The sequence below is a fragment of the Anabrus simplex genome, chromosome 1 (genome assembly GCF_040414725.1).
Source record: "Anabrus simplex isolate iqAnaSimp1 chromosome 1, ASM4041472v1, whole genome shotgun sequence".
Lineage (NCBI taxonomy): Eukaryota > Metazoa > Arthropoda > Insecta > Orthoptera > Tettigoniidae > Anabrus > Anabrus simplex.
In genome coordinates, this window is record NC_090265.1 from 1,746,726,227 (window position 1) to 1,747,011,451 (window position 285,225).

The window sequence follows — 285,225 nt, forward strand, 5'->3', positions numbered from 1 at the left end:
TTTGTAGTTATTTATTGTTATTGTCAATTAGTTTGTCATATTAGATCAGAAATGATATATTGCACGTATGAACTAAATGAAGAAACTGTTTTACACGGCTACTTTTATGATACCTGCAGTATTTTGGCTTTGAATAAGAACGGACTAATTTGTTCTGAAGTCCGGTTTTCACCGAGCCTTGAAAATCTGAAGTATCATTTGAGGAGAAGCATTCTATCCGTCTGATACTCTTTGGTCTGATAAGACCAGTGTGAATAATTGTACTTATAAGTTTCATCGGTAATCTCTTTTTTGCTTCCCCTGTTCGAAGTGTCAAGGATAATTAGGGTGCGGGGTTTCAGGATACTGCATTCCCGATGCCAGCCCAGAGCTCAACTCGGGAAGAACTTTCCAAGATCCTAAGATTTTATTTCGAGCATCGTATGAATTTTAAGAGATTCGTATTATTCAGGAGGAATTTAGCACCCTAATCAGTCATCCAGTAATTGCTTAGTTCATTATTTTTGTGAAAATGTCCTTAGAGATTCGTATTACCTAACATTGAAGTAGAAGTGGTCCTTCTTGTGCTCAAGCAACCTAAATTGCACTGCACAAATCATCAGTATCGCGAGGGTACTAGGGCTCTAAGTAGCCTACACAGTGGCCTAAACGGTATGCACTGGCCATGCGTCTTGGTCGGTGTGCTAGGTACCAACTGATGAGCCCAACTTAGTACATGGGGGCGAAACGCTGGCAACCAGGAATGAGTTGGCTGGAAAATTTATAATGTCCAATAAGGGACCATTTATATTGGTATTATAAATTTACTCATTCAAGACAAATATTTCAGGTTCCCTATGGGAATCGACAACTATATCATGAAGAAGGAGTTTGTGCACGCAAGCGACGGTGGAGAGCTGGGCTGCTTCAGTAAGCCATGAGTGAGCAAGAGGTGCACACATCTGTTGCGCAATGCATCATTATCGAATTTCTCAAAAAGGAGGGCACCAAACCTTCCGAAATTTTGAGACTGCTCCGCGCACAGTTTGGAGAAGAAACACTTCCGCAGACTCAAGTGTGTGAGTGGGCAAAAAAATCTGTGGCCGGAAGAGAAGCTGTGGAAAATGAACCTTATGAAAGGAGACCGCGGACAAGCATCACTGCAGACAACATGGTTGCCATTCGTATGATTTTTCAGAGAGTCGTATTATTTGGGAGGAATTAGCATTATTGGTGAAAATCGGCGAAAAAAATTTTGCTATTCTTTAGCCGTAGGAATAAGTTACGGATGTGTTCAAACCATCATCCGATATGAACTCCATTTCAGAAAATTGTCTGCCAGGTGGGTTCCTCGTCTCCTCAACCAGGAACAAAAAACTTGATGCCAGGAAGTTTGTCAGAGCCTCACTACGAAGAGGAAGGAGAGGATTTCTTGCATCGTATTGTGACTTGTGATGATACTTGGGTACATCATTACACCCCAGAGTCAAAGCAAGCAAGCATGGAGTGGTGGCGAAGAAACGAAGCAGGTCCGATGACGATGACACTCGCATTTAGGTCACTGGCCCCTGATAAGGGGAGAACCTATCTGTTTGTTGACGGCAAAATATTTTGGTATGGTATTCAGCTATGTCGGAAGCAACACAGAAAAGAACATAATTTAGCGTATGATCTCCTTTAACCAATGTTATCTGGGAAGGTAAAGCAACTTTATCAAACCTCCCTTGGCAAATGATTCCTATCACTTATTCCAAGAAGACAAATTGTGGCAAATATTCATTTAAAGAATGCCTCCATGGCTAAGGTGGCAGTGCGCCGGGCTCTCACTGCTGGGTTCCATGGTACAGGTCCCAGTCACTCTATGAGAGATTTGTGCTGGACAAAGCAGAGAGCAGGATAGGTTTTTCTCGGGGTACTTCAGTTTTCCCTGTCATCATTCTTTCCAGCAACACTTGCCAATATAGTTTCATTTCATCTCTCAGTCATTAATCATTGCCCTAGAGGAGTGCGACAGCCTTTGGCAGCTGGTACAATTCCTAACCTCGCCGCCAGATTGAGGCTTCATTCATTCCATTCCTGACCCGGTCAAATGACTGGAAACAGGGTGTGGATTATCACTGTCATTCACTTATAGGAAAAGGATTGGAATAATTTACCAAGGGGGATGTTCAATAAATTTCCAAATTCTTGGCAATTATTTTAGAAAAGACTAGGTAAAGAACAGATAGGAAATCGATCACCTGGGCAAGTGCCCTAAAAGCAAATCTGTGGCGATCGATTGATTACCAATTCTAATTATAAACAGGTATTTGTGCCAATTTGTCCTCTTGAATTCCCGCTTTACCTTTCCTGCTTTTAAAAACTCCACTCGAGCGTATTCACCTACTAATGTTATTCCAAGTTATCTCTCTACAGACAGCTTGGCACATTCCACTCAGTTGAACTGTTCATCCCCTTACACCCAAATCTTCCCAGGCGAAGATTTGCAACACTTTTATAACCCTAATCTTTCTCGGTAATCGCACAGAAAAAATGCACTGCTTTCCGTTGGCTTTTTTCCACTTTTCAAATCAAGTAATCCTGGTGAAAGTCTCATACACTGGAACAATACTCTAATCGGTCCTACAAGTCAATTACTCACCCCGTTATTTACATCCTTATAACAACCCATCAAAACCTTCATAACCATATGAAGAGATCTGTAAACCTCATTTATGTGATTACCTAACAAGGATCTTTCCTTATCTTAACAATTACAGTGATCCCCCTTAGGTACTTTCGCCCCCTCAACACAGTAATTAAAATTGAGAGGACTTATCCTATTAGTGAAACTTACAACAAGACTTCCCACTGACAACTGCTGTCCATCTCACAACTTTGTTGAGGTCATATTGCAGTCACTCACACTCTTGTAACTTATTTTTTGCACTTAGTTCTACAACTGATCTCTATTTAGGGCTGTTCCCCAGAGGGCAGTATTTCAAAGATCTTTAAAATTTATCAAACATCTCCCTTTTTAAATAATTCCAATCACTAATTTTTCTTCTATATACAATTTATAATCACTACATTGTGTGCCAAAGCCCACTAGCGGCGCTTGGGAATTAGAAGTGGGGGAGGGCAAAAGTGGAAGCACTGTTAGTTTGAATGTATATTTTCAGTCTTGACCAGCCTACAATTGACAATCAGTTCGGGGTCTCCACTCGTTGTTGACTACACATTCTGACGTTGGTTGCGGTGCATCGGGAGCATGAGGTGATATGGGGGTCGGGTGAACCCCAGTATGTGGTATCCTCTCTGCCCGGGACTTGTGATGGAGGAGGAAGATCTGTTTTGGTTTTGGACGTGTTTTCAAGTTGGAAAGAATGGGACTGACGGGTTGTGATGTGTTGAAGCACCATTGATTTATGTTGCCCACAGTTATGTTTGGTTCACATTTTTCAAATTATTATCCTGGCATGTTGGTCTTAAGAGATTGTTAACGTTTGTGTGTTATACTGTGTGTTGGTTGGAAGGGTCCTAAACCTTGGCCTGAGGGTTGTCTGTAGGCTGGGGATGCCCGAAGTAATGAGTGAGGCATGTGCCTGACCTGATGGGTCTGCATAAATTCATGTGGATTCTGGCCGCATTGAACGTGGAAAGTGTTGAATGGGTGGTTTTATTAGGTTATCCTTGAGATTCTATGCCTAAGTGGTATGTTCCGATCTATTGGCAGAGAGGTGGAATGACATTAGTAGACGAATAAGTTTGAGTGGCGTCTTTAAAAGTAGGATAGATCACAATATGAAGATAAAGTTGGAATTCAAGAGGACAAATTGGGGCAAATATTAATTTATAGGAAGGGAAGCTAGGGATTGGAATAACTTACCAAGGGATATATTCAATAAATCTCCAGTTTCTTTGAAATCATTTAAGAAAAGGCTAGGAAAACAGATAGGGAATCGGCCACCTGGGCGACTGCCCTAAATGCAGATCAGGGTCGGTCGGTCGAAGAACTATTTGGATTAATGATTTACCCAATCAACACACTAAAGTAGAAGGCATATAATTGTCTGGTAAGACCCCAACTAGAGTATGGTTCCAGTGTATGGGACCCTCAACAGGATTACTTGATTCAATACAATGAAGTGTATTGATTGGAGGGATCATTAAACCAAATATTAGTTCTTAATTAAGCTGGTATCTATATGAACCTATATAATGAAGTTTGTAAATTGTAACATACCACTTAGTCGAGCAGCTCGTCTCCTTTCTCCCAAGTCTTCTTAGCCCAAACTTTGCAACATTTTTGTAACTCTATAGTCCTTTGTCGGAAATCACCCAGAACAAATCAAGCTGTTTTTCTTTGGATTTTTTCTGGTTCTTGAATCAAGTAATCCTGCTGAGGGTCCCATACACTGGAACCATACTCTAGTTGGGGTCATAACAGAGAATTATATGCCCTCTCCTTTACATCGTTACTACAATCCCTAACTATCCTCATAAACCTGTGAAGATGTTTATAAACTATATTTTGTTGTTTGGGTCATCAGTCGATAGAGTGGTTTTGATGCAGTCTCCGTGCCACCCTATCCAGTGCTAGCCTTCTCATTTCTACATTACTACGGCACTACATCCTACATCTACTCAAATCTATTTGTCTTATTCATACCTTGGTCTGCCCTGCCATTTTTACTGCCTGCACTTCCCTCAAAAACCAACTGAACAAGTCTTGGATGTCTTAAAATGAGTCCTATAAATTTATCTCTTCTTCTCAACAAATTTAACCAAATCATTCTTGTCTCACCAATTCAATTCAGTATCTCTTCAATCGTGATTCAATCTACCATCTCACCTTCAGAATTCTTCTGTAACACCACATTTCAAAAGCTTCTATTATCTTTCTTTCTGAGCTAGTTTCGTCCATGGTTTCACTTCCATACAACACAATGTTCCAGATGAAAGTCTTCAAAAACATCTTTCTAATTCCTATATCAATGCTCAAAGTGAGCAAATTTTTTTTCTGATGAAAGGCCTTCCTTGCTTGTGCTAGTCTGTATTGTATGTCCTCCTCACTTCTGCCATCATTAGTTATTCTATTTCCCAAGTAACAATATTCATCTATTTCCTTTCCTAATCTAATATTTCCTGCGTCACCTGGCTTTGTTTGACTGTACTCCATTACATGTAATAAATATCATCTTCAGCTATAACACACGTAGCAAGAATCTACTGTTGCAAATACTTCTAACTCATAACGTTACAAGCTATCTTTGTCACCGTCAAACGATTCTACTATTATATTCTTTTTCAACTAGAATGTCTACAAACTCACAATTTACAACATTTGAGCATTACTTCAAATTTTGAGATGGTCCATAGAGATCCTATTTGAAACTGTTCTTCAACTTCTATTCTACAACTTCATATCCTCAACGTGTTCTACAACTTCATCATATGCCTCTGACTTTCGTCTTTTATCTTCAAGATCATGATTAACTTCGGATCTCTCAACTAACTTTGACTTTTATTCTCTCTTCTTTACTTTGATTATATACGATTTTTCACCATCGTCTAATTATAACCGCCAGACTATCAACTTTATTTTTATGCAATCTTATTACTTGTTGTATAACGATCTGTTGTTTTATCCATTGCACTTATTTTAGCAACCTTCTAATGTTAATTTTGTTAATACTTCCACTATTATATCTCATCACATTGTATTTTTAAACCATCATTGTTATTTTTAATGTTATTTTACTTCAAATCTCTTCAAGATTTTAAAATTCATTTCATTATTACATGTTATTTAGATGCTTATTTTTAATTTAAGGTTAAGACTATGGCTGATGATGCCTTCAGGGAAGGCGAAACATGAACCACTATTAGTTAACAAATTTATGTAAATCATCCAAGACGATGTTGTATTGATTAGGTGGTCTAATAAATAACTTAATGTTATTATTTCAATGTACTCCATTATATTCACAATTAAGTATTTATTTATCTTTTTTTTTTTTTTTTCCACCTAGTCGATACAATGATTGCTTAAGGCAATTTAATGGTTAAAAGTGGTACATGTTTCATATATTATCAACATCTTCAGCCACATAACACTGTTTAGATGAAAAGTATCTAAATTGACAAAGTAATGCTTTAGAGGAAGTGTCCTTAAAGGAAGATGTGTATTGCCTTAAAAGGACACTTCCACTAAAGCATTACTTTGTCAATTTATATACTTTTCATCTAAACAGTGTTATGTGGCTGAAGATATTGATTGCCTTAAGCAATCATTGTATCGACTAGGTGGAAAATAAATAAATACTTAATTGTGAATCTATTGAAGTGCGATACGGACCATGAAGCTGATTTTATGTACTCCATTAGTTTTGTTTTAATAGTAAGAATGTTATTGTCTTTTACTGCTGGTAAATCTACTGACATAAGGCTGACGTATTTGAGCACCTTCAAATACCACCGGACTAAACCATGATCTAACCTGCCAAGTTGCGTGCAGAAAGCCAGCACCTCAACCATCTGTTCCACTCAGCCCAAAACTAGAAATGCAGCTGGAATTGATAAGGTTTTGGGGGATATGCTAAAGACAATGGGTTGGGATATAGTACCATATCTGAAGTACTTGTTTGATTATTGTTTGCATGAAGGAACTTTACCAAATGAATGGAGAGTTGCTATAGTAGCCCATGTACACTGACTGACAGAGCAAATGCAACACCAAGAAGGAGTGGTCAGAACCTTATTGCAATTGCAGGGTAGACTGACGTCACTGAGGTATGCTCATGATGTGAAATGCGCCGCTGTGCTGCGCACGTAGTGAACGATAAATGGGACACGGCGTTGGTGAATGGCCCACTTCGTACCGTGATTTCTCAGCCGACAGTCATTGTAGAACGTGTTGTCATGTGACACAGGACACGTGTATAGCTAAGAATGCCAGGCCGCCATCAATGGAGGCATTTCCAGCAGACAGACGACTTTACGAGGGGTATGGTGATCGGGCTGAGAAGGGCAGGTTGGTCGCTTCGTCAAATCGCAGCCGATACCCATAGGAATGTGTCCACAGTGCAGCACCTGTGGCGAAGATGGTTGGCGCAGGGACATGTGGCACGTGCGAGGGGTCCAGGCGCAGCCCGAGTGACGTCAGCACGCGAGGATCGGCGCATCCGCCGCCAAGCGGTGGCGGCACCGCACGCCACGTCAACCGCCATTCTTCAGCATGTGCAAGACACCCTGGCTGTTCCAATATCGACCAGAACAATTTCCCGTCGATTGGTTGAAGGAGGCCTGCACTCCCGGCGTCCGCTCAGAAGACTACCATTGACTCCACAGCATAGACGTGCACGCCTGGCATGGTGCCGGGCTAGAGCGACTTGGATGAGGGAATGGCGGAACGTCGTGTTCTCCGATGAGTTACGCTTCTGTTCTGTCAGTGATAGTCACCGCAGACGAGTGTGGCGTCGGCGTGGAGAAAGGTCAAATCCGGCAGTAACTGTGGAGCGCCCTACCGCTAGACAACGCGGCATCATGGTTTGGGGCGCTGTTGCGTATGATTCCACGTCACCTCTAGTGCGTATTCAAGGCACGTTAAATGCCCACCGCTACGTGCAGCATGTGCTGCGGCCGGTGGCACTCCCGTACCTTCAGGGGCTGCCCAATGCTCTGTTTCAGCAGGATAATGCCCGCCCACACACTGCTCGCATCTCCCAACAGGCTCTACGAGGTGTACAGATGCTTCCGTGGCCAGTGTACCCTCCGGATCTCTCACCAATCGAACACATGTGGGATCTCATTGGACGCCGTTTGCAAACTCTGCCCTAGCCTCGTACGGACGACCAACTGTGGCAAATGGTTGACAGAGAATGGAGAACCATCCCTCAGGACACCATCCGCACTCTTATTGACTCTGTACCTCGGCGTGTTTCTGAGTGCATCGCCGCTCGCGGTGGTCCTACATCCTACTGAGTCGATGCCGTGCGCATTGTGTAACCTGCATATCGGTTTGAAATAAACATCAATTATTCGTCCGTGCCGTCTCTGTTTTTTCCCCAACTTTCATCCCTTTCGAACCACTCCTTCTTGGTGTTGCATTTGCTCTGTCAGTCAGTGTATATAAAGGAAAGGGTGATAGACATAAAGCTGAAAATTACAGGCCAGTCAGTTTGACAGGCATTGCATGTAAGCTTTGGGAAAGCATTCTTTCTGATTATATAAGACATGTTTGTGAAATTAATAACTGGTTTGATAGAAGGCAGTTTGGGTTTAGGAAAGGTTATTCCACTGAAGCCCAACTTGTAGGATTCCAGCAATATATAGCAGATATCCTGGATTCAGGAGGTCAATTGGACTGTATCGCGATTAACCTGTCTAAGGCATTTGATAGGGTAGATCATGGGAGACTACTGGCAAAACTGAGTACAATTGGACTTGACAAAAGAGTGATTGAATGGGTGGCTCTGTTTCTAGAAAATAGAACTCAGAGAGTTATAGTAGGTGAAGCTTTATCTGTCCCTGTAATAATTCAGAGGGGAATTCCTCAAGGCAGTATTATTGGACCTTTATGTTTTCTTATATATATTAATGATATGTGTAAAGAAGTGGAATCAGAGATAAGGCTTTTTGCAGATGATGTTATTCTGTACAGAGTAATAAATAAGTTACAAGATTGTGAGCAACTGCAAAATGACCTCGATAATGTTGTGAGATGGACAGTAGGCAATCGTATGATGATAAACTGGGATAAAAGTCATGTTGTGAGTTTCACAAATAGGAAAAGTCCTCTCAGTTTTCATTACTGCATTGATGGGGTGAAAGTTCCCTTTGGGGATCATTGCAAATACCTAGGTATTAATGTAAGGAAAGATCTTCATTGGGGTAATCACATAAATGGGATTGTAAATAAAGGGTACATGGTTATGAGAGTATTTAGAGGTTGTAGTAAGGATGTAAAGGAGAGAGCATATTTGTCTCTGGTGAGACCTCAACTAAAGTATGGTTCCAGTGTATGGGACCCTCACCAGGATTACTTGATTCAGGAACTGGAAAAAATCCAAAGAAAAGCAGCTCAAATTGTTCTGGGCGGTTTCCGACAAAAGAGTAGCGTTACAAAAAAGGTGCAAAGTTTGGGCTGGGAAGACTTGGGAGAAAGGAGATGAGCTGCTCGACTAGGTGGTATGTTTCTCAAAAATATATCAGATGTAAGGCTTTTCTGGTGTTTGCTCTATTAACCAGCATTTTGTCTTAGGTCTGACACTAGACTCATCAGCCTTACATCTGTATGTTTTTGACAATTTTGACATGCTCTATTGGTGAAAAATATCTGATTCTCTCTATGGGAATTTAGAATTTTCCATTAGGTAGTATGTTCCGAGCTGTCAGTGGAGAGATGGCATGGGAGGACATCAGTAGACGAGTAAGTTTGAGTGGTGTCTTTAAAAGTAGGGAAGATCACAATATGAAGATAATGTTGGAATTCAAGAGGACAAATTGGGGCAAATATTCGTTTATAGGAAGAGGATTTAGGGATTGGAATAACTTACCAAGGGAGATGTTCAATAAATTTCCAATTTCTTTGCAATCATTTAAGAAAAGGCTGGGAAGGCAACAGATAGGGAATCTGCCACCTGGGCGACTGCCTTAAATGCAGATCAGAAGTGATTGATTCTGTTTTGGATTTACTTACTTTCATCTTCCACTCCTTCTCCAAGACTGTGTCAACACCTTTCCACAATTTCTCCAAATCTTCTGCAGACTCAGAGAAAATAACAATATCATCAGCAAATCGTAAGAGTATTGATTTCTTAACAATGGATTGTGATTACTTTTCCAAAATCTTCTTTGATTTCATCTACCACCTGTTCTATATAAATATTGAGAAGAAGAGAGGACAAACAGTAGCCTTGCCTCACTCCTTTCTGGATTGCTGCTTCCTTTTCATAACCTTTGATTCTTATCACTGCAGACTGATTTTTGTACAGATTGTAGATAATTCTTGGTATCTGATTCCAATCACCTTCAGAATCTCAAATACTTGGTCCAATCAACATTATCGTATGCTTTTTCTAGATCTACAAATCCCATGTACGTGGTCTTGTCTTTCATAATTCGAGTCATAAAGCAAAGATTGTTTCACGTGTTCCCACATTTCTTCTGAATTCAAAGTGATGTTCTCCCAACTCAACTTCAACTTGTCTTTCCATTCTTCTAGAAATAATATGCGTCAACATTTTGCGAGCGCGAGATATGAAAATAATTATGCGATATAGCTCTCACCCTTGTTAGCACCTGTTGACAAGTCTAAACACAGACAGCACTTCTCCTGTATCATACATCGTACACACTAAATGGGATAACCTTGCTATGCTGGTTTCTCCTGTGGCAGTCAGTAGTTCTGAGGGTATGTCATATTTCCAGGTGCCTTGTTCCTATTTATGTCTCTCAAAGTTCTATTGATTTCTGACCTCAAAATTTGGTCTCCCATTTCATCAGCATCAGCATCAACAGCCTTTTATTGTTCTGGAATCTTACCATCTGCCTTGTCTTCTTTCCCTAGAAGTGGTTTTCTATCTGAGTTCCTAATATTCAAACAAACAGCTAGTTTTCCTTTCTCCAAAGGTTTTCTTGATTTCCTGTATGCAGCATCTACCTTTCCTACAACCATACAACTTTCAACATCCTTGCACTTCTCCTTCAACCATGTTCCTCAGCTGTCCTGCAGTGTCTATGTATATTCTTTAATCACCTGTATTCTTTTCTGCCCTCCTCAATTTTTGCATTCTTGTATTTCCACCGTTTATTAGTCAGGTCTAATATCTCCCTAGTTATCCACTGATTCTTACTTGATCTTGCCTTTCTTCCTAACATTTCTCCAGCAGACCTGTTGATCATATTCATCACAACTGTCCATTCTTCATCTATTGTGTTTCCTTTAGCCTTTTCATTTAGTCCTTGTGCAACATATTCCTTGAAACAATCCCTCACTCTTTTCTTTCAACTTATCTTGATCCCATCTTTTTGTATTCCTTCCTTTCTTCAATTTTGTCAACTTCAGATGACATTTCATTACCAACAAGTTGTGGTCAGCATCCACGTCTGCTCCTGGAAAGGTCTTGCAATCCAGCACCTGGTTTCTGAATCTCTCCCTAATCATAATGAAGTCTATTTGATACCTTCTTGTGTCTCCAAATCTTGTCCATGTATACAGCCATCATTTGTGGTGTTTGAACCAAGTATTAGCAAGGGCTAAATTCTGATGAGTGCAGAATTCAACCAGCTGCCTTCCTCTCTCATTCCTTTGTCCCAGTCCGAATTCTCCTATGGCGTTACTTTTCCTCCCTTGGCCTACTACTGCATTCCAGTCTCCCACTACAATTAGATTCTCGTCTCCTTTTACATATTAAATGTTCTCTCTCTTCATATATTCTTTTGATTTCTTCATCGTCTGCTGAACTAGTAGGCATATAGACTTGCACTGTGGTCATGGACATTGGTTTGGTATCTATTTCAACAACAATATACATTCACTATGGTCAAGGAAGCATTTATGAAACAAAGAACACTGTTGAGTGGGCCTCTAAATAGGGACCTTAAGAAGAGGTTAGTGAAGTGCTTTGTGTGGAGTGTGGCGCTTTATGGGGCTGAGACTTGGACGTTGAGAAAAGAGGAAGAAAGAAGACTAGAAAAAAATTAATTGTGGATCTGGCGGAAGATGGAGAAAATCAGCTGGCAAGAAAAAGTAAGGAATGAGGAGGTATTAAAAAGAGTGGGTGAAGGAAGGAGAACGATATTGGAAAGCATTCAAAGACGGAAGAAAAATTGGTTAGGCCACTGTTTGCGACAAAATTGTTTAATAACCGAAGCATTGGAAGGGAAGATACAAGGAAAACTGAAGAGAGAAAGGAAGAGATATCAGTTAGTAGACAGTGTAAAGGTAAATAGAAGGTATTGGAAGACAAAGAGAATGGCTGAAAACAGAACAGCGTGGAGAATTCATGCAAAGACCTGCCAATAGGCAGACCACCAGTGATGACAATGATGCTGGTTGTAGTAACTTATCCACTGCCCTATTTTCTTATTCATTATTAAGCCAGCTCCTGCATATCCCATGTTTGATTTTGTATTGATAATTCGGTAGTCTAATTAAAAGAAATAAATTTCATTATGATAGGTCCGTATTGAACTGTGATTACAATAGTATTTAAATAATATATTATTCAGGTCCACCTTTTCATATTGTACAATTTGTATTGAAATGGTGGACCTGAATAATGTATCATTTAAATACTATTGTAATTTTGTAGTCTCCTGACCAAAAATCCTGTTCTTCCTGCCATCATACCTCACTCAGTCTATCCATTGGCTTTTTCAGCTTCTCCAGCATCCCACAATTCAAAATTCTAACATTCTACACTCCAACTCGCAAAATGTCAGTATTCATCTTCCTGATGATTGTCCCTCCCATGTAATCCCCACCTGGAGATAATGAGGGACTATTTTACCTCCAGAATATTTACCTGGGAGGGAGCCATCATCAGTACATCAGTCATTCATACAGAGTGAGCTGCACGTCTTGGGAGTTACGTTACCGCTGTAGCCTCCCGTTGCTCTCAGCCGTGTAGCGGTATCAACACAGTCAAACCATGTCACCTGTTATTACAAAGGCCATATCAGTCAATCATCCAGACAGCCACCCTTGCAACTTCCAAAAGGCTGTTACCCCTCTTTAGATTAACCATTCATTAGTCTGGTCTCTAGACAGATACCCATCCAATACAGTTGCACCTATGGCATGGCTATCTGCTTCATTGGGACACACAAGTCTCCTCATCGTGGAATGGTCACATGCTTCACAGGGGAGGAAACTATATTTATAACCTCATTAATGTGATTACCCCAACACAGAGCTTTCCTTATATTAACATCTAGGTACTTACAGCAGTTCCTTTGAGATAATTTCACTCTATTGTCACAGAAATTAAAACTGCCATTCTTCTCCCAATTTTGTCGAGGTCATTTTGGAGTCACTCACAATCCTGTAACATATTTATTACTCTATACAGTATAACATCATCCACAAGAAGTCCTATCTGTAATCCCAGTTCTTTACTCATAAACTGTAAATAATATAAGAAAATATAAAAGTCAATAACACTGCTTTGCGGAATCCCTCTCTTGATCATTGCAGGATGAGGTAATGCTTTACCTACTCTAAATCTCCGAGTTCTGTTTTCCAGAAATATATCCACACATTTAACCCTTCTTTTGAGTAGTCCAATGGCCCTCATTTTCATCAGTAGTCTCCCATGATCCACTCTATCAAAAAAATTTCGTAGGTCAATCGCAATACAGTGCATTTGACCTCCGGAATCTAAAATATCTGCTATGTCTTGCTGGAATCCTGCAAGTTGACCCTAACTGGAATAACCTTTCCTAAACCCAAATTGTCTTCTATCAGACCAGTTTGTAATTTCACAAATGTGTTTAATGATATCAGAGAGAAATCTCTCCCAGGTTTTACATGCGCTACGTGCCAGCCCCATGGTAGCCCTTTTCGGTACTTCCTGGAAGGGGTTAGTGATTCAGATAACCTGGGATCTCCGAGCCAGCCTGTGAGGAGGAGCCAACCTTTCCGTGTATTGTTCTTGTCAGCTGGCTTCCTTGTGAGTTTCTGGCTGATGCAACGAGAACGTTCTGTCTCTAGTCATGTCACAAATATTCTGGCACACATCCTCGAGCTATAAAAAGGGACGCTAAATGCAGACAGTCAGTCAGTGTTGGACTCTGAGTCTGTGCTAGAGTCACTGTGGGACTCAGTGTTGGGGTCAGTGTGAGATTCAGTGTGTTGGGATTCGATGGCTGGGTTGAAGGCGACACAGGTGTAAAACAGAAGGAAATGGTTTCCATCTCTTTAACACTATTTATTGTAAATAGTATTAAGTAGTATTGTAAAAGAAGTAACTTGATTTTTACATTATATTGCTCTTCAATATGGAATAATATGAAATTTATTACCTATGGGGACAGAGGTGTTGGCTGTCACTAGTGTCTCACTGAGGTCTGAATGAGGAGCCGTGGTTGTTGTGTCAGAGTGAAGACGGTGTACGGAATGGAAGACCTGACGGTACTGTGTGTTTGTGTATTTCTGTGGACTGAGGACCGCCGTCAGTCAGTGAGAGAAGCAGCTATCATGAGTGTAATTGGATCTGTGTTAATAGTCGCTGTTGAATACTGTTGAGCTGTTACTGTTTAGTTGTTCACTGCACGGGACTGTCTCTGGAGTTGAACCAAGGAACTATCATCGTGCATTGTGAGGTGAGTTGCCCTGTGTTCAAACCTGTCCATACGCAGTTGCTGTGTGGGGTGGCTGAACTGGTAAATGCAAGTGAAAGGCCTGCAAATAGGATTAGAGCGTCCTTCAGGTAAAGACTGTCCAGCTGGAGTTCTGCTGGGAGAGACTTGTCAATACACAGCAATTAGCAAGTGTGGCCATTCATGGTCGAATAGCATTGTGTGTGTGCATTTATTGGGTCATCTTGAAATAAATTAGAGCAATAAAACAGACACTGTTCTATTCGTAACACATGCAACAAATGTCAAGTGGACTAGTCTATAATTATCTCTTTATGTTTATCAGACATTCCTTTATACACTGGGGCTACTATACCAACTCTCCATTCATTTGATACAGCTCCTTCATGCAAACAGAAATCAAATAAGCAGTACAGATATGGTACTACATCCCTGAAAATCTTATCAGTTCTGGCAGGTTTTCTAGCTTTCACTTCTGTATCCTTTTTAAAAAATTATCATCTTTATTATAGGTAATTTTATTAGTTACTTCACTTATATTAGTCAAGCCCGCCTAGTAGCCATGATCGTTAAGGCATTGAAGTCTAAACGGCAGTGAGCCAGTTCGAGTCCTATTGACTTACTTGACTTATTTCCTGTATCTCCTAAGAGGAGCATAGGGCATCAATGAACTTCCACCACCGGACTCTGTTCTGCGCCATCATCCTGATCTCTGTCCAGGTCTTCCCTCCTTTCTCCATCCCTTCTGCTATTACACTCCTCCTCCACGTGTTTCTTGGTCTGCCTCTTCTCCTGCTACCTTGTGGGTTCCATTCCAGGGCTTGTCTTGCTATGTTGTCTTTATCTCGCCGTAATGTATGCCCGATCCACTTCCATTACCTACGACGCATTTCAATATCAATGGGTGTTTGATGGGTTTATTTCCACAGTTCTTCATTGGAGATTACTTGTGGCCACCATATCCTCAGGATATTCCTCAAACTTCTGTTCACAAATGTTTGAAGTCTGCTAATCAGTTGTTTGTTAGTCTTCAATGTTTCACACCCATAGAGCAGTAGTGACTTGACATTTGTATTAAAGATGCATAGTTTGGTATAGTGTTAATTTCCCTTGATTTCCAGATTGGTCTCAGCATTGCAAATGCTCCTTTAGCCTTATTTATTCTATTTCCTATATCCTCTATAGTTACTCCCTCAGGGGTGACTATACTTCCCAGGTAGCAAAACTGGTTGACTTGTTCGATCTCTTGGTTTCCTAAAAATAATAATGCCTTGTTTCAGTTATTATAGCGCATCTCCTTGGTTTTCTTTCCATTTATCTTCAATCCCACCTCTGATGCTTTGGTTTTTAATCATTCAGCTTTGCTTCCATATCCTTAAAACTGTTGGCTAGCAAACGCAAGTCATCGGCAAAGTCCAAGTCCTCCAACCTGCCTGTCAGTCCCCATTGAATTCCTCTTCGGTGATTCATTGCCTTCTTCATCATAAGATCCAGCACCATCAGAAATAGTATAGGTGACAGCAAACATCCTTGCTTAACTCCTGTGTTTACTGGGATGGGCTCAGACAACATCCCCTGATGTAAAACTTGGCATGTGTAGTTCTCATACATTTCTTGGGTTATCTTTATAATTTTCTTTGGAATCCCAAACTCTTTCATGGCTTTCCACATCACCTTCCTCATTACATTTTCAAATGCCTTTTCAAAGTCTACAAATAGTAGATACAGTGACGACTGCAGCTCCGTGGATTGTTCTATAATCATGCGCAGTATGTTGATCCGGTCTGTATAGGAGTAACCTTCTCTAAATCTTCCTTGTACTTTCCTCAGCCTTGAGTTAACTCGCTTTTTGATCCTTTCTAAAATTATTCATGAGAGTACCTTAATTGGTATCGAAAGGAGGGTAATCCCTCTCCAGTTATCCCTTTCAGACCGAGTACGCACAATTGTGCGGGTTCGTATTTTAGTTATCCCTGACCGTATTTGATGTTTTTTCGGCGCTACACCGGACTGCAGTGATTGTGCAGGACACGTGGCGTGTATTTCAATTGATTTTAGTATGCGCTTGACCGCCAGGGCGAAGGAAGAAGAGTTTAAAAAGCACAGTTGATCGGCGAGATGGCAGGAAGCAGTAGTGCCGAAAGTAAGTATTTATTTACTGCGTTTATATTAATCTAGAAGCTTTACTGAATACCGGAATATATTCAATGAAGTGTGTACATTGGTTAGGGAACGTAAATTTTGAAGCTACACCATCGTACGTGATACAACGAGGTTTTGAATTTTGATACGCACAATTGTGTGGGTCCTGTTTTTCGGATGTTAGTTTTTATTTTGTAAAATAAACTATTAATATGTGTATTGAGGAGCATTTTAGTCAGTTCTTGACGTAGAAACAAAAATTCACACCTCCAGTTTTCTTTCAGGTCTGAAAGGGTTATCGCATTCTAATAAATCTCCTTTCTTCGGAAGCTTAATCAACAATCTTTTCTTCCAATCTGTGGGGATCTTCTCTTCTTCCCAAATCTTCTTGAAAAGTGGGAACAGAATCTCGACTGAAGTACCCACATCCACTTTCAAGGCCTCCGGTGTGATATTGTCCATACCTGCCGCTTTGCCATTCTTTAGTTGTTTAATGGCCCTTTGGATCTCTGTTCTTGATGGCGGTTCTGTACTGATAGCAACATCTTCCTGCTCTTCTACAGTCATCAACTCTGTCTCTTCTTTCTCGATTGTTTCACGATTCAGGATCTCCAGAAAGTGTTCTCGCCATCTTTCTAGCTGTTCTTTTTGTGTGGACAATAATCTCCCGTCTTTGGCTTGCACTGGCTTATCAGATCTAGAAAACTTTCCTGTTAGTCTCTTGGTAATGTGGTAAAGGGTCTTACTATCATTGTTTTATGCTGCCGTCTCAGCTTGTGTTGCAAGATTATTGATAAATGCTCGTTTGTCACGTCAAAATCTCATCTTCTTCTTCTTCTTTTATGACCACATGGGATCACTTTAGTCAGTCCGTCGTTCAGGTCTCTTTGAAGGGATTGTTCGGGCTTTGCGATCCTCCCATAACTTCTTCAGATGCTCCGATCTTCGTGCCCTTTCCTCAGTTGAAAATGTGCGTGTTGTTGGTTTGTTTTGTGTAAGGGTAAAGCGGAGGTTTGTATTCTTGAGTTTTGTATTCAATTTTATCTTATTTGTGGTGTCTTCTGTTGTAAGGCCTATTTCCTTCAGATCCTCTCTTACTTCTCTGATCCATTTACATCCTGTTGTGGTATTTTTTGAGGCGAGATTGTGTTGTACTAGTTGTTTCAGAAGTCTCGAATCCTGCATCCTCATGATATGTCCAAAGAATCCCAGTCCCCTCTTACGCATAGTATCTGTAATGGGTTCTAGCTCTTTGTACATGACTTTGTTAGGTATTAACCGCCACTGTCCATCTTTCTGGTATTTTTTGTTGATGCAGGTTCTTCCAATCCTCCTTTCAATTTTCTGAAGTCTGTCAGCCTTTGATTGTTTATTCAGGTAAAAGAGTGTTTCTGCTGCATATGTAGCTTCCAGTTTTATAACTGTGTTGTAGTGTTTTATTTTTGTATTTATTGATAGACATTTCTTTTTGTAGATATCCCAAGTTAATTTTTGTGCTTTAGCTAATCTATTTGTTCTTATTTGGATTGAGATTTTTTCATTTAGGTTATGTGTTATTACTTCTCCAAGATATTTAAATTGAGTTACTATTTTGATTTTATTACCATTTATGGTGACTTCTTTTAGCTGTGTTGGTTTTTGGGGCATAATTTCTGTTTTTTTCAAATGATATTTTGAGGCCAATTTTATTTGCAATGTTTTGAAGTTCTGATATCTTGGTTTTTGCTTCTTTTATGTCCACTGCTAGTAATGCTAAATCGTCAGCAAAACCCAGGCAATTTGTTTTGATTTTTCGGCCATCTTTATTTTGGGGGGACATTTCCTAAACCATTCCCTCATTACCATTTTTAGAGCACAGTTAAATAATAGTGGTGAGAGCCCATCTCCCTGGCATAGTCCAGTTTTAATTTCAAATGTCTCTGATGTTTCACCCCTAAACTTCACTTTTGATTTGGTGTTCTCTGCTTCACTATTTTGTTAAGTTCATTAAAGTCAGTTCTAGCTTGTGCCTTCTCTTCTTGTGTTTTTGCGGTATTGATTCTTTTCTTACATTCCTTCCTTTGATTCACGGCTTCCCATGTCTCAGAATAATCCATTCCTTTCTCCCTTTTGCCTAAGACCTTTTCACAGGTATTAATGTAGGTACTCTCTATGCTCTTCCAATTATGTTCAATATCCTGTCCTTCTTCCTCTCTTAGCTGTTGGAATCGGTTACTCAATTCTAGTGAAAAATATTGTTGCACCTCCTTATCCTTCAGTTTATCCCACTATATACACTATATAGTGTATGTAGTGTATATACACTATCCTCCTCTTCTGATGAATGTGCCTAGTACTTGCAATCTTCAGTCGGAGCGTAGCTACTACTAAGTGATGGTCACTTCCCACATCTGCCCCCCTCTTGTTCCTCACATCCAAAAGGGAGGTTCGCCATGTCTTGCTGATAGTGAAATGGTCAATCTGATTCTCCGTTCTATGGTCAGGGGAAACCCACGTCACTTTATGGCAATTCTTATGAGGGAAGATAGTGCCTCCTACCACCAACCTGTGGTTACTGCAAAATTCAATAAGTCTTTCACCATTCTCATTTCTATTCCCTATAGCATGTTTTCCCATTATATTTTCTACTCCTTGGTTATCATTGCCAACTTTCGCATTCAGGTCTCCTATCACGACCATTATATCCCTTTTCTTTGCCTTTAACAGGGTTGGATGTAGCTGACCATAAAATTGCTCTTTTTCTTCTTCTTCTCCTGCTTCTGTTGGTGCATAACACTGCACCACTGTAACTGTAAATCAAGCTACTAGAATCCTTTCTGAGACTGGGTACCATTCTATCAAACTCTTCCTTGTCTTTTGAGTGATCAGTAATCCAACACCCCCTCTATATTCTTCTCTTCCGGAGTACAGCAGCGTGTCCCCTTCCTGGGTCTTTATCTCACCGAACCCAGTCCATCTCGTCTCGCTCAAGCCTAGTATGTCCAACCTGTATCGCTTCATCTCCCTAGATACTTCAGCCAATCTTCCTGTCTGCCAGATTGTCTGTACATTCCATATTCCAATTCTCATGTCCGATTTCATGCTATAAGTCAAATCCATTTTATCCATCCGGCTTCTATTCATTGATGTTTCTATAATAGGTTAATCTCAGGCGTGTAGGTTATTGGCCTTCAGCACCCAAAGCCTGGTGAAGGGACTGCCTTCTAAGTAGCCAGGCCTACTGATTTTCTGTCGGGGTTTCTTCCCTTAGCCTTTGAAGTTTCCACTCCTGACTACAAGGCAGCAGTTCCTATTCTATTTTCCCCGCATAGGAGGGTTGCCTCATCTGTTAGTTTCACCATTCCAAAGTCCGTCTTCTCCGCCTTCACTGCCGTTGAGGTCTTCACCGTAACTCTTACATGGGACCCTTACATGGGACTACCAGCCGGGTCAGCTGGACCAAGTTTTTTTAAAGAGGTGTTACTCCTCTATCACTTGCCCTTTGTCCTGACTTGTGACAGGCAGAGCCTGGCCTCCCAAACATTAGGCCCAGGTTGGTGAGTTTTCGAGTCCTATTGTATATCACAAAATAAATCTATAACCACTGTGTACCTATTTTTCCACCTAAGTTTAGTTTATTTTTAATATCTTCCTTTTCCTATGTAAAATAATGATATTATGATGTAAATCAATAATTGTAAAATATTCCTTGTTATATATGTAGGCCTATGCCTTATCAATAATTGTAAAATATTCCTTGTTATATATGTAGGCCTATGCCTTATCTGTTAACTGAAACTAAAAAGCTGCCAAGCTGTGATTGTAAAGGGCAGTTCCTCCTTGAGCCACTAGCTCACTGGGACATTCTATAACCAGTAAGTAAATAAATAAATAAAGAAAGAAAGAAAGAAAGAAAGAAAGAAAGAAAGAAAGAAAGAAAGAAAGAAAGAAAGAAAGAAATACGTACGTACGTACATACATACATACATACATACATACATACATACATACATAAATAAATAAATAAATAAATAAATAAATAAATAACAGAAAGACTTTTCACAGCTCAACAGGTTAAGTGGAAAGGTAAATTCATAGCGGTCTAGTCAGCTGTGCGAGTGAAAGGTTTCTGCCAAATGTATGAAACCAGAGGTAACAATTTTTTCACCATAATTGTTAAACATTTTTACAGGTTTGATATATTTTTGGAAAAATATTCTAGTGGCTCAGTAACGTGAACATATCTCTATATGGTTAAACATTCTTCTTCTTCAATGTTGAAGTGTTGACAAACCGCTCATCACTTGTTTGGGTCTTGGCTTCCTTCCATTCGATCCCTTAAGCAATTAAAAAAATGTATTATTCCTTTTTAAAGGCCATCTGAGCAACATAAATATTGTGTTCATGTTTATGTATTATATGTGAATTTCAAAAATTTGCTACTTTCATTTTCACTGATGAGCCATTACATTATGATCCCTACCTAATATGAAGTAGGACCACCTTTTGCCCGTGGAACTACAGTCACTCAAGGTATTGATTCATTGAGGTGGCAGAAGCAATACTGGGGTATTTGGTACAACAAGCACAACAGCAGGTTCTCCACTTGGCGTACACTGCTTGGCATTGGTGATGTAGCATGGACCCACTTCTCCAAATTGAACCACAAATATTCAATGGGGTCCATATCGGTGCTTTTTGGTGGCCATGGCATTGAAGAAAATTAATTGTCATGTTCCTTGAATCAATTCTTCACAATCCTGGCAGTGTGGCATGGCGCACTGTCCTATTGGAAGTGGCCATCAACATTAGGAAACACTGTTGATGTGAACAGATGTACTTGGCTCCTGATAGTGTCCAGATACTGGATAGCTGTTAGGGACTGGTGTACCAGAATAACGGCCTCAGTGTATTCCATGAAAACATCGCTCATGAAAACACCACCTCCACCAGCCCGTCTCCACCCGACCGTTAAACCATGTGCCATAGCCTCCAAGGGAAATAGGCATACATGTGTTCGACTGCTGATGTGACCAACTAGGAATCTTGATTCACTGAATCAGGTAACCTTTTTCCAATCATCCACAGTGCAGTGGTGATGATTTCATGCTCCCCTCATGCACTGCTTTCAGTGGAGTGCAGTCAGTATTGGGGTATGACTGGATTGTCAACTCCGCAGTACCATGCGCAGCAGTGTTTAACACATTCATGCCCACCATCTGAGCAGGCTATTTAAATGGCTGGCCTAGCTTTTAATGGCACAGCAAACAACAATGAATTATTTTCACAATAAGTTCTAAACTAAACAAGACATGGAAACAAATTTTGCACATACCTTAAAGAAGTCCTCTAGTATCTCTGGAGGGTGTGGTAGCTAATGTCACACTTTCCTGGGTGAATGGGAACACCGCACTTTCCACAAAAATAGCGTGTTTCACTAATAATGTTATTTTTGAAGTACACTTTGCACCTTATTGAGGGGAACTATACTTTATTTGATGGTGGAAACTTCAAGAGAATATGCTCTTTTCTATTCCAATCTAACCTAAATGGTAAATCCTTGGCTAGTGCCCTTTTTGGTGGCAAAATTGCAGGACGTGGACTTGGAGCTGATGAAGGGGATGGTGCTGAAATGTTGGGAAGGGGCGACTGTACTTTTATGTCGGGTTCACTATTTTCCTGGAGCAAGTTCCTAACTACTGTCTGCATGAAATTCAGGAATTTTATTGTTTATTGAGGATTTCAGTTCTGAAAGAGCCGAAATGCATTAAAAAGTGAGCAGTACATTAAATAAAAGGAAAACCTTTTTTGGCCACTTTACTGTTTTCCTCATGAAAGGATAGAGTGCCAAATATTGGTCTGCACTATCAACGAGTCAGTCAAAGACTCTGGTTTTGGTTGGTTTTTTTTTTTCCAGATTTGTTTGTTTCAACCATTTCTGCTGAGTGGACGGTAGTTACCATAGTAATAACCTTTTTGTCCCTCCAAGAGATGAGCAATACTTCCTCTTCCCTTCTGAAAGTCATTTCACCCCATTTGAGAATTGTCTGATGTTCCTTTAGATCTTTCCATATACCTCTATTTTATAATAACTACTATTCCTTAGTGTTTTTAACCTTAAGAAATCACAGTTCAATTTTTATAAATTATAAATGTCAATTTCCTCTAAATAATGTTTGTTTTAAGATTAAATAAGGCTGATGATACCCAATAAAAGAAGGGTGAAACATGTCCCCTTAAAATTTAGAATTTCTATGTTTATTTAACCACATAACATGGTATTAATTGTATTGAATAGGTGGGGTAATAAATATACTCCTTTTGTAAACTAAGTGACGTAGCTGTTTTCAGTACGGAACAAAAATGAGAGTGATGGTTTGTAACACCCCTATTTGACCGTATTGTTGCACATACATACAATAGTGTTCTGTTCCCGTTATTGTTTCGTGGGCCCAAAGCTGTTGTAATAATTATCCATATTGTACCGGTTACGACCTGTACATGCATATTTTTTGAGAGTTAATTGTATTTAATCATCACGCGTATTACTCCGCGCAAGCCTGGTTTGTTTACATTCAGCGGGACGAGCGAGCAAGCTGAGGACAGCTGTATGTGTAACGTGGCTGCAGGGGCTAGTTAGATCACCCGCCTGTCATGCCACATGCAGCTGGCCTGAACTCGTATGTTCTAGATTCAAGCGTCACACCTTCCCGAACATTCGACGGAGAAAAAATTTAAAACTCCTATAACAATTATGTAGCGACTTGAGCAACATGTCATTTTAAAGGGAATCACATAAACGTCGCAATGCTTGAATTTCAAGTCCGTCAACGGATTCAGGAGATAACTAGCTTCACGGCATATGTGACGTAGATGTCCCCAAACCAAATATAAGGAGGGCTCAATATAGCCTGATATCTCAGTCAGTCAGTCACAGGCGAAAATGAGTTGGCTGGAAAATTTATAATGTCCAATAACGGACCATTTATATTGGTATTATAGTCAGTGTGGCTCTACTCACTGCCATAATCATCGGAGGCTATCTTCGTGTGGTTATAGTCTCACTGAGAATTTCCTCGAAGTCTTTATTTACGAGTGTTGAGGAACTCTGAATTCTTCGAAGTCTTTATAAATGGGACTTATAATATTTACGAGTGTTGAGGAATGAATTCTTCTAAGTCTTTATAAATGGGACTTGTAATATTTATGAGTGTTGAGGAACGAATTCTTCTAAGTCTTTATAAATGGGACTTGTAATGTTTACGAGTGTTGAGGAACTCTGAATTCTTGTAAGTCTTTATAAGTGGGACTTGTAATATTCACCAGTGACGGACTTTAAATTTTCTCCAGTGATTTTTCAAAGACTTGTAATATTTACCAGTGATGGACTCTAAAATTTCGCCAGTGATTATTCAAAGACTTGTAATATTCACACCCTGGACGTGGTGTTTGGTATTTGCAAAGTGAAACTTATGCCTTGGACGTGGCAAATAATTTGTGTTTTATGTGTTCTTGTCATATGGTTAATTTCTATGTGTTAATATATGCTGAACTGAGTGCTTTTGAACTTTTAAAGCCACTGATATTTCAATTTATGATTGAAAATTTCTAAGTGTCACATTTTGAGGTATTAAAATTGCCATAAATATGGATAATATACTCGCAGCAATTGAAGCCCTTAGGCTTAATATGAATGAGGTTAATGCCAATTTAGAGACTAGGCTTACTGCAACATGTGCTAACTTAGAGCATAATAAGAACAAGGTTAACGCCAATTTAGAGACTAGGCTTACTGCAACATGTGCTAACTGAGAGCAACGCCTCGCTGAAAATAATAGCAATTTTTCTAGCTTAGCTGAGGCTAATGTTCAAACTAATGCTAATCTTGCCAATGTAGACCAACATTTAAATAACTTAGCCCAGGCAAATGTCGAAGCAAATGCCAAAGCTAAAGCTAATTATACCAACTTATATAAGCGTTTAAACAATATAGCTGAATCAAATACCAAATTAGAACAGTGCTTTACTGAAATGAATGCAAACTTAGAATCTTGTTTTGATCAAGCAAGCGTTAGGATAGAAGAAAGATTCTCTGAGTCCAATAAGAAAATTGATGACCGATTCACTGAAATTAATTCTCAGCTTACTCGTAACATCGAGGAGATGAGAAAAACTGTTAAGGACCAAGTCATAGAAATTGTTAAGGAGGATTTGAAGAAGGTTCTTCCTTCAGTCCAACAGCTTTGGCAGGACATTGAGGATTTCAAGGCCGAATTTCAGGAGTCACATGGTCAGCTCTCGCAAATGCAAGCTAAAATTGTTTCTGTCCAAGATACTCGTAGGGACACGGTTAAGTATGACATTTCCAGAGTTGGAAACGAAGTTGCTTTGTTAAAAGCTAAGCAGGGCGAGTTTGACAAACGGTTCACTCAGCAAGCCGATAATACGACCACACAAATTAGTCGTATTTGCAAAGATGTTGGTGAACTTAAAACTGAATTAAAGAATGATGTCAAACAAGTCGAAGGAATAGTCCAACTCCAGTTGGGGGATGTCAAGAATAATCTCGAACAACTAGCCACTAAAGTCGTTAATCTTGAATCTCGAGATACGTCCAGACCTATTCATAGTTCGTTAGAGGGAGTCGGAGAAACGTCATACCAGACAACTATCGTTAAAATTCAAGAGGAAAAACCTCCTAAATTCTCCGGTAAAGAAGATTATATGGCTAAAGAGTTTCTGATCAATGTAGCGGAATATTTTCAAGAGCACAAGATTAACGAAGATAGAAAGCTAAGAACAGTTGCCCGATTATTAGAAGGCAAGGCTCTTTCCTGGTACTCGGTATTCAAATCTAACTTCAAGACATACTCTGACTTTGAGAAGGCTTTAATTGACCGTTTTTGGAATGCAGAAACTCAGCACCTTATCAAATTTCAACTGTATTCGAGAAGGTATAACACCTCCATTAACACCTCTCGATACGCAGCAGTTGAAGAAGATGCAGCACTTAGATCCTCCTTTGCCTGAGAAGGAACTCATACAGGTCATTACCTTACAGTATTCTTCTCACGTTCAAGAGATCTTAGTATGATGTAGATGTTGATTCCCATAGGGAACCTAAAATATTTGTCCCGAATGAGTAAATTTATAATACCAATATAATGGTCCGTTATTGGACATTATAAATTTTCCAGCTAACTCATTCTTGGTTGCCTGCGTTTCGCCCTCATGTGCTAAGTTAGGCTCGTCAGTTGGGACTTAGCACACCACCCAAGACGCAAGGCTAGTGCATACCGTGGAGGCCACTGCATAGGCTACTTGAAGCCACCAGCCACCTGGCCAGGCAGGCATCACTTTTTGAAAATGAGACATAGCTCTCATAGTGCATTGGCACTGCTGGTGGCTTCAAGTAGCCTATGCAGTGGCCTCCATGGTATGCACTAGCCTTGCGTCTTGGGTGGTGTGCTAAGTCCCAACTGACGAGCCTAACTTAGCACACGAGGGCGAAACGCAGGCAACCAAGAATGAGTTAGCTGGAAAATTTATAATGTCCAATAATGGACCATTATATTGGTATTAGAGATCTTAGTAGCCGCAAACATTAAGAACTTAGATCAATTTGATGCTGTATTACGATGTCTTGATACTGCTCATGCGCAGGGTACTTTGAAACCGAGCAGAAGTAAGGACGCAGCCACCCATCCAGTTCAGGTTAATACTTCTGAACAGCCGCGACAAAGTCCTGAACGAGCGGATAGAAAGGAAGAGAGAGAGATACTCAATCTTCACCTACGCTGTATAGAGGGTTTAGGAGACGCCCATAATGTGGCCAGACACCGTACCAAACCAAACCTACCTGGTTAAAACAAGAGAGAAGCCAAGGAGAGAGTAGAGACTCAAACAATTCTGACTTGCACCAACGATGGAAGGAAACGCAGGACTACCTCCATCAGAAGAAACAAGAGGGTCATCAACCTGGAGCGACTTCTCTTGAATACCAAGAATACCATAAAAGAAACAACACCTTTGGTCAAAATCCAGAGTCCACAGGTGCTGTTGCCAAAAAAAAAAAAAAAAGTTCGGAAATAAGATTGCCTGAAAATGAGGAGGTCGGGTCATTCCATGTAGACATAATAAATTATTGGCACATTGATGATGACTTAGTATTGAAGACCAATTACCCATTCATCATCATGTCCAACGAAGTTTACCAATAATCAATATTACCATTGGGGAATTTCAAGTATCATCACTAGTGGACTCGGGAGCGCAAGTTTCCCTAATCTCTGACAAATTGATAACATTAATCAAGGATCGATGTAACCTTCTCATTTTGCCGGTAGCACAAGTTAGGATTAAGGGCATTATTCCTGACAGGAATATCAAATGTAAGCAGCAAGTCTTCGTTGAGTTTGCTATCAACGAAGAAGTGTGTGAACATATTTTCCTGATAGTCTCGCCTATGAAGTTTAACCTTATCTTGGGTTCAGACTTTCTGTCTAAATATAAGGCTACCATTGACTACTCTGCCAACACTATTCACCTATGTAGGATTGGATCTGTAGAGTTGCAGCTGGTAGACAGTGAAGATCTTGGACTTCAAGGGATTGATTTACCCCATACTCAAGTCAATGGTGTGATTGGCGATGCCGCCCCAGTCGACCAGGTACAGAAGAAGAGGGACCCATGTCAATGGAAGATGGTGATCCCAATGAGGAGGGACCCATCGACGAAATTTTGAATGACAAAGGGCCTGATTTTCTCACCTACATCTCCAGTGTAACTGAAGCTCCAGATTACCACCCTAACATAGCAGCGGCGGAGGAAGAGATATATCAGACCTATCCGGATGTCTTCGATGAGAAGCCTGGAGAGATTAAGAATTTTAAACACCACTTCAATGTCAAGGATACTTCGCCCTATAAACGCAAGCCATATCCGGTGCCTGAGAAGTACATGGATGAAACCAGGACACTAATTCGTCAGATGGAGGCTGACGGAATAATCTCAAAGTGCGTGACGCCCTATATTAATCCGCTCACCATAGTAAGGAAACCCAATGGTAATCTTCGTTTATGCTTGGACGCTCGTGCCTTGAATGACCGACTGACCCTTGAGTACGACCACCCTCCTCCACTTAAAGATGTCATTAAGCGATTTTATGGAAAAAGATATTTTTCAGACATGGACATGACATCATCTTACTTCCATATCATACTGGACGAACACAGCCAGCTCTTCACTGGATTTATCTTTAATAATATCACATATGTCTTCAATCGACTGCCCTTTGGCATCAAGAACTCGGGAGCCTTCTTGATAAGAGTGTTGGAAAGCCAATTATCTGATGAAGTAAAGGCCATCGCCACTATTTATGTTGGTGATATCTTGGTAGCATCCGATACCTGGGAGCATCACTTAGAAGATGTACACACTGTGCTCAAAGAATTGAGAGAAAAGAACTTCAAAATTAATTTGAAGAAAAGCCAGTTTTTCAAGACAGAAGTTCTTTTCCTTGGGCATGTCATTAGTGGTGAGGGCATCCGCCCAAATCCTGCCAAAATTCAATGCATTGTGGAGTTTCCTAGGCCTTGCAGGATTAAGCAAGTTCGACAATTCCTTGGACTTTGCCAATTCTTTTCGCAACATTGTCCTCAATACACAGAGACTTTAGCGCCTCTCCAGGAATTACTGAAGAAAAATAATTGATGGAAATGGACTACAGAATGTGAGCAATCCTTTATTGCCACTAAAAGGATGCTCAGAAATAATGTGCGGCTCTGTTATCCTAATTGTGAATGGCCTTTCCATATTGAATGTGATGCCAGTAAGATAGGGATCGGAGCAGTTCTCTACCAAATCGATCCTAATAAGCCCGATGTCAAGCTGTTCATTTCGTTCGTAAGTCGGAAGCTAAGGACGCATGAAAAATCGTACACCATCACAGAGCTAGAAGCCCAGGCTATTGTTTATTCGCTTGTATATTGGAAAAAAGTTGTCTTTGGGTTTCCGATCACCATTTATACGGACCACAAGGCACTAACTTTCATTCTATCTTCCGACCTCACAAGTGAACGGGTCAACAGATGGGCACTATTCATACAGCAATTCAATGTCTCCATTGTGCATTGGTCTGGAAAGAAAAACGTACTAGCCGACGCTCTCAGTCAGAATCCCACAGATGCAGCCATAGCCTGTCCGATTTCAGTTACTGATAGTGATGACGAGGAGATTTTGAGAAGACTTCGGTATCTAGCCCAAGCCCAGCGGGGAGATCACAGGCTAAGAGAAATTATTCATTTCTGTGAAGGATCAATTCCACAACACGATCCAGACTACGCCCGGATTAAGCAGGCGGCCCAATCTTTTACATGGGACAACAACCTACTCTATAAGTACGTTAACGCAACAGGACCACTAAACAGATTTATGCCCCGGCTAAATTTCGGGAAGCCATCATCTGGCATTGGCACTTCATCACAGGACATGATGGAGTGGACAAAGTGGCCAGTGTAATTAAGGAAAAGTTCATCTGGGAGTACCTCCGGAATGATATTAGAAGGACTATAAGAACCTGTGACTTATGCCAATGGATTAAACCGAACAATTACCTTATGAGAGAATATCCAAGGCCTATCATCCCAGAGAAGCCACGGGAAGTGATGGCACTTGATCTGTATGGCCCACTTCCGAAGGCGACTAGAGGTAACAAGCATGTCTTAGTCATCGTCGATGTCTTCTCGTAATTCACCATGTTATTGCCTATCCAGAAGGCAAACACCGGGAATAATTTAAGGACACTTCGCAGGAATGTCTTTCCTGAGATGGGGAAACCTACATTCCTGCTGACAGATCATGGAAGCCATTTCACATCCGCAGAGTTCCAGGTGGCTATAGAAGAGTTGGAAATTCATCACATCATGAATTCCATTCGTTATCCAGAAGCCAACCCTGCTGAACGATTGATGAGGGAGATCGCCAGATTCTGTCAGGTGTACTGCCAAGAAGAACACTGGAAATGGATTGATGTGCTTCCAGTTATGCAGAAGATAGTCAACTCCACTGTCCACGAATCTACTGGAGATATCCCAATGTTGGTGCATCACGGACATATTCCTCATCGTCCGTGGGATGCTATACTCCGTGCTCCGCCGGATGCAGCAATTGATCAAGAAGCAAGAATTGCTAAAGCCTTAGGGAAATTGAGGCATGCTGCAGACATCAGACAATGAAGAAATAGGAATCGTAAATTTAAACCACCCTTGCGAGTAGGAGACAAGGTGTTAATTCAAAAACCTGCGATGTCTCGTCCGGAATTGAGGATCTACGCAAAATTCTGTTCCTTGTATTTTGGCCCTTTCAGAATTTCTGAATCTTTGGACAATGGTGCCTATAAAATCACAAGACTAGATGGCAGCCTTGAAGGCATCTACAATGCTTCCAATCTCAAAAAATACCTTGAATGAAAAGAGACTAAAAGAAAATCCTCATAGTATTTTCTTTTTCCCTGAGAAGGAGGGATATGTACCGGTTACGACCTGTACATGCATATTTTTTGAGAGTTAATTGTATTTAATCATCACGCGTATTACTCCACGCAAGCCTGGTTTGTTTACATTCAGCGGGATGAGCGAGCAAGCTGAGGACAGCTGTATGTGTAACGTAGCTGCAGGGGCTAGTTAGATCATCCGCCTGTCATGCCACGTGCAGCTGGTCTGAACTCGTATGTTCTAGATTCAAGCGTCACACCTTCCCAAACATTCGACGGAGAAAAAATTTAAAACTCCTATAACAATTATGGTAGTGACTTGAGCAACATGTCATTTTAAAGGGAATCACATAAACGTTGCAATGCTTGAATTTCAAGAAAATCCGTCAAGGGATTCAGGAGATAACTAGCTTCACGGCATATGTGACGTAGATGTCCCCAAACCGAATATAAGGAGGGCTCAATATAGCCTGATATCTCAGTCAGTCAGTCACAGTCAAGTAGTCAGCGTGGCTCTATTCGCTGCCATAATCGTCGGAGGCTGTCTTCGTGTGGTTATAGTCTCGCTGAGAATTTCCTCGAAGTCTTTATTTACGAGTGTTGAGGAACTCTGAATTCTTCTAAGTCTTTATAAATGGGACTTGTAATATTTATGAGTGTTGAGGAACGAATTCTTCTAAGTCTTTATAAATGGGACTTGTAATGTTTACGACTGTTGAGGAACTCTGAATTCTTGTAAGTCTTTATAAGTGGGACTTGTAATATTGACCAGTGATGGACTTTAAATTTTCTCCAGTGATTTTTCAAAAACTTGTAATATTTACCAGTGATGGACTCTAAAATTTCACCAGTTATTTTTCAAGGATTTGTGATATTTACGAGTGATGAACTCTAACATTATTCAAAATTTTCATGAGCATAGACTTGTGATTTTCACCAGTGATTTTTCAAAGACTTGTAATATTTACCAGTGATGGACTTTAAATCTTCACCAGTAATTATTCAAAGACTTGTAATCTTTACCAGTGATGGACTCTAACTTTTCGCCAGTGATTATTCAAAGACTTGTAATATTCACGAGTGATGAACTCTAAATTTATTCGAAGGTTTCATGAGCATAGACTTGTGATTTTTGCCAGTGATTACTTAAAGACTTGTAATTTTTGCCATTGATGAACTATAACATTATTGAAAGTCTTCATGAGTGTTAAAGAGTGAATTCTTGAAAGTCTTTATGAACATTGACTAGTGATTTTACTAGTGGTGAGAAAACTAATTATTCAAGGTTTTCATGAACTTTGACTTATAAATTCTGCGAGTGACGGAGAACATTTTCGGAGTTTTGTGGGCATTGATTCTATCCACTTCATTGTACTTGGGTAATGTGATTACCTGCAACATCGCCAGGAACCATCGCAGGTCATCCCGAGCATCGGGAATTTGAGGCGTATTCCATGCAACCAACCTGGATGGTCCGTCCGCATCTTGACAGAGTACTTGGGCATCTTCTGGAACGTGTTCCAGCCGGTGCGGCCTGGAGAGCTGGAGACCCGGGCCATTTAAAGGACAATGTGGAAGACAACCCCTATCTACCATGAGGTGATGTGCAATTTAATATGCATTAAATGAATAAACTCTTATCAAATCAGATTCAAACTTTTCTTGTAGATAGAACCCTGCCTCCTGTACCAAGCCCTAGCTAATATTCATCCAGTTTCGCCCTGAGAACTCTTTCATGCTTACGTTAAAATTAAAATGTTAAAGTCGGGCTCTTTTACTGGTACAATATATACTGTGTACCCCTGACCAAGGTAATTTTCAAGCACCTGAAAAACTGTGCTTTGTAAATTCGCACCGCTTGCATCATATATCATGAGTTTACAGATATACGCCGTGTTAGACTCACAAACCGTCCTCACTAAAATCCCATATTTTATTATTTTACCGGGGTTGTATACACAGAATATTAGGCACCCTCTCCAGGCTAGCATTCCCTCATCCAGAGCAATTTTCTGTTTTAGAGTATAAACTCTGTAAATCTGTCACAAAGTTTCTGTAGAATGGGTTTAATTTTATATAATATGTCAGTGCTGTGCTCGTATTCGCTGCTGTCACTAAAGTGGAGAAATGACAGGATACTTTCGAAACGATTTTGTGACATGGTTTTTGAGAAAATAGGAGTGGAGAAAATTGGATCTTCTGTCCAGTACATTCTGAGAGATGGATTAATAATGATGCTGGTAGTGAGCATCAAACCCAGGAATTATCTCATTTCTGAAACCATCACCGGACTCCAGGTTTGCATGGAGCCGATGACCTTAGATGTTAGGCCCCTTAAAACAACAAGCATCATCATCATCATCATCATCATCGTCATCATCATCATCATCATCATCATCATCATCATCACCAGGTTTGTGTAAGAGAGTGTTTAGAGAAGGGACGTAGCACAGCACTGAATACCTGACTGGCATACAGATTTGTTAGCTTGCACAGGTATTCAAGAAATTCAGCTGTGAGAAATAGATTTACAAATGACATCTCTGTTTCTGTTTCAATATTTAGACCTAGTTTAGCCATAAATGGGACAGCAGGGGGGGGGGGGGGGGGGGGAAATAAAGGCGAACCTTCAGGTACTGTGCCTTCTGTCACGTGTCCAGGAGAATCTTCTTCACTGTCATCACTGTCACTTTCGCTTAGTTCAGGAATTAGTTCATCACCTGAGTCTTCATTGAATAGGATGTTGGCAATTTCATCAACACTTTTCCTAAACACCATGGTTACACTTCAGAACGTGACTATACATACGCTTGTGAAATCACAAAGCAACTACGCTGCTAGTTTGTCAAGCACTAGCCTTCATTCAGAAACGGGGAAAAAAAAAAAAGCATTTGAAGGGAGAATCACCAAGGCCATGTGGTTTCTGGAGAGTAGAAGCAGGTAGAAGCATTCTCTGTTGCACATATTTGTGACAGAAATAAACCAAAGCTGCGCAGGAACGGCTACAATTCAAGGTTGCTCTTATCCGGGCTAACTTGGATACGGGCATGAATGTGTTAATGAGCCACTTGCTGGGAACCTTGGTTATCACTGCTGGACCTGTTGGTAATTCCTCAAACTGTGGCCCCATGGTCATTTCAAACAATGGATGACAATCTCAACTGGTCCCTGGCATCAATGAGCCGCTGTTGACACATGGATATATGACTCGTCATAATTTGCCCTCTGTTAAATGCAAAGAGACTGGTCGCTTTTCCCATTCTGTCGCTAGAGACAGCACTAACAGCAAGCCTGCCCTGTGTGTGTGTGTGTGTGTGTGTGTGTGTGTGTGTGTGTGTGTGTGTGTGTGTGTGTGTGTGTGTGTGTGTGTGTGTGTGTGTGTGTGTGTGTGTGTGTGTGTGTGTGTGTGTGTGTGTGTGTGTGTGTGTGTGTGTGTGTGTGTGTGTGTGTGTGTGTGTGTGTGTGTGTGTGTGTGTGTGTGTGTGTGTGTGTGTGTGTGTGTGTGTGTGTGTGTGTGTGTGTGTGTGTGTGTGTGTGTGTGTGTGTGTGTGTGTGTGTGTGTGTGTGTGTGTGTGTGTGTGTGTGTGTCTCTCTCTCTCTCTCTCTCTCTCTCTCGTGATACCAGCATGTCACATGATACTCTCCCTGCTCCAGGTGTGCTAAATGTTCTTGGTTCAGGGTGGTCATAATGCTATAGTGCATCAGAGTATAGAGTAATGAATTTTTTTAAAACACTGGATAAAAATTCATTTTTTTTCTCCTTCTTTCAAATAGGCCTACTTGGGATCACCGTTAGGCTTTGATTTTTGCCCAGTATTAATGCATCTTCTTCAAGTGTAACTCGTTTCTTTCCCCTGACTGTCTGCCTCCTTGGCTAAATGGTTAACATGCTGGCCTTTGGTCACAGGGGTCCCGGGTTTGATTCCTGGCAGGGTCGAGAATTTTAACCATCATTGGTTAATTCTGGTGGTATGGGGGCTGGGTGTATTTGTCGTCTTCATCAACATCATGATGCACAGGTCGCTTACGGGTGTCAAATCAAAAGGCCTGCACCTGGCGAGCCGAACATGTCCTTGGACACTTGCGGCAGTAAAAGCTATATGCCATTTCTTTTATGTCTTTCCGAGTCTCCCTCAGCCCTGTGGTACGGAATTTCTTGTTTAGCCATTGATCAATCTGCTGGAAGTCATTCTTGTCACATGATCATGGAAAGATACCCTTCTTTCCCTGCCACAGTCAGAGAGCCTCTCTGTCAGGGAGTAGAGCTCTGAATTGTTGACGTCTCCGGTAGTGATGGGCAATGCTCTCGCTTCAGACTCTCGAGACTGACTTCATGGATCTCGAGACCGATTTTCCTGTGCTATTATCTGAGCCATGTTCCAGTACCCATGAGCATAAGCCTGATAGTATATCATCAGCAGTTATTACGTAAAATAACGTTCTCATACAGAAACGCGTGTGCCAATTACTTTTGTTAAAAGTGCAGAAAAGTACTGCATGCTCAACTATGAGCCCCTTAATAACATTAACGAAAGTGAAAACAGAATATCAGTATCTTAAATGGTTGATGAGTCATTAGAGGTGGACAACTTAGCTGAATAACCTTGCATAATTTGTGAATAACTGTAGATTATTATTATTATTATTATTATTATTATTATTATTATTATTATTATTATTATTATTATTATTATTATTATTATTATTATTATTTATTTCCGACCAATTGTAGGTACAATTTAGGGATGGTGAATGGAGAAAGGGCATAGCCCCACATATATGAAAGTGACTCCATCACCACTTAAAATTACAATGTGCGCGCGCGCACGCACACACACTCTCTCTCTCTCTCTCTCTCTCTCTCTCTCTCTCTCTCTCAAAAAAAAAAAATTATGTACAGAAGGTTTCATCATATATACTTCCTTTTTACCTCTTTACAAAATTTTTCTGCACGTAGTTCTTTTATCTGTGGTGAGAGTTCATTCCACAGCTGAGCAGAACAAATAAAGAAGCCACTTTGATATGATGCTGTTGTTGCATATGGAGGGAAAAGGGACACACCTCGACCTCTTTGAGCGGAACGATAGTTCAGCTGTAAGCAGTTGAAAGGGTTTATATGAATATTACCTGCAAGGGATTTTCTCAGAAAAGCAATATCTATTTGTTTACAGAGGGTTCTTATCGGGGGCAGTGATCTGGCTGTATTTAAATGACCATGTTGAATAATTAGTCGTTTTGCTCGGCGTTGAACTCCCTCTAGTTTCATCATGTTCTCCACTGTAGTAGGGTTCCAGGCAGTAGCGGCGATTAGGGGGGTGAGGGAGGGAGGTTGCCCGCCCATTTTGTGGAGAAAACATTACATTTTTATTCCATTTCGGCCAGCTGAACTAGGAGTTTTATGAATTATTAAAAAAGCAATTTATACAAGCCCTCTCATTTATCAGCTAATTCTTTCTTTTGTTTTCTTTAATTATTTACAAAATTATTAGTGGAAATGCACACAAAATGTCGTTTGTCGCGGCTAACCGATTTCTATAGCACCACAGCAAGTAGTGGAGACTTTGCATGTATTGTGAGGAAGTGTAGCAGAGGTACTTTATTTTTGCCAAGGTCATGAACACTGAGGTATGATTCACCCGCTTACTGTGCATTCATCAGTCTGGCGGTCTCTTTAGCACCTATTAGTTTCTTAGTGTGCAGTCAAACACTAAATGTATAATACACTAATTGTATAATCACGCCATACTTCTGTTTCATTGTAATACTTGTGTAATATTATTCCTTTGATGAAAGTTTTATTGCATAGTATTGAATCAAAATATCAATATTATTACCACACTGAAGTTGGTAAACTGTCCAGCTCCATGGCTAAATGGTTAGCGTGCTGGCCTTTCGTCACAGGGGTCCCGGGTTCGATTCCCGGCAGGGTCAGGAATTTTAACCATCATTGGTTAATTTCGCTGGCACGGGGGCTGGGTGTATGTGTCATCTTCATCATCATTTCATCCTCATCATGACGCGCAGGTCGCCTACGGGTGTCAAATCAAAAGACCTGCACCTGGCGAGCCGAACATGTCCTCGGACACTCCTGGCACTAAAAGCCATACGTCATTTCAGTTGGTAAACTGGCAACCTTTACCTCTTTGTGGAAATTTGCTCAGAGAGTATAAAAAATGTACTATATTGTGGCGCTTTTTTCCAGTTTTGATGTATATATGCCCCCCCCCTCCCCCAAGCTATATCCCACCCGGGTACTGTTTGTCGTCTGTATTTTTTTTTTCCCTGCACTTTTAATTTTCAATTGCTGCTACTGGTGCCAGGAAGGAAGCCCATACAACAGTATTGGCTGTACTAGTGACAAATAGGCTGTCTGAACTGCTTTCTTCCTAGCTCCTGGTAGAGATCTGCAGATGAATCCGAGGACTCTGTATTCTTTGCACCTTATTTCCTAAACATGCTTGTTCCATTTTAAATTGCTGCAAATCTGAATGTCAAGCAATTTTATTGAGGTGCAAGGTATCAAGTTTTTACCACACAGTGAAATTTGGTGTTGTAACTGTGATCTTGCTCTAGTTAAGCAGATATATTTACATTTCTGTACATTTATAGATGTTTTATTTATTTTGCCCCATAGAGACACATTACTTGACTGTAACTTATTTACATCGTTCTCATTGCGAATGGCTCTGTAAATGATGGTGTGATCAGCGTATTGTGCCATAGAAGACGATATACAACCTGGCAGATCCAGCGTAAATATTGTGTACAGAACCGGCCCTATCACAGTACCTTGAATCGCATCCGAGGTGACTAAAGTTTGTTCTGACCTGGCCCCACTGAACACAACACTCTGCGTCCGACCTACCAGGAATGATCGAAACCATGACTGCAGGTTGCTTTGAATGCTGTACTTGTTAAGTTTTAACAACAGTCGTTGATGAGATACCTGATCAAAGGCCTTACTGCAGTCGAGAGTTATGCAGTCCACTTGGGATATGTTAGCCTGGTCTAGGGAATGCAGCCACTCATCAATTACTGTTGTTAAAAGTGTAGTACAGTATTTTCCGGGCAGGAATCTATGTTAGCCGTTATTCAACAGGTTTCTCTCATTCATAAAATCCAACAGATGTTCAACAATTAGGCATTCCATGAATTTACTTAAGCCAGATGTAATAGAGACTGGGCGATAGTTGTCTACATTTTTCCTGTCACTGTCTTTGAATACAGGAACGACATTTGCTTTCTTCCATTCTTCTGGCACAGTCCCACTGTTCATTGAAATGTTAAATATTGCACAAAGAGAAGGTGCTAATTCTTCTGCACAACGATAGAGAAATCTGGCAACACGTTATCTGGGCCGTTCACAGCATGAGGTCTAGTTCTCCGAAGCAGTGAAGTACAAGCTAGTTAGGGGTGGAAAGGGAGGGGTTGTCCTTGTGGTAAACATGTCTTCGTCCTTGTCTTTCTTGCTTGCTTGTTGTTTTAAGGGGCCTAACATCGAAGGTCATCGGCCCATTCGTCCTTGTCAGCAATGGTGAAGTTATTTTTAAGTTTACTGTTAAATGTGTCTGCTATTTCTTGGGGAAAGGAAACTGATAGTCCGTTGTACTTGAAGATGGATGGAGCCCTGTTGCAGCTTTTGTTTCTGATGAAAGCCCATAGCTCTTTACTATTGGAACTAAGGCTGTGGATATATGAACTGTAGGCATCACAGATTTAATGATTTGAGTTTGTTCCTAGCCAGTTTGTACTTCCCCCACCTACTGTCACTTGGGTTTTCCTTCCTTTCGAATAACTGATGTTATCTCTTTAGTGATCCACGGCGTTTTTCGCTTATTAGAGATGGAAACTTTCAGCACAACTTGATCGACACATTCAAAAAATACTTTCTTCCAGTTTTCCCAGATCTTGTTGATATTAATATTGCCGGTGAAGGATGTGAGGGGAATAGGAAGATTTTTTGATAGAAGAGAGGAAAGATCATTCCAGTTGGTTACTTCTTACTTTGTACTTCTGACATGATAAATAAATAAATAAATTCCAGTTGGTGTGGGAGAAATGATATATTGTCCTGGAGTGGAGTTGTGGGGAGGGTTTTCTGTAGACCAAAGTTGTAATTATAGCTTGGTGATCACAAAATCCAGGTATTACGTCCAGGGACTGGACAGAAGATGGAGAGTTAGTAAGGAACAGGTCTAGTGTGGAACGGGAATTTTGAGTAACACAAGTCTCTTCAAACACTAACTAATGGAGAAAAATGCCGTAGAAGGTGGAGAGAAAACTATTAGCAAGAGGATTGTTTGGTACTGGGGTAGCATTTATAGACCAAGTAATTTCAATATTGAAGTCATCGGCAATATAAATTGCTTCGTAATTATTCTATACTTGTTACACACGATCCAGAGAGGAGAGCAAGGCATCGTTCGTCATTTGTAAGGACTTTGGTGTATGATACACTGATCCGATGAGGAATTTATTACTACCGCAAGTAATTTCTACCCACACGGCTTCAGTGGTCATCTCCAACTCGGAACGTGTAGTAAGATTACACTCTGGTTTTGCAACAATAAGAACTCTGCCTCCTGTGGTTAGGATCCAGTCCTTAAAGAAAAAGGACAAAATAATCTGGTAGCACTTCTGAGTCATTAATTGTGTCTGAAACCCATGTTTCGCTGATACACACAATAGGGGATTTAGGCTTGAGAGCAAATATACTCTTTTCTACCTGGACGTTAAATGCTGCGTGCGTTAAACTCAAAGAGAGTTAGATTATTATGTACATATTTACAGTTGTAGCTATTTACAGAGTCACTCGTATTGGAAAAGAAAGAGTTCGTTAGTGGCGGCATTTTGCATTGCCACCAAGTCCATGTTCTTCCCCCCCCCCCCCCCCTTCTTTAATTTCCTGTATTCTGAAGTAGCAATTTCAATCAATCAATCAATCAATCAATCAATCAATCAATCAATCAATCAATCAATCAATCACTACTGATCTGCATTTAGGGCAGTCACCCAGGTGGCAGATTCCCTATCTGGTTTTCCTAGCCTTTTCTTAAATGATCACAAAGAAATTGGAAAATTATTGAACATTTCCCTTGGTAGGTAAGTTATTCCAGTCCCTAACTCCCCTTCCTATAAATGAATATTTGCCCCAATTTATCCTCTTGAATTCCAACTTTATCTTCATATAGTAATCTTTCCTACTTTTAAAGACACCACTCAAACTTATTCGTCTACTGATGTCCTCCCACGCCATCTCTCCTCTGACAGCTCGGAACATACCATTTATTACATGTGATAAAATTCATTTTTGAGTCCATATTGAAAATATTTTTATTAAATAACACTTGTATGTTTTAATATTCATCCACCTATTCAGTACAATACAATTTTTTAAAATTAGGACATTGTCCTTATTAAAATTGTTGACATGAAATTAGTATATTAGATGGTATGTCCGAATTTTTTAAAAATTGTATCGTATTGAATAGGTGGATGAATATTAAAACATACAGGTGATATTTAATAAAAAACATACCATTTAATTGAGCAGCTCATCTCCTTTCTCCCAAATCTTCCCAGCCCAAACTTTGCAACATTTTTTGTAACGCTACTCTTTTGTCGGAAATCGCCCAGAACAAATCGAGCTGCTTTTCTTTGGATTTTTTCCAGTCCTTGAATCAAGTAATCCTGGTGAGGGTCCCATACACTGGAACCATACTCTAGTTGGGGTCTTACCAGAGACTTATATGCCCTCTCCTTTACATCCTAACCCCTAAATACCCTCATAACCATATGCAGAGATCTGTACCCTTTATTAACAATCATATTTATGTGATTACCCCAATGAAGGTCTTTTCTTATATTAACACTTAGGTACTTACAATGATCCCCAAAAGGAACTTTCAACCCATCAACGCAGTAATTAAAACTGAGAGGACTTTTCCTATTTGTGAAACTCACAATCTGACTTTTAACCCCGTTTATCATCATACCATTGTCCACCGTCCATCTCACAACACTATCGAGGTCACCCTGCAGCCGCTCACAATCTTGTAACTTATTTATTACTCTGTACAGAATAACATGATCTGCAAACAGCCTTATCTTTGATTCCACTTCTTTACACATATCATTGATATATATAAGAAAACATAAAGGTCCAATAATAGTGCCTTGAGGAATTCCGCTCTTAATTATTACAGAGTCAGATACAGCTTCGCCTACTCTAATTCTCTGAGTTCTATTTTCTAGAAATATAGCCACCCATTCAGTCACTCTTTTTTTCTAGTCCACTTGCACTCATTTTTGCCAGTAGTCTTCCATGATCTACCCTATCAAATGCCTTAGATAGGTCAATTGCAATACAGTCCATTTGGCCTCCTTAATCCAGGACATCTGCTATATCTTGCTGAAATCCTACAAGCTGAGCTTTAGTCTAACAACCTTTCCTAGACCCAAACTGCCTTCTGTTAAACCAGTTATTAATTTTGCAAACATGTCTAATATAATCAGAAAGAATGCTTTCCCAAAGCTTACTTACAATGCATGTCAAACTGACTGGCCTGTAATTTTCAGCTTTATGTCTGTCATCCTTTCCTTTATACACAGGGGCTACTATAGCAACTCTCCATTCATTTGGTATAGCTCCTTCAACCAAACAATAACCAAATAAGTATTTCAGATATGGTACTATATCCCAACCCATTGCCTTTAGTATATCCCCAGAAATCTTATCAATTCCAGCTGCTTTTCTAGTTTTCAACTTTTGTATCTTACTGTAAATGTCATTGTTATCATAGGTAAATTTTAATACTTCTTTAGTGTTTTAGAAGTGAAGCTTCCACGGTGTGAAGAATTATTTAATTTAATTTCCGGGTTGAACTGTGTTGTACTTGTCTGCACATCACGCAAACTGTATATGATGTGCAGACAAGTACAACACGCTTCAACCCGGAAATTAAATTAAATACTTCTTTAGTGTTACTCACATCCCCTATCTGGACATTATCCTTGTAACCAACAATCTTTACATACTGCTGACTGAATACTTCTACCTTTTGAAGATCCTCGCATACACACTCCCCTTGTTCATTAATGATTCCTGGAATGTCCTTCTTTGAAACTGTTTCTGCCTTAAAGTACCTATACATACTCTTCCATTTTTCACTAAAATTTGTATGACCACCAATTATGCTTGCCATCATGTTATCCTTAGCTGACTTCTTTGCTGGATTCAATTTCCTAGTAAGTTCCATCAATTTCTCCTTATTTCCATAACCATTTCTAACTCTATTTCTTTCCAGTCTGCACCTCCTTCTTAGTCTCTTTACTTCTCTGTTATAATATAGTGGATCCTTACCATTCCTTACCACCTTTAAAGGAACAAACCTATTTTCACATTCCTCAACAATTGCTTTAAACCCGTCCCAGAGTCTGTTTACATTTTTATTTACCATTTTCCAGCGATCATAGTTACTTTTTTAAAACTCCCTCATGCCTGTTTTATCAGCTATATGGTACTGCCTAATAGTCCTAATTTTAATATCTTCCTTTCTTTCACATTTATTTTTAACTATGACAGCTTCGTGATCATTAATACCATCTATTACTTCAGTTTCTCTATGGAGCTCATCTGGTTTTATCGGCACCACATCCAAAATATTCTTCCCTCTAGTTGGTTCCATCACTTTCTGAATCAGGTGCCCTTCCCATATTAACTTATTTGCCATTTGTTGTTCATGCTTCCTGTCGTTCGCATTACCTTCCCAATTGACATTTGGTAAATTGAGACCACCTGCTACTATCACATTCCTTTCCATATCATTTCCAACATAGCTGATTATCTTATCAAATAATTCTGAATCAGCGTCAGCGCTACCCTTTCCCGGTCTGTACACTCCAAAGACATCAAGTTGCCTATTATCTTTAGAGAAGAGCCTTACAACCAGAATTTCATGTTTTTCATCCTTAACTTTTTCGTAGCTTACAAATTCTTCTTTCACCAGAATGAATACTCCCCCTCCTACCATTCCTATCCTATCTCTACGATACAGTCCGACTTGTTGGCTGAATGGTCAGCGTACTGGCCTTCGGTTCAGAGGGTCCCGGGTTCGATTCCCGGCTGGGTCGGGGATTTTAACCTTCATTGGTTAATTCCAGTGGCCCGGGAGCTGGGTGTTTGTGCTGTCCCCAATATCCCTGCAACTCACACACCACACATAACACTATCCTCCACCACAATAACACGCAGTTACCTACACATGGCAGATGCCGCTCACCCTCATCGGAGGGTCAGCCTTGCAAGGGCTGCACTCGGCTAGAAATAGCCACATGAAATTATTATTATCTACGATACACACTCCAATTCTGTGAGAATATCTCTGCATCCATTATATCATTTCTCAGCCATGATTCAACTCCTATTACAATATCTGGTAAGTATATATCTATTAAATTCGATTCCTTTGTTTACAAATGCTTCTACAGTTGAGCACCAACATTTTTATGTCATCCTTACTTGATTTCCACTTCCCTGTTCGCTTAACACCGCTCCCTAGGCCACCCCGTTTCCTTGAATGTACCTGCCTATAACCCTTCTAAACAAGCTTCCTAACTTATATGTACCACTGCGGTTTAAGTGGAGGCCATCTGGGCGCAGATCCCTGTCTGCTACTCACCCATTAGGATCTAGAAATCTCACTCCCAGTTTCCCACATACCCACTCCATAGTCTCATTTAAATCCCCAATCACCTTCCAGTCAGTAACCCTCCTACAGAGTATTCCACTGATAACAATCTCCGCTTCCTTAAACTTCATCCATGCTGCATTTACCAGATTCCACACATCCCCAACTATATTGGTACTTATACCTACTTGCCTCATGTTGTTAGTACCAATGTGAAACACTACCACCTTCTCCTTTCCCTCTTCCTTCTCTTCTACTTGCCTCAACCTAATTCCTGGATAACACTCTACCCTGGTTCCCTTTCCTCTACACACTTTTCCCATATGTCTAACGATGGAATCCCCCATGACCAGATCCTCAACCCTACCCACCTCATTTGATCCCCTCCCCTCCTGGTCAGCCCTATCTTTCCTGATAGCTGCAGAAGCTACTTCCTCCTCCCTTTTCTCCTTCCCATGACCCTGTTCCACCTGTCTTTTTCTATCCTCTACTCTACATTTCCCATTCCTACCTTTTCCCTTCCTCCTACTTCCACACATCTCAGCAACAATTCCCTGTTCCTCATCTTCCCTTGGTTGTTCTACCTGCAGTGACTCGTACCGATTTCTAACAGATACCTGTCCTGAATTCTGATCCTGAACAGAGCCCTTAGCCTGCAATCTTCTTCTTCTTCATCCATTCCCTTTTCTAGATTCTATCTGGGTAAGGTAGTGTACAAAGCCCTCCACCTTACTCGATCTTTCCACCATTCCTCTTCGAGTACTTTATTCCTATTGACTCCTTTATTTGCAATACAGTCCACAACAGAGCTCCTCCATCTCATTCTAGGCCGTCCCCTAGGCCTCTTTCCAGTCTCTGTATCCATGAATGTTCTGTTTGGAATTCTCTCTCCTGGCATTCTCATCATGTGTCCAAACCATTTTAGCTTTGCTATATCAATCTCTTCTTGAAGTTTACACACTCCCATGCTTCTCCTTATGTCCTCATTTCATATTCTATCTGTACCGGCTGGTACACCTCTACACCGCACATTTGAATTTTCCGCCTTAAAGTACTCCTCTATAGGAGAAACTCTGAACTTTAAAAACTGGATCAACTCATTAGTTTCTCAGAAGATGTCACTACAGTAAATTTTGTGATTACAAAGTTGTCAATACTGTGTGGAGTTCAACTTGTTTTGTTTTCCATTGATCAAGAAGTGTGGACATTCTCTTATAGATGTCCCTACTAAAAAACTATGATCATGCACCCTGGTGCGAAGTGAAGGAATTTTTCTTGAAGATATTTTGTACTCATAAGTTTTCCTATAACTAAATTTCGTTCTTTCATTTGTGGGTTGGCAATATTAATCTTTTCTTTCCGCCACTTTTGAAGTTAGCCAATCAATTATTTCTGTAATTAATTTTTGACCAATCGTGTCTTTCTTCTTCAATTTTGATGTGTAACCTTTAGCCAGCCAATAAAAGCCTGTGGGTGTGTCTGTTTTATTCATGAAAGGTCTTGAATTTTCCTTGAGGGTATAAAAACTGCTGATTTTCTTGTCTCTCGGCCACGTCATCAACAGTTAACTTAGTGTCTGGACGTGTTGCAGGAGGCGGGAAGCGCCTCTTTCTTCAGGCAGCAGTCTTCAGTAAGGTAATGGCCGCTTAACATCTTTATTTCTTGCTAGCTCAGCAGTTTAACCCGCGGGGAAGGTCCGAAACCTTTACCATGTAACCTATCTCTTAAACATGTAGAATTCTGTAAAAACTTAATATATCTTTAACTGTAAATCGGGGATAGAGAGTGCTTTCCCTCTCGAGCTCCCCTTCATTTTGGATTTGAGGTGACTATGTTTTTGTAACCGTTTTTCTACTCTTCCTTAATGTGTTAAATTTATTCTGTATACGAGTCACCTCCATAGTTTGGGAATAGCCCCTGTTTCATCGGCCTAGTGCCTCGTAGGTTTTAAGAAGTTTCATTTAGGAGTGAAAATTCTCGCCTCCATTCATTTTGCATTTTGGGCCATTAACTTAACCTGTTATTTTTCTACTAAAGCCCAGTAGGTTGGGTACAAGATACCCCTGTTTCTTTGTAAGTGTGCCTTGAGGGCAGTTAATGGTAAAGTCTGTTGTGGCCTTTGATAGGCTCAGGACATTGAGAGCGGGTCAGCTCTTTTATTTGTGGTAAAAGTGCCTTAGAGAGGCTTGATATTCAAAGGTTCGAGCAAGTGCTCCATGTTATTAGGGATTTTCTGCCCTTTGGTAAATATGTGGTTGTGAGCTGAGAGCTCAGAAATGGTAAAAATTAGGGCTTGAGGCCCAGATTGTTAAATTGCCTCTAAATCTTGGCTTTCCTGGTCTTGTACCTGATTTGACTTGTTATTTGTTGAAATTTAATGTGAAAATGGTTAAGTTTTGATATTTTCAAAAATATAACCTTTAATGCAATTTTAATTCATATCTCAGCTTTGTGGATAGACCCATTCCAGTCCGCACCTTCTTTCACCTCTGCATTCCACGGGTAACACCGTAACACTATCTCCTTTTTTCTTTCCCTGTATGCTCCTCAAGAACCTAATTTCAGCTGCTTGTATCTTATTTTAGTTCCGCTTAGTCAATGTCCAGGCTGATGAAGCGTAGGTCAGTGCAGGTTTATAATAGGGCGAGTATAAAACCTTCTTGCACTTCATTGGCACATTTTTTTTCCATACAATGTCTCTCACACACTGGTAGAAACTTGCAGACTGCTGTATTCTTAAATCAATTTCTGCATCCAAATTTCCATCTTGTGACATTATGCTGCCCAAATATTTAAACATTTTCAGTACTTCAAGAGGTTCATTTCCTATTTTTATCACTCCCCTGGATTTTCTGTTACCTCTTGACATGATCAAAGTCTTGCTTTTCATAGTACTAATCTTCATTCCAAAATTTCTTATCTCCTCATTCCATAAATCAACTTGTGTCTGCACTTCGTCTTCATTATCTCCCCAAACTACAATGTCATTGGCAAAGAGCATAGACTTTAGTTGCTTGCCCATCATCTTCTCCTTGATATTATATAGAATTATATCCATGATGATAATGAAGAGCAAGGGAGACAATACACTTCCCTGCCTTAAGCCTGTCTCAACTCTGAACCATTCAATTTGACCCACTTTGATTCTAACACAACTTTTGTAATTTTGATACAATGCTATTACCATTTGCATTGTTTCATTCCCAATCTGCGCCTCTGTCAATGTTTTCCATACCAAATTCCTTGGGACACTATCATATTCCTTTTCAATATCTAGAACCGTTACTACCATGTCCTTTCCACATTCCCAATACCTTTCCATCATTTGACGCAATGTAAATATTGGGTCAAATGTGGACCTGCCTCTTCTGAATCCATGCTGGTGTTCTGTCAATTTTCCCTCTATTTTGTCTCTTATTCATTTATCCAAGATTCTTTCAAGGATCGTAGCTGTGTGAGGTATCAGTGTCACTCCTCTGTAATTTTCACATTGCTTCCTGTCTTGAAAATTGGTATAATGACCCCTTTTGTCCACTCTTTTGGAACAGTCTTTTCTCTCCATATCACTCTGAAGAGCCTATACAACCACTGTAGATCAATTGCTCCTGCTGCTATTATCATTTCTATGGTGACCTCATCAATTCCAGCTGCCTTGCCTCGTTTCATTCTTATAGTGGCCCATTCAATCTCTGCCATGGACACATTGTTTTCCTTATCTTCCATCTGCACTAAATCTGGTTCTTCGATTTCTCCTTGTACCAAGGTATTTTGCACATTATAAAGCTGTTCAAAGTATTTTCCCCATCTCTGCAATATATCCGGCCGGCCCCGTGGTGTAGGGGTAGCGTGCCTGCCTCTTACCTGGAGGCCCCGGGTTCGATTCCCGGCCAGGTCAGGGATTTTTACATGGACCTGAGGGCTGGTTCAAGATCCACTCAACCTATGTGATTAGAATTGAGTAGCTATCTGACGGTGAGATAGCGGCCTCGGTGTAGAAAGCCAAGAATAACGGCTGAGATGATTTGTTGTGCTGACCACACGACACCTCGTAATCTGCAGGCCTTCGGGCTGAACAGCGGTTGGTTGGTAGACCAAGGCCCTTCAAGGGCTGTAGTGCCATGGGATTTGGTTTGGTTTTCTGCAATATACAGTATCCTGCTTCTGTGTCATCACTTCCTCTTGTTCATTTTTAATGAAATTAGCACCTTCACCTGGGTTTTTCTTCTTTTTAACCCACTGGAATAACATCTTTTTGCTTCTGGTTGTATCTTCTTGCAGAGATTCCGTGAATTTTTGCCAGCATTTCTTTTTCTCTTCTTGAACCACCTTGGAGCACTCCTTGCAGTGCCTGTATTCTGTTTGGCATTCTGTTGTTTTGTTTCTCAGCCAAGCTTGTTTCTTCCTTTTAAGTACAGTATATCTTTTATACTGTCATTCCACCAGGGCGTTTCTTGATCTCTCTTCCTTCCTGATACTCTTCCACAGGTCTTTTCTGCAGACTCCACCATGAATGTTTTAAAGTATGCCCACAGTCTAGAAAGCCAAGAATAACGGCTGAGATGATTTGTCGTGCTGACCACACGACAACTCGTAATCTGCAGGCCTTCGGGCTGAACAGCGGTTGGTTGGTAGACCAAGGCCCTTCAAGGGCTGTAGTGCCATGGGGTTTGGTTTGGTTTTCTGCAATATACAGTATCCTGCTTCTGTGTCATCACTTCCTCCTGTTCATTTTTAATGAAATTAGCACCTTCACCTGGGTTTTTCTTCTTTTTAACCCACTGGAATAACATCTTTTTGCTTCCGGTTGTATCTTCTTGCAGAGATTCCGTGAATTTTTGCCAGCATTTCTTTTTCTCTTCTTGAACCACCTTGGAGCACTCCTTGCAGTGCCTGTATTCTGTTTGGCATTCTGTTGTTTTGTTTCTCAGCCAAGCTTGTTTCTTCCTTTTAAGTACAGTATATCTTTTATACTGTCATTCCACCAGGGCGTTTCTTGATCTCTCTTCCTTCCTGATACTCTTCCACAGGTCTTTTCTGCAGACTCCACCATGAATGTTTTAAAGTATGCCCATTCTTCTTCAACCTTTCCAATGTCTTCCTTAGGTATACTTGTTTTAATGTGTGCCTGGAATTCTTCATTTATTTCCTTCTCCTGCAATTTCCACACCCTCAGCTTTCTCTGCCTAATCTGTCATCTTTTGTACCTTTCCCATCTTTAACTTAGCTATCACAACCTTGTGATCTCCTTCGAAAGATTCACTTGGGAGGGCTGTTATATCTACCAACATTTTCCTGTTACCTTTCTTGACCAAAATGTAATCTATCGGAGTTTTGATTTTGTTATCCCAACTATATCTTGTTATCTTTTGACTGTTTTTCTTTCAAAACCATGTGTTAACAATGATCAGCTCATTCCTTCTACAAAAGTCTACCAAAATATCTCCAGCCTTGTTTCTCTTCCCATATCCAAATGGACCTATAATCTCTTCATCTCCTTTTCTTTCCTGACTTACTTGGGCATTCATGTCTCCTATGATCACAACTTGTTTGTCCTGTATATGGCCTTCCAGATATTCAAGGTGTTCCTCTAGATCCATATCTGTATTTCCTGTTTGTGGAGCATACCCTTGAATTATATCTGTAACACCAGTTTCAAGTCTCACTCTGACCTTAATCAACCTGTCATTTATGTTTTCCACCAATTCTAGGTATTCCTTTACGTCTTTTCTAATTATGAGACCTACACCACTTTTGGCTTTTCTTCCTCCACTATAATATAAAGTCAATAAACACAAGCACTGTTCAAATGGATATTGAATGTGGGGTCTGATAAATTATGAGTGATAACGATTTACACCTACAGTAGATGTCAGTTTTTGCACTTAGCCTAATCATTCATATACTTACCACTGCATACAATACCTCGGTAGAAATGAACACCTTAGTCACTTTTTGATATGTATTTACGGAATGGAGAAGGCCTGTGTTTGGCTAATCGCATACTTAGAAAATACAACATCCAACTCTGTCTACCTGTAGACGTACGACAAGCTGCTCGCCGCACACGATGCTGGGACAATACTCTCAGAATTTCTTGTGAGAAACAGCGCTTGCGCTAGTCTCGAGTAATTTCAAGAAATCTTGAGACCACGTCTTAGATTGCCCATCATTAGTGTCCGGTATCCCCCATCTTCCAGTACCGAGCCTAGGATCATCCTTTCTTCTATCTCTGACTTCCAGTTTCTCAATCAAGGCTTTTGGATTTAGTGACAGATACTTCATGGCATACAGGGCTTCTGGACCTAATGACTTTTGTGTAGTCGTCAGCTTCAGATTTTATGGCAAGCATCTCTTGTAGTTAACATAAAGAAATAAACGAACTGGATTAAAGCTACTATATATATATATATATAAGGATTGTGGCGCTGTGCTGTGGTGGTTGGGAGGGAAGTTACTGATGCACCGCCCTCTGTCGACAGTTTGAGTGCGTCCCGCTGTGCCATGGTGGTGTTGTGCACGTATTTCTGCAGTACAGGTCTCCATGTATTTGATATATATATATATATTTATTAATAATAAAGCCAAGCTTTCAGCCAAATTGCATTGGCCTTCATCAGGGCATATGAAGTTTTGCCTCCAACAGTGAGCAAAGAAATTACCTGAAGAAACATGGAAGTCATGCCCGTACTATCCACGGCCTACCCCCACTAACTGGACTCAAGGATTGTGGCGCTGTGCTGTGGTGGTTGGGAGGGAAGTTACTGATGCACCGCCCTCTGTCGACAGTTTGAGTGCGTCCCGCTGTGCCATGGTGGTGTTATGCATGTATTTCTGCAGTACAGGTCTCCATGTATTTGATAACTTGAAGCCGTCTTCCCTGTTGATGTTATTTGGGCGCAGCTCTATCTCTATGGCTTCTCTCTCAAGACGAGCATAGAAGTCTTTTACAGGCGCGATGACCTTCGCCTGGTCAAAGAGGATTTCATGGTCTGTACTGTAGAAATGTTCTGCTATGGCAGACTGGCTTATAGCGTTCTCCGTGGAGGATGAAAGAGCGACATTCTTTACTGATGTGATGTGCTCTGAAACAGGGATTTGAGCTTCCAGTCTGCGGTGAAAACTGGAATTATGTTGTACTTCTTAAGAATGCGCCCTATTCTGTCAGTTATATCTGCCACGTAAGAAAGGAATACTTTTTTTCTTTTTGCTGTAGTCCTGGTTGGTGCTATTCAAGTTAGGCTCCTTGATTTTCACAGCTTGTGTTATGTCTCCAGATGTATAGCCGTTTTTCTTCATGGATGTTGTCAGTTCTCTCATTGCACTCGAGTGGTTATCATCGTCTGCAACATTATTCACCCTAGTATATAACGTTCGAAGGAGAGCTGCTTTTTGGGAGCGGTGGTGATATGAAGACTTATGAAGGTATTTTTCAGAATGTGTAGGATTCTTGTAGTTGTTTTAAGCCTGTCAAAAGGCTCGATTATAACTTGATTATAACTTTTATAATATTTTGAATTTTGCAGAGTTACTAATAGCCAAAATATTTACCATTTAGTGCAATTAAAGTGAAATTTAATTTTTCCACTTGAGTAATGTTGGTGAAATAGGGGGCCATTTCACATATTTTGAGTCATTTGGTATTATCATTTTTACTTCATTTTTCATGTTTGTCTGCCACAAATTTATGTTTAAAAAAATTATGGCTGAGAATTCTTTGTTTTATTTTTATTTTGCCATAAGGACCAAATGTTGCCTTTTGATATAATTTTGTAAGGATGAACTAAAAAAAAAAAAAAGAAAAGCTATTTGTTCGGGGCGACGACCCATGTGGATATTTTGCCCCTACTGGCACCATATTGTATGAACCTGCGTGTAATTGGAATGGTGGTAGTGTGGAATGTTGTGAGAGGAAAGGAAGATTAAGGACGTCACAAATACCCAGTCCCCAGGCCAGGGATATTAATCATTACAATTACAAACCCGACTCGGCCGGGAATTGAACTCGGGTCCGTTGGGTGACAGGTGGGCGTGTTGCCCCTTACACTGCAGGGCCGGACAGGATTACACTTACTTATATAAGTACAGAATATTACTATATATAATCTATTTAGAATCAATTATTCCTCACAGTCCAATAAATTAAAATAAATAAATTATAATAATGTTTATTATAGCAATTTATATAGCGTAAGTTACTTTATTAAAACTGGGTGCATTATGGTGTTACAATAAGAAATTTGCAAGATAATGATCACACTGTTACAATTAACAATTTAACTGGTAGTCAGAACCATGCTATAGTGACTTGCATTGCCCAAATATGACTCATTATTAATATGACCTTTTAGTTGGGGAATTAAAAAATAACTAAAATGAGTATGCTTGGAAAAATATGTCCAACATCTGTTGGGTTTTTGCTTAAATTTCTGTGGCTCTGAATCTGTAAGAAATATGTTGGATTTTCCTTGAACCTTTAACTCCGGGCTTCTGAGTCTGGAAAGAGACTTTTGTTAATCGGCTGCCTCAGGTAAAGCAAAGTCACCTCCATACAGGCCACGAAGGCCCTTGGAGGAGTGGAAGGTAAAGGCTTCCACCATTGTTAACCTCGGCACGTGGTGCGGTAGAGTGGTTAGTTCTACGCTCGGCCGCCTTTGCCCCCAGGAATTAACCTGGTACTCATTTTTGGTGTAGGCTGAGTGAATCTCAGGGCAATATGCACCTCCGGAAGAGGAAATCTTGTTTCTTAAATTTTTTACGACTTCCTGACGGGGATTCGAACCCACGTCCTTCCGGGCGAACCGAGCACGCCTTTACCGACTCGGCCAGGCAGCCCCCTGCTGACTCAGGTAAGGGTTTTATAAACACATTATTACTCTAAGAAAATTTTGAAATGAGGAACTGTTTAAAAATACATTTTTATTTATGAGCATGAATGCATGATAAAAATAAATTTTTATTCATAAGCATGAATGTGCGACAACTGTTTGGAAAGAAGTCTCTTGTCTGTCTGTTAGGTTATCAGCCCAGAGGCTGGCTGGATCCTCAAATAGCACCACCAAATGCTATGCAGCTATAGGAAAACCATAAAAACCAATGGCAGCACCAAAATGAGGCGTAGGCTACTAGGCAAGATGAGGAGTGAGGTAGTTTGCCATTGCTTTCCTCATTGGACCAGACAGTGCTATTGCAGCATGACTAACCCTATGAACAACAGCTTTCACAACCCACAGATGCACTGGATGTGCTCCGAATGTCATTACTCAGCACTACTCATACCCCGGCAACTTCCATATTTCACAGCTATGGATGAGACTGGGACTTCTGCTTTAAATTCTTATGAAAATTCCTTTCAAAAAATAAGCTATTTCTGGGAGAAGGAATCTAATGCTTCTGAGATAGCCTGGTGATAAAATTATTCATCTATTCTTTTTTTACAAGAAGTGATGGACTATTTTATGTAAATATTATATATTGTCTTTAGTATATTCTCAAACAGTTTTTAAAGGACATGGGTTCTTCCATTTTAAAAATTATTAGACAGCAACAATGAGTATTGTAATCTGTTATGAGACATTATGACTGAAGAAGTCTTAAAAAAAAAAGAAGAATCATGTTCCAAAGTATGTTTAATATATTTTAATATTGAATAGATTTCACTTTTAAAGTGAAGTGTGTTGATTGGGTGGACCATTAAACCTAACACTAGTTCTTAATTTAAGCGGTATGTTCCGAGCAGTCAGTGGAATGACATTAGTAGATGAATAAGTTTGGGTGGTGTCTTTAAAAGTAGGAAAGATCACAATATGAAGATAAAGTTGGAATTCAAGAGGACAAATCGGGGCAAATATTCATTTATAGGAAGGGGAGTTAGAGATTGGAATAACTTACCCAGGGAGATGTTCAATAAATTTCCAATTTCTTCGCAATCATTTAAGAAAAGGCTGGGAAAACAACAGATAGGCCATCTGCCACCTGGGCGACTGCCCAAAATGCAGATCATTAGTGACTGATTGACTCACAAAGTTAAAATTTCACATGATGGTTGCTCCTCTATGTCTTGGAATTTAAATAAGAAGTGGTCTTACAGCAATTTAGTCCTAGGGGTTTGACTTGGGGTTGAGGCCAGACAACATAAATATTCATTTATCTCAAACCGTTTGACATATGAGCTTGAAATTGCACATGATGGCTGCTCCTATATCTCCTAGATTTTAAATAAGAAGTGGTCTTAAATAATACACCTCTAAGGGGTTTTGACTGGGGTGTGAAGACTGATGATAAAATTATTCATTTCTACAAACCGTTTGATGTAGGAAGTTGTAATTTTACAAGAAGGTTGTTTTATTATGTCATTGGTGTCAAATATGAAGGAATTCAAAACATTTAACGTGCACAAGGTTGGTAGGCTCGTAAGTGATCTGCGACGTAATGTTTACAATCCGGACTTGATTAGTGTGTAGCTAGTGAACCCATACCACTTAGCAATGGCGCAGTTCACATCGAGAGAATATTTGGATATGATTTTAATTTAGGCAAAGTAGGACAGAATGCTCATGCAGCAGAGATTTACACTGAATGAGTTCCACAAAGAAGGGCTCCATTCTAAGCTATAAATTTCATTTCTGTCCTGTATTGAAGTGCAGTTATAAGAATAAATTGACAATTATTGACAATGTCAATTATTTGATATATTGTATTGAAAAGGTGGACCCGCTTGTCAATTTATTCTTATAGAAGGGCTCCATATCGATGTATGATCAATCAGTCACCGTTGATCTGGATTTTGGGCTGTCATACAGGTGGCAGATTCCCTATCAGTTGTGTACCTAGTCTTTTCTTAAATGAATTCAAATAGGTTGGAAATTTATTAAACATATCCCTTGATAAATTATTCCAGCCCCTAATTCCTCTTCCTATAAGCGAGTATTTTCGCCAATTTGTCCTCTTGAATTCCAACTTTGTCTTCAATTTATATTTCCTACACTAACATCAATCTTTCAGTCAGTTTCCACAGACCTGTATTTAGGGCAGTCGCCTAGGTGGTAGATTGCCTGTCACTTGTTTACCAACACTTTTTCTAAATGATTTCAAAGAAGTTGGAAAGATATCAAATATCTCCCTTGGTAAGTTCTTCCAGTCCTTAGTTCTTCTTCCTATAAATGAACATTTGCCCCAATCTGTCCTCTTTATCTTCATATTATGAATTTTCTTACTTCAAAAAACTCCCTTCAAACATTCCTCCACTAATTTCGTTCCATGCCCTCTCTCTACTAACCTACCGCTAAGTTGAGCAGCTCATTTCTCCTTCTGAAGTCTTCCCAGCCCAAAGTTTAGTAACATTTTCGTAAAAGTAAATTTATATCCTCATCCCGAGGTGGCGCAGCCCTTTATGGGCACTTCCCCATTTCGGGTGAGCTATATTTACATACCAGCCCTCCTGCTGATCTTAAAATCCTTCCAGAAGGTTAAAGAAAGTGTATGTAGGACAGAAAGAACAGATGACAAGCTATGAACGACATTATGTGATGATTGCTCAGGCTGAATGTTCTCAACTCCTACACCTAGTTTAGTTCTAAAGAATATATAAAGAGGTAATAAACTGATGTTATGGAGAACTGTGCCTGCCCACATTTTATCAGCACTCCATTTCATCTCTTCCAGTGAGAAGCTGTCTATCCTAGTCCATAGTCTGACCTCTCTTTTAAGTCACAGCTTCACTTTATTCTCGTTTCTCCCTATGAGAGGTTGTCTACCCTAGGTCAGCTCCTACTACCTCTCTAGGTCAGTAGTTTCAAATCATTGTCAACTATTGCTATGAGAGATTGTCTAGCCTAATCCACAGTTTCTCTTCTCAAAGTCAATAGCTTCACTTCATTCTCATCTCCCTAAGACAGACTGTGTATCCTATTCCATAGTCTGACCTCTGTGGGTCAATAGCTTCACTTCATTCTCATGTTCCTAAGAGAGATTGTCTATCCGAGTCTATAGTCTGACCTCTGTAGGTCAATAGCTTAACTTCATTCTAGTCTCTTCTAGAGAGAGGATGTCCATCATATCTTGCAATAAGAGGTTGTCTGTCCTAGTGCACAGTCTGACTTCTCTAGGTCAACAGCTTCACTTCATTCTCATATCTTCTAGTGAGAGGTTGTAGCTATACACAGAATAGCTGACACTGGAAATGTCATGCCCAGGTGTGAAACTGGTGGGCGTACCGTATGTGATCTTTGTACAGAGGACTGTATATTAGCATGAGTACTCATAAAATCGCAGCAGTGATAGGAGTGTTCTGTTGGATCATACTACGAACATTATGGGAAGACTGGCAACTAGTGATGGGCAACGCTCTCGCTCGAGACTGACGTCGCAGATCTCGAGACTCTCGAGACCGATCCTCCTGAAGTGCAAGCTCTGTGACGTACCAGTAACTATGACTGTAAACTTGATAGTATATCATGGGCAGTTATTGCGCGAAATAACGTTCTCATATGAAAACATGTGAGTCAATACATTTTTCAAAAGCCTGGAAAAGTACTGCATGTTCAGCTATGAACCCCTTAATACCATTAACGAAAGTGAAAACAGAATGTCATTTTCTTAAACTGTTCACAATTTGGGGTGGACGAGCTGAATAATCCTGCATAATTTGTGAATAACTGTAGATATGATGTACACCTACTCTGGATACTAGAGGCGTGCATTATTCGAACTTGAGACGGGGAAGATGTACTTTGCTACATATGCAACCCCCATTACACACGAGTGTAACGTGTAATCTAAAACGCCCGACTTTGCTCCAATTCTTTCAGCAGATGTGATGGGTAACGCTCTCGAAACCAATTCTCGTGTGCTGCGAGCTGTGCGACGTCCCAGTTACAACGAGTGTAATCTTCATAGTTATCATCAGCAGTTCTCATATAGAAATGTGTGTGATGACAAATTTTGTCAAAAGCCTAGGAAAGCACTGCATGTTGAAATATGAGCTCCTTAATAGCATTAACGAAAGTGAAAACAGAATGCCAGTATCTTAAACTGTTCACGAGTTATTTCAGGTGGACTTCTTAGCTGAATAACCCGTATAATTTGTTAACTGTTATCAGGATGTAAACCTACCTGGATGCCTCGCAATCTTTGTCGGCAGGGTAGCTTCCTGTAATGCAGGCCGGGCCGGAGGTGTTCTGTGACTATTCCTCTTCATTTATAGTATGTGTTTTTAAGGGTGGATCTCAATGAGAATGGTTGAAAATTTTGATTTTTTGACAATGGTATTTTTTGAATATTTGGGATGTTGTTTTCATCTTGTGAAAGTTTCATGGTAATATCTTTTCTAGAAGTTGGTGAAAAAATTAATGTTTATGTGGGTGCGCGAATGCGTCGCACCAAGTTTCAACCTACTCTGTTTGCTTTTGGATGCATTTTCTATGCCCCAAGGATGACTGGTGTAAGTACAATATTGATAGAACCAGTTACAAACTAACATTCACTCCCTGAGGCACTTATGAATGAAATAAAGCCAACATTCAGAGTTCTGGCTGACCGAGAATTACTAAAAAAGTGTATTCATGGGAAGGCACAAAATAATAATGAAAGTTTTAACAACCTAGTGTGGGGTTGGTGTCCAAAAACTACATTCTGTGGACTGAACGTGTTATCTATTGCTGTTTATGATGCTGTGTTGTGCTTTAGTGAGGGAAATAAAGGCAGAACTGAAGTTCTAAGACAGGTAGGAATGGAACCAGGAGTACATACTATCCGGATATTGAATGAAATAGATCAGAAGATGATTGCGAAAGCTGAAGCCAGTCGACTAAAATTACAGCAGACTGCAAGACTGCACAGAAGATCAGAGAAGAGAAGGCAAGAGGATGATGAAGAACACTATTGTTATGGAGGACATTAAATCTCTGGCTTTAAAAAAATGAGTATTTTCATACTGAATGCTAATACAAATTTTTAAACCTTCAGTCCTCACAATCACATTTTTCAAACTATTTTGTACCTTTTCTCAGCAGCTATTAGAGCCAGAGTAATGTAATTTTCAGTACTTGCTTATAGCAACACAACATCCCTTAGGAACCAGAATAAAGAGACTACAGTTATTAGAAACCAAATTATGGGGTTATTATGAACTGAAAAGTGGGGTTGAAAACATTTTGGAAATTAAAAATTTAATTTCTACACCATCATTTCACTCAAATACAAAATTCTAGTTCCCAATACTAACATATGTTTGTATATTATGCACAACAAATTTCATAGTGATATGTCCATTGGTGTTGGGAAAAAAGTGCACTTTTGTTACAATGGATTTTCTAAAAATGATATCAACTTTTTGACCACACTGTATAATATTTCTCACTGTAATAAAGCATTTAGACTCACTAATAACATTTTATTACATGTGCAAAATATGAAAATTCTATCTTGAAAAACAAGCCCACAGTGATTTTTTAAACAAACACTGAATTATCGTTGACATCCCCCCTTAAGTGTCAGATCATCCCAGAAGTATTTCTGCCGACGTATTTTACTTCTTTTGAATAAACAACACAGCGGGCTGTGCTATGTGGCGTCTCTTCAAAATAACCGACATCCACGACTTACGTTGCATTTCGGACATCGTCTTCTAGCGTACAACTAGATACAATTACATATTGCACTGTCATATACCGAAGCACCAATTATTGTTGTTATTATTATTAACAAATACATCGCAAATGGGAAATATCCCGGTGGCAATGGTCACTTACAGTAGTGTAATAATAACCAGCATACTGATGTGGGCAAGTTTTCCTTCGTAAACAGGACCATAAGGGATTGGAATAAATTACCTGCAGGAGTATTTGATAGATTCTCTTCCGGTATCATATCGTTTAAGAAGATGATTACCGCTAGTGTAAAGTGGAAAGTAAAAGCTGTAAACGACGGACACTGAATTGGTGATTTTCAGCTGGATTTAGAGTGTTAAACTAGTAGTATTTCTTCTAATATTTTCTCTCCATGAAATTGCTTGTTGTACTATTGTTGTTGTAGTTGTTGGGTAGTTATGTTTTAACTTTGATATCACCTGTAGTGTTAAGCTAGTAGTAAGTTCAACCTATACTATTGTAAGCTATATTGTTAAGTAATAGGAATGCGTAAGTTGTGTGTGAATTTGTGTACAATGATGCTGAATTTCGGTAGTTACAAACTTCTTGTCATTTCCTTTCGTTGTTGTTGTCGTTATAGTTGTAGGGTAATGATGGTTTAAGTTCACTTTATTATCACTTGTAATGTTAAGCTAGTAGAAAGCTCAACCTATAGTATTGTAAGCGATAGTGTTATACACTGTAAATACTGAATTTGTGTATGATGATGCTGGATTTAGAATGTTAAATTAGTAGTACCGTACTTCTTGTAATATTTCCTTTCCATGGAATTGTTTGTTGTACTCTTGTAGTTGTTGGGTAATTATGCTAACTTTACATATGACGCGAATACTCCATAACATTTTAAGGAATTATTTCCTTCGTCACCAAAATATTGGTAAATAAAAGCAGTGGTCATAATATGATATTGAATGTGGGATCTGATAACGATAACCTGATAACCTGTCGAAAGAACTGGAGCAAACTCAAGCATTTTAGACTACACATTCCACTCATGCGTAATGTTGCCTCGTCTCGAGTTCGAATAATGCACGCCTCTAGTATCCAGGTCGGTATACCTACAGTAGCCGTCAGTTTCTGTACTTAGCCTATTCATTCGTGTACTTACAATACCACTGCATACAATGCCAGAATGTGTGACCTTTATACTTATGTTATACTGCGTCAAAATAGACTTGGATAGAAATGAACGCCCTAGTCGCTTGTTGACACGTATTTACGAAATGGATTAGGTCCGTGGTTGGCTATTTGCATACTCGGCACAAACAACATTCAGCTCCGACTATCTGTAGGCCTACAACGTGTTGCTCGCCGCACAACGTTCTTGAGATATCTCGAAATTTCTCGTGAGAAATAGTTCCTGCGCTAGTCTCGAGAAATCCCGAGACCTCGTCTCAGACTGCCCATCACTACTGGCAACATCCGTACCAGCTGCAGCGTGTTCAGCATCTATCGGAGAGATTAAATACTGCGCATGGCCTTCGGTGAATAGGTCCATCGTCAACCCAAAGACTTCATGAATCATATTTTGTTCATAAACGATGCCTCGTTTACGAGGAGCGTATCTTCAATTTTGGCAACACACGTGTGGTCAGAGAACAATCCCCATGCTATAAACTGTTTCCACCACCAAGTTCAGTTTTCCATTAATATTTGGGCAGAAATGTTGGGAGGCAGTATCATAGGACCTGTGATATTACCTCATAGACTGACTGGCGTATCTTATCTAATTTTTCTTGAAGGCACTCTACCATTACTTCTAGACGACGTTTCACTCCATACCCAATGGCGTATGTGGTTCAAACATGATGGAGTATCCCCGCACATTACCAATGCAGTGTGCCAAAATCTGGACCTATCCGCAGCGATGGATTGAGCATTTGGGCCCTATTGACTGGCCAGTAAGAAGCTCCGATCTAAACCCTTTAGAATACTATTTTGGGGGTACTGCAAAGAAGAGGCAACCCTGAAAGAGCTCCGGGAACGTATCTTGGAAGTTGCTCAGGACATCAGTCAAAACTACAAGGTACTAAGGCTGGTTTGAGAGAATTTTCTCCGAAGGTATCGAGCATGTATTACCGCCACTTTGAACACCTGCTGTAACAATGTGCACCATTTTCCACGACCAATCTTGTTGAGTGTGTCACTCTTTAAAAGGTACATAAATGTTTTGCCGTTGTGTTCTCATTTTTTCTATTAAAAACATATACACTTGAAGAGTTTTATTTACTTTTGTGATCATAAGCCATGGGACCTCCATTTTTACTCAACCCATAGAACATGATGTTTCCTTTTGTAAATCCCATACTCATTGTCAAGAATCAAACCCGTACTGCATTGGTGAGAAGAGAACAGCAATGCTGCTGGAATTATCTCTATTATACACCATTTTATCCTGTCCGGCTCCATGGCTAAATGGTTAGCATCATGGCCTTTGGTCACAGGGGTCTCGGGTTCGATTCACAGCGGGGTCAGGAATTTTAACCATAATTTCGCTGGGATGGGGCTGAGTCTATGTGTTGCCTTCTTCATCATGACGTGCAGGTCGCTTACGGGCGTCAAATTAAAAGACCTGCACCCGGTGAGCCGAACAGGTCCTTGGACACTCCCGGCACTAAAAAGGCCATACGCCATTTCATTTTTACCATTTTATCCTGCAGGGTCAGGGGTTATAGGAGATTTGGCAGAATTGTACAGCTGGATACCCTTCATGATGCTAACTATTAGAGGAGAAATACCAAGTGTTAATGTGGTGATGGTGGTGGTGGTGAGTGTCGTGTCTTGTGTACAAGTATTGAAGAACGACAGACATTCTCAAGTCCCCAAGCTATAGGAATGCACTTGCTAATATAGTAATCCCTGGCCTGGATGGAAAACAACTCCTGGGCCTCAAGGACGGATGTTTAGTACGCTAACAATTCAGCTTTGCAGCCGGATGGTTGTGTTCTCATAATGGTATTATTTATTAACATGTTAGCCAACTTGAGCAGCATGGCACAATTGTCAGTGGACTGATATTCTGGCAAGTTTGCTGCAATTGAATGGCGAGGGGTTTGAATCCCACTGCTGGCCGTCTTGATGATGAGTGTTCTGAGGTTTCCCTTTTTCATATTCGGGGTACAAATAGGGGGACCGAGCTCGATAGCTGCAGTCGCTTAATTGCGTCCAGTATCCAGTATTCGGGAGATAGTGGGTTCGAACCCCATTGTCGGCAGCCCTGAAGATTGTTTTCCATTTTCACACCAGGCAAATGCTGGGGCTGTACCTAATTAAGGTCACGGCTGCTTCCTTCCCACTCCTAGCTCCTTCCTGTCCAATCGTCGCCATAAGACCTATCTGTGTTGGTGCGACATAAAACAACTTGCAAATAAGGAGCAGGAATTATCAACATTGGAATAGCGCAAGTTATGCTTAATGTCATGTTCATGATGTTCCTTACATTTGTTAAGTTTAAAACGTGAAGTTACACGCTGTACTATCAATGTACTAGATCTATGCATGTTGTTACTGTTTTTGTTGACAGCGAACACTCAACCATGAAGATACAACAGCAAGCAGCAACTGGTTTAAGCACTTGCTCACATACTCCAGCAGTCTTATCAGTAGCTACTGCCAGCCACTGCGTTGCAATTCTTGCAATTCCCAAAACATGACTACCTCGAGAACAGTGTAAGCTACAGATCTGAAACTTGCCACATCGTTATCCTCTCTACAATATATTTTACTTGTGTTAATTTGGTGCATGTTGCCTTCCACCCTGTATATAATAAAAAACAATGTCCAATAATACTACCTTGCAGGACCACCCTCTTAATCATTACAGGATCAGATAATGCTTCCCTACTCAATTCTCTGAGTTCTATTTTCTAGAAATTTATCCACACATTCAGTCACTCTTTTGTCTAGTCCAATAGTTCTCATTTTTGACAATCTTTCATGATCTACTCTTAGATACAGTCCATTTGACCTGAATTTAAAAGATCTCTTGTATCTTGCTGGAATCCTACAAATTGAGCCTCATTGGAATAACCTTTCCTAAACCAAAACTGCCTTTAATCAAACCAGTTAGTAATTTTGCAGACATGTCTAATATAATAAGAAAGAATGCTTTCCACAAGCTTACATGCTACACATCAAGCTGACTGGCCTGCACTTATCGGCTCTTTGTTTTTACTTTGTAGACTGCGGCTACCATAGTAATTCTCCATAAATTTGGTATAACTCCTCCATGCAAACAGTAATCAAATAAGTACCATACCGTACTTCAGATATGGTACTATAACCCAACCTATTGTCTTTAATATTTCCAATACCAGCTGCTCTTTTAACTGTATAAATAATCATACTCTGAGAGGGATGAGTGAGAAAAAGGGCTAGTTTACTTTTCTGCCAGGTCACAGAGACGCTATGTTCATGGTTAAGGGTTAATAGTTCTGTACTTATGTACATGTATTAAAAAACCAAGTTTTAAGCATCACATTTCATATTAACAAATAGTCCGCCTCCTAGGCTGAATGATCAGCAATGAGGCCTTTGGTTGAGAGAGCCCTGGGTTCAAATCCTGGCCAGGTCAGAATTTTTAATTGTTCTTACTCGGGGACTGGGTTTTTGTGTTTGTACCAACACACTCCTCTTCATATTCACACAACACAACAAACCACCACAGATGCACCCAATATTGAATATATCCATCCACACAGGGTTGGCATCAGGAAGGGCATCTGGCTATAAAATAGGATCAAGTCCATATATATGACAATTCGCTCCTGCGACACAATCAGGGTGGTGTGGGAAAAGCAGAGGAAGAATATGATTTCAAGAACACAAAAATCTATACTTTTATTTATCCAAAGGAAAGTTTCTGTTCCCTAATTATGGTATTATTATGACTCTCTTAAACACATAGTTATGATGGATAAAGAAGAGTATGTATATCAATCATGCACTTGTTTGGTCCATTACTTACCTGTCGAGTTTTCTTTCTACTTGTGTATTTGTCCTATTTTCCTACTCTTCTACCAACAGTATTAACTTTCTTTCCGTTTTTCTCATGTATTTATTTGGTTACCATATCAAGAATTCTCAAAAATGATCCAAGAAGACGACAAATACACCCAGCCCCGTGCCAGGAGAATTAACCAATTAAGGTCGGGAATCGAACCCGGGACCCCTGTGTCCAAAGGCCAGCACGCTAACTATTTAGCCATGGATCCCCTGATAAAACTGGGGAACAAAAACAAGCTCACTGAATGCTAAGAAGAAACTACATCTGGAAGAACTGGAAATGATGAAGGGAGAGCATATAAAGATGTGAATTTGTGGAGTTGATCCTTGTCCTTTTATATTTTCTTTTCTGTCCTTGTCTTTCCATTTAGTTGCTCCCTATGCTCTCACTCACCTGTTATTATGTTTACCCTTTTGTCTGTTTCTATCCTCCTCCATCGAGAATTAACTGTTACACTACAATACAATTAACAGAGAAGTGGCTTGATAATGAAAATGCTAATCTGTAAGTATCTACGAGGGTCTCTTTTATGAACACTTACATTTTGAAGGTGTCTGAATTTGTTTCTCCAAGGTTAAGTACAAGCCACAATCACATAACTAGCTACATCACACAGCTAACCAACTGTCTTACAAAGAGAAATATCACTCCCTCCATGCCAGAATATCTATCTTGAAACTTTGATCGTGTAACTGATGTGCTAAGGAGAAAACCACATGCAGAAAATTATCTGCCTGTCTGCTCAGCAAAGCTTAGAAATTTAAGCTGGAATCCTATGTGGTAGCAGCACTGCACAAGTGGACATCCTTGTTTTACTGGTGAACTGTCCACTTGATTACTGACCTTCACTCGCAGTTTTCTACTCGCAGCTCCACTGCAGACTTGCCCACAGTGAGGGCTGTACAATCCAACCTGTAACGACTATAGTAGACATCAAGACTTAAGCATTTTGGTTGTGACACTCCTCCAGCACTGACCAATTGGGCATTCATAGTGTTACCCAGTTAGAAAGGCTTCTTGTGCTCACAGTGAAACATAATTTGGGATATCATTGCATGTCAGACAAATTAATGACAATACAAGGACAGTGAACTGTCGACATTGAGAACACTTCTAAGAAGGGACTGGAGAAATACCCGTATTTCTATCTGCAGTAGTTTTCGAGTTGCAGATTATTAAATCAAAAGATAACCTGTCATAAAGATAAGATCCCTTTAAGACTCATGTGTTGTTTCTCCAGACAGCATTATGAGATCTATAAATAAGGCATGTGTTGTACGTATGTTCAGTCTGTCAGCGATGCCACTGGTGGGATCCTCAACAGCTCTGCCATCAAGGCATGTGTCACTCATCATATATATATATCCTCAGCTCGCACTTCTGAATTATATAGGTAACCATGCTGGTATTTCACTCCTGTCTATTTCTACCTTCATGTAGGAAGATATTGCAAGGCTACTGTCATAGGAATAATATCATTCTAAAGTGTTGTGAACTTACATGTTTCAGTATCTTGCACAGTGTGTAAATGTGTGTGTATTGTAAACATGACACTTAGTAAACAGAGAATAACCGCTGGTAACAGAAGAGAGAAAGTTAAGTAATGAAGTCCGTCTCAGAACATGTTTCATCCATACAATTTCTTTAAGGAATGCTCCAATGAAGAATTCAGAGCGAAAATTGATTTTTGGAAGAGTAAAATTTTGACTTCTAAAAAGCATGTGGCGTTAATAAATTCACCTTGTCAGGAGTCCAAGAAGCCGAACTTGCCAGGTATTCCCAATGTTTCTCACACCCAGGAAACACATTAATTCTTTCAAAAACTGTCTCACTTATGATGAATTTAACAAAGATATTGTTCATAGGACTGTCTTTGGATTGTATGATAGGGGAGTGTTTCCATCTGCTCATAAAATATCTGCAGGTCTGATGAAAAAAATCTTATAATGCATTACATTTCCTCCACGTTAAGAATACTGAAAGGTATGGGATTTCAGTACAGGAAAACTAACGAAGGTCAGAAAGTTCTAATGGAGTGACATATCTGCAGCTAAAATAAAATTCTTATGATGAATGAAGATTTCCGGGGACACAAGATCTATATATTACACAGATGAGATGTGGACCAATCAAAATAACACAGTTAAGTCTGACAGGATTTGGAAAATAATGGTAATTTAAAAGTACTTGTGAGGAAGGGTGGTGACTTCTTATATGCCAGGACAGACTTGTCCCCAGGGCCAAGTGAGTGTTCAGATCGAAATCAGTCTTCCTCAGACGAGACAATGACAGCAAATACATACAAAGACTGGATTTTAAACCAATATATTAAATTATTTGGAGGAAAGAAGCATAATAATAATAATAATAATAATAATAATAATAATAATAATAATAATGATGATGATGGATAATGTGAGTTATCACTCGACTCAGTTGTTGTCAACAAAATTTAACATTCCTCCAATAAAAAGGCAGATATTCAAGACTGGTTAACCATGAAAGGCATAGATTTTCCCCTTTAGAAACAAAAGTAGAGCTTTTGCAACATGTGCTACCATCAAAAATCCTGAAAAAATATATGAATTAGATCTAATTGCCATTGAGAGCGGACATGAAATAATCAGATTACCCCTGTACCAATGCCAGTGCACTCCCATTTAACTTATACAGGCAGAAGTAGGGAGAGAAGTTGGAAAATGAAACTCCACATTTAAAGTACATAGCTGCTGTAGCCAGGTTGAAACACCGAATCCAGTGAGATCTCCGAAGTTAAGCAAAATTGGGCATGGTCAAGATTTGGATGGGTTGCCACACGCTGTCGGTGGGGGGTAAGGGAATGGAGGAGCGGAAAGGAACTGGCCACCCTACCGTACATAAACTCCGGCTCAGGCACACCTCTGCAGAGGTTCGGACCTGCCTTTGGGCAGAATACACCCTTACCTTACCCGCTGTAGAAAATCTCATTAATGAACTGCTTGTTGAAATGACTCAAAAGCAGAGGGATGCCTGTGTGAAATATGACAAAAAGTTACAAGAGGATAATTTTAGAAGTAAAATAGAACATGAACAGATTTTAGAACTCCTCCTAACAAACTTGCAAGACAGTGATGAAGAAGAGATGGAGAATTCCATTGTAGCTTGCCAGAAGATGAGGAAGACATTATGGCAGTCCTACTGGACTAAATTGTGAATGTATGTTTTGTTTAATAATTCTTGCTGTTCCTTTTTCTCAGGCAGATCTGCTAAAATGAAATATAATTTTTCAGATTTAGTGTTTTCTTTTGTTGTTTACTGTTGGGAACTGAACCGGTGATCATGGGTCAGACACACTAAAATTGAGGTACTGAGGAAGCTTATAAACCAGTGAATGATGAGTATGACTGCTGGTAATGCGTTTTGCCGATGACATTGTGCTCATAAGTGAAAATATAGATGAGCTAGAAAGCATGATCCAAGAATTAAAAACTGCTTCTGCTAAGATTGGTTTGGAAATGAACATTAATAAAACAAAAATACTAAGCCCAGAGAGTCGACCACTTAAAATGGGAAACCAATATATAGAAGCTGTCGATGAGTACATCTATCTTGGACACAAGATAAAACTTGGAAAAGACAACCAACGTGCAGAAATTCCTCGCAGAATACGTATGAGTTGGACTGCATTCCGAAAACTAAGATTCATCCTCACCAACAAGGATGTTCCAATTAACCTGAAGACCAAGGTTTATAATACGTGCGTGCTGCCAGTTACAACTTACGGTCTGGAAACGATGACTCTGACGAAGGAAAGCGCTCGCAAGCTTCAGCGAACACAACGAGCTATGGAGCGACAGATGCTAGGGATCAGCCTTAGGGATAAGATCCGTTCAGAGGACATCAGGAGAAGAACTAATGTAACAGACATCCTAGAGAGAGTAGCAAGACTAAAATGGCAATGGGTAGGACACGTAGCTCGACAAGACTACAACAGGTGGACCTCTAGGATTGTTCACTGGAGACCATGGGGACACAAGAGAGGCATTGGAAGACCCCAGAAGAGATGGCTCGACGACGTAAAGCTGTTGGCTGGAACACGCTGGTTCCAAGTGGCTCAAGACCGAAGACGGTGGAAACATATGGAAGAGGCCTATACCCAGCAGTGGATTGAAATAGGCTAGAAAAGAAGAAGAAGAAGAAGAAGAAGAAGAAGAAGAAGAAGAAGAAGAAGAAGATTATGGCACATGGCCTCTGGAAGTGCTTGGTGGTGACCTTATGAGGCTGAAATGAATGACGAAGACGTCATAAACACCCATTTCCTGATCCAGGAGAATTGAGAGGACGAGGTTACGATCTTGAGAACTGAAACAGAGTCTTTGGATGGAAGGCAAGCATTCAAACCTTCTAGCCACTAAGCCGGAGTTTGATTTACTAGATTCTAAGCTACCAGTTCCACTGATCAGGTGTTCAGTATTGGCAGCAGCACAGGCCGGGCCAGTCGCTTGTGAAACAGCCTTGACAACACAGCAGGGTACTTGGGCAGCTAGGTTGTGTTCAAAATGCTTAAGGCTTGATGTCCACTACAGTATCACTTTTCTATTGCTTACATGTTTAATTCAGGGGTTTATTTCAGTGCCTTGCAGTGGAAACAGGGAGCTAATTTTTTTGCATGTGGTCTTCTCAGAGCATATCGGTTTGTTCACTTAAGTTTCAAGGTAGGTTACAGCATGAAGGGTGTGACACTTCCCTTGTTAGTACAGAGAGTTTCAAATACTACGGGAAGTGACAGTTGCAGCATCTGTGTGAAACATAACTTCAATTTCTTCCAAACCTGCTCGACCGGTTGTTGGTTCAGTTGCCTCCTGGATAGTATGTCCATGGGAACATCCTTTAAAAATCATTAGGCATGAATGATGATGATGATACGTTAGATATCTCGATAAATACTGCTGAACTACAATAATTAGAACAATAGATACAGGCGATACTCTTAACATTTATGGTGTAACAGAAATCCTTACGGCTGGAATATTTGAACAGTGAACCTTGTTCAAGCATACTGTTAGGACCAACTGATAAAGACTGCATTAAGGCTTACTAAAAACCAGCAATTGTCTTACAGCCTTTTACTGATTTAAAATTTAAAGAAATAAAACTTATGAAAACCCTTCAGAGAAGGTAGATACTAGAGCACAGATATGTCAATGTAAATAAGGCAAATGACTTGTTTGGTAATTAGGCGCTGTAACAACAGTGACATCACACACTGCCCCATTCCTTCACCCAGACATCCTATAGCTTGGAGCACTGTCCAGGCGCTGCCAATACATGGTGATGCATAGTTTTAAAACATATAAATACAGTAAAACCCCATTAATACATTTCTGCAGGGGACAAGGGAAAAGAACATGTTAAGCGAGAAAACACACTGCTGATATACAAATAAAACCTACCCAACAGGGATATGATAACACTAGAAATGATTTTTTCCGACATGAGGGCATTTACACTATAAACTGAGGATAATTATGTCCACCTTTTCAATACAAAAACAATGTGACGTCATTAACGCATCACATATTTATTACCTTTCAAACATTGGGACCGGTTTCGGCATTATTTGTATGCCATTATCAGCCATAGGAAACTTTGTGACAAGGCCTAAGTACAATATTAACATAACTTACAACATACATATATATATAAAAATTGAACATATTCTTACATGACTATTAAAATTTGGTGTACACCATAAAACCTTAGATTAAAATTGGTAGCATATTTTATGCGACATATTATGACTTATTTCCTTTATACAATTATTTGACTAAAGTTAAAGCTTTTTGTCAGTTTTTATAAATATTACAAAATGTTAATTGAGCGTCCAGATACCAATTTTCAATCTTTAAAAACTTTTATAACTACTAGGCGTTAAAGATAATAGTGCATTTGTTTGGTCAAAAATACTAAATTGACATGCATTAAAATGAAATCACCTACTGTCAGATTGGATAACAGTGACCTCTTTGTACTAGGTATGGGGATAAGTTACATTATAAGTGTTTAGTAATTCTATATCTTGCGTTAATATAGTTTGGTTATTTAATAACAAGTCGAATAAAATGAAAAATTTTAACATAATATTAACATAACTTATAACATATATATATATATATATATATATGTTGGAAGTTATGTTAATATTGTACTTAGGCCTTGTCACAAAGTTTCCTATGGCTGATGATGGCATACAAATAATGCCGAAACCGGTCCCAATGTTTGAAAGGTAATAAATATGTGATGCGTTAATGACGTCACATTGTTTTTGTATTGAAAAGGTGGACATAATTATCCTCAATTTATAGTGTAAATCTAGATTCAATACGGACCAAAATGAAGTTCTTAACTTTAAATGAGGGCATTTTACGTCATGAATCCGCGGGTACAGTGAAAACTATATCTAGGCCTACTGTTTGTAAACTTACCAGCAAAGTATTAAAAGGTGTGAAAAAACATGAGAACAAATGCGAAAACATTTTCTGCTGGAGCTTATAAAATAACAATAGTGCACTGAAAGGGGTGAAAAACACCAGACAACAAATATGGATCAGTGGGTTTTTAAACATAATTTTTTTGATCACACACTCTTAGACAATGAATTGGTGGTTACACCCGATCATGTGCAACCACCAGGAATGACTCTGGCCGCCATTTTGAATCGGACAAATCTTCGACCAACTTGAAGGTGCGAGTTTCAACATTCCTGATCTCTGCGCGCTTAAAAGTGCGGGTGCCAGTCCACTTTCTGATAGACTTTAATTTTGTCTTCATTAGTCAGGAATTTCACGAATTTTTTCCCCATATCCATAACTAGGCTATCACAGGACAAATATTTGCTACACTTCACGGTACCATTCAACACAAAATAAACTGGTAATTTCTGAATGGAATGGGAAAAACTAGCACAAACAGGCTCACTGTGTTATTCAGTAATCTTGCTGCTAAATGGCAAGCAAAACTGAACATTCCTTAGGCTAACGGCTTGCTCCCCGAAGGTGCAACTTCTCTTGTGAAGTCCAGAAATTCAAGGCCTTTTCTCATAATTACACAACTGTGGCAATGGCTCTGACCCCGAGTTGGAAATCATGTTTCTTTCACAAGGGATGATAAATAACATTTTCAGGGCTAGGAAAAAAGTGGCCATACTAAGTTGTAATAGCTAAAATACGACACAATAAGTGAGGTATTTTTAAACAGATTTAATACGATGAGAATTGGGACTTCGAATTTACGATGTGCTAAGTGGGAAAACGTGTTAATGAGGAACGTACTAAATGAGGTTCCATTGTAATTACCCTCCTGTCGCTATCTCTTTGCACTGGTTTTGAAGGATTTCCACAACCATTTGATGCACTATCATCACAATCAATCAATCAATCAATCAATCAATCAATCAATCAATCAATCAATCAATCAATCAATCAATCAATACGGATCTGAATTTAGGGCAGTTGCCCAGGTGGCAGATTCCCTATCTGTTGTTTTCCTAACTTTTTCTTAAATGATTTTAAAGAAATTGGAAGTTTATTGAATAACTCCTTTGGTAAGTTATTCCAATCCCTAACTCCCTTTCCTATAAACGAATATATTGCCCCAATTTGTCCTCTTGAATTCCAACTTGATCTTCATATCATGATCTTTCCTACTTTTAAAGACACCGCTCAGACTTATTTGTCTATTAATGTCATTCCACACCATCTCTCCGCTGAGAGCTTGGAACATACCACTTATAATATAGATGTTGATTCCCATAGGGAACCTGAAGTATTTGTCCTGAATGAGTGAATTTATAATACCAATATAGTTGGTTTATTATTGGACATTATCAATTTTCCAGCTAACTCATTCCTGGTTGCCAGCGTTTCGCCACAGTGTGCTAAGTTGGGCTCATCAGTTGGAAAATAGCACACCCACCGACACGCATGGCTAGTGCACACAGTGGAGGCCACTGTGTGGGTTACTTGGAGCCACCGGCAGTGCCAATACACTATGAGAGACTTTGTCTCATTTTCAAAAACTGATGCCTGCCAGGCCATCAAATGATATATATATCTATATCAAATCTATATCATATCTGTATCATTTGATGGCTGAGGCCTAGAATTATCAGGATTAATTATCTTCTAAAAAGTCTAAAATATGATGACCTTTAAAACATTCTTTTTTATGAGTTAAAGAGAATGGTACACAAAGCCAAGGTAGTTCCATTTCAGCTCTAATGATGAAACTGTTCATTATAAAACATAAAATTTATTTAATATCTCAGCTATTTGGAAAGCCTTGTCCTTGCACAATGTAAGTCTTGTATCATCGCACAATACATCTGCTACCTAAGACTTTTTAACCAAAGTTCTTTGTTAGCAGGAATAAAACATTCTTTCATCCAGCCATTACACTGTTTAGTTCACTAGTTAGTTCAGAATAATAGACTAGAAGACATTCACACTATATTGTCACAGTTCACTTTTAGAGGCACACAGTTTCACATTATGAGGCAAGAAGAGATGAATCACAAACTATTGGAGTCTTCAGTCCTACACATCCTTCAGATGTACACATTTCTGTAAAAGTCACATACGTTTGCACTTCCGAAAGGACTATTATACAATTTTCACAGTGCTATCTGCATCTAACTTGCATAACGTCTTCTTCACTCTGAGGGCAGTTAACCTTACAACAGGGTTTGGATGCCAACATTCTTGCATCACTTTTGCCAATGTTCTTAATACCTGCAAACCAATTCAGAAAAGTGCATTAATAATAACAATACTGCAATTACACTGAAATGAATTACTACAATATCAATAAACATTAAATAAGAATTGTGTCTGTCAGAATTTTTAAAAATTAATATTCTTGTGTTGGTCATGTTAAGAAGAAAATACAATTTTTAAATGTCTGCCATGTCTATTTGTACCTTCTTTGGTCCCCAATCCATTTTTGCATTCAATATTTGGCTAAAGTAATTTAAAAATATTCACCAAAGAAAATTAGTAGGCTTTGCCACGTTGTTTTATGACATATACCATATATGCTACATCAGGATTCAGAGTTGATTTCTCTACAATTATTACAGTAGAAGCCCGCTATAGCGAGTACGGCATATAACGAGAACTCTGATGTGGTGACGATTTTTTCTGTCCCTTCAAAATTCCTATATTAAGCTGTGTATCGTCTTTCGGTTACAGCGAGAGCCCTATCACTGACGCATCCGTTATTATGAGCGATTAAGCGTGCGCAATTTTTTCCGTTAGCGATATTTATGCACCACAGCAATTTTATTGCATGCGATCATTTACCTTCGGCATCGTTTCCACGCTATGTGCACTAGCGAGTTCTCTCATCGATATTCAAAGGCGATGTCGGAGTCGATTAGTAATACCCGCCGACTTCTGTTCCACAAAGAAAATTCGAAATAAAAGAGAACACAATTTCGTAATAAATGCGTAAATAACGTGTCCAATAATGGTTCTTAACTTGTTAAACATTAAGGCTGACTAAACGACTGCTTAATTTTGAGGCTAAATACTGCAATTAAGTAAGAATGGGATACACCTCGAGATATGGCAGAGTGCTTAATTGATTTCAGAGGTTAGTTTATATTTTCTCGCGTCTGGTTAAATTACGGAAAGGCTATTATGAAAATTTACAGCGAGAAGGTTATCATTTTTCTACTGGTGCTTGAAGTGTGTTTTCATCACACGTAGAGTACGGTTAAGTTTGGATAGGTGACGCAGTTTGAATAAGAAAACTAAAACGTTTGCTACAAAATGCAATCGATAATCTTCGGTACAGTATAGTTTTCTCACTTTGTGCATTTGCGAACTCTCTCGCCGACATTCAAAGGCGATGTTGGAGTTGATTATTAACACCCGTCGACTGCTGTTCTCTATAGAAAATTCGAAAAGAGGATAACACGTTTTCGTAATAAATGCGTAAATAACGTGGCCGATAGCAGTTGTTAACTCGTTAAAAATAAAGACTGAAGTAAACAATATCTTGATTTTAATGTTACATATGGAAATTAAGTAATAATGTGATACACCTCAAGATATGGCAGAGTACATCACTGATTTCAGAGGATATTTCATATCTTCTCGCGTCTAGTTAAATTTCGGAAAGGCTACAGTATTTACATGTAAATTTTTTGCGAGTAGGTTATCATTTCTCTACATGCCTTTCAAATTATGTTTTCATGATACATATACGGTCACGTTAGGTGACGCCGTTGGAAGAAGAAAACTGAAGTGTTTGCCACAAAAACCTCTCAAGTGATACCGTATTTCTTTGAATCCAAGACATTTTTTCCCTCAGAATCTCATTCGAAAACGCAAGGGTTCTCTTGCATTCGCGGCCTAACAGTAAGTTAATGGATACCACTGGCAACTACTGCGGTAACCATGCTGCTTCTTTTCACACGCGCGCGCAGAACTCGTTGATAATAAACGACTGCCTCTTTACTATAGCCTACATCGCTAGTCGCGACAAGCGGTTGTACAGTGCCTGTGTGTAACGTAACTGGATCTCAGGAAATAGTGAAGAGAGTATAGCATTCTATTAGCTTCTACAAAAAGTTTCTCAGATCTGCAGAATGGCATCAAAACATGCGAACCTTCAAATTCTTAGAAAGGGCATAGCTACTCATTGGCAGAGTTATAATGTGTCTATTGTACTTGACGCTTAGTAAAATAGACAGCAGGAATATTTTCGTGATGGATAGTCATATTGTAAAGATACGTGGAAAAGGTATTGCTGGTAAATTTTCAACGGGTTCTAGTCAATATTATGATGCCAATTTTAAGTTAATGGTTATTAAACACTCGTAAATGTAGAATAATTGTGCAGCCGCAAGAAAATATGGCATAGGCCTAACTAAAGCCAATATCTGGCGTTAGCATGAAGACAAAGAGCTCTATATATTAAAAAAAAAAAAAAGCATTCAGTGGTCTGCAACAAGGACGCTTTAAAGAAGTCGAAGATGAAATTGTGAGGTACGTGCACGAAAAACGCAAGGGCAGAATGGCCATACTGTGGCACAATAAACCCGTTCGTTGACTTTCAACATCCGCGATTAGGCCTATAGGCCTACATCGCTAGCCGCTGAATTTGGCCGAACCCAGCAAGCGAGACGTGCGTGTAGCGGTAGCTGGTTATGTCTGGCGCTGAGTAAAAGTAACAGTTTTATAGACAGCAAGAATAATTTCCCGATGGATCGTCGTATTGTAGAGACGTATGGCATAGGTATTTGCCAGCAAATTTTCAACGGGTTCTCTTCGGTATTATGATGCCAATTTTAAGTTAATGGTCCTTAAACTCGTGGAAATAATTTGTAGCTGCAAAAAAATAAAAAAATATGGCATGACGAAAGTTAATGTTCGGCGTCTAAAATGCGTAGGCCTACTGTTCAACAAAGGCATTCATATGATTTTACGAAGTACTTTTTGAGCCTGATTTAAATTTTTTGAAGGAAAAAGTGGGATTCATCTTGAATTCGGAGAAATACGGTACTATATTTTTTTCAGAATGAAATTAAACATACACTTTCACTTAGTATCGAATTTCAAAAAATAACAAGCAAGTAAGCTGTAGTGTGGATATCATCTGCGGAAACGCAAGTTTTGAACAAACTGATTGCCGTTTCATACCGATTTTAATGTGCATAGGGGGTTTTGCGACTTTTAAACAAAAATCAGATATAACGACAATCCGTTATAGCGAGTAAATTTTTCGCTGCTATGAATTCTCGCTATAACAGACTTCTACTGTATTTACTAATACTGTATTGTATTATTGTAAGTACACAAAACCACATGTAGGGTATGTGCTAACACTAACTGAGAAGGGTATGTATGCCCATCACAAGGAAACAAAAGAATGGTATACAAGGTCAGGGGAGAAGGCACTACAATGTAGGCTGTAAGTACTTTAATTCACACTGGGTGAAATAGCAGTTTAGGGAGAAGGTATAAAAACAAATTTCCACTTCATTAATATGGGTCTTATCGATAAATGCTACATAACAAAAGTTGTAGAAAATAACATTTCCAATCTTATGCGCAGTATAAGTGAAGTCTACAAAAAATAGCAACAGAAATATTTAGATTTTATATTTTTCTAATTTTCTGCATACTATCATTGTTAATCTCTACCGAAGAGTTCTTTGTAACAAGGAGAAGAGAAAGAGCAAATTCTGATCTCTAACTCATACATATTCAACATAGTAGAAAGGTTACCTGTCTCAATACTTGAATGTGTTGACTGTCCCAAAGCAGACGCGATGCCCAATTTATGGAGTTATTCAGTGCGTGGCTAAACTGTCTCCACAATGAATTCAGAGTTTCCAAGTTCCAACAATGAAGCAACAGAGCATCAAGCCTGTACTTCAAGCAGATACTGACCTTGAACTGAATAGCATTGTGCTTTTAACAAGCAGCTGTGCTTGTGAACTCGATATGTATATACAGTCAAAACCGTTTATTGTGACATCACTTTTAACGACCAACTGGATATAACGGCGAAATCTAACGGTCCCATCTAAATCCTATTGAAATGAAGAGTGCTTTTAATAGTGTACATCTTCTGTGAAAGTAATAAGCTTTTGAAAAATGTAAATCTTAAATTTCAAGAATGTTTTGCGAAAAAAGTCAAGTCCTAATTGTGATACAGTGAGAGATTTAACTAATAAATTTCGTAAAACTCGATATGTACATAACGATCTGAAAAGGGGTAGGCTTAAATTTTAATCAAAGCAAAACTGGATAAAACATCAGGCATAACGCCGAAGAGTGGCATGAAATTCTGCTTAATTTAATTTAGTTCACATTTGTTCCCAATAATGTACATAAAGTCAAAACCATTCATTGTGACATCACTTTTAACGACAAATTGGGCAAGGGCGAAATCTAACAATCCCGTCTAAATCCTATATAAATACCGTATTTTAAAAAATAGCTTAGTACGACATTGGTTACTACGACATATATTTAAACAGTGTATTTTTATCACATTTTTGGAGAAATGTATCGAATATAATGTACAATGTTGATTTTTGTTTGTTACACATTTGGGGATTGCTGACAACAATGTAAAGCTTATTTTCAAACTCTTCTTTTCAGTAGATTGTAGATTCAAAATTTGTTCTGTCCGTTAAATAGTCAAGGCAAGCATTGCTGTGAAGATGTTGCAAAAGAAAGGGGAAAATGTTTAACACTGAAGAAAAGTCACAAGTAATATGGCGATTACAAAATGGGGAAACAAACGTCAGGGTCATGAAGGAATTTGGTGTACCACACTCAACGATTTCTACAATTTGGAAGGACAGAGAGATCATCTCATTTATTAGCCAAGACGTGTGCGACATTACTGATCAATTTACAATGTTGCTACTTCTTTCCTCTATTATTTTATATTTTCCTGACATATTATTGTAGTACTTGCTGTGTAAACATTAGAAGAAAAATTCCCCTCAGTCTCAGTCCACAAATACTGTATGGCAAATACACTACTTATTTCACTTATGTTTTTTTGAAGTTTTAACTTTATTCTGCTAATTAATCATATAAGTGTGCAGCCTAAAACTTAGATATACTGTATAACATTTTTTGCAGGAAAAAAGTTTGTGCCAATATAACTTATAACGACCGTTAATTAGCTGTCTCTCTGGAGTCGTTATAACTGGTTTCGACTGTATGTCACTAAGTTCAGTGGGATCCGTTGCCAGCAACTCTGTGTACTACCACACACACTTCACTGCAAAGACAGTTTCGCCCAACACTGTACCTCAACAAGCGGAACAGCCTGTCTGAATATTAAATGGGAGGAGCAGGGAAGCTGGACTATTTTCTTTTCTATCTTCCCATTCCTCCGGATCATACATATTCTGGCAACTACTGGTATTTGACTCAATGGTCCATCATAGAATTCGAGCTATTTGATATGTGCAATGAAGATGCTGATAGGAATCGAGAATTTACACATGGAATGGAACATAGCAGAGCTTTTCATCTGAGCAGCATTTCATATGATTTAATCATAACGTACGCCTACATGGCCAACCTGTCAACGACAGGTGTGATAACTAGTACTTACATACGGGTAGAAACTGACAGAAAACTAATTTGTATGGGAAGAGCACAACAGGGAAAAAGACACCAATGGGTTCAATACTTCGATATCATTTACATGGTAACACAGAACCTAAAAAGTCTACTAGTGAAGCTGACTCGTGTTAAAGATTACAGTTTCCTACACATATTTCTTTACTTTTATATCAAAATCTGTGAGCTATTCTGTGTCATTTGGCAAACCAAACATGTTAGGTCAGATAATAATATAAAATATAACTTTCTTTCATCACCGATAAAGAAAATTAAGGGGAAAAAAGATAACCCCCCACCCACTCTCTTTCTCTCTCACCCCCCCCCCCTCTCCCTCTATATATATACTGTTATCCTTTCAGCATTCATAGTCAAACCCTCTTTGAATTAAGTGCCTCTACAACCCTCTATTTGCAACTAGCTTGTAGTCTCATTTAGTTCAACACCTCTTAACATAATATATTAAAAACAAAATCTAACCAACCTCGCCTTGGTTTCTCTCTCTGTCTCTCTCTCTCTCTCTCTCTTACTATCTATGACAAATCCATTATTCTCAAAGGAAACTTACCCTTCTCCTAGGGTTGCCACCTGTTCCATATTATACGGGACATCCCGTATTTGAGGTGAAGATTTTGCGGCCCTTATTATGAACTATTGTCCCATAAAAAGGAGTGTTTGTCTTTTTTTGTTTCTAAAAATGTTAAAATCCGCATTTGATTACAGTGCCATTGAAGTTCAAAGTCGCTCCATTATTTTTTTTCTCTTTGGAGCCTCAGATTAAGAAAATCTCGTGATATCTCCATTAACATATTTCAGTTAAGGACAAGTTATTAATCACTTTTTAGCCTCCCCCCCCCCCCTACTTCAACCGCCATCCTTCCCCAATAGACAAATATTTTTCAGTTTCCCATGTAAATTATCAAGACTAATAAGAGACCATATAATGTGCTTACTTTTATCTTATTTACACTTAAGCTTTTGTTAATACAGCTGATGATGACTGCAAGAAAAAAACTTAGTTGTGAGACTGCAAAGCAATCGAAACATGTACTGTTATTGATTTTGATGATGATGATGCTTGTTGTTTAAAGGGGCCTAACATCTAGGTCATCGGCCTCTAATGGTACAAAATGAGATAAAATGTATGACAAATTAAAAGTTCAAAATCCTCCACTGACCAGAATTCAAAATGTGACGACGAAGAATGAATGGATGGATATGAATTTAAAACAATCAGTGAATCCAACCCGCAATGGCCCACATTCCCAGAAACTAGCGTTAAGCAATATTATTACCGACCAAGGGACTGCTTCTATACCACAATAATGAATCGAAGATACTTGTAGTCTAAAGGAGTCCAAAATCCAAGTCATCGGCCCCTCATAATGGTACTTACCGCTAAGAAAGTAGAACCATTGTATTTGTCATGTTGCAGTACTAATCAAAAGTAGCGTAGACTCGCGGTATTTCACACATTACGGTACTACTCACAGGTAATGAAATTCACACATCTAATACAGACCTATGGTGTTTCGCACATTGCGGCGCCATTTACAGACAACCCAAACCTATGGTGTTCATCACATAAGTGTACTACCCACAGGGAATCTTACTATCAAGTGGGGTTCCTCATATAGTGGGTACTAATCATAGCCAAGCCAGAACCATGGTGTCACTCACATAGTGGTACTAATCACAGGTACTGTAAAAGCTGACAGCACACTCTGTTGCTACTAATCACAAACCTATTTTGTACCTAACATAGTGGCAAAAGCGATTCATGGCGTTCCCTGCGTGGTGGTACTAATTATAAGTAGTCTCATGGTTCTAATTCGATCATGCCTTGGTTGCCCCTTTTAGTCGCCTCTTACGACAGGCAGGGGATACTGTGGATGTATTCTTCGTCTGCGTCCCCCACCCACAAGCGGTAGAGAGAGAGAGAGAGAGAGAGAGAGAGAGAGAGAGAGAGAAAAGAAGAAAATAAAGAAGGGATCCGTCACTTCAAAAAATGAAGTAACGGACGAAGAAAGGCATAGACTATGAAGGGCGGGAAAATGAAAGACCCCCTAGGCCTCGAATGCTCAATACCGTTGTGGTCAGAAAAGAACAAGAGTTGACCAAGGGAGGTCAGACAGGATAGATGAAAGTGAGGAGCCTGGCACAAGTAAGTGGAAGCAATGCCAGGACTCAGCTAAGGGCCCCGTGGTTGCAACCCATGCTCCCAAGTTGTTTTTTTTTTTTGCTAGTGGCTTTACGTCGCACCGACACAGATAGGTCTTATGGTGACGAAGGGGTAGGAAAGGCCTAGGAGTTGGAAGGAAGCGGCCGACGCCTTAATTAAGGTACAGCCCCAGCATTTGCATGGTGTGAAAATGGGAAACCACAGAAAACGATCTTCAGGGCTCCCGACGGTGGGATTTTAACCCACTATCTCCCGGATGCAAGCTCAGAGCCGTACACCTCTAACCGCACGGCCAACTCGCCTGGTCGCTCCCAAGTTTAAAGCCCCTGGGACCTCTTTTAGTCTCCTCTTACGACAGGCAGGGGATACCGTGGGTGTTCTTTTTCTGCGTCTGCTATTAATGATTTTATAACATTGCCAAAGGTAAATAAAGTATTGATTAGGTGGATAAAATATTTTTTCGACTGTTTGATTGTCTTATTTCTTATATCAAAAAGTGGCAACCCTACCTTCTCCACTCACTTCACATGACCCTACCACAAAGTCAGTTTATGCGCACAGCTTTACCCACTGAGTTCATTCCTAAATTAGCCTTTCCTTCTCACTCCGAGAACCCTCTATGATCGTTCCCACCTGTTTGTACCAGCAATCATTCTTGCTAACTTTATGTCTGTTACTTCTAACTTATGAACAAAATATCCTGAGTCCACCCAGATTTCACTCCTGTACAGCAAAGTTGGTCTGATGTAAAGACAGTTTCGTCCAAGAACTCAACAGTCTTGTAGCCGGCTGTCTACCTGCAGGAGGTCACGCTTTGTTTATATCGGGGCACCATTTCCGTGCATGCGTGTACGCATTTTACTTCAAAACTTCCAGCTGTGAAGTCAACGCAACCAGTTTGATTAAAAAAAGAGGCAAAGGAGACCTGCGGATGAGTGGAATTTACATTTCTTAATCCAAGAACTCCGGTTTCTGGAAGACAGTGTACTGTTTCGTCAAGTGCTATCGTCTTTCATAAAGATGGTGTCTTTCTTCCGCCGTAGGGTTATAATTGGACATCAGATGGCACTAATATAGATACCAGCTGAATATTGATACTTTTATCTTCACTTTCAAAAGTCTTTGAAAAACAAGCAACGGTCTCGAAGAAGTTTCCTTAGCTGTAGAAGTGAAAGTACTTACATACGTTCTTAGAATCAAGATGGCAGGCCACTTTGTTGATGATTCTGAAATTGAACACTTGATTTTCGAAGATCTTAGTGACAGTATTGATGGTGACAGTGATTATTGTGTTAATTCCAAAGAGAAAATTATTCCTGAAAGTAGTGAAAGTGACAGGGTGTCTCGGAAGTAATGGGAAATTCCGATAACCAGAATTATGTTCAAGTTTCTGCAGGCGGTGTTACCGTATTTACGTGAATAATCCCCGCATACTTTTTTAAAAAAATTTGAGGCATGAAATCGGGGAGCGGGTTTTATTCGCGTCAAGGTTGCCAACATGCTCCTGGCTCACCTAGTTTTCGATGCAGAGTGTACAGTTATGCTTTGTGCAGCCGCACATGGAAGAAAACTGTCCCCATATATCATTTTAAAACGGAAAACAATTCAGACTTCTAATTCTAAACTGTATATTTTTTTAAATAGTACCGTACTTTTACAAAGTAATTTAAATTCAAAATTTCTCCGCGTCAAGATAGAACGTGTCTTCCAGAACGTGCAGGGGTAGCTTTCCACACTTCCACTCACTTCGGTGTATCTATAGTTATTTCAGAGTTGAAAATAGAGTGAAATCTCAATTCTTTTTGTATTCAGTATTTTAAGGAACCGCACAATATCACTAGCAGGCAGTAGGCAGAAAAGCAGAACGTGCGAAAACTGGCGAGGGTTGGCATTTCTGAATTACAAGATGGCTGTTAATTCAAAATCACGTAATTGAAAGTCCGATTTCTGTATTACAAAGACTTCGAATTAATGAGGTTTTTACTGTATCGCAAAACTAACATCAGATTTCACCGGTGTTTCTATTTCAAGTGTTTACATTGCCCAAAAAGAATTATCCACCACCGGTCATGTTACTGTTCAGTAAAAAGTAGCACGGCATATTGATAAAGCAGTGGCAACACAAAGTGAGACAGCTATTGCAATTCAATTGGTGTGTTGAAAAGGGTACACGTTTCAAAAGCCTTACTTTTCAGGAGAAAGGAAATATCGTTTTGTAGCTAAAAGAAAGGTTTGATCAAAAAAGTTTCTATTAGATATTTATACAACATACATCTGCGTATTCAACTACAAAGTATGGAAATCATATTACGTATGGTTTTGAAGTTATATCATTTTTTTATGTTAAGGAATATGTCCCTTTTTATACTCAAATTGAGAAAGATCTTTGTAGAGGTAGATAATGTATAATAAACTCGTAATTTCAAAAATCTATTAAGCAGTAACACATTATTACACAAAATTCGCCCAGCATAATTTCTTTTATAGTTATTCATTATCATTCCGTCTCTTTAAAAGCATTTTACTTTACGAAGATGTCTAGCCTCCATAACCCCTAAATGGTGTATATCCTCTATGTTTAAAATATCGTGAAGATCATCAACGTTATTGTCCATTCCTTCAATACTGAATGGATAAGTCGAATATTTCACCACGATTATATTACTGCAGACAGTAAATACCACGAAAATAAACTGCTTACTCGGTTTTTGATTTGTTCCCCCCCCGCTACTCGCTGCTATACAACGCTTATACAAGGGTCCTGGTCTGTATTAGCAATTCAATGAATAACGATAACAGATGTACACACAGGCGGTTTATACACGCAGGGTTGCCACGTTTAGTACTTTGGTACTAGATCTAGTACTTCATGATAATTTTTAGTATGTTAGTTCTTTCAATGTAAATCTAATACCTTTTACAGAAGTAGAGCATAAATTCTTCTACTGCAGCAAAAGAACAAAGAAATAGGGTTTCCTTCTAGGAACCTTATTTTTGATAAGAAAGAATTTGATAAGAAGTTTCAGAGCTAATTGCCTGTCTTTTCATGTTCAAGTTTGCCAACAGACTTTTAAGATGGTCGATTTTTGTGATCCTACCTTAAGAAATCTGTCCACGGTGAACCTGGAAAATTACTAAATAGATGGCAGTTTCATCAGTATAATCCCATTAGCTATATATTTCCGTAATGTATTTACAGAAAGTATTAATGAAGTTAGATTGGAAATGGTGGTTAGCTAAGTCCACAGAAACTTAAAATCTATTTAGTCTGTCGAACACACAACCTTCACGTAAATATTACACTATGACATAACTATAAAAATACCTGTAAAAACACAATGTTAAACAATATTTATATTTAACTTGTGTTCAACAGACTGAAAAGCTTTTAAGTTACATTTAACTGAGTCGACACTGCCTTCCTTCTTAACAAAGAAGTCCACAGAATCGCTGAAAGAAAACTAAGAATTTATGAAATTTTGGAACTCTGTTTTTGAAATTAAAAATCCTGTAGGTGACTACATCTTCCCAAATTTGACGAACTTTGTGAAGGCAGTGCTCTGTTTACTACATTCTTCTGCTGCAACAGAACGGGTTTTTGTTTCTACTGTTACTACCAATAAGACCAAATTGAGAAACAAACTCCAATCCTGTATGTTGAATGCGCTCCTTCGGACAAAACATTTGTATGTCCATAATTTTCATATTTCAAAACATTTTATTGCTTTGGCAATGTTTTCCAAGAATTAAGAGAAGAGCAAAATGTAAATATCAAAACTGGTAAGTTCTGTTCTCATTTAATAAATGTGCATTATTGATAAGTATACTTTGCTTTCTATAACGTACTGCCTTTATGTATAATCCTACTCCGTTGTAAATAAATGATTTAGTACTTTTTTCTATAATCTAGTACCTTTTTAGGGGAAAATTAAGTGAGAAAATTGTTTGCCCGGTGGCAACCCTGTATACATGGTTTATTAGTAACGACTTTCACATAAACCTTGTATAAAAGTTATACATCGTTTATTAGTAAGACGGTAAAAAGAGACCATGTGTGAGAAGTACGTTAGATGAACATCGGAATGCGCCAGTTATCTGTTTCAAGTGTTTACATTGCACGAAAAAAATTATCCACCACCAAGTAAAAAGAGACCGCATGTGAAATGTTTTAGATGTGGTGGGTGACGAATTTGTAAGTAATTTAGGAGAAGATTCTAGTGATTCAAGAGACAACGAATCTTCCCATCTACAGGGAATCGAGCCTATTGCAAGTTCAGATTAATGAAATACCTGTCACGTAAGTAGGCCTACTTCCTCATTTTCATGGAAAATATATTTCATAGCAGTGATAATATATTTTTATCATCTCAGGCAAAGTAGCTATATCCGTAAATGTACATGTTCATATTTGTGTAAAGACCACGTGGACCTCGCGGAGTGATACAAAATGTTTGTTTATGCCTATGTTACTCTTTTGATGGAAGGAATTTTAGTTCATTTAATATTTTTTTTCAAAATGAGGCTTCCTAAAATGAGGGTGCGGGGATGATTCGGGTAAATACGGTGTTATTGGCAGTACGTCAATATTTGAAGAGACCAGTGAATGGGTAAGTGTGAACTGGACTGACATAGAACTGCAAGCAAGTAATTATCTAGGTCAAGCTGTACCATTTGCCATTCATCACCCTGGGCCTATGAACTTACCTCCCTGTAATGCAGCTCCCATTATGTGAAAAGAACTCAAAATAGATTTTGTTAAAAAATTGTGTTTTACTTAGCGTTCAGAATGAAAAGTGCAGAACTGTGGGGTAATATGTAAGAACATACTTGTGTTTTTCAGAATACCATAGTTCAGGAATAAATTATTTACCAGAAATTCTTTTGTTAGAGCAAAATATGTCAACAATTAGCATTTGGAATGGAAAGTGCAGAACAACTGTCTTTGTTAAAAAAAATTTATAACTGTATTTTACGATAGTTAGCAATCATGACAATATTTTTTGTTATTTCTGTCTTCTTCTTGTAGATCAGTCCTTCAGCTTTCTATTAGTGTATCAAATGGATTTAATAGGATTAATATGTGATTACAGGCATGGTTTAATTTTCATGGTATATATTGAGGAAAATAACTGCAGCATTTGACAGATAAACCTGAAGCAGTTCTAGGGTTAAAGAATACCAATGATGGCAATTGCAATCTCACTGCATTAGCTTTGCTGCACTTTGATTCAATTTCATTTACTATATTACCATCCTGGGAGAAAAAACATCCTGACTTCATACAATCCACCTGTTCTAGTTTTGCGTCCTGATCTAACATTCAATCCTCCAAGATTTCTCACCTACCCACATCGCTTTAATCCTGGTAATGCTAATTTTCATATCATGCTTGCAGGCTTTCAGCACAATCTGCCATCAAGACCATGTTGTCGGCGTAAGTCAAACTGCTTACAACACTTAAAACAAACTCAACCCCACCCAGCCATTTTGTACTTTTTGGAAATGATCCAAGTATAATATGAACAATAAACATTACAGCAACAGATAATACAAGAATATTTATCACACACTTATGTATAAAAACAAACTTGAATGTCAACAAAGCACATACAACGAGGCCTGAGATCATCAGCCCCTAATAAATTACATACCATTAATTTAGTGTTACAACAACCTAATACAAAGTTAAACCGGCCAATTTCTCTCTCTTTCTCTCACATTCTGTACTCTATAATAATTTAAGATAGTTTTACATATTTACCTCTTCAGACTGCCATCGTGTTGGTATTTGTGGTCGAATTCTTTTAATGCATACAACTTCATGCATATCTTCAAATGATGGATCACTATGAACACAATCAAAATAAGGCAACTGATAGTCCTCTGCAGTACTCAGTTTGTCACCGGTAGCACATCGCCGACACATCTCCCAAAATACAAGGCCCAATGAGTACATATCTGCCATTTTGAAGGACTCAAACGCTGTTGTGTTTAGGCTTTCGTCAAGAACTTCAGGGGCCATATAGCGCCGAGTACCCACTCTTGTATTTGGTGCTATATCGATCTCGTTACTTTCACTAAAACATCAAACCCACAAAGTAAATCATTTTGATCAAAGACAGGTAATTATAAGTACAGTATTTAAGAGGGAAGTATTATGAAATCAAAACAATTGTTATGAGACAATGAGCTGAACTACAGAGCAATGAAGAGCAAGATCTTATTTAAATTATACTTACATGACAAAGTCACATACTGGTTTTGAAAGATAGCAATATAAATAGGAACATGCAAAAAAACAAAAAACATTTAAAAAATAAAAAATAAACACAATGACAAGTCAGTGTGGGAAGTGCGAACAACAGAAAAATGAGACATGGAAAAATGTGAAAACACAAAAGGACAAAGTCTCCTCATTGTGAATGAACTTACTTTCCCCTTCAACAGACACATTTAAGCCAAAATGACAGATTTCTTGTATTACCCAGTCTTACCACTGTCACAAATTTTGAGTCTGCCTGTACTTCCACTCAATGAGCAGCACATTCCCAAGGCATGACGCCATACAGGAGTCACTGTTAGCTGCTCTGTAGATGCAGGAAGTTGTCTGCACTAGAATTCACCCAGGACTAGGGTGATTACGAAAAACCGTGTAGCAGTTACTGTGCCGTTACAGAGGTGAGATGACAAACCACAAATCGGAATAAATGACACCAAACTGGACGGTGTTCCAACATTTAAGTACTTGGGTAGTATAGTATCAAAAGACAACCTTACATAATATGAAGTGGACAGTCAAATTAGCAAGGCAGCTCAATTTTACCACCAAGTAAGACAAGTACCATTGAAAGCTATATAGCTTGAAAAGTACCATGTTAATGAGACAAGACGACTCAAAACTGCAACCTGCAGAAATGAAGATACTACGCACCATGATACAGAAGACTAGGAAGGACAAGTTCAGGAATGAAATAGTCCAAGAGGAGGTGGGAACAGAAGACTCCCTACTACAGAGGATCCAGAAAGCAAGACAAGTAAGAAGGATGAGTGCAAGCAGGACTGCAAGAAGAGAATATGAAAGAGAAGTAAAAAGGAAAAGACCAGTGGGCAGACCCAGAGGAAAATGGACCGATCTGGTGAAGAAAGATGTCGAGGAGAAAGGACAAGACTGGGAGATCACAAGAGAACAGTCGTTCATTGAGAGGGGTTGTACACCACACCTGGGCAACGGGAGATGGTCAACGATGATGATGAGTTACTGTGTTGCGTACGGTAGGCAGATAGTTCACCAGGTGAGATAATCAAAATGCTCAAAATCTCTCCAAGAAGTTTGTTTAGTGCACTATCCAGCATTTCTTAGAGGCTGGAACTGAGAAAGACTGTCCCAGGAAAGGAAGGCCACGCACAATATGGACTCCAGAATTTGTTAAAGCTCAGAAATCCAGTACTAAGACAATAAGTGATAGTCCATGAATTAAAAATATCCAAAATATCTATATCTTGCATTGGGTGATGACCTAGGTCTACGAGTTAACAAATAACGCTAATGATAACGCCTCACAAATGAACTGAAGGGCCAAAGACTCATAAAAGCAAATCAATTACTTACATAGTACACAGCAAACGAGCAATGGAAAAAAGAAAAAAAACCCACACCACACACATCAGTGTTTAGGAGACTTTTAATGCTAAAAATGACAGCGTGTATCCTGCAAGTTCGAGAGAAGATGCCAATAAGGCTCCAAGAGTCCAGAGGGGCAATCATCCTCTGACAGTCACGGTGGGTGTGGCAAGGGATAAGGGCACAACTGAGCTCCACTTCTGCGAAAAAAGGAGTGAAAACGTAAACTAAAGTGTACCAGGAGACAGTGCTGGAGGAAACTCAACACCACCCATTTCCACGATCAGAATTGGAGCTTTCAGCGACTCAACCCTGGCAAATAAGTTTCACACAATGCAGCAGTGGCTTGGGACGTATGTCCTGGACTTCATTTTCACCTCTGACTGTCCTTCTGAAAGTCTAGACATTAACAGCCGATTGCAGAAACGATGACTAGTTTTAAGACTTAGACAATGTCTACCTAAACAACGTCTAAATTGAGTACAATCTTCCATTGCATAAACAATGTTCAGTCGATATTTAACTAGACAGCGCTTAAAGTTTCAATATTGGTTTGAAAATGGAGATAGAAGTATCTTTCATGCAATTCCCTGCATGTCACAACCAATGAAATTCGTCGGTGTGCGTGCCAAACGCCAGTCAGCTGTTCGTCTTGCTACACATTACTCAAATATGGCTAAGCATGAGCATGACTTGCCCTCAGATAAGAGTATCGCTTTCGGTGGAAATGAAATCTCATAATATTATCAACACTAAAGCGACACGCCACCGTACGGGAAAGTGTAGCTTTGATTATAGCATTGTTACAGTGAGTGTAATCTACTCATAAATACGGTAGCTGCGACGAAGGGAAGATGAAGCAATAGTAATGTGTAACCGAGTGTGCTGCACAGGCCATATAGATGTAGCTTGCATTTTGGAGAGCGTAGGTTGAAAACGTATCATCGGCAGCCCTGAAGATGGTTTTCTGTAGTTTCCCTATTTTTACATACATACATACATACATACATTATCATTATAGACTGTTATGCCTTTCAGCGTTCAGTCTGCAAGCCTCTGTGAATTTACTAAACGTCGCCACAATCCTCGATTTGCAACTAGTGTTGTGGCCTCATTTAGTTCTATACCTCTTATCTTTAAATCGTTAGAAACCGAGTCGAACCATCGTCGTCTTGGTCTACCTCTACTTCTCTTACCCTCCATAGCAGAATCCATTATTCCCCTGGGTAACCTATCCTCCTCCATTCGCCTCAAATGACCCCACCACCAAAGCCGGTTTATGCGTACAGCTTCATCCATCGAGTTCATTCCTAAATTAGCCTTTATTTCTTCATTCCGAGTGCCCTCCTGCCATTGTTCCCACCTGTTTGTACCAGCAATCATTCTTGCTACTTTCATGTCTGTTACTTCTAACTTATGAATAAGATATCCTGAGTCCACCCAGCTTTCGCTCCCGTAAAGCAAAGTTGGTCTGAAAACAGACCGATATAAGATAGTTTTGTCTGGGAGCTGACTTCCTTCTTACAGAATACAGTCGATCGCAGCTGCGAGCTCACTGCATTAGCTTTACAGCACCTTGATTCAATCTCACTTACTATATTACCATCCTGGGAGAACACACAACCTAAATACTTGAAATTATCAACCTGTTCTAGCTTTGTATCACCAATCTGACATTCAATTCTGTTGAATTTCTTACCTACCGACATCAATTTAGTCTTCGAGAGGCTAATTTTCATACCATTCTTATTGCACCTATTTTCAAGTTCCACGATATTAGACTGCAGGCTTTCGGCACAATCTGCCATTAAGACCAAGTCGTCAGCATAGGCCAGACTGCTTACTACATTTCCACCTAACTGAATCCCTCCCTGCCATTTTATACCTTTCAGCAGATGATCCATGTAAACTACAAACAGCAAAGGTGAAAGATTACAGCCTTGTCTAACCCCTGTAAGTACCCTGAACCAAGAACTCATTCTGCCATCAATTCTCACTGAAGCCCAATTGTCAACATAAATGCCTTTGATTGCTTTTAATAATCTGCCTTTAATTCCATAGTCACCCAGTATGGCGAACATCTTTTCCCTTGGTACCCTGTCATATGCTTTCTCTAGATCTACGAAACATAAACACAACTGCCTATTCTTCTCGTAGCATTTTAAGTTTACCTGGCGCATACTGAAAATCTGATCCTGACAGCCTCTCTGTGGTCTGAAACCACACTGGTTTTCATCCAACTTTCTTTCAACAACTGATCGCACCCTCCCTTCCAAGATGCCAGTGAATACTTTGCCTGGTATACTAATCAGTGAGATACCTCGATAGTTGTTGCAATCCTTCCTGTTCCCTTGCTTATAGATAGGGGCAATTACTGCTTTTGCCCAATCTGAAGGTACCTTACCAACACTCCACGCTAATTTTACTACTCTATGAAGCCATTTCATCCCTGCCTTCCCACTATACTTCACCATTTCAGGTCTAATTTCATCTATTCCTGCTGCTTTATGACAATGGAGTTTATTTACCATCCTTTCCACTTCCTCAAGCATAATTTCACCAACATCATTTTCCTCCTCCCCTTGAGCTTCGCTGTTCACAACACCACCAGGATGATTTCCTTTTACATTGAGAAGATGTTCAAAATATTCCCTCCACCTCTCCGGTGATTCCCTGGGATCTATTATGAGTTCACCTGAATTACTCAAAACACTGTTCATTTCCTTTTTCCCTCCCTTCCTAAGATTCTTTATTACTGTCCAGAAAGGTTTCCCTGCTGCTTGACCTAGCCTTTCCAGGTTGTTACCAAAATCTTCCCATGACTTCTTTTTGGATTCAACAATTATTTGTTTCGCTCTGTTTCTTTCATCTACATACAACTCCCTATCTGTCTCGGCCCTGGTTTGGAGCCATTTCTGATAAGCCTTCTTTTTACGTTTACAAGCTGCTCTGACTTCATCATTCCACCAAGATGTTCGCCTTTTCCCATCTTTACACACAGTTGTTCATAGGCATTCCCTTGCTGTTTCTACTACAGAATCCCTGTATGCCACCCATTCACTTTCTATATCCTGAACCTGCTTACTGTCTACTGTTTGAAACTTCTCACTAATTATATCCATGTACTTCTGTCTAATTTCCTCGTCCTGCAGATTTTCTACCCTTATTCGTTTGCAGACAGATTTCACTTTCTCTGCCCTAGGCCTAGAGATACTTAGTTCACTACAGATCAGATAGTGGTCTGTATCATCCAAAAATCCGAGGAAAACTCGTACATTCCTAACAGATTTCCTAAGTTCGAAGTCTGTTAAGATACAGTCCATTATGGATCTGGTATCCCCAGCCTCCCATGTGTAGTGGTGAATAGCCTTATGCTTGAAGAATGTATTCGTAACAGCTAAACCCATACTAGCACAGAAGTCCAGCAAACGCTTCCCATTCCCATTAGCTTCCATATCTTCCCAACATTTACCAATCACCCTTTCGTATCCTTCAGTTCTATTCCCAACTCTCGCACTGAAATCGCCCATTAGCACTATTCTATCCTTGCTGTTTACCCTGACTACGATGTCACTCAATGCTTCATAAAACTTGTCAACTTCATCCTCATCTGCACCCTCACATGGTGAATACACGGACACAATTCTAGTCCTAATTCCTCCAACTGACAAATCTACCCACATCATTCGCTCATTTACGTGCCTAACAGAAACTATGTTCCGTGCAATGGTATTCCCGATAAAGAGCCCTACCCCAGACTCTGCCCTTCCCTTTCTAACACCCGTCAAGTACACTTTATAATCTCCTATCTCTTCCTCGTTATCTCCCCTTACCCGAACATCACTTACTCCTAGCACATCCAGATGCATCCTCTTTGTTGACTCAGCCAGTTCTACTTTCTTTCTTCTATAAGCCCCATTAATATTGATAGCTCCCCATCGAATTCCATTTCGTTCGCCAAGTTGTTTCCAAGGAGTCCCTCGCCTGTCAAATGGGAGTGAGACTCCGTTACTCCCATAGGTCCGAGGCTTGCTTAAAATGTTCTGAGCTCGGTCGATTCATGAAGCAGGATGCTGCCCTACCTGCACATAGCCCAAGTGAGGATCTCTCCTCTAACGGGTTATGGACCACCGGTGGATTGTATAGTCCTAGCCGCCTGAGCACAAGGAGGACCACGACTCAGAATATGTCCGAGATGCCCACTCCCATTCCATAGCAACTGGTATCCCGACTCTCAGGACCACTTACTAGGCCACTCAGCCATTGCCCATGGTTCACGAACTAGGACGTGACTACAGTAACCCACAAACATGAACCATCCACAACTATTTTTACACCAGGTAAATACTAGGGCTGTTATTATGGCCACAATTTTTCTTCCCCAGTCCTCTTTAAACAATTATCACCACCATCACCACCACTTCCCTTATCCTATCTGATAGTTGCCAAAAACTTAATACGATTATATATTGTATATAACAAACCCATTCAACCTATTTTTTAGTTTTCACTATTATGTGTGTTTACTTGGCAGTAAATATAAGTGAATCCCTCCTGGTTGATGTATGTGACAGCCCTCTGACGATCGGGACACGTAACTCTGATATGTATGTAGTCGAAACGACCTATAATTCCATGGAAATTACCCCATGTATATGTACTATTCAAGTTGACAATTACCGAACTCTCCCTTTCGTCAGTATCAAGAAACAAGTCTCTCGAAAAACTAAATATTATTTTAAAATCTATCCCCCCCGTACATGTCAAACGAATTGCTGCGATTTAGCAGCGGGCCACCCACAGAGAGGCCGTTGGACTAAACTTTCTTCCTGGAATCGTCTCAACATGATAATACAAATTACATGTTTCATGGTACATAACCTTGATTGTGATTCACTCCTCTCATTTGAGGTTAAACAGTGCTCTCTACAATGCGGCAGCAATACTTAGGTATTGTTTAATCGTAGACAATGTCTAAATACCGTTTCTGCAATTGACCCTAAAAGTCTTGACTACAAATTATGGCCCACACTTCAGGAGATGGCTTGCAAGAAGAGAGACCCCAAATATTGTCAGTCGTAAGTGCTCTCTTGTGAAGACAGCACCAGAATTCCTTCCTGATGTGATGTGTACTCCAACTGATGAAAGGCAACTAAGGCTTAAGGACTGCAACCATGCAGAATACATATCTCACCGTAATGTGTAAATCCTCTAGTTTCGAAATTCCCCATATCCACTTTTATAAATTGTTGAGGAAGTCGCTTTTTCTTGTACAGAGTATTAATTAAATTGTAATGTACAATGTACATTACAAGAATATGCATGAGGGATCCAGAGGCAATTATTAAGCAATACAATATACTTAATGATGATGATGATGATGATAATAATAAAATCTATATTAAATATGCACAATGGTCTTCAGAGGGTTTTGAATCACAGATTAATTTATGGTAAAACTATGTATAAGCCAGAGAGATGAACTCAGGTGACTGGCTGCTAAAAGCTTTTAACTGCCATGGCAATAAATAAGGGATCTAAAAGAGACTTTACTGTCTTGTATGTAGTCTTTGTTATGTTTATGAAGGAATATGGGATAAGTTTGATAGTTGAAATATCTGCTTTCGCATTAATCAAAATAATTGCAATCGTACATCAGTTTAGAGAATTTGAGTGCCAAGTAATAAGCAATATGTATGTTGTCTTCAGCCTGAAGGCTCGTTAGATCCTCAAACAGCTTAACCATCAACTGTCATAAACAGCCAAGGTGTCACTGAAGAATACTACAGAAATGAGGGTATTTTCCTACTGCTTTCCTCACTGAGCCAAATGCTATTGTACATCACTGAAATGCACACAACAACTCACCCTGTAAGTTCACTATTCATCAAATGGACTGGCTGCATAAATAATGGCCCCACTAGCATTGCTGATACCTCACTTTCATACTGTCAAAATCAAATATGAGACTGAGACAGGTCAATGAAAGTAACAAATTTGTTCTAGCCCACATCAGAAGACATAATGAATTAGTAGGCAGCAAGTACTGTAAGCTGTCTTGTTACTGAGTGGAATTTTAGTTTTACTTCACACTTTAAGAAACGAATTATCCCAAAAGCATTAATACGATTAATGACAATGACTTTCCTTTCACCTAGTATGATATTCTACATGAAATACTCACAAGAAACATACTTTGAAAATAATCATAAGGATCGTAATGACAATTTACCTGCATGTAACAACGTGTACATGTACGTTCCATAGCCTTACATCAGCCATTAGCTTCCACCACAACAAGCTGGTTTTGTTGAAGGAAGAGCAAGCAGGAGAAGAAATTCTCAATGTATGCCAGCTGATCGAAAAGGTTTGTGAGTTCAATGTTCCATTATTTCTTTGTTTTGTAGATTACAAGGAGGACTTTGATTGTGTACTGCGGACAAAATTGTGGTGTGTCCTGGACGAAATGGTAGTTCTCCCTCATCTTATCTTACTGATAAAAGACCTTTACAATAACAAAACAAACAAAACAAGAATTGATGGTGACCTGTCATCAACCTTTAGTATTTCAAAAGTCGTAAGACAAGGCTGTATTCTATCACCACAGCTTTTCAACATCTATGGCGAATATATCAAGCGGTGTACCTCGGATAACTATGAAGGGGATTTTGGGTTGGTGGAAAGAAAATCAGTAATCTACATTGCAGATGACACCACACCTGTAGTAGACACTACACAAGAGTTTGATGAAAGGATAGAACTTTTAGACCATAAAAGCCACATGCTTGGTATGGACATAATCTAGAGTACATCCAAACTAACCTAAAACATCTTCAGAGAGTTCACCTGTTTCCTTATTTGGGTTCACTAATAGATGGCGATGGCAATGGCAACTGTCAATGACATCAAGAGGCGCACTGCACCGGGACGCACAGTCAAGCAAATACTATGGACGATGTGACAAAATACAGCAATTACTAGCAACACAGAAAAGAGACTAGTCCGGTCACTCATATTCTCTGTGTTCTTTTATGGATGTGAAACCTGGACAGTAACGGCAGTAGACAAAAAAGGCATCAATGCATATGAAATGTGGTACCCATGCAGAATGCTGAGAACACCATAGAGAGCCAGGTGAAGAAATGTTTCCATCCTCTATGAAGTTAAGAGTAAAAACCAATCTCTCCAACATTGTTTATCAGAGAATCCTACAGTTCTTTGGTCACACTGTGTAGAGGAAAGATGAAAACCTGGACAAACTAATCAACCACGGGAAAGTTAATGGGAAGAGATCAAGAGGATGTGTGGCAAAAAGACAGTTTGACCAGATTACGAACATAACTAATTTTACCATGCAGAATAAATATACATAAGGCACAGAATCGAATGGAGTGATGCCAAGATTAGCATGCTGGCCTTTGGTCCTAGAGGTCCCGGGTTCGATTCCCGGCTGGGTCTGGAATTTTAACCTTAATTGGTTAATTCGTCTGACTTGGAGGCTGGGTGTTTGTGATGCAGTGTTCTCCCCAGAAATTTTCGTTAGCTGGGTGGCAGGAATGAGTAGCCAGGCAGGGAGTACTGCATAACAAGTTAATATAAAAAAGTTTCAATTTATTTCCCCCAGGGCAATAATAATAATAATAATAATAATAATAATAATAATAATAATAATAATAATAATAATACATATACATTATCATTATAGACTGTTATGCCTTTCAGCGTTCAGTCTGCAAGCCTCTGTGAATTTACTAAACGTCGCCACAATCCTCGATTTGCAACTAGTGTTGTGGCCTCATTTAGTTCTATACCTCTTATCTTTAAATCGTTAGAAACCGAGTCTAGCCATCGTCATCGTGGTCTACCTCTACTTCTCTTACCCTCCATAGCAGAGCCCATTATTCTCCTAGGTAACCTATCCTCCTCCATTCGCCTCACATGACCCCACCACCGAAGCCGGTTTATGCGTACAGCTTCATCCATCAAGTTCATTCCTAAATGAGCCTTTATCTCATCATTCTGAGTACCCTCCTGCCATTGTTCCCACCAGTTTGTACCAGCAATCATTCTTGCTACTTTCATGCCTGTTACTTCTAACTTATGAATAAGATATCCTGAGTCCACCCAGCTTTCGCTCCCGTAAAGCAAAGTTGGTCTGAAAACAGACCGATGTAAAGATAATTTCGTCTGGGAGCTGAGTTCCTTCTTACAGAATACTGTTGATCGCAACTGCGAGCTCACTGCATTAGCTTTACTACACCTTGATTCAATCTCTCTTACTATATTACCATCCTGGGAGGACACACAACCTAAATACTTGAAATTATCAACCTGTTCTAGCTTTGTATCACCAATCTGACATTCAATTCTGTTGAATTTCTTACCTACTGACATCAATTTAGTCTTCGAGAGGCTAATTTTCATACCATACTCATTGCACCTATTTTCAAGTTCCAAGATATTACACTGCAGGCTTTCGGCACAATCTGCCATTAAGACCAAGTCGTCAGCATAGGCCAGACTGCTTATTTCATTTCCACATAACTGAATCCCTCCCTGCCATTTTATACCTTTCAGCAGATGATCCATGTAAACTAAGAACAGCAAAGGTGAAAGATTACAGCCTTGTCTAACCCCTGTAAGTACCCTGAACCAAGAACTCATTCTACCATCAATTCTCACTGAAGCCCAATTGTCAACATAAATACCTTTGATTGATTTTAATAATCTACCTTTAATTCCATAGTCCCCCAGTATGGCGAACATCTTTTCCCTCGGTACCCTGTCATATGCTTTCTCTAGATCTACGAAACATAAACACAACTGCCTATTCCTCTCGTAGCATTTTTCAATTACCTGGCGCATACTGAAAATCTGATCCTGACAGCCTCTTTGTGGTCTGAAACCACACTGGTTTTCATCCAACTTCCTCTCAACGACTGATCGCACCCTCGCTTCCAAGATGCCAGTGAATACTTTGCCTGGTATATTAATCAATGAGATATCTCGATAGTTGTTGCAATCCTTCCTGTTCCCTTGCTTATAGATAGGTGCAATTACTGCTTTTGTCCAATCTGAAGGTCCCTTACCAACACTCCATGCTAATCTTACTACTCTATGAAGCCATTTCATCCCTGCCTTCCCACTATACTTCACCATTTCAGGTCTAATTTCATGTATTCCTGCTGCTTTATGTCAATGGAGTTTATTTACCATCCTTTCCACTTTCTCAAGCATAATTTCACCAACATCATTTTCCTCCTCCCCTTGAGCTTCGCTGTTCGCAACACTACCAGGATGATTTCCTTTTACATTGAAAAGATGTTCAAAATATTCCCTCCACCTCCCCAGTGATTCCCTGGGATCTATTATGAGTTCACCTGAATTACTCATAATACTGTTCATTTCCTTTTTCCCTCCCTTCCTAAGATTCTTTATTACTGTCCAGAAAGGTTTCCTTGCCGCTTGACCTAGCCTTTCCAGGTTGTTACCAAAATCTTCCCATGACCTCTTTTTGGATTCAACAATTATTTGTTTCGCTCTGTTTCTTTCATCTACGTACAAATCCCTGTCTGCCTCGGCCCTTGTTTGCAGCCATTTCTGATAAGCCTTCTTTTTACGTTTACAAGCTGCTCTCACTTCATCATTCCACCAAGATGTTCGCCTTTTCCCATCTTTACACACAGTTGTTCATAGGCATTCCCTTGCTGTTTCTACTACAGAATCCCTGTATGCCACCCATTCACTTTCTATATCCTGAACCTGCTTACTGTCTACTGTTTGAAACTTCTCACTAATTATATCCATGTACTTCTGTCTAATTTCCTCGTCCTGCAGATTTGCTACCCTTATTCGTTTGCAGACAGATTTCACTTTCTCTGCCCTAGGCCTAGAGATACTTAGTTCACTACAGATCAGATAGTGGTCTGTATCATCCAAAAATCCGAGGAAAACTCGTACATTCCTAACAGATTTCCTAAGTTCGAAGTCTGTTATGATATAGTCCATTATGGATCTGGTATCCCCAGCCTCCCATTTGTAGTGGTGAATAGCCTTATGCTTGAAGAATGTATTCGTAACAGCTAAACCCATACTAGCACAGAAGTCCAGCAAACGCTTCCCATTCCCATTAGCTTCCATATCTTCCCCACATTTACCAATCACCCTTTCGTATCCTTCAGTTCTATTCCCAACTCTCGCATTGAAATCGCCCATTAGCACTACTCTATCCTTGCTGTTGACCCTGACCACGATGTCACTCAATGTTTCATAAAACTTGTCATCTTCATCCTCATCTGCACCCTCACATGGTGAATACACGGTCATAATTCTAGTCCTAATTCCTCCAACTGACAAATCTACCCACATCCTTCGCTCTTTTACGTGCCTAACAGAAACTATGTTGCATGCAATGGTATTCCTGATAAACAGCCCTACCCCAGACTCTGCCCTTCCCTTTCTAACACCCGTCTAGTACACTTTATAATCTCATCTCTCTTCCTCGTTATCTCCTCTTACCCGAATATCACTTACTCCTAGCACATCCAAATGAATCCTCTTTGCTGACTCAGCCAGTTCTACTTTCTTTCTTCCATAAGCCCCATTAATATTGATAGCTCCCCATCGAATTCCATTTTGTTTGCCAAGTTGATTCCAAGGAGTCCCTCGCCTGTCAAATGGGTGTGGGACTCCGTTACTCCCATAGGTCCGAGGCTTGCTTAAAATGTTCTGAGCTTGGTAAATTCATGAAGCAGGATGCTACCCTACTTGCACATAGTCCAAGTGAGGATCTCTCCTCTAACGGGTTATGGGCCACCGGTGAATTGTATAGTCCTAGCCGCCTGAACACAAGGAGGGCCATGACTCAGATATGTCCGAGATGCCCACTCCCATTCCATAGCAACTGGTATGCCGACTCTCAGGACCACTTACTAGGCCATTCAGCCATTGCCCATGGTTCACGAACTAGGACGTGACTACAGTATCCCACAAACATGATAATAATAACAGCAACAATCGTACGGCCTCAGCTTCCGTGTGCAAGCACTTTAATTTGATCTGGCAGCTTGCCGTTATTCCGACATTCCGCTTTACTCTAGGCCTACTAGATGACAGAGTAAACCGAATCTCTCTTGGGCGTCTATGGCTGAGTTTTAGTGTTGTCGGACAAACATCAAAATGTGTCACCAGAGATCGTTTACATGCCAACATCGTCAAATGGACTTTTTCCCACCCTTCAATAATCCGACTACCTCTGCTGGGATTTCGAGGCTGACACTCTGCCACTGATCCACAGAGGGCATTAACAATAATATCAGACAGGTAAGCATTAACTGCAAAATTGAACTATTTTAGTATAATTACCACGAACAAGACATAACAGAGTATTTTGAACTTCTAGTGTTCTGCTGCGCATTCCTAATCATGTAACACTGGGACTTGCCACTCGGTCGCTGTGGAATGCCATAGGAGTTTGTGACGTCATGCAGAATCGGGAGCTCGCATGCAATTTCATGCTAATCCAGACACCGCTCGCACACGACACTACATGATAGTCAAGCTAAACATTTAAACTCCGATGCAATTATGCTGACAATAATGAATATAATTTTAATAAACAGTTTTACAGTATTTGCATTTTAATTTGGAGCACCCACTGATTCAAATATGTATTATATTATGTAACTTAACATATATTTAGGTTATGTTAGCCAGGCAGTCTGTAAAAATGGCCCATTAAAAAGGACCTAGGGAGAACACTGGTGAAGTCTTCAACATTAGAAATCATCTTAGATAGGGCTCCATTCTCAGAGATATGCAGATCGCCTACAGGCCATCTACTAGAAAAAAAACCCTGCACCAGGCCTCTCCAGAAGCCATATGCCATTATTATTATTATTATTATTATTATTATTATTATTATTATTATTATTATTATTATTATTATTATTATTATTATTATTATTTTTAAAAAAATTATTAGTACTATTCAACTATGGGATGATGTAATGGAGAAGTATGAATGCCCTCAGTGACAAAAGTATTTACCTGATATATCTGACAGCCAAGCCAAAATCAGCAATTGCACACTGGCCATTTCTTTTCACAAGGATATTTTTACTTTTTATGTCTCTGTGTGATATTGCTGGCTTGCCACGTGTACCAAAGATTTCTGTGTGGAGGTGAGCTACACCACTAGCTGCTGACAGAGCCAGGGATAGTAGAGATGAGGTATCCAATACATGTGTTTGCAGGTAGTCGTGTAAGGAACCGTTCTCATGATAGTCTGTGATGAGCAGCATCTGAGTCCATGAACCTGTACCCTTAATGTCAGCAGCTATAAAACCTGCAAGCAGATAGAATTAGTTTCCTATTAGCAGATTTTCTCTTTCAAAAAAATCATAAATAAACTTAGAACTAAGTTAATAGAACAATCTTGCAACGATATGTGAACAAATCATTATTATGGTAGTCTGACCATAAGGGACGCGAAGGGAAAGCATGGCTGCTGTGCATGTGCCTATCGTAAGTCTCAAGGCCTGACAATAAATGTCTTTCATCCGCACTGATGTTTGTGAATTGAGGTGCTGTTATGACGTTTAAAAGTGGTGCAATTGTGTCTTAGTTACACATTTACTATAATTATTATGTACTGCATAACGAACAGTTTAATAATGAACATACATCTATTTCTCCTGTCACGACTAATGTTTGTAACGAGTGTAGTACCTGTTACTCGTGCCGTACCTGCAAACTGCCGCAACTTCTCGTCAGACGCAGATAGTAATTTTACAACAACTAGCACACATGTTATAGATGTTGATTCCTATAGGGAACCTGAAATATTTGTCCCGAATGAGTAAATTTATAATACCAATATAAATGGTTTGTTATTGGACATTATAAATTTTCCAGCTAACTCATTCCTGGTTGCCAGCGTTTCGCCCCAGTGTGCTAAGTTGGGCTCATCAGTCGGTAAATAGCGCACACCTACCACGGTGCATGGCTAGTGCATACCGTGGAGGCCACTGCATAGGCTACTTGGAGCCACCAGCAGTGCCAATGCACTGTGAGAGACTTGGTCTCATTACCAAACACTGATGCCTGCCTTGCCATCAGATGATCAATGGTTTGGAATTCATGGATGTGAATACTAATCACTCTGGTGATGATGAAAAGGCTCCAGTGTTTGATACTCCCATAACTCTGCGTGGTACAAATATAAATTTAACTTCTACCTATAATACTGACGTTCATCTCTTTACATATGTATGTTACTTCTCATATTAGAGATCCATTGTACGATGACTTTGTCTTGAAAGATGTGAAAATTTGTTTAGACTTAAGGAATAAGATACAAACAATAACATTTCAAACCTATGGACCATATGCACCTCTAGAAGTGGAAATCTCATTTCTTAAATTTTACTATATGCTGGCGGGAAATCGAACTCGCGTCCCTCAGGGTGAAGTGAGCACACCTTTACCACCTCAGCCAGGTAGCCTCTAAACCAGTGCCTCTCAGGGTGCATGCGCCTGGTGCATGCACTGTGCACGGTGCAAAATAAGTCTTCGCTTGGTTTCCCAGAGTGCAAACCCCCACTCATTGATTTGGAGCAATAACGCTGTCTCTCTCTTTCCCCACGCCTGTCTCGCTCGCTCCCCCTTCCTCACTTGCTCCGTAGCGCTCCAAATCTGAGCCGAGTTGAGCAGAGCTTAGCCGAGTAGCCCGGAGACGAAGCGTTGGTCTGAGGTGAGACGAGTGGAAACGATGCACAGTGCACGGAGCTCTTGCGCTGCGATTTGCACGCGTGAGATTTTGGGTGTTTGAGAGGCCCTGCCCTAAACCCATACAGATCAGACAATTTATTCTGACTACAGCTATCACACAGTAAGTATTCTACGTCACAACTTGCGGTCATAAATCAGACACAGCCCTGTTCAACATTTTAAGCTTATTCTGTGGTATCCACATGCCACTGCTGTATCCATGAATCCATATAATTCATTCATAGCAACTAATGAAGCTAATTTTAAACATTGATTTTAGATTGGTTGATTACAAAACAGAAATGGATTGGACAGGAAGAAGGGTAAATATTGCTTCAATAAAAATACGTAAAGCCTTACCAAGAATATTCTCATGCCGCATAAGGACGGTCTGGTAGATTTCAGTCTCACGAAACCAGCTTGCCTCCTCTGTTGTGAAAAACACTTTTACAGCTACCTTTTCACCTCTCCATCGAGCCAGCCACACCTCACCATAACGACCTTTACCAATAGATTGTACCATCTGAATCTGCTTGGCAATAGTACGCTGGACCTAAAATAAAATCATTGTAATGGAACCATACAGAGAAAATAATATTTCAAAGACATAAAATACTTTGCATTCTTCTAGGAAGGAGGAAAGGAATACAAAGGCAGAAAGAGGTACTAGCAGTATTGTGCACACGGTTCCAAACTTGAAGATAAGGAAACAGCAGTAACGAATTAACAATTAATAAAACCTTTTATTATATGTGGATAATTACAAACAATACAATGCAAGCACTTATTAAAGTACCCAACACTGACGGGCCAATAGTTGCCAGTGCTACTGACTAATGTTTCTACCCAACGTTAAAAGTGTAAGCGGCCATTTTAAGTTGCCAGAAATTAAATGAGTTTCGTTAACTACTCTGTGAATTTGTTTCCAGAGGCCTCTATTAATGGTCAGTCTAGCTGGGGCAAGAACTCACGAACAAATACTTTGACACGAAAAAGCGCAATTTCCTGGAGAAATATTTGAGTTATAAAGAAATATGTGAAAGATCTTTTTTTTTTTTTTTTTTTTAGAAAATGGAATTTTAAGTCACAGGGTGGAATTTATTTTGTGATATGACTGACCATTTGCACATTATTATGGCTTTAGTTGATAAAACATGCACGTGTTTAGTAACCTACAAATTAATGGGTGCCATCGCTGGAAAAGCAGGATTTTCCAGAGAATCATTTATCATTGACTGTATTATGTGGAGTAACCAAGAGGAAGAGAGAGAAAATGAGAACTACTTTCTAAGATTTTTAATCAATGATATCAAGAGTAACTTCATTCATGACCAAGATCTCCGCTAAAATCATTACGTAACTTAAAGAGCTTGTCAGTCTGTCGAACACACAAGTTAAATATGAATATCACACTATAACATACCTGTAATAAAAACCACATTATTAAACAAAGAATGACATGTTTTGTTCTTGAAAGATCATCATCAGATTCTATCAAATCACACTCAAATATTTAGAAAATTTATGTTTATGAACATAAAATCTGGAACTTATCTCACTGATGTCCACCTTAGTCTCCATTCCAGCATTTACTCCAAGGTTTTTGGAAACTGTTGCTCTGTCACGAGTCCAAATGATTGCACTCCGTTGACCTACTTTCGCTACGTCACACCCCACTCCTTAACTACGAATTTTATTTTTAGCGCTTCATCAAGTATTACGCTTGTTGTTGTTTCATTGTTATTATTATTTTCCTCTTACTTCAATTCTTTTCGTAAATTATGCAAGGGTTCTTAATGAACATCTGATGGAGTGCCTATTATACTGGTAATTTTCAATATTTCATTTTCACTTACTTAGACTCTTTTGGAACAGAACATTGTAATTGTAATTTGAATTGTTTTAAAAAATGATTTAGGGATAGTCTAAGGAGCTTTTTAAACGGGTTGGTAAGGTTTTCTTTAAACTTCCGTTATGTAATAGACATTTACGTGAATGGCTTTCGTGGAACTATATTCGTTTTCACTTATTTTAAAATTGTTGTTTTGGGATAGTCCAATGACCTTTTTTTAAATGGGTTGGCTAGTTCTCCTTTAATTTTTGTTACGGAACTTATGTTTATGTAAACGACTTTTGTGGAATTATATTCATAGCTTTTATTATCATTATTATTAAGGGATAGTCTAACAGGCATTTTACGAGATTGTTTAGTTTTCCTTCGATTTTCAGTTATGGAGGGAGAGGAAATCAAAACCTTGAGATTTGCCGATGATATTGTTATTTTATCTGACTCTGCAAAAGATCTGGAGAAATTGCTGAATGGTATGGACAGAGTCTTGGAGGAGGAATACAAGATGAAAATAAATAAGTCCAAAACAAAAGTAGTGGAATGTAGTCGAACAAAAGGTGACGCAGGAAATATTAGATTAGGAAATGAAGTCTTAAAGGAATTACATGAATATTGTTACTTGGGTAGTAAAATAACTAATGATGGTAGGGAGAACATAAAATGCAGATTAGCACAAGCAACGGGGACCTATCTTAAGAAAGAAATTTGTTCATCTCGAACACCGATATAGGAATTAGATGTTTCTGAAGACTTTTGTTTGGGGCGTAGCATTTTATGGAAGTAAAACACGGAAGATAACTAGCTCAGAAAGAAAGAGGATAGAAGCTACTGAAATGTGGTGTTACAGAAGAATGCTGAAGGTGAGATGAGTAGATACAATCACAAATTAAAAGATACTGAATCGAATTGGTGAGAGGAGATAATCTAATGATAATCTATTTAAAGACAGTCTCGAGTGGCGAGGACACTGTGCAAGTTCAGAGAAATTACTACAGATAAGAATACTCATTTTTATCTTGGACATGGTTTTCGTATCTTCTGAAGTTGGCAACACTGCATACACACAATATATCTCTCGCCATACATCCACGTTGGCATAAAATCGAGAATTAATTATACTTTTATATGAGTTAAGCATTGTATTCTCATGTCCCTCTTAATTATTACATCACATTTAGAATATAGCATGAAGATGAGGAAATATGAAACAAACTTCTTGCTGGGAAAGAAGTTGTTCATGTTTACACGTACGCTGACGACAGTGTTGCTACTGCCACTGTGGCATCATCACTCACACGTAACATCCCTCAAACTTTCCCATGCACTCATTTCTGTAATGAACTTCAAACCCGCATTTCTATTCTTTGTTACCTTTAGCATGGGAAAATAAACTTAATACAGTGGAACCTTGGACTGCGAGCATAATTCGTTCCGGCAACATGCTTGTAAACTGTATATAGGATAATATTTTTTGTTTATTTCCACATATTCAATACATTACAAGATGTTGGCATTTACTTTAAAACATTATTCAGATGAGACATGTTTTGCCTCCTACTGTGAGGCATCCTCAGTCGTTATCAAAAACCTTATTATTTTACCAGGCATCTGGTTAAAGATATTCAAAAATGTGTTTGATGATTATAAGAGAGGTAAGATTTACGTTTGTTATAAACATGTTCATGAAGTAACTAAAAATCTAATATATTGATAAAAACATATGTAGTTCTTTGTTGAATAGGACTTGTTTGATTGTACTATAGTAAAAGAAGGTGGCTTGAAGCCGTAGTCATTAATAGATGTCTATTACATAGTGGAAGGCATAAAATATCAGTTCTATGAGAATATACATTACATTCAATTGATACTAAAAACTAGTGGATTCATAGGTAGTACATATAAAATGTTCAATGAAATAACTAAAGATCTAATAAAATGATAAACACATATGTAGTTCTTTGTTGACGACGTCCTTAATACAGTGGAACCTTGGACTGCGAGCATAATTCGTTCCGGCAACATGCTTGTAAACTGTATATAGGATAATATTTTTATGTTTATTTCCACCTATTCAATACATTACAAGATGTTTTACTTTTGTTTTGGACTTATTTATTTTCATCTTGTATTCCTCCTCCAAGACTTCTGTCCATACCATTCAGCAATTTCTCCAGATCTTTTGCAGAGTCAGATAAAATAACAATATCATCGGCAAATCTCAAGGTTTTGATCTAATATATTGATAAAAACATATGTAGTTCTTTGTTGACGACGTCCTAATCAACAAAGAACTACATATGTGTTTATCATTTTATTAGATCTTTAGTTATTTCATTGGACATTTTATATGTACTACCTATGAATCCACTAGTTTTTAGTATCAATTGAATGTAATGTATATTCTCATAGAACTGATATTTTATGCCTTCCACTATGTATTAGACATCTATTAATGACTACGGCTTCAAGCCACCTTCTTTTACTATAGTACAATCAAACAAGTCCTATTCAACAAAGAACTACATATGTTTTTATCAATATATTAGATTTTTAGTTACTTCATGAACATGTTTATAACAAACGTAAATCTTACCTCTCTTATAATCATCAAACACATTTTTGAATATCTTTAACCAGATGCCTGGTAAAATAATAAGGTTTTTGATAACGACTGAGGATGCCTCACAGTAGGAGGCGAAACATGTCTCATCTGAATAATGTTTTAAAGTAAATGCCAACATCTTGTAATGTATTGAATAGGTGGAAATAAACAAAAAATATTATCCTATATACAGTTTATGAAACTTTCAATACGGACGAAAAATGATTTTCATCACTTGTAACATGCTTGTAATCCAAAGCGGTCGTATATCAAAGCAAGTTTTCCCATAAGAAACAATTAAAACACGGATGATTAGTCCACAACACAAAAATATTTATTCTTATACCATTTCTAAAACAAAATATGATGTAAAAAAATTAAATTGCACTTTTTCTACAATAGAATCATTGTTGGTGTGAGGGAGACGAGAGATGACATGAGAAGAGTTACTGTGCAGCACGAATTTCACTAACGGGATCACTGCTATCTGTTGGCTCACTGGAATTGTTTTCTTTTCATGCAACTTTAATGAGTAACCTGTCCAATGACTGTTGCTTTTGCTTTTTGAGGATTTCACAAAAATGTGACTACATTGTCATTGAACTGATTAATCGCTCGCACTGCTACAGCTTTATTCGGGTGGTGTTTTTCTACAACATTTTTCACCGTTTCTCACATTTTGCATTTCTCCCGAATCTCACTTGTGGTGAGAGATTCAATTCACTTTTCCTCCTCCTCTTCCCCGGGCGAGATCTCCATAACCTCCTCCTGTTGTTTGCGATGCAGGTCCATCAGCTCGTTGGTGGTCAGTTCCTGGCTATGTTCTTCCACCAGCTCTTGAATGTCCACGTCATTCACCTCCAACCCCATAGTCTTCCCTAAGGACACAATTTCATCGACAATTGGCGGCTCATTGTCACCAGAAATCCCCTCAAAGTCATGTCCAAGAACTCAGTCAGGCCACAGCTTTCCCCAAGTGGAAGTGAGAGTTCTCTTGGTGACTCAATCCCAGGCTTTATCGACGAACTTCAGGCAGTTCAGGTTGGGGAAATGATTTCTCCCAAACTCTCGGAGGGTAAGGTTTGTTTCTTCGGTCACTTCGAAGCATCGCTGAAATAGTGCTTTGGTGTATAGCTTCTTGAAGTTTGAAATGACTTGCTGATGCCTAGGATGGAATAGTGTTGGGAGGAAGCAACTTAACCTTAACGAACTTGAATTCCTCCAGTAAGAAGGCCTCAAGGCCTGGAGGATGAGCAGGAGCATTGTCCATAACCAGCAAGACTTTGAACAGCAGATTATTTTCTGAAAGGTATTTCTTCACTACAGGACCAAAGATCTCGTTCGTCCATTCAACAAACGAATAGGGGAGAGGGGGAAACATACGCACACGTGATGCTCATATTGCGGAACCTCACTCGCTTATCAAGTTACAATTTTAAAAGGTTTGCTCATCTTGCAAAACACTCGTAGACCAAGTTACTCACATTCCGAGGTTTCACTGTACTGGCTTGACTATGCGGTATTTGCGGAACAGCCAACAACTACATCCATTACCATGACAACCAGTAGAAATATTAGGGACGATATAGGTCCTAAGAATAAGTTGCTAGATTTCTCATTTACTGTTGTTAATCCTGAAGTAGGTGTACGGGGTGCAGGGAAGATAGAAAACGCATGTTAACAAGCTGCAGCACACCTGTAAGTCTAAGCTAAGGATTTTCATGTGTAGTGTAGAGTCGTAATTAGTGTGAACAGTGTCAGCGAAGTTAGGTTTTAGTATCAGTGTAGAAATGTTTTAAGTGAAAATGAGCTGAACTCAAGAGGAACGAGATCAAGTGAAAAGCACTTACAATTATAAAGAGAAAATGGAGATTGTGAGTAAAGTGGAAAACTCTAAACTTTCCCATATTGCTTTGGCGAACGAGCTAGGGATGCCACAGTCTGCTTTGAATAGCATTATAGCAAACAAAGAAGAGGTCTTGGCTTCAGCAGGAAATACTTCAACAAATTGCAAGAAAGTTAAATCTGGAAAGTAGAACATGCACTGGTAGAGTTTAAAAGGCAGCAAACATTAAACATACCTTTAAGCAGGTCTACTGTGAAGAAAAAGCACAAAAATCACAGGCAGATTAAAGGTGCCCTTTACTGCATCAAATGCATGGTTGACTGCTTTAAAAATTGAACCGGCATCGTTTACAAAACAAAGAGTGACAAACCCGCAAGTGTAAGTGCACAGGGAATGGAAGCGTGGAAGGAAACAATTCATCATTTCCCAACTCCAGTTTCCTGGGTGTGCTGTACAAGCGCTTGCCATCTCCTTCTGTCTTCATACATCTTCTGTTCCAGTACATCCTCCTATTTGTATCCTCTCTCCTCCACATCTGATCTTACAGTCTCTATCCAATGTTTTCTTGGTCTTCCCTGTGGTCTTCTTCCTACAAGATAAAGGTCAAAATATTTTCTGTCAGGTCTTTCCCTGTTCATTCTCATTATGTGCCCATACCACTGGTCTGCGTTTTATAACACTGGTAACAGGAACCTCAATACCAGCTACTTTCCTATTCACTTCATTTCTGATCTTGTCCTTCTAAATAATAAGCAGTTACAAACCTTGTGACATTTTTAATGTCAATGAATTTGTACTGGCCTTCGGTTCAGAGGGTCCCGGGTTCGATTCCCGGCCGGGTCGGGGATTTTTACCTTAATTGGTTAATTCCAATGGCTGGGGGCTGGGTGTATGTGTTGTCATCATCGTTTCATCCTCACTACGACGCGCAGGTCGCCTACGGGTGCCAAACAGAAAGAACTGCAACTGTCGAGCCAAACCCTTCCTGGGATATCCCGGCACTAAAAGCCATACGACATTTCATTTCAAGCAAAAAGTGAGCTATGGTACTAGATGGTGCGAATAAGGAAGGCACTGAAAAACTATACTTCTACTGGCAGGGAAGTCTAGGAAGCATGTTTATTTAAAAAAATGTCAGGACTTTATTGTGCAAGAACACCAGCAATAAGTTACCTTGGATGAAAAGTTCCCTATTTGAAGAGTACATGTAGGCACTAAGGCCAAAAAGGGAGCCAGAACAGGAAGACTGTGGTCCTGTACACCCTGAAAAGCGGCCCCATTTAAGAAACATTATGGTAGATTTTTTTCCACCGAGTACTACATCGGTACTACAGCTCATGGAGCAAGGCGTCATTACCGTATTGAAGCAGAAATCAGTTGTGCATCGTATGCTGCTATGCATGGAAGCAGACAGACAAGCCATAATGCACTTCATTGCCTCATCGTGGGATTCAATGGAGCCTGCAAGAATCAATAAGTGCTTCAAGAAAGCAGGCTACAGATAACCAGTAGTTCCAATAAATTTAAAATAGGAAATCAAACCACCAACTGAGACAAACTATGAAATACAGTAAAGTAAAATTTTTGAAGACATGCAAGAAGAGTAAAATATAAGCACTTGAAGAGAAAGAGATAACGATAAAGACTTTCTAGACATATTTCCTCTGGCTTTTCCCCAATTTATTGGGTTCAGCACTGGATGTGGATTTGGCCTAGTTTTACGGCCGGGTGCCTTTCCTGATGCCAAACCTTATGTGTTCCTGTGGTGTTTGGTAATGGATTGTATGGAGACAATGAAAAGTATAGTACCCTGTCCCCAATCCATAGGATATAACCATACGCAGCTAAAATGTCCTGGCCTGGCTGGTAATAAACCCTGGGCCATAGATCAATTTCACAATATGATTTACGTCGCATCGACACAAATGGTTTTATGGCGACGATGGGATAGGAAAGGCCTAGGAGTGGGAAGAAAGCGGCTGTGGCCTTAATTAAGGTATAGCTCCAGTATTTGCCTGGTATGAAAATGAGAAACCACGGAAAACCATATTCTGGACTGCCGACAGTGGAGTTCGAACCCATTATCACCCGGATGCAAGCTCACAGCTGAGTGAACCAAACCGCACGGCCAACTCGCCTGGAGCCATTGATCAGATCTGCAAGGAAATTCAGGCAGATGAGAATGAAAAAGAAGATGAACAAGGTAAGAGGAAAAAAAAGGCTGTCTTGCAGTGAGGCAAGCGCCTAAGTAAAATAACTGAGGAGGATTAAGGAAGATACAGCTAGCGTGTCTCAGAACACATGGAAAGCAATGTGAAAAATGGCATGGTTTATACACCAAGAAAGCAGTGTGGAGAAAGTGGAGAAAAAGAAATGTTCACAGCTCTGCATGCGTTTCGGAACAAAGAAATCAGCTACTCGAGTAGCAGCCTTCCTATTTCGAAGCTGGGCATTCCAAATACTGGGCAACGTGCTGTTATCAGCCGGTAGGAAATACCACTGCACTAGTTCAGTGAGAGAATCAGCCCAGAAGTGACTGGTGACACTCTATTCCAGCCTGGTACAAACATATTTTACGAGTGTTTCGGGTAAGGGACATGCGTTTTCTCTGATATCAAATTTGTTTGTTAGTACACAGTGAGCAAGTATTCGAGTAATACTGCATCATGTAAACTCGCAGTGATCAGTTACACCAAAACATATGGGAATACGGCAGTGGGCCGCCAAGTGTTCAGTGCCCGAATGTAACGTGCGCTACCGCGGTAACAGAGAAGTGCACTAGAAGTGACCAATAAGTCTTGCAAAGCATTGCGCAGATCAAACAGCGGCAAATTTCTGCAAGTTGAGGAGGATCTGCTTAAATATACGATTTTGTTACGCAACTTTGATATGCCGTCTCTCACGAAACGCTGTATTTTAAAGGACGAGAAATAACTGCTGCACATGGAATCAGTGTCTCGGATTTGAAGGTTAGCCATGGCTGAATGAATAATTTTATGAATACAAATGGACTTTCTCTTTGACAAAGTACAACTTTATGCCAAAAAATGCCGAATGATTTCAACCAAAAAGCAATTGATTTTCAACGCTTTGTGATTGAGAAGCGTAAAGTGAAGGAATATTTAATCTCTCAAATAAGAACCGCACATCAGACGCCAATCAGTTACCACATGCCACAAAGTCAAACAAACAATAAGAAAGGGACATACGAGTGTTATCGTATGCACTAACGAAAGAGAAAAACAACGATGTACTGCAATGCTTGCTGTAAAAACTTACATCTTACGCTGTTCTAAAACTAAAAACAATGCCTAAAGTCAAATTTCCGTGAGGGATCCACGTTCATATCCAAGAAAAACGGTGAATGGACACATCACTCATAAAAGATTGGATATGAACGGTTTGGGAAAACCTAGCAGGGTCCCTTTTTCGCTGCCCAGCCCTTCTCATGTTAGACAGTTTTATTTTTCTTTTGCCGGTATGTCATTATTATGACTAGGGCTTGGATGTTTAAGACCCTAAAAATAGCCCAAATAAGCAAGCAAATATGACCTCAAAACTGGCAAAATATGACCTCAAAAGTGACCAAATATGACCTCAAAAGTGACGAAATATGACCCGAAAATGATTAATCTAAATATGATCATTTTAAAATAAGTTATCAATCGAAATGGCAATTCCTTTGATACATATTTGTTAACTAAATTCTTTATTCTTGCTTTCACATTAATTTTCTGAGTCGCTATAAGACCTATCTGTGTCGGTGCGACAAAAAGCCACTAGCAAAAAAAATCTGAGTATACATGTTTAGCAGTTATTCACAGTGTATTGTCCTTCATTCGCTTATCAAGCATTTGTGAATACGTACCTATAAAGTTCTAAGTTCGCTAAGATTATCAGATCACACAATATTTTAAAAGTCAAGGCATGTTTGCACCCTACATTGGTGGTTTGAAATTCGGAAAAACTAGATATCAATCTATTTTTAAATATTTTGGAACGTTTAAATCCAGATTTCATTAATATTACTCAAATGCGTTAACGTTTAAATTGAACACCACGAAATGAATTAAGTAGATGTCTTTCAATACATTACGGTAGGGCGGCAGGGAACATAGTGCAAACTCGCATACCTTTTTCATTCTTCTCCGCGGATGGAATTAAGTATATGACAAGATTCATATTCAAAACATAAGGCGCAAATGACCTCCAATTATCACTTTACACATTATTGTAAGAAGAGAAGCTCCTTTCTACGACACAAGACGTTATTAGTGCATATTTAAATAATGTTAAATCACTTCTGTCGAGTATGCACTCGTCTTGAAATGTACTGGTAAAGAACATCATTTATCTTGCACACACAGCGAAAAGTGTCATTTCGATTAAACACGTTTTATAGTTTCCGTTTTACACTGTCGCCAACTATTCCATGTGATTGATGTACTGAAAGTTCAGCACTTCTCACAATTTCAATACATACATGAATTTCTAAGCTAGCAGCTTCTAAACGAGGAATTGCACTCGATATAATTCCAAAATTAGACTTAATATATGCCAAACTTCCTCACAAACTCTTAGAAAACAATTCCTGCGCTGATAGAAGAGGCAGAGTATTCCACTTGTATTAGCTGCAGGCATGATACTGAGAAACAGTTTTGTGAATACTAGTTCGTATTTGGTAAGTTGAAGGTAATTTTGCACAGCTACAGCTGTCGTCAAACCGCCGAAATATGACCGAAATATGACGTTTCTACGAAAATAGCTCAAATATGACTTTATGACAAAAAAATAGCCAAAATATGCATTTATATGACAAATAAAAATCACTTAATTGTGACGATAATCACCTGATTTGCACCAAAATCCAATCATGCAAGAAAATACAGACAAAGAAAAAAATGTGACTTTTCCTAAACATCCGAGCCCTAATTATGACATTACATGAATTGTACTTTTATTTCATGTTTATTTCACTTCAGGTCATATTGTCAGCTCCTAACGGGAAGAATATTTTCCAGTGTTGGTATTTCAAACCTACATGTCCAACTTACCCGAGGTAAGCCTACCCTATTTGACTTTTCAGAAGAAAATTTCACGTCGGAATTTTTCGCCAAATGACAATTACCGCAAATTAGTTGAACCAATTGTGTTTATATTATATTTGATATACTTTTGAAATGTAAATGAATTGTAAATAATGTTTAAATTCCTTGAATAATTTACGTATCGGAAGTTTTTGCTTGTATTTTTCATCAAAAAAGTGTGTTAATTACGCGAGAAAATACGGTATATACAGTTACTATCTAGCCTTTTATTATTCTTAGTATTTCCTCTTATCTCTTGTGCAAGATTTTAGATAATACGTTCACGTCTATTATCAACTATCCTTTATAATATAATATGCTCAATTATCTTTATCTCAACAAATAAATGTCATCATAATCTTCTTTTAGCAGCCCTTTCATCATCATCATCATCATCATCATCATCATCATCATCATAATCATCTTCTTCTTTCTGATGAAGGTCGTTCAAGCCCTTATATACCAGCCTATTTTGGTATCGCTCATAGACTAGGAAATATGTCGGCTATGTGTTTCACGTGTATTTCAAAGTATTCACGTGTATTTCAAAGTATAAGTTTTTCGGCATCACCCCTTTTTTTCCTGCTTAAGGTTTTTTAGGGTTCCTTTAAAAATCCCCTTAAGATTTACTGTAGTCTTTGAAACAGGTTAAGATATTAAACATAAAATAAAACAAAGTAAACAGAAAGCATGTAGTTCTGCATGTAGTCAGTTGTTGACCAATTAAAAGAAACTATAAATTTTAATACGAGTGTAATTGAAGAACTTAGGAGGGCTCTAGAGGAGCGGGACAAAACAATCAGTGATTTAAAAACTGAACTGCAGGATAAAACTGACTGTTTAGAACAGTATCAGAGAAGGCAGTGCCTACGTGTGTTCGGTATACCGGAAACTGCGGACGAGAACACTGACAATTTAGTTCTTGACATTGCGAAAGAAATCGGGGTCAGTCTTTCTGTGGATGACATTGATAGGTCTCACAGGGTTGGGAAAAACCAGAATGGGCGTCCGCGACCTATAATCGTCAAGTTTGTGTCATACCGTAAGAGGAACGCTATGTTCACGAACAAAAAGAAACTTAAGGGCACGAATAAAACCATCCGCGAGGACCTAACTCCAGCAAGACTCCGACTTCTTCAGGACTCTGTCGCAAAATTTACCGTCTAGAACGTATGGTCTAGAGATGGGATCGTATACGTAAAACAAGGGAACCGTAAAATAGCCATAACTAATCGTTCAGATTTGAACAGTATTCGCTAGTCACGAGCAGACTCTGTGTAATATAAGGACCGCCATAGTTATTTTAATTCACTTAAGTTAATTTTCCACATAGTTGTAGTTTTGATTAGGTGATAATCTTATAGTTGTAGTAGGTATTTCTTACTATCAGTTGTCATCATTTAACTTTCAAGTTGGCAACATTTAGCAACCAGGAAACAAATGTCTCTAATTTCAGCCTCCTTTCACCACTGTCCCAGGCAGGTCATTACCCCGTCGTGCCAGCCCCCTCGCAGAATACCGCTAACCGTCTCAAAGACATTCTTGCGCCCTACCCTACTTCTCTACAAATAGCACATGTCAATACACAGAGCATTGTCCCACATTTCTCAGAATTCTCCGAAATATTTTCAACCTGTAATCTGCATGCTATAATGATTTCAGAGTCATGGCTGCGTCAATCTATACCTTCAGCGCTGGTTAAAATGAGTGGATACACTTTAATTAGGAACAACAGAGAGGGAAAGCATGGAGCCGGAGTCGGAATATTTATACGCGATGATTTGAAATACAAGGTAATATTTAAATCGCCAAGTGAATACTCTCACAGAGCGGAGTTCTTGTTTGTAGAAATTGAAATTCGTGGTACGAAGTGTTTACTCGGTGTAGTGTACCGCCCACCGAAGACTGGAAACATCACAGATTTAGAAGAAGCGCTACAGGATTTAATATTCAGGTATGAACATATGATTTTAATGGGAGACTTCAATACTGACCTGAAAAATGAAACCACTGAGACTAGGCGACTGACATGCATGTTTGAATCAATTAATATGACAATTCTGCCCTTGCAACCCACACACCATGTTGCAACCTCGCACACACTCCTCGACCTAATCATTGCAAACAATAATGACCGTATATTGACACATGGACAGATGCCTGTGCCAGGCCTTTCCCGCCATGACATGATTTACGCTGCATACTCTTTAAAATGTCCAAAATACAGGCCTAAGATAATCAAATACAGGGATTTCAAAAATTTGAACGACGAAGCTCTCATTGAGGACGCTCTGAGCACACCATGGCACACAATTCAGTATATAAAGGACATCGACGACAAAGTATCTCATTTTAACGAACTTCTCTTAACTTTATACGACAGACATGCCCCATTACGTACTGCTCGAGTAAAGCGACCTTCTAACCCGTGGCTCAATCAAGAAATTCGTGATAAAATGAAAGATAGGGACTCAGCCTATAGCTACTACGTGAAACATCCAGCGCAGGAAAATTTTGAGAATTATAAAAAACTTCGAAATAAAACCACGCAGATGATAAGAAACGCTAAAATACGCTACTCGTACAAAATTTTAAATACACATGACTCTGCTGTTGCATGGAAGACTCTCCGAGATATGGGTCTAAGTAAAACGAAGACAAAGGACAGTAACTGTAATGTACCTTTGGATGATCTGAATGAGTATTTTAGCTCAAGAAACGTCCAGACGAACGGAAATACCAAGAGAGCCACTATTGACAGAATATTTTCAAAGGGAAAGCATGGTGGTGAAACATTCTACTTCTCTCACGTGACTCCAGGTGATGTAAAGAGCGCCCTTAATGACATAAAATCAAAGTCTACTGGACACGATGGAATAAACCTGTCCCTTTTAAGAAGAATTCTAGACATCATTCTTCCTACAATAACGCATATTATTAACACCTCTCTTATGACGGGAATCTTTCCTGGGAACTGGAAAAATGCCATCATCCGACCCTTGCAGAAAAACAGTACCCCCACAACCCTTGACGATTACCGCCCTATTAGTATTCTCCCTGTACTAGGAAAAGTACTGGAGAAACTAGTAAACAAACAAATGACAGCCTATCTCTTACATCATAACTTACTCGACAGATATCAATCAGGGTTTAGATCGAACTACAGTACCAGCACAGCATTAGTAAAAGTAACTAACGACATTCAGCTAGCAATGGATAACGGACAAATGACAATTCTTACTCTTCTCGACCTTACAAAGGCATTTGATTGCATAGATAAAGACATTTTACTAGCTAAATTAGAAATGATGAAATTTTCTAATAATGTATTATGCTGGGTACGTTCCTATCTCAGTGGACGTAAACAATGTGTGTCAGTGGGTGACAATGTGTCTAGGTGGCGAAATACTGAGATGGGGGTAGCACAGGGTGGGGTGTTATCACCACTTCTGTTCTCCCTATACATGAATGACCTATCAGAACAACTGACGAACTGTAAATATCACTTATACGCTGACGATATCCAATTGTTTATTCATACCAAGCCGAATGACATACAAGAAGCAACCATGAAATTAAACGAAGACTTATTTAACATTAACGAATGGACTAGTAGCCACTGCCTGAAAGTAAACCCATTAAAATCGCAAGCCATCATAATAGGATCTAGAAAAGCGCATGCCAAGTTAGAAAGCATCAACGTACCGGTTGTCAAGATCAATGAAACACCTATAGCACTGAAAGACTCCGTTAAGAACCTTGGAATAATTTTTGATAAGTATTTAAGTTGGTCAGAGCACATAACAAAAATTTGTCAACGTGTATTCGGTTCATTACACTCACTATACAAACTGAGAGATTTTCTACCTGTCAAAACCAGGAAACTGCTCATTCAAGGACTAATACTACCAATATTTGATTATGGTGATGTAGTCTATAATAACATAAGTTGTTCACTTGGTTCTAAACTTCAACGGGCGCATAATGCCTACATTCGATTCATTCTAAATGTTCCGCTCCATTCCCACATCAGCCCATTCCTCCATCAGCTGTCCTGGTTAAGATTATGTGATAGACGTAAATACCATGCTGTTTCTCTTCTTCACAAAATACTGCGAACAGGTAAACCACATTATCTGAGAACAGATTTCAACTACCTCTCTCCCTCAAGCAGAACACCCTCAAGGTCATCAGTACAAACCCTGCTGTCCATCCCCACTCATCACAGTAGTACGTTTAACAAGTCATTTGTACCGGGGACCATACGTTCCTGGAATTCTCTCCCGGCTGAAATTAGAGACATAAGCAACCTAAAGCTATTCAGAAGAATGTGCTGGAAATTTTACCTACACTCAGATTGATTTACTCTTAGAAGTACCCTTAAATTTTAGATTATTAAGTTAAATGAATAAAATGTCAATGTAAGGTTAGAAACATTATAGTTTATATTTTTCGAGATATAGCTCTAATAATAGTAATTATTATAAATTAATTTTAAAATGTTACAATGATTTTTATGATGCTTTACATTTCATACAAATTACATTTGACATTAACTTTAAATTATAATTAACTTATTTTTTAAGTAGTTATAATAATGTTCAGTATATTATGTTTATACAGGTGCATAATTATATGGTTTGGCATAATAGCAGGCTTCATAGCCTGAGCCCCGCCATGTACAGAAAGACATTAATAAATAAATAAATAAAATTAGCAACTGATAACCAAAGGGTATACTACTTCATTGTCAGTTCATTAAAGAACTGGCAAGGACTTTTAACATAAGACTCCATGTGCAATTAAAGCTTTGAAAGAGAAAATAGTGTAGTGTACCAATGAAAAGTTGAAGAAACATTATTATATATTTAAACCTTACTCACCAATAAAGGCAATCCTGAGCCAGAACCAGAACTCTGGTCAATCAGTTCCTGCAGTGTGCCGCTATTTGCTAGGTAGGGGTCACAATTGTGGGTATTCTGCATCAGACATAATCTACGACGATCTTCCCGGCGTTTAAACCTGCAAAGATAACATTACTCTATGTAATATTATAAAATATGAAAAATATCAAAATAAAACAAAGTAAACAAAAATATTATATTATAAATTAGTGGACCACCTTTAAGTAAAGCTGGTAATTAATGATAATTACCGTATTTATGCGAGTAATCCCCGCATATTTTTAAAAAAGTTTTGAGGCATGAAATTGGGGTGCGGGTTTTATTTGCGTCAAGGTTGCCAACACGCTCCTGGCTCACCTAGTTTTCGATGCAGAGTGTACAGTTATGCTTTGTGCAACAGTAGATGAAAGAAAACTGTCCCCATATGTCATATTTAAACAGAAAACAATTCAGACTTAATTCTAAACTGAGTTTACATTTTTTTTTAATAGTACCGTATTTTACAGAGTAATTTAAATTCAAAATTTCTCCGCGTCACGATAGAATGCGTCTTCCGGAATGTGCAGGGGTAGTTTTCTGCACTTTCACTCACTTCGGTGTGTCTATAGTGTGTTTCATAGTTGAAAATAGAGTGAAATCATAATTCTTTTGTATTCAGCGTTTTAAGGAACGCCACAACATCACGTAGCAGGCAGTATGCAGAAAAACAGAATCCGCGAAAACTGGCGAGGGTTGGCATTTCTGAATTACAAGATGGCTGTTAATTTGAAATCACGTAATTGGAAGTCTGATTTCTGTATTACAAAGACTTCAAATTAACGAGGTTTTACTGTATCGCAAAACTAACATCAGATTTTGCCGGTGTGTCTGTTTCAAGTGTTTACATTGCACGAAAAGAATTATCCACCACCAGTTGTGTTACTGTCCAGTAAAAAGAGACCACGTGTGAGAAGTGTTTTTAGGCCCATGTTCACCAACGTCAGTTACTTTTGCTGTTATCTTAGATTTTCAAAACTCGGATGTCATTATCTCGGATAACGCTCACTTCCGTATTCATGACAGAATTTATTATCTCGATTTACCAAAACTAAGTTTTCATTTCAATCTGAGTTTGAACCGCAAATTTTTGATACTAACGCACACCCGCACAGAAAACAAATGACTATGTGCTGCCGCCGCTATCGAAATGTAAACCAAGTTTATGATTCCATTCGGGGTTTGCAAATAATTTGCATAAATTATGACAGCTATTGAGCAGAAACAAAGAAAGAAGCCTAACATGACTTTCCAAGAGAGTGATTGTTATTAAATCTGGTGGCAGAAAGCATTAACAAAGATAATATGAAATAAATTATGGCCTACCCATTGTATATTTCACTCAAATTATAAGGCAGTATTTCTTCGTTCTTTATTTAAGTCACCCAGTCGCGTACGAATCAATCAATCAATCAATCAATCAATCAATCAATCAATCAATCAATCAATCAATCAATCAATCAATCAATCAATCAATCAATCAATCAATCAATCAATCAATCACTACTGATCTGCATTTAGGGCAGCCGTCCAGGTGGCAGATTCCCTATCTGTTGTTTTCCTAGCCTTTTCTTAAATGATCGCAAAGAAATTGGAAAATTATTGAACATTTCACTTCGTAAGTTATTCCAATCAACTCCCCTTCCTATAAACGAATATTTGTCCCAATTTGTCCTCTTGAATTCCAACTTTATCTTCATATTGTGATCTTTCCTACTTTTAAAGACACCACTCAAACTTATTCGTCTACTGACGTCCTCCCACGCCATCTCTCCTCTGACAGCTCGGAACATACCATTTAATCGAGCAGCTCGTCTCCTTTCTCCCAAATATTCCCAGCCCAAACTTTGCAACATTTTTGTAACGCTACTCCTTTGTCGGAAATCACCCAGAACAAATCGAGCTGCTTTTCTTTGGATTTTTTCCAGTTCTTGAATCAAGTAATCCTGGTGAGGGTCCCATACACTGGAACCATACTCTAGTTGGGGTCTTACTAGAGACTTATATGCCCTCTCCTTTACATCCTTACTACAACCCCTAAATACCCTCATAACCATGTGCAGAGATCTGTACCCTTTATTAACAATCATATTTATGTGATTACTCCGATGAAGGTCTTTTCTTATATTAACACCTAGGTACTTACAATGATCCCCAAAAGGAACTTTCACCCCATCAACGCAGTAATTAAAACTGAGAGGACTTTTCCTATTTGTGAAACTCACAACCTGACTTTTAACCCCGTTTATCATCATACCATTGTCCACCGTCCATCTCACAACACTATCGAGGTCACCCTGCAGCCTCTCACAATCTTGCAACTTATTTATTACTCTGTACAGAATAACATCATCTGCAAACAGCCTTATCTCTGATTCCACTTCTTTATACATATCATTGATATATATTAGAAAACATAAAGGTCCAATAATAGTGCCTTGAGGAATTCCCCTCTTAATGATTACAGGGTTGGATAAAGATTCGCCTACTCTAATTTTCTGAGTTCTATTTTCTACTGTACAAGATATAATCGAGACTTCATTTTAGGCTTACCTGTGTTGGGAATTCCAGCTTATGTTCGATCATACTGACAGTTGATATAGATGTTGATTCCCATAGGGAATCTGAAATATTCGTCCTGAATGAGCAAATTTATAATACCAATATAAATGGTCCGTTATTGGACATTATAAATTTTCCTGCTAACTCATTCTTGGTTGCCAGCGTTTCGCCCTCGTGTGCTAGGGTGGGCTCATCAGTTGGTACCTAGCACACCTACCAATACGCTGGCTAGTGCATACCGTGGAGGCCACTGCGTAAGCTAACTGGAGCCACCGGCAGTGCCAATGCACTAAGAGACTTTGTCTCATCAGCACAAATTGATGCCTGCTTGGCCATTCATCTGATGGCCAAGCAGGCATCAATTTGTGCTGATGAGACAAAGTCTCTTAGTGCATTGGCACTGCCGGTGGCTCCAGTTAGCTTACGCAGTGGCCTCCACGGTATGCACTAGCCAGCGTATTGGTAGGTGTGCTAGGTACCAACTGATGAGCCCACCCTAGCACACGAGGGCGAAACGCTGGCAACCAAGAATGAGTTAGCAGGAAAATTTATAATGTCCAATAACGGACCATTTATATTGGTATCATACTGACAGTGTCGAACCTTTAGATAACCTAAAATGTGTCTGGTCATCGTAGTCCTCGAAATATGCTGCACATACTTTCATCCATCTAAGACGTTTTAATTGCATAATCTTGATCATATTACTTGTCGCTGTGATTTTCTCTAGCAATTAGACATTCCAGCTGTCTACAAGTAGGCATCTTGGAAGGCTATTAGCTTAGATTTCCCACTTTACCAGCCAACCAATCTCCGGTAAAATTTTAAACCGAGATAATACTCGTTATATAGATGTTGATTCCTGTAGGGAATCTGAAATATTTGTTCCGAATGAGTAAATTTATAACACCAATATAAATGGTCCGTTATTGGACATTATAAATTTTCCAGCTAACTCATTCCTGGTTGCCAGCGTTTTGCCCTCGTGTGCTAGGCTGGGTTCATCAGTTAGTACCTAGCACACCTACCAAGACGCTGGCTAGTGCATACCATGGAGGCTACTGCATAGGCTAATTGTAGCCACCGGCAGTGCCAATGCACTATGAGAGACTTCGTCTCATTATCAAAAATTGATGCCTGCTTGGCCATCGGATGATATAGATGTTGATTCACATAGGGAATCTGAAATATTTGTTCCGAATGAGTAAATTTAGCTAGCCAGCGTCTTGGTAGGTGTGCTAGGTACCAACTGATGAGCCCAGCCTAGCACACGAGGGCGAAACGCTGGCAACCAGGAATGAGTTAGCTGGAAAATTTATAATGTCCAATAACGGACCATTTATATTGGTATTATAAATTTACTCATTCAGAACAAATATTTCAGATTCCCTATGGGAATCAACATCTATATCATCCGATGGCCAAGCAGGCATCAATTTTTGATAATGAGACAAAGTCTCTCATAGTGCATTGGCACTGCCGGTGGCTACAATTAGCCTATGCAGTGGCGACGCCATCGCTCTTCCAAACTCGGAATACGATCTATGCCACTTTTTACTACGGCTAGGGAACACTCCAGTCTCCACTTCGTACCCTAGCCGTGACAACAAAGCATAATCAGGCCAAGACACCAAACTGGAAGTCGGCCTCCCACCACTATGCCCAACTGTATCCTACCTGGCGTAGATCTTGCCTACACAGATGATGTTCTGTTCCGATACCTGAAAAATGAAGGAATCCCAATTATAAACCTCCAGAGATACACCAGAACTACGTGCCTACTGATCGGGTACTCCTCCAACTTTCTTCAGATCGAGCTGTCCAGACAGCAATAAGATATGGAATTTACATCAACGCCAAGCCGCACTTTGCCGAGCCCTGCCCACCCCAACTGGAAAACGACTTTGGACCGGACCCGGGAACCAAGCCACCTTGCCAGCCACCTCCAATACGGACACCGCCATACATCCCACCACCCCAGCCATCAACCCATCCCCTCACTACCCTAGTCACTACCATTACCACCACCATGGCTACTACTCCCGCCCACAGCTCTCCCTACACCCCTATAACCACTACCACCATGACCCACTCCTCCCCTATTATGATGTCCCCCGTTACCCTACCCAACCCAACCCGGCCAACAACAGAAGAAGCAGCTCACAATACCACCATGGACACAGAAAGACCACCATCACCGCCACCAGCTCCCGAGTCCGAGCCCAATAGAACAACCCCGCATCCACCAGCAGCAGAACTTCACACCAGCTGTGTCATTAGAGGAGTGAATCCAGCCATCCCACCAGAACTAATAAACCAGGAACTTCAACGATCAGGAGTCCAGCCGAAGAAAGTAAGCAGAATCCACAACGCAACAGGACCAACCTACATGGTAAGAGTACAACTCCAGCTCCCCGAAGAAACTCGCCGCCTGATTGAAAATGGAATCCAGCTCTTCGGGAAGCACCATCGGGTGGAAGCATCACGCTCCCCTCCGCAAAAACCCACCCACCCCAATCGCAACCCTTCGCAGAATCATACCCCTCACGCTCCCCCTCCCAACTCATACAACAACTCCCAGCTCCTTCTACTACTTCTCACCTCCCTAGCAAATATCACCTCCTTCTACCATCAAATCATCCCTCTATTCCTTCCAAATAATCGCACCCTCATTAGAATTTAAGTCTATCTATGTAACCAGCCAATGTATATAAACCTTTAAACAATTCCAATTAATGTATGTAACCACAAAATAAAATCAATAAAAAGCAAAAGAGCGGAAGCTGCACCTTAGCCAAGAGGCCAATCCCCCACTTCACCAAATCCAAAGCTCCTTCCTTTTAACATCAAACCTCTCCAAATCCCCGAACCCCGCCAAATCTCCTGGCCAGAGAGAAGGCGTAACCTTCTAGGTGGCCCGCCCCTTCCCTTTGGGAAGGGGAATGAAAACTTCCCCCTTGGTCCTTGGTCCTCCATGGTATGCACTAGCCAGCATCTTGGTAGGTGTGCTAGGTACCAACTGATGAGCCCAGCCTAGCACACGAGGGCGAAATGCTGGAAACCAGGAATGAGTTAGCTGGAAAATTTATAATGTCCAATAACAGACCATTTATATTGGTATTATAAATTTACTCACTCAGAACAAATATTTCAGATTCCCTATGGGAATCAACATCTGTATCATCCGATGGCCAAGCAGGCATCAATTTTTGATAATGAGACGAAGTCTCTCATACTGCATTGGCACTGCCGGTGGCTACAATTAGCCTATGCAGTGGCCTCCATGGTATGCACTAGCCAGCGTCTTGGTAGGTGTGCTAGGTACCAACTGATGAGCCCAGCCTAACACACGAGGGCGAAACGCTGGCAACCAGGAATGAGTTAGCTGGAAAATTTATAATGTCCAATAACGGACCATTTATATTGGTATTACTAGCTGATGTACCCGTGCTTCGCTACGGGATTCTCAGAAAGACTGACTTTGTGGTTTTCCTAACTGAAATCAACATAGGTCATTACAAAAACATAAGTATGAATGTAACGATTAAAAGCAATGCTATCATATAAAATACTCTATCAAATCGAAAACCGCACGTTTTATCACTTTTAACTAACAATGCTGCGGTTAGATTGCGGTGCCAATCTAATAGCCCAAAGTTCCAGAGCTGGGATGACCAGGCCGCAGATTGCCATGAACACTCATCTGTCATTATTCCGCTAAATGTCCATACTGTTCATTCCAATCAGTGCCTCAGAAAAGGGATTGAATTGTCCGAATGCTATGATGATCCAATGTGTTACGTACCAGTAGTATCAGAAAATTTATAAACCAGGGGAATGGAATGCTAAAGAAGAAAGTTATCTAACTCCCCAGCTACTTCCCATCAATATTCAGGCAGGCTGTTACACTCTGTACGACTGGGCGAGTTGACCGTGTGGTTAGCGGTGCACAGCTGTGAGCTTGCATCCGAGAGATAGTGGATTCGAACCCCATTGTCGGCAGCGCTGAAGATGGTATTCCGTGGTTTCCCACTTTCACACCAGTCAAACGCTGGGCCTGTACCTTAATTAAGGCTTAAGGCACACCTAGCCCTTTCCTTTCCCATCGTCACCATAAAACCTATCTATGTCGGTGCGAAGGAAATCAAATAAAAAATACTCTGTACGCAGCAGTAATCCTATCTACCGGAGATGAGGGGCAACAGAAGACACAAAGCACATCATGACAAACAATGGTCAATGTAATGTTATTGTTGATCAATGTTATGAGCTTTCTATATTGTAGGCCTACAGATTCAGTTTTCTTTCGACTCTGTGATTTGTAAAATATTTTATACCGTAAACTGTAGTTTCTTATTCTCCGACTTTACATACTGATTTTCATTACATACTGTTTACCCATTTTCTCGTTACTCGGCGTTGATATGGACTTAGTAACAAAAATCCAAATTCATGAATATCTTTGTGATCATAGCCAGTACGGTAACAATGTATAAGACATGAATAATAGGAAATGTAATACTATATAAACTTAGTTATGTAGCATTCATCGATTACACTTCTAATAAGAAATATTTGGGAATTACATTTTAGGCCTTCCCCTAAACTACCATTTCACTCAGCGTAAATAAAATAAATTTACAACCTAGACTATAGCGACTTATTTCCTGACTTTGCATACCGATTTTCATCAAGATAGGACGACTACTAACAACAATATTTGAGAATTAAATTTTAGGCCTTCCCCTAAACTACCATTTTTCTCAGCGTGAATACAATTATTGATAGCCTAGATCAGGGATGGCGAACCTTTTCCAACTAGTGTGCCATTTTAAGTCTGGTGTATTATTCTCAACTGTTGACTGTGCCACTTGTTATTTTCCTTTAAGGAATGCCCTCTCCCTCCCTCCCCCGGCGACTTCCTTTCCGAATTCCTAATTATGTTTCATAATATGTTATTTATTTACTGATTTATTTATTTATTTATTTATTTATTTATCTATCTATTTATTTATTTATCTATTTATTTTATTATTTATTTTATTTATTTATTTATTTATTTATTTATTTATTTATTTATTTATTTATTTATTTATGTTGTAAATACATTTAACTGTATGTTCCGTGCTCGTATTTTGGAAATACTGCAAAAATACATTTTTAATACTGTAAGTTTTGAATATACATATTATTTGTAAATAAATAAATAAATAAATAAATAATAAGCACCAGTTGTAACACACTTCGTCATTAAATACTACTAGCGGGCAAGCTGGCCGCGCAGTCAAGGGCGCGCAGCTGTCAGTTTGCATCCGGGAGATAGTGGGTTCGAGTCCCACCGTCGGCAGCCCCGAAGTTTGTTTTCCGTTGTTTCCCATTTTCACACCAGGTAAATGCTGGGGCTGTATCTCAGTTAAGGCCACGGCGGTTTCCTTCCCACTCGTAAGCCTTTCCTATCGCATCGTCGCCGTAAGACCGATCTCTGTCTGTGCGACGAAAACAAATTGTAAGAAGATAAATATTATTATAGATAAAAACCAAAAACACTAATATTGCCAATGGACTTCCCTTCCTGCATTAGCTTCATTATCTTTCCATGTTGTCGTAGTTCGTATGCTCAACAATTTAACTAATTTCTACCTCATTACGTTTCCGCAAGTAAAACAGAAGAAAACAGCTATCCTTGCCTGTAAGGTCACATCCATGCTTTCATCAAAATATACTGCATACATCTGGGATTTGTTCACCTTAGCTTTCAATTGCTCCAAAACTTCTTCACCATTCTTATTACAGCAGTTCAGCTGGCTGGCATTCATTTCATTCTGTTAATTATTTGTAGTTTGTTAGGGAAGTTTTCAAATAATGTGTCGGACATCAGTAAGGAAGTTTATTTCAAGAACTCCCCGTCAGAAAGCGGTTTTCTATGCATGCTGTAGTTTGCAGTGAGACAAATGGAAACACTGCACTGATATTATTCCTTGGACGAAAAGATGATACAAAAGAACTAATTTGCTTTGTGTAATGTTCGATATTTTGTGACACGAACTCTCTCTTCTTTCTTCTTTTGGCATGGAACAAACATATGAATGATTAGTCTCGAAATGTCGCTTTATATTAAATGTGAGGGACACAATATTGTTTTCAAACACAGCCAACACATCTTTCTATCAGTCCGAATTACCTTGTCCACTGTTCATCCGGCAACCTTTGTTAAGATTTTGTTATTTTCGGCACCGAAAACATGCTTGTGAGGTCCGTATACAAAACCACCAGAAAACGACACTGTTATCTCACTTGACTTTCGGACCTATCAGTGTAGCAGCGTTGCCATATTGCACGTCCGGATGGAACTAGTATTGAGATTTTCGATATTTAGTTCTTACACGTGAATCACTAAAATATATGTATTGTCTGCAGTACAAGACGTAAACATTATTATGTTCATGAGGCGTGCCACCGAAATCGTGATCGCGTGTCACTTAGTGACACGCGTGGCATAGGTTCGCCATCCCTGGCCTAGATTGTAGCAATTTATTCCCCAACCTTGCATACCCATTTTTTTTAAAGACGATCACTAATAACATAAATAGTTGAGAATTCAATTTTAGGCCTTCCCCTAAACTACCATTTCACTCAGCGTGAGTAAAATGATTTATAGCCTAGATTGTAGAGGCTCATCCCCCGAATTCACATACCGATTTTCATTAAATTCTCTTCAACCGTTTTCTCATGATGCATGTACATACATACAGACAGACAGACATTACGGAAAAGTAAAAAGTGCATTTTCTTGTTACTATGGACATGACCGATACAGAAATACCATTATTTTCAAATTCTGAGCAATGTACAGACAAAACTCTTATTTTATATATATAGATAATATTCGTTATCCGAGATAATGTTGTTTGTGAATACAAACTTAACTGTTATCTCGGATTACATAGCATTAAACTAAGATAAAAGCCAACTCCACGAACTTGTAAGTAATTTTTTCTTTTTGCTAGGGGCTTTACGTCGCACCGACACAGATAGGTCTTATGGCGACGATGAGATAGGAAAGGCCTAGGAGTTGGAAGGAAGCGGCCGTGGCCTTAATTAAGGTACAGCCCCAGCATTTGCCTGGTGTGAAAATAGGAAACCATGGAAAACCATCTTCAGAGCTGCCGATAGTGGGATTCGAACCTACTATCTCCCGGATGCAAGCTCACAGCCGCGCGCCTCTACGCGCACGGCCAACTCGCCCGGTTGTTGTAAGTAATTTAGGAGAGGATTCTAGTGATGCAAGAGACAACGAATCTTCCCATCTACAGGGAATCGAGCCTATCGCAAGTTCAGATTAATGAAATACCTGTCACGCAAATAGGCCTACTTGCTCATTTTCATGGAAAATATATTTCATAGCAGTGATATTTGCGTAAAGACCACGTGGACCTCGCGGAGTGATACGAAATATTTGTTTATGCCTACGTTACTCTTTTGATGGAAGGAATTATAGTCCATTTCATTTTTTTCAAAATGAGCCTTTTTAAAATGAGGGTGCAGGCATTATTCGACGGCGGGGATTATTCGGGTAAATACAGTATATCAATTATCCATTTTAGACTTTTAATTAGTTATATCATCTCTTTTGATTAAAAAAAAATGGCCGGTTAAACTGGCAATATTAAAATAAAGGGCCTATCCAGCAATTTACCATACTAAAATATCGGTGCAGTAACTGCAGTCCTTTTATGATGTCCTTGTACAAACCACAGCCATAAAGCATCATTAATGATTTTTTTCAAGTGTGTCTAATAGAAGGTTTTTTTTCTTTCTGAATCTACATGAGTACAGTAGTGCTGCAAAGAATTACGATTGTGCTATTAATCATGTACCATACTTCTCCCAACTTCTAATTCACTAAAAATTAACTGCACATTTCACCCTTAGAGTGAAGGACGTAATGCAAAGAATGGAGTGGGGATACTAACTGACAAGATCTTAGACGACTACGTAGATAAAGTGGACTATATAAGTGATAGAATAATAAAGATACAGTTAAGGACAGGGAATGGAATAAAGGATTTCATCCAAATGTATGCAACCAAGACTCGAAGCAAAGAAAAATATACGGACAAATTTCTGGAGACACTGGAGAGAGAAATAAAGGATGTGGAAGTGACTATCATAGGTAGACTTGATGCAATGGTGGGATGTGACAGAAAAGGAATGGAAGAAATAATTGGACATTTTGGATGTGAAAAGAGGAATGAAGAGGGAGAGAAGTGGGTAGATTTTTGTGCAAGAAATCAGTTAAGTGTGGACAATGTGTGGTTTAGGAAGAAGAATAGTAGAAAGATTACACAATATGGACATCGGAAACAGAAGGACAAAGACAGTAATTGACTACTTCTTGGTGAAAACAACATATCATACACAGTTGTTAGAAGTAACAGTCTCAACAGAAGCAACCTTTGATGGAGACCATAGAGTAGTAGTAACAAAAATGAAAGTAGAAACAATAGTAAAAATGAAAAAAATAATGGAGAAAAAACTAAAAGTACAGAATTTAAGATGTGGAAGCAAAAACAAAAACCAAAACAAAATCAAATCAAATATAAACTGAGAAAACCTATACTGTACTGTACCATTGCACTATTCTTAAGGTAAGATTCTGGTTATATCAGAATAAATGTGATTGCCCGGGGCGAGGTTACGTAGAAGAAATGGATCCACAGTATGCCATAGAAGTGTGCATTGACCCGATATCAGAATAGAGACAATCATCACGGCAGTGAAAAGGCAAAGAAATGGAACTTGGATTGTTGAGCCAGAGCCAAGCCAACACTGAGAACAAAATGAATGCAATTTTAGCAGATAGATGTACTAAAAGCAAGAGTTGATTAAACAAGTGAAAATTCAAGAAAAGAAGAGAATTATATGAGAAGAATATATCAGCAAGAGTAATATATTGAGATCTCGCAATGTAGAAAAAGAAATATCAACCGAGCAAAGTATTTCGTCAAATATGAGGCGATATACTACCAACCAACTTGCCCTAAGACGCTTATACTATTAAGAAGAACAAAGCAGAACAAGGCTACATTACGCAAATAACACTGTCGAGTTACTTAAAACTAGCATTATAAAGAATTGAGAGAGAATATAAAGATCAACTTAATCAATCTTGAAAAGAAAAGACAAATTGTAATTTTAGTAGGCCTTAAGAACGTCATTATGCATCAAGTAATGTCATATTTATTTTCTATTCCTGCGATCGTGCAAGAGAAGATGGCATCGCACTAGATGGGCAAGGAATGACCTGGAATTATCCACGGCACGCCATAAGGAGCCGAGACCAGAGGTGATGGCAGAACCAGCTGCCAGTCACGAGAGTCCCACCCACCAGCAGCACCACGTCTAGACCATCATACAGGCGGTCACGAGATAAGTTTCTTGTTTAAAAAATCTTTACATGTTTTGACAAGAAATAATGCTTTGAGTTTATCAGTAGTCGATATATATTCTCAGTGTCATTTTAATCTGTGAAAATGTCCGACTTATTGGCTGAATGGTCAGCGCACTGGCCTTCGGTTCAGAGGGTCCCAGGTTCGATTCCCGGCCGGGTCAGGATTTTACTCTTCATTGGTTAATTCCAGTGGTCAGGGGGCTGGGTGTTTGTGCTGTCCCCAACATCCCTGCAACTCACACACCACACACAACACTATCCTCCACACAATAACACGCAGTTACCTACACTTGACATGATATGGATCCGATACAGTAATATAGGAATATGTGAAGAGTGTGTGTCGAGAGAGGCCATTATTAAGAAGAGGCAATGAGAATAAGAAGAGATACAAATTAAAATGTATAGTTACGAACCATGTGACCTTGCAGCGGTGGGGAGACTTGCGTGTCCCAATGATGCAGATAGCCGAGCCGCAGGTGCAACCATATCGGATGGGTATCTGTTGAGAGACCAGACTAACGAATGGTTCATCGAAAGGGGGGTAGCAGCCTTTCGGTAGTTGCAACAGCGGCAGTCTAGATGACTGGCTGATACGGCCGTGTAATAATACTCAACATGGCTTAACTGCGTTGATACTGCTACACGGCTGAAAGCAACGGGAAACTACAGCCGTAACTACCTCCCGAGGACATGCAGCTCCCTCTGTATGAATGGTGTACTGATGATGGCTTCCTCCCGGGTAAAATATTCCGGAGGTAAACTAGTCCCCCATTCGGATCTCCGGGTGGGGACTACACGAGAGGGGGCGATCATCAGGAAGATGGATACTGACATTCTGCGAGTCGGAGCGTGGAATGTTAGATCGTTGTGGTACGTTAGAGAATCTGAAAAGGGAGATGGATAGGCTAAAGTTAGATGTAGTTGGTATAACTGAAGTACGTTGGCAGGAAGAACAAGATTTTTGGTCAGGCGACTACAGAATTATCAACACAAAATCAAACAGGGGAAATACAGGAGTCGGTTTAATAATGAATAAGAAAATAGTGCAGCGGGTAAGCTACTACGACCAGCATAGTGAAAGAATTATTGTCGTCAAGATAGACACCAAACCAATGCCCACCACAATAGTGCAGGTCTATATGCCTACTAGTTCAGCGGATGATGAAGAAATCGAAAGAATATATGAGGAGATATAAGATTTAATACAATATGTAAAAGGTGACGAGAATCTAATTGTGATGGGAGACTGAAATGCAGTGGTAGGCCAAGGAAGAGAAGGTAGTACAGTAGGAGAATTTGGATTGGGACAAAGGAATGAAAGAGGAAGTCAGCTGGTTGAATTCTGCACTGATCATAATTTAGTCCTTGCCAATACTTGGTTCAAACACCACAAACGACGGCTGTATACGTGGACGAGACCTGGAGACACTGGAAGGTATCAAATAGACTTCATTATGATTAGGCAGAGATTCAGAAACCAGGTGTTGGATTGCAAAACTATCCCAGGAGCAGACGTGGACTCTGACCACAACTTGTTGGTCATGAAATGCCATCCGAAGTTGAAGAAATTGAAGAAAGGAAAGAATGCAAAAAGATGGGATCTAGACAAGTTGCAAGAAAAGAGTGTGAGGGATTGTTTCAAGGAACATGTTGCAAAAGGACTAAATGAAAAGGCTGAAGGAAACACTATAGAGGAAGAGTGGAGAGTCATGAAAAATGAAGTCAGTAGGGCTGCTGAAGAAATGTTAGGAAGGAAGAAAAGATCAACTAAGAATCAGTGGATAACTCAGGAGATACTAGACCTGATTGATGAACGACAAAAATACAAGAATGCTAGAAATGAAGAGGGCAGAAAAGAATACAGGCGATTAAAGAATCAAGAGGATAGAAAGTGCAAGGTAGCTAAGGAAGAATTGCTGAAGGAGAAGTGCAAAGATGTCGAAGGCTGTATGGTCCTGGGAAAGCTAGATGCTGCATACAGGAAAATCAAGGAAACCTTTGGAGAAATGAAATCTAGGTGTATGAATATTAAGAGCTCAGATGGAAAGCCACTTCTAGGGAAAGAAGACAAAGCAGAAAGATGGCAGAAGCATATCCAACAGTTGTATCAAGGTAAAGATGTAGATAATTTGGTTCTGGAACATGAAGAGGCTGTTGATGCTGATGAAATGGGAGACCCAATTTTGAGGTCAGAGTTTGACAGAGCTGTGAGTGACCTCAATAGGAACAAGGCACCTGGAATTGATGATATTCCCTCTGAACTACTGACTGCCTTAGGAGAAACCAGCATGGCAAGGTTATTTCATTTAGTGTGCAAGATGTATGAGACAGGAGAAGTCCCATCCGATTTTCGGCAGAATGTTGTTATACCTATTCCCAAGAAAGCCGGTGCTGACAGGTGTGAAAACTACCGCACCATTAGTTTAGTATCTCATGTCTGCAAAATTTTTAACGCGTATTATTTACAGAAGAATGGAAAAACAAGTTGAAGCTGAGTTGGTAGAAGATCAATTCGGCTTCGGAAGAAATGTAGAAACACGTGAAGCAATCCTGACTTTACGTCTGATCTTAGCGGATCGAATCAAGAAGGACAAGCCCACGTACATGGCATTCGTAGATCTAGAAAAGGCATTCGATAATGTTGATTGGACCAAGCTATTTATGATTTTGAAGATGATAGGGATCAGATACCGAGAACGAAGAATTATCTACAATCTGTATAAAAATCAGTCTGCAGTGATAAGAAACGAGGGCTTTGAAAAAGAAGCAGCAATCCAGAAAGGAGTGAGGCAAGGCTGCAGTTTGTCCCCTCTCCTTTTCAATGTTTACATAGAACAGGCAGTAAAGGAAATGAAATAGAAGTTTGGAAAGGGAATCACAGTCCAAGGAGAGGAAATCAAAACCTTGAGATTTGCCGATGATATTGTTATTTTATCTGAGACTGCAGAAGATCTCGAAAAGTTGCTGAATGGTATGGATGAAGTCTTGGGTAAGGAGTACCAGATGAAATTGAATAGGTCCAAGACAAAAGTAATGGAGTGCAGTCGAACGAAGGCAGGTGATGTAGGAAACATTAGATTAGGAAATGAAGTCTTAAAGGAAGTAGATGAATATTGTTACTTGGGTAGTAAAATAACTTACGATGGCAGAAGTAAGGACATAAAATGCAGACTAGCACAAGCAAGGAAGAGCTTTCTTAAGAGAAGAAATTTGCTCACTTCAAACATTGATATCGGAATCAGAAAGATGTTTTTGAAGACTTTCGTGTGGAGTGTGGCATTGTATGGAAGTGAAACCTGGACGAAAACTACCTTAGAAAGAAAGAGAATAGAAGCTTTTGAAGTGTGGTGTTACAGAAGAATGTTGAAGGTGAGATGGATAAATCGAATCACAAATGAAGAGATACTGAATCGAAATGGTGAGAGGAGATCGATTTGGCTAAATTTGACGAGAAGAAGAGATAGAATGATAGGACACATCCTAAGACACCCAGGACTTGTTCAATTGGTTTTTGAAGGAAGTGTAGGTGGTAAGAACGGTAGGGGTAGACCAAGGTATGAATATGACAAGCAGATTAGAGCAGATGTATGATGCAATAGTTACGTAGAAATAAAAAGGTTAGCACAGGATAGGATGACATGGAGAGCTGCATCAAACCAGTCTATGGACTGATGACTCAAACACACAGTTACGAAGTTATGGAGCTGATACGAGAATGATACATGAAGTAAATGAGAGTAGATTATGCGTCATGAATGGAGAAAAGATGGAATATTACAAGTTATGTTGATGCAAGCTAGGATCGCATATATAAGTAGTGAATAAGAGTGTATCTCATCAAATAAATACATAGTAACATAATGGCAATGTATCTAACCTATGTGAGGCAGATGATGTAGAGTCACAACCATCTAATAACATCCCTACCAAAAAAAAAAAACATTATTACACTTGGAAATAATAAATTTAAGCTTATTATAGATAGCTACACCCTTCTAATTGAATCAAAGCATAATTATATCAGTATAACGGATCAATGCAGATATATAAGGTCATATGAATTAATTTAGGTTGTACGAGTATTATGTGTTCAAAAGGAAGTAATCCCTATGCTTATTGATACCTACGAAAATTTTCATTTTCATTTTCATTTCAATCAATTAAAGTTATGTAGGACACATTTTGAGGTTGTGAATAACTTATTTGAACAAGAATTTGACTTTAGGATATACCATGAATGATAGAATAAATATAGGATATCAGCAACAGATTTTGCTCAAGGTAAACAAACTTATTGAGTCGTCCGAAGCTTATTATGAAATAAAAGATCCGATGAAACAATTTGGAAAGGTTGTCAAGTTAACAATTTAGCAGTGTTATTAAGCAAGTAATTTAGATGTCAATTGTATCAAAGAGAAGGATTGGAGTTTGAAGACAAGAGAGATGAGAATCTCACATCAATTGTAAATATTAATTTATCATTTTTAAAAATTCTCGACATTATGATCATTTTCTCTTCCTACATTCCTTTCATCAGTTATTTTAATATTTTTAGTTGATAATAGTCACTGGAGGTATTATTTGTAGATTATGGTAGAATAAGCCGTAACAGAGTTAAGGACATGCATATTTTTTAATTACTCTATCAAACTACTGATACGTCGGATGGAGACGTCTATATCATCTGATGGCCAGGCAGGCATCAAATTTTTGGAAATGAGACAAAGTTTCTCATAGTGCATTGGCACTGCCGGTGGCTCCAAGTAGCCTACACACTGGCCTCCACGGTATGCACTAGCCATGCGTCTTGGCAGGTGTGCTATTACCAACTGATGAGCCCAATTTAGCACACTGGGGAGAAACGGTGGCAACCAGCAATGAGTAAGCTGGAAAATTTATGATGTCCAATAGCGGACCAACTACATTGGTATTATAACCTTTTCCTGTCCGATGGATCATAGGGAAGCTAGCAAGCACCTGATATTGCCTACATACTACCAACATTCCACCATTATAGTCTATGATAGAAAGAGATTTCTCAATGACTTCCTCAGAACCACCATTTTTCAGTTTTTTTAAATAGTAAGCTGCATAGATATGTCAGTATGTATACTGGAAAGAACACAATAATAATAATAATAATAATAATAATATTTGTTTTACATCCCACTAACTACTTTTTAATGGTTTTCGGAGACACCAAGGTGTGGGGATTTAGTCCCTCAGGAGTTCCTTTACATGCCAGTAAATCTATGGACATGAGGCTAACTTATTTGAGCACCTTCAAATACCACCAGACTGAGGCAGAAGGGTAGCGCCTCACCCATCTGAGCCACTCAGTCCGGCGAACAGGACATAACTAAGACAATGGAACTTGATTAGGCTCTCATCTACCGCCACATCGCGTCCCACATAATAAATTCTCAGGAACTTTGCTTCCAAATTGCTAACCATTGGTTGAATTTAAGGAGTTTATCAGTCTGCTCAGTGAAATTGTCATCAGAGAAATGAAGATCATAACTCATTGTTGCACTGAAAATTGGGGTTTCAATTACTTTCACTGTACTCCACTATGACCTGACATTTGGTTTCTTTACTTGTCCCATAAGGATATACAATGCAATATAGGCTTTCATTTCGTCAACAGTACAATCACGCCATAATATACGAGGGTTGGGGCAAAAGTCATGGCAACTATTTTTTTTTTTCTTGAAGATACCAGTCCGGTTGGAAAATGTGACATATACAGGCGAAAGGACAAGGTGTTAACTACATGTGTGGACAATGAATAGCACTGAAATATCATAACACACTAATTTATTACGGTAGTATACAGGGCAATATGGCCTTCCCGGTGCAAAAGAATGACAACACAGTACACATAAAGTTGACATGACAAACCTGGGCCTAAAGACCCTCAAAGTAGACCCCTGCTACTGACACCACACGCTGCCAACGATGTGGGAGGCGCTGAATACCATCTGCCTCACCATGTGTGAATCGGGTCACCTGTTGGCGCACAGCATTAGCAATGTTCTCTCGTGTTGCAAACCGCCTACCACATAGGGGTTCCTTAATCTTTCGAATGAGATCAAAGTCACAGGGTGAAATGTCGGGAAAGAACGGTGGGTGCTAAAATTCTTCCCATCCCCAACGTCGCACTAGCTGCCCTACACACTCTGCTTTGTGGTTTTGCATTGTCGTGCAGAATTATTGCACTGTCCACAAGATCCGGACGTTTCTCCCAAACGCCACGTCATACCTGTGGCACCAGGAAGTCCCTGTAGTACTGTGCGGTCATTGTTCTGCCATGTGGAACAAAGTGGCAAACAATGATACCCCTGACGTCATACGTGACGATCACCATCAATTTGACTGGGGAAGGATTTTCGACGGACCTTCTAACTCCTTGGTGATCCAGCATGTTGCCACTCCGCGGACTGACGTTTCAGTTCTGGTTCATATGCCCTGGCCCCAAATTAATCGATGGCGATTATTCGTGACAAGAAATGATCGCTGTCCTGTTGCCAGTGTGCAAGGTGTTCAGAGCATATTGCATAGTGCAACCACCTCAGAACTTCCGCCAGTGCATGCAGTATGCACCGCAATGCGATTTTGCGCAGCTGCAGTTCATTATGCAATATCCTGTGGACGGTGCATTTCTCAATGCCATTTTCCCTCTCTAACTCCAGTAGAGTCCATCGTCTGTCTTCATCCAGGAACTGCTCGATTACGGCACGTGCCACGTCGGTCCACACACTGACAGGTCGTCCCGAATCTTGCTTATCACTGGTTGACACATGTCCTTGCCAAAACTTTCCTACCTACCGTGCTACTGTACGGTATAGTAGGGCATTATTCCCAAGGGCTTCCACTAATTCACTGTGACATTCCATCGCATTTCTCCCTCGGAGAACGGCTATTTTGATGTAAGCGCACTGCTCAACATGGGTTACGTCCATCTCGCACGACACTCACCAACTGACTGATTTCACAGTCCTTGCTGCGCCACAACCAGCTATCACAGAGCCATCTGTTGTTCTGCATTCACACTATGCCTGCAAAACTTCCACACGACACATATACGTTTGTGATCCGTTCACATATCTACAAGGAAAAATATAGTTGCCATGACTTTTGCCCCAATCCTCGTATCTGATTTCAGTCTACTTTTGTTATGATCACCCAATAAATGCTTTGCATTGTCGATGGTTTCTATGGTGATCATGTAAAAAAAACTAGAAATTCTAATACGCCAATAACAGTAAGATTATTTCCTAGCCTCTGTGGCACAGTAGCATTCACACCACGAACTGCAGAACATGGTATATGTTTTATTTTGTTATCATCCTGCACCCATATCCAGTCCATTGGCACATGTACATCACATTTATCTTCTCTTTCCTCCTCTTCCTCTTCATTTACGGCACTATTCAATTTGTAAAAAATGAATTATTTTACTACCACCTATTCAATACAATTCCAAATGTTTAACGTATGAGTTAAAACATTGTTAAAATACACTGACTGACAGAGCAAATGCAACACCAAGAAGGAGTGGTTCGAAAGGGATGAAAGTTGGGGAAAAAACAGAGACGGCACGGACGAATAATTGATGTTTATTTCAAACCGATATGCAGGTTACACAATGCGCACGGCATCGACTCAGTAGGATGTAGGACCACCGCGAGCGGCGATGCACGCAGAAACACGTCGAGGTACAGAGTCAATAAGAGTGCGGATGGTGTCCTGAGGGATGGTTCTCCATTCTCTGTCAACCATTTGCCACAGTTGGTCGTCCGTACGAGGCTGGGGCAGAGTTTGCAAACGGCGTCCAATGAGATCCCACACGTGTTCGATTGGTGAGAGATCCGGAGAGTACGCTGGCAACGGAAGCATCTGTACACCTCGTAGAGCCTGTTGGGAGATGCGAGCAGTGTGTGGGCGGGCATTATCCTGCTGAAACAGAGCACTGGGCAGCCCCTGAAGGTACGGGAGTGCCACCGGCCGCAGCACATGCTGCAAGTAGCGGTGGGCATTTAACGTGCCTTGAATACGCACTAGAGGTGACGTGGAATCATACGCAATAGCGCCCCAAACCATGATGCCGCGTTGTCTAGCGATAGGGCGCTCCACAGTTACTGCCGGATTTGACCTTTCTCCACGCCGACGCCACACTCGTCTGCGGTGACTATCACTGACAGAACAGAAGCGTGACTCATCGGAGAACACAACGTTCCGCCATTCCCTCATCCAAGACGCTCTAGCCCGGCACCATGCCAGGCGTGCACGTCTATGCTGTGGAGTCAATGGTAGTCTTCTGAGCGGACGCCGGGAGTGCAGGCCTCCTTCAACCAATCGACGGGAAATTGTTCTGGTCGATATTGGAACAGCCAGGGTGTCTTGCACATGCTGAAGAATGGCGGTTGACGTGGCGTGCGGGGTTGCCACCGCTTGGCGGCGGATGCGCCGATCCTCGCGTGCTGACGTCACTCGGGCTGCGCCTGGACCCCTCGCACGTGCCACACGTCCCTGCGCCAACCATCTTTGCCACAGGCGCTGCACCGTGGACACATCCCTATGGGTATCGGCTGCGATTTGACGAAGCGACCAACCTGCCCTTCTCAGCCCGATCACCATACCCCTCGTAAAGTCATCTGTCTGCTGGAAATGCCTCCGTTGACGGCGGCCTGGCATTCTTAGCTATACACGTGTCCTGTGGCACACGACGACACGTTCTACAATGACTGTCGGCTGAGAAATCACGGTACGAAGTGGGCCATTCGCCAATGCCGTGTCCCATTTATCGTTCGCTACGTGCGCAGCACAGCGGCACATTTCACATCATGAGCATACCTCAGTGACGTCAGTCTACCCTGCAATTGGCATAAAGTTCTGACCACTCCTTCTTGGTGTTGCATTTGCTCTGTCAGTCAGTGTATAAGTTGAGAAAAGTTTCGCCCCTTCTTATGGGGCATCCTCAGTCATCAAAACCTCAATTTTACCAGGTACCTGGTTAAAAATTATTCTAAAATATGTTGCAAAAATGACATATGTTAAAGGAAAATTTACAGAACATCACAAGGAATGTTTTATACAAGTATTCGTTATCGTATTAGAGTTTTAATTAATTTAGAAACATTGTTTGTAAATTTTGGAGTTCAAGTTACTAAAATGTCAACGTGAAAACAGCTAACGTCAATACGAACTAAAATGATGATCTTTTCATCAGGTAGTTACCAAAAGAACCGTACATAGAAGGCGGTGAAAAAAGAATGACAAATGGAGATTATTTAAACCCATTATAAGAAAGAAGATTTTTTTTCCTAGGACATTCATTCTTTAATCTGAACTTCAGCAAGCAAGACGTAGGCAAGTACAAGTAAAGAAACCTGTTTATTGTAATTAAACATCTAATATTGACGGAGAGTATAATTCGCGGCAACACGCACGACATCAGCTGCAGAAATTAAATTGCTGCGTGAAATTAAACGACCAGCGAAAAGAATTATGAAGATTGATACAACGATACGTCACGACTTGACTTAGAAGACCTATATTTGTCCGATACTGCTTATTACAGACAGCAGAGAAATCACATTCGCTTTCCAAGCAAGAGGGATAGTTATTACCTCTCTCACCTTATTTGAAACTACTATATTGTGATTAATCGTCCCAAAGCAGAACTTACATATCATAAGCATTCCAAAACAGATATTAATTGTAAGATGACGACACTAAGTAACATATTTTATTATTCTGTTCCAAACGCACAAGATTCTACTATGATGCTGTAAAAGGACGAAGGCGATACTAGTCGGGCTATGGCAGCGCGATTCGATGTTGATACTCCAGGATGATTAGAGATAAGATGGGAGGAGCTGAGATGTACCCATACAGCTAGAAGAGAACCATGGAGCGAGGTCTACCTTTCCAATGACCAGATGCGAGATGGCAACAGGATTCAATAAGTAAAGTTAAGTCCTCTATGAGTCATTTTCGTAAGTAAAAATCTTTCTTTATTTGGCTATGTGATAATATGTTTTGTGACAGTGTGAGCGTGTGCGTACATATACATCGAAATGAGGTTATAGGAGTATGTATTCATCTGCTATTAATGTCAAATCCACATGTAGGCATAGTCAACCAGTGATAACCGTTCGTAATATTATCAATGTGGTGTGAGAGAAGGTAACTCGTATTTTTATCATTATCAGTGAAGTGTATAAAGTGCGAGATAGATGTTAATACACATGTGCGATGATTTCATCAGGCTAGTGAGTTAAGAGATCGTATTTAGGAAATGTCTATGGTGAAATATGAAGTAGTACAGCTTAGAGTTATGATACATTTTTCTTTGACACTATGAGAGTAGGAATAATGTTATAATATGAGAAGATTGTGGCACATATGCATCGTGTTTAATGAAATGATGTGCTTATAATGTATTGAGATGTTTATTACGTGAAGTATGGAATGATAATTGATGAATAAGAATGATGATATAGGCTGATGATGATTAGTGATAGTAACATTTGTTTTTCTTCGAGAGATTGGTCATAGTAGTCTTATGTGAGATGATGTTATTTTCAAGTTATGCATTCTGAGATATATATTGAAAACGTACTACTTTCAATTGCTGATTCTAATCCTAGATACACTCAAGGTAGCTTAGCATACGATCTCAATACCATCAGTGCAATGTTATTTTGAGTATTAAGGGTCATCAAACGAGCCATGAGGCTAACGATAATAATAATTTGTCCTTCACTGAATTATTTATGACAATTTTAGAGAACTCTCACACATGATAACCTAATTTCTGATTTTGTTTAAGCAAGTTGACATATCACTGGAGATCTAGTTACTCATATAAGGATTTTTTTTTGTTGAAGATAGAGTCTTCTAAAAATGCCAGATTTTCTACCTGTGGTATGATTTGTTAGAAAATTAGCAAAATACACTTGATAATGCTACTTTTAGCCAAATACGCACTTAAATTAATTCTTAACCTTGGATTAAGATAATAATTTCTAGGATTTACCACATAAGCCATATGACTATATTATTTTAAGATCAATTACGACTTAGAGCGGACATGACTTTGCTTATGCTGAGGTCAAATACTAAGAAACAGGATGATGCAAATACCACCTAAGCATATATTAATGAACTGAAGTTATTAGAAGATTGCAAATGATTTTCGGTTGTGTATGGACACAAAATATTAAGTACAGCACAGAATGACATTCGTTTTGCTAGTCATGTATGAGTTAAATATTAATTGACAGAATTTTTAAATTATTTTGAGGAGCAATTTGGCTCAAGAAGAAGAGATTCCAACTCTTAATGAAATATTTATTAGACATTTCAAACTGCGTTCTACATTCTTTTGAACAACTGTGATCTGGAATAATGTACATATTAATTAATGTAACTTTCTTTTCATTTTCATCTAGCTAGATGCATCTAATATTTTCAATGTTATTTAGTATATTTTGCTTAACCAATACTTTTAATTTTTCAACTGTTTTTCTGGACATTATCTTATATTTTACTTAAATATTTTCAAGAGGCCAAAGTGTTAATAGACTGATAATTATGGCCTAGGTTTTAGTTACCTGCTACTAGCTTTCCAAACTTAATTTTTCCTTTTACTTCAATTTAGCAGTGACAGACCACTGCATACTGAATTAATGGATCAACGAAGATCGAATAACTTTAATTCCAAGCATCTTAGTTTGACAAACAAGAATTCTTAGAGTACTACGAGATTATTTACTCAATATGAGATATTTCAATGAGGTTGTAGGTGAACCTGTTTCCCAATATTTGAATTGAGCAATCAATAAATGATGAATGGTGAAACTTCACAATTCTTTTAATGTCTACTTAGGATAAGAATTAGTTGTAAGACTACAATAACTTATTCTACCTGCGATTTCTTTGGCGACATATATGGATTAGTTGTAAAACCGTATTAACTTATTTTATCTGCAATTAATTTAGCGACATGTGTATATGGTATCTGACTGATAGCGTGTAGGAGACGTCCTTCGACGTAGGTTGAGATTTACCATAAGTTCACCGGTGTACTTTCTCAAGCGGAACTCATAGCCCATAAACGTTAATCAGCAAGAATTACTTATAGTAAGAGCTAGTCTGGATCTCATGCGTCCTCACCTGGACGCAGGAACGGTGCAATACGTTAAACATTTTGAACTGTATTGAATAGGTGGTAGTAAAATAAAATATTTTTTACATATATTATATGGTACTTTCAATATGGACCTACAATGATTTTCATTACTTGAATAACTATTCAATTCATCATCAGAAGTAGAACTAATACTACTCACTTCACTGTTACTTTCATTGACAGAATTATAATTATCATCATTTTCAAGCAAAGATTCGATATCTTTTTCTTTCAGCCGCTGACGAGCTACCATGTTCGTTTATTTGTGTCAAAGTCGAAGACTAACCACTTGAAAATATCGAATGAAACCAAACTATCATTGATTAGAATATGAAAAGAGATGTCAATCACACATATAATGGAGTCACAACTGTCTCCATCTATTGTGGAATTGGTTAAATTGCATCGTAATGCGCGAACACAGAACAGTTCCGTGGTTCTACCTCACATCCATAGTAACGGAGCATGGAACAGTTCCGTGACTCTGCGCCAATGGGTTAAAACTAACTTCCTTCATACTAGATGTGATTATTGTTGTCCTATTCATTTATATTCTGTCTCATGCCAGTCATTTACACTGACTAAGCAAATGTCATGGGATAGCAGAGCACTGAGGCGTGTTGTCTTCGCACCACACGCCCCCTGTGCCAGCGGCAGTTGTACACGAGACCTTGTGAGCAGTGGCTGTGCATGTGACAGGTGTAACATGGAATCTCGTCGTGAGCTGACTCCGTTCGAACAGGGTATGGTATTACAAACCATCATTCTCGTCATCATTCTGTACTGAAAAATAGCTAATCACAAAGTTTATACAAGGAGTAAGTTAGTTTTCCGTTTCATTCCAGATTGACAACATTATTTACTACAGACATCCACGCCTACAGGAGGCACTTTCTGGTTACACGAAATTGTCGTCCAACCTACCTTCTTTTATTTGGATATTTTAGCAGCGTTTTACGGCAAATTCTTCAATGTTTTTTAGCACTTCACGACATACTACGATTTTTATCCAACTTTCTAAGACGTCTTAAACTATACCACCTCCAATTCAACTACATATTTCCATCCTTATTTTAAATATTGGCCTCAAACATGAGCATATACTGTATCTTTTAACCGTTTTGTTCTTATCCTGTGACGCATTATTTTTTATACTCTGTTTTCCAAATGTAATATATATTGTTCAACCTTTTGACCCATTTCAGTGTCAGACATGGATTACTTTTTAAAAACAATGTGTGACAATTACTTTTAGACAAACATTTCATTTTTTTCAAAGTGATTTTAGTATAAGTTCTGTTTTATTCAATATTTTTGTACTGTAAACATTTTGCATTCACAGTATTAACACTTGTAAATATTCATCAATACATTTTACATAAATTATTATGACTCCTTAGACCATGTGTGTTTTAAGATTGACTGAGGCTGATGATGCCCAATAAACAGTGGGCGAAACATGTACCCTTCAAATTTCTGGTAATTTCCATGTGTATTTAACCACACTATAGTAGAATAAATTGTACTGAATAGGTGGTATTAAAATTACTCGTTGTATAAACTTTGTGATCAGGGTATGGTAAATACAAAGTATGATACAAGTGTTTATTTATATATCCACCTATTCAATACAAAGAGATCTTTTTAGAAATTAAATATTATTACAAAATGTTAAGGGACAAGTTTCGCCCATATTAAGGGCATCATCAGCCTCAAATTCAAACCTGTATGGTGAAAAATCAGGATCCTGATTGCTCTTACAAGCCATAAAAAGAGGATATCATTATAGGTGTCAGTCTAAACATACAAAATATTAGAATGTCCTTGGCTAAAATTGCAGTATCAAGCTGCATGTCATAAGTTCACATGAATATACTTTCCGGAGCGTTGAAAAACTTGTTGGGGTAGGGCAGTAAACAGCTCAGTCTTTATAATGAAACAGAAATGTGCCTCCTTGAAGATGATAAGAAAAAGCAATGCTGATACACTGTTACAGATGTCAATATCGTATGTTGTGATAAGACAACAGATCTCTTAAATGGCTGTTCAGCTGCCTATAGTCTATTTAACTGGCTGAAGGAGTGAAAGTCGAATGTGTTATGATAAGATAACAGTCTTCCTTATGTAATTGTGGGAGCAAGGAAAAAGCATTCGGTTGTCTATAGATGTATTTATCTTATTTGAAGGACAAAAGTCGAAGGTTTATCGACGTTGATAAAGCTCTTTGGTGTGAAGTCTTTAACAAGAGGAGAGTGAATGCTTAGGAAGGTATTTTTGAAGAGAATGTGGGTTTAAAGAAAGGTAAAAACATGGAAAATGTATAAAAACACTTACCCTTTCGTCTGTGAAGATGTAAATCAGTTATGGAAAGGTTAGTTGAAGAAAAATTACGTTATGTGTAGGTTCATTTATTTCTTTGACTGTTAATGCAGTTGCTATGGTAGCGTTGAATGACTGACACTTGTACTTCTGGTATTGTATCGATGTGAGATTGGCGGAGGAGGGTGTGGTTGAGGGGAGGGGGTAGGCGGAGCGTTAAGTTTGTGTGTTGTTGGTTGCGAGAGATTTACATGGTCGGACAGGGAGGGAGTCGTGTTGGGTTGCGGGAGAATTGTGGGGGCGGGCATGAAGGGAGTCAAGTTAGTTAAAGTAGTGGAGGTTCTAGAAGATGTTAACTTAAGATTTTTAAGAATGTAGTTATGTTTTGAATTTAGAGTTTGCAATAATTTGGGTAAACTTTCGTATAATGGATTCTTGACTTCAATTAAATCATTGAGGTTTAGAATTTTGTTGTAGTGTTGGTCCAAAAATATATAGATGGTTTCAAGTTCATTCATCAACTTTCCTTTGTCTACTCTTTTAATAATTGTGAGGTCTCTTTCTATTGTTGTGAAGTGATGTCCTGTTTCTTTCATATGGGAGCTCATTGCTGAAAATTTATTGTGCTTAATGGTATTATAGTGTTCTAAGTACCTAGTTTGAAAACTCCGGCCTGTTTGACCAATATAAGAGGCGTTGCATTGCTTGCATGTGAGCCTGTATATGCCTGATCCTGAGTAAATGTTTTTGCTTGAATTGACTGTGTTGTGATTAAAAAATAATTTTTGGTTAGTGTTTGTTGTTCTAAAAGCTATACTGGTATTTTTGTTTTTTATTAGGTTCAAGATCTGGTGAACGTTTGGATTGTTGTAGGTGAAGGTAACGAATTTGGATTTTTTGGGCTTGTCAGGGATGAGGTTTGTTGTTAATTTGAATTTGACCTTATTTATTAAACGGTTAATCATTTCAGGTTTATATCCATTGATTTTTGCTAAATCCTTTATATAATTGATTATTACGAATGTGTCGTCTACATACCTAAGCCATAAGCTAAGGCCTTTTATTTTATTTATTATTTTATGATGTTCTAAAGAATCTAAATAGATGTCAGCTAAGATCAATAAAGATCTCAATAACAGTACCGATATTTTAAATTATTTAAACAACCTAGACCAAAATATTAAATTCACCAAGGAAGATGAAGTCAGTGGATCCTTAAATTTCCTAGATCTCACAGTAACTCATATTAATGGCAACTTCGATTTTAAAATTTACAGAAAACCTACTCACACCCCATTAACAATCAGAAATTCTTCTTTACATCCTAACTCCCATAAATTGGCCACATTTCACAGTTTAATTTACAGAGCTTTAAAAATCCCTCTAACACCCAAGAACCTTCAAACAGAACTAAATTATATAAAGGATTTAGCAAAAATCATTGGATATAAACCTGAAATGATTAACCGTTTAATAAATAAGGTCAAATTCAAATTAACAACAAACCTCATCCCTGACAAGCCCAAAAAATCCAAATTCGTTACCTTCACCTACAACAATCCAAACGTTCACCAGATCTTGAACCTAATAAAAAACAAAAATACCAGTATAGCTTTTAGAACAACAAACACTAACCAAAAATTATTTTTTAATCACAACACAGTCAATTCAAGCAAAAACATTTACTCAGGATCAGGCATATACAGGCTCACATGCAAGCAATGCAACGCCTCTTATATTGGTCAAACAGGCCGGAGTTTTCAAACTAGGTACTTAGAACACTATAATGCCATTAAGCACAATAAATTTTCAGCAATGAGCTCCCATATGAAAGAAACAGGACATCACTTCACAACAATAGAAAGAGACCTCACAATTATTAAAAGAGTAGACAAAGGAAAGTTGATGAATGAACTTGAAACCATCTATATATTTTTGGACCAACACTACAACAAAAGTCTAAACCTCAATGATTTAATTGGAGTCAAGAATCCATTATACGAAAGTTTACCCAAATTATTGCAAACTCTAAATTCAAAACATAACTACATTCTTAAAAATCTTAAGTTAACATCTTCTAGAACCTCCACTACTTTAACTAACTTGACTCCCTTCAAGCCCGCCCCCACAATTCTCCCGCAACCCAACACGGCTCCCTCCCTGTCCGACCATGTAAATCTCTCGCAACCAACAATACATAAACTTAACGCTCCGCCTACCCTCTCCCCTCAACCACACCCTCCTCCGCCAATCTCACATCGATACAATACCAGAAGTGTCAAGTCATTCAACGCTACCATAGCAACTGCATTAACAGTCAAAGAAATAAATGAACCTACACATAACGTTATTTTTCTTCAACTAACCTTTCCATAACTGATTTACATCTTCACAAACGAAAGGGTAAGTGTTTTTATACATTTTCCATGTTTAACCTTTCTTTAAACCCATATTCTCTTCAAAAATACCTTCCTAAGCATTCACTCTCCTCTTGTTACAGACTTCACACCAAAGAGCTTTATCAACGTCGATAAACCTTCGACTTTTTTTTTTGCTAGGGGCTTTACGTCGCACCGACACAGATAGGTCTTATGGCGATGAAAACCTTCGACTTTTGTCCTTCAAATAAGATAAATACATCTATAGACAACCGAATGCTTTTTCCCTGCTCCCACAATTACGTAAGGAAGACCTTCGACTTTTGTCCTTCAAATAAGATAAATACATCTATAGACAACCGAATGCTTTTCCCTTGCTCCCACAATTACATAAGGAAGACTGTTATCTTATCATAACACATTCGACTTTCACTCCTTCAGCCAGTTAAATAGACTATAGGCAGCTGAACAGCCATTTAAGAGATCTGTTGTCTTATCACAACATACGATACTGACATCTGTAACAGTGTATCAGCTTTGCTTTTTCTTATCTTCAAGGAGGCACATTTCTGTTTCATTATAAAGACTGAGCTGTTTACTGCCCTACCCCAACAAGTTTTTCAACGCTCCGGTAAGTATATTCATGTGAACTTATGACATGCAGCTTGATACTGCAATTTTAGCCAAGGACATTCTAATATTTTGTATGTTTAGACTGACACCTATAATGATATCCTCTTTTTATGGCTTGTAAGAGCAATCAGGATCCTGATTTTTCACCATACAGGTTTGAATTTGAGGCTGATGATGCCCTTAATATGGGCGAAACTTGTCCCTTAACATTTTATAATAATATTTAATTTCTGAAAAGATCTCTTTGTATTGAATAGGTGGATATATAAATAAACACTTGTAACATACTTTGTATTTACGTACATTTCAATACGGACCTAACATGAGAATTATAACAGGGTATGGTAGTCGGTGCCCGATGGATGGGAAGTGCAATTTCGGAAGTGGTGCGGGAATTTGGCTTCACACGATCAACCGTGTCCAGGGTGTATTGTGAATGGTTGAATGCGGGTGTCACCATCAAATTAACGACCTAACGACCGGCCGTCCAGCCACCCTCGAAGACAGTGACCGACGACATCGGAGACGAATTGTCAATAGTGACAGCCGGGCAAAGGTGCAACAAAGCACGACTCAATTCAACACAGGCCGTACTAGACATGTCTCCCAGTGGATAATCCGTAGGAACATGAGTTTTATGGGGTATGGGAGCCGGCGCCGCACACGGGTGCCACTGTAAACCCAACGTCATTGGCACGACGCGCATTTGTCACCAGTCACCAGGGATGGACAATGGAACCACGGCGCAACGTGATATGGTCGGGCGAAACACGATTTCAACTGCACCACGCCAATGGAAGGCACCATGTATGGCGCAGACCACCTGCCTCGAAGGTGTGGTCCAGGGCGCTAGTGTCTCTGTTATGGTCTGGGGTACATTTTCCTGGTATGGAATGGGCCCCCTAGTTGTTCTGGAAGAGACTTTAAATGAATGGTACGCAGTATGTTGAGCTGCTCGGAGACCATCTCCACCCATTTTTGGCCTTCCAGCGCCCAGACGGTTCTGCAGTGTTTCAAGATGATAACGTGCCGCCACATCGCTCCCACGTCGCCCGGGAATGGTTCCAGGAACATGCAGCGGAGGTCTAACGACTGCCATGGCCACCCAGGAGCCCCGATATGAACCCTATCGAGTATTCGAAACCAACTTTCAACCTATTAGGTCGTATTACGTACATTTAGTACGTGTGGAAGAGATGTTAAGTTCAGAACAAAAATGGCCAACCAGACAACAGTGGGATCTGAACCCACAACCTCCCGATTTTGCGTCCTACTATTTACAAGCCATTTTCTAAACCTGACAATTAAAATATCGCTACGTGTTAGAGGAAAAGATTGGGTTAAAACGTTATGTAATTTCATAATTGCGTGGATTTCCCCCACTGAGTTATACTTCTGGATAATTGACAAACCAAAAACTTAGGCTACTTATTTGAACTTCTATTTATACATTTTCACAATATTGGTCTATTATGGGAAAATGTAAACCGTAGCCAAAAAGCCTTGCCTTACTTTTCAGCATCTTTAGGAAACCTAAAAAATGATAGCTCTGGTGTCGTCTTCTTGTTATTGGAGCAGTTAACTGCACTACACACATCGCCTTTCGTAAACATCATCTTAATTTCATTTTCTGTTAATCACTTGTAATGGAACTACCTCACACTAACCTTGCAAATTATACACAACTTACACATCTTAGTAGACCAAAAGCTTGCTGGCCACGTGGAGCACTAGAGTCGCACGAATGAAAAATATGAGCCAAGCTTCGTGACTGTGTATATTAGACTGTGGTATACATTATACATGAACAATTACTATTGTTCTCCAAGACTGACAGAATGGTTGATGGAAAGGAAAACTGACACTGCAGACACTTTACATGTACCCAAAAATATGAGCCACATACATGGACGATTTTTATTTATTTAATCGTATGGTGATTTTAATTACAAATTCATAAGTCCAGGTCCTAGTGTTTCAGCCATTCTACAGCACTTTCTGAAAGATGAAACAGGTCGCTGGGGCTTCCGGAGTAGGTATGAAGAGGGCAGCACAGGATGACATGGTCCATGGTCTGCTCTTCTTCACTGCTTTCACACATTGGAGAATCCATCCAACCCCACTTATGGCATAAGAAATTGCAGTGTCCATGCCCAGTTCTCAGTCTGTTGAGGCGACACCATAGTTTTCTTGGGAGGTCGAATCCCTTCATTTTCTGGGTTGGATTTAGGTTATGAGCGTTTGTTCCAGGGTTTAGATTAAAATTATCCCTCAAGAGTCGGCCGGCGAGTATACTTGCTGGTCTCCTAGATCGAAGTCGTCGTGGCGATGGGTAACAAAATTCCTGGTGAACTGGTAATGAGGGAGATGACCAGATCTTCTTTGCATCCCTCAGAAGAGCTTCCTTTCTCCTCAGGTGGGGTGGTGGGATATGACTAAGTACGGGTAACCAGTGGCGAGGTGTTGACTTTACAGTACCAGTTATGCAGCGCATGGTATCATTCAGCTTAGTATCCACTTTATGCACATGTGAACTTTCCAGCCATACCGGTGCACAGTATTCCGCTACAGAATAGATGACTGTTGCTCACGTCCGCAGGGTTGTACCTATTGATTGCCCTGCACATGTCCCCCGGCTGGTGCTAAGTGAGCAACAGCGACAAGGAGATAAATGAACGACATAATGTATCAAACTTTTGGAAATAACGGTTCTTTTCAGAACCACTCAACAATAGACACTGGACCTTCAGTCCATATTTTCCAACTAAATATTGAAGGCTTAAGTCGTGCCAAGTGTGAATATCTTAGAAAACAGCTGAACAACCTCGACACTGATATTGTCAACATTCAGGAGACGCACACAACAGATGGGCGACTTAAACCAAATTAAAATAATAAGTGAGTTATTGCATCTTTTCAATACAAAATAAATATTGTTTATTAAATAAACTTTTAATGGGACTAGTTTCGACCTATTTAAAGGTCATCTTCAGCCATATCATGTGTGGAACAGAGTATTTGAAACACAGTTGTTTTAAAGATGGACTTAAAACATAGAAGTTTGACACTATGAAAAATTGTTTTTAGAATTTCCTGAAAAACACTTTTGTTGCAAGAAATTAGTTCACTTAACTGTAGGAATATATGAGGAGAATAATAATAATAATAATAATAATAATAATAATAATAATAATAATAATAATAATAATAATAATAATAATAATAATTCTAAAAACAATTTCTCTTAGTGTCAAACTTGTATGTTTTAAGATCATCTTTAAAACCACTGTTTAAAATACTCTGTTCTACAAGCGGTATGGCTGAAGATGACCTTTAAATAGGTCAAAACTAGTCCCATTAATGTTTATTTAATAAACATTTAAATTGTATTCAAAAGGTGGAATACCTCACTTATTATTTTAATTTAGTTTAATCAAAGTTCAATACGGACCCATAAAATGAAATTAATTTCTCTACATGGGCGATTTGTCGAAGACAGGTGCGGTAGCTCGTAGTTCAGCAAGCAAGCAAGCAAGCAAGCTTGAAGCTTTGTGCGACTTGATATCACGACCATAGTCACAGGGCCTCCATTTTAACGCTGAATCCGAACCACATGGAGGTGAACTGCAGTCACTCTGGTGAGAAGCCAGTAACTAGTAGTTAAAATATTAGTTCATACCGTAATTTATACAAAGCTTTTATATTTAGAGTTACAAAAATTCCAAATACTATATTCTCTTACGTTTATCACCAACACTCACAATTTTCATTTCATTTAACCTGTGGACAGTGTTCATAAAATCAATATTTCAACAACTATGACCAGCAGAAGAGAAAAAAATACCAACCTTAGATATACGAATGTCACGATGAGAAGGAAGACTATGAGGCAAACGGTGATGGATACTATAAGAGCAATCGTAGGGATGGTATCATCATATCCAAGAGAAGGTCGTGGCGTAGATCGAACTATGTAATTGGGGTTCAAATGTTTATTGCATAAGTCGGTGTTATTGCAGCACAGGATTGATTTCCCTTGCCGGTGAGGTACTAGGTGACCCTTGCACTGAAAACAGAAACATCATATGTACAACTGAAATTGCATATATGTACTCATACATATTTCCTATCAACAGTATAATATTGTGAGAAGGACAGCATGCAATGGTGATAAACAGGGTTAAAAGTTAGGTGCGAGTTTCACTAACAGGAAAAGTCAAGTTTTAATTAGTGCGTTGATGGGTTTTAATACAAGGAAAGATCTCCATTGGGGTAATCACATAAATGGGATTGTAAATAAAGGGTACAGATCTCTGCACATAATTATGAGGGTATTTAGGGGTTGTAGTGAGGATGTAGAGGAAGAGGGTCTCTGGTAAGACCCTAACTAGAGTATGGTTCCAGTCTATGGGACTTCTCACCAGGATTACTTGATTCGAGAACTGGAAAAAAATCCAAAGAAAAGCAGCTTGACTTGTTCTGGGTGATTTCTCACAAAATAGTAGCGTTACAAAAAAGTTGCAAGGTTTGAGTTGGGAAGACTTGGGAGAAGAGACACAAGCTGCTCGGCTAAGTGGTATGTCACTGGAGAGATGGCGTGGAATGACATTAGCAGACGAATAAGTTTGAGTGGTGTTTTAAAAGTATGAAAAATCACAATATGAAGATAAAGCTGGAATTCAAGGGGACAAATTGGGGCAAATATTTCTTTTTAGGAAGGGGATTAGGGATTGGAATAATTTAACAAGGGAGATGTTCAATAAAATTGCCCATAACCATTCTGAAATGATCTTTTTTTTTTTTTTTTTTTTTTTTTTACAAATGGTTATACGTCGCACCGGCACAGATAGGTTTTATGTGGATGATAGAAATGATCCTGTCATAGAAAGAACCTGTTATATCGTCCATGGAATCAGCAGCAGTATGGCCTGTGGCAGAATCTGGTTGGAAATATCCATTTCCTCTATCATTATTATTTGACAATAATTGAAAAAATGGTGTGAATACATTTCTGCAATACCTCTCTGAATTTATCGTACTTTAAAAACTAAATACAGATGCCCTATTATTCGTTGTGTTGATATAACGCACCATGTGCCCACTTTTAGCACGATACAATAGAACTTCATGAATTAACCGGTATCAAGCGAGTGGCTACGTGGTTTGGGTCATGTGGTTGTAAGCTTGCATTTGGGAAATAGTGAAGTCTTGAAATTCATCATGGAGAAGGACTGTTGCCTCATAAGGTCGTGAATTTGAGCAAGCTGTTCTCATAACTTGTGCCCAATCATCTGGAGTATATTACTATTCAACAGAGATATAAAGGAGTTTCTTGCTCTAATTAGTGGATAAGAAGTGAATTAGATGCATCACCATATTATAAAATACAAACTACTAATGTATTGCATATCACTACCAACTGCTTCATTTAAAATGTCTCTGAAAATAACATATTCTCAACTTTACTGTAGTCAGCTTCCATAATTTCAGCTAAAACTTCTGTGGTAAAGATACAAAACCAACCATTTGCAAATTTGCCGTGGTTAAAGTTACTGTTTTTACTCGTGATTTAGACCACCCTGGCTTTTCGAGACAAAGATAATGGGGGAAAAAATCCTACATAAAAGAACCCCCAAAGTAATTCGTCAGAGAAGAACAACGATTCTGTTTCGAAGCAGGTACAAGCCTAACAGCAGCTCTGATGACATCACACAATTTTTTAAATAGTTTTGTCCGTACGACCCAGCAATGAAAACACACGTCAAAGTCATGCGGTACATCTGTGTTTCATAGTTTAAAAATGTCCACCTTCATAGTGTAAGCCTACTGCGCTCTGAAAACATTGCACAAATAGGTGAATAGTTTTGGACATTTCAAGCACACAGCAATCATGCTATATGTCTGTGTTTTGTAGTTAACAATGTCCGTTGGTGTAATGATTAGCACAATTAGCTGCCATTCTCGGGGGCCTGAGTTTGATTCCCGGTACCGTACTGCCAGATTTAAGAATGGCAAGAAGGTTGATTTGCAGGAAAAATAGTACATATAGCTTCCCTCCACTGCGGGCATGCCTAAAAAGAGCTGCACCACCACGAGTTTACTTTAGTTAAGAAATATTCATGGATGTTGCTATTAATATAGCAGACGAGATCATTAACAAAGTGATAGTTTAATATCTCGTAACTCAGATCAGCATAGGTAAGTTTTGGAGAGAGTAGGTTTAAAATGTGATAAAAACAATCCAATCATAATGATGTTTTCCTCGCCAACATCATAATAATAATAATAATAATAATAATAATAATAATAATAATAATAATAATGTTATTGAATTTACGTCCCCACTAACTACTTTTACAATTTTCGGAGACACCAAACTATACTATACGTTAATAAAAAGAAATGGAGACAAAGAACGTATGAAATTAAACATTTTGATATTAAAACACATTACCGCCACACCTGTAGACATCCATAAATGCAGCAAGCTTTCCAGTTATTTATTTTTATTCTTTCCGTCATAGAACTTCTGGCTCTATACAAACACTTGATAGCATACCTAACCTAAACAATGCGGTCTCTCTTATCTCAATTACAGCTATTTAGGTAAATCCTGATGTGATGAATGTAGAGAACAAGCATGAAATAGACTTTAAAATATAGGTCTGGCTTTCAACAGCCACAGTTATCCAAAGAATGCTTCCGGTCACCATTTATTACATTCGGAAGTGCAACTCCTATTTATCAGCTGGTGGGTTGACAAGCTTTCTACAGGACAGCTTTATTCGGAAGGGGTAGCTTCTGCTACTCATAAACCAACTGGAAATAACAGAGACCATCTCCAGAAATCATTTGCAAATAGATTTTCACTGTTTGGACTCTACAGTCGGGAACAAAACTGTTTTTAAAAGTTTCAAAAGGACGGTCTTGAATGCTCTCCATGGTAGTGCATGGCTGACGAGATGGTAGTGAAGATGACATCATTTGGAATGATGATAAGCGGGTAGCAGGGAAGATGGCGGAACAAGACGACAATAATTCAAACGAAAGCAGTGATCAGGTTTACTGAGTGCTAGGCCTACTGCTCAGCTAACAGAGACAAATGACTGGCCATTAAGTTCTTTTGTATTAATATTGCATAATACGATACCATTATCCCTTTTCTCTTCAGGTTCGCATACGAAGTGAGACGAATTTTTGCGGCAAGTTTTACGACCGGATGCCCTTCCTGACGTCAACCTCATCAGAGGAGTTCATGAGATGAAACGAATGACGTGATATAAAAGTAACTAAAACTGACTATATTTGAGGCGTCTAGTATCAAAACCGACCAAGTCACAAAATTTATGAAAATGAGTTAAGGTTATCAATTTGAAGTAGAAGTATAGCACTCACTATCAGATGAAACAAGAATATGCTTTAAAATTGTCCATGTCTTCATGTTACAGAGCACTGAATTCTTGGTCATGCAACAGAATGGGCCAAGTCATGTTGCAGCATTATTTTCTGGAATGTTGTGTTGTTACATTACGCAACAATGTGATAATATTAGTAGGCAAAACCTTTCCTTATATTATATATTCTTTTAAGTCATAATATTTCATATTTTTTCATTTGCAACACTGATTTACGTATTTGCAGGCATCGTACCATCATTTGCGCAAAAGCAATCCTATTTCCTGTGTGCTCGTATTTTGTCATTATTGTGTAGTATAACGTGTATAGTTTTCTGAGTGGTGAACTAAAAAATTTATTTCCATACCTTGTCCTACATAATGGAAACATCAATAGATGAAACTCCCCAGATCAAGTGCAAGAAAGAGAACAAGAGATACATCACAGTGGAAATCACAACAACGAATAGCGAGAGTGGTAAGAATATTATTTCATTTTATTTTTCTACAGATTATAAAAGTTTCTCGCACAAAATTCTGCTCGTGTAAATGGTGAGGTATTATACAATAATGATCTTGGGAAGTACCAAAGTCCGTGTAAAAGAGGAAAATCGCTAGCTCAAATGACAACTCACACAGTGATCAAAGGCATTACTCTTCCTGTCTCTAAAACATAAGACATAAAAAAAATCTCCTGCAGAACCACTTTGGCTCAACATGGCAAGATCATCCATCACTGCAGTTTTATAAAACTATAATATTAGCAAGTGAAACAGCATTCACTGGTCATGAGGGTTCCAACACCTCAAGTCTGCATCAATAGTCCACGTCAAACACCTGACATTGTATTATAAATAACAGCAAATTTAAGACTTAAAACAACAATATTACTTAGTATGTGTGAAAGGTACCTATCTTAATTATGATTCTATTAATGTAAGTGACTATTACTGCTGATCATTTTCTTTTACAGTGTTCAAGATCTAAGTGAACTACAAACTTTAGTTACACTGCCTTTTTTTTCACAAGGGTTTGGAATTTAAATCGAATACAGTTTTATAAAAAAGCCTAAAATTATACAAAATTGCAACAAAAACATCTTTCGTGGCTATCATTGTTTTGTGTCTACAGGTTTTTCATCTACATTGAAAAATATGCCTTCAGTGACTTGGCCGGTTTTGATACCAGATGCCTCATTTACTTTATATGTAGGGCCTAGGCCTAAAAGTCATGTGTTCACCATTTATTGTATTTTTACTGTAAATTTAGAAATACCGCCTTCTAACGAAAATAGCCTGTAAAACTCAGAACACATTCATAAGTTTATTAAAGAATAGTTTAGAATATTTACACGTATAATTTATACCTCTTTACAGCCCAGAAGTCCTGTGTTCACTGCACAAAATTTGAGGTTATCGCATGTTGGACCCCCACCTCCTACTTTTTTTGGCTGTAAAAGGAGGGAAAAGAGGGGGGGGGGGTCTAATACGCAAGTAAATACGGCACTTGTCCTCACTGTTTCATACAATTATTATTGGTGATTCCAGGTACAATTATTTTTATAAACTTTCATAAGATTACCACAGTATGCCTTTATAACATCAGAACATGTCATAAAATAAATTTTCCAATAACTGCAGATTTGAAACATAACCACTGGAAAGACAATACAGACTGAGATGGTTTGAACATATTAAAAGGATGAATGAAGAAGAATGCCCAGACAACCCATGGAATTACAAATGAAAGGAGAAAGAGGAAGACTCTGGTTATGACGATTAAGACTGATAGATTTGATTAGGAACAGTGTAATGCAAAGGGACCTTGACTAAAACACAATGCCATATGAGGAATAGTGGAAAGACAGAGTAAAATGGAGAGGAGCATTATCTGCCCTGACGCAATTGCATTAGGATCAGGGGAAATGATGGTGATGATGATGATGATCTTCAAATTTAAACACAAAGATGATCCACCAATCTTAAGCACTGTTTCAAGATATATTATTATGTAAATTTAATAGTAATAGTAGTAGTAATAATAATAATTGCACCGGGCGGTACACCTCTATGACGCAAGTTCAAATCTTGCGCCAATTTAATCTATTCTACAGGAGAAACCTTGAACTTTAAAAAACCAAACTAACTCTACGGTTTATCAGAAGATGTCACTGAGTGTTTTTGATTTACTTTTGTTTTTCAGTGATCAAGAAGTGTGGACATTCTCTAACAGATGTCTCTACCAAAAACTATGGTAATACACTCCAGTGCAATGGAATGAACTCTCTTGAAGAAATGTTGTATTCATAAGTTTTGTCCTTACTAAATTTTGTTCTGTAGTTTGTGGGTTGGCAACATTAATCCTTCCTTTCCGCCTGTTTTGAATTCAGCCAATCCGTAATTTCTGTAATTAATTTTCCTCCAATCATTGCTTTCTTCTTCAAATTTCCATGTGTAATTATTAGTGAAACAATAAAATTGAGGGGGTGTGTCTACTCATTCCTGAAAGGTCTCGAATTTTCCACAAGGGTATAAAAACTGCTGATTTTCTTGTCTCCGCGCCACTTCAGTAACATCTAGCTTAGTGTGTGGATATGTAGCAGGGGGCGGGAAGCGCCCCGTTCTTCAGGCAGCAGTTCTTCATCAAGGTAATGGCCTCTTAACATCTTTATCTCTTGCTAGCTTAGCAGTTTTAACTCTCGGGGAAGGTTCGAAACCTTTAATATGTAACCTACCACTTTAAAATGTAAATTCCTTTTCAGTCTATGTAAAAACTACAAATCTCTTTTACTGTAAAGCAGGGATAGAGAGTGATTTACCCTCTCGAGCTCCCCTTCATTTTGAAATTGAGGTGACTACGTTTTCATAACCGTTTCTACACTTCCTTAATGTGTTAAGTTTCCTCATACGAGTCACCTCCATAGATTGGGATTAGCTCCTGTATTATCGGCCTAGTGCCTCTTAGGTTTTAATATGTGTATTTAGGAGTGCAAGTTCTCGCCTCCATTCCCCTTGTATTTAGGGCCGTTTAAATTAATCTATTATTTTTTCATTTGAGGCCCAGTAGAATGGGTACAAGTTGCCCCTGTTTATTTATTTATTTATTTATTTATTTATTTATTTATTTATTTATTTATTTATTTATTTATTTATTTATTTAATACATGTGCCACCAACAGAGACACGCTCCAATTATAGGTGGCTTTTACAAATTATTTGAACAAATAACACAGAAATACCAAAAAGAAGAAAATGTGAAAACGCTATGTAAATGAGATGATAATGCTCTGTATGAAATGGATGAAACAATATATCGTATACAGAAGCCTGTTAATAAATCAAACAAAAAATTGTAACAAAATCATGTAAATATTATACATATAAAGAAATCACTTCGACGAGAAAAATTCTTTTAATATATTTACATATGTGTCATATTCATAAGCAAAGTCAAGATCTATATGATACTTATTAACTAAGTTATTGTATGTTTCACACATATTGATAAACGGAGAGTTCTTAAAAAATACAGTTTTGGAGACTGGAGTAATAAACAATTGCCGAAATCTTATAAGTATGCCTTAAGGGCAGTTGAGTGTAAGGTCTGCTTATGGCCTCCTGATAGGCTTGAACTATTGAGAGCAGGTATGCTCTTTCCTAAATTTGATCTCTGTGTGCCTCTAGGAGGCTTAACATTGTAATTAGGAGCAAGTGCTCCTTGGCATGATGGGGTTTCCTGCCCCTTTGTTCAATTTTGTACCTTGGTAAAGTTGGGCTAATAGCTCAAGGATTGTGACTGTGGGGCTCGAAGCCCGAAACCTTGTAAAAAAACCCTGAACGGGTAAAATTATTTTGTACCTGCCTTTCGCTGTTATTTCACCTAGTGGAACTTGTTAAATGTTGTTATCTGTTATTTGTTGATTTTGAAAAGAAAATTTAACCTTTGTTAAAGTTTTAAATTAACTTTAATTTTGTAGTTGAGACCTATTCCAGCCCGCACCTTCATTCACCTCTGACTACCACGGATATCTCCGTAATAATAATAATAATAATAATAATAATAATAATAATAATAATAATAATAATAATAATAATAATAATAATAACAACAACAACAAGAATAATAATTTCATACCTGCATAAAACCCTGCTCATCTGGCGGAAGGCAACCATACGTTCTCTCAGCTTCGAACGTGTTTGTCTCACGAATATAGACTTCTTCCACAGCACTGAAGCACTGGCTGCCAATCTGACCAATGCAAGTACCGTTCTCAGCATTATCTGGACAGTGGCCATCACAGTAACACACAACACCACTCACTGAAACAAAGAAAATAAATATAATAAAGAACAGCTATTTCAACTCTATCTATATGTATGGTTGAGATAAATATTACCAACTACAAAGGGGTTCAAATGAGGATTGATTACCTCTTTCAGACTAAGAATTTTGTCCAACAAGCTAGAGATATTGGAGAGGTTTAGCTGCAAACTCTCCCTCCCTTTCTCTCAAGTAGGTGGGAACTAGTTCAGCCTAGTCTCAGATCCACAAAAACGATACATCAACAGAAAGTGCAGTATAGCATGGAGCAATGCATTATCATCCAACTTTCTTATTGGGAAAGAGATTCAGCCATCAGAAATTTTTTCAAAGATAAGGAACAGTTTGGAGAAGCGCGTCTCTCGAAAAACCTCTGGTTTGAATTGAGTAGGATCTTCAGAGAAGGAAGAGAGAAAGCGAGTCGAGAATGAGCCTTAAAATCGTCGGCTGAGAACTTCAATCACCCTCAATAGACAATGACGTGCTAATGTGTTTACATGAGAAAACAGGCACATCAGTGTGCAAAAGAGCTTCCTTCAATATCAAGTATAAGTTGTAGGTAGTGTAGAACCTTCAATATCATGTATAAGCAGTAGGTAGTATAGAGGTAAGGGTTGTTCTGCTCGAAGGCAGGTCCGAACCTCTGCAGAGGTATTCCTGAGCTGGAGTTTACTTGCGGTAGGGTGGCAGTTCCTTTCCGCTCCTCCATTCCCTTACCCCCCACCAACAGCGCGTGCCAACCCATCCAACTCCTGACCACGCCCAATGTTGCTTAACTTCGGATATCTCACGGGATCCGGTGTTTCAACACGGCTACGGCCGTTGGTAAAAAACTATCCGAAAATACACCTGCACAATAGGAATCGGTTTTGGAAAGGAACAATCTTATCCTACACTTCCCACATCAAGACTAAAGATCTTTTATTTATTTATTTAAAAAAAAAATTTTTTATTCATTCATTCATTCATTCATTCATTCATTCATTCACGAAGTACAAGATGCAGCTACCCTGAGCAAATTTCACTTGTACTATCAACAGACTAATTAACAAGTGTACACTTTCATACAGCCATTATGAGACAACTAACTGAAAAGCAATGAGGGTATGGAAATGATATGGTGATGACATTCATTGACATTGAAAAGGCATATGATAGTGTCCCCAGGACTAAAGTTTGGAACAGTCTGGTGCAAAAAGGAATTGGACAGGGATTAACAAAAATGATCATGGAAATTTACAAGGAATGTTGCAGTTGCGTGCAAACACAAATTGGCAGGACATGTTGGTTCAAAATCACTAGTGGGTTGAGACAGGGAAGTTTTCTATCGCTAATCCTGTTTACAATAGTAATGGAAGACATCATGAGCACAGTAAAAGCAACATATGGAGGAAGTGAAATGAACATGTTGTTATTTGCAGATGATATTGTGATTTGGGGAGAAGAGGACACAATGTTCAAGATCAGTTGGATGTGGTAAATGGGAGGATTGAAGAATGCGGATTGAAAATAAGTGTAGAAAAAAGAGTAAAACTCTTGTTACGACTGGAGGGGAGAAAGAAGGGAAAGGATAGATTAAACTTACAGACAAGCCCCTGGAAGTAGTGTAGACGTTCAAATTCCTGGGGAGTGAATTAATGGAGAATGCTTAACTGGATGCTGAAATAAGTAAAAGGATTCAAGCAGGAAGCTGTTTCTATCACAGTGTAAGAAATATGTTATGGGACAAAGATGTCCCAATGGAAGCAAAGGAAACTATGTACAAGATGTCTTACATACCCATAACAATTTACGGAGCAGAAACTTGGATAATGACAAAGAAGGATGAGAGTCGAATGCAGGCAACCACAATGTTCTTCAGGAGTATGATACAGAAGAGTAGAAGAGACAAAATAAGGAATGAGAAAATCTGGGAAGAAATTGGAGTGGAAAAAATGAATGATAAAATAGAGAGATGGTTTGGGCACATAAAGTGAATGAGTAATGAAAGAATGCCAAAAAAAAAAAAAGTGATGGAAAAGCAAATGCAAGGAAGGAGAGGCCACGGACGACCACGACTTAGATGGAAGGACACAATCCAATGCAGTATTAGAGAAAGAAACCTGGACTGGGACACAATGTTGGAGGAGGAGTGGTGGAAAGACTGAAGAAAGCGGAGAGGAACCATATTTGCTCCTACCCAGACTACACCTGGGTAATGGGAAATGATAAAACTTCCATGACAAAATATAACAAACATAACAAAAGATAACAAGATCAGGCACACAGCTTATTAATGTCCAAATCGAAAACCATGAGAATATCCATCTTCATAGCCAAGTCATCGTGGGTCAAGATGGCAGTATAACCACTTCATATCAAATTATCCATAAGAGACTATTTACACCCCTCTCAAATATACTTTTACTTGATGCTATATCAAGCTCTTGTCCCCTATTAATAGTGTTAAAGAGAGTTGGGAGGCAGATTAGGAAAGATTGTTGAAGTATTGAGTGATGAATGTGGGGAATGTGGAGAAGATCTTTGGTGGAGCGGAAAGGAACACGGAAAGAGAAGAGTGAGACAAGATGTTCTGAGCGGTAATGCCACTTAAGATCCCATGGAGGAAACTCAGGTCAACTACTTGTTGCCTGATGTGCAGTGGTGACACATTTATTGCCCTTAATACCTGCTGCGTAGACATATTTCTGAGCTTGGGGTTTCTGTTCCTAACAATTGCACCAAAGGAGGATACTGCTCTGTTAATATTAGATGGGGAGGCTGTTGTCCAAATCAGAGAGCAGTAGTTCAAGAGAGGTTGAATAATCGTGAGGAAGAAGTGACGAAGAGAGCAGTGGAATCTGATATTTCTGTGAAGCAGTAGAGAATGTCTAGTAATTTCAAAGTCTTGGTTGTATATGTTTCTATGGAGTTCTTGAATTGTATTTTTGTATTTAATATTACACCTAAGTCACACAGTTGCATAACTACGTCGATGGGCTTGTTGAGTAGGTAACATTATGTTGGTTGAGAAGATTTATGTAGTGTTATGGTCACGTTAAGGTGGCCCCTCAATGAGTGTTAGTGCCTGCCCTCCTCATAAAGCTGGGAAACAGAAACGAGCTCATCGGGAGCTGAGAAGATATGGATGTAGAACTGGGATTAAAGAGGAGAGAGCCTGTCTATTTGAAGACAGTTGAGTATGAAGATGTCCTTTTGTGTTTGCTCTCGTCTCCTCTGTCCATGCTCCTTCTTCCCACACAGTCCTTCCATTGTGTTTGTGCTACTTTGTGTTCCTTCTGTTGTTCCTCGCTGCATTATATAGGAAAGTGAATGCTCATTGTGTCCCATGCACACTGGTGAAAAAAAATTACATACATGCAAGTCATCTCCTGGGATGATTTGAAGCAGGAGGAGAACAATTTCTGATGTCCATAGCAACCACTGATGTAACCTGGATTCACTACATTTTCAACTGTGTTGACAGTCAATAAGATGATGATTGATGATGATGCTTGTTGTTTAAAGGGGCCTAAAATCTAGGTCATCGGCCCCTAATGGTAAGAGACGAGACGAAATGTAATAACAATTAAAATTCCAAAATTCATCCGCTGACCAGATTCAAAATATGATGATGAATGAATGAATGAATATGAATTTAAAATAATCAGCAGATCCAACTCACAATACTGAAAGTTAAAATAACTTCAAAATCCGTCCACTGACTAGAATTCAAAATGACGATGAACAATAATTATGAACTTAAAACAATCAGTGGATCTGACCTGCAATGCCTCACCTTCCCATAAAATAACTTAAAACAATGGTATAAACTGAACAAGGGACTGCTTGGTGTTCCTCACATAATGGTACTGATCACAGGTAACGCATACCCATGGTGTTCCTCACATAGTGGTACTAATCACAGGCAATGTAAACCCATGGTGTTTCCACATATAGTGGTACTAATCACAAGCTGACCCAGGGTGTTCCTCGCGTGATGGTACCAATCACAGGTAATCTCATGGTTCAAAATCCATCATCCCTTAGTTGCCCCTTTTCGTTGCCTCTTACGACACTCACCCCCTAGAGGGCCAGTCAAGAAGAGAATGGCCACCATAACAGTTCTCATAGGATATCTTGGCTGGGAAAGTTACAACAACAGACTTTTAGGACTGGAAAGGAGTTATTCAAGTTGATTTTCTTTAGTGCAACTCTATGTTATTGTGTTATCTGCATTATAATTACAGTTTCTGACAGACTGAAAACCTTTAGAATTGCATTAACTAGGACGACACTGGAAAATATGGCTTCCTTCTTAATATATTTTCTTTAGGGAAACAGGACCATCAATGTAGAATGACATAATATTGAGAGAAATGGAGAATAAGATCTAGTGCAATAGAAAATTAAGGAAAATCTCAACTTTCCTTCCTCACAATTCCAGAAAAGCTATGGAAACCATCAGGAAACTAAAGTGGGACCTCCTGCCTCGCCTAGCTAAGTCTAGGAACAGCACCAAGTGATTTCTTTCTTGTCTCAGAGACTTAAAACTGAAATGGAAGAATTCAATGCAGTGGTCACAAGTGTTGTGTGTGTGTGTTTTTTTTTTTTTTTTTTTTTTTTTTTTTTTTTTTTTTTTTTTTTTTTTACGAGTAAGCATACAACCAAACAAATTTTAGGAAAAGGAAATATAGAGGGTGTGGTAAGGGTCATGTAGCTGTGAGCTTGCATCTGGGAGATAGTGGATTCGAATCCCACTGTTAGCAGCCCTAAAGATGGTTTGTTAAGACCACAGTCTCTACCTTCCCAATTGTCAGTCCTAGTTATATCTGAACCACCTTGGAATACATATCTTGATTTCTTTCCCAGCTAAAATAATCAATAAAATCCCAGAGTATTTTTTTTTTTTTTTTTTTTTTTTTCTGGTGGCTTTACATCGCACCGACACACATAGGTCTTATGCCAACGATAGGATAGGAAAGGCCTAGGAGTTGGAAGGTAGCAGCTGTGGCCTTAATTAAGGTACAGCCCCAGCATTTGCCTGGTGTGAATATGGGAAACCACGGAAAACCATCTTCAGGCCTGCCGACAGTGGGATTCGAACGCACTATCTCCCGAATGTAAGCTCAAGAGTTTATTTTATCAACTAGTAAATCTACATTTTAAGCCTGGAACAGTCAGGCATTTTAAGTATCACTGACATACAGTAAGTTCTGTTATGGGTGAGTGAGAACAAGAAACACACAACTTATTTTATAAATTCACCATGCTACAAAAATCTCTCTCCAATATTGTGGCCCATTTCAATAACCCAAACTAAACAAGTGCATGGCTCTCATAATAAGAAGAAAATCTGTATTACACTTTCAACATTCAAAAATGGTGATAAGATGTGATTTAATTCTTTTGTTGTTGATAAAGAGCAGTAATTTAAAAGCAAAGTCTTTTCTTCTTTAATATCTGGAGGAAGTGACTGTTCATACTTCTATTAGGAGTAAAATTTATGTCATTCTCTGTGCCTTAAGATGTTAGAAGAATGGACAAAACCATTAACCATTTAAATGTAATGGTTCAAAATTTCTTAAAAGAATCTACAAATGGAAATGGAATAATTTTATAAATCCCTTTATAACCATTCACAAGACTGCTTTGAATGATTACTAGAAATTATCCAAAGATTTCTTCCTGTAAAATAATAAAATTCCTCAATTAAGTGCATAACTTAACATCAATAAAGTTTTTTAGTCAATGTTTAAAGGATACTAAGAACAACCTAGATATGACAGTCCTTACAAACAAACTCTGCACCAGAATGTGTCAGGAAGGTCACCTGTATAAAGTTAGCCTTTTACTTACTGTTGGAATATTTCTATGCTCAAATACATATCTCTAAAGAATAGAAAACATCTCTCAAAAACAGCCAGCACTTACAACCACTGGTAACTTAATACAGTATATTTTTATCCTAATGCATGATGGTATTCAACAATTAAAAAGTCCTCATATACACAATCTGTAATTAGAAAGACTTCTAAGATATACTATGAATGGAATGCATTTCCATCATCTCATCAGTCTAAAGGAAATGAAACAGAATAACGAAGTTCTAAACACAAAGGTAGAAAGGAATTAAAGTATCATCATCATCATACGCTTATTTCTAGAGTTCTACTAGGTCAATTTTAATGTTGTTCGAAAGATATTGCCAGGTGAATTCAGCCAAAAAATTTATAGTAAATAAAAAATCTTAAGGTGAGTTTTCTGAGAAAACACACCAGAAAAATGGAGAAACTTCCAACACCTCAACTGTTAAAGATATCAAGTTGGGACCTGTTTTATTTGATTTCCCAACCCCGAAAACTAATAATAATAATAATAATAATAATAATAATAATAATAATAATAATAATAATAATGATGTTATTTGCTTTACATCCCACAAACTACTTTTTCGGTTTTCGGAGACGCCAAGGTGCCAGAATTTTCCCCCGCAGGAGTTCTTTTACGTGCCAGTAAATCTACCGACATGAGGCTGACGTATTTGAGCATCTTCAAATACCACCGGACTGAGCCAGGATTGAACCTGCCAAGTTGGGACCAGAAGGCCAGCGCCTTAACCGTCTGAGCCACTCAAGCCGGCACCCAGAAAACTACAAACTGCGTGTCTCAAAATGAAAATTCAACAAACTTTACTGCATTTTCCCTAAAATATCTTTAATCACAATGGCTGATTTGAAGAAAGCTACTAGAAGAAATCCTTCAATTGTTGTGATACAAGCATCATGAAGGCTGTGGCATGTGACGTAACATTGTTTATAATGTAATATTACACAATTACGACATAACATGGGGTCAACAAATGAATCTAAAAAGCCACCTAATCGATACTTTATTTCTTTTGCCTTTGGCAAACTTAAAAATACATTAACAAACACAGTACATGTTTCGACCACTTAGTGGTCATCTTCAGCTGTATATAAATATCTTAGATGATAACATTTAAAAGCAAGCACATTGGATCTTAAAACTATATCCCATGGGAATCCAAAAACTATTGTTCTAGATGCTTTAAATAAAATGGTAGATGGGGGTGGGGGGGGGTTGGGGTAAGGAGATTTATGTGAATGATACTTAAATTACAGTATCGTTTACAATTGTGTTTAAAAACTTAAATGATAAAAAACATATTTAAAATATTTAAAAGCGTCTATGGTAAAATTCTTTTTGATAATATTAGGTGGCGTGAATAAAAAGTTCGTATTTGTAATAATCTTCAGGCATTTGTGAGAAAATAATAACTTAATTAAAATTCGCGTCTGTGGTGCTGTACAGACGCGAATTTTAATTATTATTTTCTCACAAATGCCTGAAGATTATTACAAACACGAACTTTTTATTCACGCCACCTAATGTTATCAAAAAGAATTTTACCATAGACGCTTTTAAATATTTTAAATATGTTTTTCATCATTTAAGTTTTTAAACACAATTGTAAACGATACTGTAATTTAAGTATCATTCATATAAATCTCCTTACCCCAACCCCCCCCCACCCCCATCTACCATTTTATTTAAAGCATCTAGAACAATAGTTTTTGGATTCCCATGGGATATAGTTTTAAAATCCAATGTGCTTGCTTTTAAATGTTATCATCTAAGATATTTATATACAGCTGAAGATGACCACTAAGTGGTCGATACATGTACTGTGTTTGTTAATGTATTTTTAAGTTTGCCAAAGGCAAAAGAAATAAAGTATTGATTAGGTGGCTTTTTAGATTAATTTGTTGATTAAACTCATTGATACGGCCATGAAGTGGACAGCTTGCAATAACATGGGGTGTTGTATTGGTATTATAACATGGGGTGTTAGAAGCATTATTCAGTCAGTATGGTCTGATATGTGCTTAGTGGAGGATATGATTTGCATGCGCTTCAGTTTAAAGAAATAAGAGACAATAAAACTTCAACCAAAAAAGAAATTACAAAAACAAGAAAAATGGAATGCAAGAAGCTTGAAAGAGAATTCATAAGTCTTTCTGCATTAGAAAAATCTACAACTTGCGCATTTTCCATTTTCAGGTAAACAAAGTGCCAAGAAGATTTTTCCCCCAGAGGCCACTATTTTTTAATGCAATGGGCTTTATTGCTTATCTTTTACATATTTTCGTAGTGTACATGGATCATCTGCTGAAAGGTATAAAATGGCAGGGAGGGATTCAGTTAGGTGGAAATGTAGTAAGAAGTCTGGCCTATGCTGACGACTTGGTCTTAATGGCAGATTGTGCCGAAAGCCTGCAGTCTAATATCTTGGAACTTGAAAATAGGTGCAAGGAGTATGGTATGAAAATAAACCTTTCAAAGACTAAATTGATGTCAGTAGGTAAGAAATTCAACAGAATTGAATGTAATATTGGTGATACAAAGCTAGAACAGGTTGATAATTTCAAGTATTTAGGTTGTGTGTCCTCCCAGGATGGTAATATAGTAAGAGAGATTGAATCAAGGTGTAGTAAAGCTAATGCAGTGAGCTCGCAGTTGCGATCAACAGTATTCTGTAAGAAGGAAGTCAGCTCCCAGACAAAACCATCTTTACATTGGTCTGTTTTCAGACCCACTTTGCTTTGCGGAAGCAAAAGCTGGGTGGACTCAGGATATCTTATTCATAAGTTAGAAGTAACAGACAAGAAAGTAGCGAGAATGATTGCTGGTACCAACAGGGGGGAACAATGGCAGGAGGGTACTCGGAATGAGGAGATAAAGGCTAATTTAGGAATGAACTCTATGGATGAAGCTGTACACATAAACCGACTTCAGTGGTGGGGTCATGTGAGCCGAATGGAGGAGGATAGGTTACCTACGAGAATAATGGACTCTGTTATGGAGGGTAAGAGAAGTAGAGGGAGACAAAGACGACAATGGTTAGACTCAGTTTTTAACAATTTAAGAGGTATAGAACTAAATGAGGCCACAGCACTAGTTGCAAACAAAGGATTGTGGCGTCGTATAGTAAATTCACAGAGGCTTGCAGACTGAACGATGAAAGGCATAACAGTCTATAATGATAATGTATGTATGTATGTATGTATGTATGTATGTATGTATGTATGTATGTATGTATGTATGTATGTATTACATAATATTTAGTGAATTCTCACATGAGTGTAATTTCCAAAACTATATTTTCCACATTACAGGATTATTTCTATTGTTTTACATGATTTGTAAGATGGGAAAATAATCTAAACCGACATTTTAATTGATATCTTCATTCCAAACTTCCAAGAGATTCTCAGAATTGAAAACATTTTGTTGAGAGGAAGTATCCTGACAACAGCTAACCAGCTGTGCACTTATATTTGTTCATGCACCCCTGCACAAGTAAGAGCTATTAATTTGATCTCATAGACATGATTGATTAACAAGACACTATTATCTTGTTGAGCTCTCCAGTCCACTCATTTGCTCATCATGGGTTATAATGGTTGATGCTAGTACAGCAAATACAACATCTGAAGAAGTAGCTTAGGAAACAATCAAATTTAAGCCTGTCCAAATATTGGATATGGTGATGCAAATCACTGCCATTAGCATTATAAATGAAACAGATATTTTATAAAAAACTCACAATTACAGTATTATATTAGAAGCTCAGTTAAAGATAATGTACTGTTTTATCAAAGGAAAGCTGGCAAACCAATTTTCTCTCATATTTTTATTTTCACAACTCTTCTTCTTTTTTTTGGGGGGGGGGGGGGCAGGGGAGGCACACTTATTATTCAGCCAGTAGAGACATAAAAATAATTAACAAAACAAAGCAAAAAAGATGCCAGAAACATAGCCAAATTTCTGAAGCTCTAAAAGGTTGAATTAATAAATGTAATTTGTTTGTCCATTCTAATTGCCGTGGTCCAATAGACACCTTAAAAATTTAAAATACATTTTTAAATATCACATAAAACCAGAAGTAGATAACTGAGTAGTAATTATATACTACTACCACCAGGTGAGACCAATCAGATAAAATAATCTCTAATCTTGAACAACTCAAACTTTCTAATCGTTTATTATCATTGGGATGTTGGACAAAGTATCAATGGTTAACATTTCCATTTTTTTAAACTTTGCTATAAATTTTATAGAATATAAGAGTACAAAAGGAAAGTAACAAGAGGCACAACTGGAAGGCCAAAATAAATTCTGGTGGCTATCTAAAGTGTGTAATTCTCAATTTTTCTTCACACTCTAAAAATATGTCTGGACATTGAAGAAAGTGCCTAGCCCTAAACTAACACAGTCTACTGAAAATCTTGCACAATCAGTATTTATATCCATACCTGTACAATATATAGAACTGGGTACATTATAACAATATGCACATTAGCAAATAAAAACTAAGCAAGAATAACTTTTTCAACTTTAAGGGTAAATCATTAACCCTGACAATCACACCATACGATTTTCTGATGTGTCATGCGAATGAACGCCATCTAGCGCGTTTTATCTCGTTGGCTGTATCAAATTCAGACTTTTTATTGTAGTAACTTCTTACAACGAAAGTTTTTAAATTGTTCAATATCAAATTGTAATATAGATATGCTAGCTGAAACAATTCTTTTACTTTTTCAGTCGTTCTATTTCCTTGTAAATTAAAATGATTGAATTCAATAAAACTTGCAATTGGTGCAAACTATTTTTAGAGCATAACGCCTACCGAAACGTAACTTTAAATAATAGGCTTTGAGTGGCACGTCGTTGAGACGTGTGGTGTAACTAAAGCGATATTTATAGACGTGTTACTGTCAGGGTTAAACTAGATTCATGGCACCGCTATGTACACTCAGGTAGTTCCCCCTTCTAGGCCAACCTCTTCATAGGAAACCTTGAGAAGAATTTCCTTGTTACTCTCTCCAGCCCTTAGTCCAGTGGAGGTTCACTGATGTCTCCCGTGGCAACATGAACCAAACCTACTTGACTCATTCCAGCACTGCTTCAACTCTTAATATTACAGTGTCCATTTCACTTAGCAGATCTCCCTCACTTCTCTCATTTTTCTCGATGCTGACCTCCACCTCCAAGATGGCAGAAGTGATATCTGTACATATCAAACCCATTAGCAGTACCTCCACAACATCAGTTTTCACCCATGTCACATGAAACTATCTCTACCATTCAGCCTGGCATTCCGGGGCAAACAAATTTGTTGAACCCCTAAAGCCTGTGCTTCCTGCAACAGCAACATGAGGAAGGAATTTAATGCTAGGGATTACGCCAGCCAACTGGTTGACCACCAGATTTCTGATACTTAAATTCTGTCCCCAAACTCAAGGAATCATCCTCAGTGTCCTGAGGTTCAAATCCCAACTGATCCTGGATTGAGATTTTCATTTTTTAATACACGGGGCACCATAAAGAGGATACAGTCTTAACCCCCGGCCAAAACCAAAATGAACCTGGGTGGTTCCAGCGACCCCAGAAATACCTGTGAGTAGTAATAGTCGTATTTTTATGGCAGGGGAAAATCTTTTAAAGACATCACTCTGTGTGGGAGTTGGATTTCCACCAACTAAAAACCCCTGCCCTTTTCACTCAGCCCAATCTGGAACTGCTTGTCGGCATGACATCAGAATGGAGTGATGTATATTATTAAGTTCTTCCTTTCTCTTCTTTCTCCTTCATCCCCATAATGCTTGTCACCTTTACTGTGTTCCAGGCAAACGGGCTCTCCAACATAATCTGAACCAGATTCCTTAGCGTGAGTCATCGGCCAAGTTGTTGGCAGGCTTTCCTTCGTTCTTCTTCCCATCGAACACAGTAGAAAAAAGTGTGTTCTACTGTATCCCTTTCAGAACAGTACCGACAACCATCTCCCTGAGTCTTTCCCATCTTCATGGCGTATACGCCGAATCTTCCATGTCCTGTCAGGATCTGCGACAGATAGTAATCTACCTGCCGATGTCTACATTTAAGCCAGTCTCCTATGTTGGGTATTAGCTTTTTTGTCCACTGGTCAACATCGGTTGTGCCATCCCATCGGTCTTGCCAGTCTAGTAAGAGTTGGTACCTCAAGGCTTTCTTTTCTTCAGCAAATATAGTCGCACCCCTTTTCTCTCTACAATGAGGAAGTCAATGGAAATACTGGCAGCTACAACTTGTAAAGCTGCTGTCAAAACAGTTTGATATGCACAGGTAACTCTGAGCAGCATCTTCCTCTGTACTCTTTCCATAGCTCTTCGGTGAATCTTCCTCCTGAGTGCATTGTGCCAGATAGGTGCAGCATAAAGTAAAATGGAATATACTGCAGAGCACATAATCTGTCTCTTAACTGTTCTTGGTCGCCCAATGTCTGGCTAATGCCGATGCCTTCTTCTTTGCCTTTTGGTTTACTGCCTTCACATGTGCACCAAATGTGCAATTCCTGTCAATTAGAACCCCAAGGTATCGTACAGACTTTCCTGGGATAATCACTGTATCATTTAATAAGAAATGGACATTTTTCCAATTCCTGGAACCTTTCAAAATTACAGCCTCAGTCTTATGTGGAGCCAATCTCAATTTATTATTTACCATTCAAAGGTTAACTCGTCTCAGTGATTCATTTACTCGGAAGGTCAGTTCTTCTACATTCTCTGCTATTACCACTATTGCAAGGTCATCTGCATAACCATTAGATGTTGTCCCTTTTGTCAGCTGCAGGCGTAAGACGCCATCATATAGAATGTTCCACAAGGCGGGTCCTAGGACAGATCCCTGTGGAACGCCAGCACTCATTTCAAGGTCTTCTAAATCATGAAGTCGTATTCTTTGTCCTTTGAAGTACTTAACGATTATTTGTTGTAGATACCGAGAAATGTTCATCCTACGAAGTTCTCTCAAAATAATGCTCCAAGAAGCAGTATTAAAAGCATTTTTGACATCTAGCGTTATCAAGGTAGCCCATTTCTCACTGCTTTCTGCCTGTATTTGAATCACCCTCTCAATAGCTTGGGTTGTGGTTCTACCCTTTCTAAATCCAAACTGGTTCGAAGAAAGTCCTCCCTGTTGTTAAAGTTCTTTCTCTAGTCTCGTTTTAATCAGTCCTTCGTAAAGTTTGCTCAAGGTGTTTAATAAGCAAAGTGGCCTGTATGCTGATGGATCTAATGATAGTTTCCCAGCCTTCAATAACAGCACTAGCTTGGCTACTTTCCACTCATCGGGGAATTCACGCTTTTTTAGTAAATCGTTGAAGACTGATAATATCCAACCAGGTGCCACCTCAACTGCATACTTGATGGCTTCTGGTGGGATTCCATCTACACCTGGTGCCTTACCAGTCTTCATATTGCGAGCTACCTCTTGTAACTCAACCACAGTAAACGGTTCTGCAACACAAAAATCTGATTCCGTTTCAAGTCTGTCATTAGTACAAGGGAACAACTCCATCGCTATGGCTTTCCTTCTATCAGCTGGGAGCTGAACTGGTACCCTGTTGATTATTCGACCAGTCACTATCTTATATCCCGCCCCCCAGATATCACTGTCTAGATCTTCGCATAGCTTTTGCCAGAGATTCTCTTAGAATCCTTTATTAGCTTCATTAGTTGCCTCTTTGATGCCTTATAGTCAGCTTCTGATTGTATTAAGTTGACCTGGCTGATTTTTTCCCTAGATCTTGTAAGAATTCGTCTCTTGCGATTGCAGTCTTTCCTTTGCATGTCTATTTCATTGTTCCACCAGTAAGGGACACGTGTTTTATATTTAGTTGATCCCCTCAATCAGCTGGTCCTATAAGCAAGAACAGCAGTTACATCTTTTAGAGTATGTTGCACTGTATCTACAGTTTGTGACATCCGCTCGATTGCAATTTTAAAAGTTTCCCAGTTATAATTCCACACCGTTTTTGTGATATCATTAAGCTTCTTCGATACCTTAACTTGAAAATAAATAAAACGATGGTCGCTGAGAGATTCATCTTCCATAACTTCCCAGTCAACAATGAATGATGCTATACCCTGCGTTGAGCAGGTGATGTCTATGAAAGACTCTGAGCTCCCTCTGGAAAAAGTTGGTAAGATTCCAGTGTTATGAACCACCAAGTCTAGGGTCACTATCCATTCCGCCCAATATTCTCCCCTACGATCTGCAGTTGGTGCCCCCCACAGAGGCGACTTGACATTTAGGTCTCCCAGAACGATAGATTCAATACCTGATGCCATACAGTCCTGAACTATTACATCTACCTCAGCTTTGAAAATATCAAAAGGGATGTTAGGAGAGATTGTTGACTGGGAAGTTATGGAAGATGAATCTCTCAGCGACCATCGTTTTATTTATTTTCAAGTTAAGGGATCGAAGAAGCTTAATGATATTGCTGAAGTTGAATACACAAATATCCTTCTTCTGCCCTTATGCTTAGCACCTCCAACTTATCATTTAAAAAATATGCAGCTACATCACATCTTTTGTCCGTGAACCAACCACCTTCAGCTACTCGCCTTCTGTTTGGCTCGCTAACAAGCACTAAGTCTACTTTCTTTTCCAAGGCTGTCACATACATAATGTCATGACTCTCAGGTTTCCTCATGAGATTCGCCTGCAGTATGTCCATTATTGGTCGTTTAAATTCAACTTCCTTGCCTCTAATATTAACTTCCTGTAAGTAGGGCATTTCATTTGGTCTGAGCGGTGGCCCTCCACTTGGCACATGGTGCAAAACGAATCGTTCCCACAATCCTTCGCCAAATGGCCTTCTTGTCCACAATTTAGACAGCTCCGTGACCAGTCATCCTTAATGTCGCAGTGTGGAGCTTTATGTCCAAATCCAAAGACATTTAAAACACCTCGCAACTGTAACTCTTTCCTTCACCATACAGGTTACCCATCCCACATTTACTTTATTTTCCTTTAACAGTATTTTTGATGGTTCCATTGGCAAGATTACAGTAGCAGTCAGATTTCCGAACCTCCCCAGTCTTACAGGCGTAATATTGATCTGTGATTCTTCAACAGCAGCTTCTAAGGAGAGTGCTGCTCTAAGATAGTTTTCATTTAAATCCGGATCCATACCATACACTAGAATTGTTGTCTCCTTCCTCTTTGTTGAAACCTTTATTTCGTTGACATTTTTAGTTATCTCACGTTGTAATACGTCAGCCTTTTCTTTGCCTTCTAGAGTAAGTATAAGGTCATCCTTTGCTGTTTTCCTTATTCGTTTTATTTTAACACCAATTTTTTCGATGTTTACTCCTTCCTTTACTGTTTTAAGCAATTCGGCGTACGTTTTGCCTGCAGCTTTGCACATAACTGTTTCCTGAGTATTATCATTTAAGGATTTCTTTTTCGATGTTAATCCCGCAGAAACAGCCTGTTTTACCTGTGTTTTACCCGATTCCAATATATTTCCTTATATAATTCCAATCAGGGGTCTCCAGGATAGTTATCAGCACCTTCTTTCTTGCATGAGTCTCAATTATCTCTCCCCAGTGGGTGAGACATGAATACAGGCTCTGCAGGTCATTTACTCCATCCTGATTAAATGAATATGGTATTACATACACACCTCCCGAAGGTATCACCACCTTGACGAAGGCAAAATATATTTTGCCGGGTGTTTATTGGAGGCTTGCGTGGTCAAATGATCCTTAGAGCTATGCCGGCGGGAGCATCTGCTCCTGGTAGGGCCACCCAAGCCGGACAGGTCTAAGGTGATGATCCAGACTAAGAGTGATACCCTGGTCCTCCAGGTTGGGGGTTGAGCGTAGGGTTAACTCCCCTACCTCGTAAAAAAACCAACTGTTACGGATACCTTAAGAATGAATAATGCAGGACTGGAAAACTTGGTGACGAACCGGCGAGAAAAACGGCTAAAGAGAAGGAAAAATGATATTATATTAGCAACATGGAATGTTAAGACATTGAAGAGACCTGGCAAGTTAAAAGTATTAAGGAATGAAATGGATAAGTATGGAGTGAAAATAGCAGCTCTACAGGAACTAAGATGGAAAGGGCAAGGGATGATGATGTCTGGACAACATATTTTGATGTACAGTGGAGAAAAAGCAGGCAGTAATGGCACAGGATTCCTCATACATAAGTCAGTAAAGCGAAGCGTGATCAACTTTACTCCAATCAATGATAGGATGTGCTCTGTGAGAATTAGGGCAAAATTCTTCAACGTAACTGTGTTTTGTGTGTACGCCCCTACTGAGGAGGCAGAAGATGAGAAGAAAGATGCATTTTATACCAAATTGGAGGAAGAAATTAATAAAGTTCAAAGGCATGATGTAAAAATTATCCTTGGAGATTTAAATGCAAAAATTGGAAGAGAAGAAGTGTACAAACACTTAGTAGGGAAAGAAAGCCTGCATGAAGTAAGTAATGATAACGGATTGAGATTGATTGATTTTGTGAGTGGAAAGCAGATGATAATTAAAAGTACTTGGCATCCTAGGAAAAACATTCACAAGGAGACCTGGATTTCACCAGATGGTGTGACAAGAAATCAAATAGACCATGTTATCATAGACAGGCGACATGCATCAGATATTATGGATGTTAGAAGCTGCAGAGGTGCTGATGCAGATACAGACCACTATCTTGTTAGAGTCAAGTACAGACAAAAAATAGATTTGGCAAGAACGGAAAAAGTAACAAGAAAGGCAAAGCACAATATTGAAGGACTAAAAAATGAGGAATTGCAAGAGAAATATAAAAAGAAAATAGCTGAATCTTTGGCAATAAAAAGGGAATTATGGGAGAAAGGAGAAGTGGAAGATAAATGGGAGATACTGAAAACAACTATCAGTGAAGTTGCAGATAGTACCTTGGGAAAGAAGAAATTGGTAAAGAGAGCAGAATGGTTTGATGAGGAATGTTCAACATTAATCCAAGAGAGGAATGATGCTAGGAACAGAATGCTTCAAAGGAGAACAAGACAAACAGTAGAAGAGTATAGAGAGAAACGAAGAAGAGCAGATAAGATATGTAGATATAAGAAAAGAGCTTTTGAAAGAAAGAGAATCGAAGAACTGGATGAAATGAAGGATAGAAACGAGGTACGAAAGTTCTATGAAAGAACAAAAGACATTAAGAGAGGGTTTCAACCAAGAGCTGTTTTCTTCAAGGATAAAGATGGAAACCTTCTGGGTGATAAAAGCAAAGTGCTTGGAAGATGGCAGGAGTATTTTTACGAGTTACTCAATGGAAATAATGAAGATGATAGAGAGGAGGAAAATATAAATGTTGATGGGGAAGAAAGAGAATTGGAAGAGGAATCAGTAAAAGAGCCAGACTTAGAAGAGGTCAAAGCTGCAATTAATGCATTAAAGAATAATAGAGCCCCAGGTGAAGATGGAATGGAGTCAGAGCTGTTGAGATATGGGGGAGAGGGAATAGAAATGGCTGTTTATGAATTGATTAAGGAGGTTTGGACAAAGGAGGAAATACCCAAGGATTGGACATTGGGTATAATTTACCCATTACATAAAAAGGGAGATAAGGCAGTATGTGGAAATTATCGAGGGATCACCTTGCTGGATGGAACGTACAAGGTTTTTGGTAAGGTACTAGCCTTAAGATTGGAATTATGGATGGAAAGAATATTAGGGGATTACCAAGCAGGTTTTAGAAAACATCGCTCTACTCTGGATCAGATATTTATATTACGACAAGTGCTAGAGAAATTTTATGAATATGACAAACAGCTACATCAGCTGTATGTTGATTTTAAACAGGCATATGACAGTCTAGATAGGGGTAAAATTTACAAGATTATGAAAGAATTTGGAATCCCAAGGAAATTGATTAGATTAACAGAAATGACTTTGAAAACAACGGTATGCAAGGTGAGAGTGGAGCAAGATCTGTCAGAGGAGTTTTTAGTGGGGAGAGGACTAAGACAGGGAGATGTACTTTCCACACTTCTTTTTAACCTAGCATTGGAAAAAGTAATCCGTGAATTGCCCATCAACCCAGGGGGAACCATTTTGAACAGATTAGTACAAGTGATAGCATATGCTGATGATGTAGCAATAATTGCAAGAAATGAAAGAGCTCTTGAAGAGAGCTACTCAGTATTAGAAGGGAAAGCACGGGACCTAGGACTAGAAGTGAATATAAACAAAACAAAATATATGAAGATGGGAGATACAGAGGGAGTAAGAGGAAGGACCCCAGTAAGATTAAATGGGAAGGAATATCAAAGAGTCACATCTTTCAAATATCTAGGCTCTATAATAACAGAGGACAATAAAACCTCCATAGAAATACAGGAGAGGATAACAAGTGGAAACCGATGCTTTTACGCCTTGCAAAATATGTTTAAATCCAGGAATGTCAGCAGGAATACAAAAATTAAAATATACACAACAGTACTAAGACCAATAGTTATGTATGGCTCAGAATGCTGGGTGATGACCTCCAGAGAAGAACAGTGGCTGTTACGGTGGGAAAGGAAGATATTGAGAAAGATATTCGGTGCAGTAAGAGAGCAGGATGGGTGGAGAATGAGGACAAATGTAGAGCTGCAAGGACTGTTTGGCCAGCCAGATATTGTTGCTAAAATTAAGCAGGGAAGAATTAGGTGGGCCGGTCATGTTCAGAGAATGGCAGAAACCTGCACCGTAAAAAAGGTGTTTATAGGGAAACTTGATGGAAGGAGGAGAAGAGGAAGACCCAGGAAAAGGTGGATTGATGATGTTGAGGATGACCTTAGAAAGTTAGGAGTTAAACGTTGGAGAAGAAAAGCTGAGGACCGAGATGAATGGAGGCAGGTGATAAAGGAGGCCAAGGACCTACAAGGACTGTAGCGCCGACCAGTAAGTAAGTAAGTATTACATACACATATCGCAGCTTCTCCTGCTCTCCTCCTCGACTCGTGCAGGTTTGCATAACAGTGCGCAGGAATTCCGTCTTACCTTCCTTCAGCAAGTCAGAGATTTCTGTATGCATATTCTTCATGCTTCTCATAATTCCATCCTCCTCTGTAAGATGTTTGGGATTTACAACCATTGATAAATCCCAATCAGTCAATTTCCCTATATTTCCAGAGATGACATGCGTGTTACTGTGAACACAGTCAGGCCATTTCTTATGCAATAGCTTCGCAAACTCGTCAAAGCATGTAGCTTCCAAGAGGGTCTGCTCTATATCTAGTACTCTGTCACTGAATTGCGCCTGTGTCCCAACATCGCGGGTTACTTTCTTACTAGAGGTAGAGCCCTGTTCCAAATCACTCCTAGCCTTTGGATCTTCATTCACATCAAATTGTTCCCATTCCCACGAACGACTACGAATGATTTCTGCCATTTGTCCCATTTCTTTAATACCTTTCTTTATCTCCGCTTTGGTATTAGGAGTCATCTTAACTAATGCTAATAAGTCTTCACTATGCTTCACTAACTTCTCAATTTCTAGTCGCATCTCTTCTAATCCTACTCTTTGGTTTGTAGTCTTCGTACTCTGTAGTTCCATGGTTACACCCAGCTCCTCATCCGACATAGTACCTCTGTGGTTTTCTACACCTATTTCAACCTCTTTGAATTTGACTGCTATTCTTAGAATATAACCTTAAATCATTTAAAGGAATATAAATGACCTATTTACCTTGTCAGAAAAGGATTGCCTCTTTTATCTCTCTTTGATGAGCTATACCATGTTCTGCAGGGCAGCACTTCCACTTATAATTGCAATATATTTTATCCATACATAGCCTTTAAAACACCACTTAATTAAGCAAATACGCAGAGCACTAAACAACACCAGCCATTCAACATTCAGCAGCAGCAGCAGCAGCAGCAGCAGCAGCAGCAGCAGCAGCAGTAGTAGTAGTAGTAGTAGTAGTAGTAGTACAGGACATTATGGTGGAAGTGATTGTTGTGTTAAGGGGAAAATAAATTGATCTGTTACTCATAACAATAATTGGAGAATCAGACCTAAATGCGGATGGAGAGGTCAAAAAAGGTGGAAATAGAGTGAAAGAGAGAATTTTTGTTTGTTTGAAACACTGTCCTTCATGCTCATTCCCAGAGCAAAAAACATGCCAGGAAGATACAACACAAACAATTGTACACTGTTGTGCAATATCACAGATACGTTGAATTCCTTCTCCTAGGTAACAGTTTGTTCTCTAGGTCAAATGTTTGCTTGGGAAATGCAACAGAAATAAGGGACAAGAACAGGATATATTACTGAAATTCATGCACTACATGATCTGCAGGCAACTGCATGGAGGAGGGGGTACTGTACCTGCTTCTGGTGGTGGTGGTGGTGATTATTGTTTTAAGAAGAAGTACAACTAGGCTGCCATCCTCTATATAACACTAATCAGAGAGATAAATGGAAGGGATCTGCCACTTTAAAAATGAAGGTATCAGTCAAAGAAAGACAAGGACCACGAAGAGTGTGAAAATTAGACTCCCTAGCCCTCGGAGGCTAACAGCGTCAGGTCGTAATAGAACAAAAGTTGACCAAGGGAGGTCGGATAGGATAGATGAAAGTGAGGAGCCTGGCACAAGTAAGTAGAAAAAATGCCAGGACTCAGCTAAAGGGCCCCATGGTTGCCACCCCAACGCTCCCAAGATAAGAGCCCCTGGGGCCTCTTTTAGTTGCCTCTTACGACAGGCATGTGTCTGCTTCTAATTCGAGTTCAATTCTCAACCAGTACAAAGATTTTAAATCATGACTGAGGGCTGAAATGGGATTCATTCAGCTTTGTGTTACCAGCCAAGAAGCTGCCTGATACGAACCGCAGCAGCCCCCCCCCCCCCTTGTCATGAAAGCCAAGCAATACAGCTGAGGATGTTGTCTGCTGACTATGAGGCACTCCAGTATCTGCTAGTCATCTAGCTGGGCAGCAGTCAACTTGGCAGGTCACAACTCTTGTCATGGGTTTGTTTCGTTTTAATTCTGTAATACGACTCAGTGGAGAAAGTGGACCCACCAAAACTTCCTGAGGAGAAGTTTCCATAATGTTTCTGATTCCATAATGCTCGGTCTACCAAGCTTATTATAACTTCAGAATAAGCAGCTAAACTCTTGGAATGGTGAATAAAGAAGTTCAAAAAGATCTCCCCATAATGCTGTGACAAATCATGAATTGAAAGGCTGACCATGAAAAGGGTTTATGCACAACGTTTCAAGATTTCGTCTAACAGAACTGTTAATGACCTTAATTCAATGCTTATAAAGCAGAGACTTCTAACGGAGGGCAGGAACAAAGAAAGGTTTCCCTCAAACAACATAAAGGATACGGTAGATATAGGAGAGAGCGGAGGAGAAGTTGTGGACAATAGGTGTGCTAATATTTTAAGGAGAAGGTAATTGAGGGTCAAGGGGGTCTAATCAGAGGCAGAGTGCAGGAGAGGTATCAATGAGGAATCTGTTTGAGTCACTGTAGGTAGAACAGCAGACAGATGAGAAGAGTTACCGAGGGCAGGGAGGTAAGAAGGAAGGGAAATGCAGAGTAAAGGATATGTGAAGGGAGGTGGTGCATGGTTATGAGAGGGAGAAAAGGGAGGAAGTAAATTCCGCAGCTGCCAGGGAAGAAAAGGGAGACCAAACAAAGAATATCATGTAAGACAATTTGTACGGTCACTGGGGTCGGGAAGTGCTTTTCCATGCAACATATCCACTGCGTGGCATTTGCTTCCGAACTGTTACCGAGATTCTGCAGGTAGTAGCTTGTTCCACCAGAAACATCAATAGAACAGGTGCCGTTACAGAATTCTACGACTTCCACAATGCTGAAAACAATTTGTAGACAATGCTGGTGACTACAGTGAAGGAATGTAGATGTTTCACACTGGTATCATTTGTCATAGTTGTAAATAAATGTCCCTATTAAAGTTCCAATGCAAGAATATAAGAATTGTAGTGCTATCAAAGAATAAATTATTGTTAAAAGTACTTAGATTATTTAAACGCTCAAAGATTGGATGTCAGGAATGCATAAGAAATGTACAATGCAACCGTAATGCCAGTTTGAGAACCTATTGCAAAAGAGAGACACCCTCACACTCTTATTTGGTGTTGAGTGCCACAGTTGGAGAGTTTGATCTAGGTTCAGGTCGGTGGTATTTGAAAGTGCTTGAATACAAGAGCATCCTATCACTCGATTTACCAGCAAGTAAGATAACTCCCGCGTGGCAGAATTGCAGGACATCAGCATCTCTGAAAATTGTAAAAGTTTTTAGTGGGACATACACCCAATAACATTATCTGTACTATTCAATATGTATACAGTATATGACAATAATTTACAATATTGTAGGATTATAAAGCGGGTGTTTTCCAGTCACAGTTGTCCTTCAAGATATAATTATTTGCGTTGATGACACAGGGTAGATCAGTTCTATATGAAATTATGTACATGTGGCTCACAATAAATAAGGATAGTTAACACTTAATAACAATAAGTGGGGTAACCCAGAATTAGGCACTCATCCTCGTTCACCAGTCATTCATCCTGGGTGGCGTCAGTGTCGCTGCTGTCTGTCAGGTGTGCTGACTAGGGGGAGGGTAAGGCACCTGGAAGTGGTCCAACGTTCTCTCCCCCCGCTTCCCCCGTGATCCCCTTACAGGCCTAAATGGGGGAAGTTAGGAGGAGGACCCACCCACTCAAGCACCTAAGACCAGGTTGGTTGGACACTTCCAGCACACTAGGCAGTTGGCCTGAACTGGTTAGTCAAATCAGCGGTACTGGTGTCACTCTCCATACACTAACCCATTCGTACATACAATCCACAATAAAATATGGCATATTTACAAGCGATAAATAGTACTATCAGCCATATGTACATCTCAGCTATTTACATCCCATTCGCACTCACTCTATGAAACTCTTTTCTCGTCAAAAGAATCGTATAATTCCCATAGGTCTTCGGATTTAGTAATCTTATAGCACTATACTCCCGACACCACACAATTACAATCTGAAAAGCAAGGTAAAGTGGGTTGACAAAAATTCAGTGTTTTCTAAAAACCCACATTCTATCAGCAATGTGAACAAGACATAACATTAGTATTTTTCTAAACAGTGGGACTGTCTTACGAAAATCCACACTGCTGACTTAAATTTTCAATGGCTTCTCACACTCTAGGATTCTCAAGTTGGGAGTGTGGATCAGTGACCACAATGTCCTAGTTGAGTCTCACATTGCTCCTCACTTTTACTGTATATTTCCTATCCAACCTCTCTTGATCAACTCTGTTTCCTTTCTAACCCCAATGGTATTAGTACAGGGTGGGTAAAATAAAACTAGCCCGAGAAATTTAAGACTGACGCAGAATCGACCCTTGTTAATGAACAGAACTGCGCATCACACGAAATGCTGGAAACCGTGATTTCGATGCACTAATCGGTTGCTGTCTGACGTCTTCGCGTGCGCATCTCTCTAGTATGTCGCTGTATCATTAGAGTAAGTGAGAGGAGCAGACGTGTTTAGTGACCAGTTGAATGCAACACCAAATAGTGCTCAGGATAAGACAGCGTGGGTTCATTGTCGAGTGTGAACTGTTTGCACAAGAGTTTAAGACTTGAAGTATTTGGGCAAAATCTCCAGCAAAGTCTGCAATGCAAAACTTAGGGGGCAAAATGGCGTGAAACGGGCTCCATATCGAATAAAAACTGTAACTATCCGAAAAGAGTTCGAACACCAGAAAACTTTGCTCGAGTGAAGGAAAGCCTGGAACGAGGTCCGACGAAATCTAAACGCCGCCTAAAGATCGTCGTGTCGAAACGTTATCAAAAAGGACCTGCATCCATATCCTTACAAATTTACTGTTAGCATGCGTTAAAGCGTCCAGACGAACCTTCACATGTTGAGTTCTGCCGGTGGTTTCTGAGTGAAGTGGAGCCAGGAATTATGCATACTCAGTTTTTTCATTTCTTGAGGCCATTTCCAGTACCTTCTGTAATGTTCATTAACGAGGGCCAATCCCGCGTCAGTTCTATTAAAAATATTTCTAGGGCTAATTATATTTTGCCCACCCGGTAGGTGTGTGATTTTATGCATTTTGAAATCAGAAAATCAGCCTTTTGATCTATATATTTAAGGATCTGTAGTGTTTATGTATTTGTAATTTAGTGTTTTGTAGAGCTTTGAAAAAGCAGAATTCTGATCTATACATTTACATGAAGTCTCGTGATGCCGATGATGATTGTAATAATAATAATAATAATAATAATAATAATAATAATAATAATAATAATAATAATAATAATGTGAAATAAAATCTTACCCACATACCTAACGGTAACATAAAAATGCACTAAATAATTATATTAACATTGTAGATGTATTCTAAACTGATATAGGCTAACACATAACAGAGAAAAAAGAAACACATTTATATTCATGAAAAATTATAATAATAAAAAATTAACTGAATCAGTGGTATGGCCTAAGAAGTTACTGAAAAGAATTAATGAGAAGGAAATCATAAAACATACCTAAACATTTTGTGCTGTCATTCGTGTTGTATTACTTACAATGAAATTGTTGTACTTACTGAAATATCTTACAGCATTTGTAATCTTGGTAGGAACCCAAATATATTACAGAACTGCTAAGGCAAACTCTGGATATTTGGGCTTAACAACCAAAAGCATTTGCAAACAGTCCAAGCAGGCACAAACGTCTACGTTCGAGTTTCCAAAAAGAGAATAAGAAACAGTTTTAATGGAGGAAAGAGACTGTTTCAGATATATATCCAATTTTTGTATAAATTTCGCATTTCACTGTATTTTCAAAATACATTAAAAAGTGGTTTACATGTCATGAAAAATACAGAAATGCTAATAATTGCAAAAAATCACCACTCCTTTATTAGGGTTGCGATTTGTTAGGAGAGAATGATTGTCCATTTGTACTTCTTCTTAAAACAATCACAACTACCACCACCACCACCACCAGCTTTTCAACAAGGCGCCCCTAGCTCGAATCCCGGCGAATGGATGTGGGTTTTTGAAATAAAAATCACGTCCGCGTAAAACTGGAGGTTATGATAATTTCGTGTGGCTATTTCTAGCCGAGTGCAAGCCCTCCGACGGGCGGCATCTGCCATGTGTAGGTAGGTAAATGCGCGTTATTGTGGTGGACGATAGTGTTATGTGTAGTGTGTGAGTTGCAGGGATGTTGGGGACAGCACAAACACCCAGCCCCGGATCCATGAAGGTTAAAGTCTTCGACCAGGCCGGGAATCGAGCCCGGGACCCTCTGAACCGAAGGCCAGTACGCTGACCATTCAGCCAACGAATCGGACGTGGCTATGATAATATCAAGTCACATAAAATTACAAGGTTGCTTGTATTTAACATTGCTACAGGACCAAAATTGCTAATAAATGATTGCAATACAGGTTTTACTATTTTTTTCAATACCACAGCCTTCAACGGAGGTTTCAACATGGTGGTGCTATTGGCCAAAGGAGTATCCGCAACGAAGATACAGTATAAAAGCGTCTCCTGCGGTAGGATTATGAGAAGCGAGCGTAACATGCTTGCCACTAATGATGTTAAAGTTTAATTTTCATTGTGGATATAAAGACAATGACCTTGTCATTCTGAGCACGTTGAGAAACACATTTATTCGAGCTGTTATCAGAGGTATAATAATTAGAAGAAGAACGGTAAAAACAATGTGCATTTATACAATCTTCACTTCATAATTCACCTAGTTCAAAAATGTTCGAATTGATTTCATTCCCGCGAATACTACGTGTACAGCCTTCCACGCAGTGTTTTCAACATGGCAAAGCTAACTTATTGGCTAAAAATGTATCCGAAACGAAGATTTAAAAAAAAAAGAAGCTAAGTTGAGAATGAACACGTTGGTTGAGGTAGTCCGTAATTATAGGCTTCTGCGGTGGGATTAGGAGAGGCGAACACACTAGGGTAGCCACTCATTGTGTTAACGTTTGATTTTCATTGTGAATAGGGTTTAACAATCTGGCCGTGGAGGGCAAGACAGAGATGATGGAGACCTATGATACAATGGCTACACTCAGCATTTAATGATTTCAAGGTAAACGGCACTGCAGCAGTGTAGACCACAGTGCTAGCTGGAAATTTAGGGCAATGGAGGGGGTTTAGTCCATTCAGAGATGCCTGAAGACTGAATGTTTGAAAGCCATAGCGGTATGTACTTTCTAATGAAAATTAAGAGAGTGTGTGTTAAAACTCCAAGTCCGACTCATTGGCTGAATGGTCAGCGTTGAGACCGGTTCAGAGGGTCGATTCCCAGCCGGGTCGGGGATTTTAATCACGCCTGGTTAATTATTTTGGCCCGGGGACTGGCTGTTTTTGTGTTTGTCCCAACACTTTCCTCTTCATATTCAGACAACACACTACACTACCAACCACCACAGAAACACGCAATAGTGATTACATCCCTCCATATAGGGTTGGCGAAAGGAAAGACATCTGGCCGTAAAACAGTGTCAAATCCACATGAGCTTTACATTTCGCACCCACGACCCCACAGAAGTGGGAAAAGCGAAAGAAGAAGAAGAAGAAGGTGTTAAAACTCCAAGCGAGATGAAGTTATCTCTATATCCTTGCTTCTTTTTTTAAACTTACGCCAATATGATGTGCAGTATGCCTACACTTATACTGCCATTCCAAAGATGTCCTTTGTTCTACATAGTGAACTGTTCAACGCTCCTGTGCACCGAAACATCTGTTCAATTTTGTGAAAATACTTCAGAATATTTTTTTTTTACGTCGCGCCGACACAGATAGGTCTTATGGCGACGATGGGATAGGAAAGGCCTAGGAGTTGGAAGGAAGCGGCCGTGGCCTTAATTAAGGTACAGCCCCAGCATTTGCCTGGTGTGAAAATGGGAAACCACGGAAAACCATTTTCAGGGCTGCCGATAGTGGGATTCGAACCTACTATCTCTCGGATGCAAGCTCACAGCCGCGCGCCTCTACGCGCACGGCCAACTCGCCCGGTCAGAATATGTTTAAAACAGTTTTTAAGTGCACATGGTTTCCCCGGCATGCTAGAATTTCACTTGACGTCGATGATAATAGCAGCAGTCTACGCACCATACAGTACATTCATTCACATCTTTTAGGGCAGACATAGCAGACAACTTACCTAATTCAGAACTGGAAGCTACCGAGTCTTCAGCGCCCCACCAGAAAGCGGAACCTACCATGGCTCACGACTAAACAAGAGGGATGTAGATCGAAGAGCCTGGGCAAACATTAACAGGATTCGAACACGCCATGACAGATGCGACGACCTGCAGTGTAAGTAGGGAAAACTTTCGCAAGCAGAATGTGGTTGTGGAGTTCCAAGGTAAAAAACAGTCCAGTACAATGTGGAACAATGTCCTCTTACAGCATAGAAAGGAAACCTCAAAACACTTTTTGCAGCAATCAGAATCTACCGTGGACTACGTAAATAGTTTATCTGTGAATTTGTAAAATAATATAACAGTTTTCAAATACTGTAATATAACACGCGTTTCTTTCATATTTTTTTTGCCATATGGTAGGATAAATAAATAACCTTGAGTAGAGTACCCTAACAAGTCGGTAAATCAACTGACAATGAGTCTTGTAGTCAAGCAATCGTTAACCGCTGACCAACAGTGCCAAAATTCGATGCAGAAAAATCAGACAGTGTCTAATTAATTGGGCCACACAACCAGACCATCCCCGAGATCGAGTATGGAATTTGTTTATTTATTTATTTTTTATTTAGAGTAGGCCTATGACAAATACATGGACAACAAAAATTATGAAATTTACAATATACTGTGCATGCCGAGCGGAGTGGCCACGAGTGGTAACGCGCTACGGCTAAGGAGCCCAGCTCTGCATTCTGGAGAAGCGTGGGTTCGAACCCCACCGTCAGCTGTCCTGAAAATGGTTTTTGTGGTTTCCCATTTGCACCAGGTAAATGAAATGGCGTGTGGCTTTTAGTGCCGGGAGTGTCCGAGGGCAAGTTCGCCTCATAGGCTATTTGCGCGTCGTGATGAGGATGACGTGATGAAGACGTCACATACACCCAGCCCCCATGCCAGCGAAATTAACCAATTATGGTTAAAATTACCGACCCTGCCAGGAATCGAACCCGAGACCCCTGTGATCAAAGGCCAGTACGCTAACCATTCAGCCATGGAGCCAGACTCCAGGCAAATGCCGGGACAGGTCCTACTCATAGCCCACAGCCGATCATTCCACGTCTTTACCCAATTTCATTCATCATTCATTTCATCTTCATTAGCTCTTATGGCGTCAGGAAGGGCATCAGGCCCTAAAACATCCTACATGAATCTCACTTCATCCCCAACACCGTATCAAGAAGTAGGCCAAAGGAGCAGACAAACAAACAATATGCCGTACATAAAAAATGGTAACTACTGTGGTGATGAAGTTGAAGAAAGGGCGTACAGGTCACTGGTATGATCTCAAAGTACGGTTTCAATGTTTGGGACCCTCCCCAGGATTACTTTACTCGAGCTGTAAAAGATCCAAATGAAAGCAGCATGATTTGTCATGGGCGATTTCAGACAAAACAGTAATGTTATGAAAATGTTTGAGGTGGGAAGATTTGGGAATAAGGAGACGAGCTTCTCGACTGAGGGTTATGTTCCCGGCCGTCAATGGAGAGATGGCGTGGAATGACATTAGTAGACAAATAATCTTGAATGGCGCTCTTCAACGATAAAGTTGGAATTCAAGAGGGCTAATTGGGGGAAATATTTGTTTGTAGGAAGAAGAATTAGGGATTGGAATAATTTACCAATGGAGATGTTCCATAAATCTCTATCTTCTGTGAAATAATTTAAAAGACGAAGTAAACAACTGATAGGGAATCTGCCACCTAGGCGACAGCCCTTTATGCAGATGCCAACATAGGACTACTTTAGTCACGTTCATGGAGGTTTTTCTCCTTTTTGTCATCCCAATATTGTTTCATCCTTTCTGAACGTAATTTTCTTTCTGCTTCTGAAATCACTCATCCTATTCTCTGCTTGTTGATTTTCGTCTGCAGTCTAGTGTGTTTATCTTACAATATATTGAGTGTATTTGTTTTCTATTATAAAATTTATATTGTAATATGCAAGTCTCTCATGTCTTCTTTAAGTTCTGTGATCGATCTAATATTACTCTTACTCTGTCATAATTTTTCTACTGGTTCTATAACAACAACAACAACAACAATAATAATAATAATAATAATAATAATAATAATAATAATAATAATAATAATAATAATAATAATAATAATAATGGTTTTACGTGCCACTATTTTTACGGTTTTCGGAGATGCCGAGGTACCGGAATGTTCTCTTTAACGTGCCGGTAAATCTACAGATACGGGGCTGAGGTATTTGGGCACCTTCAAATACCACCGGCAGACGGTTGAGGTACTGGCCTTCTGACCCCAACTTGGCAGGTTCGATCCTGGCTCAGTCCGGTGGTATTTGAAGGTGCTCTACGTCAGCCTCGTGTCGATAGATTTACTGGCTCGTACGTAAAGCCAATAACATTATTATTATTATTATTATTATTATTATTATTATTATTATTATTATTATTATAAATACCACCGGACTGAGCCGAGATCGAACCCGCTAACTTGAGCTAAGAAGGCCAGCGGTCTACCGTCTGAGCTATCCAGCCCAGCAATAATAATAATAATAATAATAATAATAATAATAATAATAATAATAATAATAATAATAATAAAGGAGATAATTTTAAAGAAGAAAAGTTTCATTTCATGTTGTCAGTCTTTACTGGTAATGTTAGAGGTACAATACTATCGTTTCACATGCCGTACTCGCCATTCTTGCAGTCAGGACTGAAGTCAGGTAATTCTGATAACAGAGAGCACTCGAATGAATGAATGAATGAATGAATGAATGAATGAATGAATGAATGAATATGAGAATTGTACAGCTAAATCCAAAAAGTACCTCGAACTACATGTTACAAATGTTTTCGATTACTGTTTCCCTGCTGGAGGGACGTTTACAAGTGAATGCGAAATTATTACCTAAACAGGAGTTCAGATTCAGGGACTTCAAGGAATGATAACCTTTAGAGGAGTATTTAAAAAACGGCACCTTCTTACAGCAACCACTATGAGTTGTGCAGGGAATGTTCTGGGACGTAAAAACCACCTGCTGGCCTACAAGATGCTGTGCGGAGCCGTGCAGTCGGCAAGAGGGGAAGTGAAGGACAAGATTCCTCCTCTCCTCCGCTTTGGTTCAGCGGTTGCCTGGGGCTCCCCGACATTCGGGCACCGCTTTAGCGGCTGACTACCAAACAAAAACATACACACACATACACGTGAGTCTCGAATGTCGGCTGGGCTGACAGAGAAAGCCAGGCGCCAGCCCTTCTTCCTCGCACTGGCCATAGTCGCCTTCTACCTGCCACTGCCAAGACTAAAGCAAAGAAGATCACCTAGCTAGGTACTGGAATCAGGCTCTAATATATATAAATGCACTTGCCCGACATGAACAGCCACGGCAAGTAATCCACGCACCATGAGATAACTTGAAAATCAAACTTAAATGTTTCGAAAAAAAACATAGCTGCAGTTGTCATTTCTCCCTCTCTCTTCAGCCCAATGCCAGAGGAGTACTTTGCAGAAAGCAGCTTGGGTACTATCCCGAAGGTAAGCCGGGCGCAAGTGCATACATCTACTTATTTACAATTACACATATTTTAATTAACTGAGAATAATCTTTCCACTCTTCCCAAAGACTAGTCCGAAAAGATGGCAAAGACTGGAAGTGTACCTAAGCTCGAGAGTTTCATATTATATTAACGCACCGAACAAGTTGGCTGTGAGGTTCGGGTCGTGTAATAGTTAACTTGCATTCAGGAGATGGTGAGTTCGAAGACTACTGTCTGCAACCCTGAATATGATGTTCCGTGGTTTCCCATTTTCACATAAGGAAAATGCTGAGTTTGTGCCTCGTTTCCTTCCCACTCCAAGTCCCTTCCTATCCCATAATCACCGTAAGACCTATCTGTGTCCGTACGACGTAAAGCAGAATGTAAACAGGACCAAGTCCACATGTGCCAAACAGTCTACATCCTCGACTTCAACAGGGTTTGGGAAAAATAAACGAGAGAAAAGAAATGGCTGGTTAGTACGTTTGACATATGTTGTTTCATTAATTAGTTTGGAAGATTTGGATCTTCAGAATCTCATGGCAGTCACTGCAACTTTTCTTATTAGGCCTGATCGAGGTTAAATGATTTGCAGACTTGACGAAAAAGAGAGGAATGTTCTTCTAGCGACAACCATTAATCCGACGATTTCGATATCAAACAACTGGTATTCTTGTTGATAGAATGGGATGGTTGGTTCATATGTAGTTTTCTTTTCCTCACCGGTTGATAAAGGGCCTACTGAATTATTTTTTCGTACATATTGTAAGAGTGAAAAGGGAGATGAACGGAAATATACCAAGATCGGAATTATCCCAGCTGATTCCACCACCTATCATACTGTACCAGGGTTGCAACCAGGGGTGGGGGTTAGACGCCCTCCCCCAACTGCTGACCTACAAGGTGCTGTGCAGAGCCGTGTAGCCCCTAGGAATTTTTACAAAAATAAACAGAAACTGATAATAAATTAAATATTCAGAGACATATTTCTAGAACAGATCTGTTGAATCTATTTTCTAAGAAGCCTCTCATACGGAGTGAGGGCATATGACGCTGTTGATGGTAATTCGTCCGTCGTCTGGGGACGTTAAGCCTTGGCAGACCCCTTGGTGCTATTCGACAGGAGTATGTTATGTACTTCCACCGTGTTTCACCCTCTCCCTTCCTATTATCGAATATCACGCCATTCATTTCTCTCGTTAACTCCTCTGATCAATCAATACTGATCTGCATTTAGGGCAGTCGCCCAGGTGGCAGATTCCCTATCTGTTGCTTTCCTAGCCTTTTCCGAAATGATTTCAAAGAAATTGGAAGTTTATTGAACATCTCCCTTGGTAAGTTATTCCAATCCCTAACTCTCCTTCCTATAAATGAATATTTGCCCCAGTTTGTCCTCTTGAATTCCAACTTTATCTTCATATTGTGATCATTCCTACTTTTATAAACGCCATTCAAACCTATTCGTCTACTAATGTCATTCCACGCCATCTCTCCGCTGACAGCTCGGAACATACCACTTAGTCGAGCAGCTCTTCTTTCTCTCAATTCTTCCCAACCCAAACATTGCAACATTTTTGTAACGCTACTCTTTTGTCGGAAATCACCCAGAACAAATCGAGCTGCTTTTCTTTGGATTTTTTCCAGTTCTTGAATCAGGTAATCCTGGTGAGGGTCCCATACACTGGAACCATACTCTAGTTGGGGTCTTACCAGAGACTTATATGCACTCTCCTTTACATCCTTACTACAACCCCTAAACACCCTCATAACCATGTGCAGAGATCGGTACCCTTTATTTACAATCCCATTTATGTGATTACCCCAGTGAAGATCTTTCCTTATATTAACACCTAGATACTTACAATGATCCCCAAAAGGAACTTTCACCCCATCAACGCAGTAATTAAAACTGAGAGGACTTTTCCTATTTGTGAAACTCACAACCTGACTTTTAGCCCCGTTTATCAACATACCATTGCCTGCTGTCTATCTCACAACATTTTCGAGGTCACGTTGCAGTTGCTCACAATCCTGTAACTTATTTATCACTCTATAGAGAATAACATCATCCGCAAAAAGCCTTACCTCCGATTCCACTCCTTTACTCATATCATTTGATATTGCCCCAGTTTGTCCTCTTGAATTCCAACTTTATCTTCATATTGTGATCTTTCCTACTTTTATAAACGCCATTCAAACCTATTCGTCTACTAATGTCATTCCACGCCATCTCTCCGCTGACAGCTGATGAGGTTGACGTCAGGAAGGGCATCCGGTCATAAAATCTCGACACGACTGATTCATCTCACCTTATACCCGACCCTGTAGAAAAAAAAGAGTTGGTCACACAAACATTTTGTAGTGTATTGCAGCCTGCTTGGAAGGCTTCCGTGAAGATAACATGCAGCGACTTCAACCCCACCTCTAAATGGTCAACAGAGTGGTGTTTATCCCCGCCTCTGGCAATAGTGGATATTAATAACCATCAACAAAATTGGCAGGCTTCGATCTGCCACACTGTACCTGGAGTAGACAAAATCGCATGAGATGTGGAGTAAGTAAACAGCATCTACTTTACACACCTGCGGCTGGTCAGTTTCTCCATACTGTGACCGTGGGGAGGTTCGCCAAACAATGAAACATGTAGTGCAGGAATGTCCACTCCGTGCCTTCACTGGCACAACGGAAAACCACAACTTGGCAACACCCAAGCAGTGAAGTGTGTGGCGGGTTTGGACGTTCACATTTTAGTGAGATGTACATCACCCGCACTCAATGTGTTTATATGAACTGTCAGAGTGATAGGTGGATAGTGATGTAAATATATTGTGTTTTCTTCCTGTTCTTTCAAACTTTGTAAATTGCCTTGACTGTATAGATATGATAATTAATAAATAAGCAAACTCGTGTCCTCATCCCGAGGTGGTGCAGCTCTTTTCAGATACACCCCCAATGGAGGTGAGCTGCATGTACCATTTCAACCCCATACCAGCCCTCCTGCCAATCTTAAATTTCTGGCAGTACCGGGAATCGAACCCGGGCCCCTGAGGACGGCAGCTAATAATACTAACCGTTACGCTACGATATGATAATTTGTATTTACTTTGTACGTATCTTTCACTGGTTGTGTAAATAGTTTATAGATTGTCATTATTCATCATACGCCAAATAAATAAATAAATAAATAAATAAATAAATAAATAAATAAATAAATAAATAAATAAATAATAAAATCTCAATATCAACATAATAATGACAAGTCATGCATGCGCGCACCACACACGCACAAGCACCTTCATTGCGTTCTATCAATTTTGTAACTGTGCCTAGTAAGCCTCATTTTGGCACCGCCATTTGTTTTTGCGGTTCACAGACACCCCGCCCCCCAACCCACTATCGACCGATCCTGGATACGCTACTGTACACGCATGCACAGAAATGGTGTTCCGATATAAACAAAGTATGGCGTCCCCCACCTCCTCGCTTAACGCAATGCTGCAGGTAGACATGCCACTTTGTGATTGAAATGGGCACATTAGTGGATGCATAGCAGTACACACACTGTGACTTCAACACTAACCGTTCAATCCCTTCCCCTCCTTTTCAGTACTGGACTTCAACACTACCCCTTCACTCCGTCCTCTCCTTTTCAGTACTGGAGTGGGGCAGTGTTGATTGTTTATACCGTGACATCATTTCTGTGCATGCGTGTACTGTTGTTTAGACAGTGGGCTCAGGCAGACGTTTGGCAACCAGTTTCATCAGCGGGGAGGGCAATCCGTCGATTACAGAAATTCCCCACGACAAAAAGGCACCTGTTGCAAGAAGAATAGGAGAAATGCATTTCTGTACAAATCCTTCAGCACTCGTCGACCATCTTACCATGGAGAGTCCGACTCGTTGGCTGAATGGTCAGCGTACTGGCCTTCGGTTCAGAGGATCCCGGGTTCGATTCCCGGCTGGGTCGGGGATTTTAACCTTCATTGGTCAATTCCAGTGGCTCGGGGGCTGGGTGTTTGTGCTGTCCCCAACACTCACACATAACACTATCCTCCATCACAATAACACGCAGTTACCTAAAGACGGCAGATGCCGCCCACCCTCATCGGAGGGTCTGCCTTACAAGGCTAGAAATAGCCACACGAAATTACTGTGTTACTATTACCATGGGCGAAAGCACAGACGAGTTGGGCAATCCTATCAAAACTGCATAAATGAAGATAACGCTATCAAAATACGCATGAGTGAAATCGATAAAGAATTTGTACGGAGTAACGGGCATGGTGATTGTTTTAAAGGGAAATATAACCAGGCAACAATTCCCCTCTAAACTTATCAGAAGAGAAAAAAAGAAGACATCTAACATTTCGAAGAATGGAGGCATCGGCAAGAAGGGGAAGGGCGTGAAAATGAAGTCTAATACCGTCGGAGTCCGAAGAGAACAGAGATCGGATAGGAGACAAAGGCGACGAGTCTGGCTCAAACATGTGGAAGCAACGTCAGACTAAGCAAGGGGGCCCTTGGTCGCCAACTCACTAAACCAAGTTGAGAGTCCCTCAGGGTGTCGGCCGTTTCAGCGGCTTCTTACAACAGGCAAGGAATACTGTGGATAGCCTATATTCAATTGAATGTGCCCACTCATAAGGGGAATTATGGAAAGCAATTAGAGTTATTCAACACTGGGCCTGATTTTCGAACAGAAATACCACTCTCGTTTCATCATACGTGCACGACACAAATGGAATACCGATCCATGCAGTTTTACTCCGAAAGGTTCTGCGAGATGCAAAATTCATAACGAGAAACATCCCTATGTTTCATTAAATACTGATGAACAGTTCTCCTTGGAATCTTTGTGGAGTCCTCAATCATGTAAAACTGGGAAACGAGCAGAGATGCTTTGTACGGTTTTAAAGCGGTAAAATATTTGAGAGATAATATGTTAATGGCTTTACGTCCCACTAATTACATTTTCTGTTTTCGGCGACACCGAGGAGCCGGAATTTAGTCCCGCAAGAGTTATTTTACGTACCAGTAGATCTACCGATACGAGACCGACGTATTTGAGCATCTTCAAATATCACGGGACTGAGCCAGGGTCGAACTTGCCAAGTTGAGATCAAAAAGCCAGCGCCTCAACCGTCTGAGCCGTCAAGCCCGGCTATATTCGAGAGATGTTTAGTTCGAACTCCATCAGCTATGAAAATTATTTTCCTTTTCCGCTCTAGGAGAATGGGGTAGAATTCGGGTTACTCTAAAGAGGACCTGATTTTGTAATAGAAATACCAGTTTCGTTTCATCTTACGAGCATAACAAAAACTGAATATCGGTCCACGCTGCTTTAATATGACAGGTTGTAGGGGATGCAAAAATTATAGCGTCAAACGTACCCATGTTTCAATAAATGTTAATAACCTACCTGGTGACTATAACAGATAAGGCGTCAAGTCTTGGTCAGGCGGTTCGAGTCCCACTGGAGACAAAAAAAGTTACATCAGAATGATTGCCGACAGGGTTGAAGAGGTGGTTGTATACAATTTATATTCACTAGATTACATGCCAAAAGCCTGGGTTCACTTTCAAACCCCTCCGCATTGTTCGTATGCAGTGAGGGCATATGGCGCTGTTGGTGGTGATTCATCCGTCGGATGGAGACGTTAGACCTTGAGCAAAATAGCCTATGTGCAGACACCGAGTTTCACTCTCCCTGCCTCATCTGTTTACAACCAGATGCGCAGGTCGCCCATGGGAGTCACATAGAAAGATTACCAGGCGAGTCGAACATGTTCTCTCGGACACACCCGGCACTGACGGCCATAGCTACCACTGACGTATTTGAGCACTGTTAATGAACAGTTCTCCCGGAAATCGCTGATCATTTAAAACTGAGAGACTTTGTTAATTAGTACGGTTAAAGCAGTAAAGCTTGCATTCGAGATAACTGGGTTACAAATCCACCAACAATTTACTGTTAAGACGGTCAAACAAGTTGCCTATACACCATGGAATGGAAAGCGGCTCGTGGCCCGGTTACGTGCCAGATGCGACCGTGCCGGATGCGACCAGGCCATTATCGTGCCAATAGCGACCGAGTGGATAAGCATCGTGCCACATGCGGCCCATCAATCACTTACAATTGATCTGCATTAAGGGCTGTCACCCTATGGCAGATTGCTTATAAGTAGCTAACTTGGTCTTTTCTGAAATAAAGGTCTGACACCGTGGTTAGCAAGTTCGAGTGCCGTTGGTCGAAAGAAATATATAATAATGTTGCTGGCTTTACGTCCCAGTAACTACTTTTATGGTTTAAGGAGACGCCGAGGTGCCGGAATTTAGTCCCGCAGGACTTATTTTACGTGCCAGAAAATCCACCGACACAAAGCTGACGTATTTGAGCACGTTCAAATACCACCGGACTGAGCCAGGATCGAACCTTCCAAGTTGGAGTCGGAAGACCAGCATCTCAAACATCTGAGCCGTCTGAGCCACTTAGCCTGGATGAAAAAAAATCACCATCAGAATGTAGGCCGGCCGGGTAGGAGAGTTGGTGGTAGACAGTTTCTAAACACTAGACTGCATGCAAAATGCCTGGATTCAAATCCAAACCTTTTCGCAGTGTTCAAATGGAGTGAGGGGATATGATGCTGTTGATGGTGGTTCGGCCGTCGGATGGCGACGTAAAGCATTACTGGTATTATTCGAGAGGAGTAGGCTACGCGCCGAAACCGGGTTTCATCTCTCCCTACTTCATTATCATAATCCCACATCCAGACGAGCAGGCCGCCCGCGGGAGTCAGGTAGAAAGACCTGCACCAGGCAAGCCGAACACGTCCTCGGACACTCCTGGTACTAACGGGACACGATAAATAAGCAGGCCTAAGTCGTAAATAATTTCAGAGAATTAGGACTTTTTTTTTGGTAGTGGCATTACGTTGCACCGACACAGGCAGGTCTTAAGGCGACGATGGGATAGGAAAGGGCTAGGAATGGGAAGGAAGCGGCCCTGGTCTTAATTAAAGTACAATCCCAGCATTTGCCTGGTGTGAAACTGGGAAACCATGGAAAACCATCTTCAGGGCTGCCGACAGTGGGATTCGAACCCACTATCTTCCGGAGGCAGGCTCACAGCTGCGCGCTCCTAATCGCACGGCCAACTCGCCCGGTCTGAAATAATTATAGCTCTCTCTCTCAAAATACTATTCACTCTGTATGACTCTCTCGATCAATCCGTTCGGGTCCAGTCTTAGATCGGAAGCTTAATACTGACGTAACACGTCATTTTCCTGTGTTTTCCCTGTATATTTTCTGTGTTTTTATTTCCTCGTGTTTTCTCTGTTTTCCCTGAAAACGGGCACCCTGCTTTTACATCAACCATACAATTATGCAAGTTATTCTCTGACATGCACGCTGTAACCTCTGTGATGAAACTGATATTGAAAAGCTGCACAAAGGTATCATGACTGTCTGTACACAAAGGTTGGGAAGTTTTGAGCCCACGCCCAAACAACATGCATCTTCCACTTCAATGACCCTTGAAAAAAATTACAGCCCATCGACAATCCATTATTTAAAAACTGAACGTAGCTCAACATATTTCTCCGCGTGAATTTCATCAGTCACAATTCACACAATTTAAGAAATATTTTCCTCGCTTTGACTTTACACACAAAGAAGTAAGAAAAAAGTAACGTTGAAAATCATTACAAAAATATAATCGCCGAAGTATTATAATAAAAATGAGCAGATCTGTTGCGTAAGCTACCATGAAAATGATAGGAATACTTTTAAAAATAGGTTTCCTCCAGAAACATATGAAATAAATCCGCTACTACCCAGTCCTAGGACGGCACGATCGAAGACTTTTCTGAGAGACAGAACCCAAGTTTGTCCACAGCTGGATATAGGTGGGAGGGAGAGAGAAAATGAATAAATAAAAACAATTTAAGAAACGCGTCTTGGCTCTGAGGCAGAGTAGGGCCAGTCATTCACAGTGCACGGGCCAAGTTAATAAACAAAAATAATACAAACGCTCCTTCCGTTCGGCTGTAGTAGTTCACAACTATAAAGGAGAGATCCACATTTAAAATAAACTAGCATCATGAATGGAGGTTATACGGAACAGGCGGTGATGAAGTGCAATATCGATGTTTTTCTCAATTTAAGAAGTACAAATGACATGATCGTACCAACAATGCAAAAGGTCCTATTGAATAAATTTACTGTTATGGTAAGTCAACCATAATAATTTAGTAAAACTGTCACTGAGGCCGAAAAAACCATATGAAAACATTATTTAGCAATGGGCATTCCAACGCCCACAATATTCTTAGCCATTCACTGCTCGTTCTTTAGGTTGGAAATCTCTCGGACATACAGTCCTCGGATATTGAGAGTGTTTCTGACAAAACTGCACTTTGAAAATCTACTAGCACAATGTGCCAACACTGTAAGAATAATAATAATAAGAAGAAGAATAATAAACAATCTCTACACTTCTTCTACACCACCCAGTAACAACAGTTCAGGCGGTGAAAGGTGTTTTTTTTTTTTAAATATAAGTTGCTTTAGGGCCTACGTCGCACCGACACAGATAGATCTTGATTAAAGTACAGCCCCAGCATTTATCTAATGTGAAAATAGGGAACTACGGAAAACAATCTTCAAGACTGCAGACAGTGGGATTCGAACCCACTATCTCCCAAATGCAAGCTCACAGCTGCGTGCCCCAAACCGCACGGCCAACTCGCTCCTTGCACGGTAAGAGTTAAAGTAACTCAAGAGTATCATTCAAATACATTACATGGTATAATGATAAATATTAAACACAGTAACGTAGCCCGGATCGGCCGATTTGGGGGGGGGGGGGCGGCCGAGGGTTACAGTTGAAATATGATGACAGAACACAATGAAGGTGCATGCGTAGTGCGCACATGCATGGCTTGTCATTATAAGGACACTGACAAGTCTATTATGTTGACATTCAGACTGCAGTACACTACGATATCTAACATTAAAATACAGAACAAAAACAATACAATCAAGGTCAAAAGTTTTACAGCGAATGGCAAGTTCACTTTACGATCTAAAATCCAACTTTCAGGGCTTCTTAGAAAATAGATTCAACAGATCTGTTGATTCTACAAACATGTCTCTGAATGTTTATTTATAGTTTACTGTCAGTTTTTTATTTATTTTCTTGTTCGCAAAGACCATTAGGGGGTTCTAACCCCCTCCCCACTTGGCTAGGCCCCTGATTAAACATAAAACAACGGAGCATCATAAAAAAACAGAAGTGTATAAGAATCTAATTTGCCTAATAACAGTAAACGTACAAATAAGAATACAATTTTACCAACTTACCTTTTCATATGACTCGTTCGTAATTCCGAGCTGGCTAGAGGGTCCTCCGAAAAGTTCAATACAAATTAAGTTTGTATTAACCAAGCAACGATGCATATAGTCTATGAAATGTGTTGTTTGAGTCATCGGTCCTTAGACTGGTTTGATGCAGCCCTCCATGCCATCCTATCCTGTGCTAACCTTTTCATTTCTACGTAACTATTGCATCTCCCCATCTCACCTTCAGCATTCTTCTGTAACACCACATTTCAGAAGCTTCTATTCTCTTTCTATCTGAGCTAGTTATCGTCCATGTTTCACTTCCATACAATACCACGCTCCAGATGAAAGTCTTCAGAAACATCTTTCTGAATCCTATATCAATGTTTGAAGTGAATACATTTCTTTTCTTAAGAAATATTTTCCTTGCTTGTGCTAGTCCGCATTTTATGTCCCCCTTACTTCTGTCATCGTTATTTATTTTAGTAGCCAAGTAAAAATATTCATCTACTTCCTTTAAGACTTTATTTCCAAATCTAATATTTCCTGCATCGCCTATCTTCGTTCGACTGCACTCCATTACTTTTGTTTTGGACTTATTTATTTTCATCTTTTACTCCTTACCCCAGATTTCGTCCATACCATTCAGCGACTTCTCGAGATCTTCTGCAGTCTGAGATAAAATAACATCGTCAGCAAATCTCAAGGTTTTGATTTCCTCTCCTTGGATTGTGATTCCCTTTCCAAATTCCTATTTGATTTCCTTTAATGCTTCTATGTAAACACTGAAAAGGATGGGGGACAAACTGCAGCCTTGCCTCACACCTTTCTGGATTGCTGCTTCTTTTTCAAAGCCCTTGATTCGTATCACTGCAGACTGATTTTTATACAGATTGTAGATAATTCTTCGTTCTCGGTATCTGATCCCTATCATCTTCAGAATCATAAATAGCTTGGTCCAATCAACATTATCGAATGCCTTTTCTAGATCTACGAATGCCATGTACGTGGCCTTGTCCTTCTTGATTAGATCCTCTAAGATCAGACGTAAAGTCAGGATTGCTTCCCGCGTTCCTACATTTCTTCTGAAACCAAATTGATCTTCTACCAACTCAACATGAACTTGTCTTTCTATTCTTCTGTAAATAATACATGTTAAAATTTTGCAGGGATGAGATACTAAATGGTGCGGTAGTTTTCACACTTGTCAGCACCGGCTTTCTTGGGAATAGGTACAACAACATTTTGCCAAAAATCGGTTGGCACTTCTCCTTTCTCACACATCCTACACACTAAATGGAATAACCTTGCCATGCTGGTTTCTCCTAAGACAGTCAGTAATTCAGAGGGAATGTCATCAATTACAGGTGCCTTGTTCATATTTAGGTCTCTCACAGCTCTGTCAAACTCTGATCTCAAAACTGGGTGTCCCATTTCATCAGCATCCACAGCATATTCTTGTTCCAGAACCAAATCATCTACACCTTTACACTGATACAACTGTTGGATATGTTCCTGCCGTCTTTCTGCTTTATCTTCTTTCCCTATAACTGCCTTTCCGTCTGAGCTCTTAATATTCATACACCTAGATTTCCTTTCTCCAAAAGTTTCCTTGATTTTCCTGTATGCAGTATCTACCTTTCCTAGGACCATACAACCTTGCCCTTCTCCTTCAGCCATTCCTCCTTAGCTATCTTGCACTTTCTGTCCACTTGATTCTTTAATCATCTGTATTCCTTTCTGCCCTCTTCATTTCTAGCATTCTTGTATTTTCGTCGTTCATCAATAAGGTCTAGTATCTCCTGAGTTATCCACTGATTCTTAGTTGATCTTTTCTTCCTTCCTAACATTTCTTCACCAACCCTGCTAACTTCATTTTTCACGACTATCCACACTTCCTCTATTGTGTTTCCTTCAACCTTTTCATTTAGTCCTTGTGCAAATGTTCCTTGAAACAATCCCTCACACTCTTTTCTTTCAACTTGTCTAGATCCCATCTCCTTCCTTTCTTCAATTTCAGATGGCATTTCATGACCAACAAGGTGTGGTCAGAGTCCACGTCTGCTCCTGGGAAAGTTTTGCAATCCAACACCTGGTTTCTGAATCTCTGCCTGATTATAATGAAGTCAATTTGATACCTTCCAGTGTCTCCATGTCTCGTTCACGTATACAGCCGTCGTTTGTGGTGTTTGAACCAAGTATTGACAAGGACTAAATTATGATCAGTGCAGAAGTCAACCAACCGACTTCTTCTTTCGTTCCTTTGTCCCAATCCGAATTCTCGTACTGTATTACCTTCTCTTCCTTGGCCTACCAGTGCTTTCCAGTCTTCCATCACAATTAGATTCTCGTCAACTTGTACATATTGTATTAAATCTTCTATCTCCTCATATACTCTTTCGATTTCCTCATCATCCGCTGAAATAGTAGGCATATAGACCTGCACTACTGTGGCAGGCATTGGTTTGATGTCTATGTTGACAACAATAATTATTTCACTATGCTGGTCGTAGTAGCTTACCCGCTGCCCTATTTTATTATTCATCATTAAACCAACTCCTGCATTTCTCCTGTTTGATTTTGTGTTGATAATTCTGTAGTCGCCTGACCAAAAATCCTGCTCTTCCTGCCAACGTACTTCACTTATACCAACTTCATCTAACTTTAGTCTATCCATCTCCCTTTTCAGATTCTCTAACCTACCACAACGATTCAAACTTCAAACATTCCACGCTCCGACTCGCAGAATGTCAGTATCCATTTTCCTGATAATCGCTCCCTCTCGTGTAGTCCCCACCCGGAGATCCGAATGGGGGACTAGTTTACCTCCGGAATATTCTACCCGGGAGGAAGCCATCATCAGTACATCATTCATACAGAGAGAGCTGCATGTCCTCGGGAGTTAGTTACGGCTGTAATTTCCCGTTGCTTTCAGTCGTGTAGCAATATCAACACATCTAATCCATGTTGAGTATTATTACAAGGCCGTATCAGTCAATCACCTAGACTGCCACCCTTGCAACTTCCGAAAGCCTGCTATCCCACCCCTTTCGGTCTCTCAACAGATACCCATGCAATATGGTTGCACCTGCGGCTCGGCTATCTGCTCACGGGGACACGCAAGGCTCCCCACCGCGGCAAGGTCACATGGTTCGCAAGGGGAGGGCAGAAATGTAAGGCAGAGAAAATACTCATCATTAGGCAGTTTTTCCTCCAAAAGAAAAATGTGTCCTAAATAGCAAATTATTAACATTTTTAAAAACATGCCCCAGAAAAAAAGAAAGGTCAAGAGAGGTAAAAATACTGAAGGAAACAACACGATTATGCACTTTCTGTTCTAACCAGTAAATGTTGACAGAAATTTTATAAATGCATTCTTTAAAACAGTTTCTTCAGACAATGAAGTGCATCTATGTACATTTATTCTGTTCGGCCCCATTTCTGAGTGGTCAGCGGCTTCATCTCGTCCTCTGAGCTCCTGATTCGATTGCTGGCCGGGTCGCTGTGGCGTTAGTTAAGGTACAGCACCAGCATTTGCCGGGTGTGAAAATGGGAAACCATATTCAGGACTACCGACAGTAGAATTCGAACCCATCATCCCCAGAATGCAAACCCATAGCTACGCGATTCTAAGCGCACGGCCAACTCGCCCAGTTCTTTGAGGAAATCCAGAGCCTCAGAGTGACATGCAAATGTAGTGCACCGGATTGTGGGGGCGCTACACCTAGTACGAACATCTAGGACCAGTCGAAGTGACCCTCATTTGAAAGAACGGGGCCCAAACAGAGCTTTTATAGAGGAACTCTCAATATCTAGACACTGTACTAGAGGTGTCAAACAGATTGACTTCACAGAAGCTCTGGACAAACACACTGTCAAAATTCAAGAGATCCGTATCCTACACCAAGACATATCAATGATATATGAATGCTGTATGTTTAAATCCAAGGCTAAGATCACATCTGCTAATGTAATTATTTCGGGCACAGCCTTCTTAGTTCATACATCCGTTGTGGATTCTGTACTATGAAGCCATTTCTCTCCGCTTGTCAACTCTTACGATAAAGTGCGCTAACAAGGCTTACACCCTAACCAATACTTATGCTCCTAAAATTAAGACAACTCCAGCAATCCTGGGAAAGTTCAGACCTTCTGAACTCAACTCGATGTTTTGTCCGGAAATGGGTAAGGAGCGAAAGTTAAGATACATCACAGTGTTCTCCCCAGAAAATGTTGTAAGCTGGGTGGCAGGAATTAGTAGTCGGGCGTATAAAATGAATATTATAAAATGTCAATTCATTCCCCTCATGGCATTAACAGTAATATCAGACAGATAAACACTAACTGCAAAATTGAATTGTTTTAGCGTTTCCTGTTATTATCACGAACAAGACATAACAGAGTATTTTGAACTTCTAGTGTTCTACTGCTCGTTCATAATCATGTAACACCGGGGCTTACCACTCGGTTGCTGTGAGGTGTCATACGGTTTTGTAACTTCGTGCAGAATCGAGTGCTCGCACGCTATTCCATGCTGATCGAGGCACCGCTTTTGCACGACACCACGTGATAGTCAAGCTAAACATTTCATGTCCGATGTAACAGGTGCAATTTATTATGCTGACAATAATTAAGATATATCCTAGTTTTACAGTATTTACATTTTCATTTGGAGCATCCAATGACTCAAATATGTATTAATATTATGTAACTAGCACATGTCTAGGATATGTTAGTAGGGCGGTCTGTAAAAATGGCAGGGCCCATTAAAAAGGCCCTAGGGAGAACACTGCAACATAGGAGAACATCCTTTTCACGCCCGAGCCAACCTCAACGGGGAACGCTTCATCGATACCTGCAAGCAGATGAACTTTAAAAGCATGAACACCGACTTCAAAAAGAATCCTCGTAAGTGTATGACTGCACTCGCCTGATGCAATGATTGGTGCGACTATGTTTGTCATCTCCCACCGCAATTTCCGCGAGATATGGCATGTGAAAGTGCATAGAGGTACTAATGTTGATTCGGATCATCTAAGGTTAGAGGTGGTGGTGATTATTGTTTTAAGAGGAAGTACAACTCGGCAACCATCCTCTATTAATCAGAGGGAAAAATGGAAGGGATCCGACACTTCGAAAAATGAAGATATCGGCCAAAGGAAGACAAGGGCCACGAAGGGCGTGTAAATGAAAGACTGCCTAGCCCTCGCAAACCTAATAGCGTCGGGGTCAGAAAAGAACAAGAGTTGACGGAGAGGTCAGATAGGATAGATGAAAGTGAGTAGCCCAGCACAAGTGGAAGCAATGCCAGGATTCGGCCAAGGGCCTCGTGGTCGCCAACCGACGCTCCAAAGTTCAGTGCCCCTGGGGCCCTTTTTAGTCGCCTCTTTACGACATGCAGGGGATACCGTGCGTGTTATTAGGCAGGGGATACCGTGCGTGTTATTCTACCGCCCCCACACACAGGGGGATCTAAGGTTAGAGTGCAGTTTGTACCAAACTCCAATCAAAGAAGATCCATAGATTTCGGATCAACAATATCTAGATAAATCAAAATGACGTTCATGATTACCCAGATGTTGCTACTCTAACGATCAATTTAGCAGGGAAAGAAAGCACCCACGTGCTTATGAATAGGCTCAGCTTGATACCACTGAAGGAATCCTCAGGAGGAACACCACTCGTGACTTTTCACCACACTTCCAAATCTGAACTTACAGGCTACCAAGCCCCTTCACTATGTTTCCAGATTGAGAATGGCAATCTTATTCTGAATAATCATGATAAATGTGAGTAATTAGCTTAATATTTTGAGTCCTTACTCAACTGTCCTTCACAATCAAAAATTACTTTTCTGGTCTATCCTTCATTTCACCTGATCGAAAAGCAATCGACCAAATATTGCACTTGACTGGCACGGATTCCATAGTTTGCGAACTTCTGATAACGGATGATACCAACTTTGTAACCAAAATGGAAGAACCCTTTCATGCTACTGTGTATGGGAATCAGAAACTATTACTAAGGAATGCAGTAATAGTTAGCACTATTAGCTTGCTGTCCTCGGTGGCCCGGGTTCGATTTCCGGCACTGCCAGAAATTTAAGAATGGCAGGAGGGCTGGTATGTGGTTAAAATGGTACATGCAGCTCACCTCCATTGCGGGTGTGCCTGAAAAGAGCTGCACCACCTTAGGATGAGGACACGAGCTTACTTACTTACTAAGGAATGGAAATCTGTTCTCATACATCCTCTCCATAAAAAGGGCAATAAAGCAGATGTGGTGAATAACTACAAAAACTTATCTTCATTCAGTTGCCTATGAAATCCTATCAAAAGTACATCAAAGTCTCACTGATTCTATTGTTGATCCAGAGACTGGTGACTATCAAGCCCTCTCCTGCAGCGAACAGATCTTTTCACTAGCGTATCATCAAAATCAGACGTCTTCTAGCCAAAACACTTGTACTGACTTTTGTTTATTTCCAGAACGCCTGCGATTCAATCGACCCAATCAGTCCCCTTGATATCCTCAAAGAGATGGGAGTCGAAACAAAGACTCGTTCCATCATACAACCAACTCTGACCAACGCATGTTCACAAATGCAATTCATAGAGAAAATCTCTACATCCTTCGAAATTAAGACTGGTGTTCATAAAAGCGACGGGTTCTCACGCATTTTCAACTGAGTTCTTGCAAACGGTTATCCGTGAGAGGAGAAACGGACAGTCCAATAAAAACAGACTGGGCGCTGAATTCAAAGCAGTGAACATAGACTGCCTTGCTTTTTTCAGATGCTATAGTCCTAATGGCTGATGACCCCAACATTGCCCGCCACCAGGCTGAAACACAAGCTGTAGGTCCTCCAGATATCTTTTGAAAAATCTTAAGTAATGGTGCCTGACAGTAACAATACCACTGTATTTCTCGATACCGAATATGGAAAAATCAAAATCAAACGTTGCATTCATTTTAAGTATCTTGGAGAGATCATTTCCTTTAAAGCAACTGAGAAAGCAGCTCAGAAAAATAGGGCTAAGCACATGGAAACAGAGTTTCACATCTGCAAACTCACTTATCAGTCCAGATTAATGTCATGGAAGGCCAAATACTGACCGCCACTACCACAGCAGTATATCCTGAAGCCTTTACATGCCGCTGAATGCCTGGCCGTCACTCACCACGACGAGGTGGAGAGGATCTAAATGAAAGAGGAATTTCCAAGGAAGATCCTCGGCCCACGTCAAAATTCTGAGGGCGAATACCGCGAGAGGTTAAATGCAGGGCTGCACCTAAATCTCAAAAGTTCACGGTCATCTGTCTCGAATGCTTAACACAAGAATATCTCGAAGAATTCTTGTCTTCTCACGACTTGGATGTGTACCATTTCATGGGCAACCGAAATGAAGGAGAGTCTGGCTGGTGTTTGCGAGAGACCGACTCAAGAAATAAGTTCAGTACCTGGATAGATAGATAGATATGGTTTATGTTAACTGGCAAAGTTAGGGACACGTGTCCCTGCCTTACACTTAACCAGTGAAATACATAAATAACATAAAAATATATAAAATACTGAATAAATGAAAAAAAGACAAACAAATTACTATGGTACTATGCTATCCTGCTGTACATAAAAATAACTATTATAATACACAATATAAATTAACATTTTGCTTCCTGCGAAGAAATTAACATACAACATACAACGAATTACAATTTTAATAATTATAATAATAACAATATATAAACCTACTAATATTTACAATTAATTTGTCCAATTCTAGAAATATATCACATTGACGAATGTTACAGTTTTCGTGTGTTTACTGTGGGTGAAAAACATTGCAAAATGGGGATAGGGATAAGGATAACTATGCGGGAAACCACAGCTGAGTACTTTTTAACACTACTGAATAATAATAAGAAGAAGAACCATGAGGAGAAGAAAACAAATAAGAAGAAGGACCATGAGGAGGAGAAGAAAGAAGAAAACGAAGAAGAAGAAGAATGTAAAGACGACCCCGCGCAAAAGTGGTCCGAAGAGTGAAAAACTGCTTTCTCCATCAAGATGGGAGTATTGAAAATCCAAAAAGGCTGACGCGTATTAACCATGGTCTTAAGGGGCCGAAACGATATATTAAAAATAACACCACCATTTAATGATTGAATATTTATTGCATAAAACAGCCATTACAATTAATTATGTCAGTACAAATTCTAAGTTATTCAGTACACAGTTTAGTTAGTGATATTTGTCTTTCCCTGCATTCACTAGCGTGATATAGACTACAATGATCGTTGCAAAACTGAGACACAGTCCTCACTTGGATGGTGAAATCTCTTGGGACACCACCACTCAATGAAACCATAAAAAAGATCTTATTTTAACGATTGATAAGGACAATCATATCAGTCTTCTTCTTCATTAGCATAGCTTGCTAAATGGCTCTGCTGTCTACATCTGAATAGGTCGTGTGTCATAAATTACGCTTTTCATATCGACGTATAGCGAATCATCTCATCGTTGTTTCAAGCTGTCTCTTTCAGGCAACTTCCAGTGCTCGCAAAACAGGTCCAATCCATCGTGGTCTATTTCCGTGGAGGATCTATTGGGTTAGCGCAATGAGAAATTTTGGGAATACGACCAACCTAGCGATGCTGACTGGACATTTTTGTCTCCATGACACTTGGAGCATTCTGTGTCTCATGCGTAGTCGTACAAGTTCATTTACTGCAGAGCAGTAGCGTAGTAAAAGAAAAGAAACTGGATAGTCACATCTACTTGTAATGTACTTTTGGAAGTACTCCCGCATGCATCTACAGACAAAGATAGCCTAGACTCGACCATATGAGCATATCAGTTCGTTGTATGTGGTACCTTTAAATTTACAGCAGCCTTATCCTTCCTTTGGGGGGACTTAACCAATTCAAATATAATTATTATATTAACAAATGAAAACGTGCAGTAACTAGGATACTTGTTTAATGCATTAATAACAATGGAATTGTTTTACTCTCCCGCCTGATGTTTTCCACGCCCGTTTTTTTGTCAGACGAACACAGTTTTAAGGAGATAAATCATGCCTAACAAACCTGCATATCCTCAATACGCTAACAAGACGCAGTTGGGTATCCAATAACACTGACCTGGCTAAAGCATTTGACTCCTAACACATATTCTGCTCATATGCAAACTATTCCATGGGTATATCATGGCAATATTTTAATTCTTAGAAAAACTCTGTCGTCACCAGCGAGTTGTAGCCTACTTTCAGGCCCATCTCCTATGACTGAATGTCTCATCTACCGCCCCAGAAGGAGGAATCCTATCATCTCTGCCATTTCCTCTCTTCGTAGTTGACCTCGCAGATTTCCGTATTACTATACGCAGATGATTTTTTTCAAAACATGTGAATTCCACTGACTGAAAATGCATTCCAAATGCTTTGAACGCGTGCTACGACTGTGTGACAAGATGGAAACTCAAAACTAATGCAGACAATTGTTAAAATGTCGATCTGCCTAAATGAACGTGAGCTTACCCACATATATGAAATAAACTGCACTTCACTGAAGGCCGTTGCTCAGGTCAAATATCTTGGAATATTCCACGAAAGCAAGTTAAATTTCTCCTTCATACAGACCAAGTAAAATCCTGTGCCATGAGGTCTCTCGGTTTTTGTTCCTATTTACTGTAATTCGTGGCTTAAAAGCTCTTAAATCATCCTTCTGTATTTGTTTTCTACCTATCATTGATTTCTGCTCCCCCCACAAATGTCAATAAAATTAACCGCGTATTCTCATTCTTTACGTAGGGCTACGTGAAAGCCTTTAACCCCGAAGTGAGACAGTTTACCAAACACATTCTGTCATACTTCAACATCTTGGACCTGAGCAATCAATCGTCTACAGCATACAGGTCTCTGCTCTCTTCACAAATGCTAATATGGTACTTTTAACGCATATCCTTGTTACCTCATTTCCAGCAACGCTCTGTACGTATACCCTGCATGCAATCCTTACATCTCCATTCTTCGCGAAATAAGTAAACCGCGCATTCACTGCAGAAATGGCCGTGCTCTAAAGTTTAACCAACACAAACTTTGTACACATTAATGCTTACCGGGATGGGGTGCCACCCCAACAGACTCACACCGAGAACAGCACCACTCAGTTACTGACTGATACGAAGTGCTGCCAGTTTTGAGAGATTAACAAGGTGGGGGAAGGCTGTGTGCGTATACGTTATTAGAGTACAGAACAAAATGGAGTCGTCTGGGGTGTCTTTTCACCCCGGTGAGCATTCTAGGGTTGTCTTGATAAGATCTTCCGATGCCCTTATATATCCACGTACACTAGAGATCAGAATGTTTAAAGCACTAGTCTTTCCCAGAGCTACTACATATTATGGTTGTAAAAGCTGGACCTTTAAAAAAATATATATATATAATAATAATAAAGGACAGGAAACATATTACTGCCTTTGAGTTACAGTGACTGAGGCCCGGTTTCACAGTTTGAGTTTAAGCCGAAGCTTTAGTAAGCCACACACGCCGCTTAAGCAAGGCTTACTCTTTGGCTTAAACACTACGAGTTTCACAGTAGGGGGACCATGTGCAGCTTTACTAAGCTGAACATCTCCGAAGTTGGTAATGCTTGCGCATGCGCAGTGATTCAATTCTCATCTTTGTTTACATCCGTAGCCTATGATTGATTGACTTGTAGGTTATACATCGTTTCTAGAGGGCAAACGGTTGGAAATAGGTATATACCATCGCGGACTTTTTTGTAGAGGTTTCTATGCTCTACAATTCGTACACTTACACTTGGGGTCTATCGTTGATGGTTCACGCAGCGTAAGCCAAGAAAGCAAGTGACCGACCGACATTTTTGTCTCTTGAGTCTCGAAATATATTCAGAAATATAAGTTATTTATTAATGTTATTGGTTTTACGTCCCACTAACTATGAATTTGAGCACCTTCACCACAGGACTGAGACAGGATCGAACCTGCCAAGTTGGGCTATAAGAAGGCCAGCGCTCTACCATCTGAACTGAATCTTTAGCTTAAACCTCAGTTACATACAGCTTAAGCCAGTCACAGATAAGCTCGGCTTACCACTTGCACTCCCCACTGTGAAACTCGTCCAGAGTTTAAGCTCCCGCTTAAGCCCGATCCAAGGCTTAAGCGTATACTGTGAAACCGGGCCTGAGATTTTTACGCATACATTGGACTGCCAAGAAAATAAGTGGGTTATTCAGATCGGACCAGATCTATCCCTTGAGGCATTTACTGTGAAGCTAAGTAGCCCCTGTGTATAAAAGAAAGGGTGATAGACATAAAGCTGAAAATTACAGGCCAGTAAGTTTGACATGCATTGTATGTAAGCTTTGGGAAGGCATTCTTTCTGATTATATTAGACATGTTTGTGAAATTAATAACTGGTTCGATAGAAGGCAGTTCGGTTTTAGGAAAGGTTATTCCACTGAAGCTCAACTTGTAGGATTCCAGCAAGATATAGCAGATATCTTGGATTCAGAAGGTCAAATGGACTGTATCGCGATTGACCTGTCTAAAGCATTTGATAGGATGGATCAAGGGAGACTACTAGCAAAAATGAGTGCAATTGGACTAGACAAAAGAGTGACTGAATGGGTTGCTATATTTCTAGAAAACAGATCTCAGAGAATTAGAGTAGGTGAAGCTTTATCTGTCCCTGTAATAATTAAGAGGGGAATTCCTCAAGGCAGTATTATCGGACCTTTATGTTTTCTTATATATCGTCGCTGCCGGGACAAAACCTCCTATGTGAAATATTTTAGCTTAGAAATTTGACCGGTAATGTTCTGTCATCTAAGGTGCAATATTGTGTGCATATTGTCAAGGCATTCTCGCTCTTCATAATGTATATGCTGCGGGTCAGTATATCTCCAAAAATATTATCACATAGGAGGTTTTGTCCCGGCAACGTCGATATATAAATGATATAAGTAAAGGACTGGAATCAGAGGTAAGGCTTTCTGCGGATGATGTTATTCTCTATAGAGTAATAAATAAGTTACAGGATTGTGAGCAACTGCAACGTGACCTCGAAAATGTTGTGAGATGTACAGCAGGCAATGGTATGTTGATAAATGGGGTTTAAAAGTCAGGTTGTGAGTTTCACAAATAGGAAAAGTCCTCTCACGTTTAGTTACTGCGTTGATGGGGTGAAAGTTCCTTTTGGGGATCATTGTAAGTATCTAGGTGTTAATATAAGGAAAGATCTTCATTGGAGTAATCACATAAATGGGATTGTAAATAAAGGGTACAGATCTCTGCACATGGTTATGAGGGTGTTTAGGGGTTGTAGTAAGGATGTAAAGGAGAGGGCATATAAGTCTCTGGTAAGACCCCAACTAGAGTATGGTTCCAGTGTATGGGACCCTCACCAGGATTACCTGATTCAAGAACTGGAAAAAATCCAAAGAAAAGCAGCTCGATTTGTTCTGGGTGATTTCCGACAAAAGAGTAGCGTTACAAAAATATTAAGTTTGGGCTGGGAAGAATTGAGAGAAAGAAGGAGAGCTGCTCGACTAAGTGGTACGTTCCGAGCTGTCAGCGGAGAGATGGCATGGAATGACATTTGTAGACGAATAAGTTTGAGTGGCGTTTATAAAAGTAGGAAAGATCACAATATGAAGATAAAGTTGGAATTCAAGAGGACAAACTGGGGCAAATGTTCAGTTATAGGAAGGGGAGTTAGGGATTGGAATAACTTACCAAGGGAGATGTTCAATAAATTTCCAATTTCTTTGAAATCATTTCGGAAAAGGCTAGGAAAACAACAGATAGGGAATCTGCCACCTGGGCGACTGCCCTAAATGCAGATCAGTATTGATTGATAAAGCCGAGTTACTTTGGGTACATAATAGGGAAGTCTGATTCTACCGAGACAATAAGTATGCTTGGGAAAAATAAGAGGAAACACGGAGACGAGGACGGCTGGCATTAAAGTGGACAGACTCCCAAAGAAGCAACGAAATCAATTAAGGATCTGACAAGCCTAGCTGAAAGCAAAAAACACCTGAAAGCTTTCCATTTCATGCAGTTATCCGGAGTTGGCGTCGAACTGATGGCCTGGAGAGAGAAGGTGGTTTAGATTTTGTTAAATAGTTTTATATTTAAAATTACCACTAAGACACAAGGGAGAATCAGGTGGTTGTGATTATAGTTTTAAGAGGAAGTACAACTGGGCAACCATCCTACCTTAACACTAATTAGAAGGGAAAAACGAACAGGTTCATACAAAGGAAAGGGAAGGTCGTGAAAATGGACTTCTTAGGCTCACAAACCTAATACCAAGGGAGCTCTGATAGGAAATAAGGAGGTGAGGAGCCTGACATAAGGGGAAGCAATGACACTCTCAGCTAGGGGACCCGTAGTCACCACCCACGTTTCTGTACTCCAGTGGAATGCCTGCCGTCTTGAGCCAGGCAAATATATTTCATTGTGCCAGTAAACCTACTGTCAAAAGTCTTCTGCATTAAGGCACTTTTACATGACATTCATTCGTGTTGAGATTTAAGTCTGTAGACGTTAAGCACCTAAATAATTAAATCGCACAGTTTATTAAGGAAAGGGATACAAGAAATGTCAAGGACCAAATGAACGTATACGTTTATCTTCTTGTTGAAATTCACGACTAGCTTTCTGTAATTGTTACGTTCATGCAATTATTAACAAATCTTAATGACAGGGTACAGTACAATATATTAAAAAGGGTGTTACCAAACGTAACACAAAGGATAAACAATTTTCCCCTCAATCCTCCTGAAGTTTCTAATTTATAGATACTAACCGTAGGATTGCATTCTGTACTGCCATCCACAAAGTAAAAAAACCCTGCATCCCGATAATAATGTTATTGGTCTTACGTCCCAATAACTCCTTTGGACGGTTTTCGGAGACGCCGAGATGACGAAATTTTGTCTCGCAGGAGTTCTTTTACGTGCCGGTAAATCTACAGAAACGAGGCCGACGCATTTTTTAACAATCTGCTTTACGTCGCACCGACACAGATAGATCTTATGACGACGATGGGATAGGAAAGGCCAAGGAGAGGGAAGGAAGCTACCGTGGCCTTAATTAAGGTACAGCCCCAGCATTTGCCTGCTGTGAAAATGGGAAACCACGGAAAACCATCTTCAGGGTTGCCAACAGTGGGATTCGAACCCACTATCTCCCGGATGCAAGCTCACATCTGCGCGGCACTAACCGCACGACCAACTCACCCGGTGCCAACGTATTTGAGCACACTGAAATACCACCGGAATGAGACAGGATCGAACCTGTACATTGTCAGTAGGCCAGCCCCTCAACCGTCCGAGACAGCCCTACCTGCCGATACAACATTTAGCAGTTACTTTGTAACTCCCATGTGTGCAGCATTTTGAATGAGCTACAAGGATTGAAACTAGTGCTAACGTTTGTATCGTCATCCATAAAAGTCTCTATACTAATACATTACTGTGTAAAATGGATTAAAATTTTCTTTTCGTTTAGGACTGTAAGGCTATTAGGAGGATACAGTGACCACCAAACAAGAGTTTACGGCAAACTCAAGCCTAGCGAGCTAATGAGAAAGGCAAGCTGTATTCCCCCCACCCCCTCAAGGGATGAGCAAGCCACCTGAAGGTAGACGACACCTTCTTTGCCCCATCCTCTGTCCTGTAAGGCTCAGTCGTGATCGTGAGTAGAGCTCTGTACTTTGTCAGTAAGAAACGTGATTAACATGACGCACTCAATAACGGTGATTATAAGGGCACAATCTAACACTTATTCAACATGGTTAACTACACGACAACATATGTTTATTGTCGAAACATGCATTTAAAGATAAGAGAAAATCTACTACACAATCTACTGGTAAGAAACTGTACACCTACCATAACCTCACCTACCCCGGCAGCCTACATTCTGACAGTGAAAATTGTTTCCACCAACGAAATTCGAACTGGCTAACCAAGGTATCGACCACATAGACATGACTCCTTAATGATCACTGCCACCAGACGGGCTACATAAAGATGACAATGTTATTGGTTCTATACATCCCATCAACTTATTTTTATGATTTTTGCAAATATCGAGGTACTGTAATTTTGTTCCCCAGAATTTGTTTAACATATCGATAAATCTACCGAATCAAGTCTGGTGTATACGAGCACCTTGAAATACCATTACACTGACGATCAAACCCACCAGCTTGACCTCGGAAGGGTAGTGCTCAACCATATGAGCCAGGCAGCCCAGTATTATATAAAGACATTGATAGTGACATTAGACATACAATCCTGGTATCTTGGAAATCAAGAGCTGCTAGCTGATCAAATTGTGGAGTGACGGTCCTCTTTCTGGTCTTTCTATTTTGTGGGAGAAGAGAGGGGCTGCAGGTTAGGACATTCAGATATAGCATATCAATTTGTAATATATATTTTTTGTCTCATAATATCTGTAAGAGAGGCTGGTATTTGTGTTGCTTTGACCTTAAAGACAACAATATTGTTACTTCTGTAATACACAGAGCCAAGAGACATGTTCCAGACCTTTTACAACATGAACCACGTCTTGTCAATGTTCGCCTCACACATCATCAGGTAAGTCATACACTGAGTAGCCAAAAGTCATGGGAAGGGGAGTCCCATTAGAAAATGTGCCGTGTATGACCGCTGAGCGTTGCGGCTAGCTGAGCAGTCTGTCACAAACACCAGAGTCGTGAAGACGGCAACACGTCGCGAGTTAACCGACTTTCAACGTCGGATGATCATCGGCACACGGCGCATAGGTCATAGCATTGCGGAGATTACACGCGAATTCGGATTTCCCAGGTCAACAGTGTCGAGGGTGGATCTTCAATATCGCAGAGAGAATGTTACCACCCGTGTAAAGGTAATCGCCCACCTGTAGGGAACCGCGCCGCATTCCACGGGCCATTTTCCGAGACTTCGCCCATACACCACACCTCACCGCGCCGCACCGCGTCTCACCAGTTGGGGAAGTGCAGCTCACACAGAAATATGAGTTCCAGTTCCGAGGAGGACTTATTATTTGCGGATGCGCTACTTGCAAATGAGGAAGAAGGAAAACGCGAATGAAAAGTTTGGGTCCACAACATTTATGAGAAAAGGGAAACATACGGAGAGTTTCACCATTTATTTCCTGATCTACTAAAGGACCGAAGTAAATTTTCCCACTACTTTCGTATGTCCCAAGAAAAATTCTATGAACTATAGAACCAAGTTAAGCCGTGTGTACCGAGCTCGATAGCTGCAGTCGCGTAAGTGCGGCCAGTATCCAGTATTCGGGAGATAGTAGGTTCGAACCCCACTGTCGGCAGCCCTGAAAATGGTTTTCCGTGGTTTCCTATTTTCACACCAGGCAAATGCTGGGGCTGTACCTTAATTAAGGCCACGGCCGTTTCCTTCCCACTCCTAGCCCTTTTCTGTCCCATCGTGACCATAAGACCTATCTGTGTCGGTGCGACGTAAAGCAACTAGCAAAAAAAAAGAAAAAAGCCGTGTGTAGAGCGAGAAAATACCACCTTTCGCCGAGAAAGGCGTATAGTGCGCAATACCACTAACCGCGTGAAGGTACGAGCGTGCTGGCACTAGTCGAGGACTCACGAGGACTACCGAAACCACATTCTTTCCGTTAGTCCTTCCTTCTACCCTCCCCACACAAGTGCGCCAAAAGGAAAAAGTTCCGTTCCAGAAACCTGGAGGCTTCTGACGCGGAAATTCCACAAGCTTGTTCCGCGCGGCGCGGCTCCCTGCAGTGGGCGTTAAGCCATTTCATTTCACAAGAAGCAGACCACAGAAATTTCTTCTCGGCTGCGCTGCGCGCCGCGGTGTAGTGGGCGATTACCTTAAACCGCCGCACGGGAAGACCACAGGTGTTAACGTACGGACATAACATCGCCTCTACAGAACCATACTGGACGCTTGACGGGCTAGTGAGTCAGATCACCGCCCAGTTGAACGTTGGGAGTCAGGAACCCATTTCTACCAGGACTGTAAGGAGGCAACTGCATCACATAGACTTTACCAACCGACGACCAACTCGTGTCCCTTTGCTCACACCTCGACACAGAGCTCAACGACGTGCATGGGTCCGCGAACATCGGCAATGGACCATGGAACAGTGGCGGCGTATGGTATGGTTCGATGAATCCCGCTTCCAGTTGTATCGAGCTGATGGGCGCGTCAAGGTGTGGCGTAAGCCCCATGAAGCTATGGACCCTGCGTGTCAACAAGATGGTGACCAGGCGGTAGGAGTCTCAGTTCTGGTCTGGACGGCGTTCCCTTGGTCGCAATCATGCCCCATTGTCCGGTTGCAGGGAGCGCTGACAAGTGCACATTAAGCGGACATTCTTTCAGACCATCTGCATCCCTTTCTGACCCTAGTGTAACCTGATGCAGATGCCACGTTTCAACAGGACAATGCGCCAGGTCACCGCTCTGTGGTGGCACGCAGATGGTTGAAGGAGCACACCGGTGAAGTCACGACCATGGATTGGCCCTCTTAATCCAATCGAGCATTTATGGGATGCTGTCGATGCTGGTGTACACTCCAGATCCCTCCAGAACGATTCCAACACCTCTTAGAATTGATGCCTCGCCGTATTGCTGCCGTTTTGAGGGCCACTCAGTGTATACAGAAAGATAGGAACACAAAAAAGGATGAACACGATGACAGGTCAATGCAGGAAGACGGAGCAACAGAAATAGGAGACAAGGGAAAAAAATAAAGGACAATGGCAGTCTCCACATTTTCATACACGGTCAACTTCAAACAGATACACTCTCTCCTCATAAATCCCAGTTCTTTTACACTCATCTATTCTCAACCTCTGATAAGCTCATATCTGCTTCCCAGCTTCATCGGGGGTGGGGGGCCATCAACACTCATGAAGGGGTTGTGAGATATTTTAAATCTCGAATTGGAAAGTGTAAAATAGTAAGCTGGATAAACACACGAAAAGGAAGAAAAATAAAGATGAATACAAGGTAGAAGACTACGTGGTGGTGATTACTGTTTTAATAGGAAGTACAACAAGGCAACCATCCTCTATTTACTAATTAGAGGCAAAATGGAAGATGTGACACTTAAGAATGAAGGTATTGGCAATAGAAAGACAAGCAGCCACAAAGGACGTGAAAACGAAAGCATAGCCCTCGAAACCTAACACTGTCCGGGGCGGAAAAGGACAAGAGTTGACCAAGGAAGGTCGGAAAGTACAGGTGAAAGTGAGGAGCCTAGAGATAATAAATGGAAACAATGCCAAAACAACTGGGCGAGTTGGCCGTGTGGTTAGAGGCGCGCAGCTGTGACCTCGCATCTCCGGGAGACAGTGGGTTCGAACCCCACTGACGGCAGCCCTGAAGATGGTTTTCCGTGGTTTCCCTTTTTCACACCAGGCAAATGCTGGGACTGTACTTAAGGCCACGGCCGCTTCCTTCCCATTCGTAGACATTCCCTGTCCCATCGTCGCCATAAGACCTATCTGTGTCAGTGCGTGGTAAAGAAAAAAAAAAAGCCAAAACTCATCTAAGGGCTCTGTGGTCGCCGAACCATGCTACCAATTTAAGAGCCCCTGGGCCCCTTTTAATCACCTCTTACAACAAACAGTGAATACCATGGATGTTATTCTACTGCCCCCCACCCACAGGGGGATAGAAGACTAGAAACACCAGACAAAAACAGAGGTAAAATGTCCAATGGAATAATATACAGTAAATAATGGATAGTAACAAACAAGTGATGGAGGTAGAAGAAACTGTCATTGGTGATGGGAGAGCCCATTTTTGTGAAGAATTGGGATTAATTAGGAGAGAATCTATTTGTAGCTGGCAATGAAGATTTGAACACTGTTCTTGTCCTCTAATGTTTTGCGTAGCCCACATAAAGAGGTGAAGCATAAACTGATCCTGCAACGATCACGAAGTGGAGTTCCACAAGCCAATAATATGAGTAAATAATATGAGTAAAGAACATCACAGATAAGGATCTTTGCAGATTATGTTAAACTGTAAAAAGAAATAAGGTACAGGATCGTCAGTCGCTGTAAAAAGGCCTCGACAGTGTTGTGAGATGGACAGTAGATGGTAGTATAATGGTAAACAGGGTGAAAAGTCAGAGAGGATGGTTACCTAGTCATACTTCCTCTTAAAACAAAAACAACTACCACCAGCTGAAAAGTTAGGCTGTAAGTTTCATTACGAGAAAAGTCATCTCAGTTTTAATTTCTGAGTTGATGGAATGATAGTACCTTGTGGTGACCACTGTACGTAACTAGGTGTTACTGTAAGGAAAGATCAGCACTGAGGTAATCACATAACAAGGATGTAAATAAAGGTTACACATCTCTTTATTTGGTTATGAAGGTATTTAGTGATTGTAGTAAGGACGTAAAGGAGAGGGTGTAAAAGTCTCTAGTAAGACGTCAAATAGAGTGCAGTTCCAGTGCACAGAACCCTCAGCAGGTCTTGATAAAAGATCTGAAAAAGATCCAAAGAGAAGCAACACAATTTGTTCTGGGTGACTGCTGGTGTTACAAAAATTTTGCAAACTTTGGGCTGGGAAGACTTGGGAGTAAGGAGACTAGTTGTTAAATCGAGAGGTATGTCAGTGTCAGCTGTCAGTGGAGAGATGGCATAATATGATATTAGTGGATGAATAAGGTTGGGAAGAGCTTTTGAAAGGAGGAAAGACAATATGAAGATAATGATGGAATTCAAGAGGACGAATTGGGGCAAATATTTGTTATGGGAAGGAGAATTAGGGATTGGAGTAGAAAAGATTGTAACATGAAGATAATGATGGAATTCAGGAGGACAAATTGGGATTAAATATTTGGTATAGGAAGAATAATTAGGGATTGAAGTAGGAAAAGATCATAACATGAAGATAATGTTGGGATTCAGGAGGACGAATTGGGGAAAATATTTGTTATAGGGAGAGGAATTAGGGATTGGAATAATTTCGCCAAGGAAGATGTTCGATAAATTTCCAACTACTTTGAAATCAGCAGGTAACCAATTTATAGTGAATATGCCACGTTGGTGCCAGCCCTAAATGCAGATTAGTGGTGACTGATTGATAATGTCTTTGTACTACTGCATTTTCACCTTTCCACTCTTTCTCCTGCTCCCTCCTCTGACACTGACCCATCATGTTTACCCTGTTATATGTTGCTATTTAAGTTTGTATCTATATACATAAAATCCCTATTCTGTGTGTCATTCACAGTGATATTGAGAAAACAACTTTTCAGCAGCTGAAATCGACACTAGATATATACAAGAAAAATACAATGAAACTCTTACAACCACGAATTCTGAACTTTTTAAAGAAAATTATGTTTCTTGGAATGAAGTCATTGCACCATATTTGCCATCTTGTCGTCCGCATCTTCACCTATTGGCATGACATTGAACTATGTCCAACCACAGTTCATTTTACATGGGAGGTATATGGCCTTTTCTTTGGTGCTTGGTGCTTGTGGGACTTAAATGGACAAAGAGGGATGACGACACATACTGCAATGAATTCGCTCACTGAAGCCAAGTTTGGTGCCCGTTACCGTATCAGCAACCTATAAGTGCCACCCAATGGAAACACAACAGGATAAAACACATCACCAATATGCTGACAGAGTTGAAGCAAACAGACACGCGTAGCCACCATATTGCATGAGCCAAAACAGTATAACCGTTTGCTCTCTGTTATGATATTCATGACATATATTAAATGTAAAAAATAAAATCTCTGTCTTGGTTGGTATCATTGGCAAGATTAAGTACCTACTAACAATTGACACTCTTCGTCTAATTTATTTCACAATGATACAATCTCGACTTTCCTACTTGTGTTTCATTTGGGGCAAAGCAACCCAGAATAACTTAAATACTTTGGAGGTCTTACAAAACAGTTATTAGATTTATGTATGGATTTCATCAACTATATTCTCGAAATAAAATGTACTCTAAAACAAATATATTACCTCTTAAGAAATTAATCTCATTAAATGCATCACTTCTTATCCATAAAGTCTTGCATAATAAAATGTTCACCAACTCAGAAATTTCCCAAAGTCACTGACATCCATTCATATAAGACAAGGCAAAAAAATAAATTACATGTTCATCAAAATTATACAACAAGGTTTGGCACTAAGGGAGTGCAACACTTACTAATATCTGAATATAACAGCATTCCTGACAACATAGCAATCATCTCTAAAACCTTGCCATTTCGTAATAAGCTTAAGAAATACCTGTTAGGCACTATAAATGTGTAACGGTTATTTCTCTGATATTTCCATTTCCAAATCTTAAAAGTCAAAAAGTTGTTCCTCCTGTATTGTTACTCTGATAACAATCCACTTAATATAATCCTATCCATTAGGTAAATTGTGATACTTAAAGTATATGTAAAACCACTAGAATTACTCTTTCACGTTTAGACCTTATGCGCTAATCCGCCATTGTTGGGATTATCTATGTATTGTTCCTCTTGACAGAGCTCTTGCTCTCTGGAACCCTATTTATCAATAAATAAAATAAAATAAAAAATAAGAGAATTCTTATAATTTGAGTTCATTGAGATGATCAAACGAGTTGCAACAACTGAGGACATGCACTTAGGAAAGAAAATCATAAATTGACATATAAATGACAGGAAATTGAAAACAACAATCTAATATTATTGAGATTTCACAAAACCAGATTTCAAAATATAACGTACAAGATAAGTTTGGGTTTTCTTCACATAGTAATGAGAGTTAGATTCTTCTTCCGAAAGTAGCAGAACAAATAAACATCATTAACCCACAGGTTCTGAACATTTTGAAAGGTGATGAGATAAAGTCGCTTAAAACAGAATGGTGCACAGTATTTTATAAGTTCATCACAGTTAAAATTTTCTCAGAAATCACTGGATGCTGTAGATTTCCACAACAGAGGTGAATTATATTTTGATAATAGTTAAAATTAAGTATTATAAAATATTAAATGCGAGGTACAAACAATACCATGCGCTCATTCTTCTTTTTTTTTTTTGTGGGTTTTTTTTTTTTTTTTTTGTGACTATACATTAGAATTTACTCCATAGAATACGTTTCTAAGAACCTCTGTAGTTCAGGTGGCAGCACACCGGCCTCTCACCACTGGGTTCCGTGGTTCAAATCCTGGCCACTCCATGTGAGATTTGTGGAGGCGGGACAGGTTTTTTCTGGGTACTCCGGTTTTCCCTGTCATTTCTCATTCTAGCAACACTCTCCAACATCATTTCATTTGTCAGTCAGTCAATCTTTGCCCCAGGAGTGCGACAGGCATCGGCAGCTGGCACAATTCTATCTTCCCCGTTAAATAGGGGCTTCATTCATGCCATCCCTGACCCTGTCAAATGTCTGGAAGCAGGCTGTGGATTTTCATTTTCAATACGACGTTTCTGAACTTCCTTCCTTCATCCTTCAAGCATACTGCCTCACAAGTTGAGACATTTAAGTTGTGTGCGTTGTAATATTCTTCTTTACAATCTAAATATTGATGCCGGTTTGTGCAAGGGAATGAGATCGAGCGAGGTAAAGCTAGATAAAAATATTGTTCATGCAGAAATTCTGATGGGAATAAGTATTTTGTTTTCCCTTCCAGATTCATGTGGTCATCTGCAAGTGCGGTCGGAGAATATATACAAATATACAAATATATACAAATATATACAAAAAGGAAATTTCATAATACCTGCTATGATTCTGTAAAACTGACATGTATATAACATCGAAAGTGTAATTTACTTACATCATAAGGTTAATAATTATCAACAATACACTCATCAATCTCACTAAAGACGACACTAACTTCCAATTTGAATCAAAATTATCACAATTCACTGTATGCCATGGATTCACACTATGGCTGATTTTTAATTTGTGAATAATATGATTTTCTGGGAAAACTATTAAAAATATCATGCTTATAGTTAAAAATTTGCAACCTTCTACTTGATGGCCCATTTCCCAAAACTTTCCTTTTAATAAAAAACTGCTGTGTCAATTAACTTAGAAAGATTATGTTTTATAGGTTGTGGTGCATTAATGCGATGAAAGTTCTATACGATTAAAACCACATGTCCGTGCCTTGTTTGAAAAGTGGCGCTCAACTGGACCATCTTAAACAGAAAAATGCCTTATAGAGGGCTTTTTAACCGACAAAAAACTTGAAGCCAGACTTCACGTTAACCTCATAAACCCAACACAGAATTGTGGTAGGCTATGTCTCCCACCTCAGTGCTAAAAGTGCTTAAATTAATGTTATGAATTTTTTTCCTGATAAAGTTCCGTGGCATTCACGTAAAATGCTGCAGATTGTGCCTCTCGCGTAAACTTCTGCCGGTAGTTGCTACAATCAATCGTTGCATGACTGAGATTTAAGTTAGATCTTTTGCTTTTAATCATGTCTGATGAAGTTTGGTATTCTTAAAACACTTGACATGGGACACTGAAAATCCCCACAGGATACACGAAATGCCTCTTCAGGACACGAACGTGGGCATTTGGTGAGCAGTTAGTAAACGAAGAATAACAGGACCTCTATTTTTTATGAACAAACAATACCTAAGACACTATTTTGCATCCCTTTAACATGTTGACTGAGGAACTACGGCTACTTTCAGCACAATGGTACTACAGCCCACATTGTACGTAATTCTATGGCTGCAATGTGTTGGTGATCGGATAATTACAAGCGAATTATGCCAGCTCATTCTACAATTTCAGTGTGTGCGACTTTTATTTGTGGTGAAATTTGATACAGAAAGTCTATCGGAACAATCAGTCTACAGATGAGGCCCTGGAAAGCGAAATTAGAAGAATGATAAGCTAAAAAAAACAGAAGACGAATTATGAAACGTCACAATTTTCTTCAAAGATGGTCAGATGGAATTAACTTTCTCAGTAGCTGCTATGATATTAAGTTAAGAAAAGGAAAATTGTTGCCTCCTTTTCAAGTTAATGATGCCGTTTCCTAATTTTTTTGTTGAAGAAAACAGCAGCTGTCTTCGTTGGAAGGACCAGTAGGGTTTTAGGGGAATATAGTCTGTCCTTCCAATCAGCTCGCAATGCATGCTTCGCTTGAGTTCGCTGTAAACTCTTACGTGGTGGTCACTGTATAAAGTAAGTAAGAACAGTGGCAAGCATGTGCAGGTAATTAATAACCTAGCCAAATTATTGTAAGATTACATCTTATGCTTCATGAATAATGAACTCAGGTAAGTGAATCTCCATTACAGCTATTTTGCAATAAGATACTGTTGGTAAGATACTATCCAAGTTTGCAGCAATTGGTCTTAAATTTGCCATATTCTTTTAGGGACAAATTTTACACATTTCAACAATACTTGACTACGTAACAATAAAAGTAAGTTATAACGAACCATAACCCTTGATGTTAGGTCCTCCTTTCACCTGACAATCAAACAAGATTTTCAAGTTGACCAACTCAGAATACCATTTACAATGAGTACAAATTTCTTAGACCCCACTACAGAGATTCTAACTAAACTGAAAGCTGTAAATGGTACTAGAAAGCTTACAAAATCGAGTAACATGACTAAATCTGCATGGAAAATAGTAAATCAAATAAGAAAGGCACACGACTACAGACCAAAAACTGTAAAATCTGCTTTAGGTTAACTCCTAGAGAAAATTACTGCCTACTTACACTTTTTGGGAAACATTCTCTTCTTAGAATTTTTAACATGGATTCAGGAAAGGTGTACATCAGAAGTTAGTGCTTTACCTACTTTTGTCAATGTTTTAAATAATCTTGATCATGCCTTTGATAAGTTAGTGTAATCCAGGACATATTGCTACAGAAACTAGAACACTAACGTGTTTGTGGCATTGCTTTTCATTTATGTTCTTATTTATAACAGCATAAGGAGTACATTGAAGCAAGTTATGAAATAGGTTACAAGGTAAAGAAAGTTAGATATTCTATTTATAAATCACACACTGTGGGAATCCACAAGGTACTATTTTGGGCCCTTTTCTCTACCTAGAACATATCAATAAAATGCCAGAGATTGTAAAGTCTGCCAGCGAATCCTATGCAGATGACATCCATTACAAAGGTTGCCATTGAGTTCTGGGATTTGGAAAGTAATTGGTTTTTCTTTTTACTAATCTGACATCCCTGAACATGAAAATAATACCATTTACCCATCACCCTCAGTTTTCTCTGCACAGCTACCCCCTCCTCCCAACCTACTGCAGGCTGCAAAATCTGTTATGTAGTGTAATTTTTATACATGTGGCAACAACATTGCTTGTTGGTACAATAGTAAAGTAGAGGGAGAGAATGATCTTCAAAGCTGATGTTCTGTTATTGCCACAGAAGTATACAGTTGAGCAACTGCGAGAGCTAGAAGAAGCTGCAACGTGCGTTGTTGTGAGTGGTGTTATTTCATCGAAGCAGTGTTCAAAATGCCAGGAAGACACTGTGTGAACAGCCCAGATCCATTTTATTAAATATGTGGAAGTTACTTGATAAGTACACTACAGGATGCCGACAAATAATAGAATTTGTTCAGAAAGCATATTTTGCTTATTTTGGCATCAAGCTTGGAGGTGAGGATAAGTCATTTGTTCTACACATTGTGCGTAATAAATGCATCAAAGAAAGTGGAGTGAAGGTAAAATTAAGTGTTTGAAATTCGCTATTCCCAAGGTATGGCACAAACAGAAGAATTACGTTGATGACTATTACTTCCGTATGACGAAAGTAACGGGGATTTTTAAAAAAAAACTGAACAAAACCTTGTGGCCAAACTTAGATTCTTGTGGTACATCTTGTACTGTATAGCATAGGTTGAAGTTAGAATAATTTTTCTTATATTATACTAAGATTCTTTCAATATGGAAAAAATTATTTTCATTACTTGTAAAACTTAGATTCGGCGATTAGACCTGTCCTTCATGATCCAGGGCTGCCGAGCCCCTCTCCACCAACATCAATGCATACCTTTGACAGTTTAATGGTATTCTGCAAAGACATCGCCAGATTAGTGATGAAAATGGGAGCTCAAACTTATGACAGTAAGCAATGGAGGATATTGACAGATTCTTCAAATCATTGAAAGCCGTATTACTACATACTGGAAATGAGCTAGCATCAATTCCAAGTGCGTATTCAGTGCACTTAAAAGAGACGTACAGTACCACAAATAATTTAATGGCATGTGGCCTCCGGAGGGGCCTGATGCAGTTCTTTTGTTTTGACATCCGTAGGCGACCTGGGCATTGTGATAAGGATGAAATGATGAAGACGACACATACACCCAGTCCCCGTGCCAGGGGAATTAACCAATTATGGTTAAAATTCCCAACCCTGCTGGGAATTGAACCCGGAACCCCTGTGACCTAAGGACAGCACGCTAACCTTTTAGCCATGGAGCCGGACTACAGTACCATGAAACTACTACTTCAAAATGTGAAGTATGAAGAAGATCAGTGGCTTATATGTGTCAATTTTAAAGGGATTGACATCCTTCTCACTCAGCAAAGAGGGTACACCAAAATGCCTTGCTATCTGTATGAATGGGACAGTAGAGCATTGGAGTAGGAGACGGTGGCCTAAGAGGGAAAACTTGATAGCGGGATCGAAAAACATTGTGAATGAGCATTTGGTTAATCCAGATCACATTTTATTGCCTCCACTGCACATCGAATTAGGACTGATGAAGCTGCATGTGAAAGCACTGGGCAAAACAGGTAACTGTTTCCCATACCTGTGTAACCAATTCCCAAATCAACAGTTGAGCAACTACGAGAGCTAGAAGCTGCTACATGCGTTGTTGTGAGTGGTGTTACTTCATAGAACATTTGTTGGACTGGATAGGCCTACAAGCAAATTATCACAAAATAATTTATTCTACTGTACCACCTATTTAATACAAGCCACGTGCTACAATAGAACAAATAATTTTGTGATAATTTGCTTATAGTCAGCTTCAATACGGACCAACCATGAGAATTGTCTCTTGCAATTGGATAGGCCTATATGCAAGTTGATGTCTGATGAAGACTTTGAAAACGTACAATGACGGAAATAGAACAGTAAGCTTGGAGAAGTTTAAATAATGTTGTGAATCGTTTCCTTTGCCAGAATAAGCAGCCTCATTTCAAGAAATTAGTGGAAGATATGCTACAGTCGTTTTAACAGTTAGGATGTAAGGTCTCCCTAAAACTACATTTTCTAATGTCAAACCTAGACAATTTGGATGACACATCAGAGGAACATGGTGAACGGTTCCATCAGGAACTTAAAACTCTGGAACATTGTTATCAAGGTCAGTGGGGAATTAACACAATGTCCGACTGCTGGTGTATCGCATGTGAGGAAGTGACACACACAAAAGGAAGGACATCAAGTGTTACTTCACAGACAAATGTAAATGGAAGTAATACCTCCACCCGGTACATACCCAAATCATAATATCTGCTGCTTCTAATTCATATGTGTGTCACATTACTATTCTTTTTACCATTTTGTTGTTCCATTTTGCCTCCATCTTTCTCTAATTACTTACCAATTTCATTGAGTAGGCCTACAGATTTCGATGATGCTGATGATGATGACGGAAACATCTGAAGTGCTGCAGAGAAGCAGGTTCCAGATTCGTGATCAGCGCAATCGATTTAGTCAGAAACTCGTATTTTCATGCAAACCCCAGACAAAAAGTCAAAATTTGTTGACCTGTGTTATTACAGTACTTGGGGAAAATGCAGAGAATCAATGGCAAAAAAAAAAATTAATCTTAGTGCATCCTTAAAATGTAACAGAATTTTCACTTACAATTTCCCTAGGGTGAATCCTCCCAAAACAAATGTGATGAAAATTTTAAAAGGAACTGCAACGACAACATAGGTATTTAACTAAATGGCATCCAAGTTACCTTCAAACAAAATTCTACTAAACTCCTAGCTTTGTTCTAGACAGACCTAGGCCTTGGAAGAATCATATTAATTATGCTTGTGAAAGTGTAGCATCTGGAATATTTTATTAAAACGACTATCAAAAACTCTAGATACAAATTTATTACTGTAAGTATACTATGGAGTAATATACACTCTCACATGGGTAATGAGATAAAAATCTTATCTTATGACACTATTTTGTTATCTCTTTATTAAATATACAACTTACTGTATCTCAGCCTGTCAAAAAACACAAACTGTAACACTGTAACATACATAAAATTATAATTGTTCATATTTTAAAGATTACATTTTGTGTTTTTGACTAACTGAAAAATATAAGTTGTGTTAACCAAGTTAACACTGAAGAAAGAATGTTTTCCTTCTTAACAAACTTTATTGTACACAAACAACAAATATTCACATACACAACAAAAGAAACAAATGATTACCATACAAGCTTCCACCAAGCTGAAAAGGTGAACCAGAGCCCATATGTGAGGGGTATGTTACTCTATAATATATCACGATAAGACTGAATTGCGAAAGGTTTCAAGCAGGATTAAAATATTATTAATCCACAAAATCAGAATGTATTTATTGTATATAAATTAAAATGGATATTTGTGTTTTATCAATATATAAGCTACTGTGTTATGGAAAATAGATTCAAATGAAATTGAAGTATGTAGGCCTGTAGCTCTTGCAAGAAACCATTTGATTTTATGTTAATTTAACTTTTATGTTGTGAAGCCATCAGTGCAATGAATTCCAATGCATATTAGTCTAATAGTTGTACTGATGACTTCACAATATCAAAAACAAAATTATCAAATATCAGAATCAAAACAACGAAGTCAAAAAGGATAACAGAAATTAAAAATACCAAAATAAAACCTCCGAAATAAATTAACATATCCCACATTTTAACAGCTTACAATGATTTAGATTAAAAGTTTTCTTCTTGTACACCTTGAAAATATTCACATGTATCTAATGCTGCTCCCAGCACAGCTTATCTATTATATAGCCTATATAAAATTTTCACATGTCAAACAACTGTCACCAGTACAGTTTTTTTATAATCAAATCGTTAACGCTGACAAGTTCGATTGTTGTAGGAACTTGGATAAATTACGCGAAGGATGACGAAAAAAATCACGGACATAGGTAGGTACCTAACAACAATGTGCATATTGTACATGTGTATTCCTACACGATACGTATTATTGAAAAGAAAAACACTTCACTGCTGCCCAAATCTCAATACACACGCAAATGACAAACGGAGGGAGGGGGGGAATGCAATTAGCCCGGATCGTTGACATAAAGAGAATTATACACATACTAAACAGACTTGCTCTAATCTCGTGGATTAATAAACAAACAGTGTTCCACACATACGGTTAGAAAATAACGAAACAACACTTGATAGCATTCGAGCCTACAGTAAACACTGGAGCTCAGAAGCAATACAAAAGCATAACACAGAAGACATCTCCAGAACACAAACATTTTCACCAAATGCCATTACAAAAAAAAACAAGATATAAGCTTCTGACTTGATGTTACTCACCAGAATCTCCTTGGCCTAAAACAACACTTAATCCGAGAAGTAATCCCGCTTTACCGCCCCAATCGGAGCTTCCAACCATCGCGGCCATTTTCTTCTCTGATACAAGTTCATTCGTCCATCCGGGGATCCGACGTCACTGCTCCCAGAGAGCACAGAAAACAACGATTTCGGAGGAAGGTCCAATAGTCCACTTCGAATCGATACTAAAAGTCGACGTATTATTCATCGCGGTTAGGTTTGAATCACCAAAACTTTAAGATTGCTCCGGATTTAGGTGTTACAGTATTTATACGGGATTCTGACAATAAATAAAACAGGTTAAATTCATATGTGCATATACTGCTATCGCATACTGAACGAATATTATGACGAAATAACACCACGGGTAGCCGCTAGCAGAGCCAGGAATTAAACATACATCTCTCAACAATGAAGCTTCCTCGTCCTATCCGAAGCAAGAGTTATTATTTTTTTTCTATTTATTTTTTGCTATTGGCTTTACGTCGCACCGACACAGATAGGTCTTATGACGACGATGGGAGAGGAAAGGGTTAGGATTGGGAAGGAAGCGGCCGTGGCCTTAATTAAGGTACAGCCCCAGCATTTGCCTGGTGTGAAAATGGAAAACCATCTTCAGGGCTGTCGACAGTGGGGTTCGAACCCACTATCTCCCGAATACTGGATACTGGCCGCATTTAAGCGACTGCAGCTATCGAGCTCGGTAGTTATTTATTTTAATTTAAGCACAAGGCACTTCACATATGTACGTTACTGTCAACAGACGAATTAACAAACGTAAACTGACGCGGCAGAAACCAAAATAGTAATGTTACCATATTGGTTTTACATCCACTTTTATGGTTTTCGAATACATTGGGGCGGCAGAATTTTGTCTCGCAGGAGTTCTTTTACATGCCAGTAACTTGACCTATACGAGGCTGGCGTATATGAGTAACTTTAAATACCACCCTCACTGAACTAGAATCAAACCTGCCAACTTGTTTTCAGAAGGCCAGTGGTGTACCATTCTGACCTACTACTCACCCTAACAGAAAAATACCATTTCATACATTAGTAATAAGAATTAATATTACCAGATGTTACAATTGTAGGGATTTTTTTTTTTTTTTTTTTTTTTTTGCTCGGGGCTTTACGTCGCACCGACACAGATAGGTCTTATGGCAACAGCAATTGTAGGGAAGAATCCTTCAAAACATACTGAGGTGTTAGGAGAAAGAGGAGTCCTCGTTTATATACACACATACATCTTCATTACTGACTTTTATGCCTCTCAGCATTCAGTCTGCAAACCTCTGTGAATTTACTAAATGCCTCCACAATCCTCTATTTGTTGCTAGCTCTGTGGCCTCGTTTATATCCATACCTCTTATGTATTAATCATTACAAACCGAGTCTAACCAACATTGTCTTGGTCTCTATCTACTTCTCTTATCCTTAATGACCGAATCCAGTATTCTCCTGGGTAACTTATCCTCCTCCATTCGCCTAACATGAACCCAGCAACACTGAAATTGGTTTATGTGTACCGCTTTATCCACAGAGTTCATTCCCAACTTAGCCTTTATCGCCTCAATCCAAGTACCCTCCTGTCATTGTTCCCACCTGTTTGTACCAGCGAATATTCTCACTGCCTTCATGTCTATTACTTCATAAGGAATAAGACATCATGAGTCCACCCAGCTTTCAATGACATATAGCAAAATGGTTCAGAAAACAGACTGGTGTAGAGAGTTTTGTCTGGGAACTAACTTCTTTCTTACAGAATACTGTTGATTGCAACTGGGAGTTTATTGAATTAGCTTTGCTGCACATTGATTCAATTTCACTTACTATACTAATATCTCGAGAGAATACACGTTCTAAATACTTGAAATGATCTACTGGTTCCAGTTCTGTATTCCCAATTTGATAGTTTCTTTGCTACTGACATCACTTTAGTCTTGGAAATTGTAATTTTAATAGCATACTCACTGCATCTATTTCTAATACCACAGTCTGCCATTAAGACCAAGTCATTGGCAAAGGTCAAACTGCTTACTATTTTACTACCTAAGTGAATCTCTCCCTGCCACTTTACACCTCTCAGACGCATCCTCTTTGCTGACTCAGTCAGTTCTACTTTCTTTCTTCCATAAACCCAGTTACTACAGTTTTGACAGCTCTTTATCAAATTCCAATTTGTTCGTCAAGTTGTTTCCAAGGAGTCCCTCACTTCTCAAATGGATCCATGGCTTGCTTAAAATATTCTGAGCTCAGTGAATTTTGTGAAGCAGGATGTTACCGATGGATTGTATAGTCCTAGCCACCTGAGCAGAAAGGAAGGCCAAGGCTCATGTTCAGAATATGCCCGAGATGCCCACTCCTATTTCATGGCAACTGGTATCCTGAATGTTAGGACCACTTACTACGCCACTCAGCCATTGCCCATAGTTCATGGAATAGGATATGACTGGTATAGTAATTCACACCATGAACCAACTCACTAAATATTCTCATGATATACATATATTTTTGCAAATATCATGGATATGGGCCATGATTTTTCAGAATTCATCACATATGCTCACACCACAGACTCAATTGAAAAATATTTACAAGTCTGACATGGAATTGACCCTTGTTAATTAACAGAACTGTGCATCACATGAAATGCTGGAAACCGTGATTTTGATACACCAAACGGTTGCTGTCACGCCTATATGTGTGCATTTCCCAAGTATGTCACTGTGTCATTACGTGTCAGTGAGCGAGAGGAGCAGACGTATTCAGTAACCAGTTGAATGCAGCAAGAAAAGATGCTCACGATAAAACAGCGCATGTTCACTGCCGAGTGTTATGCAAAACCTGTGTGGAACTGTTTGCGCAAGAGTTTAAGAGTGGAAGTGTTTTGGCAAAACTACCAGCAAGTCTGCAATGCAGAACTTAGTGGCAAATTGGCATGAAACAGGCTCTTTAGTGAATAACTATCTGAGAAGAGTTTGAACACCAGAAAACATTTCTCGAGTGAAGGAAAGTCTGGAATGAAGTCCAGTGAAATATCAATGCCATTTATCTGTGCAAGTGGGAATTAAGAGATTGTTGTTATCAAAAGGGACCTGCATCTGTATCCTTACGAATTTACTGTTGTGCATGCATTAAGGTGCCCAGACGAACGTTTGCGCATTGAGTTCTGCTGGTGGTTTCGGAGTGAAGTGGAATCAGGACTTTTGGATCCTCAGTTTTTCATTTCTTCAGATGAGGCCATTTTCAGATCCTCTGTGATGTTCATTAACAAAGGTCAATCCCACATCAATCCTATTGTCAATATTTTCCGGGCCAGTTTTATTTTGCCCAACTAATCACTAATAATTCAGAAGTAGTTGGTCACTGGCTATGGCTATGAAGATTTCAGGAAAAGGTCATGGATGGTCTCAGGAGATGCCTAAAGATGGCAATACCATTAGGGAGCAGGATAGGGCCATTATGGCAGCCAGCAATAGGAATCCTTCCTCCCAGCTGCAAGAAATATCAACATGCATTTCTGTGACCCAAAGATTATGACGTGGTTCCTTGCAGCTCTTGTCTCATTATTATGCAATAAATTACCATTGTATCAAACTGATACATTTTTATTTCCATAGCATTATAGGTTTCCTATAATAATGTTACTTGTTTTACATCCCAATTTTATGGTTATCGGAGACACCTATAGGTTTTCGGTCTAGAATAACAATATGAGATCGCTTGTAGCCTGCCTTCCTCTTCCCCCAACTGCACTCAACTTCTTGGAAATACCAAAACCAGCTTCTAAGGAGTGCCCAGGGATTTCCACTGGCAACATTGAGAATGGCTCCAAATAATTGCTAGATTGTACATCGAAATAGATGAGGTACTGATATTACCTTTTCCACAGCCTGATCAGCTATGTTTTCCAACTAGCTAACATGTCACACAAGGCCGCCCATACCCGGGGGCAAGATGGGGACGCGGCCCCCCTCTAGCTCTCAGGGAAAGGCAAAAAGCTAGTGTAGTCATGTGTTTTCCCTTCAAGAAAATGATGTAGAAGTCAGTATTACGTAAAAGCGGTAGTACCGTCCCCCACCAACAGGCAGGGGATACCGTGGGTTATTCTACCGCAGAATACAAATCGCCATTTATCTTCCAAAATATTAAAATTACTACGTACCCCCAGGTCTGCCCCCCCCCCCCCCCCCCCTAGAATCTGTCATATGGGCACCCATGATGTCACATGATGGTGGTTTTGGTGTCAGCATCACAACTTGGCTAGATCACGGCCAATACACCAACAGGCATTGTGCATAACAGAAATATATCAACTGCAACAAGTTCAACAAGTCAGTACACATTAGGAAACGATGGTATGTATGCACAACTTACAGAGTTCCTGAGATCATAAAAAAACTTCTGCACTGCACGTATTAATTAGCAAGATCTTTATGCTGGCTTTATCAAAAACAAATGAGCACACAGCATCTCACCAATCAGAAAATGGCAAATGAGAATTAGGAAATATGTCTGATAGATGCAGGTGCCTATGCTAACATTTTTTTACAAGCTGTTTAACATTGCACTGACACAGAAAGGTCTTATGGCGATGATGGGACAGGAAAGGGCTAGGAGTGGGAAGGAAGCAGCCGTGGCCTTAATTAAGGTACAGCCCCAGCATTTGCATGTTGTGACAATGGGAAACCACAGGAAACCGTCTTCAGGGCCGCCGACAGTGGGGTTTGAACCCACTAGCTCCCGAATACTTAAGTGACTGCAACCATCAAGCTCAGTACTAAGCAAGAGGCCCAGACAACTATCTATAGCAACATTCAACTATCAATGTGGATTCCATCAGGCTATGTGTAAGAGGCATTGATAGCTTGAGTGTTGTGGCACTGCTCAGACTCCAGCAGTGTAGAAAAGTATGCAAGGTTGTCTTAACTACTTATACTGTGAACACCAAGAAAAGAGTTTACAGCAAACACAAGTGACATGTGCAAGTGCACATGGTGAGCTGACAGGTAGGATAGGCTGTATTTCCCCCAGAAACCTACCAGTCCAGCCTGCTTGAGACAGCTGCTGTTCTATTCAACAAGAAGAAATTAGGAAACAGCCTCTTGTCATAAAAAACTGGAAAGAAATGAAAACCAGGCAACAGTTTTCCCCTTATTACTTTAATGTGAGAGCAACTGCTGGAAATTACTTCCAGTTTTGTTTATGCAGACCTGGCTATCTTCAAAGAAATTCTGACACACTTCATAATTCGTCTTCTGCTATTTCACTTATCACTGTCCTGATTTCATTATCCAGGGCCTCAGCTGTATGTGGATTGTTCTAATAGACTTTGTTTCAAATTTTACCACAAATACAAGTCACACCAACCAAGATCCAGAGAACGAGCTGACCATAACATCCTACTGATTATTCCTAATTGCAGCCATAGAACTATGTGCAGTGTGAGCCATAGCACTGCCTTGCTTAAAGTACTGTAGGTGTAGTCTCTCTGTTCCTCAGTCAACATTTTAAAGAACGGATGCAAAATAGTGCCCAGGTATCGTTTGGAAGTCAGTGTTTCATAAAATATATGTATTACTGTATTCCTTGTCCACTAACTGCACAAACTAACACCCAATTTCATGTCATGAATAGGTACCATGTAACACGTGGGGATTTTCAATGTTCCAGTGTTGAGTGTCCTGAGAATTAACGTACCCACCGAGATAAATTCGAGGTTAGTCAGACATGATCAAAAGCGCAGGATATAAATCTCTGTCATACAGGGATTGTAGCATCCACTGGCCTGATTTAATACAGTGGCAGGATCTGCAACATACCCTCTTACTTTCCAGAAATCATTTGCAATACCTCCACACACACACCAATCATTCGATTTCTTTTTTAACATGTTCTAACAAAAAACACTTGTTGCTCAATGGTGTATTTAATGATGGACAATTGTTCCTGTGTACTTGATAATCACAATCACTAAGTGTGTCAAGGAAATCACGTGTCTCACTAGCACAAGTGCAGAGTTCTACCAACGACCAAGCCTTACAGAACAGAGGATTGGATAAAGAAGCTGTTGTCTTCAGCCAAGTAGCTCCTTGCTCATCCCTTAAAGACAGTAAATACAGCCTGTCTTTTCCATCATCTCACTTAGTTTGCTGTAAACTCTTGTTTGGTGGTTTCTGTACAACTCACGATCCAGGAAATAGGGTTATATGGAAAGCTCCAGTTGCTAGCCCAGCTCCACGAATGGTGTATGATCCTCTTTCCAGCCTTCACGGAGATGCTATAGTTTTGTGTAGGCTGAGGATAGATCATGAGATCTACAAACTCCTATCTCCTACCCTTACCCCCACAGTTTATTCTTTGTGGTGCTGAATTCACCATGGCCCACATCCTCACAGTGTGAAGATCTGACCTAACATGGAATCTCATCCGACAGAAGACACTCAAACTCATACAGCCAATGATGAGAATACTGCAGATCTCATAATTCGCTTTGTGTGAGAGTGGATTAATTCAGTGCATATAAATTTCAAGTGTTCTGATCCTCTGGAAAATGATGTTCCCTTTTTGTGTGTTTATGTCCTTTTCAATATTGTAATACTTCAAAAATACTGCTCAACATCATTACGAATAGAATTCAAGGAAAGTTAGGACACTATATTGATAATGTAAAGACCCACCATATTATAATAGAGAAATAAAGAGACTAAGAAGGAGGTGCAGACTGGAAAGAAATAGAGTTAGAAATGGCTGTGGAAGTAAGGAGAAATTGAAGGAACTTACTAGAAAATTGAATCTAGCAAAGAAGGCAGCTAAGGATAACATGATGGCAAGCATAATTGGCAGTCATACAAATTTTAGTGAAAAATGGAAGGGTATGTATAGGTATTTTAAGGCAGAAACAGGTTCCAAGAAGGACATTCCAGGAATAATTAATGAACAAGTAAAGGAGTGGAATCGGAGGTAAGGCTTTTTGCGGATGATGTTATTCTCTATAGAGTGATAAATAAGTTACAAGATTGTGAGCAACTGCAACGTGACCTCGAAAATATTGTGAGATGGACAGCAGGCAATGGTATGTTGATAAACGGGGCTAAAAGTCAGGTTGTGAGTTTCACAAATAGGAAAAGTCCTCTCAGTTTTAATTACTGCGTTGATGGGGTGAAAGTTCCTTTTGGGGATCATTGTAAGTATCTAGGTGTTAATATAAGGAAAGATCTTCATTGGGGTAATCACATAAATGGGATTGTAAATAAAGGGTACCAATCTCTGCACATGGTTATGAGGGTGTTTAGGGGTTGTAGTAAGGATGTAAAGGAGAGGGCATATAAGTCTCTGGTAAGATCCCAACTAGAGTATGGTTCCAGTGTATGGGACCCTCACCAGGATTACCTGATTCAAGAACTGGAAAAAATCCAAAGAAAAGCAGCTCGATATGTTCTGAGTGATTTCCGACAAAAGAGTAGTGTTACAAAAATGTTGCAATGTTTGGGTTGGGAAGAATTGAGAGAACGAAGACGAGCTGCTCGACTAAGTGGTATGTTCTGAGCTGTCAGCGGAGAGATGGCGTGGAATGACATTAGTAGACGAATAAGTTTGAATGGCGTTTATAAAAGTAGGAAAGATCACAATATGAAGATAAAGTTGGAATTCAAGAGGACAAACTGGGGCAAATATTCATTTATAGGAAGGGGAGTTAGGGATTGGAATAACTTACCAAGGGAGATGTTCAATAAATTTCCAATTTCTTTGAAATCATTTCGGAAAAGGCTAGGAAAACAACAGATAGGGAATCTGCCACCTGGGCGACTGCCCTAAATGCAGATCAGTATTGATTGATATTGATTGATTGATGTCCAGTTTGGATTTTGATCTGGGAGGACTACTAGGGATGCAATTCTTGACATTACGTTTAATTCTGGAATGAAGACTTGAGAAGAATAGGAAAGTATATGTGACCATCATCAACTTAGAGAAAGCTTTTGACCAAGTCGACTGGAAACAGCTTTTCCTTACCATGAAAGAGGCAGGAAATGTTTGGAAGGATAAATGATATGAGTAAAGAAGTGAAATCAGAGGTAAGGCTTTTTGCAGATGACGTTATTCTGTATAGAGTAATAAGTAAGTTACAAGATTGTGAGCAACTGCAACGTGACCTCAATGTGAGATCGACAGTAGGCAATGGTATGTTGATAAACGGGGTTAAAACTCAGGTTGTGAGTTTCACAAATAGGAAAAGTCCTCTCAGTTTTAATTACTGCATTGATGGGGTGAAAGTTCCTTTTGGGGATCATTGTAAGTATCTAGGTGTTAATATAAGGAAAGATCTTCATTGGAGTAATCACATAAATGGGATTGTAAATAGAGGGTACAGATCTCTGCACATGGTTATGAGGGTGTTTAGGGGTTGTAGTAAGGATGTAAAGGAGAGGGCATATAAGTCTCTGGTAAGACCCCAACTAGAGTATGGTTCCAGTGTATGGGACCCTCACCAGGATTACCTGATTCAAGAACTGGAAAAAATCCAAAGAAAAGCAGCTTGATTTGTTCTGGGTGATTTCCGACAAAAGAGTAGCGTAAGATGTACAATATTATAGGTTAGGATCCACCTTTCAATACTCCGTAATAAGATGGTAAAAAGTAGTTACAACCTGTTTAATGGGACCGGTTTCAACACATTTTAAGTGTCATCATCAGCCAATTTGCGAAGATCTTAAAACAACTAGCACATTGAATACAGGCAAAAAATTAACATTGTATCATAACGTAGCAATTCAGTAAATGTTATGATACAATGTTAATTTTTTGCCTGTATTCAATGTGCTAGTTGTTTTAAGATCTTCGCAAATTGGCTGATGATGACACTTAAAATGTGTTGAAACCGGTCCCATTAAACAGGTTGTAACTACTTTTTACCATCTTATTACGGAGTATTGAAAGGTGGATCCTAACCTATAATATTGTACATCTTATTTCTCTATTCAATACGGAACAATAATGAAGTTTTTAACTTTAAAAGAGTAGCGTTACAAAAATATTGCAAAGTTTGGGCTGGGAAGAACTGGGAGAAAGAAGACGAACTGCTCGACTAAGTGGTATGTTACAAGTTACTATTCTCATTTTGGTTCCGTATTGAAGATGATGTATATCACAAATATTATTATAATATTTATAGATCCACCTGTTCAATACAATACAAGTCAGTCAAGCTAGCGTTGCTGGAACAGCCTGACGTACTTAACACGCACTGTACGAGTAAAAACTCGATGATTTCTTTGAACAAATATTTCAACAGGGTTAATAACACCCACTTGACCGTCCTTTGGATCCAATTGATTACTGTACTAACATAACTAAACACTGACATCAGCTAGCTTTGATAAAAAAGTTTATCATTAGCAACATCTCAATAAGAAGTCCCATTTTCTTTTCTACGATTTTCTGATAAATCAACCGTAAATATTTTAACACATTTGATACGTTCACACTTCTATTTTAAATAACTGACATTGATTTTACTATCTTGAACTCATGCTATGGGAATTGAGCAAACATCCCCCTTGGATAATTGTGCTTTTACACTCAAGGCTGTCACAGTTGTAATGATGTATAAGAAGAGGATCCATTTTGGTTTTAAACGCTCAAATATTCATGATTAACCACGTTATAATCTTCAAAAACTGTTAATTCATAGTATTTTTAACATACTTTCTGTGCAATATCCCTATTTTAGATGTTATAATATAACATTTTATGAGATCATTGTTCAACATTTTACTTTATAGTTTATAAGATTAGAAAGATCCCATATCCATTAATTTTTAAGATTGATATAGTCTGATGATGCCCGTAAAAAAAGGGTGAAACATGTACCTATGACTTTTATGTATTATGTATAAATTTTTACATCTCTTTCTTACATTTTATATTCTATTCAGTTACGGCTTAATGAAGTTTGTGAAGCTATCGTTTCGTAAGTTGTCTCCATTTTGTCCGAAAATCATCTTGGTAATAACTATTCCTCTTTTCGTATCAGAAGATTCATATACAGCACTTCAAAATATCCGTTAGAGAGATTACCAGTAAATCGCAATCATTTTACGGGATTAGCTTCATCACTAAATGTCCAGTATAACTTTTTATCACAATAAACTTCAAAGCGGAATGGAAGTATTTTGCCTGCTGCCGTCAACTCACATGTTCCACCATAAGTTGAATCTTTAAGGATTTGGTTTATTACCGTCTTAAAATACACGGAAGCGGAGTGAATTGGCCGAGCGTACACTTATGTTTTGGAGAAAGTGCCGCTGCCATTTTTAATTGGCAAAAGCCAAAGATTCATGCGCGCAAGGGAAGTATTTCATCTGGAAAATCTTTAAAATAAATATATTTCCGTTGACTTTTCAAGAAATGCAAGATTTTTGCTGTACCATTGAGACGATTTGGAATGAATGAATATATATGTAGAATATTGTTAAAAAATGGATATTTTGAACACAAATGTAAAACCACATATCACCCCTTTTCACCTCTTTGAAATTGGAATTTTAAAAATTTCTTTTAAAATAGTATTTATGATATGTGAAAATAAATATCTGAATGAATATAAGTACAATATTTTTCACAGAAATGGAGAAATTCAACAAAAAATTAAAATCACCTTTCATCCCTTTTCACCCCTTTAAAATAGGAATTTTTAAAAATCCTTTCTTAGTGCACATCTAAGCTATGGTAGGAACATGTCCTCAAATTTTCATACAATTATCACCAGTACGTTTTGCTGTGCGTTGATTATCAGTCAGTCAGTCAGTCAGGACATCTTGCTTTATATATACATTTCCTAGCATTCCAGCTCCACCAGGCGAGTTGGCCGTGCTGTTAGGGGCGGCTGTGAGCTTGCGTCTGGGAGATAGTGGGTTTGAATCCCACTGTCGGCAGCCCTGAAGATGATTTTCTGTGGTTTCCCATTTTTATACCAGGCAAATACTGGGGCTGTACCTTAATTAAGGCTACGGCCACTTCCTTCCAACTCCTAGGCCTTTCCTATCCCATCATCACCATAAGACCTATCTGTGTTGGTGCAACATAAAGCCACTAGCATTCCAGCTCCACGTAAGAAGACTGTGAGGTCTTGTTGATAGATTAAGAACAAGGGGATCACTAGCTGCTGCAATTCTCAAACATAAACAATAACATGTATGTGTATGTTCAGTCCGTCAGCGATTCCGCTGGTGGGATCCTCAACAGCTCTGCCATCAGCTGTCATAGATGGCCTAGGCATCACTGAAGAGGTGTACTAGGGAAATGAGGGGTGAGGTAGTTTCCCGTTGCTTTCCTCACCGAGCCAGAGTTGCTATTACATATCAGTCTGCCAAGCCCACTTAAATGCATACACCAACCGGCCCTATGAGCAACATTTTCACACCATTCATAGCAGGGACTGGCTGCATAAGGATTGGCATTACTAGCATCGCTCATACCTCAGTCACTTTCATATGGTTAAAGCCAAGGATAAGACAGAGACAGATCTATGAAAGTAACAAAATTGCTCTAGCCCATACCAGAAGACAGGGTGCACTGTAAACACTAGGTCCCGCCAGCAAAGGCATGATGAAAAAGTTAATAGCAAATAATGTTTCTGTTATTCATCGTACGTAAACACGTAACAATCGTCAGATCATATTTTACACAACTTTCGTTATGTACAGTTTTTCAATACAGTTAATATTAGCGGAGATATTTGAGCATTCCTGCTGTGAGCCCTTATTACATAATTGTTACGCTACTGTATACAAACCAATCGAATAATATATTGCCTGTAATACAAATAGCCTCGAGCGTGGCATTGTATGGAAGGAAAACATTGACAACTAGCCCAGCAAAGGCATTAAACAATAACATATAGAAGAGAAAGTGTGATCTCTTCACCTGTTTCAATGGTTCTGCTGCAGAACGGCACTAGTTGTGCTGTACAATCACAGTATTGCGCTCTGCAATGTAAGATGCCATGAAAATGAAGTTATGTTTGCAAGAATTTTTGCACAAACACTCAGTCTTTCTTATGCAGCACCCTAAGTAGTTTCCTTACCATTGTAATATATATATACTAGCTGATGTACCCGTGCTTCACTATGGAATTCTGCATTGTATACATAGTTCTACGTTAGGTAGTGTACACGTTGGGAGCAAGATTGTATCAAATTGCATAGCTTTAAATGTTACCCTAGAAACGCGATGGGGAAGTCACCAAACATCTTTTCTCATATGAAGACTGGGTTAGGGAATTTTCATTGTAATGATAGGCCTGCTTGCCTACCATCAGTCACAATCAGGTGGGGGAATTGCATTATAATGGCAGACATTCACTCTCCACCTGCCTTTTTACATCCTCAGGAAGACTTCTTTAGTGGTTTTCCCAACTGAAATGAACACAGGTCATTACAATGACACCAGTAGGAACGGCGCGATTAAAAGCAATGTTTTCATATGAAATACTCGATCAAATGAAAAACCACACATTTTCTCACTTTTAACGAACAGTAGCCTACTACGCTGCTGATCCAACAGTCCAAAGTTCTAGAGCAGGAATGACCAAGCCGCAGACAGCCGTGATCCGTGAACACTCTTCGTCTTTTTTCGGTGGCGGGGGGTCGAATAGTTGAGAGTCCCAGGGCAAAAACTATGCTCTTTTACTAATCTGTTTCCTAGGAGTACCCGATGAGTCGGAAAATCTCACTTCACCACACTGGCGGCAGAAAAATCTATCTGACTTGGAGGAAAATTTTTCCAATTTTCTTCCAAGCCATAGAAGAACACACACCCCCCCCTCCCTCCTCTCCACTGCTAATTTGGAATAAAATTAATGTAGAATTTAATGAAAGTGAAGAGAAAGAAGCTTTTCTTAAGAAATGGCTCTTTTAAGGGATGAATTTTGAGTTATTTAGTGGTGCTATAGTTTGGAATAGGCCTAAATTGTAATTCTAGACCAGGTACTACTACTACTACTACTACTACTGCTGCTGCTGCTGCTGCTGCTACTACTACTACTACTAAGTGAGCCTCTGCCTTAAATGTGGACACTGCTCATTCAAAACAGCACATCAGAGTAGGGATTGAAGAGCTGGAATACTATGATGTACCAGTGTGTTATGTACCAGCACTATCAGGAAATGTATGAACCAGAGGAATGGCATGCTAAAGAAGAAAGTTTTTTTAACTCCCCAGCTATTTCCCGCCAATATTCAGTCAGGCTGTTATACTCGGTACGCAGTAGTAATCCCATCTATTGGAGTTGAGTCACACCCTAGAGACAAAGAACATCACAACAAACAATGGTCAATGTAATGTTATTGTTGATCAATGCTTCCAATGCTGTAGGCATTCGCATTTAGTTTTCTTCCGAATCTGAAATGCCACTCTTATCGTAGTCAGTACGGTAAAAATGAATAAAACATAATGATCAGAAATTGTATTCTCTATAACTTTTGTTATGTAGTACGGTACTTTTCGATAGGACCAATAATATAGCCATTTCAAAATTAAATTTTAGGTGCCTTCCCTTAAACCACAATTTCATCAAGGGTGAATAAAATTGTTTATAGCTTATAGTGTAGTTTCTTAGACCCCGACTCTATATACCAATTTTTATTAAATTCTGTTAACCCGTTTCCTCGTGGCTCGACATTGATATGGACTTAGCAACAAAAATACAAATTCATGAATATCTATGTTGTAGCCGGTATGGTAAAAATGTATAAGACATAAATGATTGGAATTTTAACTCTATATAACTTTAGTTATGTAGTATTTATCGATAGGACCGCTAATAATTTAAATATTAGAGAATTAAATTTTAGGCTTTCCCCTAAACTACCATTTCACTGAGCGTGAATAAAATGGTTTATAGCCTAGATTGTAGTGGCTCATCCTCCGACTTTACATACCGATTTTCATTCAATTCCCTCCAGCCATTTTCTCGTGATGCGTGTACATATATACAGACAGAAATTACAGAAAAGTAAAAATTACATTTCCTTGTTACTGTGCACATGATTGATACAGAAATACCATTCTTTTCAAATTCTGAGCAATGTACAGACAAAACTCTTATTATATATACAGGGTTATTCACCTAACATGTTATACGGAAATAACTTCTAAACCATTAAAGATATCGGCATTCTGTTTTCATATTCGTAAATGGTGCCCAAGGTCTTGTAAAATAACATGCTACTTAGTCTCATGGGGTGATTAATAACCGACACATTGATACTAACTCCATATTTTTACATGGAATGGCACAAATACATGCAGCTGGCCTAAAAGTTCAACTGTGTACAAGTTCAAATACAGGGTCTTTCTTTATGATTGGCAAGGACTTTCTCCCTCAAACTTGGCCGCCAGTGACGGTTCAGTTGCCGGCTACCGCACATGCATATATACGGCAGAATACGGTGCCCAAAATCATTATCATGCATTTTACTCACCATTTTTACAGTGTATGCTGAAAATGTTCCCCATGCGCTCCCAAACATAATCAGCATCTCCTAACGAAGTTTTCGGTTACTCTACCAAGTTCTTCAGCACTGATGGAAGCAATTGCAGCTCTTAAAGTTCATCTAGTGTGTGAAGGTTGTTCCCATAAACTATATTTTTTAACATTCCCCACAAATAAAAATCACATGTCGTTAAATCTGGGCTACGAGGGGGCCACAGATTTTTACTTATGATCCTCGTACCAAACACGCTTCAGTAAGGAGATAACGTCCTTTACATCTATTTTTATTGTTTAATGAACCTGTACGTTTGAATCTCTGGCCAGTTGTTTTATTGTCCGATTGATAGGAATGGGTCTCCCTGGAAATTTTGCTCGAAACTTTTGTCTTGTCCTAGCGCACGATTTTCTGCACTTAATGTAAGTATTGTGCAGATATACACGTTCACATAACAAATATTTTACATACATTACAGCACTATATACAATCACAATAAAACACTATACAATACGACATACAGTACGCAGTAGCTTCATCGAACACCCTACTATCTCGGAGCTCAGCTCTCAGCAACTGCAGAAGTGCCGGAAACCGTGCGCACCAGCGGCCGGTCATCGGTGGCCAAGGTCGAGCGAGAAAGTCCTTGCCAAGCATAAATAAAGACCCTGTATGTAAGTATTTACAAAATCGGACAATTACTTTTTGAGATATAAATAAGAACAACATGCGCGGTTTGCATGGTGCATCAGACAGCGTGAAGTCGGGCAAGGACATATTGACGCGCAAGCAGTTTTCTGGGAGTATGTTCAGCCACAGAATGGATACGAGGCATGTAAGCACCTCGTACACATGTGATGGGTTTGCAAAGTGTGTATGACAGGCGAACCCATGACAGGACAGGGAGGGTTGGTATGTTTAGAAGGAATAAAATAAGTACTTTGCCTTGAAAGGAACATAACGAAACTTATAATTGTCACTGGTTTTAGTGTGCAGTACATACTACAGTATGAGTTGAGAAATAAACATAACACAAAACACCAGAAGAGCTCCTTCTAGAAAAGCAAATGAATAAAGTCTGAGGTAGACTTCATTGCAAATGATCCTAAGGGTGTAGGCACTGGAACATAACGTCTCGTCAGTGTAATTGTTATGAGGCGGACATTTTGTATGTACAGACCATGTTGGCAATGAGTTCAGTACTTTATGTGGCAAAGCCACTCGTGGCCAATCGTTCATTGACTGAAGGCTGAATTATCACAACAATAAAGATACGAGGTAGGTGAAGTTTGCAAACGTGCATCTCAGTGATCCGCATACACAATGTGTCTATTTAATTATGTGCTCAAAATGTTGACCATCAACGGCAATGCACATTTGCAATCGTGCCACGAGGGATGATGTCACAGACCGAAGAGTTTCTCTTGATATTGCAGCACATGCTGCGATGATACATCGTTTGAGATCCTGTGGTGTTGGAGCTTGCGCGTAGACGATGTCCTTGCACGTACCCCAGAGGAAAACGTCCAGTGGTATCAAATCAGGTGACCGTGCTAGCCACCTGATGGCGCCTCCACGTTCGATCCATCGACCGGGGAATATCTTGTTTAAGACTTGCCGGGCCACAAGTGAATAGTGGACAGGAGACCCGTCGTGCTGGAACCACATATCCTGCCATATGTTAAGGGGTACATTTTCCAGGAGAACCAGTAACACTTCTGATAGAAATTCAGCATATCTGTTCCCCGTTAAAGTACCTTTAAGAAAATATGACCCTATTACATGGTTGCCGATTATCCCGACACTCCATTGCCGCTGATGATCCATTTGCCTGAGCCAGTGTGGGTTCTCACAAGACCAGTAATGCATATTCCGTAGATTGATATGTCCATGGTTGCTGAAGGTCGCTTCATCAGTGAAGAGAAGTCTCTGCAGGAAGTTCCTGTTGTCCCATACTCGCAAAAGAACAGCACGGCAGAAATCCACACGTTGTCCATAATTACGCTCATCAAGTTGTTGATGCAAAGATACGTGATAGGGATGAAACTTGTGTCACTGTAAAATGCTAATGACACTTGCCTGGCTTATCCTGGCATCATGCGCAATTGTGTGCGAGGTAGTATGTGGATTATGGGCGACGGCCGCCAGAACATCCATTGCCTTCTCTTCCCCTGTCGCTGGTGTGCTCCTGTTTCTCTTCACATTATTATTCCAGTGTCAGTTTTGCAACAACTTGCGGCAAAGGCGTCGCATTGTCATATGTGACAGATGATCCGGGCAGGATACCTCTCAGCATACAGTTGCGAAGCTCTCCTTGAACTCCTTCCACACTCGCCATACAGGAGAAGCATGCCCAGTTTCTCTTGGTTTGTGTAGGGCATTGAGTAAGTATTCCAAAACTGTACTGTACGTAACATGAAGCCCGTAAGACACAGGGCGGACAAGATCTTCTTCTCCTATGCCCTCTAATAGTAGCTACACTACCTTACCTTACTATTTCCATTTGTTTGCAGGACATGCGTCATTCACACTGCGATTGCATGACAACATCCACATTTTCAAACACTAAGTCTACTTCAGAACAGTAATGCTTATACGGTCGCACTTCCAGTAATGCATGTTATTGTTCGGGTTCCTCTCCAGACGCACGTGATTTAGACACTCGACGGGTACAGAGAACAGTTGTTGGTACTTCATTTCCGGGGCTTGGACATCGTGGTCGTGTAGCCCCATGTGCTTGGGTGTGTGTGTACTGTATGTCTGTAAGAATGTGTCTGATAACCTGTGTTATTGTGGTGTCCGTAGTAGTCTACTGTATTTGTAATTCAGGTGAGGAATTGGGATGGAGGCAGCCGTTGTTGTAAGTAAAGAACCATCCTGACATTTGCCTGGAGTAATACCAATATAAATGGTCCGTTATTGGACATTATATATTTTCCAGCCATCTCATTCTTGGTTCCCAGCGTTTCGCCCTCGTGTGCTAGGGTGAGCTCATCAGTTGGCACCCAGCACACCCACCAATACGCTGGCCAGTGCATACCGTGGAGGCCACTGCGCAGGCTAACTGGAGCCACCGGCAGTGCCAATGCACTAAGAGACTTTGTCTCATTATCAAAAATTGATGCCTGCTTGGCCATCAGATGATATACTGTAGATGTTGATTCCCATAGGGAATCTGAAATATTTGTCCTGAATGAGTAAATTTATAATACCAATATAAATGGCCCGTTATTGGACATTATAAATTTTCCAGCCAACTCATTCTTGGTTGCCAGCGTTTCACCCTCATGTGCTAGGGTGAGCTCATCAGTTGGCACCCAGCACACCCACCAATACGCTGGCCAGCGCATATCGTGGAGGCAACTGCGCAGGCTAACTGGAGCCACCGGCAGTGCCAATGCACTAAGAGACTTTGTCTCATTATCAAAAATTGATGCCTGCTTGGCCATCAGATGACATACTGTAGATGTTGATTCCCATAGGGAATCTGAAATATTTGTCCTGAATGAGTAAAATTATAATACCAATATAAATGGTCCGTTATTGGACATTATAAATTTTCCAGCCAACTCATTCTTGGTTGCCAGCGTTTCGCCCTCGTGTGCTAGGGTGGGCTCATCAGTTGGCACCCAGCACACCCACCAATACGCTGGCCAGCGCATACCGTGGAGGCCACTGCGCAGGCTAACTGGAGCCACCGGCAGTGCCAAGCAGGCATCAATTTTTGATAATGAGACAAAGTCTCTTAGTGAATTGGCACTGCCGGTGGCTCCAGTTAGCCTGCGCAGTGGCCTCCACGGTATGCGCTGGCCAGCGTATTGGTGGGTGTGCTGGGTGCCAACTGATGAGCCCACCCTAGCACACGAGGGCGAAACGCTGGCAACCAAGAATGAGTTGGCTGGAAAATTTATAATGTCCAATAACGGACCATTTATATTGGTATTATAAATTTACTCATTCAGGACAAATATTTCAGATTCCCTATGGGAATCAACATCTATATCATCTGATGGCCAAGCAGGCATCAATTTTTGATAATGAGACAAATTCTCTTAGTGCATTGGCACTGCCGGTGGCTCCAGTTAGCCTGCGCAGTGGCCTCCACGGTATGCGCTGGCCAGCGTATTGGTGGGTGTGCTGGGTGCCAACTGATGAGCCCACCCTAGCACACGAGGGCGAAACGCTGGCAACCAAGAATGAGTTGGCTGGAAAATTTATAATGTCCAATAACGGACCATTTATATTGGTATTATAAATTTACTCATTCAGGACAAATATTTCAGATTCCCTATGGGAATCAACATCTACAGTATATCATCTGATGGCCAAGCAGGCATCAATTTTTGATAATGAGACAAATTCTCTTAGTGCATTGGCACTGCCGGTGGCTCCAGTTAGCCTGCGCAGTGGCCTCCACGATATGCGCTGGCCAGCGTATTGGTGGGTGTGCTGGGTGTCAACTGATGAGCTCACCCTAGCACACGCGGGCGAAACGCTGGCAACCAAGAATGAGTTGGCTGGAAAATTTATAATGTCCAATAACGGGCTATTTATATTGGTATTATAAATTCACTCATTCAGGACAAATATTTCAGATTCCCTATGGGAATCAACATCTACAGTATATCATCTGATGGCCAAGCAGGCATCAATTTTTGATAATGAGACAAAGTCTCTTAGTGCATTGGCACTGCCGGTGGCTCCAGTTAGCCTGCGCAGTGGCCTCCACGGTATGCGCTGGCCAGCGTATTGGTGGGTGTGCTGGTGCCAACTGATGAGCCCACCCTAGCACACGAGGGCAAAACGCTGGCAACCAAGAATGAGTTGGCTGGAAAATTTATAATGTCCAATAACGGACCATTTATATTGGTATTATAAATTTACTCATTCAGGACAAATATTTCAGATTCCCTATGGGAATCAACATCTATATCATCTGATGGCCAAGCAGGCATCAATTTTTAATAATGAGACAAAGTCTCTTAGTGCATTGGCACTGCCGGTGGCTCCAGTTAGCCTGCGCAGTGGCCTCCACGATATGCGCTGGCCAGCGTATTGGTGGGTGTGCTGGGTGCCAACTGATGAGCTCACCCTAGCACACGAGGGCGAAACGCTGGCAACCAAGAATGAGTTGGCTGGAAAATTTATAATGTCCAATAACGGGCCATTTATATTGGTATTATAAATTTACTCATTCAGGACAAAATATTTCAGATTCCCTATGGGAATCAACATCTACAGTATATCATCTGATGGCCAAGCAGGCATCAATTTTTGATAATGAGACAAAGTCTCTTAGTGCATTGGCACTGCCGGTGGCTCCAGTTAGCCTGCGCAGTGGCCTCCACGGTATGCGCTGGCCAGCGTATTGGTGGGTGTGCTGGGTGCCAACTGATGAGCCCACCCTAGCACACGAGGGCGAAACGCTGGCAACCAAGAATGAGTTGGCTGGAAAATTTATAATGTCCAATAACAGACCACTTATATTGGTATTATAAATTTACTCATTCAGGACAAATATTTCAGATTCCCTATGGGAATCAACATCTATATCATCTGATGGCCAAGCAGGTATCAATTTTTAATAATGAGACAAAGTCTCTTAGTGCATTGGCACTGCCGGTGGCTCCAGTTAGCCTGCGCAGTGGCCTCCACGATATGCGCTGGCCAGCGTATTGGTGGGTGTGCTGGGTGCCAACTGATGAGCTCACCCTAGCACACGAGGGCGAAACGCTGGCAACCAAGAATGAGTTGGCTGGAAAATTTATAATGTCCAATAACGGGCCATTTATATTGGTATTATAAATTTACTCATTCAGGACAAATATTTCAGATTCCCTATGGGAATCAACATCTACAGTATATCATCTGATGGCCAAGCAGGCATCAATTTTTGATAATGAGACAAAGTCTCTTAGTGCATTGGCACTGCCGGTGGCTCCAGTTAGCCTGCGCAGTGGCCTCCACGGTATGCGCTGGCCAGCGTATTGGTGGGTGTGCTGGGTGCCAACTGATGAACCCACCCTAGCACACGAGGGTGAAACGCTGGCAACCAAGAATGAGTTGGCTGGAAAATTTATAATGTCCAATAACGGACCATTTATATTGGTATTATAAATTTACTCATTCAGGACAAATATTTCAGATTCCCTATGGGAATCAACATCTATATCATCTGATGGCCAAGCAGGCATCAATTTTTAATAATGAGACAAAGTCTCTTAGTGCATTGGCACTGCCGGTGGCTCCAGTTAGCCTGCGCAGTGGCCTTCACGATATGCGCTGGCCAGCGTATTGGTGGGTGTGCTGGGTGCCAACTGATGAGCTCACCCTAGCACACGAGGGCGAAACGCTGGCAACCAAGAATGAGTTGGCTGGAAAATTTATAATGTCCAATAACGGGCCATTTATATTGGTATTATAAATTTACTCATTCAGGACAAATATTTCAGATTCCCTATGGGAATCAACATCTACAGTATATCATCTGATGGCCAAGCAGGCATCAATTTTTGATAATGAGACAAAGTCTCTTAGTGCATTGGCACTGCCGGTGGCTCCAGTTAGCCTGCGCAGTGGCCTCCACGGTATGCGCTGGCCAGCGTATTGGTGGGTGTGCTGGGTGCCAACTGATGAGCCCACCCTAGCACACGAGGGCGAAACGCTGGCAACCAAGAATGAGTTGGCTGGAAAATTTATAATGTCCAATAACGGACCATTTATATTGGTATTATAAATTTACTCATTCAGGACAAATATTTCAGATTCCCTATGGGAATCAACATCTATATCATTTGCCTGGAGTAGCAGTGAGAAACCATGGGAACACTTCCAGGATAGCTGTGATGGGTACCGAACCCACCTCTTCTCCGTTTTTCCTCCCGAGGCTGAATGTACCCCGTTCCAGCCCTTCGACCAGAATTAAATTGCTTATCAGATCCGGGAATTGAACCCGGGCCACCGCAGCGACAGCTACGAATGCTAGCCACTACACGTGATTAAGAAACACGACAGGCTGCGGAGAAGAGTGGCTGTTTGTTGTTATTTCATTTCTGGGGCTTTGACAGCATGGTCGTGTAGCCCTGTTTGCTTGGGTATGTGTGTAATACAAAGCGCACCTTGTTTTGTGCTGGGTTATTTCAGGTGAAGGAACAGTTTTACCAATGCTGGATTATTTGGGTTGGGATTAGACATTAGGAGACAAACAGCTCGACTTATTATGTGGGATGTTCGAGCTGATCATGGTGAGATGGCAGCAACACTATTATTTATTTATTTTACATGCATTATTCTCCACAAAGCTCAAGCGCAACTGTAGTAGCGTGCATTTGGGAAAGTGCAGGTTCGAGTCCTGCCTCACTCAACCTGAAAGGCAAATGCCGGATATGTACCTTTGGGATAGGCCACGGTCGACTTCCTTTCCAAATCCTTCCCATTCCCAACCGTGGGAAAAGACGCTAAACTGAGCTCAACCTATTACACATGGATATCAAAACAAAACAAAATTACTTTTTAATCTCCCTTCCCCATTATGTGTTTGCCAGTCATACAATAACGTTGCACACCCAGGGTATGTTACAGTACATCGCACTATGTTTACAGTACATGTCTGGTATCCGTTCTGTGGCTGAACTCATTCCCACTCCTTGCCCGACTTCACGCCGTCTGATGCGGCATGCAAAACCACGCATGCTGTTCTTATTTATATCTCAAGAAGTAATTGTCGGATTTTTAAAATACTTACATATTTGAACTTGTATGCAGTTGAACTTTTAGGCCAGCTGTATGAATTTGTGCTGTTCCATTAAAAAATATGGAGTTAGTATCAATATCTAGGTTATTAGTCACCCGATGAGACTAAGCAGCACGTTTTTTTTACAAGCTCCTGGGTACCATTTACGAATATGAAAACATAATGCCTTATCCTTAATGGTTTAGAAGTTATTTCCATGTAACATGTTAGGTGAATAACCCTGTATATAGATAAATACATTCCAAGATGTTAAATTCAGCTAGACACACAGAAAATAAAAACAGCATACACAGTGTTATCTCTGCAACAACCAGAGACAGCCCAACAAGCTCAAACAGTTTTTACACAATGGGAAACTACTTTTTCCAAAACGTTGACCTAGAGGTTTAATGGGCTTAAAATATTCCTGTAAGTCTAAATTACCATTCAGAACCAAATCCAGCAAAAGTGTTATGGAAAATTTCCGAAATATTCACTTCACTGCACGAACTTCCACTTCAGTCCCAATGTGTAGATAACATTATTGTGTATACACTGTATTGCCGTAGATTCTCAATACTCACCCTCACCAGAAACTAGCCGTTGAATCTTTTCCTGTTCCACATTCTCTTATGGTCCACAACAGCCATATCAGTTGCATTAGTTCAATCTCTTTGCCGTTAATCACAAAGTTATCTGTCTTCATAATGTTACATTACCAACACAGATAGGTCTTATGGGGCAGAAAAGGTTTAGGAGTGGGAAGGAAGCAGCCATGGCCTTAATTAAGGTACAGGCTGGTGTAAAAATGGGAAACAATGGAAAATCATCTTCAGGGCTGCCGACAGTGGGGTTCGAATGCAAGCTCACAGCTGCGCGCCCCTAACCACACTGCCAAATCACTTGGTCTCTCAATAATATTAATAGATAAGTAAAATACAAAAATCCACCTTTTCAATACTAATATTAAACTAAATAAGTTATAACATTTACTTGGAACTAGTTTCGACGCTGGTGAGCGTCATCTTCAGCCAAATATGAGAACAGGCAATCGTAAATAAACATATCATCATTATGTGATATAGATGTTGATTACCATAGGGAACCTGAAATATTTGTCCCGAATGAGTTATCCAATAACGCACCACTTATATGGTATCATCATTATATCAATGCACATGTAAACACTCTTAATATGGGACTTATGATGCCCCTAAAAGTATCTGGAGAATAAAACTTCAAATAATCACAATTTCAAAATCTTGAAGTCACAATTAGAACGACATTTAACACAACATAATTCTTTTCACTCAAGTTAGAACTTTGAAAGTACTGAGTTCGACTTAGAACTGCAAGATTCTCAAATAAATAAAAAGTCTTGTCACAAATGAAATGTTATACAAAGGTCGAACCACATATAAGAATCAAGAATCTTAATTGCCATTAACCATATACAATGAAATAGGCTTCATCAACTGATAATAATTTAGTACTTAATATTACTAAGGCTAAATGAACATACACCTTTTATTAAAACTTAATACTAACATTATGCATTTCTAAGAATTCAGAGGTATTATAAAATGGATTTTCTATTAACCAATCATACATTTTTCTTTTGAAATTACTTAAAGGAGTGGACCGTGCAGAATGTGGTAATTTATGAAATAATATTAAACAATTGATTTTATGTGAGTGAGCAGTTTTTGACAGCCTGTGAATTGGGATGTCAATGTCTGCTTTGCCCTGAGTATCATGAAGGTGATTTCCCTAGTACCGAATTCATTTATGTTGTTTTTGACATATGTCAAAGATATATAAATATACAAATTTATAATTATCAGTATTTTAAGCTTAATGAAGAGAGGTCGACAATGGTCAACTGCACCAGCCATACACATTGTTCGGACAACTTTTTCTGTATTAGAAGAATATTATATACATAAGAAGAATGCCCCCATAATAACAGTCCATAAGTAATGTGTGAATGGAAGAGACCAAAATATGCCATCCTTCGGTAGTCACTGCTAACTAAATCTCTCAATTTCCATATCAAATAGGCCACGTGATATTTTTTTTTACAAACATGTCCAATGTGTGTTTCCCAGTTCAATTTGGCATCAATATGAAAACCCAATAGTTTGACTGACTGACTTTCAATATCTTTGGATAATCCTAGTGTGAGAAATTGAGTTTTATCGTGATTGCAAAACAGCCTATTGGATGAAAACGAATGCATTGCAGTTGCAAGAGCTTCCTGTGACATCTGATGCAAATCTGAGATGCTCTGGTGCTTTGTAAATTAACGTTGTATCGTCCGCATACGATATAAGAGCATGACATATGACATTTTGCGGTAAATCATTGACTGCCAGAATGAATAAAAATGGACCGAGGACAGAGCCCTGTGGCACACCTGTTAGAACTTTCTTCAAAGTGGAATATCTATTTTTAACTGAGACAAACTGATATCTCTTATTTAAGTATGACTTAATTATGTGCAGTGAGGGATACTTGACACCATACATCTCAAGCTTTGCAAGTAAAATTTCATAATTAATACAATCAAAAGCTTTACTTAGATCACATAACACCAAAGAGATTGCCTGCTTACTTTCAAAAGCTGTTAATACCTGATTAATAATTTCAAGAACAGCAGTAGTAGTACATTTACCTTGTCGAAACCCAAACTGACAGTCGGATAGGAGATTGTAAGTTTCAAAATAGTTGCTAAGTTGATTGTACAAAAGTGATTCAAATATTTTAGAAATTATTGGAACAATTGAGACTGCATGATAGTTCTGAAGAAATTCTTTGTCCCCACTTTTAAATACTGGAATAACTTTAGAAATTTTAAGTAGATCAGGAAAAATTCCAAACTCTACACACTTGTTAAAAATAAAAGCTGGACGTTCAGAAATCAAATGTATTATTCTTTTGATAATGTAATTAGATAACTGATAACAACAATCCATACTCTTAGAGTTTGATAATTTTAAGCTAACTTTAATTACTTCATCAGATGTGATTTCAACCCAATGGAAAGTGTTTCGGTATGGGGTTATTATTGTTATTTAATCTCCAAAGAGTTGTGAACCCTATTTTACCATAGATAGATAGATAAATGTCTTTACTGGCGTAGTTAAGGCCATTGGGCCTTCTCTTACACTAAACCAATTAGTATACATTAAAATCATATGTTATACTACCGTAAGGTATGTTAGGGTTATAGTTTATACAAAATATACAGTTTCTCTGATAAATTCAATACATAAACAGCAAAATAGACATGAACAGAAATGGAATGATAAAACTATGGTATATACAATCCTTAATACTACAGTACTAATATTTAAAATACCAGATTATAATATATATACAATACATATGTTAAACAGCTAATAGGCAGAAAATATCAAATTATATATGTTTAAATACATAATCAATAAATTCTGAAAATTGAAAAGTGCAGAATTTTTATAAAATATGAAATTTAGTGGTTTTTCGAAATAGCAACTGCAAGTTAAAAAATCAATCAAATCAAAATCTCTCTATGTGCAAATGAGGTATCTACCTTGGTGGCAAATGGTACACTATTGTCAAGCACTAAATATTAAATTAACAAGAGAAGAAAATTTTCCTATAATACAATATTATACAATTTACGCTAACAATTTTTTTCTATTAAACACACAGCTCATCCTTAATAAATTTATATTGTTTACAAAATTGTACTTATAATATCTCCTGTACTACTTACAAATATAGTCAACTGATATACAGTCTGTGGAATTACTTCAAATGATGCTACACAACTGGTATAAGATTAAACTTTACATTGCATATATTTATTTATTTATTTATTTATTTATTTATTTATTTATTTATTTATTTATTTATTTATTTATGTATTTATTTATTACCCATTCTGGAACCTAAGTAGCATAACGACCTGCTGTGTCTTAAACAGAGCCCCTTTTGCCACCACTTTTCAGAGTTCCTGAAGGGCCTTCACAGCTACCGTAGCGATCCCAGGGCCCTCAAAGTCCCCACTGTACTTCACCCCTACAGGCAGTCCCCTACTTTGGCTGTCCAAACTCCTTAGACCAGGGGATGGAATTAATTTATTCACACACATTTTTTAAATTTACAATAACCTGCACTGGTCGGATGCCCTCTAACACTTCATTTATTTTCTCTGTTGCTGTTTATTCTCTTCTTGAATATCTGTACAGATTTTGGGAAACGATCAAACACTATCCCTGGTAAACTGTTCCACTCCTTCACACCCTTCCCAATGAATGAAAATTTACCCCAATCGCTTCTGCTAAAATTCCTTCTACCGAGCTCGATAGCTGCAGTCGCTTAATTGCGGCCGGTATCCAGTATTCGGGAGATAGTAGGTTCGAACCCCACTGTCGGCAGCCCTGAAAATGGTTTTCCGTGGTTTCCCATTTTCACACCAGGCAAATGCTGGGGCTGTACCTTAATTAAGGCCACGGCCGCTTCCTTCCCACTCCTAGCCCTTCCCTGTCCCATCGTCACCGTAAGACCTGTCTGTGTCGGTGCGACGTAAAGCAACTAGCAAAAAAAAAAAAAAAAATTCCTTCTAATTTTATATTTGTGGTCTGTCCTGCCGATATAATTATTTTCCAACTGAAGCCTCTCACGGATATATCCCCATGCTTCTTCTCCTGTATAGGCTCTATATAATCCTATAAGTCTAGTTTTCTCCATTCTCTTACTTAAAGTTTCCCACCCAAGTTCCTTTACCATTTCTGAAATCCCTTGTTACAAATCTTGCTGCTTTCCTCTGCTCACTATCTATTTCTTTTATTAGGTATTCTTGGTGAGGATCCCAAACACTGTTTGCATATTCCAATAATGGACGAACCATACTTAAGTAACTTTTTTCTTTTAATTCTTTATTGCATCCTTTAAGAAGCCTCATTATGACATGTAAAGATCTGTATGCTTTCCCAACACTGTCGTCAACATGACCCTTCCAGTGCAAATTACTTTCAAATCTCACACCTAAGTATTTGCACTTGCCATCTTTTGGGAAAACTACCTCATCCAAGGAATATTCAAATTCAGTTTTAAAGCTCCTGTTTGTAAAAGTTGTAACAGTTGATTTGCCTCCATTAACTTTCATATTATTTTTTCAACCCATTGTTGGATACTTTCAAGGTCCCTTTGTAATTCTGAACAATCCTCGATGTATTTCCCTATAAACAATGATAAACGGGGATAAAAGTCTGGTTGTGAGTTTCACAAATAGGAAAAGTCCTCTCAGTTTTAATTACTGCGTTGATGGGGTGAAAGTTCCCTTTGGGGATCATTGTAAATACCTAGGTATAAATATAAGGAAAGATCTTCATTGGGGTAATTATTTGATAAGATAATCAGCTATGTGGGAAACGATAAGGAAAGGAACGTGATCATAGCGGGTGATCTCAGTTTACCAAATGTCAACTGGGAAGGTAATGCGAACGACAGGAAGCATGACCAACAAATGGCAAATAAGTTAATATGGGAAGGGCACCTGATTCAGAAAGTGATGGAACCAACTAGAGGGAAGAATATTCTGGATGTGGTGCTGGTAAAACCAGATGAGCTCTATAGAGAAACCGAAGTAATAGATGGTATTAGTGATCATGAAGCTGTTTTTGTGGTAATTAAAAATAAATGTGAAAGAAAGGAAGAGATTAAAATTAGGACTGTTAGGCAGTACCATATAGCCGATAAAACAGGCATGAGGGAGTTTCTAATAAGCAACTATGATCGGTGGAAAATGGTAAATAAAAATGTAAACAGACTCTGGGATGGGTTTAAAGCAATTGTTGAGGAATGTGAAAATAGGTTTGTACCTTTAAAGGTGGTAAGGAATGGTAAAGATCCACTAAATTATAACAGGGAAGTAAAGAGAATAAGAAGGAAGTGCAGGTTGGAAAGAAATAGTCAGAAATGGCTGTGGAAGTAAGGAGAAATTGAAGGATCTTATTAGGAAATTGAATCTAGCAAAGAAGTCAGCTAAGGATAACATGATGGCAGGCATAATTGGTGGCCACACTAATTTTAGTGAAAAATCGAAGAGTATGTATAGGTATTTTAAGGCAGAAACAGGTTCCAAGAAGGACATTCCAGGAATAATTAATGACAAGGGGAGTGTGTATGCGAGGATCTTCAAAAGGCAGAAGTATTCAGTCAGCAGTATGTAAAGATTGTTGGTTACAAGGATAATGTCCAGATAGAGGAGGTGACTAATACTAAAGAAGTATTAAAATTTACCTATGACAGCAATGACATTTACAGTAAGATACAAAAGTTGAAAACTAGAAAAGCAGCTGGAATTAATAAGGTTTTGGGGGATATACTAAAGACAATGGGTTGGGATATAGTACCATATCTGAAGTACTTGTTTGATTTTTGTTTGCATGAAGGAATTTTACCAAATGAATGGAGAGTTGCGATAGTAGCCCCTGTATATAAAGGAAAGGGTGATAGGCATACAGTAAAGCTGAAAATTACAGCCCAGTTAGTTTGACATGCATTGTATGTAAGCTTTGGAAAAGCATTCTTTCTGATTATATAAGACATGTTTGCAAAATTAATAAATGGTTTGATAGAAGGCAGTTTGGGTTTAGGAAAGTTTATTCCACTGAAGCCCAACTTGTAGGATTCCAGCAAGATATAGCAGATATCCTGGATTCAGGAGGTCAGTTGGACTGTATTGCGATTGACTTATCTAAGGCATTTGATAGGGTAGATCATGGGAGACTACTGGCAAAAATTAGTGCAATTGGACTTTACAAAAGAGTGACTGAATGGGTGGCTCTGTTTCTAGAAAATAGAACTCAGAGAATTAGAGTAGAATGAAGCTTTATCTGTCCTTATAAAAATTAAGAGGGAAATTCCTCAAGGCAGTATTATTGGACCTTTATGTTTTCTTATATATATCAATGATATGTGTAAAGACGTTGAATCAGAGATAAGGCTTTTCGCAGATGATGTTATTCTGTACAGAGTAATAAATAAGTTACAAGATTATGAGCAACTGCAAAATGACCTGGATAATGTTGTGAGATGGGCAGTAGGCAATGGCATGATGATAAACGAGGATAAAAGTCTGGTTGTGAGTTTCACAAATAGGAAAAGTCCTCTCAGTTTTAATTACTTTGTTGATGGGGTGAAAGTTCCCTTTGGGGATCATTGTAAATACCTAGGTATAAATATAAGGAAAGATCTTCATTGGGGTAATCACATAAATATGATTGTAAATAAAGGGTGCAGATCTCTGCACATGGTTATGAGAGTATTTAGGGGTTGTAGTAAGGATGTAAAGGAGAGAGCATATTTGTCTCTGGTGAGACCTCAACTTGAGTATGGTTCCAGTGTATGGACCCTTACCAGGATTACTTGATTCAGGAACTGGAAAAAATCCAAAGAAAAGCAGCTCGATTTGTTCTGGGCGATTCCGACAAAAGTGTAGCATTACAAAAATGTTGCAAAGTTTGGGCTGGGAAGACTTGGTAGAAAGGAAACGAGCTGCTCGACTAAGTGGTATGTTACAAGTAACTATTCTCATTTTGGTTCCGTATTGAAGTTGACGTATGTCTCAAGTATTATTACAATATTATAAGTCCACCTGTTCAATACAATACAATATGATCCACTATTTCATATGGTCAAATATTTTTTTATATACATAATACATAAAAGTCAAAGGTACATGTTTCACCCTCCTTACGGGCATCATCAGCCTATATCAATCTTAAAAATAATACATATACTTATAAATTATAGGTTAAAATGTTGAAAAATGATTTCGTAAAACATTATACAATAACATCTAAAACAACGATAATGCACCAAAGTATGTTAAAAGAGAGTGAATTAACAGTTTGAAGATTAAAACGTGATTAAACATGAAATTTTGAGAGATTAAAACTAAAATGGATCCATATTTTTATAATATCATTAAGACTGTGATGGCCTTGAGTGTAAACACAGTCATCAAAGGGGGATGTTTCTTCAATTCCCAAGTTGAATCCAAGGTGGTAAAATCACTGTCAGTTATTTAAAATGGAAGTGTGAATGTAATAAACAAGTTAAAATGTATATGTTTGGGATATCTGAAAGTCGAGAAGAAAATGGAACTTCTGTAGAGGCGTTGCTTATGATAAAACGTATGTCGAAGCTAGCGGAGTTCGTTAATTATGTGGTAGTCGAATGGATCTAAAAGATAGTCAAGTTGATGGTATAATTCCGTTGAAACATTTGTTGGAAGAAATGTTCAGGATTTTTCGTACGGAGCGTATTAAGTACGTCAGGTTGTTACAGCAACGCTAGCTTGTTTATTACATTCACACTTCCATTTTAAATAACTGACAGTGATTTTACCACCTTGGATTCAACTTGGGAATTGAAGAAACATCCCCCTTTGATGATTGTGTTTACACTCAAGGCCATCACAGTCTTAATGATATTATAAAAATATGGATCCATTTTAGTTTTAAACTCTCAAAATTTCATGTTTAATCACGTTTTAATCTTCAAACTGTTAATTCACTCTCTTTTAACATACTTTGGTGCATTATCGTTGTTTTAGATGTTATTGTATAATGTTTTACGAAATCATTTTTCAACATTTTAACCTATAATTTATAAGTATATGTATTATTTTTAAGATTGATATAGGTTGATGATGCCCGTAAGGAGGGTGAAACATATACCTTTGACTTTTATGTATTATGTATATAAAAAAATATTTGACCATATGAAATAGTGGATCATATTGTATTGTATTGAACAGGTGGACTTATAATATTGTAATAATACTTGAGACATAAGTGGTATGTTCCAAGCTGTCAGTGGAGATATGGCGTGGGAGGACATCAGTATACGAATAAGTTTGGATGGTGTCTTTAAAAGTAGGAAAGATCATAATATGAAGATAAAGTTGGAATTCAAGAGGAGAAAATATATGAACCAGAAGAATGGCATGCTAAAGAAGGAAGTTTTCTAACTCCCCAGCTATTTCCCGCCAATATTCAGTCAGGCTGTTTTACTTGTACGCAGCAGTAATCCCATCTATCGGAGTTGATTGGCAGCATAAGAGACAAAGAACATCACAACAAACAATGGTCAACGTAATGTTATGGTTGATCAATGTTATGCGCTTTGGATATTGTAGGCCTTCAGTAAGTTTCCTTCCGACTCTGAAATACCACTCTTAAAATAGCCGGTATGGTAAAACTGAATAAAACATAAATGATTGGAAATTGTATTCTCTATAACTTTTGATATGTAGTACTTTTCGATAGGACCAATAAAATAGGTATTTAAAAATTTAATTTTAGGTGCCTTCCCCTAAACTGCAATTTCATCCAGGGTGAATAAAATTGTTTACAGCTTAGACTGTAGTTTCTTATTCCCTGACTCTACATACCGATTTTCTTTAAAATCTGTTAACCCATTTTCTCGTGGCTCGGCGTTGATATGAACTTTGCAACAAAAATACAATTCATGAATATATGTGTTATCATAACCGGTACAGTAAAAATGTATAAGACATAAATGATCGGAAATTTAATTCTATATAACTTTAGTTACGCAGTATTTATCGATAGGACCACTAATAATATAACTATTTGAGAATTAAATTTTAGGCCTTCCACTAAACTACCATTTCACTCAGCATGAAAAAATTATTTATAGCCTAAATTGTAGAGGCTAATCCCCCGACTTTATATACTGATTTTCATGAAATTCTCTTCAGCCGTTTTCTTGTGATGCGTGTACATACATACATACAGAAATTATGGAAAAGTAAAAAGTGCATTTCTTTATTACTGTGGACACAACTGATACAGAAAGACCATTATTTTCAAATTCTGAGCAATGTACAGACAAAATTCTTATTTTATATATATAGATGTTATATTTTTCCCTAAATCATTTGCGTATATTAAGAAAAGTAACGGACCGATTATACTACCCTGTGCAATTCCCTTCCAAACTTTCTCTTCCTGCGTTACATTATTTCCTACTTTGACTTTCTGAACCCTTGAATTTAGAAATGTTTTTATCCAATGTGTAACCCTTACGTCCAATCCTATTCCCTCCAATTTCTTGAATAATATTCCATGTTCCACTCTATGAAAGGCTTTGGAAAGATCTATGGCTATGCAATCTAACTGACTTCCTGAATCCAACTGATTTGATATGTCCTGCTGAAATCCCACCAGTTGTGCCTCACAAGAAAATTTCTTTCTAAATCCATACTGGCTCCTCATGAACCAATTTTTATCATCACATATCCCTCTGATATACTTTGATATTAAACTCTCCAGTATTTTACAAACTATACTGGTCAGGCTGATTGGTCTGTAGTTCTCTGGTTTCCTTTTATCACCCTTTCCTTTGTAAATTGGTATTATTATAGATTCCTTCCATTCCTTTGGTATTACACTATTATTTATGACATAGTCAAAGAGAAATTTTGAATAAGGCACTATGTACCACCCCATTGTCTTTAATACCTCCCCAGTAATTTGATCATATCCTGCTGCTTTTCCTTGCTGAAGCAGTTGGATTTTTCAGTATCTGTTAAATAGTGTTCACACCTTTCTCCCACCATTGTAGGAATTTGGATTCCTTTTCCTTCTTGATTCCTGATATATGAATACAGTGTTTTCCATTTCCCTTTGTGGTCATTACCCTCTTGACGTATGCCATTCATATAATTCTCTTTTGCTTCCTTTTTCACTCTATTCAGTTTCCTCATTAGCTGTTTACTAGTTTCTCCACTCTCCCTACACTCTTTGATTTTCCTGTTTACTATTCTACATTTTCTTTTTAATTTTCTTATTTCCCTTGTATAATAAACAGGGTCTGAGGTCATTTTACCTTTCTTAATAGGTACAAATCTCTTCTCTCCTTCCCAAACGATTCCTTTAAATTTAGCCCAAAGTGTATCCACATTACTCCCTTCACTTATCCAACAACTGAACTGTGATTTAAGGTAAGTCCCAAATTCATCAACTTTAGTTTTACTGTACAATTTCTTGTCTTGTTTAACCCTCTTATTAAGCCTTTTTGGTACGAGTCCTACATCCATTATTACAGCCTTATGGTCTCCTATTCCTTCAATTACCTCAGTTTTATCAACAATTTCCCATGGTTTAACCAAGAATACATCTAGCAAGTTATTGAGACAAGTCGGTTCTTGTACTACTTGTGTAAATCCTCCCTCCCAAATTAACTTATTTGCCAATTTCTGTTCATGGGCTTCACTTGCAGCTCTATTCCATTCAACTTCAGGCAAATTTAGATCTCCCCCAATTATTACCTTATCATTATTATTTTTTTATGAGTATAATCTATTATTTTCTCAAATATTTCCATGTCTCTTTCCTCTCTTCCACGCCTGTATGTTCCTATAATTCCCACCTCCTTCATATTATCACAAACTAATTTTATCCCTAATATTTCATCCCTTTCATTGGTAAACCATTCATGTGAACAATAAGTTTCCTTCACCAGAATAAACACCCCCCCTCCCTTTTTATCTCCTCGGTCTCTACGATAGACTGTGTACCCTTCTGGAAATACTTCTCTATTACCCACCCCTTCTCTCAACCACGATTCCATCTTAAGTTCAAAATGTGCTCTCTCAAAAGCAGGACAGTTGAACAGAATGTGTTCTACAGTTTGAATGTCTTCAGTGCAGAAGCACCGTGAGTCATTTTGTGTTGGAATTTTGAATCGCTCGAAGTAAGCATTGAATTTACCATGACCTGATAGCACTTGAGTTAACTGAAAGTTGCACACTATATATTTACATCCCAGCCTACTATATACATTTGGGAAAAACAAGTCTTTGGTTACTGAGTCATTTTTTACTTGCTAACGACAGTTCATTCCAGCGAGAGAGCATTTCATCCTTTATGGTTATTTTGACAAAAGAAATTGGGCATTTAGTATAACTCTCTGCCAAATTAGAATTACAAGCTTCTTTGACCAATTGGTCAGCTCTTTCGTTCCCTTTTGTGGCGGAATGACCTTGCACCCAAGCGAAACATATATGTTTATTGTACTTTGATATATTCTCTCTTACATGTACTGCCAAATTGTGTAAGTTGTATTTATCTTTTATGGAGTTCAGCGCCGTTTTTGAGTGACCGAGTATAGTCGCACACGTATTTTTGTTTATGCACCACTCGACTGCTTTCAATATCAATCAATCAATCACTACTGATCTGCATTTAGGGCAGTCGCCCAGGTGGCAGATTCCCTATCTGTTGTTTCCGTGACCTTTTCTTAAATGATTGCAAAAAAATTGGAAATTTATTGAACATCTCACTTGGTAAGTTATCCCTATCTCCCCATCCTATAAATGAATACTTGCCCCAATTTGTCCTCTTGAATTCCAACTTTATCTTCATATTGTGATCTTTCCTACTTTTAAAGACACCAACCAAACTTATTCGTCTACTGACGTCCTCCCACGCCATCTCTCCACTACAGCTCGGAACATACCACTTATGTCTCAAGTATTATTACAATATTATAAGTCCACCTGTTCAATACAATACAATATGATCCACTATTTCATATGGTCAAATGTTTTTTATAGATAATACATAAAAGTCAAAGGTACATGTTTCACCTTCACATGTACCTTTGACTTTTATGTATTATGTATAAAAAACATTTGACCATATGAAATAGTGGATCATATTGTATTGTATTGAACAGGTGGACTTATAATATTGTAATAATACTTGAGACATACGTCAACTTCAATACGGAACCAAAATGAGAATAGTCACTTGTAACATACCACTTAGTCGAGCAGCTCGTTTCCTTTCTCCCAAGTCTTCCCAGCCCAAACTTTGCAACATTTTTGTAACGCTACTCTTTTGTCAGAAATCGCCCAGAACAAATCGAGCTGCTTTTCTTTGGATTTTTTCCAGTTCCTGAAACAAGTAATCCTGGTAAGGGTCCCAACACTGGAACCATACTCAAGTTGAGGTCTCACCAGAGACAAATATGCTCTCTCCTTTACATCCTTACTACAACCCCTAAATACTCTCATAACCATGTGCAGGGATCTGTACCCTTTATTTACAATCATATTTATGTGATTACCCCAATGAAGATCTTTCCTTATATATATACCTAGGTATTTACAATGATCCCCAAAGGGAACTTTCACCCCATCAACGCAGTAATTAAAACTGAGAGGACTTTTCCTATTTGTGAAACTCACAACCAGACTTTTATCCCCGTTTATCATCATGCCATTGCCTACTGCCCATCTCACAACATTTTCGAGGTCACGTTGCAGTTGCTCATAATCTTGTAACTTATTTATTACTCTGTACAGAATAACATCATCTGCGAAAAGCCTTATCTCAGATTCCACGTCTTTACACATGTCTGTCTGTCAGGTCATCAGCCCAGAGGCTGGTTGGATCCTCAAATAGCACCACCAAAGGTTAAGTGGTTATAAGGAAACCGCAAAAACCAATGGCAGCACACATATCATTGATATATATAAGAAAACATAAAGGTCCAATAATACTGCCTTGAGGAATTTCCCTCTTAATTTTTATAGGGACAGATAAAGCTTCATTCTACTCTAATTCTCTGAGTTCTATTTTCTAGAAACAGAGCCACCCATTCAGTCACTCTTTTGTAAAGTCCAATTGCACTAATTTTTGCCAGTAGTCTCCCATGATCTACCCTATCAAATACCTTAGATAAGTCAAGCGCAATACAGTCCAATTGACCTCCTGAATCCAGGATATCTGCTATATCTTGCTGGAATCCTACAAGTTGGGCTTCAGTGGAATAACCTTTCCTAAATCCAAACTGCCTTCTGTCAAACCATTTATTAATTTTGCAAACATATCTTATGTAATGAGAAGGAATGCTTTTCCAAAGCTTACATACAATGCATGTCAAACTAACTGGCCTGTAATTTTCAGCTTTACTGTATGCCTATCACCCTTTCCTTTATATACAGGGGCTACTATCGCAACTCTCCATTCATTTGGTAAAATTCCTTCATGCAAACAAAAATCAAACAAGTACTTCAGATATGGTACTATATCCCAACCCATTGTCGTTAGTATATCCCCCAAAACCTTATTAATTCCAGCTGCTTTTCTAGTTTTCAACTTTTGTATCTTACTGTAAATGTCATTGCTGTCATAGGTAAATTTTAATACTTCTTTAGTATTAGTCACCTCCTCTATCTGGACATTATCCTTGTAACCAACAATCTTTACATACTGCTGACTGAATACTTCTGCCTTTTGAAGATCCTCGCATACACACTCCCCTTGTCATTAATTATTCCTGGAATGTCCTTCTTGGAACCTGTTTCTGCCTTAAAATACCTATACATACTCTTCGATTTTTCACTAAAATTAGTGTGGCCACCAATTATGCCTGCCATCATGTTATCCTTAGCTGACTTCTTTGCTAGATTCAATTTCCTAATAAGATCCTTCAATTTCTCCTTACTTCCACAGCCATTTCTGACTATTTCTTTCCAACCTGCACTTCCTTCTTATTCTCTTTACTTCCCTGTTATAATTTAGTGGATCTTTACCATTCCTTACTACCTTTAAAGGTACAAACCTATTTTCACATTCCTCAACAATTGCTTTAAACCCATCCCAGAGTCTGTTTACATTTTTATTTACCATTTTCCACCGATCATAGTTGCTTATTAGAAACTCCCTCATGCCTGTTTTATCGGCTATATGGTACTGCCTAACAGTCCTAATTTTAATCTCTTCCTTTCTTTCACATTTATTTTTAATTACCACAAAAACAGCTTCATGATCACTAATACCATCTATTACTTCGGTTTCTCTATAGAGCTCATCTGGTTTTACCAGCACCACATCCAGAATATTCTTCCCTCTAGTTGGTTCCATCACTTTCTGAATCAGGTGGCCTTCCCATATTAACTTATTTGCCATTTGTTGGTCATGCTTCCTGTCATTCGCATTACCTTCCCAATTGACATTTGGTAAATTGAGATCACCCGCTATGATCACGTTCCTTTCCTTATCGTTTCCCACATAGCTGATTATCTTATCAAATAATTCTGAATAAACATCTGCACCACCCTTTCCTGGTCTGTACACTCCAAAGATATCTAGTTGCCTATTATCTTTAGAAATGAGCCTTATCCCTAGAATTTCGTGCTTGCATCTTTAACTTTTTCGTAGCTTACAAATTCTTCTTTCACAAGAATGAATACTCCCACTCCTACCTTTCCTATCTCTACGATACACCCTCCAGTTCCGTGAGAATATTTCTTCATCCATTATATCATTTCTCAGCCATGATTCAACTCCTATTACAATATCTGGTAAGTATATATCTATTAAATTACCTTTAAAGGTACAAACCTATTTTCACATTCCTCAACAATTGCTTTAAACCCATCCCAGAGTCTGTTTACATTTTTATTTACCATTTTCCACCGATCGTAGTTGCTTATTAGAAACCCACCCATTAGGATCTAGAAATTTCACTCCCAGTTTCCCACATACCCACTCCATAGTCTCATTTAAATCCCCAATCACCTTCCATTCCATTTCTAAACATTGCAAGCAGCTCGGCTTGAAACACGGAACAGTATTCCTTTACTTTTATTTTCTCAGAAGAACTTTCTCTTCACCCTCATATACCACGAAAGCGCAGCCCACTAGTGTTCCGCTTCTGGAAATGCGAGAACCATCTATGTGTATTGAGTAGCTGTGATCTCTGGTACATGGTTGGTCAAATACAGAGCTCATATAATCTACTGGATGACCGGCGGCAGTATGATGTGCAGGAAGTTCAAGTTCCACTCCTTCCAAATCCCGCAGATATATTCTGTTCTTCTTACAGTTGACAGAAGTTGACATGCTGAGTCCTGTGAGATGCAGAAGTTCTATACCAGAAATAATAAGGGCAGTGTCTGTCGATATTGTACGGTAAGCGCGTGTGATGCGTAACACGAAACCTCTTTGAATTTGAGACAAATTCTCTTGCACCCATTTTTTATGCAGAACATGTTCGAAAGCAGTGACACAATAAAGCACCATTGGTTCAACAGCTCCACGATATATAATCTTCAAAATTTCCGAGTTTAGTCCCCAGGTGGGTTATGCTACCATTGTCAGGCTCCTATACAATTTAGCTGCTTTGGTTTCCAAATGTTGAAAGTGCGATCTAAATAAAAGTTTGCTGTCTAAAATTATTCCTAGATATGTCATGCTATCTACAATATCTAATTTTTGGCCATCTAGTTTAACCATCGGTGTCTCAAATTTCCTTTTCTTGGTGACTAGCATAGCAACAGTCTTAGATGCGTTGAATTTCAATTTGTTGTTCTGTCCCCAACTTAGAAGTATGTCGAGTGCTTCATTTGGTGCAGATGTTAATGTATTTGTTGTTCTACCCCTAACTAGTAGTAATACATCATCTGCGTAAGCAGTTAGCAAACAATTATCGGGAAGCTTCTGTTGAAGAATATCATCATAGGGTATGTTCCAGAGACCCGGGCTACAAGCAGAGCCTTGTGGGCATCCTCGATCTGCTTTTTTTGTACAGTTGTGCCACAAATGGTCAGGTGCACTTTTCTATTTGTGAAGTAATTTTGCATTAGCCTATAAATGTATTTTGAACAACCCTTCCCTTTCAGCTGATGCAACACTTTAGGCCACCATGCAAAGTTGAACGCACAGGAGATATCTAATGATACTAGTAGTCCAAATTCTTTGCAATCGTAGATAGATTTCATCCATTGTGTCACCTTATGTACTGCATCTTCCATAGATTTTGATGGCATAAACCCAAATTGGTTTGCACGTAAATTGTTCTTTATCACAAAGTTAAACATCACTCTATTAATTATAAGTTTCTCTAAGATTTTTCCTAACACAGGGAGTAGGCTTATTGGGCGTAGACAATTGGCTGTATATTTATTTTGCTTTCCGTGTTTAGGGATCACTTTTATCGTGGCCTCCTTCCAACAGTCTGGAAAAACACAAGTTCTAAACATTTGTTGAACAGTTTCAGGAGAAAGTCGATTGTGAAGAAAGTCACTCGCAGCTATACCTGTTGCCTTAATTTGATCTCCGATTTCTTTTACAGAGTTTAAAAAATAATTATTCAGTTCTTCCAGATCGAGAAATGTGTCTTGAGTTCGAGTAGGGGTGTTTTCTTGTATTAGAACATCCCATGGCGCCTTGCATTTTTTGGGTGCATTCTCAATATACCTTTTACAAGCTAAAATTTTGGCATGGATAAGTTTTCTTTTATATAACTTTTTACAATTAAGATAAGCTTTATACACACCATTCTGCTTGGTTCCTCCTTGACAGGAGTTTTTAAATTCTATATAGCAAAAGCATTCTTTCTCTATACTGAGTCAATTCATCAGCATACTAGATCAACTTCTTGCTTTTAAGTTTACCATTATGACTATTTTTTACCAGTGGTGAACATAAATGCCGCAATTCAATCAATTTATCTAAAAAGTTTCCAAATACAGTTTCAATATCATTTTCTTCCATTTGAAATTCAAATACAAAGTCCCAGTTAATCTGGTTCAGATTTTCAATAAATATGTTACCGGTAATATAATCATCTCCCTGACTTTTACACACATCAGAACAGGTTCGTCATTTTAAATTATGTCAGGCTGGTTACGATATAATGATATATGCAAGGGGTCATGATCTGCAAAACCTCCACCAACAAGTCTAAGTTTATACAAATATATCGAAAAATTTACAATAATATTATCCAAGCATGCATTATTACGTGTAGGTAGCTTGTTTGTGCAAGTTAAATTTAGAGTTCTTAGTAAATTCCGAAAATGTCTAGAAATCTGCCCATCTGAATATGCCCTGTCTATGTTAAAATCCCCACAAACAGCAACTTTGGCCTTAAACTTTGAAATTTTTTCCATCACTAATTAAAAATTCTAAAGAAATACATAAGCATCGGCATTTGGAGACCTATACAAACTAACAACTATCATATTCTGATCAACCAGTTTCACACAACTAAATTCTCCCTCTAATTCCGCACAATATTGACTTAAATCAATTTTTACAAATTTAAAACACTCTCTAACTAAAATCCCCATTTTCCTTCTTACTCCTACAAAACATGTCTGGAACAGTATATCCATGGGGCACAAAATATTCTACTTGATTTTCAGAAAGCCAAAGCTCTGATACACAAATCACATCAAGTTTCTCTGTAAAAATGACAGTCCTAATTAAAACGACACTTTAGCATAACATAATTATTTAACTCAAGTCCTGAGTTCTACCGTTGCCTACACTACAATGACACATTTTAACGTGAACAAAGTAGTTCATGCAATGGTCGCTTGGATCGCGTTTATGTTCTGTTGTTCTCATGTTCTGTCTATGTCCTTATATTGAAGATTCATACAATAACGCGAAATAATACATTTTATTATCATTATGCCCGGTGTGAATCAGATATAAATATAGAAAACAACTTAGAACACACTACACTTCATATATTTCTTTCATTTAGCACTTGATTATCACACAAGAATAAAGAATAGGGAAATAGGCCTAAATAGAAGTACTCACACGATTTTTCCCTATTTCTATAATGTCAACACTTTTCTGCTAAGAGGCTTGCTGTTGAATTTGTTTAATAAATCACAGTCTTCAGTCGCTTTCTTTGCATTAGTGTCAAGAACAAGCCTGAAAAATTTTGTTAAGTATAACGTATGTGATGTGTGCTTGATCACAGTCGCTGCACTGGAACGTCTCTTTAAACTTTGGAGCGGTCACGAAATTCAGCTTTCGGACAAGGTTACATTTTGAGATATCCTAACGCCCGCTTTGTAAATATTAATATATTTTTTAGAAGGAGACGAATTTGCGCCGGCATTTTGTCGGGGAACAGAATTCCGCTCACTGTACTTACACTGTAATCTGATTCGACTAAGTGCAAGCTACATATTCTGGACTTATCATTAGGAACCCAAAGAGATCCTTTTCTGCTGCCCTGTTGAGAAATAGCAAGCATCCATCTGTCCCCTAAACTCGGACCTTTAGGAAAAAGATGAAAATTTACATATGTGTATATTTCTTCGCTGTGTCAGATGTGCAGTTAGGCACGCAACAATAAACCACCTTAACCTACAGAATGGAAAGAAAAAATTGACGGCAATTGGACCCAGGGGCTCTGAAATTTGGATCGTAAGTTGGCGACCACGGGGCCCTTAGCTGAGTCCTTGCATTTCTTCCACTTACTTGTGCCAGGCTCCTCACTTTCATCTATCCTATCCGACCTTCCTTGGTCAACTCTGGTTCTTTACCGACCCCGACGCTATTAGGTTTCCGAGGGCTAGGGAGTCTTTTATTTTCACGCCATTTGTGGCCCTTGTCTTCCTCTGGCCGATACTTCCATTTTTCGAAGTGTCTGGTCCCTTCCAGTTTCTCTCTCTGATGAGTGTTATATAGAGGATAGTTGCCTAGTTGTACTTCCTCTTAAAACAATAATCACCACTACCACCTTCACGGTAATTTGGAAGAACATAACTAAACAAATGTTATGTGCATCTCAGCAACCATCCATATATTTTGCAAATCGTGAGACCAAATAAATTTAAAAACGACAAAACTCTTTATATTTCATGTTAGGTAAGGCCTTTCCTTATAAAACGAAGTTTAATATATTATTTCTTCTCATAAAACATGTTGCAGTAACACACGTAATCATAAAATTCGCGCCAAACAACAGAACATAAACGCGAACCTAACGGTATAAACGAGAAAAAACTATTACCCCGCTTTTAATCCAAGAAATTGGCTCTCTGTCCAGGCCTTCTAGTATCTAGTAGGCTTTGGTTCTACTTAGAGTAGGAAGATTCTTAATTTAAATGACATGAAAGGTCTTGTCACAATTGATCAGAAGTACAAAGGAAGAAACACGTACAAAGTTCCTTTATAAACATTAAAAATGATTCTTGAAAAACAAACTGTGAACAGTCACCTGTTTTATTGTAAATTGTTTGTATGGAAACTGTATTACAGCTGTGGAGTGTTTCCTTTCATTTGAATACTGAAATCTATTAAAAAGCTGGAAGTAATAAAAAGGGAATTTTACTCAGTTCATTGCGGGGTCAAAGGAGTAATAAAAAAAGAATAAAGGAAAGTAAACAATGCAGAAAGAAACAGGGGGATGTAAAAGTTGAAATAAGTAAATTGTCAGGTTGAAAAGGGAAAGAGAGGAAGGTAGGGGGACAAGAGGAGGTGAGATAGGTAAGAGAGAGAAGGAAACAATGGAGGGTATAGCAAAGGGTTTGCGTACCGTAAGAACGTGTTATGCAAAATACAAACGATAGAGCTGCAATTAGGAGTATTGTTATTAGTAAGAAGTAAAATAAGAAAGTCAAGCAAAATTTTTTGGTTTTTTGGAGATGTCATCTAAATTTAGGCCTGCATTAAAATATTGGTCCAAGTAAATGTAACAATTTTCTGTAGCATCAAGCAAGGGACCTTTAATTAGGACCTCCAATATCTCAATATCTTGATCAAATTCAGTAAAGGTATGATTAGAATCCTTCACATGTTAACGTACTGCAGAAAACTTTTTATATTTTATTGCATTAACGTGTTCTGCGTACCTGATTTTGAAGCAACGACCTGTTTGATCTACACATGGGCAAGAACAGTCATTACAGCAAAAGCTATGGACTCCTGATTTTGAAAGAGTTGCCTTATCAATAGAGGAGGGGTTGTGTAAAATATTCAAATTTCTGTTGTTAGTACAAAAAGAAATCTTAACATTGCAGTTTTTTTTTACGAAATGTGACTTTATGTGCATCTCTGTCAAAAGTAAATGTTGGAAACGTATCAGGATTTGGTTTGTTTCTCGGTAGGGTGGTTTTAAGATAAAACCTATATTTGTTAATAATTCTTTCAATAAAGGCCTCTTTGAAGCCATTAGCTTTAGCTATAGAATGAACGATTTTTAATTCTCTATTCAAATCAGTTTTGGACATGGGAATTTGGAAAGGACGATTTACTAGTCTATAACACGTGGTGCTCTTTTGCGTTTGAGGGTGACAGGAGTCATGTCTAATGGTAGTAGCCATTTGAGTTGGTTTTCTGTAAATACTATAAGTAAAAAAGGAGGGACGTCTATTAATTGTTAAATCCAGAAAATGGATTGATCTATTAGTTTCGATTCCGGGGTGAATTTGATGTGCTGATCTATGCTATTAAGGTTTTTTAGGGTAGAATGTGCATCAATAGAACGTTCATCTAGGATTACATACCTGGCCCAGAACTGAATATTAGCCTGTCATGAAAATGAACATCACACACAGAACTGAGATTTCTTCAATCAATCAATACTGATCTGCATTTAGGGCAGTCGCCCAGGTGGCAGATTCCCTATCTGTTGCTTTCCTAGCCTTTTCCGAAATGATTTCAAAGAAACTGGAAATTTATTGAACATCTCCCTTGGTAAGTTATTCCAATCCCTAACTCCCCTTCCTATAAATGAATATTTGCCCCAGTTTGTCCTCTTGAATTCTAACTTTATCTTCATATTGTGATCTTTCCTACTTTTAAAGACACCAACCAAACTTATTCGTCTACTGACGTCCTCCCACGCCATCTCTCCACTACAGCTCGGAACATACCACTTAGTCGAGCAGCTCGTTTCCTTTCTCCCAAGTCTTCCCAGCCCAAACTTTGCAACATTTTTGTAACGCTACTCTTTTGTCGGAAATCGCCCAGAACAAATCGAGCTGCTTTTCTTTGGATTTTTTCCAGTTCTTGAATCAGGTAATCTTGGTGACGGTCCCATACACTGGAACCATACTCTAGTTGGGGTCTTACCAGAGACTTATATGCACTCTCCTTTACATCCTTACTACAACCCCTAAACACCCTCATAACCATGTGCAGAGATCGGTACCCTTTATTTACAATCCCATTTATGTGATTACCCCAGAGAAGATCTTTCCTTATATTAACACCTAGATACTTACAATGATCCCCAAAAGGAACTTTCACCCCATCAACGCAGTAATTAAAACTGAGAGGACTTTTCCTATTTGTGAAACTCACAACCTGACTTTTAGCCCCGTTTATCAACATACCATTGCCTGCTGTCCATCTCACAATATTTTCGAGGTCACGTTGCAGTTGCTCACAATCTTGTAACTTATTTATAACTCTATAGAGAATAACATCATCCGCAAAAAGCCTTATCTCCTATTCCACTCCTTTACTCATATCATTTATATATATAAGAAAACATAAAGGTCCGATAACACTGCCCTGAGGAACTCCCCTCTCAACTATTATAGGGTCAGACAAAGCTTCACCTACTCTAACTCTCTGAGATCTATTTTCTAGAAATATAGCAACCCATTCAGTCACTCTTTTGTCTAGTCCAATTGCACTCATTTTTGCCAGTAGTCTCCCATGATCCACCCTATCAAATGCTTTAGACATGTCAATCGCGATACAGTCCATTTGACCTCCAGAATCCAAGATATCTGCTATAACTTGCTGGAATCCTACAAGTTGAGCCTCAGTGGAATAACCTTTCCTAAAACCGAATTGCCTTCTATCGAACCAGTTATTAATATCACAAACAGGTCTAATATAATCAGAAAGAATGCCTTCCCAAAGCTTACATACAATGCATGTCAAACTTACTGGCCTGTAATTTTCAGCTTTATGTCTATCACCCTTTCATTTATACACAGGGGCTACTACAGCAACTCTCCATTCATCTGGTATAGCTCCTTCGGCCAAACAATAATCAAATAAGTACTTCAGATATGGTACTCTATCCCAACCCATTGTCTTTAGTATATCTCCAGAAATCTGATCAATTCCAGCCGCTTTTCTAGTTTTCAACTTTTGTATCTTATTGTAAATGTCATTGTTATCATATGTAAATTTTATTACTTCTTTGGCCTTAGTCTCTTCCGCTATCTCGACATTATCCTTGTAATCAACAATCTTTACATACTGCTGACTGAATACTTCTGCCTTTTGAAGATCCTCACATACACACTCCCCTTGTTCATTAATTATTCCTGGAATGTCCTTCTTGGAACCTGTTTCTGCCTTAAAATACCTATACATACCCTTCCATTTTTCACTAAAATTTGTATGACTGCCATTTATGCTTGCCATCATGTTAACCTTAGCTGCCTTCTTTGCTAGATTCAATTTTCTAGTAAGTTCCTTCAATTTCTCCTTACTTCCAGAGCCATTTCTAACTCTATTTCTTTCCAGTCTGCACCTCCTTCTTAGTCTCTTTATTTTTCTATTATAATAAGGTGGGTCTTTACAATTCCTTACCACCCTTAAAGGTACAAACCTGTTTTCGCATTCCTCAACAATTTCTTTAAACCCATCCCAGAGTCTGTTTACATTTTTATTTACCGTTTTCCACCGATCATAGTTACGTTTTAGAAACTGCCTCATACCTGCTTTATCAGTCATATGGTACTGCCTAACAGTCCTACTTTTAAGACCTTCCTTTCTATCACATTTATTTTTAACTACCACAAAAACAACTTCATGATCACTAATACCATCTATTACTTCTCTTCTGTGGAACAGCATTTGGCCACTTCAAAAACATGTTGCTCTTTTTGGATGGTATAAAGAATTATTTTACTTCCATATGAATGGATGAAAACCATAACGGTATAAGTGCCATTTAAAAATGAGTTAAGTGCAGGATGTAACTCCGGGAGGATGTATCTTTTCACCAGCAAAGAGATATAAGTGATAGCGGTAATATTCTGCGCTCTAGTGATGGGTGGTATAACTAAAAATAGCATGTTTTATACGAGTGTTAAAATGTTTAAATGCCTTTTTCTCTGAATGACCAAAATGCTACTTATACCGTTATGGTTTTCATCCATTCACATCAGCGTTGTGAAGTAATATAGCAAAAGTAATCTGATAACTTGTAACGATTACATTCTTAGTCATTTTTACGTGTAATTTACTTCTTGTAATAAAAATGTAATCGTTACTTTCTAGTAAATGACTACATCAAAACCATTAACTTCACCCATTTTGGATGAAGTACATTCTTACCTCTCCAGTACTTCCAAGTACATCATACTTACCTCAGCATGGTTCTTAAAATTATCACTTCTGTACAGTGTCTTTTCAATAAATGCAAATATGTATTTCCCAAACAGGTTGAAGCTTAACGATGAGAAATTTTAAGAACAAATTATTTTATTTATTGCAGCAGTTGTTCCAGCACCGAAACAAAGCCACGTTAATTGACTGCGATTTGGAAAAGTCACATAGCTATAGGATTCCTTCCTAGATTTTCATTGTGTGTGATATAAGACAGACAGGGCAGTAGTTGGGAAAATAAAGGTATGCCGAAATCAAGATATTTTTGACAACTTCATTAATAAACAAGGTTAACCAACGATGTTCATGAACATTTTTTTACTCTTAATAAACATAATGTTGGATCTTTGTTTTTGGAAATAAGGATTGTGATACTTGTGGATGTCATCAAAGTACATGGGCTGAAGCTATAATCATATTGAAGAAATCAGTCCGCCAAGCAATTGCAACCGAACAAATTTCTTTAATTTTCCATAAGTCTACTAGCAATTTATCTGTTCTGTGGGCTTTATACATTTTTCTGTTTGTTAATAGTACCTTCTGTTTTCTGTAATGAGATACAGGGAATGGGACCAGAATATGCATTCTTCTGGCATTGGCGGGTGTGAGAATTCAACATTAGAGATATCTAAGGGCTCACACCAACAATTCAAGACCTCGTCTGCCCAGCAACTGTAGTCCATTCTTGTCCTTCAAACATACACAGTGTTCAATATCCTGCTTGGCTCTGCTGTGGGCTTTCATAAGTCTTCAGATGTTCCTTCCCAACTAGAGTATGATTCCAGCATATGGAATCCTCACCAGGATTACTTGATTCGAGAACTGAAAGAATCCAAAGAAAAGCAGCTCGATTTGTTCTGGGCAATTTCCGACAAAATATTAGTGTTATGAAAATGTTGCAAACTTTGGGCTTGGAGACTTGGGAGAAAGGAAACGAGCTGCTTGACTAAGTGATATGTTAAAGAACATTAGTTTACTAGTCCACCCAAGTATCAAGTCATTGGACGGGTGACATTACAGTGTTTTAGTTACATATTGTAATGGTTATAGTGTCCGCCATGCCAACTTGCTATGAGCTGGGCTCGTCACCGTATCGGCCCGCCCGCTTACGCTTCGACCGCGCCAATCAAGAGCAAGACTTAAGTGTTAGACCGGCCCCCCTCTCTCTTCTGTCTGTGGTCGTGCAGCATGGTACAGTGGAAATTACCAGACGATTAATCTGGAGTCTTCCATCTCGCGAGGTTCCTGGATACATCTAGCATCCGGACTGTTCTAGAAGGGCTGGTGCAGGTATATAAGAGAGGAGGGACTTGTCTGGAGTGAGTGATAGTGAGATTGAGTTTGCTGGTGTGAGTTAGCGAAGAGTGGAGTCAGTGATAGCCTGGGTTGAGGTGTATCTGCCTGTTGGAACTGAGGACTCGTTCCTGTTTCCCTGACGTGTGTGTGAGTCTCTTGGGGCTGGCTGCTGTAGAAGAACCTTGGGTGTTCTGGAGCAGCGCGAAGGTAACACTGGATGCCAACGTGTGCAGACTGCAAACAGAGTTCGACGGATTGAGTGAACAGCGGATATTATCCCGAGCTGCGTGACTGACGTGTAGACTGTGGACTGTAACAGCGGTAACGAGTGTGACTGAGTGAGTGTAGTGTAAATAATCAAAGACTCTCTGTGTGTGTCACTGTAGAGGGAACATGAGAAACTAAGAGAGAGAGCACGAACCGTGTAAGTGTACTTGTGTAAGTTGTAAGCTCGGCAATCGTGTGTGTGCGTGTGTAAATGTATAATTTTGGTGCTTAGTTAATAAATCTTAGAAATAGGACGCTACCAGGTGCTGTACTCATTTATTCACCCCGCCAACACGTTACGTCAGAAGTGGGATGGACAAGTGTGATAAACTAGTGGATAATCTCTTACGTTAAAACTGGTGTCAGAATCGAGTACCTGCTAGCGTATTTTGCAGTCGGCAGAAATTTCTTGGAGTGAAATGAATTCCGAACAGCTCCAGATTTTTCTAAGTAAGTTTAGTGAACTTGAAAATAAAATCTTATCTGGCTATGACGAACTCATTAATAAACTGAGATCTGAACGGACATCTAACCCGGACCAATTGAAAACACACTTAAGTGAACGGAAGAGCGAGCAGTTAAAGGGTGAAGACGAAGTGCGCTCTCTCGAAACCTAGGTCGACAATTACAATGTGCGGGACGACAACGAACTGGACGAGAAGGGGTCCGAAGAGATGCTCGCGGTTGTGGAGTCCGGAGTTCGAGGCCCAGCGGTGGAAGTGAGGGCCCTGTGTGCGAAAACGATGGCTGTGGAGACGCAAAAGAATCCTGCTAGCAGCGATGGCGGCTCCACCATCTTGAACTTGGAAACCCCACGGGACGACTGGATTACTTCCAAGAGAACATGCCGGACCCAGTTTGAGACAGGATCGAAGTCCAAGAAGAGTGCCGAATATCCGATCGCCGGACTACGAGTACAGAAGATGACAGTACAACGCAGCCCCCAGCTAAGTTCGACTTACAAGGAGGCTGTGGGAGTGCTCGACGTACGCTCTGGTGTCCACCATCCGAGTCCAGCTGCAGGAGAGGACTCAGCGCACCGATATAACGCCGCGGGAATTCGACGCCGAGATCGAGCGACTAAGTGACATGATTGTGAAAGAGTTATCACGATGCGACACCAAGCGCAAGGCGGCTGACGCCTGTGATAAACTACGTGGCGCTGAGATCCGTCCAGGGAGGCTGATCAGCAGGAAAAAGAACTACGAAGAGGCTCTGACGATGGCCCATGAGACAGAGGCAGCGATTGCAACGGCACGGCTGGAGGGACCCCCACCAATGGAAGACGAACTGATTACTAATGAACGAGGATGCCACCTGACCAGGACACTCGTTCCGGCACGAACATCGAATTCTGCACCCCAGAAGAAGGAATTCAGCAGGGTTAAATCTGGGACGAGCAAACTAGTCACGTGTACCACACGTGGGGACTACGAAGGCGCTCAAGCCCTGAAAGTAGACGCGGGTGTGGCGAAAGGAAAACCACCGAAGTTCCGTCTGCCATGCGAGAACATAGATCGTTATCACCGGGAACGAGCACACCGTCGACCGGACCTAGCGGATCTCCCGTGGGTAGGTGGTGGCCAACCGAATAAACCGTCTGGCACCGTATCGTGGAGCAACTCGAGACGAGCGGCCTAAGGAGGGGGCAATGTTATGGTTATAGTGTCCGCCATGCCAACTTGCTATGGGCCGGGCTTGTCACTGTATCGGTCCACCCGCTTACACTTACACCGCGCCAATCACGAGCAAAACTTAAGTGCTAGACCGGCCCCATCTCTCTTCTGTCCGTGGTCGCGCCGAATAGGCCGATGGAAATTACCAGACGATTAATCTGGAGTCATCCATCTCGCGAGGTTCCTGGATACATCTAGCATCCGGACTGTTCTAGAAGGGCTTGCGCAGGTATATAGAGAGGAGTGACTTGCCTGGAGTGAGTGAGATTGAGTTTGCTGGTGTGGGTTAGCGAAGAGTGCAGTCAGTGATAGCCTGGGCTGAGGTGTATCTGCCTGTTGGGCCGAGAACTCGTTCCTGTTTCCCTGGCGTGTGTGTGAGTCTCTTGGGGCTGGCTGCTGTAGAAAAACATTGGGTGTTCTGCAGCAGCGTGAAGGGAACACTGGATGCCAACGTGTGTAGACTGCGAACGGAGTTCGACGGATTCAGTGAACGACGAATACTATCCTGAGGTGTGAGACTGATGTGTAGGCTGTGGACAGTAACAGCGCTAACAAGTGTGACTGAGTGTAGTGTAAATAATCGAAGACTCTCTGTGTGTGTCACTGTAGATGAAACATGAGAAACTAAGAGAGAGCGCGAACCGTCTAAGTGTACTTGTGTAAGTTGTAAGCTCGGCAATCGTGTGTGTGCATGTGTAATTGTAGTGCTTAGTTAATAAATCTTAGAAATAGGATGCTACCAGGTTCTGTACTCATTTATTTACCCCGCCAACACGTTACAATATTTTATTCAGACGCTACGGCTGAGGTCGTCCTCAAAAGACAAAACGTACGAAATTATGCGTAAATAATTAAAGAATAAATGTATTTTCACTTGTTAAGTAAAGTGTACTGGTCACGTGGACTAGTTAACTAAAGTATTGTTCTTAACTAAGCTGTATCAAAACAATGACATTTGTTGATTGTATAAGTGATACCGGTATGTTCCGAGCTGTCAGTGGAGAGATGGCGTAGAATGACATTAGTAGATGAATTAGTTCGAGCGGTGTCTTTAAAAGTAGGAAAGATTACAATATAGACAAAGTTGGAATTCAAGAGGAAAACTGGGGCAAATATTTATTTATAGAAAGGGAATTAAGGGATTGGAATAAAGGATGTTCAATAAATTTACAAATTCTTTGCAAATTGTTTAAGAAAAGGCTAGGTAAACAATGGATAGGGCAACTGCCCTAAATACAGATCAAGGGGAGTACCGATTGACCATTAGAATTTGGTTTATCACAGAGGTGTCGATAATGATCAGCCCTACCAAGTCTGCTTTACCTCTGTCCGTCCTCTACATGCTCTTTCCTGGCTTCATCAATCTTCTGTGCAAAGCAGTCCTTTATGCCTCAAGGTCCAGGTTTCTTTGATAATGTATCTGCAGCCTGGTTTTGTAGTGCCACGAGTTGACTTTACAGCATGTCACATAATTCCACAATGTGGACCAAATGGTATGTATCAAACAAACAGGAGGAAAAAACTGATTTTGCAAACTATCGCTGCTTGTAATTTCCACCATTTCATATTCTCAGGATCTATCAATCGCCCATTTTTCCATGTTTTCATCTTTATCAGTTCATCATCTCAGTTCAATACGGATCATCAACATGAAATTCATAACCCTTGATTTATATAAGCAACAAACAACTTATGTTGGGGGACAGCATAGTTGGAAATTATGACCTTTACTACATCAATTACATTAGGAAATTCACGACTTTGAAATAGGATATAATTTAGCTTCGGGGACTGTCACTAAAACTGACGGATAAGTTACTTAGCAGAATAACAGACTCCGTTATAGAGGGTAAGAGTATTAAAGGGAGACAAACATGACGGTTACTCTGTTTCTAATGATTTAAAGATCCTTGTCCCTTTTCTCTACTGTTCTGTTAAGTGATCAGCGGCATTCACAATATTTAAAAACATAAATTCAGAATCAAAATGATTTCTACTCTTTTTCAGTATCTTATGGCAAAACCAATACTTATTTCATAAGGAAAATAACGTTTTGGTAGGACTTCATTATAATACTAATAACTATGGACCATAAGAGAGATCACCCATAGAAATAAAAGCCCATAAAACCTGTAGTACCGAGCTCGATAGCTGGTCGCTTAAGTGCGGCCAGTATCCAGTATTCGGGTGATAGTAGGTTCGAGTCCCACTGTCGGCAGCCCTAAAGATGGTTTTCCGTGGTTTCGGCCACGGCCTCTTCCTTCCCACTCCTGTCCCATCGTCACCATAAGACCTATCTGTGTCGGCGCGACGTAAAGCAGCTGGCAAAAAAAAAACCTGGATGCTCTATAGAAACATGTCTCATAGGAGGTACAGGGTTTCATAAACGGTTATAGTGATTTTAAATATAACGTATTTAACTGAAATAAGGCCCCACCACTTCGACCACGAGACCCTTCAAGTTTTGAGGGCACATTTTAACAAAATACATAGCGAATATTAGACACGTAAATGTACTTACTGGACAGGGTATTCTGAGAGCATTGATGGTTCAGAGCAATACTCTCAAATACAGTAGAGACAATACGCGACACTGAGCGAGATATCGATGGACAGCTACTGGAGCTCACCCTAGCGGATAGACCTGAACAGTACTGATTCTGTCATAAGAGCACGTGTATTTTTGTGTGAAGTTTTTGGTGTTATTTATGCGTTTTCAGTGAGTTGACATAACTAAATAGTAGCGTGTGTCATTCCTTGATATCTCCTCTCAACACGAGGGGAGAGGTATGTGCTGTGTTTGGCTGCAGTAATTACGAAGTAGAGAAAAATGCGCGGTCGTTCTTCAGGTTCCCTCGTGACAAGAACATGTAAGTAATATTGTGTTTGCATATACACTGACTGACAGAGCAAATGCAACACCAAGAAGGAGTGGTCAGAACGTTATGCCAATTGCAGGGTAGACTGACGTCACTGAGGTATGCTCATGATGTGAAATGTGCCGCTGTGCTGCGCACGTAGCGAACGATAAATGGGACACGGCGTTGGCGAATGGCCCACTTCGTACCGTGATTTCTCAGCCGACAGTCATTGTAGAACGTGTTGTCGTCTGCCACAGGACACGTGTATAGCTAAGAATGCCAGGCCGCCGTCAACGGAGGCATTTCCAGCAGACAGACGACCATACCCATAGGGATGTGTCCACGGTGCAGCGCCTGTGGCGAAGATGGTTGGCGCAGGGACATGTGGCACGTGCGAGGGGTCCAGGCGCAGCCCGAGTGACGTCAGCACGCGAGGATCGGCGCATCCGCCGCCAAGCGGTGGCAGCCCCGCACGCCACGTCAACCGCCATTCTTCAGCATGTGCAAGACACCCTGGCTGTTCCAATATCGACCAGAACAATTTCCCGTCGATTGGTTGAAGGAGGCCTGCACTCCCGGCGTCCGCTCAGAAGACTACCATTGACTCCACAGCATAGACGTGCACGCCTGGCATGGTGCCGGGCTAGAGCGACTTGGATGAGGGAATGGCGGAACGTCGTGTTCTCCGATGAGTCACGCTTCTGTTCTGTCAGTGATAGTCACCGCAGACGAGTGTGGCGTCGGCGTGGAGAAAGGTCAAATCCGGCAGTAACTGTGGAGCGCCCTACCGCTAGACAACGCGGCATCATGGTTTGGGGCGCTATTGCGTATGATTCCACGTCACCTCTAGTGCGTATTCAAGGCACGTTAAATGCCCACCGCTACGTGCAGCATGTGCTGCGGCCGGTGGCACTCCCGTACCTTCAGGGGCTGCCCAATGCTCTGTTTCAGCAGGATAATGCCCGCCCACACACTGCTCGCATCTCCCAACAGGCTCTACGAGGTGTACAGATGCTTCCGTGGCCAGCGTACTCTCCGGATCTCTCACCAATCGAACACGTGTGGGATCTCATTGGACGCCGTTTGCAAACTCTGCCCCAGCCTCGTACGGACGACCAACTGTGGCAAATGGTTGACAGAGAATGGAGAACCATCCCTCAGGACACCATCCGCACTCTTATCGACTCTGTACCTCGACGTGTTTCTGCGTGCATCGCCGCTCGCGGTGGTCCTACATCCTACTGAGTCGATGCCGTGCGCATTGTGTAACCTGCATATCGGTTTGAAATAGACATCAATTATTCGTCCGTGCCGTCTCTGTTTTTCCCCCAAATTTCATCCCTTTCGAACCACTGCTTCTTGGTGTTGCATTTGCTCTGTCAGTCAGTGTATATTCTTCCAGTGACAGAGATTTTTATAGTACTTTATAATCTTCTGACCTGCTCGACCCATATTTTAACTGGCATAAAATGTAATACGCATATTTTATTGTATAGTACAGCAGTTAACCTTCATTACCGATGTCTTGTTGTAGGTGTGATCTGTGGGTTTTGAAATGTCACAGAAGTGATTTGGATAAGGTGTACAAGAAAGAAGGGACGTTACGCTTATATAAGAATTATATGATCTTTTCAGATCATTTCCAGGCCAGCGACTTTAAAAATTCTCGACTATACAGCCAAGGGTATGTTACATTTTTACTCTAATTGTACGTAAATATTCCTCAAAGCATCACTATCGACAACATTTTCATACTTTTCTTTCTTTAATCCCTCTTCTCAGATTAAAGCCGGTATTTTATAGATTTTCTTTCTGTTAGTAGGCTTCATGTTAAGAGGAAATTTGTCCAGCTTTTAAATGTTAATTCATTGCATCATGTGTGTAAGGGATGTGCCGATATTTTTATTGACAAGTGTCTTAATGTGATCATACAATGTTTTTTAAATGAGGAAAAAGACAAATCCAACCGTAAAAGTTCAGGCAGGAATGTTAAAGGTAAAAAAGTAATGCATAAATGAAATATCAAGCCATTTCACAGCAGCCCATTTCATATCTTGTTTATGTGTCTAATTTCAGTCTTTGAATAATAACCTTTTAAATAATTCTTCATTCATTTATCCAGAATTGCTTTAGCAACTTCGAAGTTAATATCTCAATACCACTTTCTTTCTAGACGTAATTTATTTATCCATTTCCGTATATGCATTTTCATTGATATTTGAATTTAGCGCGATTTGTTCAGGTCAAGTCACTAGGAGCGCCACCGTCGAATTGTCTCCCATTTTAGCAAGGCGAAATCCGTAAGTGTCGCGTATTGTCTCTACTGTATTTGATACTATCGTAACTAGCATTTTTCACATTGGTAAAACTTCTGTATCTGCTGATCAGCATTAACCACTTTTATGTGCAGAACAGCACACTGTTAGGTTCCCTGCGCTTTGTTTATTAAATAGGTCTGCTGGTTTCCTTTGTGTGATAACGTTGGCAATTTCACAGTTAATTATCTTAACTTATTACTGTTTTATCAATGTCACAAGTTGCTTTCAAATACCACAGTTTGTCAAGGGTGCGACAATAACAAAATCAAGTTGAATAAGAGTCTTATAGTGTTTACGTGCTGTTGCTGAGTTGAAAGCAGTGGTCAATGCCGCTGGTATGTTAGCGACAGAACCATTGGTCTGGATTGGTTAGTGACAAGACCATTGGGCTAGGGCCTGTAATACAATCATTGATGACAAAATCACTTATCATACAAAGGAAACCAACCTCACAATGTGCTCTTTTGTACTGCCCCCTTTTTGCGAGGTTTTCAGCTGGCAGACACGAGGAATCACATTGTGGAGCGCTTGTATGTGGAGGCTTAATAATTATCAGAGGCATTTTTAATTAAAAAGGGGTGTGGAGAGGCTATTGTGAAAAATGCTAATTACAATAATATTGTTCTGAACCACCTATTTCTTCAGAATTTTCTTGTTGCTGTACATACCTTATAGGTGTTTTCAGAAGAGCAGCAGCTTCACTTAGGTGTCTTTATTTTGCCATATTTGTCAGGGTTACCAGTAAAATGAACTTGCAAAATAGTTGCACTGTGGGGTCAAACTAGAAGTTTTAGAATTCACTGAAAAAAATGGTGTGTAGGCTGCAAGCCGAGTGTTCGGAACAGGGTTTGTTAGTGGAAAAATCAAAGAGAAACTTGCACAAAAAGACAGGAACTATCTATTCATGACCTTTGAAAAGGATACATAACCTTAGAAGGACACCATGTTGCAGTGGATGAAAATTAATATTCTGCAATATAGTGCGCTAGATAGGACACTCAGCAGCAAGCAGTGCAGCTGCGGCTTATCCAACTGCACAGGTTGGATGCCAGCAATGCCTGCTGAGGCTCAGCGCAAGACATTGGGCAACACATTGAATCCAGGGATTAAAAGCACAATGGTTCTATAATAAGGCAAGATAGACTGTTAAGAAAGCCAATAACATATATGTTAGTAAATTGACCGGTTGCCCAGCTTCATGGCTAAATATTGGCCTCTGATCCAAGGAATCCTGGGTTCGATTCCTGGCCGGGGCTTTTAACTTTAATTGGATAATTTGTCTGGGTTTTTGTGATGTGTTGAACATTAAAAATCATGTTAACATTGATGCTTTTACGGGATGTACTTGTACACATGACAAAGGATTTAGGGCTTGTGCTATGTCGGAGAACTTTGCTTCCCGTGTACAGAAGAAAATCTCAACTGTTCATGAGGAAGACTTCTACATTAACAAAGGTTTGAATTTAAGAATGCTTTACAGTTCGTTGCTGTAGTAGTACACTCATTCATCACCAAATGTCTTGATGTATGCTGGCACAGCACTAGCATTCCAACTGGGAGCTGATGACTTTAAGCTCCAATTAAGACATTCCTATCACACTGTGTCTGTGTGTGAGAGAAGTAACAAGGGAGGTAATTACTTCTGTTGAGGCAGCCATCCACAAAATATGTATGAGGCAGTACGACAGAAACGTGTGACTTATAAGGTATGTTGCTGTACCCAACGCCTAATTTAACAAGGGGTGAGAGAAGAGCTCTGAAGAAACTTCAAGATAATTCTGAACTAATAATTCTCTCAGTCGATAAGGGTAATGCAACGGTGGTAATGGACACAGGTGACGAGATTAAGAATAAGATCTCGGCTATGTTGTCAGAGCCTATACAGACTGAGATCACGTGACCCTACCACTCACATGTCCAACGCGACTGTGAAGCTTAATTTAAAAAGAGGAGGTTAAACATTGACTCCGGGAGCAGAGGTGGCGGGTTCTACAGTATATGTTCAGTGAACCCCCTAGCAATATCGAACTCTTAGTAAAATGGTTAATGAAGTGCATATTTCTTTAATTATATCTGTAAATTTGAGCTCGGAGCGATAATTTTGACATCAACACTCGGTTGCCCTCTGGAACCAGTGAAAAGGTTCAATTTCTGGACCGCTGGCACGCGGCGATGGGACGCAAGGAGGTATATCGAACAAGCCCGAAGTCAGCTGAGGTACCGTCTCAATGCGCGCGGTTAAAATTTGCCATGTATGGTACGTTTTGAAGGGTTTTTCATTTCACGATTTTGCATTTTGCAACGAACCAGAATATTTTGGTAACTACAATTTGTATGACGTCAATAGGTGTACATAGCCTGTTTATGCAATAATTGTCAACTTTTAATTAGTAAGAAGTGCTCATAAAAGCAAAATATGTCAAGATAAGAACATAAATAACAACAGGCTGCCTAAAGGGCCGCTCCCACCTAGTGGAATGGAATTGGTTTTTAACACATGTTTAAATGGGAGACAGAGATGGCGATTGCCACGAGTCAAACAGGATTCTCTGCCAAGAATATTTTTCGACTAGTGGAGCGGAATCGAACAGAATTATCAACATTCGTGTAACTTCGTACACGATCGGCATCTTTCGGACGGTGATTTGGCAGTAAATGTTTTTCAGCTGGAAGTCAGCTGTTTCCTACAGATTGACGAGACGAGTTTGTTTTACGATAATTTATTTAATTTATTTATAAAACTGGATACAGAAAAGCTGATCAGTTTAGTTCAGAAATACAGTTTTCTCGATGACAAGTCCCACAAGCACTGCTGTAACTACAACATAAGAGACAATGCCTGGGAGGAAATAAGCAAGGCAATGAAAAATCAAACACGTTAGAATATTCTGCTTTGTGAAAGATTATATACAATTTATTTCATAATTGTTGTTGGCCTTACTATAAAATTGTATCATGTTGAAATCCATTTATAGTATACAAGTACGATAAACGACATCACTTATATTTATTATATTTACAGTAAAATAAATATTTACAATAAAAAATTATATATTTACAATGGACACTTTGCTGCAGACAACACTTCACAGATTTTAATTTGTGTTCAGTCTACCTCTATTAATGATGTCTTTTGCCATGGTACGCAACCTACTGCATTAAAATAAGTTTTAAATTCATCACGTACTTCCATTGCAATAGAAGTAACATTTCCTCCTGTAAAATGCAACCGCTACAGAGCTGCTGAAGTTGAATTTAATGATTCCTCTTCAACGAACGAAATGACATCGTC

General features: G+C 39.5%; 1 protein-coding gene across 2 annotated transcripts; it reads right to left on the minus strand.

The window, feature by feature from the left end:
• Positions 1-70,511: 70,511 nt before the first annotated feature.
• On the minus strand, positions 70,512-227,183 carry tkv (thickveins). Of its 2 annotated transcripts, XM_067155147.2 has the most exons (9): positions 227,068-227,163; positions 193,553-193,606; positions 157,344-157,528; positions 149,664-149,881; positions 116,214-116,352; positions 100,307-100,499; positions 98,225-98,522; positions 84,317-84,632; positions 70,512-71,006 (listed from the first exon to the last, which is right to left on the minus strand). In XM_067155147.2, the coding sequence occupies exons 3-9, from the start codon at positions 157,347-157,349 to the stop codon at positions 70,878-70,880; spliced, it is 1,299 nt and encodes a 432-aa protein (XP_067011248.1). In that variant the 5' UTR covers positions 157,350-157,528; positions 193,553-193,606; positions 227,068-227,163; the 3' UTR covers positions 70,512-70,877. The 2 variants fall into 2 exon arrangements, with proteins under 2 accessions (XP_067011248.1, XP_067011247.1); XM_067155146.2 differs by lacking the exon at positions 193,553-193,606 and having other exon boundaries at positions 227,068-227,183.
• Between the last annotated feature and the right edge of the window lie 58,042 nt (positions 227,184-285,225).

Excerpts from the sequence above, each read along its gene's own strand:
- tkv (XM_067155146.2), bottom strand. The coding sequence starts at position 227,155 with ATGGCCGCGATGGTTGGAAGCTCCGATTGGGGCGGTAAAGCGGGATTA. Across the intron at positions 149,882-157,343 it reads ATGAGCAGGGTTTTATGCAG|TGCAAGGGTCACCTAGTACC; the intron begins GTATGAAATTAT and ends TTCTGTTTTCAG. Across the intron at positions 100,500-116,213 it reads GCTCAGGATTGCCTTTATTG|GTCCAGCGTACTATTGCCAA; the intron begins GTGAGTAAGGTT and ends ATTTTATTTTAG.